Source organism: Talpa europaea (genome assembly GCF_964194135.1).
Source record: "Talpa europaea genome assembly, chromosome: 2".
NCBI classification, from domain to species: domain Eukaryota; kingdom Metazoa; phylum Chordata; class Mammalia; order Eulipotyphla; family Talpidae; genus Talpa; species Talpa europaea.
The window spans coordinates 129,024,727-129,313,084 of record NC_140068.1 but is presented as its reverse complement, the minus strand read 5'-3'; the positions used below and the strand labels follow the sequence as shown (position 1 = coordinate 129,313,084).

Here is a 288,358-nt window from a genome sequence, read left to right as displayed (position 1 = left end):
GTTGGGTCCTCACCGGACACACCCCCTTCTGCTAGCTGGTTCCCCTCACCGCCCCCTCCCCATCAGCTCCTGGCGGGACCTTCCCCACAGGGGACAGACAGAGGCTGCCAGGGAGCTGAGGGGCCCCTTTGGTGTCTGCAGCGCGCGCCAGCCTCCTCCGCGGCTACTCACCCAGGCGCCCTGGCAGGGTGAGCAACGAGTGCGCACCCCTGTCCGCCCCATCACCCCCTCCCCAGCGCGCCCTGCTCTGGGGCTCCCCTGCGGGGCGCGGCCATAGTTTAGCAGTTGAGCGTGGCCCCACGATGGGTCTCAGTCCCCCAGCCCCCCCCCCTCCGTCACGGGTGCCCCCAGGCGCCCCGAGGAGCCCAGGAAGACCCCGGGCGCGCCGCTGGCGCTGAGGAGGCGCCCAGTTCGCCTAATGAGCCCTGGGCCTCACAGGGGCGGTTTGGAAAGTGGGGGCTCCGCGCTCCACTGTCCCCAGCGCGCCTCCCCTGCGCTCCCTCCGCGCGGCCGGGGTAGCTGTGCCCCAGGATAGGAGGAGACCCCGGGGACCCCAGGGGCGACCACAGACACCAGGAGGGCTCCGGACGCGCCTGAAAGACCGACCTGCGCCGTCCCCGGCTCGAGCTGCTGTCCCGGGTCCCATGGGGACTCCAGCAGGGCGCGGAGTCCCCAGCCCGGACCCGGGCCCGGTGGGCGGAAGCGCCCCCCCAGCCCCCGGCCCACACCCGCGCAGGGGACGGGCAAGGCCGCCTTAGCGGGCGAGGGGAGCGGGGCGGGGAGCCTTGCGGTCAGCGCCGAGCTCCCCGGCCGCGGTCACCCCGTCCCCCCAAGACCGTAGTCACCTCCCCGCCCCGGGGAATCCCTCGCGTCCACCGCGCCCCTCACTGACGGGACAGGGGTCGCTGCCCCCCCAACCCAGGGCGGGCCCTGACCAGGGGAGGCGGCGTCTAAGCGGACCGGTCTCCCGCGGGGTACCCGGCCTGGCGGGGGCGGCGGCCTGAGGCTCCTCCCCTGCCTCGAGTGTGGCCCCGGGCTCCTGCGCCACACGGACTCAGATGGCGGGGGTGTCGGCTCCCTGCTGCGCATCCTCCCTCCTCTGGGCTCCTGCCCGGCTGTCGGCTCCCCGAGAGGGCGGGATGGGGGCCCAGGGGGGCCCTGGAGGGGTCGAGAGCGCGGGCAGGCCCAGCGCCCAGGGATGGCCGGTCCACGCCGGCCGGGGCGCCACACCTGCTGGATGCACGGCTGGGCGGCTCTGGGGCCTGAGCCCCTGGGCGGACGAGCAAGGTCCGGGAAGTGGGGCGCGCGCAGAGCGGCGCGGGGTGCGGGCCTTTCCTAAACCGCGGTGCAGCAGGGTCAGCCCAGGACGCTGCCCGCGGCGGAGCTGCCCCTGCCGCGGGCCAGGAAGGGCCGGGAGCCCTGGAAGCGGCTCGGCTCCGGCTCGGGGGCGGCCCTCGAGGGGCGGGGCCGGGAACCCCCCTTTCCGGCAGCGGTGGGGCCGGCGGGGCGGAGCTGGTGGGTGGGTGTTGGGCGCTGCCGGGGCAGCAGAGCCATGGTGGGGGGAGGGGGTGGCCTGGCGCTCCAGCTCGATTTCAGCTTCGGTCTCCACAGTGACCCGCGCCCCTGCGCGCTCGAGAAAACAGGAGGCGAGTTCTGCTTCCCGCGGTCCAGCTTCTTGTGGTCAATAATTATCTTCCTTCCTTTTTAGCTTTTGATACTTTCTAGTGAATTTAAGTTCGTAATGTATTTCTTGACCTTCTATATCAACAGTTGGAATGTATGACTTCTGGCACATTGAGAATTTATAAAAATGTTATTTAATACCCACAACTGTGCTAGCAGCAAGTTAACATGATAAAAAGAAATAGTGAGATAAATCATTTAGTAAAGCCAAGTAAGAAAAAAAAAAAAAACCAGAAATCAATGGTTTTAATTGTGATTAAATGTTTGAATTCATACAACTCAAAGCAGTTAATGTTTTATTAACTTATATATCTAATTACGTTGTACAAGGTTGGCAAAAATGTTGGCAGTGAAGAGTATGTGTTTAGAATGGTCTGATCCAGTTTCTTGTTCAATGCACACACTGGATTCTCATTATATTCCATAACGTTTATTGACCAGTGTAACAGCATCATGAATTAATGTTAAGAGTCACTTATCAGCACTAAAAATAAAAAGGCCAATCACTTAAAAGAGCAGTAGGCCATTGTCAGCCCAGAAGCTCAAAGGTCAGGATTCTGCCACCTCTTCTACCGCCCCTGGCTGGTCTCCAGATTTGCCTGGTTCCACCTGGAACTCCCCCGGGCTGGACACAAGGTTAGCCTGACTCAGCCCCTCCCGGGTGAGTGTTTGAGAGTGACTGAATGTCTGATATCCAATTGGAACTGCATTTCATCATGAAATATTTGGTGTGAAATTTTCAAGTATGGAACATCACAGATGGGAAAGTAAAGGATGATGCAGTCAGCGGAGAGGAGCTGAGGCCAGACAGCAGCCACACCCACGGGGCACTTCACTTCCCAAATGAGATCTTCTTCAAATCCTTTGCATGTCTATGAACACACCACATGATAGTGTTACTTTTTGCACGTAAATCCGATGGCTTTTTTCACTTCAACGAGTTCATAAAAATGCAGACACTCTGTGTGAGATTCCTGTTGATGACCTGCCCAGCCAGGGCATTGTCCTGCCATTCCCACCCGCCCACTCTAGGTGATGAAATAAATGGGGACAACACTCCTGTGAAGTGTGGTGTGAGTCATGGATGGCATCCCTAACACATTTCTAGGAATATTAGATACGAGGTAGACTACTAGCTACCGTTTTGTTTTGAGCAGATTGTTTCTCAAAAATTCCCACCCAATGATTTTTGTAATATTTTAGTAATTATACTGCACAGGAACTTAACTTTCTTATTTCTGCTGTCCACCAAGCGCTGAGTGTGTTTATGGTAAATGTGGTGACACCCATACCAGAGCTTCCAGAGGGTCTCCACCACATCACGTGTGTGGGTCCTTCTCTACAGTGGATCGCAACTGCTCAGATTCTAACTTGGACCCTAAGACCTTGTTTATGCTGTGAAGGCCTCACTCACTAAGTACAGGGGCCTCTGTCCTACCATGACCCCTGATCCCACATGTGACCGTGAGGGTCAGTGACATTAGAGGGGAAGCCGCCTTAGAGACTGGAGATGCTGCCCCAGGGACAACTAAGATGACAACAGATGAAACTGCTGCTGACAACTGCTGACAACTGAGATGAAACCCAGCCATCTTCTCTCTTGGCCGGGAGCTACAGAAATGGAGAACAGCAAAGAGTGGCTGAAAGTTCAGTTACTCCAGTATACACGGAATATCACATGGCACCTCAGAGGTAAAAAGAGCAACAACTAAAACTAAGGGTATATGAAGTTATCTTAATATGATGATGGTAAAGGGAAATGTATAATTATTGTGACAAAAATCCACAGCATTTGCTTTTATATATTCTCTTTAAAAATCTTTAAAAATGATTTCTTTCCTTATTAAACTACCATTTTACTTGCTCTCAAGTAAAATGAGCGGGAATGAACATTTACAAAGGAAATTAAACCCTCTTGATAGAGCATGGTCAGTGGTCAGATTGTATAAGTGGGGAATTAGCCTGCAATCATATGTGCTTTCCTCCCTTCTGGTCCTCTTTTATGGCCACTTTCTTCTTCGGGTAGTTTGCTGGAGTCGTCCGTTTATCTTCCGTGTCCCAGTTCTCACTGGGACCTGCCGCTTTTCCTCCCTATTAACTTTTTTGAATGGGAGATCTTACTCACAGCGTCTTCTCGCCGCCATGTTGCTCCGCCCCTCCTGTTAGAATTTTTTAATGTCTTCCGTGACCTTGCTCTTCCCTCCTCTTGGCTCCCTGAATCTCTCTGATACCCCAGCATTCGGGAACTGAGGGGGGATATTCTGGATATGTAGCCTGGCCTCCACTTAACAATCTCCCCCAACTCTCTGCCATCCGCAGCATCAAGACAAGACCTGTAGGACCTTTAATGGAAAGGAACTTTAATACAGTTAGTGTGCAACAAAGACAAAGGAAAGAATAAAGTTTCCAAATCAAGCACCCAAAGTCACCATCCCCTTGTGGGTAAATGTTCAGCCAAACAGGGTTGGCCCAAGCAGGGCCTGAAAGCCTGTTACTGTCTAAAGCACCTCCTGGCGGGGACCCATAGAAAAGGGGGGACAGGGCTGACAAGTCTGGAAGGAAAAGAGCAAAATCAAGGTAGAAGCTGCCATTGTCACCTCCCATGGATTTCTCACCCACACCTGTGTAACCCAGTCCAAGGCCAAGAAGCAAGCGCAGCTTCTTCACGGGTCTCTGCCCCATGTGCCTCCCCCAGGTCTCCTTCTGGCTCCATCCTGCTTCCTTCCTCCTCAGCCTCCTCTCCAGATGCTTCTTTCTGTTCAGCTTCACCCTCCTTAGATGGGGCAGGAACCTGGACCCTCCCCTGGGTACCCCCCATTACAGTCCTCTCCGTCACCAGCATGTACATGTGTGTGGTTGACACAAGCCCTGCAAGGACGGGCAAGGCCCCGGATGTGCACAGTTCCCTGGGCAGTTACAGGCCAGCACTGCTGCATCTCCCTAGGGGAGAGAGACGCTCCAGCTCCCCAGTGAGAGCCCGTGTCACCCACACAGACCTTCCCCCTCAGTGTCCCCTGTGCCGCCCCTTCCCTGCCCGGTCCTCTCTGGCTCTCCCTGCACCCCTTTCCGCCTCTGTCCCCTAAAGTCCCCATTTCCATCCTCTGCTTTTCCAGGAGTCTCCCCATCCTCCTAGCCAGTGCCCTGGGGGCTCTCCTAGGCCCCTCCCCTCATCCAAGGATGGAGAATGTCAGGTGATTCCCAGGAGGAGGGGCTTTCATCCTTGGAAGCAGAGGAAGAAACAAATTCAGGGACCCAGGAATCTAAGTTTCCATCCCAAGAGACTGAGGCGACCTATATATTTGGGGATTTGCCCAGAACCTAGGAACCAGTTGTCATGTCCTGGAGACCACTGGAGACGAAAAAGGACACTTAATCTGACACAGCACTTGGACACCCCCTTGTGTGCAGATCCCTGTCCTGCCGCTGTGGGCCCAGGGAGCCTGGGGAGGGCCTGGCTGAGCAGGAGAAAGGGCGGCTCTGGGCTCCTGTGCTCAGCCCTGTGGCCACACGGGGGCGCTGCCGCGCTGCTCCGGATTCTGGTGGAGCCTCCAGGACGGGGCGGGGGCTGAGGTGGCCAGAGTTGGGGGTCCTGGAGGGCGGCGTCCTGGGGGTGAGATGCTCTGTGAGGAGTCAGAGCAGCAGGGCTCAGAGGAAAGGAGACTCCGGAGCCTGCCCTGTGTGTGAGGTTTCCGTCTTTTCTCCCAGAACCCCTCTCTCCAGGCCCCGGATGATGATGCCTGGGAAAACTGGAAAAGAGAAAATTTTTCACTTCTACAACCTATTCAATATTGAGGGCATTACAAAAAAATAACATTTAGGGCCTCCCTGGCGGTTCAAGGGGTTAAGACGCAGCACTATGCAGCTATCCGCAGCCACTGCGGCATAAGTTTGATTCCCCAGCCAGGAAGCTGCCCACATGGCGCAGCAGACCTCTCCTGACTCGCTCCCTTCTCTCCTCAGCAGTGTATTTCAGTCGGTCTGCCTGTTCTGCTCCCCACTCTGTCTCTGGTTAATCCTCTCACCTCCACATTTCTGGCCTGCACCCCAGTTCTTGTATGCATAAATAAATCTTCATAAAAAAATAAATTGATCTTTAAAAAAAAACATTTAAAGAATACTGTTAGATTTATAGAAAAGTTGCAAAGGTAGTACAGGTATTGTTTATCCCACACCATTTCCATTTTGTTAACATCCTACATGAATACTTTTATTTTTTTACAACTAATGCAGCAATGTTGACATAATTACTAAATGCCATACTTTCATTAGTTTTTGCTAATGTCCATTTTATTCTCCATAATCTCATCCAGTTCGCCTGGATGACAGTTTCTCAGACTTTCCTTGTTTTTAAAACATTGGCACTGGTGAAGAGTGATGTTTGGGAGAGGTGTTGGGATCACAAGTCTTGGGTCACCTCTAAGAAAAGCTTCACCAGAGTCCTCCTTTCAGTGGCTTGTGGGCACACACACACACACACACACACACACACACACACAAAAGGAAAGAAGAAGCAGCTGCTTGCGCAGATGCCGGCAGGTAGGAGGAACTGCCCCTGGAGTGGGCCGTTGTGTGACGAGAAGCCTGCAGGCCCCAGGCGGAGCCTTGGGAGCAGAGCTGTGTCTTCCCAGGGCAGAAAGGGCCCTGAGGTAGTGTTCTGGTTGGGAGGGCTCATTCCTTTGTGGGATTGTCATCTGTCATTAAATTAATTACTTCTATGGTGTGACTAGGCTGATTTGTCAGGAGCAGCGAGTCTCTGCAAAGGCTCCATCCCCACATCCCAGCTCTGGTCTGCGCCTCCTTATACTTCCTGCAGCATCTGATACTTGCTATATCAGTTGGCCCAAAACAATTTTTATTTCTATAGTTGGTTTAATAACTGTGCTAATCACTTCTACCTCCACCTCTAGTTTTTTTTTTTTTTTTAAGATTTATTTTATTTATTTATGCAAGCACTGGGTACAGTCAGAAGTGCGGGAGGGTGAGAGAATTCACCAGAGCCAGAGCAGAGAGCAGACAGGCAGAAGGACCGAAGTACACTGCTGAGGGGGAGCAGCGGGCGGCAGGAGAGGTCTGTGTGCCATGTGGGACCCTCCTCCAGTGGCCGGGGAGCAGCCGGGGATCGAACCAGCGCTACAGAGGCTGCGGGCAGCTTCATAACCCAGCGCTCAACTGCTGCACCACTGGGGAGGCCCTCCACCTCTAGTTTCTGGTCATGTGACCCCTGCACCCTAAATTTTCTACTCTTAGCCTCCATCAAGGAGCACTGCTCAGGACTATTGTTCTTCAACTTAGGGTTTTTTTTTTTTTTTTTTTGACTGGGACTCTGGGTTTAGGGAAGCAGACCCCAGGGGTGCAGGGCCATTGTCCACTCAACACGTCAGTGCTCATCATGTCCACCTGACTCATCACTGATGGTGTTAACCTTCAATGCCAGGTTAAGGCAGTGTTACCCAGATACCACCTTACACCTGTGAGAATGACCCATTGAAGTGTGTGGAGAAAAAGGAACTCTGGTGGTGGGTCAGAATGGAGACTAGTCCTGTTAGCCAGCAGAATAAGGGGTTCTTAAACCTGTGCACTTCACATGAGTTATGTCATCAGCTGCATAAAGACAAAACATACTCTAATGCATAACACCTTCGTTAGAAAAGAAAATTAATACAAATCAGTGTGCAATAGAGAATTAATGTGCAATAGCAAAAGAGAAGAAAAGGAATATAGGTAGAATAGTTCCCAAGTGAAGCACCCAAAGTTACCCGTCCCCTCATGGGTAAATGCCCAGCCAAACAGGCTTGCCCAAAGCAGGCCAGCTGAGGCCCAAAGGCCTGCCACAAGGTGAAGGCATCTAGTGGTAGAGACCCATGGGACAGGGGTAGGAAATGCCAGACAAGTCTGGAAGGAAAAGAGAAAAGTCAAAATCCACAAAAACATAAGAGCAGCCATTGTTAGCCTCCCCTTGAGTCTCTCATGCACGTCTTTGTCTCTTTCACGTGTCTCTTTCCATGTCCCCAACTCCTTGGCACAAGTCCAAGCCTGAGGAGCGAGAGTGGCTTCTTCTTGGAATGTCTCTCTGCTCCATGCGCCTCCTCCAGTCTCCTCTCCCCATCGTGCTCCACGTCTTCCTCCTCTTCCTTGGCTTCTCCTCCCTGCTCAGCCCCACCTTTCCTGGGGCGGGGCAGGACACCTGGAACCTCCCTTTTCTATGGAGAGCACATGGTACAGTCCTGCCCCTGTGGAGAACAAATGAGGGTTCCTCAAAATATTCAAAATAGACCTGTCACCTGGTCAGGGACTCCATTCCTTGGTATTTATCCAAAGAAGGTAAAACACTAATTCCGAGGAATATGCGCCTCCTATGGTCACTGCAGCGCTGTCCACCATAACCAAGCTATGGACACAACCTAAGTGCCCAACGGCAGAGGAGGGGATAAAGAACACAAGCTTTATACCCAGTGGAATACTACCCAGCTGTGAAAAAGATGAAATATTGAATTTGCAACAACATGGATAGATGTGGATGGGATGATGCTAAGTGCTGCACCTCCCCCTGCAGTGACCTTTTGCGCAGTCTCTCAACCCTGAGGCGGCCTCATCGTTCACTGCTGTGCTGGTCTGCGGCAGCTAAGTGAAAAAGTTTGGAGGCGAAAGTTAAATACTGGATGATTTTATTCATATGTGAAATATAAAGAAACAAAGCAGGGACTGGTAAAACTAAACCAAAACAAACTCTAGAACTGTAACTGCAAAACTGAAGCTATGGGGTGGGGTGAGAGCAGGAAACAAGGTAGGAAGAGGGTCCCATGGACTGTGGTGGAGGACTATGGGGGCCCTTAGGTGGGTGGGAAGTGATAATGAACATCTAAAGAGGGTGACCCTGTGCCTCGCACACATGCAGTGTGTAAACCAGTGTTACCTCAACTGAATAATACAATGAGGGGAAAAAAGAAAAGTTCTTAAGCAAAAGAAAAAAATTAACTGGTCTTCTCCATCAATCACCGGCCTCAGGACTTGGCCTTCGCCTCCTCACTGTCATGCAGGCTGAGGGGCTGGTTTTCCACAAGGGCAGAGGCAGGAGGTGCAGGGACTCCTGGGGCTGCTCAGACACCGCTGGGTAGAGACAGTGCAGAGAGGGCGGCTCTGAGGGGACCAGAGACAGAGGGTTAGAGTAACCCCAGTGCTGAGCGAGGATCTGGTTCCCAAGGAGAGGGGAGTGTGTGTGTGTGTGTGTGTGTGTGTGCGTGTGTGTGTGTGTGTGTGTAACAGCAGAGACAGGATACACAACATAAGATGATGGGAAGTCAATTAACATCAAGCTCCAGAATAAATTAATTCAAATCACACACAGAGTAGAGAGTGTCAGAACAACAACTCAGTAAATACAGTTCCACGGAGAAGCAGTTTTTTAGCAGGACTGAAAAAGCATTGGGCCTGAAGAGGAGGAGGAGGTTTAGAAATACCTAATGTTTGGCTTGAGGTGGAAGGAGCTGGGCAGGACCCCCCTCCAGGCCCCGCCCACAATATGGTGGCACCTTCACCCTGACAGCTCCCTCCCCCAAACCCCAATTTTTCTCTCCTTTGGAGTCACCATAGAAAACCCACTGGCCTCAGAGTTAGGGAGCACCATGGGCTGCAGCTACTTTCTCTCTAGACCAGAGCTGGAGGGAGCCACACAGGGGGAGGGGGGAGTGTGTGCCCTGCTGGCCTGGCCCAGGGGCTGGATTAGCCCAGGTCACCCCAGTTACCCAGCTGAGCCTTTGTCCACAGTCCAGGAAGGGAGGGAGAGATGGAGCAGGGTCTGCCTCAGCTCCTGGAGAAAGGTGTAATGTTAGGTGGGTGAACTTAGGTTTCTTTCTCATTCTGGGCTCCCCCATCTCCCCAGGTACCCCTCCATGTGCAGCAGGGAGAGGATCTCAGAGAAACCCAGGCTGGATCCCGCACCTCCCTCCCCACTATCGTGTTCAGGGTGAATCCCCTTGTATTCATGGCCACACTGGAGGAGAGCACAGAAAGGTAAGTATTATTATTGTATTCGCAAGTGATTAGAAGTAAGATTTTTTACTATAAATGCTCTTTTATTTTTGTTGTTGCTGTAACAGTGCTGTGCAATCAGAAAAAAAACCTGGGAGAGGGAGAAAGTGTGGACTTGAGTTTTCATGATGCAAACAAAAAAAAAAAAAAAAAAAGGAAAAAAGCCAAAAATGAAAATAAGACAAACATGGATTATTCAGTTTAACCCATGACACCCTGGAAGTTGCCAGATATCATGATCCCAGAGCAATTAATGTCTGTGGGGAGTGAGACTCAAAAGCCCAGCCCAGGAAACACAGCGGGGGATGCAGGGCTCTGACCAGCCCAGGGCCCCCCTGCTGTGGCAGCTGCAGTGAGGAAGGTTCTCCGAGCTGAGGAGTCTGGGAACTCAGTGTGGTCACATCCACTGGAAACATCCAGAGTGAGGTTGGGTCATCCTAGTGACAGCTGCCTCACTACCAGCCCAGGCCGACCTACTATTGATAAGTCAAATTTAAAAAATTCCTCCCTGGAGGGAAAGTGTCAGGGAAAGGTGGTGGTGTCCATGCAGGCCCTTCCCTCACAGCCCGGCCCAAGGAGAGTCCCCGAGTGTCTCCTCAGGGGCCTCTGCTGCCTCCTCTAGTGAGCAGAGGACTCACATCACGGGGGAGGGACACCTGCCCTGCCATGTCTTCCCTCCTGGGGATCCTGTGGGGAGTGAGCCCCTGAGCACGTGTGCAGACAGCTCGGGACCCAGCACAGGGAGTGCTTGATCCTGAGGGCTCCTGGGCCTTTGTGGGAAGGAACTTGAAATATAATTAGGTCTCCCCAGCTTCTCCTGGAGCTCCCAGAGGGACAGGGCTGTGCACACAAGGGGAGCCGCATCCAGAGTAAGGTTCTGTGTCTTAATTGTCTCCCCAAGAGGACATTGCCTGCTCCCTAGAAGCTTCCTGGAGTGCTTGGATATCTAAATAACATTAAAATATTACGAAAATCGAAGCCTCCACCATCTGGGCGTCTAGCTCATCCCAAACCTGGCATTTATCCTAAAGACAGGCATCCTAAGACATTCAGGCACCCGAGCTCAGAACGCCCCACCCATTGCCTTCTCAAAACAGCACCATGCCTTGAGAACATCTTACCGACAATGTAAAGGAAGGCTAAGGCCTAGGGTAAGGCAAAACTTAATTCTTTGCTCCCTCTAAGGAGCCATGTGGAATGGGGCATGGTGAGAACCTGAGGTTTAAGGAAAACCCGGCGTTTGGGGATGACCTGACAGTTTGACTTATAAGTTATGGTTTTCAATAGAGAATAATTGAACTTAAAAGAGTGTTCATAAGTTTGTTTAATCGCCACTGGGTGGTAAAAACATCCATCGTGATGTTGGAAAACGACGCCTCTGGTGTGTTTCAGTCCCTAAACTGATGTTTGCAGGAAGTTTGCCTTTTCTTTCTTCTGGATTGTAGAATCAAGTGCCAGGTATCAACTTTTATTCAATTTTTTTCCCAGTGGGAAATTTTCTTCAATTCTCAAGTCAGAATTTACTAATATTTGAAGCTGCTGTCACCTGATGATTTTGGAACGGATTTCCCCAACCTTCTTCATTCCAGTACACATTTCAAAATCCTTCATACTTAGAATCTTCACCCTGAAGATTTCCTCTGTGAGGGCTGTGATAACCGACTCTTTGAAATAGAAAGTTGCGGGCCTCCCTGGTGGTGCAGCGGGTGGAGCACTGCGCTGTGAAGCTGTCCGCAGCCTCTACAGTGTGGGTTCGATTCCCGGCCGCCCAGGGAGAAACCCACATGGCACGGCAGACCTCTCCTGCCTCTCCCGCTGCTCCCCTCAGGAGTGTCTTCTGTCTGTCTGCCTGTTCTGCTCCCCACTCTGTCTCTGGTGATTTCTTTCACCCTCCCAAGCCTCTGACTATACTCCAGTTCTTATATAAATAAATAAATATTTAAAAAGAAATAGAAAGTTGCCTATATTTTCCAAAATTCAAATCATAATTCATAAAAGGGCTTCAATCACTTCCCCCACCTCTCAAAAACATTGTCTCAATTCCTTCCCACTGCACGGTCTGGTTAGGAACTGAACCAAACTATATTAAGGACAATTATAAATGAAAGACTTGAAACAGTGGATCAGAGGGAGGGATAATGACGGAAAGAAAATTCTGAATAAACGGCATCATTCCTCATAGGGCCCAAATCAACCTTTGGAACACATAAGCCAATTTAATTCTTCTTGTTATCTCTCATAAGTGAGAATTTTGTGGCAATACCAAATGCCTGAGAGTTTAGGACATTTTTTTTTTCTTTTTCTCCAAGTGGGAGTTGGAGTTATCTGATTTCAGCAAGGTTGGAGGATGGTGTGTGAGGAGAGCAAGAGGTTCCAATGGAGCTCAGATTGAAGTCCAGCCCTTGCTATGCAACTAGTGGGCTTTGCTCATGCCTTGACACTTCTTTTGACAAGGTAAAACTTCTATTTACTTCCATAGGGAAGGGTTTGCTTTCTGGGTCTGCTTTCATGTGTAGATGTCTAAAGTGAGAAATCCCACCTTGTCTCATTATTTGTACTCCCATTTTTACTGTGTTTCTCTAATTATATTATGTAAATATCACACATTCATTGTGAACAACTCAAACCATTTATAAAATATGAAACTCTGAAATATAAAAATGTAATTAAAAATATCTTGTCATCTTACCATAATAATAAACATTAATATTTTGGTGACATTTTTGCATGCATCTCTTTACATATCTATGTGTTTTTAATAAACAGCATTTAGCATAAATGATAATTTTCCTGTGGATACCTTTCCACACCCATCTCAGCAGCTTAATCCCCATCTCCATTTTCCCCAAGTAACACACATATCTTAGCCAGAAAAAAAACTTGAGATTTTGCATGGGAATAGTTTATTTGGGTTCATTACCGTGGGAACAGGAAACATAAAGCAGGGAGTGGAAAAAAAGTTGATACCAGGGAGCTTTACTGACCTGGGTACTGCCATGGGCAACTGGGGTTCAATCTCCCTGACAAATAAGGTGCAACTGGACTAAGGTGGTGGAAGTTGATACCTGCATGAAACTGCTTACTATGATACAATAAACTATAGCAGTAAAAAGGTGAACTGAAGGGATAGAAGACATGAGGTCTGAGAAATGTCCAATACAGTCTACTCCTTACACCACTCAGATCTTTTCATGGGCTCTGTGGAGTCCAGTCAGTCACAGGGTCTTTGATGTGGTGGCCAGTGACAAGCTCTACAAAAGATCAGTTAATGGGCCAAGCCTCCACAGATGCATGTGGTCACAACACCATTATTAATGTGCTTTGTCTCTTTCCCACACAGCCATTCCAGATTCCCCTCCCCCTGGAGCAAACCTACATTCTTCATCCCTGCAGAGTGGGAGGCTGAGTCCCTCACCCCCATCAGGACATGGTTGCTGCATGGCCTCTTTGTATTTCTACTTGGCAAGAAGCCCCAGTTCTCCAGAGTTTCTGCACGTGCTCATTTCTTATTACATTGTGCAGCAGCAACCCTAGCTCCTCATAGTAATCAGGGTCAATTATTCTGAAAACAATAACAATAGAGTTCATTATGGCTCACTGGCTCAAGGAATATAAATGCTTAGGCAGTAGATATAACATCAAATCTAGCAGAACCTTGCTGGTACAAATATGCCTCCCAACGTCCCACCTCACGTCCCTGGAGAGCCTCTAAACTAATAGGGTGAAGGCGTGGGGTGAGAAGGATAAATTCCTCCAGTGGATCATTAGGAGTAATGGTGAGAGTGGCTGATCCTTCTTCACCTCTTAGTTGCAGGATCCATGCTTTCTCGATATTGGAACACAGATTATATATTGGCCATTACTCAATGTGTATAACACATGTTGAAAGCTGCCTACCACCATCTCAGAGTGTTTTGCCCAAGATAAAATGTTAAAAGTTTTTAATGTCTCTCCTCCTTCAATTATGCTGTCAACTTCCAAGTGACATGCTGTGTGGTAGAATCAGTGATTCCTGCAGACATGCTGCCAATGTCATACTTATTTCACCATAAAACGTGCCCCTTATCAGAGGCAATGTTATATAGGCTCTATGCTGGTGAATCAGGCAATCTGTTGGCTCTTGAATGGAGATGCTGGCAGTCAGGGAAGGGAATCTTACATCCAGAATGGATGTCAATTCTTGAGAACACATCACTCTCCATAACAGGGTAAACTGAGTGAAGAAATCCACCTGTTTCCATGTAGCTGTCTGGTCTACTTAAGTGATGTTATCACAGCAAGAGCTTGACTGTGATTTCTTTAACTGGAAATCTGGGCATTCATGAGTGACAGTGACTTATGAATCTCCCATGATGAGAAAAAACTCATGCTACTGGAATCAGGTATGATCAAATCACCCTTGATCTCGATTTCTATGACTTTCAGGGACTGTTGAATAAGCCCTGGGGTGACCAACGAGAGAGACTGAGTGTTATCCACACAAAGGGGATATTATCTGTGGTAGGTGCTCTCTGAGGTGAGAACTCACATGAGACACAAAGGTCTTACACCCTGTGTCCACTCCCATGGACAAAAATGCCTCATTTCCTAATTTCCTTTGACGTTCATCTTCTCATCTTGCTCCTTCTCAGCACTGAATCATTCAGAAAGTCACAAGCCACTGCCAGGAGTCTATTTTATAGCCGTAACGGAGGGAGGTCAACATTGCCACCATTCAAATTAAGTCATCAGGGCACTGCCTGCAGCTCTTGCCAATCCTCACTGTCTCATTGGGTGCTCCTGGGTGAGGCTATTTAATGAAATTGTAGCCCTGGATGTCCCATTACATCTCTAATCTTAATATCTTCCTCCTAAAACATATGTTCTTATAAATGGATGTCCTAACATGGACTGATATAGACATTAATAATGATTTCTTGATTATACTTATGTAATGACCTATGGCTGATTTGATAGATATTGCTCATTTACAAAACCCTACTGTTTAACTAAAATTCAATATCCCCAATTTTTTTTTTCTTTCGGCATAGGGATAAGAGGATTCAGCAGAGACAGAGTGGGAAGCAGAACAGGTAGATTTACTGAAATACACTGTTAAGGGAGCATCTGGTGAGATAGGAGAAGTCTGCTGAGCCCTAGCAGGGTCAGCTCCCTGAGCTGGCCTAGATTCAGGCCTCAGTGGTGACAGCGCTGAGACTTCACCCCTAGGACACCAGGGAGGCCCAGCAAACCAAATTTGCATTACACCTACCATGTGTACTACCTCTATTGTGTACTTGGGAAGATCCCAGGTCACCACTTATTTGGTTCCTGCTCTGTAAAACGCCCAGGTAGAATTCAGAACAGAGACAGCAGACATATGAAGGAATCACTGCCTGAGGGGCCTGGGCAGTGAGTGGTTTGGCTAAAGGGTTTACACTAGTTGTAGATCTTCTGCATAGGCCATAGCAAGAAGGAGGCCAGCACTATGACAGAACTGGACGCAAAAGGAGTGAAAAAATTTGGGTGATACAAAACAAACTTTATTAGTATTTCTATAATGAACAAGAAACTCTGGAGGAAATAAAATGAAAACAATTTGAAATCAATTAGGAAACAAAGATTTTTGAATTACAAGAGGAGGGCCAGGTGTCAGTGGTTGGAGGGATAGTAGAAGTTAAACAAGGATATGTGGCTAGAGAGGTGGGTGAGGAGAGGTTTGGGGTCAGCGGTGCTTAGTCAGCACCAGAGGTGGGCAGGCAGGACAGGGGTCAGGGGATGGGACCCTGGAGGAACGGCATCAGGTGAGCACCCTCTGCATATGTTGTTCCAGACGAACAGGAGAGCCCAGCAGGCCTGCTGGGTCAGACAGACAATGCCCAGGGTACTGTAGCTGTTCCTGGGCACTCTGAGCTCACTAAACCCCTACATAGCCTGAAACTCCCCAGATTCCAGCAGGATGTCCCCAGGCTGCTGAGCTAATACCAGCCCTGCTGGGGAAACTAGTCCAGGACCTGCAACCTGTGGGACAACCTGCTGGACATAACCATACACCACCTGTTTGTGGGGAGCCAGGCCCTAGCCAGGCCCCAGCAGGGCATGCTGGCAGTGGTGTGTTTACACCAGCCCCACCGCGGGAGACAGGTAGAGGCCAGGATGCTTCAGGAGCTGCCCAGTGTGGGCAGTTCACACCCACCCCTTCTGGGGAAGCCAAGACTGGCGCAGGATCCCAAAGACTTCTTTGAGGATTTTAAGATAAGAGGAGTGCTGCAGGAGGAACCAGACAATGACCAGGATGCTGCACCCCATGGGGACAGTGCTGAGCTCACTCCACCCCTGCTGGAACAGCCAGGCCCTGGCCAGGAGAATGCAGCCTATGCAAGAGCGTCCTGAGCTCGAACCACACCTGTGGGAGGAAGCCACTTCTGGCCCAAATCCTGCAGGTTCAAGTGAGGGTGCGAAGGCAGCAGCAGCCCTGCCTGGGGAACCAGCCCCTGCAGGGATCCTGCAGCACAAGCAGAGACAACCCCGGTGTCTGCTTCTCTCCAGTCAGCAACTTGGCTGGGCTCTGGCCTGTCCCATGGGCTGCAGGGGAGCCTGACTGTGCTCCTTGAGAAGCGGCTAGAGATGCGATTGGACAGGCCATCAGCCACATGCCAGATTGCCACTTGTCTTTTCAAACAGACCACATGCTAGAGCCCTGAGCAGGGACCACCCTAAAATAGGGGGCCCTTGGTATTCTGTTCCTCAAATGAGGCAGTTGCAGATGCCAGGTCAGACTGCTCGTGGTCCAAATCTAGCCCGTGTGGTCTCCTCCAAGGGCCACCTGACCCTACCCCGCCCAGCCGGGCCCATGCACCAGCCTGGGCCACTCACCCTCGGACGGCTCCTCCAGGGATTTCGGGTACTGCAGCCAGTTCCTTTGGACATGTGCCCCAATCTCAAAGTTGCAGGTGCACTTCAACCTGGGCTCTGTGCTGGGACAGATCCCACACTGGGCTGTGGGAGGACAGTCGGGGAATTGCACTCTCTGGATCTCTTCAACTTCCTGGACACAAAAGATCTCCAGGGAGTAAACAGACACACCTGCTGGGTAGCAAACAGCTGGGGCAAGAGGGAGCAGCCATGACGCTTTGGGTCCCACCACCAGCCAGGCTGGTTCTGGTGTAGACATGAGCAGACTCCTGGGTGGGCCAGACCCTCCTTCCTGGAGCACGCACACACTCACTCTCACCGCACGCACACCCGCACTCACAGGGGGAAGGGAGGAGTAGGGGCATCAGAGCCCTGGAGTGGTCTGACCTGTCCCCAGGGCCCCCCTAGTTACCTGAGGGGCAGTGCTGGCGCTGGCCTGAGGCGTACGCACAGGCTCCTCATGCCTTTCAGCAGAGTGTGACACGAGTTTCGGGGACCTTTTTTGGGTCCACTGTGGGGAGACCTGGGCAAACAGCAAGAAAACGTGGGGCGGGTCCAGGCCCACCAGGCAAGTGAGCTGGGTCAGGTTTGGTTCAGAACCAACTGCCTGGGGACCAGGGTTCCGAGGTCATGTGTGCCCTGTCATCTTTTGGAGGTGATGTCACTTCCTGGGTCCCCTTCCCTGGACTTCCTGCTCAGACAGATGCCCAACCCACTCCGCCCCCCCCTGGCCTGCCACATGGCTACCTGGGCCACTTCCTGTTGGCTCTCCATACCAGGCTCATCTCACAACACTGACAGCAGCACAGCCTCCCAGAGACCTTGGATGGAGCCATGCAGCCAGGGACAACCTGGGGACCCAGGTCTCTGGCTGCTGACCTGGCTCATCCTCCCTGCCAGGGAGCAGGCCCTGCAGCATCGGCAACTCCAGGCTCCTGTCTCCCATGGGCCCAGAGGAGCTCCAGAGTGTGGAGCCTCTCCCTGGGGAGTGGGCCACTCCTCTCTGCTGCCCTTGGAGGGGAGGCTGGTGTCAGGCTCACAGCACTTGGAGGGTCCCACCCGGGGAAGGGCACCTGCACACGCCTCACCCAGGCCTGGCCAGCCCTGCTGGGGGCAGAGACATCTCCCACCCGGGGTGCCTGTCCTCCCACCCAGTGTGCCTGTCAGCCCTGCTCCTCTCTGGCCGTGCCCTACAGGGCCCTGTGGGCCCAGACAAGGTGCCAGGGCCACAGACAGTGCACACCTGCCGGCCACAGACTTCTCAGGGCCCCCTGCCTGCTCACACACCTACCCACCTGCCTGGAGGTTGTATTGACTTGGGGCTGGGTTCTGACTGGGACGAGGCCACCCAAGGCAGGGGGTGTCCACTCCAACAGTGACTGATGCCAGCGAGGCCTCTTCTGTCTCCTTCCCTGTCCTCACTGGCTGACTCTCCCTTTCTCTTTCTGTATGTCCCTCTGATGTTCTCTCTCCCCCTCCTGGTCTGTCCTCATCTCACTCTCTGTGTGTGTCCCTGTCCTTCTCTGCTTCTCTGTCCCTGCCCCATTCCTCTGTGTCCCTGTCTCAGTCTCTCTCTGATCCCCAGTGTGCAGAGGACCAGAGGGAGGGAGGGAGGAGCACAGGGGACTGAGGTGATGGTGCACGGGTGCCTTGGAGAAGGAAACTCTATGGGGACTACACCTGAGGGGGTAGGTGGAAAACAAATAGTCTTTACAAGTGAAAAGTGAAGTTAAAAAATAAAAAAAAGAAGAATATAAAAAAAAAATACAATCACGCCTGCAGGATCCTCATCCTGTCTTGGCTTCCCCAGCAGTGGGGGTGTGAACTGTCCACACTGGGCAGTTCCTCAAACATCCTGGCCTATACCTGTCTCCCGCAGTGGGGCTGTTTTGATCCTGTCTCCTGGAGGCAGCATAAAATTGGGTTTTGTTTTTGGTACAACCAGTCACTCTGTGTCTTTCTGTTTGGTGAATTCAATTCATTTCCATGAAGGGTGATGACATGATGACTTACTACTGCGCTTTTGTCTTTAGTCAAATCCAGGCAAGAAATGTGTGGTAGGGCCTCCCCGGTGGCGCAGCGGTTGAGCACTGGGTTGCAAGGCTGCCCGCAGCCTCTGCAGCATCGGTTCGATCTCTGGCTGCTCCCTGGCCACCGGAGGAGGGTCCCACATGGCGCGCAGACCTCTCCTGCTGCCCGCTGCTCCCATCAGCAGTGTACTTCATCAGTCTGCCTGTTCTGCAACCTGATCTGGCTCTGGTGAATTCTCTCACCCTCCTGCACTTCTCACTGTACCCAGTGCTTGTATAAATAAATAAATAAACAAATCTTTAAAAAAAAAAAAGTTGTATCTCAATAAATTTGCTTTAAAAACATAACAAATAGGGTCTACAAGTTGCCCTGTGTCTGTCCTCCACAGTATCCTCATCAAGGGCTTGTGGGGCAGGAAACTGCCTGAGCCCACGAGGAGCTGAGCACAGACGGTTTCACTGGACAGAAGCCGTCATGGCACCTCCTCTGCGTGGTCCTGAGTCACGCGATGAGATGCTGACATCACGCTGCATCTGTGATGGGAGAGACTTTAGGGGCCTTGGGTGGGAGGCAGCTTATTTTTAATGTGGGCAGAATAGAAATAATGAGTGTCCAGAAGGTCTACTGTGTTGGTTTTCAATTCTCCACCAGTTCTGGGATACACAGGAGGGGAGACAGCTCCCCCGTGAGTGTGTCTGACTCCCTGGCTCTTCCTCGTGAGGAGAATGAAGAAGAAGGGACGCGCCACGTCACAGAGTCAGGCTCACAGGGGCTGAGACTTCCCGCCCGGGCTCCCCCTCTCTGGGGTGACTCCCTGCACACGGTGGACCCTCAGCTAAGGGGACGCCCACAGGACAAGGACCTGAGGGTTTTCTCCAGGAGCCACATGCAGGAGCTCTGAGGCAGGTCCTTCCACGCTGATCACGGCCATTCAGAGTCGCCAACATCTCGTCCCCATCACAGCCTCGTGGAACCCAGAGCTGGAGCCTCTGAGTGAGGCCCCACCTGCCGCCTCCCCCTCAGAGACTGTGGAGATGCCAGATCTTTCTTTTAGGTGCAAAGGAGGAAGAGATTTGGTACAAACCAGTAAAATATTCAGGCGATAAAGTGATCAGTGGCTGTTTTCTCACAAGAAACAGTGGAGGCCAGAGTAGCTCACGTGACGGTCAAGGTCCTGATTGCAATGAGCTGTCAGACAAGGAATCCAAGTCCTGTGAAGTGTCCTTCAAAATATGTGATTTTTAAAAATCAGTTCTACCGTTTTCAGATTCCCATTTAATTTTGCTGTTTTGTTTTCTTTATACTATCCCCAGAGCGGTGTCTGCAGGGTCACGGCACAGAGGGGCTGTCAGCAGCCTGGAGCTGTGAGCAGGGCTGACTCTAACCTGCTAGCAGGGAGTGGGGCCCTGGAGCCCCAGAATCATTCCCCACAGATGGCCCTCCAGGGCAGCACAGGCCTTTCTCCTCTTGATTCCCTGAATCACCTCCTCTTCATTGCAGGAATCTCCCTGCCACCCCAGCATTGGAGAGTTGGGGAGGATGTTGAGGCTCAGGAAATGGGGGCCTCCTCCTAACCATCTGTCCTCTCCTCCTCTCTCTCCTTCATCAGCCTGAGTGTGCGTGTTTGAGTCACACCAGCCCTGCACTGACAGGAAAGGCCCAGAACCTAAGTGATTCCCTAATCAGTTACAGCTCCAGCCCCTCTGCAGTCCCACCAGGGGAGACAGAGACTCTCCCAGGCCCAGCCAGAGTCGCATCTCCCACACAGACCTTCCCCTCACAGTGTCCCCGATGCTGCCCCTTCCTGGCCCCACCCTTCTTCGTGCCCCCAACACTCCTTTTGGGCCCCATCCCCTAGTCCCCATTTTCATCCTCTGCTCCATTTCCAGGAGCCTCCCTGTCTTCCTAGTCATGCCCTGGGGGCTCTCCTCAACCTCCCCTCATTCAGGGATGGAAAATATTTAAAAGATGTATATTTGTTTATTTATTTCCTTACAGCGTGGGTCATCTTTCTATAGTTATTGTTCCTCTTAGGTGCGGCCCTTCCACCAAGGATCCACCACACACCACCACCAGCTCCCCGGGTCTCTCCCCGGCTCTGATCACTCCTGCTCCCCCCTGCTGCAAGACGTGGATGGTGGTTGGCCCCGGGTCTTGGTGTTTTCCTGGAACCTTGTCCTTTTCTTGGTCGAGGCCCTGGGCTCCTGGGTAGAATTGAATGTTAATTCCCTGGAAGCAGAAGCAGAAACAAAGTACAGAGACTCTGGAGTCCACGGATCCATCCGAGACTGAAGGAACCTCTATATTTGGGGATCAGCCCATAGTCTGGGAATCAGCTGTAATGACCTGGAAACCTGCCTTTGTCCTTTGTCCATAGGACTAAGAAAATTTGGGGACTTCTGACCTGACACTGGACTTGGGCGCCCCCTTGTGAGCAGATCCCTGTCCTGCCGCTGGGGGCCCAGGGAGCCTGGGGAGGGCCTGGCTGAGCAGGAGAAAGGGCGGCTCTGGGCTCCTGTGCTCAGCCCTGTGGCCACACGGGGGCGCTGCCGCGCTGCTCCGGATTTGGTGGCGCCGCCAGGACGGGGCGGGGGCTGAGGTGGGCACAGCTGGGGATGCTGGAGGGTGGCGACCTGGGGGTGAGATGCTCTGTGAGGAGTCAGAGCAGCAGGACTCAGAGGAGAGGAGACTCCGGAGCCTGCCCTGTGTGTGAGGTTTCCATCTTTTCTCCCAGAACCCCTCTCTCCAGTCCCTGGACGGTGATACCTGGGAAAACTGGAAAAGAAAAAAATTTTTCTTTATATAACCTATTAAATATTGAGAGTATTTTAAAAAATAACATTTAAAGAATACTGTTCGATTTACAGAAAAGTTGCAAAGGCAGTACACGTCTTGTTTATCCCACACCATTTCCCTTTTGTTAACATCCTACATGAGTACAGATTTTTTTTTTTTACCACTAATGCAGCAATGTTGACATAATAACTAAACGCCATACTTTAATTCATTTTTGCTAATGTCCATTTTATGCCCAATAATCCCATCCAGTTTGCCTGGATGACAGTTTCTCAGACTTTCCTTGTTTCCTTGGGAGAGGTGTTGGGGTCACAGATGGGGGTTCTTGGGTCACCTCTAAGAAAAACTTCACCAGAGTCCTCCTTTCAGTGGGGTGAGGGCACACACACACACGCATACATATGAAAAGAAAGAAGTCCATGCTTGCACAGACACAAATTGGCAGGAGGACCTGATCCTGGAGGGGGGGGGGGGCGGTTTTGGGGAAGCCTGTTACTGGAGGCTCATTAGAACACTGTTGGTGTGTGTGGTGTGGAATTACACATTTTAATAGGTGTGAAGCTGTACTCCAAAAATTTATACAGTGTTATAAACTAGTGTAACACACGCATATATATATTAATTATTGCTTTTGGGTGTTTTGCTTACATTACTGCTAAAAGCCATGATCCATTACGGAGGTCTTACTATGTGGGCCTCTTAGTTGAATCATAGTCTCTGGTATACTATCAGCTTTCCAATCCTCAGATATGGAGGAAATTTCTAATTCCATTTATACCACATCTAGGTCATGGGTAAGAAAATGTTTGCTCCTCAGTTGATCTATGTAGCCAACATCTGCATCAGTAATATAGAAAATCCTTGAATTTCCTCAAATTATGTCCTGGAAAACGTTCCTCAAATTATGTCCCCTGCAGTTATTTCATTGTTTTCCTTTCCTTTCCAGTCTGATTTGGCTAATTTTAATGCCATTCCAATAGGGAGCAGTGGTAGAGAAAGAAATAGATGAGATAGTAATACATCACTCCTTAATTCTTGTAGCCCTAGGAAAATCAAGTGTTCTCTATGGTGGTGAAAAGAGGAGATTATTTCCTGATGCAGGAGCACTCACAATGTAATGGAAATGCAGGGTTGTATTGCCATGGTTTGATCCATAGCACATTTTGGAATAGTGCCCAAGTCCTGTTTCATAAGCCTAAATAACTAACCTGGACCCGGGTTCCAAGGAGGACCATGAATTTGTGGCTCATGCGTGCACACTCCTCTGCCCCACGGGGAGCATATTGTGGCAACACCCTTGTAGAGACTTTGTTTCCTGTGGTTTCCTGAGGGGAGGTTCCCCGAACTGTGTTTGCATGGAATAGCTGTGAGCCATCTACAAACTTCCATAATGGAGTTTCCCTTCATGTATTTAAGCTGTATTCTGTTGTATAGTGATTTGTGGACCAGACAATGTAGCAGAAGTACACTGAAGCAAGTTGATTAAGAGTTGATAAATGAATGTAATGTAACAGAATTAGCTGACTGCTTTATTCTCAAAATGTTTATACTTCAGTTAGTTTATGCTTTAGTTGGAATTACCATGTTAATCCCTTCATCATATTGCTCTGTACTATTCGCAAATAGTTTCTCATTAAAGTCTTTTCTCCTTGATCTGCTTTGCAGACTTTCCAAACAAAGACTGCCACCTTTTTCCAATGTATGTTTCTCAAGCATCACAGAACTGGGGTGTAGACCAGAGGTGCAGTGGTTGAAAGGATTCACCAGAGAGAGTGGGGAGCAGAACAGGCAGATGTACTGAAATACACTGCTCCAGGGAGCAGCAGGCATGACAGGAGAAGGCTGCTGTACCCTATGTGGCTTAGCTCCCTCGTGGGGAATTGAACTCAGGCCACAGCAGTGATAGAGCTGAGACTTACTCTCAAAGCCAACAGCGTGGCCCCTTTCCCAATAATTTCTCACTGCACCATTGGCCATATAGAATTTAATATAAAATGAATGTGTCTTTACTGATCAATGAATCATGTCACAGGCAAGTTTTAGATTTAAATTAATTGGTATGCATGTGTAAGGACTATATACTACATGGTTACTATGAATAGTTTTTTCTGAAATTGAAAAGACTCTTTTTGGTAAATGTCAAAGTAAAAACTAATATGAAAATATTTAACCTTTCGTTCTTATTATAACAAAATGGAAAATAACAAATGACAGGGTTTCACATGGTAGCCCTGAAGGATAATGCTTTTCAGATCCCTTTTATCCATCTCTTTTAATAAATAGCCCTTCATTACCTTTTTATGTTACAAGTTTGCATACTGAACCAGATTGCAATGAAATAACAGTCTAATAAAAAACATTATGTTTGAAATAGATGTAGTTCATTCTGTGCCCATAAATTTTTAAGTAGTTGATGGAAAATTGGTCTCTCTAAGTAAGAGATTTTTGTTTTATTTTCAAGTTAGGCTATAGTTTTGGATCTGTGGACAAACCATTTACTCTCCCTGGTATTATCTTTCTTCTAGCTAATTCTGTGAGTCATAGTCTCTTCTGGTACCATCGATATTATTGCAAAGAGGAAGATTTAATCCGGTGGGGTTTTTTTAGTAGCTGAGTAGCATTTGTGTGTTGTGCGCCATATTTTTGTAACCAACTCATCTATTGTTGGACCCTTAGGTTGCTTCTATCACTTTGGTATTGAAAATACTATTACAATGAACATAGGAGTGCACATATCCCTTCATATTAGTGGTTTTGTATACTTCAGAGAGATATCTAAGAATGGGATTGCTGGATCATCAGGTAGAACTATTTTTAGTGTTTTCAGAAATACCTATCCTACTTTTCTAGGAAAGGAAACAGTCTTCATTTCCACCAACAGTGGAGTAAAGACATGGCTATAAGTTCTGAAATCACAAAATACACAGAAAAACAAAAATGACACAGTTCCTTAATCAGCCTTAGAGATGACTTTTGTCAATCGGATTACATTGGCAAAGGAAACAAAAGCAAATATAAACAAATGGGACAATATTAAACTAAAAGGTTTCTATAGAGTGAAAGAAACCACCATTAAAAAAGCTAATGATTTGGAGAAAATACTTACATATGTCAGACAAGGGCTTAATATAGAAATTTTATAAAGAACTCATTAAACTCATCACCAAAAGAACAAATGCCCCCATTGAAAAGTGGACAGAGATGTTGAAGAGCGCCTTGTCCACAGGAGACAGAGATGGCAGCAGGCCCATGAACGTGTGTTCTTCCTCTCCTATTCAGAAAGCAAATCAGAAGCAAAATGAGCGATCATCTCCTATCTGTTAAGAGGGTTATTATCAAAATAGACAAGAAACAAGTGATGGTAAAGTTGTGGAGAGAAAAAATTCTTTGTAGATGTTGTTACAAATTTAAACTCTTCTAATCATGGAAATAGTGTGGCAATCCCTCAACAAAATTAAGAAAAGAAATATCACATGACCCAGCTAGCTGACTTCTCTTTAGTTGTCAAGCTTTACCACAAAAATATACAAACTTAAATTCAAAGAGATATATGGAACACCATGTTCATCATAACATTATTCACAACACTCAAGACAGAGAAACAAACTCAGAGCCCACTGATAGATGATAAAATAAAAAAAAAGTGATATATATGATATATATATATATCATATGTATATATATATACAGTGGGAGACTACTCAGCTATAAAGAAGATGAAATCCTGCTGTTTGCAACAACATGGATTGACCTAGAGTATCTATATTTTGCTATCTAAAATAAGTCAGAGGGATAATAAAAGCACCATATGATTTTGTTACAGGGCAAGGAGAGGGGTAGCCCAGACACCACAAACCTACCTGCTCTAAATGGGTTCTGCCGTCCTCCGCATCACCACAAACATATGAGACTTTACTGGGAAGGAACTTCAATACAATTAGGAAACAATATAGGAAAGGCAGAGACTACAGTTTCTTTTTTTTTAAATATTTTATTTTATATAATTCTTACATCATTTTTCATCTTGGCACAATGTATGCATTTTCAGTTTGGTTATATTCCCAATACAATTGCACCTCCCCCTTATTTTGACTCTAGTCCTTCCTCTCCCTGCCCTCCCTCCCTCCCCCCACCCCACACCCCCTCCCCCTGCTGTGTGTCTCTATAGTTTCTAAATAAAGTATCCAATGTTACCAGTCCCCTTGTTGGTAAAAGTCCATCCAAAAGGGATTGGCCCAGAATAAGGTCCCAAAGCCTGCCACAGGTCTAAGGCATCTTCCAGTGGGGACCCATAGAAAAGGATCAGAAACCACCAGACAAGTCTGGAAGGAAAAGAGTAAATTATCAAAAGCAAGACAAAAACCGCCATTGCCACCTCCCCACCGGTCTCTCGCCCACATCTGTGTCACCCAGTCCACGACCAAAAGGCAAGCGTGGTTTCTTCACGCGTCTCTCTGCTCTACGTGCCTCCTCTGTGTCTCCTTCTGGCTCCATCCTGCTTCCTTCCTTCCTCAGTTTCCTCTGCAGCTTCTTCTCTCCCTGCTCAGCTCCACTCTCCCTTGGGTGGGGTGGGAACATGGAACCTCCCCCTTTCCTGGGGACCACCCTGTTACAATTTCACTCCTATATGGATGATAGAGAAACAAAACAAATGAACAAACAAAACAAACCAAAAACAACATCTTAGTCTGTAAGAACAAAATATTTGCTGCCAGAGGGAAACAGGAAAAGGGGCTGAGGAATTTGGGTGAAGGAGTTCTTGTATGGGGAAGAATAGAAACTGTTTATTCAAATGTTAATTTTTAATGTACACCAAAACCTATCCCTATATAATGGTACAAACCAGTGGAACTTCAGTAAAAATTAAAAGAAAATGAAGTGAAACACAAAGATGTTTATTAGAGCTCATGAAATTTGTGATAATTCCGAAGCTCCGTTTGTATATATATGTAAAAAAGTAAAAGCTATTCTGAGATATTTTGACTTGCTCTCTTATATGCAATCCTCATACTTTTCCTTTTTTAAATTTTTTCTCCCTCAGCAGTTAATTTTTAAAAACAATGGAATCAACTGATGGCCTATGAAGGGACATTTCAAGGTCTTAATTTCAGAGGACATTTATTCTGATTGCTGTGTGTTCTTTACAGTTTTTGCTCTAATACATGGGAGTCAGAATCTCCAAGATGGATGAGGGTTGCTCAAAGACCCACATTTTGATGCAAATTTCCTAAGTCATCCTAAATTCCAGCCACTTCAAAATTCATGGAGCAAACCCAAAGATGTAAAATTGTGGAGAAAAGGGAAATGATTTCCTTAGAACAAGAAAATGACACTTCAGGCTAAATTCAACCTTGTAAATACAATGAAAAACCAGCCACATTCATTTGTTAATTGTCCTTGGCTATCTCCTTGCTGTAGTGCAGATTTTAGTAGTTGCAAAAGGAACTACAATATATGGTAAATAAAGTTTGAAATATTTATTCTTTGAGGAGAGAGAAATTTGTCAATCCTTGTTCTACAGTCATGATTTGTAAACATTCAAGCGCAGCTTCTCTGGCATAGGGAGGGTGAAGAAAGAGATCTGAGCCTGTGTTCTTCTTCCCTTATCAGGTCTCTGAATCTACAGAAAATAAGGGAACTTTTTAGAGTTTGAAAATCAGTGAATTTATCTTTAATTGCCGCATCAATATTAGCTTGCTAATGCTGTTAATAACATTTATATCAGAAATAATAATAATTCAGGGTCAGTGATATAAGCGATGATTGGATAGTTCATTAAGTGGAACAAACATTATTAAGCAGTCTTTGTGGTGGAACCATAGCTGGGGGAGGCGTGAGGTATGGGGGTGTAAGAGTGCGGCAGAGATGGAGTAGAGAACAGAAAAGGAGGATTTATTGAAATACCCTGCAAGGGAACAGGGGGCAAGAGGGAGCTATACAGCTGTGTGTGAAGGATTTGAGACTTTTACACTAGGGTTCCATAGGGTTTCTTACTTGGGGAGCCAGTTTGCACAGGTTATCGGCTGGGGTGTCTGCTCTTGGGTGCAGACCCTTGACACAGACACATGTGCAGGCCCTGCCTCTGCATTCCTGGAGTTGGGCTGGTTTATCTGCCATGGTGGTCAGTCTAGCGGCCCAGTTCCCATGGCAGCCTTATTGATGCCCTTCTCTGCTCAAGTCTCTCAAACATGACTGTGGGGTAAGAGTGAGAGCTTAGTTTTTAACCTTATGAAATGACACCCTGACACCCGTGTTGGGCCAGATGTATACGGCAGGAGTGACAACATAATCCTTTCTCTGGAAATCACAGTATTTTCTTTCCTTTTTCCAGAATTTATACTATTTTTGCTGATTTGATGGGCTCATGTTTTAATATTTGGTAATTAAACATGGTTTTGACAGGGAATGAGTAATAAAAAAATAAAGCAACCCAATTCAACCCCCTTTTGCTCTTTTGATTGTACCATAACTTACAACTTAATTGTCAGAAATGCTCTCTTAAGAAAATGTAGAATTGCTTCCGTGTTTAGCCTTTGGGGATTTGGGGTTCCCTTTTTGGTAATTTACTTGACACTTATTGATATAAGAGTGTTAAGTCATAAAGTGCATGCTTTGAATTGTTTCTGTCAGTAGAGACTTCCAAATTTAATGGATGCAGACAGGTGAAGACCAAGAAGAGGGAATGTAAATCGCATATAGGGAATTATCCACTGTGGCAGAAAAACAGAAACCAAATGGTGGGGTAGTGTTAAATAAGGTTAAAATTAAGCCCCTACCCCTTGCCCAGCAGGAAGGTTTGGGAGGCTTGAACACAGAGAGAACTGATGAGGCTGCTCTGGGTCCCAATCCGTAAGATGGATCCCTTTGACCAGGAATGTGGAGGCAAGGCCAGGACACATTCTGGGTCAAAGATCAAGCCCCCAGGATCAGACACCCCTGTACTAACCAGCCCAAAACTAACTCCCCAAAGCAAAACTGACAAAACTATTTATAAAAGGGAGCCCAAAATCTTTCTTCACTTGCAGATCTTTCCTGTCTCCCTAGCTGCTTCTCTTAGCAGTGTATTTGAACAAATGTGCCTTTTCTGTTCTCCAGTCTGCCTCTGGTGAAATTTTTCACCCCTGCACATCTGGTCTGTCAAGGTATCATTAAGAATTTGAAAACCAAGCCCCCACTCCTTGGCCAGAGGCAAGTTTGGGAGGCTGGGATGATAAAGGGAGTGGATGGAACTGCCATGGAAACATGGACCTTAAGCTGGTGAGGCCCAGAACTGATGATCCTCTATGCTGATTCAGATCATCAGTCAGGACACACCCAAGACTAGTCAACCTAACCAGTCAATGGTTCTAAAGCGTAGAGACTTGGGACCCAAACTCTGAGCAGTCCACCCTTCCTGTTTCGCCCTCTGCTTCTTTTAGCAGTGTATTTCAATAAATTCGCCTGGTATTTCCCATCTGTCTCTGGTGAACTCTTTCACCCCTGCAGCAGGGCCTCCACCTTGATTCTTCCCCACAACATTCTATATCAATAATCTTTGTTAGATAGAGTGGTGTGATTTCTTATAAAAGAAGATGGAACCTAACCTCTTCAACTACACCAATCTTCCATCTACCCAAACCTCTACTCTTTGTTCTCTGAATTCAGCAAATAAAAATAAAACTTAAAAAAAAAAAAAAAAGCATGGGCCTCCCCTAGTGGCGCAGGGGTTCAGTACTAGGTTGCGAAGCTGCCCAGAGAATCTGCAGTGCCGGTTCAATCCCTGGCCACCAGCGAGGGTCTCACATGGCACCACAGAACTCTCCTGTTGTGCCCGCTGCTCCCCTCAGCAGTGTATTTCATCACTCTGCCTATTCTGTTCTCTGCTCTGGCTCTGGTGAATTCTCTTACCCTCCCGCACTTCTGACTGTACCCAGGGCTTGTATAAATAAATACATCTTTAAAAAAAAAAAAAAGCAAATAGCAATTACATCTACCAAGTTGCTCAAGATAGAAAGTTTGGCAGCATCTTTAATTTCTGTCTTTCCCTCACTTTCTATATCCATCCAAATCAGCCCTATTAGCTAACATCCTAACCAAAGTACCACTCTGACCCACTCCTCTCTCTTTGTCTACTGCAAGTTTCTCCGTTGTTTTCCCTGTTGCATCTTGTTCTCCTACAATCTAGTTTCCCCAATGCAAAGAGATTTTCCTCAAACACAAATTATTCAATTCACTCCACTCGCCAACACCTCTCTCCATTTTCACAATTAGTTGAAGTTCAGGCCATCCCCCTGAATTAGGAAGTTCTGAGTGACTAGTTTCTGTGAATATCTTTGACCTTGTCTCACAATTCCTTCTCCTTTGTCCACATGAAACACTGACCTCCTTTTTCTTACTGCAGGGTGATTCAGTCCTTTCTGCCTCTCTGTGCTCCCCTCTGCAATTGTGCTTTCTCCCAAACTTTGCTGTATGCATCCTGGTCTGTCAATAGAGTTCATATTGTCATTTATTGAAGTCTTATCATTTCCATGAAAGAATAATGTTTTCATAGCTTTACAGATACATACATTTTATTAAAAATATCCTGATGGGTTTCATATTTTGATGTTATCCTAAATGGCATTGAAAATTCAATTGGTTTGTTTCGATCCTTTGTACAGTTCCTATCACCATTTGTTATTTCTCTGTTGGATATTTTAAAACTTATTTATATTGCTTTTATTCCCTGCCACTGAAAAGTCAGTTTTATCACAACAATCTCTCTATATCTTGATCACTAGAACACTATCAATTCTACAAAAGTACAGTGTAGTTTCTCAATAATTAGTCATTGTTTCTTTTGAGTGAATATCATATATAGGTAACCTTGGAAAAAGTAATTAGCCTCTCTAAATCTCCTTCCTCAGATATTAATATATATGTAAGTGCACATATTGATATATGTAATATACATAGAATTAAACCAATGATACTTATACTTCCTGATATTTATCACTATTAAATCACTTTATTTTGGTTGAAGTGTTAAAAGCAACCTAAAAAACAAAGTATTCTGAATTTCCTAACATTTTTGTTTAGTTTTAAGCACACTGGTACTGTTATGACCTATTGGATTTGTTAGTATATTCCTTCTCAAAGGAACTTTTGTGCATATAGTATTATTATTTAATGTTATTTTTCTACTAAACTGACTGCATGACACAATTACAGCCCCCCAAAAAGAAAGACAGGCTGAAAAAGAATCCTGAAATTACCTCTTGAAAATTTTAGAATTTAAACCTTACTAGTTCATTGCAACAGCAGTAACTGTGCCTTTCTTTTTTTTTTTTTAATTTTCTTAAAGATGTATTTTATTTATGCAAGCACCGGGGTGCAGGCCAGATGCGCGGGAGGGTGAGAGGATTCCCCAAAGACAGCCTGGAACAGAACAGACAGACTGACTGAAATCCACTGCTGAGGGGAGCAGCGGGCGGGGCAGGAGGGGTCTGCGCGCCACGTGGACCCTCGCGGGCGCGGCAGAGGCTGTGGACAGCTCCCCAGCGCGCGCCCAACCGCCTGCGCCCCCTGTTTGCTGTTCTCCCCACAGTGTGAGCGCGACAGTAAAGCATCTGCACAAGGCAGGGCCAGGATGGGGACGCCTGGAAAAGCCAAAACCCAGGACAGGATTGCTCAGGACCGATGAAAGGGCCTCTCGGGCATTCCAAGGGTTGTCGTTAAGCGGCAGCTTTTTCGTTAAGGCTGAGAAACCGCTGGCGGTTCCCTCTGCCAATGGCTGTGGCCTGTGGCTCTGACGCCACAAAGAGCCCTTGTGACGGCACCGGCACCGCCTGCATCAGGCCCGCCCGGACTGCGCCTGTGTCCTCAGGAGCCGGGAAGCTCTGGACAGTGACCTGTGCACTCCGGACGACGTGAGAGACAGTGAGAGCCTGTTTTGGTTCTCTTTTGTTTTATTTATTGGTTTATTTATTTAATTATTTGTTTAGGCTATTTATTTTAGTTATTTTATTTTTCTTTCTTTGTTTTTTACCTTATTTTCCTTGTTTTTGGTTTTTTTTTTTTTTGTATTTGCTTATAGTCAGGGCTGGTGAGGGTGGTCAGCGTAGTCAAGCGCACAGGCGCTATGTCCCAGGGACGGCAAGGGCAAAGCTACCTGGTGCTGCGGGAGCTGGGGCGGGGCTCCCACGCCAAGGTGACGCTGGCGCTGCATGCGCTCACGGGCACGAAGGTGCTCATCAGGGGCGTCCACAAGTCCGAGGTGCCCGACCTCCGCCTCCTGGCCCGCGAGATGGGGTGCATGAAGGCCCTTCACCACCCAAACATCGTGGAGCTCTTCCAGGTGGTGGACACCGGGCCGGAGCTGCAGCTGGTCATGGAGTACGTGCAGGGGGAGGACCTGCAGGACTTCCTGGACAGGCGTGGGCGCCTGGGCGAGCGCGAGGCCCGGCCGCTCTTTCGGCAGATCCTCGCGGCCCTCAGCTACTGCCATGCCAAAGGCATCGCGCACAGGGATGTGAGGCCTGAGAACATTCTGCTGACCCGAGAGGGGAAAGTCAAGCTGGTGGACTTTGGGCTCAGCGTCCAGGCCTTCAACCGGGCGCTGAGCAGGTGCTGCTGTCGCCCAGAATACAGGGCCCCCGAGGTCTACCTTGGCCAGCGCTACAATGGCCCCAAGGTGGACGTGTGGAGCCTGGGCGTCGTGTTCTATAAAATGGTGACCGGCACACTGCCCTTCAGGGGCCCAAACCTCTGGGCGATCAGGGTGCGCGTCGTGGGCAGGCGGGTCCAGCTGCCCGACTATCTCACGGAGCAATGCCAGGACCTACTGGCCAAAATGCTGGCACCAGACCCCTGGAGGCGCAGCACCCTGGAGAGCATCCGGCAGCACGCCTGGCTAGCAGAAAACACTGAGGGACTCCTGCCCTTCAGCGAGCCGTCCCTCAGCCCCCAGGACCCGGCCATAATCAAAGGTATGGAGCGCCTGGGCTACCAGAGGCAGGAAATTCGGGAGGCCATTGACGCTAACAAGTACGACAAGGTCATGGCCACCTACCTGATCCTCCGCTCCAGGAAGCAGGCGGGGGAGGAGGACTATGAGGAGGAGGGCCAGGAGCGGCCCAGGCGCATCACTTTCCAGGTGCCAAAGCTCGTCACCTTCCGGGAGCCCGGTGACCCCGATTCCAAGGACAGCCTCCCGCAGCCTGAGGTTTCGGGGAATACCCCAAGGCCGGGTATCCTGCGAAAGCAGGAAGTCCAAAAGAGGGCAAAGGATGCCACCCCGGGCACCAGGGTCATCTCCGCAGGAGTCCCTGAGCTGGTGGAAGCCCAGAAGCACACCACCGCCGCAGGGCCAGGCCGCCTGTTAGATGATGCCCCGAAGGGCAGACCCTCTGCGCTAGGCCCGGTACTGGAGGACGCCTGGGGGGACACCAGCACCTCTGTGGCCAGACCCCAGCAGGAGGACACCAGGGAGCACAGTAGCACCTTGGTGTCAGTCCTCCAGCTGGAGGACACTGGGGAGCACGGCAGCACCACTGAGACAGGCCCCCAGCTGGAGAGGGACCAGGAAAGCAGGGCCAGCACGATCTGTCCAGCTCCACAGGCCTCCAGCACCCCCCTAAGACCTCCCCCAAGACGTGGCTGGCCTTCCAGTGCAGTGGCCCCTTCAGCAATCATCAGGGCCAGAGACAGGATATTAGATATTATCCTAGAATTTTGTTGCTGCTGTGCAGCATTCGAGTTGCAGAGCAACAAAGACTAAAAATAGCACCACACCAGACAAAAGCCTCCCCACCCCAAAGCACAAAGTGGCCATGGGGAATAGGAGTACACCAGGGAAGGTTGAGGCTCTGGAGAGGCTCAGGGGCTGGGCCCAGTCACAGGAGCCAGGAGCAGCATGAGACCCATGGGACTGCAGCACAGAAATCTGGGCAAAACTGATGTCCCTGAGCAGAGCAGGTGAAGGGCCAGGAGGGCCACGGAACTGGTGAAACACCTGGAGGGGAGCAGAGTGGGTGAGTGGTGGGGTGTGGAGGGGCTGGGGAGAGCTGAGCAGGTACAGGGCCCAGGAGGGGTATGAGGCTGTGTGGGTGGCCCCAGGTCCAGAGGCAGGAAACCCTGGGCCTCTCTCCCCCATCATAGGCTCAGTTCCCTGAGGACCATACTGCCCCCTTGCTGGGAGAGACCTGCTGCTCTATCCTGGGCACAGGGATGGCATAGAGGATGCAGGAGCTCTTGCAAAGGCTTGGGTCCAGATGGTAAAACGTGCAGATTGCAAGGAGCAGATAGAGAAGGTCTCTAGCTCCCCTTAAGAAAGACTCGGGGACCAGTATATTAGAATCCAAACAGGACTCTTCAAGGTGGACAGAGTTTATGCACAGACCAACCTTACTCCACACGACCTGCTCAGCTGGAAAATCTGCACATCTTCCTACACCAGGAAGCCCTAGGCTGTGACCAAACTCAGTCCCACAGTGAGCATTGTCACCGAAATTTTTGCAGCTTGGGATTCTTACACAGTGTCAGCCCAGCTGGTATTTCCCCTTTTAAAAATCCTCTCCAGAGGGCCACCCACCCCTCCTCCTCCCTGGATTCAAACCCTGCAGGGTGACCTTAGCCAAATTGGAAACGTTAATATCGCCCAACAGATGCAGGCTTTGGACACCAGTCTCTGCCAATTAAATCACTGGGTCCAGGAACGAAAAGCTACAGGGGCTGTCTACCTTAAATTGGTGTTTTTTATCATTGTTTAGATGGTGTTCAAGATGGGTAAAATGAAATGGCATAAGAAAGAAAGAAAGCAAAAGAAAGTATTGAAGGTCTGAGAGAGATTTTGGTGAGAAATCATGTGTACTCAGGTGTCTCCCCCTCCTCCAACACATTCATGGACTTGCTCATCTGACCAGCAAAGTCCCCTCTGATCGATACTTCGTCAGCCGAAGCTGGGGCCAGGACATCCAAATGTGGACCAGCTCTCCCTTACTGCCATGGATCCTGCCCCTAGTAGGCCCAGTGATTATGATGATGCTTTTCTTTGTTTCTACACCCTGTTTTCTCTGCTTTATCCACGCAAAGCTCTCTGAGATGAGCCTTCGCTCTCCCAGACCCGGGAAAGCCATTCCTGTTATTGACAGATGAGCAACAGGGCATTGCTCTAGGGGTTCTGGGCCAACCTGGGCTGTCCAGCGACCAGTTGCTTATTTCCCTAAACAAACGGATCCCACTGTAAGAGGATGGCAGCCCTGCCTGCACGCACTTGCGGCAGCTGCTCGTCTCGCTAGACAGGCCTTAAAACCCACACTGGGCCAATCTGTAGATGTTAATTCTCCACATCGGCTCCAGGACCTACTCAAGCAGTATGTATGCAAGTGCTGGGCCCAACTCGGGCACGCATCACTGCTCCCCTGGTCCAGGTTCCACTCAGCCTACAGAGCAGAGACCCACTGTTTCTAATCCCATCACTTCAAGCCACTTCCCGTTCTTCTGTCTATACCTGGAAATTCCAGATCAGCGCAGCCTCAGGCAAGGTATTAGCACTCACAGGGCCTCTGATCCTAACCTTATTTTTTTCTTTTTGCCCCATGCTTACTGCATTTCATCCAACACCGGATCCAAGACCCACCCCGTAGCACCTTTAACCAAACCTTCCACCTATATCCTCGCGTCCCTGCAAAGACCTTCTCATAACCAGGCCTGAGCCCCCACCCCGGTCTTCGCCCCCGTCCAGCAGGAAGTAGCCAAAGAAAGAACCGTCGCCCCTTTTCCTATCAACAAAAGGCTGGTATGAAAGGTCGATGCAGGGGCCAGGAATGGGGAAGCCCACATACAAACAACAAGATGGCCCTGACACCAGTACCCCTGATTCCATCAAACCGAAACTGAAGCCATAAGCAGGGGAAAACAACTCGGCTCCACGAAAAAACAACTTTGTTCCACCTAAACCTGTTCCCCCCTGCCAACCCAGTTTTCCTGCCTAACCTCTCCTCACCCTATGAAATGACATCTCCCCCCACAACGGGCGTGACTTCAGGGACACCCCACCTTGAATCAGCAAAGCTCGCCTGGGGGCACAATGAATGTTCCCTTCCTTTGAGAAAGTTTAGCCTGGCTCCCCTTTTCTTTACTGCGCCAAACCTTTCATCTTGGTGCCCGAAACCTGGAAGGCTGTGTCCCCTGGCGCTGGGGCCGCCTTCCCGTCCCTGGGACCTCTCCTCTCCATGGCAGACGCCTCACATCCACCACCGGCCTTGATCCTCGGGGTGAGTCACCTGCCTGACCCTCCTTCCTAGGAGGCCCTCACCCCTGGTTACCTGGCTCCTCTCCTCACCCCCATCCTGGTCGACTGTTCCATAAACCGCGGGCCTACGCCAGCCGACCCCCATTGCTCCTGGTTCTGATTTGGGGACGCCCATCCAGTCCAGGTGTCCCTTTCTCATGCCCTCCCATCTCTCCCTCCTGCAAACCAGTTGTACTTTCCAAGTCTCCAGTCTCCTCTCCCTCTTCGCCCTCTCCTCTTCTGCGTTCTCTGATCCTCTAGATGTTCAGTCTTCACCTCCTTCAGCTCCCCAGGCCTGCCCCCGCTTCCACCTCCCAGCTACCACACCTGCTCTCACAGTCGTCCTCTTTGTCCCCTTAGGGAGGTTGCGGGGACTGAAGGAGCAGGTGGAGTCCACGATCCTTTCCCTCTGTCTGATCTCTCCCAGATTGAAAAGCATCTCGGCTGTTTCACTAAGGACCCCACTACCTACACCAAAGAATTTCTTTATCTTACCTAAGGTTACACCTAAGGTTACACCTATAACCTTCGGTGTCATGACTACACGTTATCCTCTCTTCCACCCTTACCTCTAATCAAAGAAAGCCACCCCGGGCAAAAGGGTAAGGAAGCCACCCCGGGCAAAAGGGTCACCTTTGCAGGAGTCCATGAGCTGGAGGACGCCCAGAAGCACACCACCGCCGCAGGGCCAGGCTTCCTGTTAGAGGACGCCCTGAAGGGCAGACCCTCTGCGCTAGGCCCGGTGCTGGAGGACGCCTGGGGGGACACCAGCACCTCTGTGGCCAGACCCCAGCAGGAGGACACCAGGGAGCACAGCAGCACCTCGGTGTCAGTCCTCCAGCTGGAGGAAGCTGGGGAGCACGGCAGCACCACTGAGACAGGCCCCCAGCTGGAGAGGGACCAGGAAAGCAGGGCCAGCACGATCTGTCCAGCTCCCCAGGCCTCCAGCACCACCCTAACACCTCCCCAAAGACGTGGCTGGCCTTCCAGTGCAGTGGCCCCTTCAGCAATCATCAGGGCCAGAGATAGGGTATTAGATATTATCCTAGAATTTTGTTGCTGCTGTGCAACATTCGAATTGCAGAGCAACAAAGACTAAAAATAGCACCACACCAGACAAAAGCCTCCCCACCCCCAAAGCACAACCACTCAGTGGCCATGGGGAACAGGAGTACACCAGGGAAGGTTGAGGCTCTGGAGAGTCTCAGGGACTGGGTCCAGTCACAGGAGCCAGGAGGAGCATGAGAACCACGGGACTGCAGCACAGAAATCTGGGCAAAACCGATGTCCCTGGAGCACAGATGTCCCTGGAGCAGAGCAGGTGAAGGGTCAGGAGGGCCACAGAACTGGTGAACCACCTGGAGGGGAGCAGAGCGGGTGAGTGGTGGGGTGTGGAGGGGCTGGGGAGAGCTGAGCAGGTACAGGGTCCCTGGAGGGTTATGAGGCTGTGTGGGTGGCCCCAGGGTCAGAGGCCCCAGGGCCAGAGGCAGGAAACCCTGGACCTCTCTCCCCCATCATAGGCTCAGTTCCCTGAGAACCATACTGCCCCCTTGCTGGGAGAGACCTGCTGCTCTATCTTGGGCACAGGGATGGCATAGAGGATGCAGGAGCTCTTGCAAAGGCTTGGGCCCAGGTGGTAAAACGTGCAGATTGCAAGGAGCAGATAGAGAAGGTCTTTAGCTCCCCTTAAGAAAGACTCGGGGACCAGTATATTAGAATCCAAACAGGACTTTTCAAGGTGGACAGAGTTTATTCACAGACCAGCCCTCCTCCACACGACCTGCTCAGCTGGAAAATCTGCACATCTTCCTACACCAGGAAGCCCTAGGCTATGATCAATCTCAGTCCCGCAGTGAGCACTGTCACCTCAAACTTTTGCAGCTTAGGATTCTTACACAGTGTCAGCCCAGCTGGAATTTCCCCTTTTAAAAATCCTCTCCAGACAGCCCCCCACCCCTCCTCCTCCCTGGATTCAAACCCTGCAGGGTGACCTTAGCCAAATTGGAAACGTTAATATCGCTCAACAGATGCAGGCTTTGGACACCAGTCTCTGCCAATTAAATCACTGGGTACAGGAACGAAAAGCTACAGGGGCTGTCTACCTTAAATTGGTGTTTTTTCATCATTGTTTAGATGGTGTTCAATTCCCTTCTAAAACTAAGGTTTTGCTAAGTCTGGTAAATGCAAGTGAGGTGAGGTATGTGTGTTTGAAAAAAGAAATGTATGGAAGAGGGATATTCTGAAGGGCCTTAAGATTATGTAAAGCCGGATGGATAAAATGAAATGGCATTAGAATGAAAGCAAGCAAAAGAAAGTATTGAAGGTCTGAGAGAGAGATTTTGGTGAGAAATCGTGTGTACTCAGGTGCCTCCCCCTCCTCCAACACATTCGTGGGCTTGCTCATCTGACCAGCAAAGCCCCCTCTGATCACTACCTCGTCAGCCAAATGTGGGGCCAGGACATCATGGATCCTGCCCCTAGTAGGCCCAGTGATCATGATTATGCTTTTCTTTGTTTCTGCACCCTGATTGCTCTGCTTTATCCAGGCAAAGCTCTCTGACATGAGCCTTCACTCTCCTAGACCCGGGAAAGCCATTCCTGTAATTGACAGAGGAGCAACAGGGCATTGCTTTAGGGGTTCTGGGCCAACCTGGGCTGTCCAGCGACCAGTTGCTTATTTCTCTAAACAAATGGATCTCACTGTAAGAGGATGGCAGCCCTGCCTGCACGCAATTGTGGCAGCTGCTTGTGTCGCTAGACAAGCTTTAAAACCCACACTGGGCCAACCTGTAGATGTTAGTTCTCCACATCGGCTCCAGGACCTACTCATTCACCAGGCTCTCTCCCCTCCATCACCCTCTTGTCTGTTAGATTTCTACTCTCTTTGTCAAAGACCCTCTCATCTCCCTCTCCCAATCCTCGACTCTCCATCCTGCTAGGTCTCACGGGTGTTCCACTCCCTAACGCAGATAACACCCTCTTCTTACTATGGTGGACACCATCACCAGTCGCACAATGGACCTGCCTTTATCTCAAAGATTACTCCACAGGTCTCCTCCCTGGGCATCACCTGGGAACTACACATTCCCTCCCGACCGCAATCCTCTGGTAAGGGAGCACGGGTAAATGGTGTGACCAGAGACCACCTAACCAAACTCTCCACTGAGCTGCGGAAATCCTGGGTGGAGCTGCTCCCACTGGCTTTAATGCACCTCCGAGCCACCCCTTGTGGCCCCTTGTTCCTGACCCCCCCTTGAACGGATGTGTGGCAGACCTCCTCTTACTAACCATGAGCTCCCCGTCCAACCTTCGCTGTTGGCTGGATATTTTCCATACTTCTCTTTGCTCAGACAGCTGCTCCAAGAACACGCACACCATTGTCTGCCACAACCTGTGCCTCCGTCCCCTGATGCACCTGTCAACCTGCTGTGTCCTGGAGACCAGGTTCTTCTGAAAGCCATCTCTCCAAAACCACTTCCGCCAAAGTGGATGGGTCCACACACGATCATCCTGACTACACCAATGGCTGTCAAGGTCTTGGGCAACACGTTCTGGCATCAGCTTTGCAGGTTCAAACCAGTCCCTGTGGACAAGCAGTATGTATGCGAGTGCTGGGCCCAACTCGGGTACACATCACTGTGCCCGTGGTCCAGGTTCCACTCAGCCTACAGAGCAGAGGCCCTCTGACTCTCCCTCCTCTGTTTCTAATCCAATCACTTCAAGCCACTTCCAGTTCTTCTGTCTATGCCTGGAGATTCCTATCAGCACAGCCTCAGGCAAGGTATTAGCACTCACAGGGCCTCTGATCCTAACCTTATTTTTTCTTTTTGCCCCATGCTTACTGCATTTCATCCAACACGGGATACAAGATCCGCCCCGTAGCACCTTTAACCAACTCCTCCACCCATGTCCTCGTGTCCCTGCAAAGACCTTCTCATAACCAGGCCTGAGCCCCCACCCCGGTCTTCGCCCCCGTCCAGCAGGAAGTAGCCAAAGAAAGAACCGTCGCCCCTTTTCCTATTAACAAAAGGCTGGTATGAAAGGTCGATGCAGGGGCCAGGAATGGGAAGCCCACATACAAACAACATGATGGCCCTGACACCAGTACCCCTGATTCCATCAAACCGAAACTGAAGCCATAAGCAGGAGAAAACAACTCGGCTCCACGAAAAAACAACTTTGCTCCCCCTAAGCCTGTTTCCCCCCTGCCAACCCAGTTTTCCTGCCTAACCTCTCCTCACCCTATGAAATGACATCTCCCCCCACAACAGGCGTGACTTCAGGGACACCCCACCTTGAATCAGCAAAGCTCGCCTGGGGGCACAATGAGTTTTCCCTTCCTTTGAGAAAGTTTTGCCGCAGACCAGCACAGCAGTAGACGATGAGGCCACCTCAGGGTTGAGAGAAGCGTGCAGGGTGGTCAGGGAGTCGGCGAAAGAAATGACAAACAGACACACTTCAAGAGTGAAAATCTGAGTGTAATTTTTTTTAAGTTTGTGACTAGTATATATATGTTTTCTAAAAGCACAGGAATGAATATCAAAGAAATTAGCTTGGTCGCTGGCTCAAGGGGGAGGTGCAGCAAAGTTTAGCCTGGCTCCCCTTTTCTTTGCCACGCCAAACCTTTCATCTTGGTGCCCGAAACCTGGAAGGCTGTGTTCCTTGGCGCCGGGGCCGTCTCCCCTTCCCTGGGACTCTCCTCTCCATGGCAGACGCCTCACATCCACCACCGGCATTGATCCTTGGGGTGAGTCGCCTGTTGACCCTCCTTCCTGGGAGGCCCTCACCCCTGGTTACCCGGCTCCTCTCCTCACCCCCATCCTGGTTACTGTTCCATAAACCGCAGGCCTATGCCAGCCGACCCCCATTGCTCCTGGTTCTGATTTGGGGACGCCCGTCCAGTCCAGGTGTCCCAGTCCAGGGGACAACCGAGCGGTGGGGACGTCACCCTCGCTCGCCTGCCCTCATTCCATAGGCCAGGACCAGGTCGTGTGTTGCTGCGATTCGGGGTCTGGGCCCCCAAAGGTCAGATCATGTCGTGGGACGCTCTGGTCCTGAGTCTGTACCCCCATTTGTTGGGGAGAGGAGCCGACTTAACCAGGAGTCCACAAATTCCAAGCCGAGCCCGGCCACCCCTCTGGGACGCCTTCTCTCAAACCTCGATCCTCTGGGACTCAGGCCAGATCTGCACCTCAGCGTCTCATCTTCTGCAACATTGCCCGGCCTCAGTGCCCATTGGAGAATGGCTCTCACTGGCCGGGACATGGCACTTTCCATTTCACGGTCCTTACAGACCTAAACAGTCTCTGTCACCGCAATGGAACATGGTCAGATCCCTCATGTCCAGGCTTGCTTTCTCGTGCGCTCCCGTCCCTCCCTCCTGCAAACAAGTTCTACTTCCCAAGTCTCGAGACTCTTCTCACTCTTCACCCTTTCCGGACCCCTCTTCTGCATTCTCTGATCCTCTAGATGTTCAGTCTTCACCTCCTTCAGCTCCCCAAGCCTGCCCCCCCTTCCACCTCCCAGCCAGCACAGCTGCTCTCACAGTCGTCCTCTTTGTCCCCTTAGGGAGGTTGCGGGGACTGAAGGAGCAGGTGGAGTCCAGGATCCTTTCCCTCTGTCTGATCTCTCCCAGATTGAAAAGCGTCTCGGCTGTTTCACAAGGACCCCACTACCTACACCAAAGAATTTCTTTATCTTACCCAAGGTTACACCTAAGGTTACACCTATAACCTTCGGTGTCATGACTACACGTTATCCTCTCTTCCACCCTGACCTCTAATCAAAGAGAAAGTGTTTTTCAGTCTGCTCGAGGCCACGCAGATCAGGCCACTTCACTGACACAACCATGCCCCAGGCCCTGAAGCAGGTCCCCGCCAGGAGCCTGGCTGGGAATCCCAGACTGACACTGATGCTGGTCGTAGGGGCAGGGCTCGCTGCCTCTTAGCCAGGCTCCAAGCAGCAGCCTGTCTCCAAGGCAGTTAATTTTGACAAGCACGGGAGATCACCCAGTTCCACCCCATACGAGGAGGACGGTGACTACAAACAGCGATGAAGAGCATGTGGGTGCTAGATCTGTTCATAAACCTACCCGGGATGGGTTGGTTGCACTACAACTAGCGTAGACGGCAGGACGGTTCAAAGCAGGACGGCTCTACGCAGACGAAACCCTTTGGAACCTGGGGAGGGGTTGCCAGGTGGCCAGCCATGAGCAGATGGTACTCGGTGGCCAATCTCCTCGCCCTGTGGGCACCTCTCCAGGAATGGCCAGAGGTAGATGGATCCCCAGGGCAGTTGGAACAGGCCCTGTATGAAATAGAAGAAACCCTGAGTGGATGCAGTGCCCGCGAGGTGGCAGGAGCAGTGCGATGGGTGTTTCTCACAGCTCTGCTTGAGTCCAGGCAGAAAGAGCAATCTAGAGTCCAGCGAGTATGGGATGAGATGCGGGAAAAGATGCGAAAACTACAATGTTTGAGGATTCTGGAGGAAGAAGTTCGGAGAAACCAACCCACTATTCTGGAGATGCCAGACTCCAGCTCAGAAAGGAAGGAGAGGGAGGCTGGCCCTTTGCCCGAATCGCAGCTGGTGGTGGGAAACCAACCCATGACTCCAGAGATGCCAGACCCCTCCTCAGGACAGGAGGAGAGGGAGGCTGCCCCTTTGCCCGAGTCACAACCAGCAATGGCAAACCAACCTGCGACCCCTGAGATGCCGGACTCCTCTGGAGAGGAGGTGGAGGCTGGTCCCATGCTCCGGGCCCGCCGAGTGGTGACTCAGAAATAAAGCGGCAGCCACCAATGGCCCCAGGTGGGTGGTCAGGCTGCTGGACCACCACAAATGACAGAATTTACTTCCTATCAACCATACACCCAGGCGGAACTGGTGGACTTGGACAGTTTCCACCAGAAACCAGGGGAACCCTTGGCTGCTACATTTGTGGGGCCTGGGGCTGGATGGGATCATTTGCACGGCACAAGTGATGGAGAGACTGGCCTCCATGGTTTACACCCATCCTTGCGACAGAGGCTACAGAACAGCCAGCAGTATGGCCAGGGCGACCACACCCTCCGGGAATGGATAATGGCTGCCACACGGACAGTCTGGCTGATGCAGGAGACGTGCCGGACACAGTAAGTGGATGGCAGACGTACGCCGAGCTGGTACAGGTCCTTCGGGAATTGGGGATGCGGCAGGCCATGTTTAATGTGAATTCCCGTGGTCCTGATGATGAGCGTTTCACAGCAGGGATGAGAGACTTGGTATTAAAAAATGTCCCCTCATCCTCATTTGGATCCCTCATGGCAGTTGTAGCACCCCATGTGAGTCGTCAGCTACACAACGTCACAACAGTGATAGCCAGCTTGGGCGAAGTTGAGAGCCGGTGCTCTCAAAGTCAGAAGGGAATATGGGTAGTTGTTGAAAAGTCAAAAGGAATGCCAAGGAGGGAAAGGAATCTTCTTGGCACCACAGAACTTATTAAAGTCACCCATAACCAAATGTGGACAGATTTAGTGAGAGCAGGTGTAGATAGCACTAAAATACACGCACAGCCCAATCTATATTTGTTGGAATTATGGCAGCAGCTGCAAGAAGACCAGAGGTTCACGCCCATGAGAAGGACTGCTGCTCAGGGGGAGCCTGGAAGCTCCAGGCCTCAGGCACATGTCCTGCGCCTGGAAGACACTTGCTGCCAACCCCATCCTCGGGTGATGGCCTGATTGCTTTCAAATAGGGTGAGGGCCAAGGAACCTGTCCACAGGGGATGGGCGGGGAACGGAGGCCACATGTGGAGCTTGCCATCCACTGGTCCCCAACTAACATGCAAAGGGTTTTAGCTCTGGCAGACACAGGAGCAGAATGTACTCTGCTCTATGGAAATCCAGAAAGATTTCACAGGTGTACTTGTATTGATGGCTCTGGAGGCCAGTGTGTCAAGGTGATATCAGTGAGACTATCTCTGGGGATTGGGCCATTACCCCCCAAAAGAATATAAAGTATATGTTTCACCTGTCCTGGAGTACATCCTGGGGGTGGATGTACTATGTGGCTTATGGCGAGAGACCACAGCTGGAGAGTTTCACCTTAGAGTGCGTGTGGTAAAGGCAGTGGTGAGAGGACACGCTAAGCATCTGCCCACACAACTGCCAGTCCCTAGGCGAGTTACTAATACCAAGCAATATCTGTTGCCCAGAGGCCACAAGGAAATGACGGGCACAATATCAGAACTGGAGAAAGCGGGCATTGTGCGTACTGCCCACAGCCCCGACAATTCACCGGTGTGGCCAGTGAAGAAGCCGATGGCTCTTGGCGCATGACGGTAGATTATCATGAGTTAAATAAGCTAGTTCCCACTTTGCATGCTGCAGTGCCTTCGGCAGCAGATTTGGTGGATCATCTGCTGGTGCCAATGAATGTCTTTTGCCACTAGGTTTGTACCTCGCCTGGAATAACTTGTGTTCTCTTGTCTTTTTTGTTATAGTGTGATGTGTACTATTTACTTTTGTGGGCCATGGCTGCGTTGTTTATGTTTGCTAAGAAACAAAATTGTCTATATGTAGATGGTCTGGCAGAAAACCCTGAGGGGGTGGATTGTAGGGTAAGGTAAAAAGTATCAGGCTTTTCTGCTCTCCCGCCATTAGGAGAGATGACGCATCTGTGCGGGCCTGAACGCAGGCCTGATGGCGGCACCTGGAGTAGGGTGGGGGTGCGGTGTCGAGGGTGGAGGAGGACAGTGGAGTGTGTGGAGGAGAGCGGCGACTACAAACAAGGGCGAGGAGCATGTGGCTGCTAGAACCGTTCATAAACCCACCCGGAATGTGTTGGTTGCGTTACAGCGGGGTCCTGGGGTTCACTCTGGGAAAGGTGTCTGCAGAGCTCCCCTGTCAGTGGCACGCGGCGAGTTTCCCAGGCGAGTTTCTCCACGAGACAGAGACGGTAGTTATATTTAAAAAACAGGTTTATTGGGGAAAGTGAAAGGGGCAGGTTTTGCTGAGAGAGGCCTGCATGGTTGAAGGCGAGCAGCCTTGACAGGTCATAGGCGGGCAGGAAGCTGCTGCCCTGCAGAGGGAGAGAGTTGGTAAGAAGAGGAACCTACACAGTCCCAGGTGGGCAGAGGGAGTGCTGCCCCGAGCCAGTGCAGAGACTTTACAGACACAGTCCTCTTCTGTTTGGGGGGGTCACTCCTTGTGAGCCGTCAGTTGGTTGCTGATTTTTGGATAACCACGCAGAATCCAAGAGGGACTGGAGATACCAGGATGGGGAGTGGAGATTCCAGGATGGGCCCAATCTCCTAATCTTTCCCCTCAGGCCTGTGCTCCACTCCCTAGAGCATCTGATCCTGCTTGGGTCTCATGCCTTGTGATAAGGCCCTGGTGCCTAAGGGTCACGACCTCTACAGCTGAGTTAATGGTCATGCTATTTCCCTCTATCCCTACCTCCTTGTGAGTCAGGTTCTGGTGTCAGGGTACCTCCTTTCCAATCTTTCTATTCTGTCTGCTATTAAGGTATTCCTGTTTTGTGAGGAGGGGAAGCTGGGTCCCGAATGCTGGGTGAGTATGGAGTAAGTGGCTCCTATAGCAATCAGAGAATTAATATCTTACCTGTGACATCCAGGGTTACTCTAGGCTTAACCACAGAGACCATGTCATTGGGGACCTGGTGACGTCCTTGGGCCCTATCACTTGTCATCCAGGAGGTATCAGTAGTCAGTCTACTACAGGGCAGGGAGAGGGGCACCCCAGAACCCCCAAAGCTGCTTGCTCTAAATAGTTTCTGCCATCTGCCGCATCGACACAAAACATTTAAGACTTTAATAGAAAGGAACTTTAACACAATTAGTAAACAATACAGAAAAGACAAAGAATCTGTTAGAGGTCAGGGAGAAGGGCAGCCCAGACACCACAAACCTGCCTGCTCTAAATAGGTTCTGCCATCCGCCGCATCAACAGAAAACATGTGAGACTTAAATGTAAAGGAATGTTAATACAATTAGTAAACAATGCAGGAAAGGTAAAGAATATAGTTTCTAAAACAAGCATCCAAAGTTACCTGTCCCCTTGTGGGGAAAAGTCCACCCAAACAGGATTGGCCTAGAGCAAGGCCTGAAAGCCTCTCCAAAGTCTAAAGCGCCTTCCAGTGGGGACCCACAGAAAAGGATCAGAAACAACCAGACAAGTGTGGGAGGAAAAGAGCAAAATCAAAATCAAGACAAAAACCACCATTGTCACCTCCCCACCGGTCTCTTGCCCATGCTGTTGTCACCCGTCCACGACCAAAAGGCAAGTGCAGTTTCTGCACGTGTCTCTCGGCTCCATGTGCCTCCTCCAGGTCTCCTTCTGGCTCCATCCTGCTTCTTTCCTTCTCAGTCTCCACTGCAGCTTCTTCTCTCCCTTCTCAGCTCCCTTCTCTCTCTTCCTTTGGGTTGGGCAGGGAACCTGGAACTTCCCCTTTACCTGGGGACCACCCTATTATCTTGGATATCTCATACAGAAACACATATTTTAACTGTCTTAATTTGTTTAGGTGAGATGTCATTAAATTTTAGTTTTCTTATAATAATAAGAAAAAAAATAAACCTGCAAGCTCAACAATATTTAAAGAAAGTGATATTGTTTAACATTCTCATTCTTAAACTTAATAAGACCTTAGTTTTATATGAAATTTGGCCACCATTTAAATAATGATAAAAGAAAAAATTTAAGGGAGAGATACCAATTGTAGCTGTTAGTTTTTCTTAGGACAGGAATTTTAAATTAATTTCAGCGTTGCAAATTCTAACATCCCAAAAACCAAATTTCTTTCTTAGGCAAGTACTAGATAGATTGATGAAAACCAAGAAAAATAAGAGAGACTTAATATCATATACATTTCCTACATACCTGTGAGGAACACAGTGTTGCTAAGGAACTTGCCCATGAGGCTAGATTTTGCTAGGACAAGGGGAAAGAAAGAAGTCAATCTGGGATTTTTCTGGAAAAGAATTTTATCAAGAGATTTAGGATTAATCATCAAAATGCAAACTTATCTTTTTTGATGTAGACTAGGTCAATTACTCTTTTTTTTTTCCTGAATACTGTGTGCTTCCTTTTGAAAATAGAGACATTTCAACATAAAATATTGATACTCAACATGAAAACTGTAAGGCTTGCATGCTACAAATTCAACCATTAAGTTTTGATCTAGTTTTTGATTACCAAAATCTTAAATCCTGATCTCAAAATTGGGAATTTTTTATAAGACTTTATATAGTTGTCATTTATAACTAATACTCCTAAGGCATTAGATAGTGATACAAACAGATTTTTTGATTTTTTTTTTTAAACTTTGGTCATGGTCATGTGCATTACTTTTAAAAAGTAGTTATTCTTTTTTTTTAATAATAAATTTTATTTTTATATTCCCCAACAATTGCAACCCCCCCATTCTGACCCCAATCCCTCCCCTCCCGCCACCCACTCCCAAAAAAGTGTCTCTGGTTCAAAGTTTTTTGTTGATTTTGATTTTTACTTTCTTATAGTTACTCATTTTCCTGGTCCCTTATTTAAGTTTTCTAGATTCCTGCTATGAGTGAGACCATCCGGTAGTTTTCTTTTTCTTTCTGGCTTATTTCGCTGAGCATGATCCCTTCCAGCGCCATCCATGTTGCTGCAAACTGCATGTGTTTATCTTTTTTGAATGCTGAGTAATATTCCATGGTATATATGTACCACATCTTCTTGATCCAGTCAGCTCTCCATAGTGGTTGGACCAGTTTGCACTCCCACCAACAGTGCAGAGAGTTCCTTTTTCTCCACATCCTCGCCAATATTTGTTGTTGCTAGTTTTTTTAATATGTGCCATTCTCACTGGTGTAAGATGGTATCTCATGGTAGTTTTGATTTGCATTTCCCTGATTACAAGTGATGTTGAACATTTTTTTTCATATGTCTGTTGGCCATTTGCATTTCCTCTTCAGAGAAGTTTCTTTTTAGCTCTTCTGCCCAATTTTTGACTGGATTATTTTCTTTGTTGTTGTTGAGTCTCATCAGCTCTTTGCAGATTTTTGTGATCAGTTCTTTATCATTAGCTTTGTGTAAAAAAATGTTATCCCAGTTGGTGGGGTTTCTCTTTGTTTTTGTTATTGTCTCTTTTGCTGTGCAGAAGCTCTTTAATTTGATGTAGTCCCAGCTGTTTATCTTTGCCTTCACTATCACTGCTTTGGGTGATGTGTTTGTAAAGATGTCTTTGACGTGCAAATCATGTAGTGTTTCGCCTATATTTCCTTCTATGTATTTTATGGTTTCAGGTCTTATGTCTAGTTCTTTAATCCATTTTGAGTTGATTTTTGTGTATGGTGTGAGGTAGTGGTCAAGCTTCATTCTTTTGCATGTGGCAACCCAGTTCTCCCAGCACCATTTATTGAACAAACTTTCTTTGCTCCAATGCATAGTCTTTGCTCCTTTGTCAAAGATTAGTTGACCATAAATCTGTGGGTTTATTTCTGGATTTTCTATTCGATTCCATTGGTCTGTGTGTTTGTTCTTGTTCCAATACCATGCAGTTTTGATGATTATGGCTTTGTAGTAGAGTTTGAAGTCTGGGAGTGTGATGCCTCCATTCCCTTCTTTTTTTTCTCAGGAGAGCTTGGCTATTCGGAGTTTTTTGTAATTTCATCAATAATTGTTCTAGTTCTTTGAAGAATGACATTGAGATTTTGATTGGAATACCATTGAATCTGTATATTGCTTTTGGTAGGATGGCCATTTAATAATGTTTATTCTACCAATCCATGAGCAGGGGATGTCTTTCCATTTCTTTGTGTCTTCTATTTCTTTTAATAGTGTTTTATAGTTTTCTTTGTATAGGTCCTTTACCTCTTCGGGCTCAGTGTCCAAGACTTACCCCAGGCGCTGAGCACGTGCTGCTGTCGCCCAGAATACAGGGCCCCCAAGGTCTACCTTGGCCAGCAGTACAACGGCCCCAAGGTGGACGTGTGGAGCCTGGGCATCATGCCCTATGAAATGGTGACCGGCACATTGCCCTTCAGGGGGCCCAGCCTCAGGGCAATCAGGGAGTGCGTTCTGGGTGGGAACGTCCACCAGACCACCTACCTCATGGTCCAGGGCGGGGACCTGCTGGCCAAAATGCTGGCACGGGACCCCTGGAAGCGCAGCACCCTGGAGAGCATCTAGTAGCACGCCTGGGTAGCAGAAACGAGCAGGGGACTCCTGCCCTTCAGCGAGCCGTCGCTCTGCCCCCAGGACCTGGCCATAACCAAAGGTATGGAGCGCCTGGGCTACCAGAGGCAGGAAATTCGGGAGGCCATTGACACTAACAAGTACCGCGAGGTCATGGCCACCTACCTGATCCTCTGCTCCAGGAAGCAGGCGGGGGAGGAGGACTATGAGGAGGAGGGGGAGGAGCGGCCCAGGGGAGTTACCTTCCAGGTGCCGAAGCGCGTCACCTTCCGGGATCCCGGTTACCCTGATTACAAGGACTCCCCACCCACCCCCACCCCGCCGGCACCTGAGGTTTCGGGGAATACCCCAAGGCCGGGTATCCTGGGAAAGCACCCAGTGCAGAAGATTGGAAAAGAAACCCACCCCACTCCCTCAGCCTGAGGTTTTGGGGAATGCCCCAAGGCCAGGTATCCTGCGAAAGCAGGAAGTCCAAAAGAGAGGAAAGGATGTCACCCTGGGCAACAGGGTCATCTCCACCAGGTCCCTGAGCTGGAGGATGCGCAGCAGCACACCACTGCTGCAGGCCCAAGCCCCCTGCTAGAGGACACCCCAAAGGGCATTCCCTCTGCGCTAGGCCCAGAGCTGGAGGATGGCTGGGGGGACACCAGCACCTCTGTGACTAGACCCCAGCTGGAGAACACTGGGGAGCACGGCAGAACCACTGAGACAGGCCCCCAGCTGGAGAGGGACCAGGAAAGCAGGGCCAACACAATCAGTCCAGCTCCCCAGCCCTCCAGCACCCCCCTAAGCCGTCCCCCAATATGTGACTGGCCTTCCAGTGCAGTGGCCCCTTCAGTAATCATCAGGGCCAGAGATAGAGTATTAGAAATTATCCTAGAATTTTGTTGCTGCTGTGCAGCATGGGAACTGGAGAGCAACAAAGATTAAAAATAGTGCCATACCCGGCAGAAGACCCCCTACCCCCAAAGAACAAGCACTCAGTGGCCATGGTGAACAGGAGTACACCAGGGAAGGTTGAGGCTCTGGAGAGGCTCCGGGGCTGGGCCCAGTCAGAGGGGCCAGGAGCAGCATGAGACTCACAGGACTGCGGCACAGAAGTCTGGGCAGCACTGATGTCCCTGGAGCAGAGCAGGTGAAGGACCAGGCAGGCAACGAAACTGGTGAAGCATCTGGAGAGGAGCAGAGCAGGTGAGGGTTGGCGTGCGGAGTGGTTGGGGAGAGTTGAGCAGGTACGGGACCAGGAGAGGGGTGTGGGGTTGTGTGGGCAGAGCCTCCAGAGGTCCCAGGGCCACAGGCGAGGAACCCTGGGCCTCTCTCCCCCATCTTAGGTACTGCCCCCTTGGTGGGAGAAACCTGCTGCTCACCCCTGGGCACACAGATGGTGCAGAGGATGCAGGAGCTCTTGCAAAGGCTTGGGCCTGGGTGGTAAATCGTGCAGATTGCAAGGAGCACATAGATAGGCTCTCTAGCTCCCCTTAAGAAAGACTCTGGGACCAGTATATTAGAATCCAAACGGGACTCTCCAAGGTGGGCAGAGGTTATTCACAGAGCAGCCCTAATCCACCATGACCTGCTCAGCTGGAAAATCCGCACATCTTCCTGCTCCACGAAGCCTAGGCTATGATCAATCTCAGTCCCGCAGTGAGCACACCTAGGTGTCCAGTGTCCCCTGGGCCGAAGCTGCAGCTCGTCATGGAGTACGTGCAGGAGGGATTTTGCAACTTGGGATTCTTACACAGTGTCAGTCCAGCTGGAATTTCTCCTTTTAAAAATCCTCTCCAGACGGCCCCCCACCCCTCCTCCTCCCTGGATTCAAACCCTGCAGGGTGACCTTAGCCAAATTGGAAACATTAATATGCCCAACAGATGCAGGCTTTGGACACCAGTCTCTGCCAATTAAATCACTGGGTACAGGAATGAAAATCTACAGGGGCTGTCTACCTTAAATTTGTGTTTTTTCATCATTGTTTAGATGGTGTTCAATTCCCTTCTAAAACTAAGGTTTTGCTAAGTCTGGTAAATGCAAGTGAGGTGAGGTATGTGTGTTTGAAAAAAGAAATGTATGGAAGAGGGATATTCTGAAGGGCCTTAAGATAATGTAAAGCCGGATGGGTAAAATGAAATGGCATTAGAATGAAAGCAAGCAAAAGAAAGTGTTGAAGGTCTGACAGGGAGGTTTTGGTGAGAAATCGTGTGTACTCAGGTGTCTCCCCCTCCTCCAACACATTCCTGGGCTTGCTCATCTGACCAGCAAAGCCCCCTCAGACTGACCTTTTGTCAGCTGAAGCTGGGGCCAGGACATCCAAACTTGGACCAACTCTCCCTTACTGCCATGGATCCTTCCCATCGTAGGCCTGGTGATCATGATCATGCTTTTATTTGTTTCTACACCCCATTTTCTCTGCTTTATCCAGGAAAAGCTCTCTGAGATGAGCCTTCACACTCCCAGACCCGGGAAAGCCATTCCTGTTATTGACAGATGAGCAAAAGGGCGTTGCTCTAGGGGTTCTGGGCCAACCTACGCCAGTCCAGCGAGCAGTTGCTTATTTCTCTAAACAAATGGATCCCACTGTAAGAGGATGGCAGCCCTGCCTGCGTGCCCTTGCGGTAGCTGCTCGTCTCGCTAGACCTAAGGCCTTAAAACCCACACTGGGCCAACCTGTAAATGTTAGTTCTCCACATTGGGTCCAGGACCTGCTCGCTCATCAGGCTCTCTCCCCTCCATCACCCTCTTGTCTGTTAGATTTCTACTCTCTTTGTCAAAGACCCTCTCATCTCCCTCTCCCAATCCTCGAATCTCCATCCTGCCAGGCTTCACGGGTGTTCCACTCCCTAACGCAGGTAACACCCTCTTCTTACTACGGTGGACACCATCACCAGTCGGACAGTGGACCTGCCTTTATCTCAAAGATTACTCCACAGGTCTCCTCCCTGGGCATCACCTGGAAACTACACATTCCCTCCCGACTGCAATCCTCTGGTAAGGTAGAACGGGTAAATGGTCTGACCAGAGACCACCTAGCCAAACTCTCCACAGAGCCCACAAATCCTGGGTGGAGCTGCTCCCACTGGCTTTAGTGCATCTCCGAGCCACTCCCCATGGCCCCTTGTTCCTGAGCCCCCTTGAACGGATGTATGGCAGACCTCTTCTTACTAACCATGAGCTTCGCGTCCAACCTACACTGTTGGCTGGATATTTTCCATACTTCTCTTTGCTCAGACAGCTGCTCCAAGAACACGCAGACCTTTGTCTGCCACAACCTGTGCCTCCGTCCCCTGATGCACCTGTCAACCTGCTGTGCCCTGGAGACCAGGTTCTTCTGAAAGCCATCTCTCCAAACCACTTCCGCCAAAGGGGATGGGTCCACACACGATCATCCTGACTACACCAATGGCTGTCAAGGCATCAGCTGTCCAGGGTCAAAGCGGCCCCTGTGGACAAGCAGTATGTGTACAAGCACATGGGCCCAACTCGGGTTTGCATCAATGCATCCCTGGTCCACATCCCACTCAGCCTATAGAGTAGAGGCCCTCTGATTCTCCTTCCTCTGTTTCTTTTTTTTTTTTTTTAAAGATTTATTTATGCAAGCACTGGGTACAGTCAGAAACACAGGAGGGTGAGAGAACTCACCAGAGACAAAGCGAAGGGCAGAACAGGCAGACTTGACGAAGCACACTGCTGAGGGGAGCAGTGGGCGGCAGGAGAGGTCTGCCCGCCATGTGGGACCCTCGCCTTGAGGCCAGGGATTGAACCGGTGCTGTAGAGGCTGTGGGCAGCTTCACAACCCAGCGCTCAACCGTCAACCGGTGCGCCACCGGGGAGGCCCCTCTCCTTCCTCTGTTTCTAATCCCATCTCTTCAAGCCACTTCCAGTTCTTCTGTCTATGCCCAGCAATTCCAGATCAGCACAGCCTCGGACCAGGTATTACCACTCATAGGGCTTCTTATCCTAATCTCCTCATTTTTTCTTTTTGCCCCATGCTTACTCCATTTCATCCAACACCGGATCCAAGAACTGTCCCATACCACCTTTAACCAACTCCTTCTCCACCCATTTCCTCGCGCTGCAAAGACTGTCTCATAACCAGGCCTGAGCGCCCACCCTGGTCTTCGCCCCCGTCCAGCAGGAAGTAGCCAAAGAGAGAACCATTTCCCCTTTTCAACAAAAGGCTGGTATGAAAGGTCGATGCAGGGGTCAGGAATGGGGAAGCCCACATACAAACAACAAGATGGCCCTGACACCAGTACCCCTGATTCCATCAAACCCAAACTGAAGCCATAAGCAGGACAAAACAACTCAGCTCCACAAAAAAACAACTTCGTCCCCCCTAAGCCTGTTTCCCCCCCTGCCAACCCAGTTTTCCTGCCTAACCTCTCCTCACCCTATGAAATGACATCTCCGCCCACAATGCGCACGATTTCAGGGACACCCATCTTGGGTACGACACTTGCCTGGGGGCGCAATGAATTTTCCCTTGCTTTGAGAAAGTTTAGCTTGGCTCCCCTTTTCTTTACTGCGCCAAACTGTTACTGGGCAGCCCCGGTATAAAAAGGGTTGTCTGACTGTTTCCCGATTCTGGTGGAGTGTTTCGGATTCTGGTGGAGCTGCCGGACAGGGCCGGTTCTGAGATGGGCAGAGTTGGGGGTCCAGGAGGGCGGCATCCTGGTGGTGAGATGCTCTGTGAGGAGTCAGAGAAGCAGGGCTCAGAGGAGAGGAGACTCGGGGGAATGCCCTGGGTGTGAGGTTTCCAGCTTTTCTCCCCAGGACCCCTCTCTCCAGCCTCTGGATAACAAAACCTGGGGAAACAGGAAAGTAGATCATTTTTTCCTTTTACAACCTATTTAGTATTGAGGACTTAAAAAAAAAAAAACATAACATTTAATGAATACTGTTAAATTTACAGAAAAGTTGCAAAGATAGTACAGTTCTTATTCATCCCACACCATTTCCACTTTGTTAACATCTTACATGAATACAGTTGTCTTTTTTTTTTCACAGCTAATGAAGCAATGTTGACACAGTTACCAAACTCTGTGCTTTATTTCATTAGTTTTTCCTAATGTACATTTTATGTTCCATAATCCAAATTGCCTCACTCAGTTACAGCCAGTTCTCCTCGATGTGCCTCTTGCTGACTGTTTCTCTGACTTTGCTAGTTTTTATAACGTTGACATTGGTGAGGAGTGATATTTTGGAGAGGTGTTGGGTTCACAGTTGGGGTTCTTGGGTCACGTCTGAGAAAAGTTTCACCAGATTCCCCCTTTCACATACACAGTGAGTTTCCCCACAAGACAGAGACTTTTTGTCTCTGCCAAAGAGTAGTTTTATTATTTCTTTTTTTAAAAAAAGGGAAAGAGTCAGAACCCTGCTACCCTCCCTCACCCACTGAGTAGGCTCTCTCCGACCAACGGAAAGGAGGGGAAAAAAAAAAAAAACTGCAAGAGCGAACTACAGATCAAGTGGGACACTGAGTAGAGAGGAACTATTTCAGGCACCGCACCCCACAAATGGGAACTGTGGTGAACGGTGAAGAAATCACCACAGAGGTGATCGAGTGGCTCCGGGCGCCATCAGAGGAAGACAAGGATATTACGGAGACCTACAAATAGCCTAAGGCCAGCTGAGAACCACTGGGAAAAAGCAAAGGTCAGCAAGGACAGGTCTCTGGTGCCACCTCATGACCAGAACAAAATCACCAACTAACTGATTCCCTGTTGGAACTAAGTAAATAAAGAGGGGGGGAACAGTAAGGGACAGTGCCCAGCAACACAGCATCAACACTCTGGTGGAGTGTTGTCTCCAGTGCTAGTCTCAGTCTGGTGAACAGTTTCCGACACCCCTAAAGGAGCACTCCAAAGAGATGGAAGCCACCCTTAGGACAACTTGGATCCTTCTCCTTTGTAGACTTGCTGGCGCGGGGTTGCACAGAGAGGATGGGGCAGAGCTTGCTGGCTTTCAGGGCTGCTTCAGAACCCAGGGGTTCTCTGAGCCCCTCTGGCTGCCCCCCCAACAGTAAATGGACTGAACGGTGAAGAGGAGGAGGAAGAGGAGGACAAGGGTCCCCTGACAAAACTAAGCATCCCGGACGATCTAGACAGCTGCGAGGCCATGGTGAGCTTGGCCCTGGAGCCCCTTCCCTGCCACACCTTCCCCCTCCCACCAGCACACCCTTCTTCTTGGTTCCCCTCCCTTTGATTAAGCTTTCACCCACCTCTGCTGGGAGATAGTGGGTAGACACCAACACCATCCTCGAATCAGGTGTGCCCACGGAGGCCCTGAGAGGTGTGCCTCCCAACCTCCTGCCGGGCCCACAGGGGCACCCTGCACCTCTGGCCCACAGGTGGCATTTTGTAACTTGGCCTTGGCCAGTGCTGAGGAAGAACAGGCGCGGCTACACAGGCAGCTAAAGGAGCAAAAGCTGCTCTGATGGCTCCTGGCTCAGCAGGTAGCCCCATGGGACCAGGAGACTGAGAAGATGGAGGCCCCAGCCCCCGGGGGGAAAGTGTGCCTGGGAGACCCACCAGGCCCTTCAGGGAGCCTGGTGAGAAGAAGAAACTGCAGGTGAGTGTGTGTAAGGCAGGAAGGAATGGCCACAGGGCAGGTTTTCTGATCCAGCAGACCAGGTACAGGAGAAGTGAGTCCTGGAAGCCTCAGTGAATTTTGCAGACTTTATTGGGATTTACCAGATACATGGCAGGTAGGGGTGCTAGGGGGCCAGGAGGCTGACAGGCCCCCCAGCCCGCAGCAAGTCTTCATTCTTCTGGGCTCTCTGGCGTTCTCTGGTTGTCCCTGCTGCTCTGCTCTCTCGGTTCTGCTTCTGCTTCTCTGCTTCTGCTGGCGTCCCCGTGATGCCACCCTTAAAAGCCCATCTTAGCCCAGGTGAATCCCATCTACCTATGCCCACACCCTACTCCAGGTGCCCGCATCAGGCATGCATTCGGGACCACAGGGTTCCATCATCCATCCTATGGGCGGGAGAGCAGAAAAGCCTGATACTTTTACCTTACCCTACAATCCACCCCCTCAGGGTTGTCTGCCAGACAGTCTATACAAGTGATACACACGTTTCTCTTGACGAATATGAACACTGCAGCCATGGCCCACAAAAGCAAATGAAATATATCACAATGAAATATAACAGAACACAAATAAGTCCAGGCAGGGCATCAACCTAGTGGCAAAAGACAATTATTGGCACCAGTAGATGATCCACCACTTCCGCTGCCGAAGGCACTGCTGATGCGAGGGAGGGAACCGCTCAGGCATCAGCTGTCACACGCCGGGAGCCATCAGGCCTCCCGGCCCCCTCCGGCTGCAGTCTCGGCCACAAGCCGCACACCGCATCCACTCCCAGGATGCACTCACTCTTGGGTTGGCGATTCTGTACTCTTTGGGGGTAATCGCCCATCCCTCAGGTTTTTCTATCTGTGGTCGCTCCAATGCTCCAGCATGCAGGCCCCTGCACTCAGGCCAACCCACTGCACAAGCACATGGGTCGGGGATCCGTGGATACAAGTCCACATGCGGCCTCTCTTGGGTCCCCTCTTTGGCTGTGGGCTCCACCACAAGCCACGTTCCCTACCCATCCCCCAAAGATGGGCTCCTCAGCTCCTCACCCTCACTCAACTATGAGCAGGGCATCACCCACAGGTGATTTTAAAAGACTCACTGGCCTTTAGCTTATGTAGTGCTTAACAGCCGCTCAGGGCTTCCCGAAATTAGCACCAGCTTTTGCCTTCTCAGTTGGCTTTTCTCCTCTGCTTAGCTGCTGGGCAGTACACCGGCTGCCTTTGGCCACCAAGGCCCACTGACACCCCCAGACTCCCATCTCTGGGGGTGGACAATCCCATCCTTCCTCAGGGTCCCCAAAACATATCAAACTTGCCAAGGTCCTCCCCCTTCTGGCGGGATTGTTAGTCCATTAGTCCAAGTTCATCGGCTTTTCCCTTTGTCCACACTGGGGAGCTCTGAGTCGTGGTCCTTTCTCCCCCGACAATTCTTGCTGCCTAGGCGGGGATTGTTGGCTGGTCCTCTCGGGCGTCTCCTCCTCCAGGCGAGGTCTCATCCCGCAGCTCCCGGACTTTGCCCTTCCCCTGTCCCGCCATGACACGTCCAGCGCTGTCACAGGCAAACACTGTCTGCTGCTCCTCAGTCCCTCCCGGTCTTCGGAGGGCTCCATACCGGTCTACATGGATCATCGTGCTGACTTACACCAATTGTAAGAGAGGAAGGAATGGACACGGGGCAGGTTTTCTGATCCAGCACGCTGGGTACAGGAGAAGAGAGTCCTGGAAGCCTCAGTGGCTTTTGTAGGGTTTTATTGGGATTTACTGGATACATGGCAGGTAGGGGTGCTAGGGGGTCAGGAGGCTGATAGGCCTCCCAGCCCCCAGCAAGTCTTCACTCTTTCTGGGCTCTCTGGCGTTCTCTGGTGGTCTCTGCTGCTCTGCTCTCTCGGTTCTGCTTATGTTTCTCTGCTTTTGCTGTGAATGCCACCCTTAAAAGCCCAGTCTTAGCCCAGGAGAATCCCATCTACATATGCCCACACCCTACTCCAGGTGCCTGCATCAGGCTTGCATTCAGACCACAGGGTTCCCTCATCTATCCTGAAGGCGGGAGGGCAGAAAAGCCTGATAGTTTTATCTTTCCCTACAGTGTGGTTTTCCGGAGGGCTAGGCGGGCTGGGTGCTGGGCAGGCCGGCACTGCTGAGCCCCTGAGCCCACTGTCTGGCCGAGGGCCAATTTACCGAGCTCATGCAGGAGAAAGTGGGCTTACAGGACTGGATGGAGCGGCTGGAGCATCGATGTATCCAGATGTCTGGAGAGACTGACACCATCGGTGAGCGGGGAGGCTTGTACCCTGCAGCTGGGGTGCTATGCAGAGGCTGGGGAGACCCCAGCAGCTGAGCTGTCTGCGCGCCCTCCCCCTAGGAGAATACATCGCTCTCTACCAGAACCAGAGAGCAGTGATGAGGGAGGAGCACCAAGAGAAGGAGGAGTCCATAAGGCAGCTGGCCCAGGACAAAGCGGAGATGAAGGTAGTCAGAGCTCTGGCTCCATGGTGGTGCGGCTGGGGGCGGGGCGGCTTCTGAGCATCTCTCTTCCAGGTGAAGCTGTTAGAGCTGCAAGAGTTGGTTTTGCGGCTGGTGGAGGCACGCAACGAATGGCGGGCGAAGCCCTGAGCACCCGCCCAGAACCCTGCTGCTGAGCCCACTAGCGCATGCCTAGTCCCCAAGAAGCTTGGCACCGCCAACATCCAAGGTGAGGAAAGCCCCTAACGGGCGCCTGGTCAGGAAGAGCACACTCCGCCAGGCACACAGCATCCTGTCTCTGTCTCTCTGTAGGGTAAAGAAAATATCAGGCTTTTCTGCCCTTCCGCCATCAGGATAGATGATGGATCCTTGTCCTGAATGCATGCCTGATGGCGGGCACCTGGAGTAGGGTGTGGGCATAGGTAGATGGGATTCAGCTGAGCTAAGACTGTGCTTTTAAGGGCGGCGTCACGGGGATGCCAGCAGCAGCAGTAGAAGCCGAAGCCGAAGCTGGAAGAGAAGCCGAGATCACCAGAGAGCCCAGATAAAGTGAAGATTTGCTGGGGGCTGGAGGCATGCCAGCCTCCCAACCCCCCAGCCAGCACCCCTGCCTGCCATATGCCTGGTGAACCCCAATAAAAAACCTGCAAAACCACTGAGGACTCTGACTCCTCCTTTACCCGGTCTGCATGGGATCAGAAAACCTGCGCTGTGCCCTGCTCCTGCCCTTACTCTCTCTAAAGAACCAAGTAAGGTGAGCCTTGTCCACGATGTGCAGCCGACCCAGGGTGAGGCCCAGCTGGGCCTGACTCCCCTGGAGAACGCCTCTGCGCAGCAGGTCGTTCAGCTGCTTCAAGAAATGCAGAACTCCCAGGAAGGCGTCACCATTGGAAACAGCCCATGCCTTCCCTTCTTCTACCAGGCTGACGACAACGAGGTGAAGATAATGGTGGTCTAGGCCACCGGCATGGGGCCGGAGGCTCTGCCCCCACCTGGCCCTCACCAACCCATCCCTGTTCCCCAGGCTTTCCCCCCCATCCTTTGGCTCTCCTTCCCAGTCGTCCTTTCATCCCTCGTCTTAAAAAAGGGGTACAACAACTCCCATATCTAATAGGGTGAAATAGGTGCAGACCCTAGCCTCTGAGGTTAGGGCTGTGTCTTCATCTAACTCTGGACTAATCATACTTCCAGAGGCAAGGAGCTAGAAATATCCAGCTAGTTATTTAGGGGGCTCCGTTCTACAATATAGGGGCTCCTTGAATGACCAATTGAATCCTTACCAGGCCTTCTTGCAGAGGGCCTAGGTTATATTAGGCAATTTTGGGACACGTGCCCCCCACCTCACCCCAACCATGTCGAGCGGGGCAGCACTTTGAAAGCCCAGCACGGGGGCTAAGTGCAGACAGAGATACCAGCTGGGGCAGGTGGGCACCAACACCTGTCTAGAGTGTAGCCACAGAGATAGCAGTGGTTTATTTGAGACCACCCAGATCCACAAAGGGGTGGCCTCCCCTGCTCCCTTTTGAAATTTCCCCATGGGCCTTTGCACCCAATTTTGTTTTTGTTTTTTTTTTTTGTTTTGTTTTGTTTTTAATTTTTTGTTGGACCCAATAATTGTTTTGATTTTTCTTTATTTTTTTTTTTATTTTTACTTTTTGTTGCACCCAATTATTCTGGAGGTGATCCCTATTTGCAAAGGGGAGGCCTCTCCTACTACCTAGCAAAAGTCCCCAAGGGCATGTGTGCCGGATTATTTTGTGGGAATCCACCTGTTAAGGGCGGGCTCTGCTCACTACACATGTCTTGCAGCTTGAGGTTACCCTGTCCCACTCACAAAAGTCCCGCGGGCATGAGGCCACCACAGTCCTCAAAGGGGTGTCCTCCCCTGTCCCCACTCACAAAAGGTCCGCGGGCATGAGGCCACCCCAATCTGCAAAGGGGTGGCCTCCCCCATCACCCCTCAAGTCCTTCGGGCATGAGGTTACCCCAATCCACAAAGGGGTGGCTTCCGCTGTCCTCCTCACAAAAGTCCCACGGGCATGAGGCCACCCCAATGTGCAAAGTGGTGGCCTCCTCCTTCCCCCCTCACAAAAGGCCCATGGGCATGAGGCCACCCAATCTGCAGAGTGGCCTCTCCCATCCCACCCCTCAAAAGATCCACTGGCATGAAGCCACTCCAGTGCACAAAGGGTGGTCTCCCGCCATGCCCCCTCACAAAAGTATGAGGCCACCCCAATCCACAAAGGGGAGAACTCCCCCATCCCCTCCTCACAAAAGTCCTGCAGGCATGAGGCCACCCCAATCCGCAAAGGGGTGGCCTCCCCCGTCGCTCCTCTCGAATGTCCCACAGGTATGAGGCCACCGCAGTCCACAAGGGGGTGGCCTCCACTTGCTGTCTTTGCAAAAGTCCCGTGGGCCTCTGTGCCTGATTATCTTGGGGCCACCCCGGATTTGCAGAGAGGTGACCTTCACTGCTTCTTTTACAGAAAGTCCCCATAGAGGGGATGCATGGCTTACTCAGGCAATTTGGGGGATCTGCTGAATATGGCCTTGACAGTTTTTAAAAACCAGAAGGAACAGGACAGGGTAGAGAGGGAACCCCGTAGTCTTCAGAAGGCTGGGCTTCAAGCTCAGGCCCTGGTAGGGCCTTGAGACCGCCAGGCCATGTTCCTCCAACCAACGCAGTACCTGCCGCCCGACAGAGGACGACAACGGGCCCCATGGCCCCCAACCCACCACCGCTGGGAGCCTGCTTCAAATGTGGTCGAGAAGGCCACTGGTCCAGACAATGCCCCAACACCTGCCAGGACCATGCCCCATCTGAAACGTCCAGGGTCACTGGAAAAGCGACTGTCCCTCCATGCCTGGCTGCGGTGGACCAGTCCTTCCAGCCCCTGCAACTCTTGCCACCGGCGGTGTTCTGTTCGGCAGCTGAGGACTGAAGAGGCCCGGACTCATCGACCCCGATAAACTTCAAGGAGCCCAGGGTAATAGTCAAAGTAGCAGGTAAGTCTAACTCCTTTCTGGGCTCTCCTTTAATATGTTGCTGGCCTCCTCCTCTGCAGACCTTCTCTGCCACAATCTCAGCAACACACTGCACAACTCCTCACCTTCCTGGGCTCAAAAGGATACCGTGTCTCCCCGTCCAAAGCCCAACTTTCAGTTCCCACAGCCGTCTATCTGGGTCTTCCACTAACTCCTTCCTCCAAACAGCTGACGGTGGACAACAAACAGGCCATCCGGGACCTTCCCTCCCCTGAATCGGCAGAACAAATCCTTTCCTTCCTAGGTTTGGTCAGATTCTTCCGTCACTGGATCCCTAGTTTTGCTTTCCTAGCCAAGCCACTGTACGACACAGCAAAAGCCTCCCTCGAAGGACTTCTCCAATCTCCCGGGGAGGTCTGCAGGGCCTTCCTTTTACTCACACATATCCTCCTTAGGGCACCTGTCCTTGGCCTTCCTGACCCAGAAAAGCCTTTCCTCCTGTGCAAAGATGCACGTCGGTGTATGGCAGCAGGTGGCCTTTCCCAGCCTCTGGGCCCAGCCCTGTGTCCTGTCGCTTCTCTCTCCAAGCAGATGGATCCCACCGTCAGGGGCTAGCAACACTGCCTTAGAGCCCTGGCGGCGGCAGCTCTACTCACCCGGGAACCCCTCAAACTTACTCTGGGAAGACCTGTCCAAGCACATTCCTCGCACCACCTTCAGGCCCTCCTGTCTCCCCGCCCGCTCTCCACTCTCACTCCTGCCCGCTCACAGGACTTCCATGTGTCCGTTATAGAAAACCCCCTGGTGAGTCTCACTCAGTCAACTTCTCTCAACCCAGCCCCTCTTCTGTCTCTGGCCCCCCTTCTGCCGCTCATTCATGCCCTGAAATCCTGGACGAAATGCAAACCTCCAGACTGGGTTTGGCCGACTCCCCTTGTCAGATGCCTACTGGACTCTGTCTGTAGACGGCAGCTCTTGCGAAGGTGCGCGAGGTCAGCGGAGGGCTGCCTAGGCCCTGGTTACCCTCGATCAGGTCATCGAGGCAGGAAAGCCGCCCGGAGGAACCACCTCCCGAAAGGCAGAACTCAGAGCACTTACCGGGGCCCTGACCCTCAGCAACCATAAGAAAGTCACCATCTATACGGATTCAACATATGCCTTCCTTATGGCTCACAGTCCTGCTGCGATTTGGCAGGAAAGGGGGTTCCTCTCCACCCAGGGGTCCCCCATCATGAACATTAAACTTGCCCTTAAGCTTCTAGCGGCCTTGCAGCTTCCAACTGAAGTCGCCATGATCCACTGTGAAGGACACCACACGGACAATTCTTACGTGACCACAGGGAATAACAAGGCTGATGCAGCAACAAGGGCTCCCACAACTCACTCTGCTGCAGATCCTGGTCCTATTCTCTCTCTATCTGTCCCCTCCATCACTCCGACTTAGGAACCTAATGAACGCCAAATCCTGAGTCTGCCCTTCCAGCCCTCCTTGAATGCAAAAGTCTGGCAGCTGTGTTCCCATCGTCAAACCGGTGCTCGTGGATCACCTCAAGGGGGAATTCACCAACCTCCTTCTTCTGCAGCTCACCAGCTGCGTGGACACTTACCCGGACAGGATTGGCAGGTTGATTTTACTCACCTCCCTACTCACAAAAAAGTTAAATATCTGCTCACAACGGTTGATACAATAACACGTTGGGTCAAGCCCTTCCCCGCAGCTAGAGAAACGGCTCAGGGGGTAACCGAGGCCCTTCTTAACCACATTATCCCATGCGTTCGCCTCCCCACATCTGTCCTATCTGACAATGGTCCAGCTTTTATCTCAAAGATTACTCAGCAGGTCTCCGCAGCTCTGGGTATCACCTGGAAGCTTCACATTCCCCACCACCAGCAATCCTCAGGGAAAGTAGAGCGCGCCATTGGGCTAATCAAGGGTCACCTGACTAAACTCTCCTGAGAGCTCTGCAACTGCTCCAGGAACATGCAGACCGGTACTTACCCAGTCCTGCCTGAAAATCGACCTCCTCAACTGACCTTCCCCACCACTGCATCCAGGAGACCAAGTTCTGCTCAAATCGCTTCAGCCAAAGCCACTGCAGCCTCCAAGGACTGGTCCGCACACAGTCATTCTCATCACGCCTATAGCGGTAACACCTCTGGGAGACCCCTCCTGGCACCATCTCTCTCAGGTCAAACGTGTGCCCGAAGACAAGCAGTATGTATGTTGTAACCTGGGTCCTACTAGGATGCGCATTTCTTGTCAAAATCTCCCCTAGCTCAGTGTCCTATGTGTGGAAATTCAAAGTTAGGGAGACCTTTGTCTCAGGATCCACGGAGACTACCCACTTGGTGGGTACTGCAGATGCCCACAGGCCGGATGCACAGCACCCATCACTCTCACCATAACTCTTTCATCAATGAACAACACTATGAACACCATGTTTTCTTTCTTTTACCATCAAACCTTAGATCATTGCAAGAATACCTACAAAGAATATGGGGGGTACCCTTGCCCGTCATGTACAGTGCACCTTCCAGACAAAGGCCGAATGTTCTCTCCATCTGTCATAATACGGGTTTCAATACGAATCAAGTTAACTATCTTTTTCAGTTCCTTGGGACCTACGCTGGGTACAGGGAGTCCAAGCCACAGGGTACACTGGCTGGCATTCTACACAGTGGCAACATTTTCCCTTCTCAAGGGACTATGTCCCGACACAAAATGCCACAGTCCAAGTCTCCCAGGACATCCTCCATTCAGAGCAAGTCCTACAAAATCAGCTAACATCATCAGAAAAGACAGAGACACCCTCAACCTGGATTCGTAAAATACAAAAAGCTATACTCTTCCTACATAACTCTTTTGGATCTAATACCTTTCTTGTTTCCTCTGTGCTTCCCTTCAGAGGCCTCTACTGGCGGCAGCTCCAATTCATCTCAATACCACTATGACCAAGATTACAGACGCTGCTTGCCAGACTCCCCAACTCTCAGTCCCCCTATGGGACTCCAATCACAGCTACCCCTGCCAGCAAACTGACGCCCTTGTCGGCTTTCATTCCTGCACTTCTAACATTTCGGTTAAAGGTATCTACCCCTCCTTAGAAAAAACCTCTGTGTCTTTAGCATCATCACAAAGACAGCTCCTCCGCCCTGGCACAGGCCATGCTCCAAAACCGGCGGGCTCTGGACCTGTTAACGGCTAACAAGGGGGGCACCTGCCTGTTCCTCAGGGAAGAATGTTGTTATTGTATCGATGAATCAAAGATTGTAGAACAAAATGTGGAAGCTTCATGAAACTACGCAAAGACATGGAAAGGGAAATTGGGGGCTCCAATTCCCCGCTGACATGGTTTCAAAATCCTATAGTGTCATGGCTCCTCCCACTCTTGGGGCCAATACTAATGATGACTTTACATTTTTTTTTCTTTTTGCTCCTTGCCTCCTGAAATTCACACAGGCTCACATTCAGGAAATGTCTCCTACCACCTTTAACCAACTCCTTCTCCACCCACGTTATCACATCCCTGCAGAAGACTCTCATAACCAGGCCTGAGCCACCCCCTTGGCTCTCTGCCAGACCAGAGAGCAGTAATGAGGGAGCAGCACCTAGAGAAGGGGTTCTCATAAATGGGCTGGCCCAGGACAAAGAGGAGCGGCGAATGTGCGTGGAGGGGCAAGGGGTAGAATGTAGTTCCCTCACAATCCCTGGGAACCATCCTTAGGTCACATCAAGAGCTGGGTGCTTGATTTGTTGCCCCAGCCCCCCAGGACTAACCCCCTTTCAGGTTTCTCTTGTGGCTGCAGATTACCAACTTGAAGGGGACCCAAGACCATGGGACCCGACCCCGGGAGAGGGTTCAGGCTCGCTTGCTCTGTACTGTACCCCACCTTTAAACACTGAGCGCCTACAAAGACTACACTTCCCTAGTAAACTTGAAACGCTGGCAACTGCTCTGGGAGACACTGGGAAGAATTGTTTAGTTTGGTTTTCTGCGGGGTTTCTACTTCTCCACGGAGACTTTCCAATTTTTGTCTGACTCCTCCATCTCACATTCTAATTCCTTATGACCCTGGGGCCAGAGTGCCCCCCAATCAGTGCTCTTTGGAGTGATCTGTTTACCCTCTGTGGATCAGATCCCAGCAAACTGACCTTCCCAGTTGGGAATCTTCCCCCAGTCGTCTCAACATGGGTTGCTCTGCTCGCCACAGGATAAACAGGCGACTGAAGCATCAATTCTGCTTGAGTCTCCTGAGAAAAAAAAGCCTTCTGTGTTAATGCACGTATGCAGACATATGTGAGATTGTAACAGATTGCTCTGAAATGGGCCTGGCTGTGCCCCTGGCTGTCCCCTCACTGCCTCCTGCCATGAGCATCCACTGGTGCAGGAGCTTGAGCAGCGCTGCCTGCTGGCAGCTACTGAGTCGTGGCATCCCAGTGTTCGAGTCTGAAGACTGAGTGAAAATTCCTAAACATTTTTTCTTTAAACCAAGTTATCAGTCCATTTCTTCTGTCATTGGGAGGATGGGACGGGGGGATACTCACAGCACCTGGTGGAGATGTTGGTGGCATGACGTCAGATGGCAAATCTAACTTGTAAAGTGGGGTGTGAGTACAGGGGCTTGCAGATCTCGTGAGCCTCAACTCTCTTTTTCCTCTCTGCAGTTGAGAGACTACCAAAGGAAAAACATCTTGGGGTCTCCTGCAAGAGACCACTGGAAGTGGTTGTAAGTCATCTGAAGATGTAAGTCTTGCTCAGCCAGGCTGGGAGAGGGGTGCTCCAGGGGCAGCTCAGTGAGAGGTGAAGAGCATGAAAGAAGTGGGTAAGAACCCCGGGTCTGAGTGCGGCCTCTCCGTAGCTCTGCTGGGGATCTGATTTGGGATCTGATTTGGGGATCTGTTTAAGCTCTTTGTCCACCTGTGAGTCAGGGTGCTACAGCTCTACTTAAATCTAGGCAGCATCCATGAGAGGATTGTGCATTCATCCCTTCGTGCGGGGCCTGGTGCGCAGTGAGCCTTCAGTACAGGGCGTCGCTATGGACTTCTTGCTCTGGCAATTTCCCTCATCCCCAGCCTCAAGGGGAAGACAGTCAGTGAGGACACCCTCTCCCTTTAGGGCAGCACAGATGAGCCCCAGGTGCTTGGGATTAGGTGACCTCTGAGGTGGGAGTCCGTCTTTGCCACCGGCTTGCTGGGTGATCCCAGGGAAAGTCACGTCCTTCCCGGGCCTCAATTTCCTCAACTGGAAGATGAAGTTGTTGGGCCAGATCAGCGTCTTCCAGACTGATTTGGTAGCTTTGATCATCTCTTGGTTCATGTTGCTTTCTGCCTCGGGCGAGGTGGTGAGTGGCCGTTTGGAAAGAAGGCACAGGCCGTGGTATGATCCCTCGACCATGTCTCCAGCATCCATCGTCCAGAGCTGCTCTCTCTTTCCTTCTCTGACCTTCTTGTCTTCTCTAAGCCGCTTTTCTCTTCCTCCCCTTGCCCTTGTTTTTCTCTTTTCACCTCCTGTAGATTCAGGACATTCTGCAGGTGCTGGTGTCCGACCTTAACCGCTCCAATGGGGTAGCGCTCCCCCCATTGGACAGGAGGAAGGTGAGGCTGTGCCGAGACCCCCTCTCTGGCTTGGCCTCTCCCAGCGTGCATGCCCGAGGCTTGTGTGGTTGACGTACTTGGCCTCTGGCTGATTTTATGTTGCCATCATTAACCCTCGGTGTGTCCACGTCTGCTATTTCACCTGCTTGGTTGATCGTTGTTTTCCTTCCCGCACATCTTTATCATCTTGGAGAAGATACAATACACCGTGAAGGGTGAGAGGTCATTTGGGAAGAGCTTCCAGAGCAGGGGTGTGAGATTTGGGCCTTCCAAGCCTCCAGGGTGAATGCTCAGGGGCCCGTCCTATAGGAGAGCCTCAAACCCCCGCCCCAAACACGGGGCTTGCCCTCTGGGCATGTCCTGCAAAGACCAGCAGTCCACACTGCAGTTGATTTTCCAAAGTGATGAATTCATTTTAGCTTAGGAGTGGGAAATGCAGGCTTAGGAGAAAGGGGGCTTTTGTTACAGGTGCAAGGACTTAGGTGAGTTTTGTAGCAGAACTGCAAGTGCGTGAGGTTCACCAGAGATGAGTGACTGGGACATCCCCCCCACTGTCTTTTAAAAATCAACTGGACACTTACCCGTCTCCCATGGGCCCTTGGCAGCAGACACTTTGCTAGGCGGCAAGGTGGGATGTGGCAACTGAGGGAGCAGTTGGCTCTGAAGGGTCTGGAGGCTGGAGGGGTGGCTTTTGACACTGATGTGTAGAGGTGGGCAGTGTTCATCCCCGTGGAGAGCGGGTGACGTGCGAGTCCCGGGCAGAGGGTGGGTGCAGGAGATGATCAGGGTTCGGAGCCCAGAGAGCGCTTGGCAAGAAGGTAAGGTGCCTGGGGTGCCCTGGGCTGGGGGATGACCTCTTCCTGATGTGGGAGGGGACACCGAGCTCTGGGTCTCTGCTGCCTCCTCTAGTGAGCAGAGGACTCACGTCATGGAGGATGGCTTCACTTGTGGGAAGAACATAAGGAAACCATACAAGGGATGGGGGCTTCTTCCAGACAAAACTAGCAGGTAAACTATACATTGGAGACATTCATCTGGGGAGAGGGAGAGAAAGGGATCAAAATGGGAGGGGTGTGGTGATGTTCCCGGGTGTCCTGGTGGAGGTAATTTTATGGGGACAACACCTGAGGGGAGAAATCAACATTCCTCAAAAATGAACAACAATATGAAAATACAACAATAAATAAATTAAAAAAAAAACAAATTAAAGTTGAGGGGGACGTTTTAGGATGAGGGGGCTGTGCTGTCTGTGCTCTATGGTAGTTCCAGGATTCTATTATTTATATTTACCCAACTGTCCATCTAAAATTGGTAAATTTTATTTCATATAAAGATGTTAAGAAAAAAATGGCAAGAAAGAAGACAAAGTAAATTGCGGCAGGCTGCGCCTCCCATGCTGTCTCTTGACAAAGTTTGGGATTGGGGGAGACTCCTGAGAAGCGGGGAGTTCCTGTGCTCCCCTGAAGAGGGAAAGTTGTACTTCCCAGAAGAAGGAAGTTCTCAAACTTCCCAAAGAAGATCTGAACTAGGGAGTCTCCATGGCAACGCCTGGTAATGCTCTCCTCTTTGTTCTTGGTTAATGCTGAAGTTAGTTACAAATTGGCCTGTGAAAACCTAATTCGGACCCAGGTAACAATTGGCTTATTGTTCTTACACATGAACTATCACAAAAGAAGTAAAAAAATTGTTTAAGGTATAGTTAGGAAAGAAATGTTTTGGCCTTGAGAACTATGGAGAACAAGCTGCCCTGAACCAGCTTTGCTCGGAAACCATAGGGGGTACCTGTTTGCAGCAACAATACATTTCCTGGTATATGAGGTCAATAATTCGCAATAATTCGCCTGTGTGGAGGCTAGGAATTTCTAGTTAAGAGTTAGACTTCAGTAGAACTTACGTAGATCTGATAAATTGTTTTAAACCACTTTGAAGTAATAAATAAATTAACCAAGTTAATTGAGTGCTAGGAAATAAATTGATTGTAGTAATTGAATATAGAATAGGAACTTTACACCCACGTTTGTAATTGGGAAAGTTTAAATGTTGCCAAATGTTGTGCTGTTGATCATGCTAGTAAATGAGCTGTACCTAGGAAACTAATTGTTCTTAGGTTACCAAAAAAATGGCCTACAGTTGTAAGGCCAAGGGAGTCTTTACATGATCATGAGAAAATATGTATTGTCTTTGCTCTGCTTCAATGCTCATGCTGATGTAATCCCACTGCTTGCCTTAAGGTATAAATAAAGACCCGCTGAGACCCTCAGTAGGAGATACTTGCACGAACTAAAGGGTTTGTGTCTTTCTCATTCCTACATCGCTCCACTTCCCCTCAGCCCTTTGAGAGAAAATTTTCACCGACTCCATCCTCTCCTTTCTGAGATCCCTGACACGACTTCTAGCTGGGGCTGGTCTCCAGCAGTAAATATGTTATAGTAATTAAAAACAAAGAATTCATTGCTAGCAGTTCTGTCCTAAGGAATTTTAAAGGAATTCTTCCAGGTCGAGGGAAATTTATAGCAATAACTAACACATTTATAGCACACATTTACAGCAATAAATAACAACAGACACACACATAATACTGTTTTTATGTAGACTTGTTTTAATTTATTGAACTGATACGATTGCTTAAATTTTTTGTATTATAAAGTTTTATTTGGCTTAAATGTATTTTGGTTTAATATATATATTGCAATAATAACATTAAGGTGGTTAAATAGACCTATATTGCGGGGGGCGGGGTGTGGGCAGCTTAGGCAAACTGTCATGTCAGGGGTGCCTGTGTTCCTGTAAGGATGAGAGGGCATGGACAAATCTGAGAGATTAGGGAGGGGGAGTGAGGAGATGCAAACACTTGATCAGGGTGGGGACATCATTCTGCTGAGGGTCTCAGCAGCCCTTAATTTATACATTACAAGGTACATAAGCATATGTACTAGAGAAGGAAGAAAACAATGATCACTTCTTCCTCTAGAACCACCAGGGGTTCATTTGCCCTTTAACAGAGGTTGTAACGTTCTTTGAAGAAGGCACAGTTGCTTAAACAAAAGTGTTCTTAGAACAGTCATTTATTTTAAACAACTATTTTATTACTAGTAAAAACTCATGTGACTGAAACTAACATTTCTATGTTTACTACGGTGAAGGATTAACTAAGGGCGGGGAAACAAAGGACAGGGAGTTACCTGGGGGAAGGGAGACAGAGGTATTTTTTCTAACTAACCTATAAAGTTGAGACTGACATATAACCATGATTAAAGCAAAAAACAGAAGGCTTTTATATAGAAATCATGATCTAATAGTATATGGTTTTAATAATGAATCCGAGGGCAAGTTAGGGAGGATGAGGCAGCCTCAAGGACAGTGCAGGTGGGGACCTCAGAGCATTGAGGAAGGCTTCAGAGATAAGGACAACGAGAGGAATGGAAGGAATTCCACTGGGAATAATAAACATCCCAGGACCAAGGACAACATTGTTAAGGCTGGCCTCGGTTTCCCTCAGGTGATAAGGGGAGGTGGAGTTTGGGGAAACGGAGAGTGGTTTAATGTATGGACAAATGAGGAGGGCAGCAGACTCCTGTCTGGTAGACCACCGTCCTCCCCTTTGTCAGAGTGCAGGAGATTTATGCAAGGGGGGGATGGGAAGGGGTCAGCACTGAGACTGGTCCGTGCCAGCCTGGTTTTCTTCAATAGATAAGGAATGTAAAGATCCCCCGCTCAGTAGCAGATTAAGTGAGGCAGCCCAGAACTACCAATCACAAAGAGACTGGTGGAGCTTGGAAATAATGAGGGAAATAAGGTCTATATTCCCTGAGACAGGACTCCACTTTGGCTTCCTTGCCCCTCCCTGGCCTGGTTTCCTGGCCTGGAAGTCTCACTTTATTTCTGTTTCTTTTCTCCTCAATAAACTTTTTCTTTCTCTAAACAAACCTGCCTCTTCTCGCTTGCTTGCCTGAGAGTCTGCGAAATTCCTGCTGTGGCTTCGTGAGACACCAACCCGTGGGGCTCTAGTGGCTGGGCCTCAGCGCTGCCCTGCAGCCTGGGATCCGTTCCTGGCTGGGAGACTAGGCCTGACAATTCCGGTATCAATAATATATTAGTGCTTGCTTTGGCAGCACGTATACTAAAATTGGAACGACACAGAGATTAGCATGGCCCCTGCGCAAGGATGACATGCAAATTCGTGAAGCGTTCCATATTTTTAAGCAGCAATTACTTTTAAAAAAATAATAATAATATATTAATTCAATATTAGGGAACCAAGAAGGGCCTGTGTTATAGGGCAGCCCTGATACAAAACGGGGTACCTGTCTGTGGGGTCCTCACCCGCGCGATTAAAAGGACTTATCAATGCTCTACTGCAGACACACACGAAAGTTAATAAAAGGTTTATTTACAAGGGAAGGAGAAATGAGGAAATGTACAGCTCAGGGAGAAAAGTGGGAGACAAAGTTTTAAATGCGTCCTACCCGATCTGCCGATCTGGAATCCCAAATAGCACTCTGAGAGCTGGCCGCCAGCCAGGAGCTGTGATGCCAGGAGGCCAGCGACAGAGGGAGTGCCCCAAGGCCCATGTGTTTGGTTCTTATACCCAACCTGGCTGCTAAACTCCTCCCTCAGGTCCCAGCACCTTCCCTTTGGTGGTGACTGGATTTGTCTTTCCCAATGTCTTGATGACTTTGGTCTGGAGTGAGGGTGGGGTCCACAAAGCCTGTATGGGATTAGCTCAGGACATCCTTTCCCCCTAACACCTGGAGGGCGTCAATGCCAGACAAGCTGCACTGACTCTTCCCTAGGCCCAAGCTCTCGATTAAGGGATGAATTCTCCTAATCTAACAGAAGAGTTTTTCTACTTATTACTGCTATACTATTTAGTCAGCCTAGTTTCTGTATCTAACTTTAAGATCAAGGGAAAATTTCCTTTTTTGTAAGATTGTTGATTATTGTTTTAAGGAACTACAAATATTTCATCAGAGGCAGGGCCGGAGATGGTTATAGTTTTTGGTTTTCAGAATGGTTAATACGGGACATATCAGTAGTTGTAACATTGACTATTTCCAAGTGTATTATTTCTGCTGCCATGGTTATTAGCTCAACCAGTCACAAAATTGTTGTTGACTTATTCTTGAATGCATACTCCAACAGCTACCATACCCATTGTCACTGAAAGGGAACTGTTAAAGAAAAAGGAACTGCCAAGGTAAAAGGGAATTCTTGTTGAAAAGGAACTCTTTCCCTCCTAAAGGACCATAGACATGGACATGTAAGTAAAAGACAAGTTTGCTTCCTTAGTAAGCATAGCTATACAAGGCCTGGCAGCCTGCTAGGCTGGTTGTTCTCCTGGGCCATTCTCAAAGATCTGCCTCCTTCCCCTTTTGGTAGGTTTCCTATGTCAAGAATTTGCATGCTAGCTATCCATGAATCAGTGAATCACACAGTGCCATTTGCAGTCAAATTGGTTATTCAGAAATTGATAGAAACTAGACATAAACAAATGAGGAAAATCTAGCAGGAGTCAGCTAACAAGATTCCTGACTTTTTAGGAATCTGCCCCATGCCCCGACCCTTGTCAGACAACATGAGTAGCATGGCTCCCAACACTATATTGCTGTAAATTTCCTATATTTTATGGGATGTAGTTCAATTAAGTAGATATTGAAAAATTAAAGATACAGACTTAAATACCACAGTAAAAGGTATTGAAACAAATATATCGAAAGCCACATGAAGAATTAATCTCACAGAAAAAAATATTTGCTTGAATCAAAGTAAGGTAGAAAAAGATGAAATGGAATAAAAAAATATGTGAGACAATTAAAAAATAAATATCAGAATGATAGATTCAAATCTGGCCATATCAAAAATCATGTTAAAAATAATTAACTAAAATTCCTATCAAAAATCTGAGATTCTAGGGGCCTCCCTGGTGGCGCAAGGGGTTAAGATGCAAGCTATGAAGCTTACTGCAGGCACTGCAGCACGAGTTCGATCCCCAGCCAGGGAAAAACCCACATGGCGCAGCAGATCCCTCCTGACTCACCCGCTGCTCCCCTCAGCAGTGTATTTCAGTCAATCTGCCTGTTCTGTTTCCCACTCTGTCTCTGGTGAGTCCTCTCACCGCCCACACCTCTGGCCTGTACCCCCATTCTTGTATGCATAAATAAATAAATCTTTAAAGAAAAAAATTAGTTTCACAGAAAAAAAATTGCTTGAATCAAAGAAATGTAGAAAAAGATGAAATAGAAAAAGATGTGAGACAATTGAAAAATAAATATCAAAATGATAAACTCAAATCTGACTATATCAAAAATCATGTTAAAAATAAATTAACTAAAATTCCAATCAAAAGCCTGAGATTCTCAGACTGGATAATATCAAGGAGACTGCAGTCTATATATGCTAGAAAGACTTTCTATACAAACAAAAATAGGTTAAAAGTGAAAGGGTGAAAGGATATGCCAAGGAAATAGAAAGTAGAACCACAAACCTTTACTGTCATTGCAGGAGGTGGCAGGAGCGAGACCTGAGGGACCCAGACAGCAGGTCCCTGCCTCTTTGTCCCGGAGGGAGAAGAGACAGGACCCCAGGCCTGGGCTCCCAGGGCTAGGGAGGGGGGAAGGGCCGCCCTCCAGGCTCCAAAGTTGGGTGGTCACACCCTGGGTGTGAGGGCCCATCTTGGGTATGAGTGTGGACACCTGGCCTGGAGGGTGGGGATGGGGAGACACATTCTGTTCTAGGGAGAAGTTAAATAAAAAACTTCTATTCCTGGCTCATCTCCTGTGGCCACCTCAGACTCCAGGCTCCTCCCACCCCTGCCCTCTGTGCTCCAGGAACAGGGAGTCCAAGGCCTGGGCCACTCCTCCTGGTGCAGGGGCTCCTGGTGCCTGAGACGGTGCCCAGGGCCTGAGGGCTGTGAGCTGAGATGGCCTCAGACTGGGCTGTGAGGTCCCAGCACAGGGAGGGGCTCTGGGATCCCTGGTCAGGGCTCAAGCTGCCCCCAGCAGGTGGCACAGGCCTTGTGCTGTCCCTCTTGATTCTTCCTGTCACCCCTGTATAAGGGGGTCCTGCCCTGGAAGAGGGGAATCCCTTCAATTATCACTCCCCTCTTCCTTTCCTGCCTTCCCCTTGAATATGAGTCACCCCACACCTGCAGTGCGGAGATGCCTTTAACTTCAGTACAGTTTCTGGTCAGCTACAGAGCTGTCAGCACAGAGCCAGCAGATCCCTCACCCCCACACTCACTTCCCCTAGGGGGTCACTGCTGGGTGATAACACAGACTCTACAGCCAGAGCCCCTGGGCCTCTCCTCACACAGACCATCCCTCCCATCCAGTGTCCCCTTCCCTGGCCCCATCCTCTCTGGGCCTCCCACTCCATTCCTTCTGGCCTCCCTCCCCTAAAGCCCCTATTTCCTCTCTCTCTGCACCCCTCCAGGAGCCTCCCTCTTGCCAGCCCATGACCTCTTCCCTCCTCCAGCCCATCCTAGGGGTGAAGAGTTTAGAGTTGATTCCCTGGGGAAGGAGCCTCAATGCTGGAGTCAGCAGGGAAACAAGTGACCCTGGGTCAAGGTCTCATTCCAGGAGACTGAGGAGACCTGGTATGTTTGTGGGGCCACCCTGGTCCTTGCATCCAGCTGTAATGGCCTGGGGACCTGCTCCTCCCTGAAACAAAGTCTGTGGCTATTAGTGGAGAGGGACCAGCATGTCAGCCTGTTTTTGGGGAAACAGTTCAGACACAGAACCTGACTCTGGATGGAGTCTCCCCAGCTTGTGTGCACAGTTCTGTTCCTCTGGGAGCCCCAGGAAGACCTGGGAGACCAGAGGGTACCTGCGCGCTGTCCTCAGCCCCGTGGCCACGCGGGGGCGCTGCGGCGCTGTCCTAGTCTGGCAGCCAGGGGAGAGGCTGGGTGTGTGTGCCTCAGGCTGAGAGGGTGAGCTGGGGCTGAGCATCCCTGGGGGAGGGGGTGATGGTGCCCTGTGAGCAGCCCTGGCACCAGGCCGGGGTGGGGGGCGTGGGGGAGAGGAGAGGAGGCTCTGGAGCTGCCCCGTGTCTGAGGCGCCATCTTCTCTCCCCACAGCCTCTCTCTGCAGCCCCTTGATGACCACACCCTGGAGACCGCAAAGCAGATGCTTTGTGCCTCCACTCCCTGTGCCTTTCCTCAGGGATATTTTAATTTTTTTAATTGAAGCGACACTGATGTACAGTACTGTGTGTGATTTAGGGGAATAATCTCACATCTCTTCGGATCTGTGTTACCAAAGCAGGTAATTTTCTCTTCCACTCTCTGTCCCTTTGCTGAGGGCTGTTTTTCAAATCGCAGTCACGGTGATTTACAATTCATTTCATGTAGGGAACAGGCTCCCATCTCTTCAGAGGTAGTGACCACACCACCCCCTCCACCCCAGCACCCAGAGTCCTTCCCCAGATCCACTGTAGCCCCAACACTCTGCTCTCCCCTTCCCTCCACCTCTAGTAGCCTCCTTTCCGCAATCATATGTCCAGGGTTTGTTTTGGTTTGGGTTTTTTTTCTGACCTTTTTTTGGTTCTTCTGTATTCTGCATATGAACAAAGTTGTTGTCTTGGAACAGAGTCCATGCCTGATTCATCTTCATAGTTATTGGTTTTTATTATATTTATTCAGATAACTTTGATTTTTCAACTCTATCTATCTAGAAATATTGAAAATATTGAAATATATTTCATATATAAAATATTACAATATATAATATTGAAAATATTATGCATATTTAGGGGTTATAGGTACAAAACTCCAAAATATATGTGTGTGTTTAAAAAGAAAGGAATGTATTGAAAATGGCTATTTTAGAGGTGCTTAAAATAATTTAAAGATGGTATCTTTGTAATGAAATGGTCCTCAAAAGCAAGAAAGCCAAAGAAAGTATTGAAGGTCTGAGAGAGGGATTTTAGTAAAAAAAATGTGTGCTCAAATAACTTACTATAAAATATTTCAGTTAACTTAAATATCAGTAGTGCACCTATGTAACACCAAGCATTAGTTCTTCTGTTAGGGGGAAAGGATGTCCTGCGCTAATCCCGTGCAGGCTTTGTGGACCCCACCCCCACTCCAGACCAAAGCCATCAGGACATTGGGAAAGACAAATCCAGTCACCACCAAAGGGAAGGTGGCTGGGACCTGAGGGTGGAGTTAAGCAGCCAGGTTGGGTATAAAAACCAAACACGTGGGCCTTGGGGTCTCTCTTGCTCTGTCGCTCGCCTCCTGGCATCACAGCTCCTGGCTCGCGGCCAGCTCTCAGAGTGCCATTTGGGATTCCAGATCGGCAGATCGGGTAGGACGCATTTAAAACTTTGTCTCCCACTTTTCTCCCTGAGCTGTACATTTCCTCATTTGCCCTTCCCTTGTAAATAAACCTTTTATTAACCTTTTGCGTGTGCCTGCAGTAGAGCATGGATAAGTCCTTTTAAGCGCGGGTGAGGACCCACAGTCAGGCACCCCGTTTTGTCTCGGGGCTGCCCTATAACACTTTCATATATAAAAATTAAGGTATTCAAAACTGCTTTCTCTAGTTTCTTGTTACATATTAAAGACTGCTCAGTTAATCTAAAAATCCTGGTGCTCTTTTGCCCTTAGCTTACCTGAACAAAAACCCTTATATCACCATTGCAAAGCCTCGTCAAAGAAATAGATATATACTTAAAAATCCTTGTTACTCTTGTTATAGGGCAGCCCCTAGGGCTTAGGCTCCCCATCTGCCCCCCAGAGGAGCTGCTTCTGGGCAGCGCTACCGCCCTGCAGTGGGTGCCACAAGACAGCTTCGCTGAGGCCACCTCGCTGGGCTAGGGATGAGAGCTGGGGACACAGCTGGGTTTGAATGGTGCCCACCCACCCTGGCAGGCTACAGGAGGCTGCTGCTTGAGGACAGGGCCCGGCCACCCTGAGAGCTGTGCCCACTGCAACCAGCAGCGGGAGTGGCAGTGGGTGACAGTGGGTGGGCACTTTACCATCAGCCACCATCAGTGTCATGGACAAAGGCGGCAGCCAATCTGACAGCAGAGGCTCTCTGTACCCCGACATACCACCCCAGGGCATGCAGCCCACTGGGGCTACAGCAGCAAGGTCCCCTTTGAGACCTGTCATTGCTGCTGATTGTCCGACACCACCTCCAGGTGCTGTTGCCTCCTTCCCATCCAGCCAGGCCATCAGACTGTGGCTGTGCCTGCTGGGGTGTCTCCTAGAGGTGAGCACCCCCTGGGAGCACCTCCTGCTGCCACCGTGAGTTGGATCCTGATCCAGTGCTTGCGGCTGTGCCCCCACCTCCAGGCCCTCCCTGGCGGGACTGTACCACCTTACACAGGCAGCCTTAATTTAGGACTATCAGATACTGTGGACACTATCTGGGGTGACACAGCTGGCCATGGAGGCCTTAGAAACTCTTTATTTCCCTGCTCTCCTATACATTAGAGAAACCTCATTGCTGTTCCCTGAGCCTGAGTGGTTGCAATTGAGCGCACAGGTGAGAACCACAGACAGTGCCCTGTGCTCTGCCTTAGCTCTGTCTTTCTAAGAGGAGGCCAGGGAGGAAGGGCCCATACCTAGTACAGGAATCTGCACACACACAGGCTGCATGCACACGCTACATGACTCACGATCTGTTTTCTTTGAACTAAAGCTCTTGTTTTAAACTGAGATCTTGCCCTGTGGATGCCCCAAAGAGTGCCGGACACTGACACCCTCTGATGTCTGTCAGCAAGTTCTGGGGCTGATCATCACGGACACCAGGAGTGTCAGCTGTGACGGGCTGTTTTGATGGACGATTTGCTCAAAACAAAAAGGTTTGTCAGCACAGAGAGCACCGAAAGGACTCACAGGAGAGAGATATGTAGAGAAGGCCACCTTGCTTCTTGGCTTTGGACTTGAACCAGCAACTTAGAGACATGGAAGGAAACATGTGGAAGAGACACCGTGATGGCCTGAGTTGAATCCCTGCCCAGGGAGCTACCCACATGGCGCAGCAGACCTCTCCCTTCTTGCCCGATGCTCCCCTCAGCATGGCATTTCAGTAGATCTGCCTGTTTTGTTCCCACCTCTGTCTCTGATGAATCCTCTCACTCCCCTACCCCGCCCACCTCTGGCCTACACCCCAGCTCTTCTACACATAAATACATCTTTAAAAAAAATGTTTGTTTGCATAAATCCAATAAAGTTCTTCTTCCCTTTCTCTTTAATAGACAATTGGAAATATGGGTATTTTACCAAGGCTTTGTCTGGAATGTTGTGTTTTCAGAAACCAGACTGATCTCAGAGCCTAAGAAAACAGTAAACTTGCACCTGTTTTAGGGGTACAAGGGTCTGTCATGATGGTAAAGAAGGCAACGCCTTGATAGGTCCAGAAACCCCAGATGTCTTGGGAGCCTCGAGAGGAATTTCCCCGACGATACAGGTACCGCAGGCCAAGTCTGATAGTAAGATCTTGGCATGGTCTTGAGCCCTGACTCCTGGCTTTAGGAGCTCTCAGTCTGAGGGTTCCTATGTGAAGTTCCAACAAAGCAAAATTAAAAGGTCTGCATATTAATTTCTGTTCCTGTTGAATTCATGCAAACTGACTGTGGTAGTGTAGTACCTGGGTGAAGTCAGGTGCTGATAGCAAGTTCTAGAGTCTGGACATGCTGGAGACCAGGAGCAGCAACTGTGACGGGCCATTTTGATGGCTGTTTGCTGTGACTGTCTTTATGTAACTGATTATAACAAGGCCAGCTGGAGATGAAATGGGGGAACGGTGCGATGTCCCCCCATTCTCTCAGATCAATGGCCTGTGATCTGAGAAGTGAAAGTGCTTATAGATTCAATTCTTGACTCTGCTTGTGGCTTTCTGGTGGTGACGGGCAGCAGATCCAGGCCTATTCCTCTAACACTTGTAGATATTTGCTATCTGTCCCTTTTGTTTTATATTCCCTTTTCTTTTCCTTGCTGCAGGGGCTGGAGCCACAAAGATATCTGAAATGTATGTCATGGCGCGTTCTGTCCTTGTTGTCTTCCATGGATTTTATGGCTTCTGGTCTTACATCCCACCCTGTTATCCATTTTGAGTTGATTTTTGTGTGAGGTGGGAGACAGTGGTCTAGTTTCATTCTTTTGCACGTGGCTGTCCAGTGTCCCCAGCACCATTTTGCCGGGGACCAGCCTCTGGCAAAATGTGGTGTCAGGGTTCCTGAAAGGATGACACGGCGTCTGCGAATACGAATGATCTGAAACTTAGGGACTGAGGGGAAGGGAATGAGAAGACACCGACACTTGGTGAGGTGTTAGTATCTTCTGCTGAAAGGCTCAGCACTTTCTTTATTTATACATTTTTTTGCAAGCAGTGAGATTACGTTATCAAGTGCATAGAAACAAAACAGAAACAATTAGTGCATCTCTTTTTCCGTGCTCTCAGCAAGAAGGCAACCTTCAAGGTTAATAAAAAACTAAGTCTTACACTAAAATTCATTGTTTCAGCTAAACAATAGCCTAACACAATTGATAGCCACTGGAACATTCCCATCAGCTAAAGCCTAAGCAAAGAAAGAACTTTTCTTATTCTCTTGGCCTTCACACCAGGGGCCGGCTGCTACTCAGCTATCAGAACTTCCTCTACCTAGAAACTCCTTAACTCAAATAGCTTCATTTAAGAACTTTCCCAAGAAACTTGAAGGGAAGGCAAAAGAAGGACTTAGAATAATAGTTGTATTGTAATGCTTGTCAGGCATGTTCAATAACTTGTCTCCCATTGTCAAGTGGGACAAATTGTTTAATAATTAGTTTTTAAGAGATAATTTTCCGAGCCGTATATTTACTGTATATTGATGCATATAATGTAGTGCCTGATGTACCTTTTGGGAAATTTTTCTCCTTTTATGATCAAGAACAAAAAGTGAAGGGATGTTAGATCCTCAGCCCCACGGTGTGAGGCACAAGGAATCTTCCGCCCCACAGTGTGAGGCCCTTTGAGCTTCGCTTTGAGCTTCGCTGCTTGCCAGTAGTTTATCTGGCTGGGGCTACAAGGCCTCCTGCAGCACCGTTTATGGAAGAGGCTTTCCTTGTGACCCTCATCCTAACCTTGTCAACATGAAGTTTACTGGATGGCACGTTGGAGAAAGGGGTTTATTCTTCCCCTCAGTAGTTGTATTTTCAATTCACAATTCGTTTTACCTTCTCCACGGTATTTGGGCAACCTTAGGTATTTACCTGAAACTATTTCAAAAGCACTTGAAACAATTAAAAAAAGCTAGAGGTATATGCCCATTAAAGAGGGACGTAAATGATTAACCCATCAGGATCAGGACAATTTGTATCTGACAAGACAGAACAGGGAACAGGGTGTGTTGAGAAAGCAGCAGGTACAGACTCTGAGGAGCTGGAGAGGCGGTGAAGGGGTGAGTGTCCTTCCTGCAGGGTGTCCAGTGTCCCCCAGGGTTGTCCAGGGACACCCACCTTGTGCTCTGTACCTCCTCCCCCTCTTTTTCCTCCCCACATGGGCCCAAGGGCAGCACTGGGGGGAGGTGAGGTTTCTGGGTGTGTCCTCCTGGGGCAGTTTTGGGTCCAAGTTTCCCTCCTGCTCCCCTCCTCCTGGGGTGGTTGGAGCTGGGGGCTGGACTGGGCTGAGAGGTGGGGTGAGGGGGGCCACATCCTGCAGCTTGGGCCTCTCCCCAGGGAGTCTGGCTGGTCCTCTACCCTGGGGTGGGGGTGGGGGGGTAACTTTCAGTGTTGGTTGGGAAACTGTTATCCCATCTTTCCCCGCACGGGGCTCTACTGGGAGCTCATGCTAGGAGTGTGCTCTGCCTTTATGCGGCAGATGGCAGAACCCAGAAGGAGCTGCAGGCTTGGGGCCCAGGGGTGCCCCTCATTCTCCCTGCTAACAGGCTGAGTGTGTTTTCTCTGATCAGGACTCATTTCCCCTTCTCTGCTGCTCTGTCCCAGCAGGTCCCTGACCCTGGGGCAGAAATCCCCCCCCCCCCACTTTCCCCCACCAGGAGTTAGCAAGGACAAGGACAAGGAGGAAGCCCAGAAGCCCTCAGTGGGGATCTGACCGGGCTCCTGCTGTGTTTGGGGCAGGGCCTCGTCCTTGTCCCTGGCAGGTCAGGGCTGGGGAGGGACTGACCTTCAGTTGAAATGAACAGCAGACAGAGCAGGACAGGGGTCTGTAGAGGGACCCTGGGGGGACCGACTCCTGGGGGATAACGTCCTGTGTCCTGATGCTTCTCAGGGACACCTGCTCACACTGAGGGGGACAGGACCACAAGCAGGCGCTGCCTGTCCTTCATGGGGGCCTGGGTCTGGGCCTCTGTCTTGGGGAGTCACCAGGTGTGATGATGGGGACGGAAGGGCAGTTTGCACCCCAGGCCCAGGTGCAGGGAAAGGAGGGCCTGGTATTCTGACCAGTGTGGGTCTGGGGTGTTGTTCCACAGGGTGGGAAGGGAAGGGAGGATGTTTTTCTCCAATAAACCTCATGTTCTAGCAGCACAGAGGCTCAGCAGCCTTCAGAAGAGCTACGTCTGTACTTCTTGGTCTCAAGGCCTAGGGGTCACTAGGAAGGGCCCTGCTTCTGCTGGTGGGGGGGGTCCCTGGGCCCTGCTCCCCCCTGAGCCTAGAGCTCCTGGCTGCCTGATCCTCTGTGTGGGCCTGGCTGCCTCCTGCCCTGTCTCTCCCCAGCCCTGAGGACATGGAGCCTGCTCCTGCCCCAACTCTGTGCTCTGCCTCCTCCCTCCCTGTTTCTCCTCCTCCAGCTGCCCCAGGGGGGTCCCCAGGTGAGTGTGTCCCTCCTGGTCTCCCTCAGTGGGTGGGGCCCAGGGGCTCTGGGAGCTCTTCCTTCAGGAAGGACAGCCCTGTGGGGGCCCTGGCTCTCGAAAGTTGGGGGTGCTCCCCAACCACTCATGTGACGACACAGTTCAGAGCAGTCTCTGAGCTGGAACATGGGGGCAGGGATGACATTACTCAGTCAGGGATTTATGGATTTTAAAAAATCAGCTGTCTAAAATGTGAAAATACCTTTCACCTCATTTTTTTGCTTTTGATTTATTTGTATCAGAAACACTTGTCAGTTATTAATTCATTTCACTCCACCAATATGTATATATTATGTGCCATGTGCTGTGCATAAAACAAACAGATTCGCTGTAATCACAGGGCTGCTTTCTTGGAGGAGTCAGTGCATAATAAAGACAAGAAACCCATCCCCCCCAAACCGAACGCCGGCCTCAGTTTCCCTCAGCCAATAAAAGGAAACAGAGTTTGAGGAAAAGGAAAGTGGTTTAATTTGTCGACAAATCTGTTATAGGACAGGAAGAGGGGCAGCCCAAACCCCGCAAACTTGCCTATTCTAATTGGGTTCTGCCATCCGCCGCATCAACACAAAACATAGGAGACTTTAACGGGAAGGAACTTTAATAAAACTAGGAAACAATATAGGTAAGGCGAAGAGTCTAGTTTCTAAATGAAGCACCCAAAGTTACCCGTCCCCTCGTGGGTAAAAGTCCATCCATATGGGATCGGCCCAGAACAAGGCCCCAAAGCCTGCCACAAGTCTAAAGCATCTTCCAGTGGGGACCCACAAAAAAGGGCCAGAAACAACCAGACAAGCCCGGAAGGAAAAGAGCAAAATCAACATCAAGATAAAAGCAGCCATTGTCACCTCCCCATGGGTCTCACCCTCATCTGTGTCACCCAGTCCACAACCAAAAGACAAGAGCAGTTTCTTCACGTGTCTCTAGGCTCCATGCACCTCCTCCAGGTCTCCTGGCTCCATTCTGCTTCCTTCCTCTGTCTCTTCTGCTGCTTCTTCTCTCCCTGCTCAGCTCCACCCTCCCTTGGGTGGGTCAGGGAACCTCCCCCTTTCCTGGGGACCACCCTGTTACAAAATGAGGAGGGCAGCCGACTCATGTCTGAAAGACCACCGTCCTGCTCTTTGGCAGAGGGCAGGGGTATTTATACAAAGGGAAAAAAGTGGAAGACTGGCAAGGATCTGCAAAGGGAAGGGGGAAGGGGTGAGCATGGAGGTAGGCAGGCACCAGCTTGTTTTTCTTCAATAGCAGATGTTTCACTTTCTCTTCCTTGAAATACAGGAATGGGGCCTCTATGGTGGCGCAAGGGGTTAAGCATAACACTGTGAAGCTGTCCACAGCCTCTGAAGCACCAGTTCGATCCCAGCCCTGCCAGGGAGATACCCTCATGGTGAGCAGACCTCTCCTGTCTCGCCTGCTGCTCCCCTCAGCGGTGTATTTTGCCAGTCTGCCTGTTCTGTTCCCCTCTCTGTCTCTGGTGAATCCTCTCACCACCCCCTTCCCCGTACCTCTGGCCTATACCCCAGTTCTGGTATGCATTAATAAATAAATCTTTAAAAAAAAAGGAAAATAATAAAAAATAATAATAATAATAAAATGGAAAAAGAAAGAAATGCAGGAATGCTCATCTGGGAGATGAGTTATAAAGATAAATCTCTCAAACAAGGGGGAAATTGCAACAAATGGGGGGAAGACAAACTCTTAGTCCTGTTAATGCCCATCAAAGACAAACCTGTAGGGACATAGGGGAGGGGAAAGACAACCTTGTTAATGCCTGTCTAAGAGACTGCTCATTTGTTACTGTAACACCCCCACCTGTAGAGGGGCTGAGAGGAGGGACAGGCAGGGAGCAGGCCGGGCAGCAGGGGAAAGAAGGGTGTGGGGGTTCCTGTGTCCATTAAGGGGGTCAGTGTAGATGGTGGGATGGGAGCAAAGCCCTGGGGAGGAGTGATGGGGGTGAGGGTCCCATGGAGGGAACAGCCCGTGGGGGACTGGCTGGTGCCCGGTGAGCAAGGACAGAGGGGGTCGCCCGGCTCATTACTTACAGGAAGGACATGAGAGGTGAGCCTCAACTAGTGACTTGATGGTCATAAGTTTTATCTCAATTAAGTGGCTTTAGAACCATATTAAGAAATGGGTCTACAAGTTGCCCTGTGTCTGTCCTCCACTGTATCCACATCGAGGGCTTGTGGGGCAGGAAACTGCCTCAGCCCACGAGGAGCTGAGCACAGACGGCTTCACTGCACAGATGCTCTCAAGGAGCCTCTTCTGTGTGGCCCTGAGTCACGTGATGAGATGCTGATGTCACGCTGCCTCTGTGATGGGAGAGACTTTTGGGGGCCTTGGGTGGGAGGCAGCTTATTTTTCATGTGGGCAGAATGGAAATAATTTGTGCCCAGAAGGTCTTCTGTGTTGGTTTTTGATTTTCCATCAATTCTGTGATAAACATGAGGGGAGACAACTCCCCCCCGTGAGTGTGTCTGACTCGCTGGCTCTTCCTTGTGAGGAGAATGAAGCAGAAGGGACGTGCAGAGCTCACAGGGGCTGAGACTTCCCACCCAGGCTCCCCTCCTGGTTCCTTTCTGGGGTGACTCCCTGCACATGGTGGACCCTCAGCTAAGGGGATGCCCACAGGACAAGGACCTGAGGGTTTTCTCCAGGAGCCACATGCATGAGCTCTGAGGCTGATCACGACCGTTCAGATCCGCCAACATCTCGTCCCCATCGCAGCCTCGTGGGACCAGGAGCTGGAGCCTCTGAGTGAGGCCCCTCCTGCCGCCTCCCCCTCAGAGACTGTGGAGACGCCAGATCTTTGGTTTAGGTGCAAAGGAGGAAGAGATTTGGTACAAACCAGTAAAATATTGAGGCAAAAAAGTGATCAATGGCTGTTTTCTCGCAAAAAACAGTGGATGCCAGAGTAGCTCACATGACGGTCAAGGTCCTGATAGCAATGAGCTGTCAGACAAGGATTCCATGTCCTCTGAAGTGTCCTTCAAAATACGTGATTTTTAAAAATCAGTTCTACCGTTTTTAGATTCCCATTTAGTTTTACTCTTTTGTTTTCTTTATACTATCCCCAGAGTGGTGTCTGCAGGGTCACGGCACAGAGGGGCTGTCAGCAGCCTGGAGCTGTGAGCAGGGCTGACTCTGACCCACCTGCAGGGAGTGGGGCCCTGGAGCCCCAGAATCAGCCCCCAGGGCTGGCCCTCCAGGGCAGCACAGGCCTTTCTCCTCTTGATTCCCTGAATCACCTCCTCATGGCTCCCTGAATCTCCTGCCAGCCCAACATTGGGGAGTTGGGGGGGATGTTGTGGCTCAGGAAATGGGGGCCTCCTCCTAACCATCTGTCCTCTCCTCCTCTCTCTCCTTCATCAGCCTGAGTGTGCGTGTTTGAGTCACACCAGCCCTGCACGGACAGGAAAGGCCCAGAACTTAAGTGATTCCCTGGTCAGTTACAGCACCAGCCCCTCTGCAGTCCCACCAGGGGAGACAGAGACTCTCCCAGCCCCAGCCAGAGCCGCATCACCCACACAGACCTTCCCCTCACAGTGTCCCTGATGCTGCCCCTTCCTGGCCCCACCTTCTCTGGTGCCCCCACCACTCCGTTTGGGCCCATTTTCCTAGTCCCCATTTTCATCCTCTGCTCCATTTCCAGGAGCCTCCCCATTTTCCTGGTCATTCCCTGGGGGCTCTCCTCGACCCTCTCCTCATTCAGGGATGGAAATTTTTTTAAATATGTATATTTATTTATTTATTTCCTTACAGCGTGGGTCATCTTTCTATAGTTATTGTTCCTCTTAGGTGCGGCCCTTCCACCAATGATACACCACATACCACCACCAGCTCCCCGGGTCTCTCCCCGGCTCTGATCACTCCTGCTCCCCCCTGCTGTAAGACTTGGATGGGTGGTTGGCCCACGGGTCTTGGCGTTTTCCTGGAACCTTGTCCTTTTCCTGGGCGAGGACCTGGGCTCCTGGGTAGAATTGAATGTTAGTTCCCAGGTGGAGGTGATTTCACCCCTGGAAGCAGAAGCAGAAACAAATGACGGAGACTCTGGAGTCCAAGGATCCATCCAAGACTAAAGGAAACTCTCTATTTGGACATCAGCCCATAATCTGGGAATCAGCTTTTATGACCTGGAAACCTGCTTTGTCCTTTGGCCATAGGACCAAAAAAATTTGAGGACTTCAGACCTGACACTGGACTTGGGCGCCCCCTTGTGAGCAGATCCCTGTCCTGCCGCTGGGGGCCCAGGGAGCCTGGGGAGGGCCTGGCTGAGCAGGAGAAAGGGCGGCTCTGGGCTCCTGTGCTCAGCCCTGTGGCCACACGGGGGCGCTGCCGCGCTGCTCCGGATTCTGGTGGAGCCGCCAGGACGGGGCGGGGGCTGAGGTGGGCACAGCTGGGGATGCTGGAGGGTGGAGACCTGGGGGTGAGATGCTCTGTGAGGAGTCTGAGCAGCAGGGCTCAGAGGAGAGGAGACTCCGGGGCCTGCCCTGTGTGTGAGGTTTCCAGCTTTTCTCCCCACAACCCCTCTCTCCAGTCCCTGGACGGTGATACCTGGGAAAACTGGAAAAGAGAAAATATTTCCTTCTATAACCTATTAAATATTGAGAGTATTTTAAAAAATAACATTTAAAGAATACTGTTCGATTTACAGAAAAGTTGCAAAGGCTGTACAGGTCTTGTTTATCCCACACCATTTCCATTTTGTTAACCTCCTACACGAGTACAGTTTTTTTTTTTTTTTTTAACAACTACTGCAGCAATGTTGACATAATAACTAAACGCCATACTTTCATTTCAGTTTTTGCTAATGTCCATTTGATGCTCCATAATCCCATCCAGTTTGCCTGGATGACAGTTCCTCAGACTTTCCTTGTTTTTATAACATTGACACTGGTGAGGAGTGATGTTTGGGAGAAGTGTTGGGGTCACAGATGGGGGTTCTTGGGTCACCTGTAAGAAAAGCTTCACCAGAGTCCTCCTCTCAGTGGCTTGAGGGCACACACACACATGCACACACACACACACACACACAAAAGGAAAGAAGAGGATGCTTGTGCAGACACCAGCAGGCAGGAGGAGCTGCCCTTGGAGAGGGTGGGTGTGTGAGCAGAAGCCTGCAGGCCCCAGGTGGAGCCTTGGGAGCAGAGCTGCATCTTCCTGGGGCAGAAAAAGCACTGAGGTCGTGTTCTAGTTGGGAGGGCTCATTCCTTTGTGGAATTGTCATCTGTTGTTAAATTAATTACTTCTATGGTGTGACTGGGCTGATTTGTCAGGAGCAACGAGTCTCTGCAATGGCTCCATCCCCACATCCCAGCTCTGGTCTGCACCTCCTTATACTTCCTGTAGCATCTGATACTTGCTATAGCAGTTGGCCCACAGCGATTTTCATTTCCATAATTGATTTAATGACTATGTTAATCACTTCTACCCCCACCTCCAGTTTCAGGTCTTGTGACCCCTCCACCCTAAATTTCCTACTCTTAGCCTCTGTCAAGGAGCACTGCTCAGGACTATTGTCCCTCAATTTAGGTTTTTTGTTTTGACTGGGACTGTGGGTTTGGGGAAGCAGGCTCCAGGGGTGCAGGGACATCCACTCACCACGGCAGTGCTCATTATGTCCACCTGACCCATCACTGATGGTGTTAACCTTCAACACCTGGCTAAGGCACACTTTCCCAGATTTCTTCCTGAAAAGCTTCTCTTTTTCCCATTTATTTAGAGGCTGTTGTCTTTGGAAGGAAGTCACTATGGGCAGCTCACACTTATGGGTGTGCTGCTATAAACATTTACATGCATGATTCCACTCCTAGGTATTTACCCAAATGACACAGAAACATTAATTTCAAGGGCACCTGCACCCCTATGTTTATAGCAGCACTATTTACAATAGTTAAGTTATGGAAACAACCCAAATGCCCAAAAATAGATGACTGGATCAAGAAAATATGTTATATAGACACAATGGAATATTACTCAGCAATCGAAAAAGATAAACACATGCAATTTGCAGCAACATGGATGGCGCTGGAAGGGATCATGCTCAGCGAAATAAGCCAGAAAGAAAAAGAAAAATACCGATGGTCTCACTCATAGCAGGAATCTAGAAAACCTAAATAAGGGACCAGGAAAATGAATAACTATAATAAAGAAAAAATCAAATTCAACAAGCAACTATAAACCAGAGACACCTTATGGGGGAGAGGGGAAAAGAGGGATTGGGGTCAAAATAAGGGGGGTGCAATTGTATGGGGAATATAAAAAATAAATTTTAATAAAAAATAAAGGAGAAAAAACCATTTACATGCATGCAGAGTTTTTTAATATAAGGTTTCTTTTTTTAAAGATTTATTTATTTATGCATACAAGAACTGGGGTACAGGCCAGGGATGCGGGGGTGGAGAGGATTCACCAGAGACAGAGTGGGGGGCAGAACAGGCAGATTGACTGAAATACACTGCTGAGGGGAGCAGTGGACCAGTCAAGAGAGGTCTGCTGCACCATGGGTGTCACCTCCCCAAGTGCACACAGCTTCATAGGTTGCGTCTTAACCCCTTGTACCTCCAGGGAGGCCCCCAAATATGTTTTCAAATTATTTGGGTAACTAGCTGGGGCAGTGAGCGCTGGGCTGTATGTCAGGTTTTTGGCTTTTCAAAGAAACTGTCAAAGATCTTTCACAGTGACCGCACCCTTTAGCATTCCTGCAGGCAGTGTTGAGGCTCCTGTTGTCCACATCCTGGGCAGCACCTGTGCAGGGTTTGCATTTTTCAGCCCCTACCAGGTGTGATGGCGTCACTGTTGTTCCCTTTGTCTTTCCCTAGTGCCCTGTGATGCTGAGCATCTGTTCATGTTCTTCCTTGTCGTCTGTGTCTCTTCTTGGTGACGTGTCTGTTAAAGTCTTTTGTCCATTTTTCAAATGAGGCACCACTCATTTACAACACTGTTTTTGTCCCTTTTAAAATTGTGTTATTTCTCTCTGCTCATTCAGTTTTAAGCATTATTTTGTAAATACTAGATACAGTCCTTGATCAGATTCATGATTTGCAAATGTTTCCCCTACTCTGTGTCCTGAACTCCTGTACTGACAGGAAAACAAGCATTGTCCAGACAGAAGCTTGGAGATATATACATATATATATATATATATATATATATATATATTTTAGAAGCGAAATGATAAATCACTAACTGGCTTTGAGCAGATGTCCTAGCTGATTGGGGTGTTGGGGGGGTGACTTACCTATGTGTGTCCTGGACTGTTATTTAAATGTTCTTGTATGTGCATGAAATATGCTTTCAAAAGTAAATTACACTACATTACTCAACTTATAACACTCCTCACACATCACGAACAAATCACGTGTTAAGACCAGACTGGCACGTGTGTTACCAGTGATGGACCCGCACGTCACAGTCGCCAAACTCATGGTTTCCCTTTGGGTTCACTCTGGTGTTGTCCATTCTGTGGGTGTTGTTAGACAAATGTACAATGACCTGTGTCCATCAGAGTATTTTCACTGCCCATAATGTCTTCTGTGCTCCAATGAAACAAAAGCAAAAAAAACCCAAAAACCCAATGGAATCACATGAGACTAAAAAGCTTCTACATAGTGAAGGAAACTATCATTAAAATGAAAAGACAATATTGAGTAAGAGAAAATATTTGCACATCATCAATCCAACAAGGAGTTACTATCCAAGATCTACAAAGAACTCCAAAACACGGAAACAACCCAATCAAAACAGGGGCAGAGAAGCTAAATAGGTACTTTTCTAAAGAAGACACACATGTGGCCAACAGGTACATGGATACATGTTTATCATCATGTGCTGTCAGGAAAATGCCAATTAAAACCACAATGAGTTACCACCTCACACCTGTGAGAATGACCCGTTGAAGGGTGTGGAGGGAAAGGAACTCTGGCACATGAGGATGAAGTCTGGTCCTGTTAGCGGGCTGAATGAGGGGTTCCCAGGGGCCCTCAAACCTGTACACTCTACATGGGATCTGCATCAGCTGCCTAAAGACAAAATCTAACGCATAACATCTTTGTTATAAAAGAACTTGAACACAATGAGTGTGCAATAGAGAATTAGTGTGTAATAGGGAAAGAGAAGAGAAAGAACATAGATAAATAATTCCCAATTAAGCACCCAAAGCTACCCGTCCCCTCATGGGTAAATGTCCAGCCAAACAGGCTTGGCTCCACGCAGAACCACTGAGGCCCAAAAGCCTGCCACAATCTATGGCACCTACTGGTGACCCATGGGACAGGGGCAGGAGGGGCCAGGCAAGTCTGGAAGGACAAGAGCAATGTCAAATCCACATCAAGATAACAGCTGCCATTGTCAGGCTCCCCTGGGTCTCTCACCCACATCTCTGTCTCTTTCACGTGTCTCTGACCCTACATAGGTCCTCACACGTGTGCTCACAGGCTGCACCTGCAGAACTTCCTCTTGCACCTGTGCGTGTCCACAGGGCGTCTGTCCTGAAATCCTCCATGTTGCTTCAATAATGATATATTGTATCGCCTCAGTACCCAGGACTCATAAGTATCCTTTTGCTTTAAACTTGATTCCTCATTTCCCCTCTATATCAACATCCTTTCAGTGAGAAGTTTGAAGTGTTTGGGGAGAAACAGGAACCCTCTGCTACATGGTCCCCCTCCTAGATGATGTTGTCATCAGGGCTCACGGCCTTATGGTCACATCTCCTAGCGCACAGCCCTCCCCGGGCAAGGACTGGTCATGGGAGACAGACTTACAGCTTCCCGTGGCCTGAACTTTTCTCACCATTTGGTTCCTGCTTTTTCCATGAGGGCCGAGCAGGAGGAGGTCAGTGTCCAGCTCCTCTCCCGACCCTCAGCCTCTGTCCTCCCTCAGGCGTCAGGGCATGAACAAGGACAGGGAGTCGGGGTACCTGCTGTGTCTAGGTTCTGCCATCACTGGCCTGATGCTCTTTTCATTATTTACCCTCATCTAGAAAATAAGAATGGATTTGAAGTTCTTTTTAGCTCAAATCCTAACACTCTGGCAGGATTTTGTTTTTAAGATTTATTTAATTATTTTTAAATGTATGTGTTTATGCATACAAGAACTGGGGAACAGACCAAAGGTGGGGGTGAGAGGGTTCACCAGAGACAGCGGGAACAGAACAGGCAGAGTGACTGAAATCCACTGCTGAGGGGAACAGTGGGTGAGACAGGCGAGGTCTGCTGCACCATGTGGGTTGCTCCCTGGTCGGGGATCTAACTCGTGCTTCAGAGGCTTCGGATAGCTTCACAGTGCTGTGCTTAACCCCTTATGCCACCAGGGAGGATGAGGCATGAATTTTTGCAGCTTCACTTGTCACTTTCTCAGGCCTGAACAGAGAAGGGGGGTCAAGTGGGCACAGGACACCACACCCTGCAGCGGGACAGTCACCAGTTCCACTCTCAGGTTATGTTAAAACAGGGCAATGTTGGGGACAGTCACTGTCTCTGGGTCCTCATCCATGTGCTCACACTTGCAAGACAACACTCAGGCTCAGGATGTAAAAGCAACAGGGTTTATTAAAAAGGGGAGACTGCAAACAAGGAAGGAGTGTCTAAGCCCAGAAATGGCCATGTGTCCTACCTCAGACAGTGTCCTCAGTGTCCACCGGTCCAAAACAAAGGCTACTCACACAAGCTGTGCTATGACAGCCTGGAGCTGGTGACAACAGGTAAACAGTGGAGCAGGATCCAACTCCCGGTGGCAGCTGGGGGTGATCCCAGGTGGGCTGCTCAGGTGACGCTGCAGCAGCCAGTAACAGCTGTCCAAAGGCCGGGCGGACAGCACCAGACCCATGACTGGACAGTGCAAGATGTGATAGCACCAGGAGATGGTGCCCAAGGATGAGAAGTGGTGGACAGCTCTCAGAGGAGGCCAGATACAGGTCAGCAGTGCTGGTCAGCACTGGTCCAGCAGGCAATGGTGCCAGAGATGCCAGTTTACATCTTAATCAAGATGCCATTGTACCAACAGCAAACAGCCTTAGAGAGGCTGGGCATAAGCCACCAGCAAACAGCCCCTTTAGAAACCCTAGGGACAGCCTGACGATGTTCTCTGCAGGCGGTGTTAGAGCCAGGGCCAGAGGCAGGTGTAGCCATCAGGTCTCAGAAAGGTCTCTGGAAAGGTCTCACACTCTGCAGAGGGCTTGGCAAAGATCTTTCTAGGAGTACCGACAAATCTGACCAGTAGCTGTCTAACAAGTGGCTCAGGCTGGCTGCTGCTCTGGCTTGTATCCTCTTCAGGGTGCCACCTTTCAAGCTTGATTGGCCCCTTTATAATCCCAGCTGTTTGGTTGGTGCCAGTGGAGCTCCAATCAGATTGGTCCATTTAGAGGCCTGGATGGTCTCAAAAACCTTGAATGGTGGGGTGCTCCCTGGTGGTGCAGGGGTTAAAGACACAGCACAATCAAGTATTGCCAGCCACTACAACATGATTTCGATCCCTGGCCAGGGAGCAAATCCACGTGGCACAGCAGACCTCTCCTGTCTAGCCCGCTGCTCCCCTTAGCAATGTATTTCAGTAGATCCTCCTGTTCTGCTCCCTACTCTGACTCTGGTGAATCCTCTTACCCCCAACACCTCTGGCCTAAACCCCATTCTTGTGTGCATACGTAAGTAAAAATAAAAATCTCTTTTAAAACAAACAAAACAAAAATATCTTGAATGACACCTGTCAGAGCCTGAATCTGTTTGGTCCATTACAATTCTGGCACTGTGTTCTCAAATGAAACACCTGCCAGTGTGTCCAGATGCCTGAGGTCAGATAGTCTCACCCTGGAGTGCAGGCTGCTGTCACTCAGATGGCATCAAACAGGCCCGTAGGCTGCACGCAGTAAGGTCCCCTCTCCCCCCAGCATCAGGGATCACAGTGGGTGTGGGCTTCAGCAGGGCCAGATGCTCACCTGAGCATCCAGAGCAGGCACCCCTCTATCACAGCCCACCAGGCTGGTCTCCCACCTGCCACAGCACAGCCCAGGCCAATGCTGCCAGAGCTCAGGGAGGCCCACAGTCCACATGCTGAGTTTGGGCCTAGATGCCATGGGCCTCTCTCCCTGTGGCTTCTGTCAAGGCTTGCTACTGAAGCGGGCCTCAGCAAAGCTGTTCATACCCCACCACTTGCACCAGGCTGCAGGGATCCAGATTAAATGTAGAAGCAGGAAAATGACCCCTGGGCAAGTCTGCTCCCAGAGGACAAACTGACCAGAATAAAACTAAACCTGCTGTTCCCTCTTGTGGTGGCTCCTGGCAGCGTGGACAGCACACAGGGACCTCGGCGGGTCAGAGAGTCACTCAGCTGAGAGCAGGCCTGGCAGAAGCTGTGGCGACAGGAGACGGTCCTAGCGGCCTCCTGTCTCCAGGCAGATGCTGCAGGTCACTTCTTCCAGGAGGGGTCCAGTAGTGACCCCAAGGCCATGATTGTCCTGCAAGGTGGGTGAGGAAGTTGAACAGGGAGGGCAGAGGAGACGCTCATGGAGGAGGTGACCACACCTGCCCTGGTCAGACCACAGGAGCCTCCTGCCTGCCCTGCACACTCTCACCATCTCCAGTCTCTGCTCCTCACGGCGCCCCAGGCCTTTCTCAACATGGACCCTCAGCTGCCTTCTCTGCTCCCCACACCAGGCAGGGAGGGCTCACAGGGCCTGGCATCACCTCCACTTTCTCTCCCACCTCACCTGCCTAAAGCACCAGATCAACATCAGGAGGAATGTTTTTTAATTTGACTTGTCAGTAGAAGGGCGCCTGGGCAGGTAGTGGGCGCCCGTCATTAAGAGGACCCAACCCTCACTCTGGATGTTTCCAGTGGATGTGACCACACTGAGGCCTCAGCCCCCTCAGGTCAGAGACCCTTCCTCATTGCAGCTGCCACAGCAGGGGGGCCTGGGTGGTCAGAACCCTGGGTCGCCCAATGTGTGGCCTGGGCTGCGCTTCTGAGTCTCACTCCCCACAGTCATGAGTTACCCTGGGATCATGGTATCTGACAACTCACAGGGTGTCCTGGGTTAAACTGAATAATTCATGCAAATGTTTCTCTTATTTTCATTGTTGACTTTTTTCCCTTTTTTTTTTTGGTTGTATTATGAAAACTCAATTCAACACTTTCTCCTTCTCCCAGGTGTTTTTCTAATTGCACAGCCTTGTTACAGCAACAACCCAAATAAAAGATCTTTTATAGTAAAAAAAAAAACTTCCCTCCAATCCCGGTAGCAAATATCATAATGATACTTACCTTTCCGTGCTCTCCTCCAGCGCGGCCATGCGTACAAGCAGATCCATCCTGAACACTAGTGGGGAGAGGCGTGGGGAGAAGCAGCCTGGGTTTGACCTGACATCCTCTCCCGGCTGCGCATGGAGGGTTACGCGGGGGAGACGGGAGAGCCCCAGAATGAGAAAGAAACATTAGTTCGCCCTCTAACATTCCATCTTCCCCTAGGAGCTGAGGGAGACCCTGGTGGGTCCGCTAAACTTGAGCAGCCTGTTCAGGTGCCATTTGTGTGACCTGCATTCCTGCACAAGGTCAGAGCTGCCTGGTCACTCAGTCACGGGAGCCAAGCCTTACAAGGTGCCTTGCAAATCTTTCAAGAGAGAAAGCTTGATCGCCCTGGGAAGGTGATGCATCACGAGATGTGACAAGGGAGCCCAGAAGCTGACCAGGGGACCGCCTTGTTGATAAGATTAGGCCCATGGTCCAGAGTCTGGGGTCTGGTTTCAATTCCAACACTTGGTCATCAAGCAGATAAGAATTATCTGTCAGACTCCTGTCCCCCTGAAGCCCAAGATGACATTCATTATTTCACCCATCCTCTTCCTTGTCCTCCTACCCCACGTAACTGACGCTGTATGATTATTCTAGCAATAAAAACGGCCCGGATCTTCCTCTTCCGCAGCATCCTGCATCATGTAGCCTGTCCACGACACCCATTTCTTTATCAGTGTGGTGTTGCCCGACGCAACAGACCCTGCTCCATCTCCCTCCCTTCCTGGACTGTGGACAAAGGCTCAGCTCAGGAACTGGGGTGACCTGGGCTAATCCTGCCCCTGGGCCAGGCCAGTGGGGGGACACACATTCCTCCCTCCCCCTGTGTGGCTCCCTCCAGTTCTGGTCTAGAGAAAAAGTAGCTGAAGCTCATGGAACAACCTCATTTTGAGGCCCGTGGGTTTTCTACAGTGAGTCCAAAGAAGATGAACGTCGGGGAATGAAGATGAACATTGGCGACTGGGGGAGGGAGCTGTCAGGGGTGAAGTTACCACCACATCCTAGCAGGGGCCTGGAGCAGGGGTCCTGCCCAGCTCCTTACACCTCAAACCAACCATGAGATAGTTCTAAACCTCAGCCTCTTCTTCAGGTCCAATGCCTTTTCAGTCCTTCTTGGAAACTGCTTCTCCACAGAACTGCATTTACTGAGGTGTTGTTCTCACACTCTTTACTCTGTGTGCGATTTCAATTCATTTATTCTGGGGCTTGATGTTAATTGTCTTCCCATCATCTTGTGTTGTATATCCTGTCATTCTTGTTACACACACACACACACACACACACACACACACACACACACACACTCCCCTCTCCTTGGGAACCAGACCCTCACTCAGCACTGGGGTTACTCTGACCCTCTGTCTCTGGTCCCCTCAGAGCCACCCTCTCTGCAGTGTCTCTACTCAGCAGGGTCTGAGCAGCCCCAGGAGTCCCTGCACCTCCTGCCTCTGACTTTGTGGGAAACCAGCCCCTAAGCCTGCGTGACAGTGAGGAGGTGAAGGCAAAGTCCTGAGGTCAGTGACTGCTGGAGGAGACAATATGCTTTTTTCGTTTCTTTTTCCCCTCATTGTACTACTCAGTTGAGGTAACATTGCTTTACACACCGTATGTGTTCAGAGGCCCAGGGTCACCCCTCTTCAGATGTTTGTTACCACATCACGCCTACCATAAGGGCACCCACAGTCTTCACCATAGTTCACTGGGCCCTCTTCCTACCTTGTTTCCTGCTCTTACCCCACTCCATACCTTCAATTCCACAGTCATATTTCTAGAGTTTGTTTTGGTTTAGTTTCACCTGTGCCTGCTTTGTTTCTTTATATTCCACATATGAATGAAATCATCCAGTATTTAACTTTCTCCTTCAAACTTATTTTACTTAGCATAATCCCATCCATATCTATCCTTGTTGCAAAGTCAGTAATTTTTCTTTTTCATGGCTGAGTAGTATTCCATTGTGTATACGGTTTGTGTTCTTTATCCCCTCACCTGCCGTTGGGCACTTAGGTAGTCTCCATTGCTTGATTATGGCAGACAGTGCTGCAGTGACCATAGGAGGTGCATATTCCTCGGAATTAGCATTTTACGTTCTTTGGATAAATACCAAGGAATGGAATGCTTGACCATGGGACAGGTCTATTTTGAATATTTTGAAGAAACTTCATTTGTTTTCCATAGGGGCAGGACCAATGTGCTATCCGTAGAAAAGAGATGTTCCAGGTTACTGCCCCACCCAAGGAAATGTGGGGCTGAGCAGGGATGAGAAGCTAAGGAACAGGAGGAAGACGTGGATTGAGATGAGGAAAGAAGACTGGAGGAGGCACATGGAGCAGAGAGACATGTGAAGCAGCAGCCAGGCTTGTTCCTCAGGCTTGGACTTGTGCCAGGGAATTGGGGACACAGAAAGAGACGTGAAAGAGACAAAGACTTGGGTGAGAGGCCCACGGAGACGCTGACAATGGCAGCTGTTGTCTTGATGTGGATTTTGATTTTGCTCGTTTCCTTCCAGACTTGACTGGCCCCTCCTGCCCCTGTCCCATGGGTCTCTACCAGTAGGTGCCTTACCCTTGTGGCGGGCGTTCAGGCCCAGTGGGCCTGCTTTGGGCCAACCCTGTTTCTCTGGGCATTTACCCATGAGGGGACGGGTAGCTTTGGGTGCTTCACTTGGGAACTATTCTAACTATATTCTTTCTCTTCTCTCTATTGCACACTAATTGTATTAAAGTTCTTTTCTATTGAAGGTCTTAGGCTTTAGAGTATGTTTTGTCTTAATTCAGATGATGGCAGATCCCATGTAGAGTGTACAGGTTTGAGAAACCCTGGAAAACCCTCATTCTGCCCACTAACAGGACCAGACTTCATTCCCACCCACCATGTACCAGAGAGAGTTCCTTTTCCTCCACACCCTTCAGTGGGTCATTCTCACAGGTGTAAGGGGGTAATTCATTGTGGTTTTAATTGGCATTTTCCTGACAGCACATGACAAACATTTATCCATGTACCTATTGGGCATCTGTATGTCTTCTTTACAAAAGTATCCATCTAGCTCCTCTGCCCTGTTTTTATTGAGTTGTTTTCTTGTTTTGCAGTTCTTTGTAGGTCTTGGATAGTAACTCCTGCCGGGGACCGGCCTCCAGCAAAATGTCGTGTCAGGGGTTCCTGAAAGGATGAGACGGCCTCGGCGAAAACGAAAGGACTGAAACTTAGGGGCTGAGGGGAAGGGAATGAGGAGACACCGACACTTGGTGAGGTGCTAGTATCTTCTGCCGAGAGGCTCAGCAGGTTTTTTATTTATACATTTTTTGCAAGCAGTGAGATGACATTATCATGGGCATAGAAACAAAGCAGAAACAATCAGTGCATCTCTTTTTCTATGGGCTTTTGGCCACTACGTGCTCTCATAAGAAGGCAACCTTCAAGGCTAATAAAAAACTAAGCCTTACAATAGAACTCATTGTTTCAACCAAACAATAACCTAAGACAGTAGATAGCCGCCAGTAGATATCAGCCAAAGCCTAAGCAAGAAAAGACTTTTTTTATTCTCATGTTCTCATGGCCTTCACAGCAGGAGCTGGCTGCTACTCAGCTATCAGAACTTTTTTTTATTTAGAAACTCCTAACTCTAAATAGCTTCATTTAAAAACTTTCCCAAGAAACTTCAAGGGAAGGCAAAAGAAGGACCCACTATAATTATTGTATTGTAATGCTTGTCAGGCATGTTCAACAAACCATCTCCCATTGTCAAGTGGGCCAAACTGCCCAACAACTAATTTCTAAACAAACAATTTTCTGTGCTATTTACTTACAGTATGCTGATACATATAATTTATTGCCTAATATACTTTCAGATAAATTTTTCTCTATGACCAAGAACAAAAAGCAAAGGGATGCCAGATCTTCAGCCCCACGGTGTGAGGCCTTTTCTCTTAGCTGCTTGTCAGTATCCTATCTGGCTGGAGCAACAAGACCTCCTGCAGCAAACTCCTTTTTGGATTGATGATGTGCAAAGATTTTCTCCAACTTGATATTGTCTTTTCATTTTAATGAGTTTCCCCCACTACACAGAAGCTTTCTAGTCTCATGTGATTCCATTGGTTTCTTTTTTGCTTTTGCTTCCTTGGAGCACAGAAGATATTAGGGACAGTGAAAATACTCTGCATGATATTCTCATGATGGACACAGGTCATTATACATTTGTCCAACACCCACAGAATGAACAACACCAGGGTGACCCCTGAGAGAAATCATGACTGTGCAACTATGATGTGCGGGTCCCTCACTTGTAGCCCACATGCCAGTCTGATCTTAATACGTGATTTGGACATGATGTGTGAAGAGTTTTATAAATTGAGGAATGAAGCGTAATTTAGTTTTGAAAGCATATTTCACACTCATGCAAGAACATTTAAATAACACTCAAGGATACGCATAAGTCAGTCATTCCCTTCCATCCCCCAACATCCCAGTCAGCCAGTATCTGCTCAAAACCAATTAGAAATTTATCTTTTCTTTTCTAAAAAAATATATCCATGATTCTGTCTGGACAATAATGCTTGCTTTTCCGTCAGTAAAGGAGTTCAGTCACAGAGTGGGGGGAAACATTTGCATATTACAAAACTGATAAAGGACTGTATCAAGAATTTACAAATAATGCTTAAAACTCAATAATCAGCAAGATATAACTCAATTTTAATAAGGACAAAAAAACAGTGTTATAAATATAGCAAAAAAAAAAAAAAAATTGACTTCTAGGCCTCCCTTGGTGGCGCTGGTGGTTGAGCGCAGCACTGTGAGGCTGTCCGCAGCCTCTGCAGTGTAGGTTAGATCCTGGCCAGCAGGCAAGAATCCCACATGGTGCGGCAGACCTCTCCTGTCTCACCCGCTGCTCCCCTCAGCAGTGTATTTCATCAGTCTGCTTGTTCTGTTCCCCACTCTGTCTCTGGTGAATCTGATCACCTCCCGTGCATCTGGCCTGTACCCCATTTCTTGTATGAATGAATAAATAAATTTTATTTATTATTATATTTTATTTATTATTATTTATAGACATAGCAACTTATGTAGACATAGAAAAATAAATATATGAACAAATGCTCAATATCATAGTTAAGAACAACAGTGACACCATCACCCTGCTGCCCAGGGTGCGCACAACAGGAGCCTCATCGGGTTCATTGTAAAAGATCCTTAGGGGCTGAGAGACACATCAGAGCCATAGGCATTGTCGCTGCCTGGTTGAGAACAAAACAGAACCTGGTCAGAGATGAGACCACAGGAAGGACTGATGAGGGTGACTCCCCCATGGAGTCCATCTACACTGTCCCCAGGGGCTCAGGGATCAAACCCCAGATCCACACTTACCTGCGGCCTCAGTGTAGCTTCCTCCATGTCCTACTGTGGGAAGAAGCATCATGGGAGACCAGGGAGCAGTCAGGTTAGAAGACTTAAAGGAATCTTTTAATCCTGCACAACAGGAAGTTTTCAGAACTGGGACTAAAGACCCAGGTCAGGACTGAGAAAAATGAAGAAAGGAGGTGAGGGGGGACTGGAGCAAATGCCCTCTGGGCAACACACATGTGTGTGGATGGTACTTCCCATTAACCAGGCAGGGCAAGTTCTCCCTGGGATATGAAAGCCCCCAATGGACAAGATCCTCCACTCCCTTCCCTACCTGAGTGCTTCTTCCTCCACATCACAGCTGCAACCACTGCAGCTCCAGTGAGCACAGCAACAAGGAGAACCAGGCCAGCAATGATGCTCACAGTGAGGATGGAGGACTGAGGAGGGGGCACTGGTAGGGAAGGGAAGATCATACCCTGAGCTCCAGACCTTATCCTGACCCTCTGAAGGGCTCCTGATGGCCCTGAGTACAACATCACTGCCCACATCCTCCTCCTTACCCCATCTCAGGACTTGGGGCTCCAGCAGGCCTTCATGCTGTACATGGCACGTGTATCTCTGCTCCTCTCCAGAAGGCACCACCACAGCTGCCACTTCTGGAAGGTTGCATCTCCTCCAGGCCTAGTCTCCACCAGCTCCATCTCCTGGGTGAGGTCCTCCCCATCTCGCTGCCAGGTCAGGGTGATGTCCACAGGGTAGAAGCCCAGGGCCCAGCACCTCAGGGTGACCGCATACTCAGAGGTGGGGTGGTGGGTCACACGTGTCCTTGGGGGTTCTGAGGTGGTAGATCAGAAAACTCACTTTGTGTTTCCTCCATGGACACTGAGGACTCCTCATGAGACTGTCCTCACAATGGACAACTGGCGTGGCAGGAATGACAGGGGTGAAGGATGTCCTGAGCAAACTCCATACAGGCTTTGTGGACTCCACCCCCACGACACTGGGAACTACAAATCCCATATCACCAAAGGGAAGGTTGGGAGGACCTGAGGGTGGAGTTAAGCAACTAGGCTCTCCCTTTGGGTATTTAACTGGTCATGTGGCTGGGAGTCTCTGGCTTGGCCACGAGGCGAGCTAGGTTTTCGCCACCTCTGTGGGTCACTGGAATCCCAGGTCAGCGGAACGGGTAGGACGTATTTACAAACTTATCTCCCTCTTTTTCTCCCTGAGTTATTCATTTCCCATTTCCTCTTACCGTGTAAATAAACCTTTTATCAACCTTTTATGTGTGTCTCCAGTTTAGCATTCATACGTCACCTTTAAACACACAGGTGAGGACCCACAGTCAGGAAACCCCATTTTTTATCAGGGTTTGCCCTGTAACAGCTAGAAGCATAAAAATGTAAAAAACAGGCTAATCTGGGGAATCTGTGAGAGTCTCCTATTTCTTAGATAGTACTAGAATGAGGATGAAAACCTAGGGTAGGATGAAGCAGAGGGAGTGGAACACAGACGTTTTATTCCTGACCTGGGTGGAAGGTGAATGACACAGAAAAGCAGGAATCACATAACTGAAAATGTTCTCAGACCAGAAACAAGACTGAGAGAGAAACTCGTGGTTCTCAAACAGGCCCCTGGTCAAAAGGACCCGGTGACGTGTGATGTCAGGGACTGTCTGTCTTTCTCAGGACAGACTGGATCCCTTCACTGTCCTTCAGGAGAAGCCGGAGTCTCTGGAAGTCTCTCTAGTGCAGAACATGAAACCCAGGGGAGCCCCCCTCTCGGGACTAGAGAGAGGACTCATTTCCCGCAGTGACTCCAGGCAGGGGGGGACCGGGAGGCCTCCAGGCCCCGCTTACCCGTGCGCTGCAGAGTCTCCTTCCCGTACTCCAGGCATGTGCGCAGCCACCTCAAGTACCAGTACTCCAAATAGTTTCTGAATCTCTCTGCCTCACCCAGGGCCTCCCACTCGCGCAGGGAGATCTGAGCGGCCATGTCCGCTGCAGTCCAGGAGCGCAGGTCCGGGTTCAGGGCCAGGTAATCGGCGCCATCATAGGCGTACTGTCTGTACGCTCGGAGGACTCTTCAGTCGGGCCCCATGTCGCAGCCAGACATCATCTGGAAGGTGTGAGACCCTGTCCCTGCCAGTGTCACCCAGCCCGCGCCCCCTCCCACCATAGAATAAACTAAACAGAATGAAACGGGGTGAAAGTCCCGCGGGCTGTTCCCGGGCAATTGCAGAGAAGCCTGGAGGGGGAGACCCTGAGCGACCCCCGTCCGTGGGGATGGGGGTGCTGACCCTGCCCGGACCAGAGCCAGCTCACCGGTCTCGCTCCGGTTGTAGAGGCCGCGCAGGGCGTCCAGTCGTGCTTGGTACCACAGTGCGCGCTCCCTTAGGATCAGCGCGTCCTAGTCCCACTCCTCCTGCTTCTCCGGCTCCAAGCTCTGGCCCGGAGAGTCGCTGTCGAACCACCAGAACTGCGTGTCGTCCACGTAGACCACTGAGATGAAGCGGGGCTCCCCGGGGCCGGGCCGGGACATCGCGGTGTGGAAAATCCTTATGGAGTGGAAGCCTGGGGGCAGGAGGGGAGACCAGGCCTATTCTTCTCCCCTTCGGGGGCTCGAGTCCCAGGGGCACCCACGAGACAGAAAGTGGGTGAAAGACGAGTGAGATTGAAAAGTGGCTGCGGGACGAAAATGGCCGGGACTCGGGGGGCCAGAGGAGGCTGGGGTCTCGGGGGACAGAAAGGGGCCAGGACGGGGCGGGGCCGAGGTGGGGGGACAACTAGGGCAGCGGCAAGGTCGCGCCTTTCCCACCCCCGCCCGCGCCCTCGCTCCGCCTCTGGGAGCGCCCTGTCCCCTCCCGACCCGCACTCACCCGCCCGGGTCTCCCTTGGGGCCGCAGCCCCCGAGAGCAGGAGCAGGAGGGCTGCGCCCCTCATCCCCCGGGACCCGCCTCCACGGAGTCCCAGCGGGTGGGTGGGGGCTTTGGAACTGGAGCCGCGGGGCTGCTGATTGGCTGCTCTGGAGACCTCCAGGCAATGGGGAGTGAGCCCTGGGGTGAGTCACCAGTATCCAGGCAGGAGGACCCGCCCAGGTTGTGAGAAGTGAAACTGGGGAGATGAGGAAACCCCAACAGTCACCTTCCAGTCCGGAACACAGCTCTGGGGACTGAGACCTTAAGAGCCACACCCTGAGACCCCTGCTCTCCTGCACCAAGACCTTTGTCACACTGTTGCCTCCCTGAATCCAGGCCCAGGAATTGGGTCAGCGATTCTCAAACATTTTTCTTTCAGCATGTCTCTACAGTCTCATAAATCACTACGGATCCCATGTATAATTTTTTCATGTGGGTTATAGCTTAAATATTTACTTTACTAGAATAAAACCTTTCAAAAGATGTTATTATGCTGGGAGCCATGCTACTCCTGTAGTCTTGTTATAGGGCAGCCCCGATACAAAACGGGGTGCCTGACTGTGGGTCCTTACCCGCGCGATTAAAAGGACTTATCCATGCTCTACTGCAGGCACACACGAAAGGTTAATAAAAGGTTTATTTACAAGGGAAGGGCAGATGAGGAAATGTACAGCTCAGGGAGAAAAGTGGGAGACCAAGTTTTAAATGCGCCCTACCAGATCCACCAATCTGGAATCCCAAATGGCACTCTGAGAGCTGGCCTCGAGCCAGGAGCCCTGAAGCCAGGAGGCAAGCGATAGTGAGCCCCCCCAGGCCCATGTGTTTGGTTTTTTTATACCAACCCTGGCTGATTAACTCCACCCTCAGGTCCCTGCCACCTTCCCTTTGGTGGTGACAGGATTTGTCTTCCCCAATGTCCTGATGGCTTTGGTCTGGAGTGGGGGTGGAGTCCACAAAGCCAGTATGGAATTAGCTCAGGACATCCTTTCCCCCTAACAGTCTGACAAAGGTCCAGGCATGGGGCAGATTCCTGAAAAGTCAGGAATCTCTTTAGCTGACTCCTGCTAGAGTCTCATTTGTTTATGGCTAGTTTCTACCATTGTTAAAATACACATTTAAAAGTAAAACTGCAAATGCTGTTTGATCAATTACTGAATAACCAATCTGACAGCAAATGACACTGCATAATTCATTGATAACATTGGTTAGTTAGCATACAAATTCTTGACACAGGAAAAGGGGGAGGATGCAGATCTTTGAGACTGGCCCAGGAGAACAACCAGCCTAGCAGGCTGCCAGTCCTTGTTTAGATATGCCTGTTAAGGAAGCAAGCTTGTCTTTTACTGACATTTCCATGTCTATGGCTCTTTACCAGGGAAAGATTCCCTTTTCCTTAACAGTTCCCTTTCAGTGACAATGGGTATGGTAGCTGTTGGAGTATGCATTCACGAATAAGCCAACAACAATTTTGTGACTGGTTAAGCTAATAATCTTGACAGCACAAATAATGCACTTGGGAATAGTCAATGTTACCACTGCTGATGTCACGTATTAACCATTCTGAGAACCAAAAGCTATAACCATCTCAGGCCCTGCCTCTGATGAAATATTTGTAGTTCCTTAAAACAACAATCAGCAATCTTACAGAAAAAGGAATTTTCCCTTGATCTTAAAGTTAGATATGAAAACTAGGCTGATTAAATAAGTAGAGGAGTAATAGGTTAGATTCTGTTAGATTAGGAGAATTCCTCCCTTAATTGAGAGCTTGGGGCTAGGGAAGAGTCAGTGCGGCTTGTCTGGCACTGACGCCCTCCATGCCCTTGGTGCCTTAATATTGAATCAGTATCTTATTAAAACAATATATATTAGATGATGATTTCTGTATAAAAGCCTTCTGTTTTTTGCTTTAATCATATTGTTACAAAGCAGCCCCGATATAAAACGGGTTGCCTAGCTGTGGGTCCTCATGTTAGGGGGAATGGATGTCCTGAGCTAATCCCATACAGGCTTTGTGGACTCCACCCCCACTCTAGACCAAAGCCATCAGGACACTGGGAAAGACAAATCCAGTCACCACCTAAGGGAAGGTTGCTGGAACCTGAGGGTGGGGTTAAGCAGCCAGGTTTGGTATAAAAACCTTGGGGCCTTGGGGGGCCTTGGGGGCTCTCGCTCTCTTGCTCCCTCCTGGCTTCACGGCTCCTGGCTCTCAGAGTGCCATTTGGAATTCCAGATCAGCGAATCGGGTAGGACACATTTAAAATTTTGTCTCCCACTTTTCTCCCTGAGTTGTATATTTCCTCATTTGCTCTTCCATTAAAAATAAACCTTTTATTAACCTTTCATGTGTGTGCCTGCAGTATTTTTTTTTTTTTTAGATTTTTTAAATTTTTTTATTTATTTATACAAGTACTGGGTACAGTCAGAAGCGTGGGAGGGTGAGAGAATTCACAGAGCCAGAGCGGGGAGCAGAGCAGGCAGAAAGACGGAAGTACACTGCTGAGGGGAGCAGCGGGTGGCAGGAGAGGTCTGCGCACCACGTGGGACCCTCCTCAGGTGGCCAGGGAGCAGCCAGGGATTGAACCGGCGCTGCAGAGGCTGGGGGCAGCTTTGCAATCCAGCGCTCAACCGCTGCGCCACCGGGGAGGCCGCCTGCAGCGCTGCGCCACCGGGGAGGCCCGCCTGCAGTAGAGTATTGATAAGTCCTTTTAAGTGCGTGGGTGAGGACCCACAGTCAGGCAACCCATTTTGTATCCGGGCTGCCCTGTAACATTCACCTGCAGGCTTCTAATGCTCCAGATTTTTTTTTCTTTTGGCTTGGATAATGGACTATTTTCCAGTAATGGAAAACTGTCATACTGGACATTCATGGACAATGCTGCTGACTAATTGTTGCTTCTCTTACACACATTGTAACCCTGAAAAAAAGACTGTCTCCTAAGACTACACCCTGAGATCTGTGCCACCATAGATATGGTGGAATAAAAATTAAAAGGGGTGATTGTAACAGGGTGGTCCCCAAGAAAGGGGGAGATTCCAGGCTCCCTGCCCCACCCAAGTGGAGGGTGGAGCTGAGCAGAGAGAGAAGAAGCTGCAGAGGAGACTGAGGAAGGAAGGAAGCCGGATGGAGTCAGAGGAGGCACATGGAGCCGAGAGACACGTGAAGAAACTGCACTTGCCTTTTGGTCGTGGACTGGGTGACACAGATGTGGGTGAGAGACCCGTGGGGAGGTGGCAATGGCTGTTTTTATCTTGATTTTGATTTTGCTCTTTTCCCTCCAGACTTGTCTGGTTATTTCTTATCCTTTTCTGTGGGTCCCCACTGGAAGATGCTTAAGACTTGTGGCAGGCTTTGGGGCCTTGTTCTGGGCCAATCCTGCTTGGGTGGACTTTTACCCACGAGGCAACGGGTAACTTTGGGTGCTTGATTTAGAAACTATATTCTTTGCCTTTTCTGTATTTTTTCCTAATTTTATTAAAGTTCCTTCCCATTAAAGTCTCATATGATTTGTGTTCATGCAGTGGATGGCAGAACCCATTTAGAATAGGCAGGTTTGTGGTGTCTGGGCTGCCCCTTTCCCTGCCCTGTAACAATATGGTTATATGTTAGTCTCAACTTTATAGGTTAGTTAGAAAAAAATCCCTCTGTCTCCCTTCCCCCAGGTAACTTCCTGTCCTTTGTTTCCCCAGCCCTTAGTTAATCCTTCACTGTAGTAAATATAGAAATGTTAGTCTCAGTCACGTAAGTTTTCGATAGTAATAAAATGATTAAGATAAATGACTATTCTAAGAACACTTTTGTTTAGCAACTGTGCCTTCTTCAAAATAAAGAATGTTACAACCTCTGCTGAAGGGCAAATAAACCCCTGGCTGTTCTAGAGGAAGATGTGATGATTGTTATCTTCCTGCTCTAATACATATGCTTATGTACTCTGGGTTTGCTTATAAGGTATAAATAAAGGGCTGCTGAGACCCTCAGCAGGATGATGTCTGCACCCTGATCAAGTGTTTGCATCTCCTCACTCCCCCTCCCCCTAATCCCTCAGATTTGTCCATGCCCTCTCATCCTCACAGGAACCCCTCACAGGACAGTTTGCTGAGGGTGGTCCCTGGCATTATTACTTCTTTACTTTAGAATATTAATAACCAATGTATGCTAACAAAGCATTTTTAAGAAAATAACTTTCTGTAAATGTAAGGATAATCATACAATTGTATGATTTTTTTTTTAAAAGTTACCTATTGTTTCACTACTGAAAGGTCCATGCAGGAGGCCTGAATAAAAAACCCACCAGAAAGCCCACCTGGGAACTGGAATGCAGAAGCCTGCCTAGAGGATTCAGATAATGAATCTCCCCTGCCCTACAGGACCTACAAACCCAATCTCACACCTGACCTCTCCTCACCCTATAAAACCCTGCTTCCCCCTGACAATGTGCGCGGCTTCACAGACCCCCACCTTGGGTCCCTGAGGCCATCAGGGGTGCAATAAATTTTCCCTTCCTTTGAGAAATTTAGCCTGGCTCTCCTTTTCTTTACTGCTCTGAACCTTTCATCTGGTGCATTGGCAGGGAACGGGGTTTGATCCCGCGTGGGGATCCTGCCCTGTCCCAAACCCTCCACTCTCCCTCTCCTTCACTCTCTCTCTTTCTACCTCTCCCCGTGTGGAACTGGAAGTCTGCAACCCCTCCGAGCTCACTAAGGCTTAACAGCCGCTGGTACACGACCCAGGGCACCCTCCCTGCGGGAGAACGGCCCTCGTTGCCTCTCATGTCACGTGAGCGGAGCAGGGACTTGCTCTAGTCCCTTACTGGGCTTCCTGGTAACTCCAATCCATGTGGCCACTTACGCCTCAACAACTTCTTCTTCTCATCTCCCTTGGAGGGGCCATCCTCCTCTTCCTCCTGTTGGCCCACCTTCTCTTCCTACGGCACTTCGCCAAATAATCGCGAATAACGAAAAGACCCGGCCGTCCGGCCTGTGGAGCACCAGCGCTTGGCTCGTGACTCTCCCAGGGTGAGCTGTTGCCTCTAAGGTCCCTCGGATTGTTAGGGGGAAAGGATGTCCTGAGCTAATTCCATGCAGGCTTTGTGGACTCCACCCCTACTCCAGACCAAAGCCATCAGGACACCAGGAAAGACAAATCCCGACACCACCAAAGGGAAGGTGGCTGGGACCTGAGGGTGGAGTTAAGCAGCCTGGGTTGGTATAAAAACCAGACATGTGGGCCTTGGGGGGCTCGCTCTCTGGCTCACCTCCTGGCTTCAGGGATCCTGGCTCGCCGCCAGCTCTCAGAGTGCCATTTGGGATTCCAGATCGGCGGATCGGGTAGGACGCATTTAAAACTTTGTCTCCCACTTTTCTCCCTGAGCTGTACATTTCCTCATTTCCCCTTCCCTTGTAAATAAACCTTTTATTAACCTTTCATGTGTGCCTGCAGTAGTGTATTGATAAGTCCTTTTAAGCACACGGGTGAGGACCCACAGTCAGGCACCCCGTTTTGTATCGGGGCTGCCCTGTAACACTTCCAGCCCCTGCTACACTTCCACTGGCGGTCTTGGGTTTGGCGGCTGAGGACTGAAGAGGCCCGGACTCATCGACTCCAATAATCTTTGAGGAGCCCAGAGTAGTCCAAGGTAGCAGGTGAGTCCATCTCCTTTCTGGTTGGCACGGGGGCTACCTTCTCTGTCCTCCCCTCCTATTCCAGTCAAGTTTATCCTTCTCAGGTCTCGGTTCCGGGTGCTGACGGCCTTCCTTCTCAGCCCAGGACCACTGGTCCGCTCTTTCCTAGTCATGTCTTCTTGCCCCACACCACTCCTGGGTCGCGACCGCCTGACCAAACTCAGGGCTACTCATGGTTCTAAGATCTAGCACTGCTCTCATCCTCCCACTGCTCCAAACATCTTGTCCTCCTCAGGGCTCCCCGCTGTCTCCTCCCACTGTCAACCCCCTGGTCTACAATATCTCTATCCTGATTGTTGCCACCCATCGTACCCCAGTCCTCATTTGCTTTAAGGATCCTTCTTTTCCCTTTTGCCTCCAGTTTCCAATCTCCCTCACTCACTGTCAGGGTCTCAAACCCATCATCCAATGACTCCTGGGAAAGGGACTCCTTACTCCTATGAACTCGCCCTGTAATACTCCAATCCTCCCCATTAAAAAGCCTGACGGTTCTTACTGCCTAGTGCGAGACCTTCACCTCATTAACATGGCGGTGATGCCTATCCATCCCGGAGTGCCAACCCCAACACCCTCCTATCTCATATACTGTCTTCTACCACATGCTTCTCTATACTTGACCTCAAAAATGCCTTTTTTTTTTTTTTACCATCCCTCTGGATCCTCAGTGTTACTTCCTATTTGCTTTTACTTGGGAAGATCTGGACACACACACCTCCCAGCAACTGGCCTGGACAGTCCTGCCTCAGGGGTTCCGGGACAGCCCTCATCTGTTTGGTCAGGCATGAGCTAGTGATCTCTCGTCATGTCATACTCCACCCCGCACTCTCCTCCAGGATGTCGCTGGCCGCCTCCTCTGCAGTCCTTCTCCGCCACAATCTCAGCAACACACTGCACAACTCCTCACCTTCCTGGGCTCCAAAGGATACTGCGTCTCCCCATCCAAAGCCCAACTTTCAGTTCCCACAGCCGTCTATCTGGGTCTTCGACTAACTCCTTCCTCCAAACAGCTGAAGGTGGACCACAAACAGGCCATCCGGGGCCTTCCCTCCCCTGAATCGGCAGAACAAACCCTTTCCTTCCTAGGTTTGGTCGGATTCTTCCGTCACTGGATCCCTAATTTTGCTTTTTCCCAGCCAAGCCACTGTACGACACAGCAAATGCCTCCACAAAGGACGTCTCCAATCCTCCGGGGAGGTCCGCAGGACCTTCCTTTTACTCACACATATCCTCCTTAGGGCACCTGCCCTTGGCCTTCCTCATCCAGAAAAGCCTTTCCTCCTGTGCACAGACGCACGTCGGGGCATTGCGGCAGGCGGCCTTTCCCAGCCTCTGGGCCCAGCCCTGCGTCCTGTCGCTTATCTCTCCAAGCAGATGGATCCCACCATCAGGGGTTGGCAACCTTGCCTTAGAGCCCTGGCGGCGGCAGCTCTGCTCACCTGGGAACCCCTCAAACTTACCCTGGGAAGACCTGTCCAAGCACATTCCTCGCACCCCCTTCAGGACCTCCTGTCTCCCCGCTCGCTCTCCACTCTCACTCCTGCCCGCTCACAGGACTTCCATGTGCTCTTTATCGCAAACCCTCTGGGGAGTCTTATTCAGTCTAATTCTCTCAACCCAGCCCCTCTTCTGCCTGTCTCTGGTCTCTGGCCCCCCTTCTGTTGCCCATTTGTGTCCTGAAATCCTGGGGGGAAAAAATGCAAACCTCTAGACTGGGTTTAACTGACTCCCCTTTGTCAGATGCCTACTGTGTGTGTAGACAGGCAGCTCTTGCGTAAATGCGCGAGGTCATTGGAGGGCTGCCTAGGCCATTGTTACCTTCAATCAGGTAATTGAGGCAGGAAAGCTGCCCAGAGAAACCACCTTCCAAAAGGCAAAACTCATAGCATTTAACCAGGGCCCTGACCCTCAGCAACCATAAGAAAGTCAACATCTATACGGATTCAACATATGCCTTCCTTATGGCTCACAGTCATGCTGTGATTTGGCAGGAAAGAGGGTTCCTCTCCACCAAGGGGTCCCCCATAAAGAACGCTAAACTTATCCTTAAGCTTTTAGCAGCCTTGCAGCTCACCAGCTGCGTGGACACTTACCCGGACAGGATTGGCAGGTTGATTTTACTCACCTCCCTACTCACAAAAAGGTTAAATATCTGCTAACAATGGTAGATACAATAACAGGGTGGGTCGTGGTCTTCCTGCAGCTACAAAAATGGCTCAGGTAGTAACCGAGGCCCTTCTTTTTTTTTTTTTTTTTCTTTCAAAAGTTTATTTAGTATCAAGCAAGAGGAGACTTTGCTTAACACTACAGAACATTTCAAGACTCGATTACAAAAGAATACCACATTATTTGCACTTGAACTTGGCTTCCCTTTTTACGCATGTTGGCAAGAGAAAAAAAAAAAAAACTAGCATATGGCTGAAAGATAAAATAACTAGATTGTATGGAAACCTTTAAAATGAAAGGTGAGGCTTATGTTAAAAGGATGGATTAACATATTTAGTAAACCTATTTTTTTGTTTAACACTAGTTAATCAAAGTTATTTTTTTTCCTTTTGATGACCTATTTTTTCATATACAGACGGAAAATAGCAAAATTTTACATGTCTTTTTTTGTCTGCCCAGCTCGATGTTTCAACAAAGTAGTTTTAAGTTCCATCCATTCAGATTTTAAGCATTTTGATTTATTTAAAAAGGGATTGTTCATAGAAAAAAATTACTTTGAACAGTATACAGGACGGGTGGAGGTGGGCATGTCACACCAGACAGACAATCAGTATCTGCCATAGGGCTGGTCTCTGTACACGCCCTCAAGGTCCTGGAGGGCGCCTTGTGCCTGGAGTTCGTCCAGTCCTCCTGCCCGTAGGACCGAGGCCCTTCTTAACCACATTATCCCACGCTTTGGCCTCCCCACCTCTCTCCAATCTCACAATGGTCCAGCTTTTTATCTCAAATGTTACTGAGCAGGTCTCCATGGCTCTGGGTGTCACCTGGAAGCTTCACATTCCCCACCACCCACAATCCTCAAGGAAAGTGGGGCGCGCCAATGGGCTAATCAAGGATCACCTGACTAAACTTTTGTTAGAGCTCTGCAGCTGCTCTGGGAACACGCAGACCTGCACTTACCCAGTCCTGCCTTGAATCTCGACCTTCTCAACTGACCTTCCCAACCACTGCATCTGGGAAACCAAGTTCTGCTCAAATCACTTCAGCTAAAGCCACCGCAGCCTCCGTGGACTGGTCCACACACGGTCCTTCTCACCACGCCTACAGTGGTAACACTTCTGGGAGACCCCTCCTGGCACCATCTCTCTCGGGTCAAATGTGCCCCCGAAGACAAACAGTATGCATGTCGTAACCTGGGTCCTACTAGGATGCACATTTCTTGTCAAAATCTCCCCTAGCCCAGTGTCCTGTGTATGGAAATTCAAAGTTAGGGAAACCTTTGTCTCAGGGTCCACTGAGACTACCCACGTGGTGGATACTGTGGAGTGCCCACAGGCCGGATGCACAGCACCCATCACTCTCACCCTAACTCTTTTGTCAATTACTAATCCTATGAACACCGTCTTTTATTTCTTTTACCATCAAACCTTAAATCACTGCAAAAATACCTACAGATAATATAGGGGGTGTCCTTACCCGTCATGTACAGTGCACCTTCCAGACAAAGGCTGAATGTTCTCTCCAGTCCATCATAATACAGGTTTCAGTATGAATCAAGTTAACTCTGCTATTTCAGATCCTTGAGACCAAATTGGGTACAGGGAGTCCAAGCCGCAGGGTACACTGGCTGGCATTTCTACCCAGTGGCAACATTGTCCTTCTCAAGGGAATATGTCCCGACACAAAATGCCACAGTCCAAGTCTCCCGGGGCATCCTCCATTCGGAGCAAGTCCTACAAAATCAGCTAACATCATCAGAAAAGACCGAGACACCCTCAGTGTGGATTCCTATAATCCAAAATGTTATATACCCTTCGTAAATGACTCTTTTGGGACTAATACCTCCTCTTGTTTCCTCTGCGCTTCCCTTCAGAGGCCTCTACTGGCAGCAGCTCCAATTAATCTCAATACCACTACGACCAAGATAATGGATGCTGCTTGCCAGACTCCCCAACTCTCAGTCCCCCTATGGGACTCCAATCACAGCTACCCCTGCCAGCAAACTGACGCTCTTGTCAGCTTCCATTCCTGCAGTTCTAACATTTCGGTTAAAGGATAGATACCTCCTTAGAAAAAACCCCTGTGTCTTTAGCATCATTACAAAGACAGCTCCCCTCCCTGGCACAGGCTGCTCTCCAAAACCGGTGGGCTCTGGACCTGTTAACATCTGATAAGGGGGGTGCCTGCCTGTTCCTCAGGGACGAATGTTGTTACTATATCAGTGAGTCAGGGATTGTAAAAAAAAAAATGTGGAAGCCTTCATGAAACTACGCAAAGACCTGAAAAGGGAAAGCAGGGGCTCCAAGTCTCTGCTGACATGGTTTCAAAATCCTATAGCCTCATGGCTCCTCCCACTCTTGGAGCCAATATTAATAATAACCTTGTTTTTTCTTTTTGCTCCTTGCCTCCTAAAATTCACACAGGCTCGCATTCGGGAAATGTCTCCTACCACCTTTAACCAACTCCTTCTCCACCCACATTCTCCCATCCCTGCAGAAGACCCTCATAACCAGGCCTGAGCCACTCCCTTGGTCTTCATCCCCTTCCAGCAGGAAGTAGACAAAGAAAGAAACTTCTGCCCTTTTTCCTATCAACAAAAGGCTGGTATGAAGGGTCCATGCAGGAGGCCTGAATGCAAAAACCCACCAGGAAGCCCACCTGGGAACAGGAATGTGGAAGCCTGCCTAGAGGATTCAGATAATGAACCTCTCCCTGCCCTACAAATCCTTTCCCTGCCCTATAAACCCATTCTCCCACCTGACCTCTCCTCACCCTGTAAAAGCCTGCTTCCCCCTGACAATGTGCGTGGCCTCACAGACCCCCACCCTTTGGGTCCCTGAGGTCCACCCTGGGCACAATAAATTTTCCCTTCCTTTGAGAAATGTAGCCTGGTTCTCCTTTTCTTTACTGCTCCAAACCTTTCAACTACATATTAAATAGATACATTGTTGATTATTCTAGGATCAAGTTATCAAAAATCATGTTTTACTTTTTACCACAGATCCCATAAGAAAAATTGGTCCATGCTGTAAGTTGTCAAGTTTATAGTAATAGGACTCAATTTTCCATAATTCTGGAAGTTTACATTTTATCAAGGCAACAAGTGCCCTCAGTTGATTTTTAAAAGGGACAGACTCACGTTCATTTTCAGGAAAGTGTCTGCTAATTCAACTAGTCTAAGGAACCATGGTTTCAGCCATTTATTCTTTCAATTAAAAATGATATTGCCTAATAGAAGAGGCAAATTCACTTCATACATTTTTTCCCCCGGGACACGGCCCTTTGGACTGTAGCAGACACGCCTTAAGTGCACTTCCTGGTCATCACTTCAGACCTTTAAAAAAATGTGGATTTCAGGATGATAAATAGAAATATGCTTTCATGATTTAACTAGGACATTCTGAAGGGAAACTGGTCTGGATATTTTTTTTTTTCTGCAAGAAAGTGGTGGTGAAAAATAACTACAACTGCAGTTGGTACTATAATTTCCATTCTTACTAAGTTTTAACTTAGCAAATGTCAAAACAGTGAAAGGCAAATGGTATCTAAATGATGTTATAAAATTAGTTTTGACCTCCTGGAACTCGTTAAAAGTTCTGGGTGACCTCAACGCTTCCACAGACCGACTTTAGAAATGCTTTTCTCAGTGAACCAGGGATAGTCTCTGCCTTTGTCACTTATCGAGTGTCCTCTGCCTTTGTCTCTTATTGAGCTCTCAGAATCCATCTCCTTGGTTTCGATTTTCAATTTCCAAAGTTTTTCTTAGAGTTTTGCCCCTGGAATCCCTGGAAGAGCACTCATTCCTCAGAGATGATGAGAGAGTGCTCGGTCTGAGAAGGGAGGTGGAGAGACAGGTGCTTCCCTTTGGAACTGGGACAGTTTGTGTCTGGAGCCACCAGACCCACTGATAATCTTTTTTGATTTTGTTTTTCACCTACTTAATATGTATTCCCATCCAGTGACTTCACCTCATCTTTAAGAGAGATAATATTGGCCCCTTGATTTTACATGTGTTTAATGCATCTGACTTGATGCTCCCAAACCATGAAGAGCTGTGCTGTCCAACAGAACGTTCAGGAAGAAAGAAATGTTCAATATATGCACTGACCAATATGGTGCCTCTAACTTTTGAATACTTGAAATGTGGCTCATGAGCTGAAATGTTGCATATTTTACTATATATCATTTAAAATTAAAAAGCCATACGTGGCTAATAGCTACCATATTGACGGTACATATCTAGAATGTTCTTAACTTTCAGTATCTGCCCCCCAATATTTTGTTGTATAATAAAATAGTACAATAAAATATAATGTACAATATAATTACCTTCATGTGGAAATCATGAATTTTTCTACATGGATTTTAGGTATATCCTTAAAATATGGCATGTCCAAATAGTTTAATTAACATGTATTTTAACAACAGATGGAGAGGTGAGAGCCCAAATCTGAATACAAACTCTGTCAAATCCATGGCTGATGACTAAACTGTGCTGAGGTGTGGGACACTCAAGAGAAACTGTCGGAATACCAGAAAGAACTCAGAGGGCGTTCTACCCTTGAGTGACAGACTCATCCTAGTACAATCTGTCAGTCTGCACCTATGACTGATGACTTGCCCAATCCACACAAGCTCAGAGAACCAACAAAAATCTTACTGACTTGAGGAATTAAACATCAGATTTGGTGGCGACATTTGGGTACACCAGGCACAAGGTAACCAACAAGTGAGTGAATGCCAACATCTGGGTAGACATTGTCCAAAACCTTGGTTGACCATTGAATCACATGGAGACAAGTCAAACCCTTCAAGACCCAGCATGAAAATGCAGCAAGTGGAGACTGAAGCAACAGAGCAGGGCCCAGCTTTGCACACTGCACGGGCAGATTTCACCTGATTCTGGCAAATGTCCAGCGTCGGTGGGGGAGAAAAGAAATCCCCAGAAAAATGAGAGTCCAGATGTGTTAAATCTTGTCTTTCATGTATTTAGAATTAAACCTGCTTTCTCCATGGTGCTTTTTTGAATAAAGCCTGACTACTCTCTACAAGGTATCGGCATGATTTTCCTTCTTTGACAAAAGAATATAAATATTTAGTGGCCAGACGATGGAGAGTAGAAGTTTTTCAAATGTCCACAGGTATTTTTATACACTCCAGAGGTCAAGACCAATTCCCCTCCTGTGAGTCCCTGGACTTGCTGGCTCCCTGCTCATGGAGGAGGCTGTGGTACCTGCGCTACTTCACAGTGAGGCTCAAATGCGTCGCGATCTCCTGCTTGATCTCTCCTGCTCCTCTCTGGGGGAAAGACATTTGCTCTGCTTGGTGGGCACTCAGATAAGGAGATGCTCACATGGTGAAAAACTGAAGCTTTTGTTCCAGCAGCCACGTGCATGAGCCTCTATGTAGACTCTTCCATGTCCACCAAGCCTTTTCTTCAGCGTGACATTGTGATTGCATAATGTGAGGCGCCCTGAGCTGGAACCACCACTGGGGTACAGGCCAGAGGTGTGGAGGGTGAGAGGATGCACTAGAGACAGAGTGGGGTACAGAACAGGCAGACTGATTGAAATACACTGCAGTCAAGTCAGGAGAGGTCAGCTGTGCCATGTGGATAGCTCCCTGGCTGGGGATCGAACTGGTGCTGCAGAGGCTGTGGACAGCTTCATAGGTAGTGTCTTAACCCCTTGCGCCACCAGGGAGGCCCATAAATAAATACATCTTAGACAACAACAAAAGAAGTCTTGGATAAAGAAGTTATGAGTGTGGAAGCCCTGGGCTTGGGTCCTAGGTCTGTGTCATGCTAAATATGGGAATGTTGCCACTCTTGCCTGTAAAATGGGACTAATAGAGTCTTGGTTGTCTGCCTCACACAGGTGATAAGAAGATTAAGCTTAAACTTACAGTACTGTAGAAGTGAACTATATATTGCTTACAAGAGATGACGTTTCAATATAAAGACACACTGAAGGTAAATTGATGGAAAAAGATAAGCTATGAAGATAGACATCACAAGGAGATTGGAGTGGTTCTATCAAAGTCAGCCATAAAAGATTTCATAATATAATTCATTGGCAAATATAGAGAACTCCCTCATGATGATAAAATCTAATAGAGTGAGAAACTACAGAGTACAGCTAGAAAGGAGACACGTTGCCTGACTGGGGTAGGGAGAGGGATCAAATATAAAGGTGCAGCTATTGACAAGAGCTAAGATATGGAAACAACCTAAATGCCCAAAATCAGATGTCTGGATCAAGAAGATGTGCCATATATACACAAGGGAATACTACTCGGCAATCAAAAAAGATAAAGATGCCATATGCAGCAACATAGATGGAGCTGTAAGGGATTATGCTCAGTGAAAATTAAGTCAGAAGGAAAAGGAAAAATAGTGGATGGTTTCACTTAGAGGAGGAACATAGGGAAACCATACAAGGGATTGGGGAAAAAAGACAAAACTAGCAGCAAACTATACATTGGAGACATTCATCTGGGGAGAGGGAGGGAAATGGATCAAAATGGGAGGGAAGAGCAGCAGAGTCTGTGGTGATGTTCCCAGGTGTCCTGGTGGAGGCACTTTCATGGGGACAACACCTGAGATGGGAATTCAAACACTGTACAAAAATGAAGACCAATGTAAAAATATATAAATAAATAAATTTAAAAAAACAATATAAAGGAGCAGGAGACATTTTAGGATGAGGGGGCTGTGCTGTCTGTGCTCTATGTCTGTGCTTCCAGGATTCTATTTATTTAGAATATTTATTTATCTATTTATTCTATTATTTATATTTATCTAACTGTCCATCTATAACTGGTAAATTTTATTTCATGTAAAGATCTTAAGAAATAAAAGCGGGGGCCTCCCCAGTGGTGCAGCGGTTGAGCGCTGGGTTGCGAAGCTGCCCGCGGCCTCTGCGGCGCCGGTTCGATCCCCGGCTGCTCCCCGGCCACAGGAGAAGGGTCCCACATGGTGCGCAGACCTCTCCTGCCGCCCGCTGCTCCCCTCAGCAGTGGACTTCGCTCCTTCTGCCTGCTCTGCTCCCCGCTCTGGCTCTGGTGAATTCTCTCACCCTCCCGCGCTTCTGACTGTACCCAGTGCATGTATAAACAAACAAACAAATAAATAAATAAAAACATAAAAAAAAAGAAATAAAAGCGGGGAGAATGAAGACAAAGTAAATACACTAGAGTTAATTAAAAACAGAATTCATTGCTAGCAGTTCTGTCCCAAGGAATGTTAAAGGATTTCTTCCAGGCCTCGGGAAGTGACAGTAGATGATAACTCACACATTAGAGCAACAACTAGCAACAGAGACACGCAGAATACTCTTTTTTTTGTAGCTTGTCTTAACTTATTGAACAGATATGACTGCTTACATTTTGTGTTTTACAGTTTTATTTGGCTTCTGTTTATTTTGGTTTAATATACATATATTACATGAATAACATTAAGATGGTTAAACAGAACTATATTGCTGTAAATGTCCTATATATTATGGAATGTAGTTCAATTAAGTAGATATTGAAAAATGAAAGATTTAACTATTTACAACAATAAAAAGTACTGAAATAAACATATCTAAAGCCACAAGAAGAATTAATTTCACAGAAAACTATTTGCTTGAATCAAAGAAAGGCAGAAAATGATGAAATGGAATGAAAAAGATGCGAGACAATGAAAAAATAAACATCAAAGTGATAGACTCAAATCTTACCATATCAAATACTGGATGATCTCACTCATAGCAAGAATTTAGAAAACCTAAATAAGGGATCAGGAAAAAGACTAATTGCAATAAAGTAAAAATCAAAATCAGCAAGCAACTATAAACCAGAGACACACTGTGGGGTGGGGGCGGGAGGAGGGATTAGGGTCAAAATAAGGGGGGCGGGAATTGTATGGGGAATATAACCAAGATGAAAATGCACACATTTTGCAAAAATTAAAATGAGAAATGATGTAAAAATAGATAAAATAATAATAAAAAATAAATTAGGCACTGTGGGCGCCCTAGAGGCGGCCCCCTGGACGCACAGCTTTGTGGCCTCAGAGGCTTGGGTGGGGCGGAGTCCAGACCCTGCCAGGAGGGCCCGCGATGAGGCTGGGCTCAGGGACTTTCGCTGCTGGCCTCTTAGTGATTGAGGTGATGGGGGTCGCGCTGTTCCTTCAGGGTTTCTCCACGGCCCCCCATTTGTTCTGCTCCCTGGACCCAACACCAAACAGAGCTCCCACCACCCGTCTTCAGTAAAGTTGTTATTATACTGAAAAAAAAAAAAAAAGCTAAATCCTAATCAAAAGCCTGCGATTCTCTGGCACATATTAAAAAACTAGAAACAATAAATGTTGGCGAGGATGTGGAGATAAAGGAACTCTCCTGCACTGCTGGTGGGAGTGCAAATTGGTCCAACCACTATGGAGAGCTGTGTGGAGATTCCTCAACCTACTAAAGATAGATCTTCCATAGGATCCAGAAATTCCACTCCTAGGTATTTACCCAAATGACACAGAAACATTAATTCCAAAGGGCACCTGCACTCCTATGTTTATAGCAGCACTATTTACAATAGCTAAGCTTTGGAAATAACCCAAATGCCCAAAAACAGATGACTGGATCAAGAAGATGTGTTACATATACACCATGGAATATTACTCAGCAATCAGAAAGGATAAACTCATGCCATTTGCAGCAACATGGATGGAGCTAGAAGGGATCATGCTCAGCGAAACAAGCCAGAAAGAAAAAGAAAAATACCGGATGGTCTCACTCATAGCAGGAATTTAGAAAACCAAAATAAGGGACCAGGAAAAAGACTAATTGCAATAAAGTAAAAATCAAAATCAATAAGCACCTCTAGACCAGAGACACACTACAGTGGGGGGCGGGGGGAGGAGAAGAGGGATTAGGGTCAGAATAAGGGGGGTGGGAATTGTGTGGGGAATATAACCAAAATAAAAATGCATACACTATGCAAAAATGAAAAATGATGTAAGAATTATATAAAATTCAAAAAAAGCCTGCAATTCTCAGATTGGATAATATCAAGGAGATTTGTATTCTGTGTGTGTTAGAAAGACTTTCTATACAAACAAATGTAGTTTAAAAGTGAAAGGGTGAAAGGATATGCCAAGGAAATAGAAAGTAGAACCACAAACCTTTACTGTCATTGCAGGAGGTGGCAGGAGCGAGGCCTGAGGGACCCAGACAGCAGGTCCCTGCCTCTCTGTCCAGGAGGGAGGGTGAGAGCAGAGTGTGGGGGCCACAGTGGATCTGGGGAAGGACTCTGGGTGCTGGGGGAAGGGGGTGGTGTGGTCACTACCTCTGAAGAGATGGGAGCCTGTTCCCTACATGAATTGTAAATCAATGTTACTGCAATTTGAAAAACAGCCCTCAGCAAAGGGACAGGGAGTGGAAGAGAAACGTATCTGCTTTGGTAATTTCACATCGAAGAGATGTGAAATTATTCCCCTAAATCACACACAGTACTGTAAATCAGTGTTGCTTCAATCAAAAAAAAAAAAAAATAGGCCTCATGAAAGGAACAGGGAGTTGAAGGGAAAAAGCATCTGCTTTGCAGTCTCCAGGGTGTTGTCATCAAGGGGCTGCAGAGAGAGGCTGTGGGGAGAGAAGATGGCAGCTCCAGAGCCTCCTCTCCTCACTGCCTCCACCCCAGCCTGGTGCCAGGGTTGCTCACAGGGCATCTCACCCACTCCCCCAGGGATGCTCAGCCCCAGCTCACCCTCTCAGCCTAAGTCACACACACCCAGCCTCTCCCCTGGCTGCCAGACTAGGACAGCGCCGCAGCGCCCCCGTGTGGCCACGGGGCAGAGGACAAGGGGCGAGAACCCTTAGGTCTCTCCAGGTTCTCATGGAGCTCCCAGAAGGACAGGGCTGTGCACAGGAGGGGGAGCCCCACACAGCTTCAGGTTCTCAGTCTGACCTGTTTCCTAATACACGCTGACATGATGAAGGTCTCCTGTCTCGCCCGCTGCTCCCCTCAGCAGTGTATTTCATCCGTCCACCTATTCTGTCCCCTGCTCTGTCTCTGGTGAATCCTCTCACCCTCCCGCACATCTGGCCTGCACCCCGGTTCTTGTATGCATGAATAAATAAATCTTTTTAAAAAAAGGGTCTAGAAGTACAGATCATGACTTGAGCTGTAGTATCATCACTGGTCCATACAAAGTGTTTAGCCTTAATAAGATCCTTCACGGATCACTGGAGGAGGGGAAGGTTAAGGCAATGCACCAAGAACGCTTTCTGAAGGGACACATTGGAGAGTGACATCTGATTCTTAATAAAGGCCCAGCTAAACCTGGATTCCAGTGTCTAGGACAGCCATACTAGTTAAATGGAAGGTCCCAGCTCCAGGTTGTGTTGGTGTCCTGTGATGAATCCCTGTCTCATTCACCCCCAGGTGCGCTCCAGTATATCACCCTCTTTTCTCTCTGTTTTATGACTTACTACTCTCCAACATTTTCTAGTTGTTCCACCATTCACTAGTGTATTGTCCATGTTTTCACTGTCATTTGAGATCCTTGAAGTCAGGAGAATTGTCCCATGAACACATTTCCTCAAATGTAGTGAATGGCTAGAAATATCCATTAAAGTAATGAAGAAATGTACTGGCTCCTCTCTCATTACTTCTTGGTTCACATCCTAATCCACTGTCAGTTCTCCCTGTATCTCTTTTGATTTTTCTATCTCTGTCCCTTCCCCAGACCTCATCTCCTCCCTTAGGCTCCTGCCCCAGACTAACAACTTTTCCTAGATGATCCTGGAGGGGAGGGTTTTAGACCCTTCCTTCCATCTGGAGGACATTAGGTTGAAATAATCCAACCTCAAATGGAAACACTGAGAATAGTCAACCTTTCACAGGCTAATATTGCTAAATATACAGCTCATGCATTAGTATGCCCATAGTTGTTCCTTCTCATCAAAAATGGACTTCTGACCAGGGAATGAGGATGAGGTAGGAGGAGAAAACTCCATCCTGCCACATTATCCAACAAGCATTACTGGTGATATGTTGGAACCCAAAGTGAAAGCCCTCCAAGAAACTGAAGGAGGAGGAAAGTAAGATTACCTTCAGACAGGTGTACAGGAAACGCACTAGTGCTGGAAGCCAGAGGAGGAAGGTAAATCTCAGGTGGAGGCATTACCATGTCTAAGCAAAGAATTTATCCCTGATGAAGGGCTGATCAAAACTGGAATTAGGGGCCTCCCCGGTGGCGCAACGGTTGAGCGCTGGGTTGCAAAGCTGCCCGCAGCCTCTGCAGCGCTGGTTCGATCCCCGGCTGCTCCCTGGCCACCGGAGGAGGGTCCTGCATGGCACGTAGACCTCTCCTGCTGCCCGCTGCTCCCCTCAGCAGTGTACTTTGGTCCTTCTGCCTGCTCTGCTCCCCGCTCTGGCTCTGGTGAATTATCTCACCCTCCCGCACGTCTGACTGTACCCAGTGCTTGTATAAGTAACTAAGTAAGTAAATAAATAAATCTTAAAAAAAAAAACTGGAATTAGACTAAATATTTACTTAGCCTCATTACTTCCAAACACCTTACTAAGAGATTTCCTTGTATTATCTCTTGTAATCCTCCAAAGAGCCCACTGGTCACTGGTCTTATCATCAGAGCTAGATTACTAAGACCACGGGAACAGGAACCATGTCTTTTGTTCTCTTAATTCTTTCGCTTGATATTTTGTCCAAACATCACAGCACAAAATACAATAATTGGAAGGAGCAACCAACACTGGTTGATTGATTAGTTCCTCTAGTCAGCAATTTTCCTCCCCTCTGAAAATACTCTCCTCCTTTAGCTTTTATCTCTGTAACGGTTATATGCATAGCCTCCTCCTTGCCCTTAACTTTGGGGTCTTCCTTCTCTCTGTGAGAAATGCCTCTTCCATCTTTCTTTGGCAGACATCACCTATCTGAAAACAATATAACTTGGTCACTGGGTGGGTGGACTTGAAGAACAAGATCCACAAAATAGCCATGTGACATTGGACACATTAACACTTTGTGTCTGTTTCCCTTCAGTGAAATGGTACTAAAAATACATAATTCTAGAATTATTGTAAGAGTTGTTGTAAAGAGTTGAAATATAAAGAGTTATCATAGAGTTAAAAACCTAATTACAGACAAAGCATAATACCTCAAATGCAAAGTCAAATTGAAGAGAATATTTGGGGGAGAAGAAAATAAGTTCTCACCAAATGATAGCTGGTAGGGTATTTGGATTGTAGGCAAAAGAAATTGCATTTGACTGGTTTAAACCCCAAGCCCACACCAAATGGAATATACTAGCATTCTAACTGGCTCAGAGGTAACCAGTCAACACTGGGAAGGATAGACATACAGGGGTCTCAAGTGTTGAAATTCATTTAAGATATCCTGGGGGATGCACTGGCATGATTTTGATCCAACTGTCTTCCATTCTGATCTTGGTCTAGAAAATCTGGGTTATGTATTTTCTTTGAAGAAGAAGAAAGAGTGGAAAAGTACATGACTAATAGTCACCAAAATCATGTAGAATGGGGCAGGGGTTGAAATCTCTATTGCTATGGAAATAAATTACCACACAGCCAGTGGCTTAAAATAACACAAATCTGTTCTTTTATTGTTATTTTATTGTTCTGGAGATCAGAAGTTCAAAATCAATCTCAGTGGACCAAAATTAAGACCCCTGTAGTGCAGTGTCCCTGCCACCTGCTCTGAAAATCTTATAGAACATATTATTCCCTCATCTTTGTCATATAAAGTAACCTGATCCATGGGACAATAACCCACCTTAAGCGCAAGTCCTGCCCATATGCAAAGGAAGAGGATTATACACACCCTTTGTGCGTCTAAAAATGAACCCTTTAGTAAGTAGAATGGGTATATAGACTGTGACACAGATTGTAGTTCAACCTAGGAGGTGTAGGCACAAAGGTGTGTATGTGAACTTAAGAGCAATTATGTGTAAAAGTGTCTGAGGAAGGAGAGGAGAAAATTGGGTTCAGAAATGAGGTGATTTCTGAGCTGAGTTTTAATAGACAAGAATTCATCTCTAATGAGTGCTACACATGTAAACCTAAGAGAAGCCAAATTCAGATTTCTGAGTAAAAGACTAATGCTTTACTCTAGACCACAGATGAATTCCCAAAAGAGCCAAAAATTAAATCCAGGCAGAAATAATCATTTAATCAGTCAGTCAGGCCACCTTGCCTTGCTTTGTGATTTAAAAGGGCTTAAAGAATACATCTGGATCCCATTTTGAAAGCTTATTGAATCTTGAAATTCTTGTTATCTTAGGATTACTAGTGATTTTCAGGATCTTTTTGCTAAAAAAATGCCATAAAAGAGCAGGCATATGTGGTGTTGCTGGGAGGAAAAGTAGTCATACTATTGTCTAGATGGCACAGTAGTTGAATTCAATGATCAGCCAGTTGCCTTGGGCTTACTAATTTCTTTTTAATCTTACACTGCAATGAAGAATTGCAGGGTGGTGTGAAATGTGAGAAGGGAAAAGGGGGAGAAGACTATTAAGTCAAACACAAAATAGAAAGGAAGCAAGTAAAAGCAGTGCATGAAGTTCCAGCTGGCTAGCAGCGATTCATCACTGCTCCGTTTGCTATTAGAATTCCGGAGGCTTGGAGGGTAAAGGAATGTCCCCAGATATTCCTTTTTCAATGGTTCTAGGGTTGGTTGAATCTAGTGTTCACCTAGTCTGAACACTTTTCCGTATTCAAAGGTTTTTTTTTTTTTTTTTGTATTTGCAATTTTTATCCAGCTAGTATATTAACATTTTTTTAAAATCAGGTTTTGTAAGGAATTCTCAAGTAGACATGAATTCTTATGTCTCAAGTAGTGTACTAGAGGTATACTAAAAACACTATTCATTTTTTATCCGACATTCTTTTTTTGTTCTAGTATTCAACTAGCCTACAGTTAATCAAACAATGAAAAACAGCAGCCTATCTTGTGCTCTCCCCTGACTGGTTTCAGTATTTTGGATATATTCTATGCTACCTACAGATAATGTATTTATGTCACTCTTGCTTTGTGAGACCTTGCACTGAAATATTTGAGAAATATTTCCTGACACCAGTAGCTTTTTATCACTATTTGTACTTCCTCTCTTGATTAATTTTGCAATGGTAAATGATATCCCCCTTTTATTTAGTGTTGGATTATCTGTACAATAGTACCTCTTGACTTTCTCTCTTGCCTTAAAAGGACTTAATAGGAATGATGACAGGTGAAAATAGTTACACGGAATATTAATAGATGGGTCATAAAGAAAGGTGTTTCATGTATAAATGAGTTTAAGAAATTCTGGGTAAATAAGTAGAAGTTGTTTATAATGGAGCATATAGAAGCTTTGATGTGCAAATATGTGCTGTAAAGCTTCAAAAGAGCATGTGATATGCAACATTTTCCAAACTTCTGATGATAGAAACTTTTTCACAGCACATCCAGTGATATCTTAAGGAAATGTTTATAAAATGGTCCAGGAGGCAATCTCCTCTTTGATGTGATGGAAGGAACACAAAGTTGCCTTTTAGTGAAACAGTAGTGATCTGCTAGGGCGTTGAGAACTGGATACCTGCGGTGCTATACTGAGTGCCAGCTGTGCTAACAGTAACTCGATTTTACAAAGAGAGAGGCTGAGGTATAGAAATGGCAAATAGTTTGTACAGTGTCCCACCACATTAACTGGCAGTCATGATTCAAATCGAGGACTCAGGTTTAGAAATCCCCCAGGACACTCTTCTGCCTCCCCCAATGACAGCTAAACTGCCTAAAAGGAAAGCAGTGCAAAAGGACTGTTTAAAGACCCAGGCACATTAATTAGATTCTGTCATTTTCTGTAATCATCATGCTGACTTTTACCTCTGTAGAGCAACTTATTTTACACCAACATCATTTACATTCATTATCTCCTTGAGTCTCACCCAACCCTGTCAGTAGACTGAGAAGTCCACTGGATACAAAAAGTATGAAGGATACAAAAGTTTGAATGTGCTGGCTAACTCAACATCACTAATCAAGGACTAAAATAGTCAGAGGTTTACCTTATTACTATCTCTATCCTAGTGAGAAGAGTGTCCAAATTTAATGAATAAAAATACAGGAATCTATGATTAAAAAAATAAAAAGAAGAATAAAAATCTTTGAATAGTCTAAATTATCAGGTTTGATTAACTCTAGGCTAGTAGAATGCTAGAACGAAAAAGAATGTCATATAAAGAATGAATAGTGGTTTTAGTATATGTCTAGTACACTACTTGAGACATGCTTATAGTAAGATCTCACATGCATTGTTGATCTAAAATTTTTATATGCATTTTATCTGGCAACTTGATAACTGGAAACAGAGCTCAGAACACAGGATTGAGTAAAAGTAGAGATGGAAGCTAAGTGACCTGGAAGCAGTGGGACATTAAGCTCTGTCTCTGAGCTTCTCAACTGGTGTGTGCTGATGGCTTAACAAGATGGAGAAGTACTGGTTCCCTCAGCCCCCTGCACAGTTAAGGAAGTCAGAAGTGGTAGAAACACAAGTTCTTTCCAGGACTCCTCGAAGGGTGACCCAAGCATGATGAGGTCTAAAGGGGGCCCAACATTCTCTCGATGACTTTCAGAATAGTTCCAACTACATCGGCAGCCAGCTGCAAAGCATGCCACTGCCCATCATGGACAAGGAGACCCATGCACCCACAAGTTTGTATTCCAAATGCTCGAAGAGCAGGGCTCACAGCCCAAGGTGCAAGCTGTCGGGGTGAAGGTGGTCAGGACATCTTTCAGGTATGGGCCCACACAATATAACTCCAAATCTCTTTCACATATATTGGATAAATGTTGCTTTGTGGCCCATGTGCTCTTACTGGCAATCTAGCAAGCTTCTCAGATGACTGTATTCATGTTCTGTAAATTAGAGTTTCATTGTTACTTTCAAATACTTGATACGTAAAATATAGTTTTTGAACTCTGATTGCATTATTGTAAGCTAAAATTTAACATATCATTTGTCAACAAAGGAAAAGGAAAAACTATTGAAGTCTTTAAATATAAATTTACCCTTGCAAGTGTTTGAATAGGCTGTGAAAAAATGGTTTCAAGGTGTTATTGCAAAACTGTTTTTAATGGTGATGACGAGAATTTCAAGAGAATGCATTAAAAAGTCAATTAGGGTTCACTTGTAACCATTTCAACATAAAACATGATAGAAAAAGCTATCTTGACTTTCACATCCACAAGAGAACACTGCTCCTACCTTAAGAAGAGCAACCCAGATAATCTACAAAAATCATGTTTTTTTAAGCCCAAAGAGAATTCAGGTTGTAAAAAAGCCTAATGATCCGAATCCAAAAAGTGACAACCTCCTCCTAGGAGAGCTGCTTTTATCCTGGGCAGCAAATCCAAGGGAAAAGAAAGCTGAAAAGAAAAAGCAGCTGAGCCTTTAAGGCAATTTTAAAGGGTTTAGAATCCCCAAGAGCTCGACACAGGGGCCTGCACCTGTCCTTTGGCCCTTTTCCACGGACCTTCACAGGACAGCTTGAGGGGGCAGGGAGATAACTGAGAGACCCTGAACTCAGGCATGGAAATCCTGCTGAAGTCAGAGAGGAAGAACTAGGGGAAGTCCCGAACACCCACGTCATGGTGCTGCTGATGAGCAGCATGTACCTCTGGGTGAGGAGCTGCAGAACTGAGAAAAACAGCTACTCTCTGTCCCCAGGTACAGATGGGAGTCTAAGGAGAACTGAGAGTGATTCCAGGAGAACTCAGAGAAACCCCAGAGATACACATGGGCCTTACCCTGGGTTAGGTTCTTCTCCCCACTGAGGGAAGGTCCAGGAAATGGAGGTAGACAGCTTACCCCAAACACAACTACAAAAGACCTCCTGAAGACTAAGGGCAGAACAGGGATGTGGAGAGAAACACCAGACCTTGCACTGAATACTAGGAAGGGACCATGTACAGTTGGTAGAGGGCAGGAGCGTGGATATGTTAGGATACAGGGGGGAATTTTCCCCCAACCCCCTGGGTTCTTCTGACACTAGACAAATACATTTATATCAAACAGATTAAGTAGGAGAAAATATCAAATTTAGTAACAGATATATGGAGAATTTACATTATAAATTCTGAAATAAATGATGCAAGTCTGGGGTTTATATTCTGTGTGAAGGGATCTAAAGCATAAAGTGGTTGGGGGTCATTTCACATTACGCAGAGGGAACAACTTCATATGACGAAGTCTTCCCTCTGGATGTTTGCCCTGCCTTAAGGTAGGTTCCTCTGATTTTAAAAAGAAGAAGAAAAAAAAAAAAAGGTTGTTTCTGGAAATATCCTTAATTTAGTAAATCTAGGTAATCATTCTTGAAGAAGTAGCAACAGTTTCAATCGAGGATCTCAACTGCTCTTAGTTCTACATATCAAGATAACATATATTGGGGGGAAAAAATCTAGATGTCTTGGAAAAAGTCTATCTGAACCCTTTTCAGGACACTACTACCACAGAGGAATAAAGCAAAAGCAATCGGATCCTGTTAAAAAGTGAAGGTAAGAAAGAAGTGATTGGCCTCCCTGGTGGCACAGGGGTTAAGATGTAACTTATGAAGCTACCCACAGCCACTGCAGCATGAGTTTGATCCCCAGCCAGGGAGCAACCTACATGGCACAGCAGACATCTCCTGACTCGCCTGCTGTTCCCCCTCAGCAATGTATTTCAGTCAGTCTGCCTGTTCTGTGCCGGCTCTGTCTCTAGTGAATCCTCACACCCCCACAACTCTGGCCTGTGCACCAGTTTTTGTATGCATAAATAAATCTTTAAAAAAAAAAGAAAGGAGTGATTAAATACTCCCAGGTGTTCACATCCCAGTTTCTGCTAAAGGGAAGTGGAGGATAGGCCTCTGTAAGTGTTTTAGAAGAGGCTTGATGGAGATGTGGCATGTGCATTATTTCAAACTAAGGTTAATAAAGACCCTGCAGGTTCTCACAGGAGAAACTTTTACCACTCCCTTAACTATCTTGAAAAATGAAAATTGAGACTATTGTTCAGAATGAGGCTTTTTACCAGAAAGAACCCGTCGATGGTAGAAACCTATCTATGAGGCAGGGCAGACGTCTAAATCGAAAATCTGGTCATTGTCATATGAGTCACCCAGTCCTCATAATGTGAGTTCCCTTCCTCTCTCCTTGAAGGCCCTGGCCTCTATCTTATTCCTTAGCTAAGGATGTATACCCTCATTTGCCCCCACTGACCCCGGAATTCACATCCACTTAAATTCTCCATATGTTTGTAACTCATCTTTGTTTTTTTCCTACTGATGTATCTGACATTACTTTGTTGTTCAGCCAGTCTAAAAGAACCCAAAAGGGGTAGGGAGAAACTTCCTCTCTTCCCCTATAGAAAGTTGTGATTCCTCTATCACGTTACATGAAGCCCACAGTGAACTGAATAACTAAAGCCACAAAACCTTACAGGCCTAGCTCCACTACTGACTAGATTGTGTCAAATCGTCTCACTAATGGTGAGCCAGATAACAAAAGTCTGCCCTTTCTCTAGAGATGATTGCTGTTTTCTTCAGACTCTACTATTCCTTTATAATTGATGATCTCTGAATTTAATTTTAATCAAAATCAAATTATAGGGCCTCCCTTGTGGCGCAGCGGTTGAGCGCTGGGTTGCGAAGCTGCCCGCAGTCTCTGCAGTGCCGGTTCGATCCCTGGCTGCTCCCCGGCCACCGGAGGAGGGTCCCACATGGCGCGCAGACCTATCCTGCCGCCTACTGCTCCCCTCAGCAGTGTGCTTCAGTCCTTCTCCCTGCTCTGCTCCCCGTTCTGGCTCTGGTGAATTCTCTCACCCTCCCGCACTTCTGACTGTACCCAGTGCTTGTATGTATAAATAAATAAATAAATCTTTAAAAAAAAATCAAATTATAAAACACATAGAAAAAGTAAGAAAACTAATATTTCCTCAAAGAGAAAACAGTAAATGAAATCTTACCTACAGAATAAAATTGTTGTTGGAATTATAAGGCAGACACTTTAAAATAATGTTTATAAATATTTAAGATGAAAGAAATAGAATAAGTGAACATGTTTGGACAATTTCAGAGTCAAATGCAAATGCTAGAGATGAAAGCTATATTACAGATAAATAATACTGTCAATGAGTTTATTACGTTGTATACAGCAGAGGAAGGAATCAGTGTCACTGAAAACAATGTGATTTTAAAACATATTTGCGTTCAAGATAAACATGCCAATAAATACATAACTTGATTTCCAGGAGAAATACTTTAATGGCCCAGAACATATGAAAGCCATTGACCCAAGATTCAATAGACTCAGAAACCTAAAGAAGAATAAATACAAAGAAATACCAAAATTATACATCACTGTCTAACTGCTTAAAATCAAACATGAAGAGAAAAACTTAAAAGCCACAAGAGAAAACAAAACACATTACAGAAAGGAGAAAAACAACAGAAATTGCATCTCCTCACTGGAATCAATAGAGACTAGAAGACACAGCCATGACAACTTTAAAGTGTTAAACAGAAAAACGTATTAGTCTAGAATTCTAGAACTAGTTAAATTATCTTTCAAAAATAAAGATATTTCCCAAAGGAAAAGGTGAAAGAAATTGTCTTAAATAGACTTCTATAAGGAATACTAAAATGTATTAATTTAAGAAATACTAAAGGAATACTAAAATGTTTAGTTCAAAAAGAAAAATACCAAGTAGAGACCCAGTTATTCAGGAAGGTATGAAGAACACTGGAAAAAGAAAAGACATATCAGTAGATATAAGTGACAAACTCACACACACACAAATACATACATTTTAAAAACTATTAAGCTTATAAAGTAAAAATAGAAACAATGTAATGTTAGGTCGTACCATATTTAGAAATAAAAAAATGTGTGGCAAGACAGAGCACAGGGGAAGAGAGAGTGATAATTAAAAATATGCTATTTTAATATCCTTACATTGTAAATTAACAGAATTTTGTTATTATATACATATGACAAGATAGAGATGTATAATGTAATCTTTAAATCAACCACTAAGAAAATAACATAAAATGATATAACTAAAGATAATACCTAACATAGAAAATAAAAATAAAAGTGATTACCTAAAAATACTTAATTAACAATAAAAAGGGAGGAACAAAGAAAGAGCAAATGCAACAATTAAAACCAAATATCAGCATTGTAGTTTAAAACCCACATATACTAATAATAACTAATAATAACTAAAAAAAGAAATTAAAAGATGCAGACTCAGACTGGCTAAAGAATGCAACATCAAAGTAGATGTTTTTGACAAGTAACACTCTTTAAACATAGCGACAACAGAAAAGGGGGCCTCCCTGGTGGCGCAGGGGTTAAAGACATGCACTATCAAGCTCTCCCCAACCACTGCAGCATGAGTTCTACCCTCAGTCAGCCAGGGCGCAACCCACATGGCACAGCAGACCTCTCCTGTCTAGCCCACTTCTCCCCTCAGCAGTATACTTCAGTAGATCTTCCTGTTCTGCTCCCCACTCTTTCTAGTGAATCCTCTCACTCCCCCCACTCCTCGCAACTCTTGTCTACACCCCAGTTCTTGTGTGCATAAATAAATAAATCTTAAAAAAAAAGACAACAGAAAAATTGAAAATGAAAGAATGGAAAATATATAGCACTGAAATACTAATTATAAAACATCTTCCATCCCATATTTTACAATAGAAGTAGACTTCAAAGAGTATTACCAAGATAGACATTTCATAACGATAAAAGGGTAAGTCATCAAGAAATCTTAAAAATTTTAAAGCTGTCATATTACAGTTCTCTTATGAACTAATGAAAAGTATAGACAGATCCAAATTATTGTTGCAGATTTTAGCACCTATCTCTCAGCAATTGATAACAAGACAAAAATTTAACAAAGACATCGGAGATATAAATCAACTTAGTTGAAAGTTATAGAACACTACACCCAAGAACTGAAAAGAATTGTATAATCTTCTCATGTGCACTGGAAAAATTCACCAAGGTAGACTATACTCTGAGACATAAAACAAGTCTCAATAAATGTCAAAAGTCAAAATCATACAAAGCATGTTCTTAGGCTGTAACAGTATTAGATTAGAAATCATTAACAAAATATTACAATAGAATTTTCTGTAATGATGAAAAGGTTCTATATCTGTACTGCCCAAATATGGTACCCATTATCCACATATGACTTTTAAGCAATTAAAATTTGGCTAGAATGGTTTAGCCACTGAATTTTAATTTAAATTCATTTAAATAAATTAAATATCCACAATTGACCAATGAATGTCATTGGTTCAAATCCATTAAATCTCCAAATATTCAGAAATTTAAAGAGACATTTTTAATACACTTAATACACAAAACCATATTTTCTTGGGTCAAACAAATCACAAGCAAAACTAGAAAATATTTTGAACAAACTCATAAAAAAACACACGATGTCAAATTTCATGGAATACACATAAAGCAGTTCTCAGAGGGTACTTCATAATTTGAAGACTTGTAGATATCACCTAACTTCTCTGAACCTCCATTCTGATTTCTTAATGGGGAAAATAATGCTACCTACCTAGATACTTTTGTAGGAATTAGATGATTATAAGTGCTATTACTTTAAGACATACCTAATAAAGATAAGATAGCCAAAAAAGCATATTTAGGAACAAAGTATCACCCATGTTTGAATTATTATCTCGCCATTACCTAGTTGGGTGACTGTGGATACTTTGCATAAGGTCACTTGACCTCAGTGTAAAAGAGAACATAAAAACAAAAGCAAGGTAATTTTAAAGTTATTTTCAAACTCTAATTTTTAAGAACTATGAAAGTGTGACATTTCCTTTGTAATGTCTACATGACTACAAAGTGCACTGCGTTATTATCACCAGGATTACCTTCTTTCCTGAGGGATTAGGAAGGAGAATGGTGGAACCATCTCCTGACAAACACTGCACTCACTTCTTCACACGCATCATTCCATTCCTTCCTCACACTCCCCCTGGGGGGCTGGTATTTTAAGAAAAGTGTTACTGAAGAATCTGAGGTTCAGAGAAATAAAATGATTTGCCTAAGTCTGCACAGTTACACAAGAAGGGGCAGTTCTCAAATTTACCCCCCCCCCCTTTCTCTCTCTCTAACTTCATATTCACCCTGGAAAGTGACCTCGAGGACCCGCCAAGCTCACCAGGGAGCAGGACCCAGGGAGTCTCTGCCCCAGAAGTGGACACGCCCGTCCAGTCACCCGCATCCCTGCGGGGAGTGTCCGGGCCTCGCGTGTCCCCGTCTGTCTCGGGCCCAGGCCCGGGGACTCGCGCTGGGCGGGGCGGGGACGCGAGAACCACGAGGAGCCGCGACCCGCCGCCGGGTGACCGCGAAGACGGTCACGAGCACCAGCGCGGGCGCGTCACGCAGAGACGGGAACAGGGGTTTTCTCTGAGAGAACGTGTGATGTCCCCCAAGGACACCTTCTGTTGGGGCAAATGTTTTCTTTCTAAAGATTTATTTATTTACACACGCAAGAACTGGGCAACCCGCCGCCCCGGGGAGGTTCATTACCGGCTCCAGCAGCCCCGGTGGTGTCGTCACGCTCTCCGCGCTCAGCCGTCGCCGCGCCCGTCCGCTCGGCCACTCCAGCCCCTCCTCCGGCCTCGGCACCGCACCACACTGCGCTGCGCTGCGCCACGCCACGCCACGCACGCCACGCCACGCACGCCACGCACGCCACGCCTGTTACGCATGCCACACACGCCACGCCACGCCACGCATGCCACACATGCCACGCCGTGCCACAGGGTGCGCCACGCCGTTCTGCCGAGTGCGCATGTGCAGTGGGAGGGCGGCAAAGCCTGAAGCTTCCCCCTCTTCTTACCGGCACACCCCTTCAGATGCATATTGTTATTCCACACCAACCACCAAAGCACCCACAACCCTCCACCAGTCCATTGTGGTGCCCCCCTTTCTCTCCCCCAACACGCCCTCTGGTAACCTCAATTCTATAGTAGGATTTCTAGGGTTTGATTTAATTGTGTCCGTTCCTTGGTTTTGATGTTCCGTATATGAGTATAATCATCCAGTATTTGTCTTTCTCCAACTTACTTCCCTTAGTGTAATCCCCTCCAGTTCCATCAGTTCCCTCCATGTTGTTGCAAATGGCATGACTGCATTTTTTTGTGGTAGTTGAACAGTATTTCTTTGTGTAAATTTACCATAAATTCTTTATTCACCCATCAGTCCTCGGGAACTTAGACTACTTCCACAACTCAGCTGTTATAAATAGTGCCGCAATTAGCATAGGAATTCATCTATCTCTTTAAGTTAGTGTTTTTGCATTTTGGGAAATTGATAGTTAGGAATAGAATTGCCAGACCATATGGAAAATATATTTTACTATTTTGAGAAACCTCCATACTGTTTCCGTAAAGGCTGAACCAGTGTACAGTCCCACCAACAGTATATGAGGGTTTCTTTTTCTCCTCATCAATATTGTTGTTTCTGATATTTTTGTTATGGGCCATTCTCACAGGTGTGAGGTGGGTGGTATCTTGCCAAAGCAATCCAAACCACAAAGAACAGAAGAATTACACTACTAGATTTCAGACTATATCATGAAGCTATAGTAATAAAAATAGTATGGTAATTGAATAAAACAGACAAGTAGACCACTGGAATACAATTAAACACCCAGAAATAAGCCCATGCTTATACAGACAAGTAGTCTTCAACAAAAGAGCCAAGACTATACATTGGGAAAAGGAAAGCCCCTTCAATAAATGACACTGGGAAAAGTGGACAACCAAATGCACAAAAATTAAACTACACCACTGTTTCACACCATACACAAAAATAAACTCAAAATGTATTAAAGACATGAATGTAAGACCTTAAGTCATAAAGTACATAGAAGAAAAACATAGACAAAACACTCCACAACATTGGCTTCAAGGATGTTTTGGGGGACTTGACTCCAAAGGCAAGGTAAACAAAAGCAAAATAAACAAATGGCAATATAACAAACTAAAAGCTTCTGCACAGTGAAATAAATATCATTAAAATAAACTATCATTAAAATAAAAGATATCTACTGAGAGGAAGAAAGTATTTGTACATCACACATTCTACAAAGGACTGATTACCAAAATCTGCACAAAATCCACAAAGAACTCATACAACTTAGCAAAAAGAAAGCAAATAACCTAATCAAAAAATGGGCAGGAGAACAAAATAGACACTTCTCCAATTAAGACATACAGATGGGTAGCAGACACAGGGGAATAATGTGAAGGAGTGAGGGTGTCTAGTGGTGGGTGTGGTGTGGTAAAATATACCTAAAGAGGTATAAACCTATACCTCTGAATCATACACAGTGTTGTGAAAAAATGTTATCTCAGTGGAAGACAAAACATTGGTTTTTGTTCTCATTCAGTGAAAATACAAAAATATGAGATAGCAGAAGACATCAAAAGAAAAGAATATTCATTGTCACTTATCATCAGGAAAATGCAAATCAAAACTATAATAAAAAGTTCTTGGAATTATCATTGTATTACAATACCATATAGATTTTTTGAAAAATTTTCCACACCTTGATATGAAGATGCCTCACCATACCCACTAACAAAGTCCTAGAGCAAGTCTAAATAATTTGAGTCTATAAATATTTCTAAAACATTTTTGAGACACTATTTTCTCAGTACCTTCTATTGTATACTTAAAAAAGGAATTTTTATGAAATAAATTTAAGACAAAACAGTGCTACCTTGCCTAATGAAAGTAGTTATCTTGTCTTCATTTGATTACTTTTTAAATAGTGACCACTTTGGCAACAGCAATATTCATTGGCTTGAGAACAAATATTATCCACATGTATGAGCACGTATCTCAAACACATATTGCAGCATATCTCTGATAACTCACTTCATTTGTGTTTCACAAACATCTTAAAATGCTTCTGAGGTCCTTAGCTTCTGGGTGAAGTCAAACTACATGGACAGTTCATTTACTACATGCAGCTGTAAGGCACCAAACTGAATTTCAGCTATGAGATCTTTCAGTACAAGAAGTACGATGTGGGCCTCCCCTGGTGGCACGGCGGTTGAGCGCTGGGTTGCAAAGCTGCCCACAGCATCTGCAGTGCCGGTTCGATCCCCGGCTGCCAGGCAAGGGTCCCACATGGCGCGCAGACCTCTCCTGCTGCCCACTGCTCCCCTGAGCAGTGTACTTCGGACCTTCTGCCTGTTCTGCTCCCCGCTCTGGCCCTGGTGAATTCTCTCACCTCCTGCGCTTCTGACTGTACCCAGTGCTTGTATAAATAAATAAGTCAATCTTTAAAAAAAAAATTCTATTAAAAAAAGTGTACGATGTATTTTATGAAATTCTATTTCTACTTTAACTCATATGAAGAAAAATTGATTATTACCAGTCTGTAGGAGTTGGAAACAGATTTAATATTATGCTGTCACTAAAGCATAATTAAGGGATTTTTTTCCCTTCAGCAGATATTATAAATACTAGCATTTGTCCTAAGCATTAATTTTGAAAAGAAATTTTACAAATTGCAATAACATTTCCCTTTTGTATAGGAGTGAATAAATGATTTAACTTAATTTCACTGTTACTTTGATTTCAAATCCTTCTTACATGCTTTCATTAATAACTTAATTTTATCCCAATGAGAGCTAGTTCTTCTTACTCCATCTTTGTATCCCTCATAAGCATGTGTTCTTTTGTTAGGCCTACTCAGCTGCCTGGTCCTGAATATTTAACTTGAAAAGAATCTCCAGCATTTGTCATTAACTGCTAGTCTCTCTGCATCTGGTTTAGCTATGATCTTTGTATATTTATGTGTAGTCTTTTAAGCAGACATTTTAAAAAGAAAAAAAATGTAGGACAAACTAGGAAAAGAGAATGAGGGAAATTAAGCAAAAATCTTGTACTGCAGCAGAATTTTTATAGTGTCTGGTAAAAAAATTGGGTTTAAAACGAAATTGATAATTACAGAGTTTCTCTAAGCTAAAATGTATTTTCAATGTTTCTATAACTTTTTGAGGGAACATTGATTTACGACACTGTATATAATTTAGGGATATAGGTTCATGCCTCATAAGCTATATGTTTACACACCATGCCTACCACACATGTATACCCAGAATCCTCTGCCATAGACCACTGAGCCTCCTTCCCACTCATCCCCTCTCTAGCCTCTATTCTGCAGCCATATTTCTGGAGTTTGTTTTTATTTGTTTTGTCTGCTCCTTTTGTTTATTTCTCTGTATTTCACATATGAATCAAATCATCCAGTATTTGTCTTTCTTCTTCTTAGTTCCTTAGCAAAATCCTCTCCAGTTCTATGCATGTTGTTCTGGCAAATTTTCATCTGTTTTTAAACTGAGTAATATTCATTTACATGTATGCCACAACTTCTTTACCCACTCATCTATCCTTGAGCACTGAGGAGGTTATTTCTATAACCAATGCAAATAGTGCTGTAGCAAACATAGGAGTGCAAATATCCCTTTGAATTAGTCTTTTTGTAATTCTTCTAATGCATATCTAATTAACTTCAGATAGATACCTAGGAATGTTAGATCAACCATCAGATCTGTTTTTAATATTTTGAGCAACTCCATACTGTTTTCTATAAGGGCTAGCCCTGTCTGCATCCCACCAAAATCCTCCCCAACACTTGTTCTGGTCTTATCAGTATGGGTCATTCTCACAATGTAAGGAGGTAACCCATTGTGGTTTTGATTCATATATAATGAAAAGTTATGATGAACATTTTTTCATGTCCCTGCTGGTCATCTACATGTTTTCTTTGGAGAAGTGTCGATTTTATTGGATAATTTTTGTTGCTGAATTTTGTAGATCTTTGATATTAGTCCCCTGTCAGATATATGATATACAAATATTTTCTTCCACTCAGTGGGGCATCTTTTTGTTTTAATGATAGTTTATTTCACTGTGCAAAACTTTTCAGTTGGGTGTCATCCCATTTGTTTATTTTTGCTTCTGTTTACATTGCAGTTGGAGTCAATTCCCCAAATACATCCCTGAAGTCAATGTGGTAGAGTGTTCTGCTTATGTTTTCTTCTATGTATTTTTTATGATTTCAGATCTTACATCCACATCTCTATTCCATTTTGAGTTAACTTTTGTATGTGGTATGAGACAGTGGTCTAGTTTCATTTTTCTGCATGTGACTGTCCAGTTTTCCTAGTACTATTTGTTGAAGAAAGTTTCCTTTCTCTAATGTATACTTTTGGCTCCTATGTCATAGATTAATTGTCCATATAAGTATGGGTTTATTTCTGTAGTCTCTAAAAAATGTATGTTAGAATTTAGTGTGATAGATAATATTTTGTTATTTTATAAAGAATATGGTAAGTTGGGCTACTTATCTACTTTGGGTTATCTTCCCTCCACATTCAATCTGATGTAAAGCAGACCATTTAGTAGTTTGTTTTGGAATCTTTATGGAGCAGATAAATTTAAAGATTTGGGGATTTGATCCATAGTAAAGTAAGTAAGTATAACTCCATGTCTTACCTACCTATGAAAGATGAAATAATTGAATTTCACAACTCTGAAATATTAAGACAAGAGTCAGTTTTCCTACTATGTAAAAAAATGAAAGGACATTATTCACCACATTATTCACCACTTCCTGAAAGCTCAACAGGGAGTTAATTGAGTAATTATAACTAACTTACTCATAATGAAAATGGAAGTGCTATAGCTTATACTTATTAAAAATCTGAAAGGTTATAATTTGCTCTAGAATTGAGTCAAAATTGAGAACTATCTATTAACTTAAAATATTCCATGTAATGGTAAAATTACAAGTACTTATGACAATTGAAACGAACAGTAGCATCATTCCATAAATTAGCTTTTGCATTTTAAAAATTGCCACAGTATTACCCTTTGTCACAATAGTGGATAAATAATTTTAATGGATATGGCAATCCTTATTTCATATGATCATTATGAAGTTTACATGAGTAAATTCATATAAAGCATATGTCAAACACAACAGTTCACGTATGGAAAATCTTCAATAAATTATTAACTAACAATTAAATGCTACCTATTTCAAATTACCAAATAAGTAAATATCCAAATCGTGATACAATCTTCCCATTGATGATGGCCTTGATCTTCCACTAGATAATACTGGATAGCTCTAATGCTGAGAAAGGAAACTTTTATATTATATTCCAGCCTTCAACTTTTGCTGTAAATTTTGTTCATTGGACAACACAGACCAGCTTCCCTGTTTTCCACATGACAACTCTTCAAACATTTCTGTACAGCTACATCCTCTTCCTTCAGACCTATCCCTTGACCTATCTTTAGAAAACTGAACCTGGAAATGACCCACTGTAGTCCACCGTAGTATAATCAGGACAGAGCTTAGATTTAATACTTTATTAGTAGTATCTAGAGATTTAATACTTTATTATTAGTCCACCCTTATTCCAGACACTATGTTGGAGGTCAAGTTTAAATATTATTACTGACATTTTGTGTTGCAAATGACAGAAACTTAATTAGCTTGAGTTAAAAGGGAATTTACTAGATTCTGGCAGGTTATTACAGTAGAATGACACTAAGAGATAAAGATGCACCTCAGCCACAGAAGCAACTGACCCAAGGAAACTAAAAATAGAAAGAAGTCTCTCCTGTTCCTGTCTATACAGATCAGATCCCTGTGTTGCCCCCATAGTGGAGATATGGCTACCTGCCAACCCAAGGTTTTACCTCTTAGACCCCAGATTTCCTAAAAGGGACTGTCTTACCATTCTCAGATCTGATTTTGGACTCGAAATAGATTCTCTTTCTTGTTCAAGTGTCCACTTCTGGTCTTATCACCTACGTCATGTTGTACCTTAAGTGCTTATGTGGCTACCATTCTGTATAGGTAGAGAGTTAAGTTCTGGAAAAGATATGCTGGAAGGACAGCCCTGCCAGTGTTCACTGGAGAACACGTTGTTTTAGTTTTCTTTTCTTTTTTTTTTTTTTGAATAGCAATTAGTTTAACCCACTTTAACATTTATATTTAAACCTCAGTTTAGTCTCATGTCCTGTTCTATTCTTGTGATTGTGACATCGTTTTTACTAACTGAACTTCAGAACACCTTTGCAGCCTATATCCATTGCTTTTGTATTCTACTTATCCAGAGTCTGACTTTCACATCTTCGTGAGTGAATGATAAAGTGTACAGAGTTACAGATAGAACCTTGTTGCAGCCCATTAGAAATTTCTTTGGGGGTGAACATGGATCCATTTATCAATACCTTTTGGGTACAATCATTCAAACAACCACGATGTCTTAGAAGTGAATCTTTGTAGGAGCTCATGGATGTAATATCAGAGACACTGAGGTTAGAACACTCAACATCTCCTCATCCCATGGGCAAAAACTATTTGAGGAGCAATGTTCCTGCTGCACCAAAAGAATAAAAGCATTTCTTTTTTTTTCTTTTTTTTAATTAATATTTTATTTTATATAATTCTTATATCATTTTTCATTTTTGCACAATGTCTGCATTTTCATATTGGTTATATTCCCCATACAATTGCACCCCCCCTTGTTTTGACCCAAGTCCTCTCTCTCCCTGCCCGCCCCCCCATAGTGTGTCTCTGGTTTATAGTTGCTTGTTGATTTTGATTTTTACTTTGTATTAATTAGTCTTTTTCCTGGTCCCTTATTTAGGTTTTTAAATTCCTGCTCTGAGTGAGATGATGTGGTATTTTTCTTTTTCTTTCTGACTTATTCCGCTGAGCATGATCCCTTCTAGCTCCATCCATGTTGCTGCAAACTGCATGTGTTTATCTTTTTTGATTGCTGAGTAATATTCCATTGTGTATATGTACCACATCTCCTTGTTCCAGTCATCTATTTCTGGGCATTTGGGTTGTTGCCATAGCTTAGCTATTGTAAATAGTGCTACTATAAACAAAGGCGTGCAGGTGCCCTTTGGAATTACTGATTCTGTGCCATTTGGGTAAATACCTAGGAGTGGAATTGCTGGATCATATGGAAGCTCTATCTTTAGTAGGTCAAGTAACCTCCACACAGCTCTCCATAGTGGTTGGACCAGTTTGCACTCCCACCAGCAATGCAGGAGAGTTCCTTTTTCTCCACAACCTTACCAACATTTGTTGTTGCTAGTTTTTTAATATGTGCCATTCTCACTGGTGTAAGATGGTATCTCATTGTAGTTTTGAATTGCATTTTCCTGATTAAAAGTGATGTTGAACATTTTTTCATATGCCTGTTGGCCATTTGCATTTCCTCTTTGAAGAAGTTTCTTTTTAGCTCTTCTGCCCATTTTGTCACTGGATTATATTCTTTGTTTTTGTTGAGTCTCATCAGCCCTTTGTAGATTTTTGTGATCAGTCCTTTATCATTAGTGTCCTGTGCAAAAATTTTCTCCCAGTTGGTGGGATTTCTCTTTGTTTTGGTTATTGTCTCTTTTGCTGTGCAGAAGCTCTTTAATTTGATGTTGTCCCAGCTGTTAATCTTTTTTTTTTTAATCCTCTTTTTTTTTTTATAGAGGCACTTTTTTTAATTTACTTATTATTTATTTATTTATTTGCTTGTTTGTTTTATACATGCACTGGGTATAGTCGGAAGCACGGGAGGGTGAGAGAATTCACCAGAGCCAGAGCAGGGAGCAGAGCAGGCAGAAGGACCAAAGTACACTGCTGAGGGGAGCAGCGGGTGGCAGGTAGGTGTGCGCACCATGTGGGACCCTCCTCCTGCGGCCGGGGAGCAGCCGGGGATCGAACCGGCGCCGCAGAGGCCGTGGGCAGCTTCGCAACCCAGCGCTCAACCGCTACACCACTGGGGAGGCCCCCAGCTGTTAATCTTTGCTTTCACTCTCACTGCTTTGGGTGATGTGTCTGTAAAGATGTCTTTGAGGTGCATGTCATGTAGTGTTTTGCCTGTATTTCCTTCTATGTATTTTCAGGTCTTATGTCTAGTTCTTTAATCCATTTTGAGTTGGTTTTTGTGCATGGTGTGAGGTAGTAGTCAAGCTTCATTCTTTTGCATGTAGCGACCCAGTTTTCCCAGCACCATTTATTGAACAAACTTTCTTTGCTCCAGTGCATATTCTTTGCTCCTTTGTCAAAGATTAGCTGACCATAAATCTGTGGGTTTATCTGTATTTTCTATTCGGTTCCATTGGTCCATGTGTCTGTTCTTGGTCCAATACTATGCAGTTCTGATGATTATGGCTTTGTAGTATAGTTTGAAGTCTGGGAGTGTGATGCCTCCATTCCCTTCTTTTTTATTTCAAGCGAGCTTTGGCTATTTGGGGTTTCTGGTGATTCCATATGAATTTCATCAATAATTGTTCTATTTCTTTGAAGAATGTCATTGAAATTTTTATTGGAATAGCATTGAATCTGTAAATTGCTTTTGGTAGGATGGCCATTTTAATAATGTTAATTCTTCCAATCCATGAGCAGGGGATGTCTTTTTTTATTTCAAGATGGGCTTTTCTCTTGGGCATGAAGTGTTTCCGCATTGTGGGTTTACCTTTAATTTTTTTTTTTCTCCACTAAAGAGAAAGGCATTTTTTTAAAGATTTATTTATTTATTTATTTATACAAGCACTGGGTACAGTCAGAAGTGTGGGAGGGTGAGAGAATTCACCACAGCCAGAGCGGAGAACAGAACAGGCAGACTGACGAAATACATGGCTGAGGGGAGCAGCGGGCGGCAGGAGAGGTCTGTGCGCCACGTGGGACCTTCACCAGTGGCTGGGATCGAACTGGTGCTGCAGAGCCTGCAGGCAGCTTCACAGCCCAGCGCTCAACTGCTGTGCCACCAGGGGAGGCCCATGAGAAAGGCATTTTTTAAAAATGAAATCCAAAGCAGAGGAAAAATAATTTTCCACCAATTTTCCCTTGGAAGCAAATTCACTTCCTACTTATATTTCATTCCTTCACTGTTTTGTGTGCTCACTGAGGAGACTCATTGCCACCCCCTGTCTTCCCCCTCTTCTTTCTCACTGTCCCCCCCACCCCCACCCACTGCTTTTCCAGGCCTGCTAAGTTCTGGTAGCCAACAAGGAATTATTGACAATCCGCCCAGTAATGCCTAATGAAAAAAGTGCAAGCAGTCACAGATGGCCTACTTGAATAAGTGCCGCAGACGAGCTTTTGGCAAAATATTGGGTCAGAAGTCCTTGAACGGAAAAGACGGCCTAGGTGTGGTGTATAGGACTGAGGGGAAGGGGAAGAGGCAGTAAGGAGACACTGACACTGGATGAGGTGCAAGTATCTTCTGCTGAGAGACTCAGCAGGTCTTTCTTTATTCAGTTTTAGTAATCAGAAAAAAAATGCATTATCATGTGTAAAGCAGAGACAATCAGAGTATTCTATTCCCATGGACTACTGGCTCCTACAGGTTTCAGCTAGACGGTAGCCTTCAAGGTTAATAGATAAAAAACCAAACCTAACACTAAAACTTATGATTTCAGCTAGACAATTACCTAAGACAGTGGATAGCCGCCAGTACATCCCTATCAGCTAAAGCTTAAGCAAGAAAAGAATTTTCTTATTCGCATGGCCTTCAGCCGGGACCGGCTGCTACTCAGCTATCAGAACTTTTTCTAACTAGAAACGTCTTAACACAGTTAACTTCAATTAAAAACTTTCCTAAGAAAAATCTAAATAAAAAGGAACTTCTAAAAAAGCGAAAGAAGGACTTACTATAATAGTTGTGCTGATTTGCTTGTCAGGTATGTACAATAAATTGTCTCCCATTGTCAAGTGGGTCAAATTGTTTAATAACTAATTTCTAAACAATTTTCCATGCCATCCACCCACAGTCTGCTGACACGTACAATCCACTGCCCAATATACTCTCTAATAAATTTTTTCTCTCTCTATGACCAAGAACAAAAAGCGAAGGGATGCCAGATCTCAGCCCCATGGTGTGAGGCCCTTTCTCTTTGCTGCTTGTCAGTATCCTATCTGGCTGGGGCAACAAGACCCCCTGCAGCAAATAAGCAAGAGCAGGACCCTTGTAAGAATCTTTCCAGGGAGGGAGAACAATGAATCAGTTTCTCAGCTACCTGGGGTTTCCTCATGCAGGCTTGTATCCCACCAGCAACCCTATGACACCTTCATTATTGAGGAATCCCAACTCCAATCCTTCAGAGGAACGACATTTTAGGAGCCTTCAAAGGAGAAGCAGATGTTTCTCTAGTGAAGAAGGCAGAGAAAGATGGTCCAGGCAAAGGGACCAGGATATACTAAGGGACGAGAAGGCCTGGAAAAGAATGAACATTTAGGAAGCATCTAGAGGTCAGCTAAATTAGAGGGTTCCCAGGTAGGGCATGGCAGGGCGTGATGGGAACACACTGGCCATGGAGGGCCAGGTCAAGTCCAGATGTGAAAAGTGAAGGAATCCCTTTGTTACAGGAGGACGAGGGGTACCCCAGGACCTCCAAACCTGTCTGCTCTAAATAGGTTCTGCCACCCAGCACATCAAGACAAAACATGCCCCAGTGCATGAAAGTTTCAATGGAAAACAACTTTAATACAATTAGTGTGCAATAAAGAGAAGAAAAACAGGAAGAATACAGTTTCCAAATCAAGCACCAAAAACTACTACCCATGCGCTTGTGGGTAAATGCCCAGCCAAACAGAGTTAGCTCAAAACAGGACCCGAGTCTAAGGCATTTCCTGGTGGGGGCCCATAGGAAAGGGGCAAAAGGGGCCAGGAAAGTCTAGAAGGAAAAGAGCAAAATCAGGGCCTCCCCGTGGTGCAGCGGGTTGAGCGCAGGGCTGTGAAACTGTCTGCAGCCTCTGCAGTGTGGGTTCCATTCTGGCAGGCCAGGGAGATACCCACATGGCGCGGCAGACTTCTCCTTCATCGCCCGCTGCTCCCCTCAGCAGTGTCTTTGGTCCGTCTGCCTGTTCTGCTCCCCACTCTGTCTCTGGTGAATTCTCTCACCCTCCCCTGCACCTGGCCTGTACCCCAGATCTTGCATAAAAATAAAATAAAAAACTAACTAAATAAATAAATAAATAAAAAGAAACAAGCAAAATCAAAATCAAAACCCAAATCAGTATAAAGGCTGCCAGTGTCAGCCTCCCCACAGGTCTCTTCCCCACATCTCTGTCTCTTTCAATTGTCTCCCTCCATATCCCCCAAGTTCCTGATACAAGCCCCAGGCCAAGGAACAAGTAAGTACAGCTTCTTCACATGTCTCTCTGCTCCACTGTCTCCTCCAGGTGCTGGTCTTGGTATCCCCTTCCTTCTTTCTCCTGCCTTCTCTTGCTCCCCGTCCCTGCTCAGCTCCACACTTCCATGACGGGGCAAGTGAGACACAGGGCAAGCTAGAAATTAGGCAGTTTTAGGGACAGTGCAGGAGGGGACTTCTGAAGAATTTAGGGATTTTCTCCTCAACAAACTTCTTCTTTCTCAAAACAAACCTGCGTCTTCTTGCTTGCTTGCCTGAGAGTCTGCGAAGTTCCTGCTGCGGCTTCAGAGACACCATCCCGTGGGGGTCTAGTGGCTGGGACTCAGCGCTGCACCTGCAGCCTGGGATCTGTTCCAGGCTGGAAGACTAGGCCTGGCAATTCCGGTATCACAAGGAACCTGGAAACTCCCCTTTCCTGGGGATTGCCTTGTTACACCTTCAGCTCTAAAATCATTCCTGTGTATTGGCAGCAAGGTAGTTTCTCCCTGTTTGGATAATATTAAGTATTCACCTGCAGGAGGGTGGGGGAAGGACTTTCAACAATGCTTAAGAGAAACCCACACCTTGACCATTCACTCTGCTATCTGATGAGCACTAAATTCATTTCCATATGAACGCATGATGTGGAGGTAAGACACAGAAACACGAATTACAAGAGACACAGCCGGCTCTTATTAAATTTCCCAGAAACACAGTGTGTGCATTAATTAGTCTAAAGCACCTGGAACCTAATGCAAGAGAGATTTACAGGGAGCAGTGGTACAGAGATGGATTAACCCCAGAAATAGGTTTGGCTCTGAGGCTGATATTTTCTTTTCCTCTCTGAATGGAACAAGATAAGACACATTACTTACAAAATGTAACCACTTCTGGCAGTTTTACCTCTGATTCCTGCCTCCTAACCCCCACCCCAAGTGCTGCCAGGCACAGCGACTGGTTCTGAACACAAACTCCTGGGGCCTCTTCAGCTCAAGCCCCAGAGACACTTGCTGGTGAATTGTGCAAATGGGGGGGGGGGGGGAATGCCAGTTCCTGATCCTCTCAGGCTTGGCCCTGTTTTCTGTCAATCCAGCTTTGCATGATGAATTGAAGAATTTCCCATATGGCCAAAGGCACCAAGGCACCATCACCACTGGGCTTAATCCTAATGCATTTTTAACTTCCCCTTTTTTAACCAGGTGCCAAGGAGAAAAGACCAACTTGAAAAAATTCCCTGAACAGGCACCAAGGAAGCAAGAGGCATGAATGCCACTTTCTTTGAAAGGCTGAGGCACTGGGAGTAGAAGAGTTGTCATAAAATGCAGGCTAGAGCTCCAGACCCCCTGGGCTGTGACCGAGGCCAAGGCCAGTGTGGCACCCTCAGGACACTTGTGACCTGCCTCTTTATGCTCCTGTGGAGAGTTCAGCAGGTGTGATGGGATTTTTTTGGAGTTAGTGGGTTTGGAGTGCGGGGTCCTTGGGCTCACTCTGGGAAAGGTTTCACCAGAGCTCCCGTTTCAGCAACACGCGGTGAGGTTCCCAGGCAAGTTTCTCCACGAGACAGAGACATTGGTTATATTTAAAAAGCAGGTTTGTTAGGGAAAGGGACAGAAGAATAAAGGACACTTGCATAGACACAAGCAGGCAGGAAGAGCTGCCCTGAAAGGGAAGGTTTGCTAAGAGAGGCCTGCATGTTTGCAGGCAGGTGGCCTTGAGGAGAGCGGCCTCCGCTGAGGGAGGTCAATGAGGGGAAGTACAGGTCACAGGCAGGTAGGGAGCTGCTGCCCTGAAGAGGGAGAGAGTTGTTAAAAAGAAGCACCTGCATAGGCACAGGTGGGCAGAGAGATTGCTCCCTGAGCCTGTGCAGACACTGCACTGATATACTCTTCTCTTGTTTGGGAGGGGCTCACTCCTTGTGAGCCTTAGATTAGTTGCTTATTTTTTTTTTTTAAGATCTATTTATTTATGCATACAAGAGCTGGGGTACAGGCCAGAGGTGTGGGGGGTGAGAGGATTCACCAGGAACAGAGTGGGGAGCAGAACAGGCAGACTGACTGAAATACACTGCTGAGGGGAGCAGCGGGCGAGTCAGGAGAGGTCTACTGCGCCATGTGGGTTGCTCCCTGGCTGGGGATGGAACTCGTCCTGCAGTGGCTGCGGATAGCTTCATAGGTTGCATCTTAACCCCTTGTGCCACCAGGGAGGCCCAATTGCTTATTTTGGATAACTATGTAGAATCTGAAAAGGACAGGAGATTCCACAATGGACTTGATCTCCATATCTTTACCCTTGAACCTTTGCTCTGGACACTCCCTACAGCAGCTTGATACCTGCTTGGATCTTATGCTTTGTAATCTGGGCTTTGGCACCTAAGGATCTTGGTTTCCATAGCTGTGTCAACAGCTATGCTAATCTCTTCTACCCCCACCTCCTGTGTGAGCCAGGTTGCTGGTCTTGTGGGGCCGCCTTTGCAGTTTTGCTATTCCTGTCCTCCATCAGGTGTATACCATGTGAACAGTCTTGTTCTGGAAAGAACAGACTTATTTTGCTGTAATCTTGCTGAGTGATCATGGGCAAGTCACTGAACCCCACATTTTCCTCCACTGTTCAACAGAGAGGTAGAGTGGCATAATCTCCAATATCCGCATGATGTTAAGATCCTATTATTTTACTAACAGCAACCTTATGCTTTCACATTGTGGTGGACATGGTGATGGGCCTCCCAGATGGTCCTTCTGTAACAGGGAGCTTCCCACGAAAAGGGGAGGTGCCAGATTCCCTGCCCCACCCAAGGGAGGGTATAGCTGAGCAGGGAAGAGAAGAAACTGAAGAGGAGACTGGAGAAGGAAGGAAGCAGGATGGAGAGCCAGAAGGAGACCTAGAGGAGGCACATGGAGTGAAGAGACATGTGAAGAAGCTGTACTTGATGTTTGGTCCTAGACGGACTGAAACAGATGTGGGTGAGAGACCAATGGCAGCATTGATCTTGATTTTGATTTTGCACTTTTCCTCCAGACTTGGCTGGCTGTTTCTGACCCTTTTCTATGGGTCCCCACCAGAAGGTGCTTTAGACTTGTGGCAGACTTTTGGGCCTCAGTGGCCCTGCTTTGGTTCAACCCTGTTTGGCTGGGCATTCATCCATGAGGGCATGGGTAACTTTAGGTGCTTGATTTCAAAACTATATTCTTTGTCTTTTCTGTACTGTACACTAATTGTATTAAAGTTACTTTCCATTAAAGGTCTTGTATGTTTTGTCTTGGTGTGGCAGACGGCAGAACGTATTTAGAATGGGCAGGTTTGGGGGTTCTGCGGTGTCCCTCTCTTGCCCTGTAACACTTCAGTGAAGACCTATTGGCCAGAGTTGGAAAGCATCACCAGGAAAAATTGCCTCAAATTGCCTAAAGCTATATACCAGAGTCAGTGATGCTCCTCAGTTCCTCCTGAATAAGCATCCTTCCTGCTAAGCCCCTTCATGGAGTTAGCTTCTGAGAAAGCCCAAACTGTCAAGATCACTCCATAGAATTGTAGAATTTGAGCCTCTGACTGCACGTCCCCCCAGCCTTCCTCCCTCATTGTAGAGGAAATGAAGTCTCAGATAATGACTTGCCAAGTTCATTCTATAAGCAGGACTGGGACAAAGTCTTCAGTTTCCCACATCTCAACCAAATCCTCCTATCATTCCTCACTGACTTCCCCAACTTAAACCACTTTTCTTTGCATATGGAGAGAGAGAGATGTGTAGACAGAGAGATAAATAGATTCATCCATCCATCTCCTCTGCGAGGAAGAATAATAAGCTAATGCATGCATTCATGAGTTCATTGCCTCTACTTTACACAAATAAACCATTGGTTTTTGTTTGAGGGAATTTTTTTTATGTCCTTGAGAAGCCATATCGCATAAAGACAATAAGCTGTGGATCAAGAACCAGGAAAGGATTCTTATTCTCAGTTTCTCATTCTTGTGCTGCAAATATGCTGCCATTTGAGAGTAGGATTTTTTCAGATTCCAAGACTGGCTGGGGGATAAGAGTGGGGAAGGGGTAATCATGTTATGAAATGATGGTTCCACAAAGATTGATGTCATTGGGGAAAGCAGTGTGAAGGAGAAATAGGAAATTTCTGTATATGCACACACACACACATTTGTATATATTTATACACATATATTTATATGTACACATTTATATATATGTTATATATGTATTTTTTAGCAATATTTTGTGGTCAAAATTATTTCATAAACATTTGATAATAATAATAATAACTCTCAATGGTTTCATTTATTCTCACAAAGAGTGGATGACTTGAGGGATGGGGGAGGGATGCGCAAGATACAGAGCATACTCACAGCACCTCATTGCAAAGCTAGTGTATTTTGAGTGCCACTCAGTGAGGTAGAGGTGATGAAACTTGTTGCATCAGTCATGTGCTTTTGAAAAACATGCTCTCTATGAAAAAGCCAAGGGACGGGCATTCTTTAGACCAGAGCCCTGAACACTGTCTGCTACAGCACCTGTTTTCCTGTTTGGGTTATATCACCCCAGGTGATTTAAGTCAGACCAGCTCCTTCATTTCATAGGTGAACAAAAACAGAAACCCTGAGAAGAAAACAGCTTTTGCGGTCGGCCAAAGAGTGACTGATTTGACAAAAGCAAACAATTCCAAACTGGAAATATATACCTGGTCCGTGGTCTGGAGAACATCCTCTTCTGTTTCAAGAGCCCAGGGTGCATGGGTGGGGAGGAGAGCAAAAGCCAGCTGCCACTAGACTCCCCGCCATCTGCACTGGCATCGGGACTGCCCCATGCAGGCTGCAGGCTCCAGCCAAGTGTTGCCTGCAGCATGGTCAGCAGGTTGTCCAAGGACGGTCATGGAAGTCACGTCCTAAGAAAGGAGCCAGAAAGCAAGAATTAAGCATTTCCAGTTTTATAACTAAATAGCATTCAAAGGTGCTATCAACTATAAATCAAATGTGATGTTAAAAAGGAAAAGAAACAAATCACCTCAATGGAAATAACTGTCTCCTATCAAAATATCTTGCAATTAAATATCCATTTCTTCTCTAAGTTCTAATTTTCTCTTAGGAGAAGTCAATGTTTTTGCAGTGACAGTCCAAAGTCATGAGGAGAACAGTGTGAGGTTTTATCCCTGGCACTGAACATTGTAAAGGTATATGTTTTTAATAACGCTTTAAACTGAAATATATCTTATATATAATCAAGTGCATGAAAATTGGTTTTTACTTTTTATAAACCTGATAACCACTGCCCCGCTGACCAAGACCAAGAGGACATTTCCTGCTCCCTAGAAGCTTCCTGGAGTGCTTGGATATCTAAATAACATTAAAATATTACGAAAATGGAAACCTCCACCATCCGGGTGGCTAGCTCATCCCAAACCTGGCATTATCCTGAAGACAGGCCTCCTAAGACATTCAGGCACCCGAGCTCAGAACGCCCCACCCACTGCCTTCTCAAAACAGCACCATGCCTTGAGAACATCTTATTGACAAGGTAAAGGAAGGCTAAGGCCTAGGGTAAGGCAAAACTTTATTCTTTGCTCCCTCTAAGGAGCCATGTGGAATGGGGGATTGCCACAGACCAGCTTTCAGCAAAATGTCAGGTCTGAAGTCCTTGAAAGGAAAAGACGGTCTAGGTGCGGCGAAAAGGACCGAGGGGAAGGGGATGAGGCAGTGAGGAGACACTGACACTGGATGAGGTGCAAGTATCTTCTGCCAAAAGACTCAGCAGGTTGTTTATACTTTTTCAGCAAGCCGTGAGATTAGAATATCATGTGCATAGAAACAAAGCAGAAACAATCAGTGCATCCTTTTTTTTCCATAGACTTCTGGCCACTACGTGCTCTCAGCAAGAAGGCAACCTTCAAGGTTCATAAAAAACTAAGCCTTACACTAAAACTCATTGTTTCAGTTAAACAATAACCTAAGACAGTAGATAGCTGCCAGGACACCCCTATCAGCCAAAGCCTAAGCAAGAAAAGACTTTTCTTATTTGCATGGCCTTCAGCCGGGGACCAGCTGCTACTCAACTATCAGAACTTTTTCTACCTAGAAACTCCTTAACTCAAATAGCTTCATTAAAAAACTTTCCCAAGAAGCTTCAAGAGAAGGCAATAGAAGTACCTACTATAATAGTTGTGCTGGATTGCTTGTCAGGCATGTACAATAAATTGTCTCCCATTGTCAAGTGGGCCAAATTGTTTAATAACTAATTTCTAAACAGATAATTTTCCGTGCTATTTACTTACAATATGCTGATACGTGTAATTTATTGCCTAATATACTTTCTGATAAATTTTTCTCTTTTTATGACCAAGAACAACAAGCAAAGGGATGTTAAATCTTTAGCCCCACGGTGTGAAACCCTTTTTCTTAGCTGCTTGCTAGTACCTTATCTGACTGGGCCAACAAAGCCCCCAGCAGCAGGGGATGGTGAGAACCTGAGGTTTAAGGAAAACCCGGCGTTTGGGGATGACCTGATAGTTTGTCTTATAAGTTATGGTTTTCAATAGAGAACATTGAACTTAAAAGAGTGTTCATAAGTTTGTTTAATCGCCACGGGGTGGTAGAAGCATCCATCTTGAAGTTAAAAAAAGATGCTTCTGGTGTGCTTAAGTCTCTAAACTGATGTTTGCAGGAAGTTTGCCTTTTCTTTCTTCTGGATTGTAGAATCAAGTGCCAAGTATCAAATTTCATTCCATTTTTTTTCCCCAGTGGGAAATTTTCTTCAATTCTCAAGTCAGGATTTACTAATATTTGAAGCTGCTGTCACCTGATGATTTTGGAACGGATTTCCCCAACCTTCTTCATTCCAGTACACATTTCAAAATCCTTCATACTTAGAATCTTCACCCTGAAGATTTCCTCTGTGAGGGATGTGAAATAGAAAGTTGTGGGCCTCCCTGGTGGTGCAGCGGGTGGAGCACTGTACTGTGAAGCTGTATGCAGCCTCTGCAGTGTGGGTTTGATTCCCAGCCGCCCAGGGAGAAACCCACATGGCACGACAGACCTCTCCTGCCTCTCCCGCTGCTCCCCTCAGCAGTGTCTTCTGTCTGTCTGCCTGTTCTTCTCCCTGCTCTGTCTCTGGTGAATTCTTTCACCCTCCCATGCCTCTGACTATACTCCAGTTCTTATATAAATAAAAAAATTTTAAAAAGAAATAGAAAGTTGCCTATATTTTCCAAAATTCAAATCCTAGTTCATAAAAGGAGTTCAATCACTTTCCCCACCTCTCAAAAATACTGTCTCAATTCCTTCCCAGTGCACGTTCTAGTTAGGAACTGAACCAAGCTATATTAAGGACAATTATAAATAAAAGACTTGAAACTGTGGATCAGAGGGAGGGACAGCGGAGGAAAGAAAATTGTAAATAGATGGCATCATTCCTCACAGGGCCCAAATCAGCCTTTGGAACAAATAAGCCAATTTAATTACTCTTGTTATTGCTCATAAGTAAGAATTTTGAGGAAATACCAAATGGCTAAGAGTTTAGGACATTTTTTTCCTTTTTCTCCAAGTGGGAGTTGGAGTTATGTGATTTCAGCAAGGTTGGAGGATGGTGTGTGAGGAGAGCAAGAGGTTCCAGTGGAGGTCGGATTGAAGTCCAGCCCTTGCTATGCAACTAGTGGGCTCTGCTCAGGCCTTGACACTTGTTTTGACAAGGTAAAACTTCTATTTACTTCTATAGAGAAGGGTTTGCTTTCTGGCTTCAGGAAAAAAAGATTTTTATGTGTAGATGTCTAAAGTGAGAAATACCACCTTGGCCCAAAGATCTATTTATTGTCTCATTATTTGTACTCCCATTTTTACTGCATTTCTCTGATTATATTATGTAAATATCACACATTCATTGTGAACAACTCAAACCATTTATAAAATATGAAACTTTTGAAATATAAAAATATAATAAAAATTATCTTGTCATCTTACCATAATAATAAGCATTAATATTTTGGTAACATTTTTGCATGCATCTCTTTGCATATCTATTTGTTTTTACATAAACAGCATTTAGCATAAATGATAATTTTCCTGGGATACCTTTCCACACCCATATCAGTAGCTTTATCCCCATCTCCATTTTACCCAAGTAACACACGTATCTTAGCCAGAAAAAAACCTGAGGTTTTGCATGCAAATAGTTTATTTGGGTTCATTACCATGGGAACAGGAAACATAAAGCAGGGAGTGGAAGAAAAGTTGATACCAGGGTGCTTTACTGACCTGGGTACTGCCATGGGCAACTGGGGTTCAATCTCCATGGGGCCCTCTAAGGAGCTATGTGGAATACACCTCAGAATTGTCCACCGATGGAAGGAAAGATGGAGGGACCTATTTACGCGCTGATTTCTATCTCCCATAGATCGAGGGTCGCCACAGGGGCTATTAATTCCCTCTCCTAGGTTGTACATGAGTGAGCAGGTGCCAGACCGGTGCAGCACTCATCTCACAGAATGGCTTCAGAAAGGACCTGAGGCAGAAAGTGACACATAAGGTGCAACTGGACTAAGGTGGTGAAAGGTTATTATACCTGCATGAAACTGCTCACTATGAAACAATAAACTATAGCAGTAAAAAGGTGAACTGAAGGGATAGAAGACATGAGGCCTGAGAAATGTCCCATACAGTCTACTCCTTACACCACTCAAATGTTCTCACACCCTCTGCGGAGTCCAGTCAGTCAGAGGGTCTTTGATGTGGTGGTCAGTGACAAGCTCTACAAAAAACTCAGTTAATGGGCCAAGCCTACACAAATGCATGTGGTCACAACACCATTATCAATGTGCTTCGTCTCTTTCCCCCACACCCATTCCAGATTCCCCTCTCCCTGAAGCGAACCTACATTCTTCATCCCTGTGGATTTGGAGGCTGAGTCCCTCACCCCCATCAAGACATGGTTTCTGCATGGGCTGTTTGTATTTCAACTTGGCAAGAAGCCCCAGATCTCCAGAGTTTCTACGTGTGCTCCTTTCTTACTCCATTGTGCAGCAGCAACCCTAGCTCCTCATAGTAATCAGGGTCAATTATCCTGAAAACGATCACAATAGAGTTCATTGTGGCTCACTGGCTCAAGGAATATAAATGCGTAGGCAGTAGATATAACATCAAATCCTGAACAACCTTGCTGTTACAAGTATGCCTCCCAACCTCCCACCTCACGTCCCTGGGAAGCCTCTAATCTAATAGGGTGAAAGGCATAGGGTGGGAAGGATAAATTCCTCCAGTGGATCATTAGGAGTAATGGTGAGAGCAGCTGGTCCTTCTTTCACCTCTAAGTTGCAGGATCCATGCTTTCTCGATATTAGAACACAGATTATATATTGGCCATTACTTCAATGTGTATAACACATGTTGAAAGCTGCCTTCCACCATCACAGAGTGTTTTGCCCAAGATAAAATGTTAAAAGTTTTTAATGTCTCTCCTCCTTCAATTATGCTGTCAACTTCCCAGGTGACATGCTGTATGGTAGAATCAGTGATTCCTGCAGACGTGCTGCCAATGTCATACTTATTTCACCATAAAATGTGCCCAGAGGCACATATTATATATCAGAGGCAATGTTATATAGGCTCTATGCTGGTAAATTAGGCAATCTGTTGGCTCTTGAATAGAGATGCTGGCAGTCAGGGAAGGGAAACTCACATCCAGAATGGATGTCAATTCTTGAGAACAAATCACTCTCCATAACAGGGTAAACTGGGTGAAGAAATGCACCTGTTACCATGTAGCTGTCTGGTCTACTAAGTGATGTAATCACAGCAAGAGCTTGACTGTGATTTCTTTGACTGGAAATCTGGGCATTCATGAGTGGCAGTGACTGATGAATCACCCATGATGAGAAGAAACTCATGCCTCTGGACTCAGGTATGATCAAATCACTCTTGATCTCAATTTTATGACTTTTTTAGGGACTGTTGAATCAGCCCTAGGGTGACCAAGGAGACAAGTTCACTGTTGTCCACACAAAGGGAACATTCTCTGTGGAGGTGCTCTCTGAGGTGAGGACTCACATGAGACACAAAGGTCTTACACCCTGTGTCCACTCCCATGGACAAAAATGCCTCAATTCCTAACTTCCTTTGACGTTCACCTTCTCATCTTGCTCCTTCTCAGCACTGAATCATTCAGAAAGTCACAAACCACTGCCAGGAGTCTATTTTATAGCCATAACGGAGGGAGGTCAACATTGCCACCATTCAAATTAAGTCATCAGGGCACTGCCTGCAACTCTTGCCACTCCTCACTGTCTCATTGGGCGCTCCTGGGTGAGGCTATTTAATGAAATTGTAGCCCTGGATATCCCATTACATCTCTAATCTTAATATCTTCCTCCTAAAACATATGTTCTTATAAATGGATGTCCTAACATGGACTGATGTAGACATTAATAATGATTTCTTGATTATACTTATGTAATGACATATGGCTGATTTGATAGATATTGCTCATTTGTAAAACCCTACCAATTAACTTAAATTGAGCATCCCCATTTTTTTTTCTTTCTGCAGAGAAGAACTAGAGTGTAGACTTGAAGCTACACCGGAATGAGAGGATTCACCGGAGACAGAGTAGGAAGCAGAACAGGTAGATTTACTGAAAGACACTGCTAAGGGGAGCATCTGGTGAGATAGGAAAAGTCTGCTGAGCCCTAGGAGGGTCAGCTCCCTGGCCTGGGCTAGACTAAGGCCTCAGTGGTAACAGTGCTGAGACTTCACCCCTGGGACACCAGGGAGGCCCAACAAACCAAATTTGCATTACACCTACCATGTGTACTACATCTATTGTGTACTTGGGAAGATCCCAGGTCACCACTGATTTGGTTCCTTCTCTGTAAAACGCCCAGGTAGAATTCAGAATAGAGGCAACAGGCATGTGAGGGAATCAGGGCCTGAGGGGCCTGGGCAGTGAGTGGTTTGACTAAAGAGTTTACACTAGTTGTAGATCTTCTGCAAGGCCATAGCAAGAAGGAGGCCAGCACTATGACAGAACTGGACTCAAAAGGAGTAAAAAAACTTGGGTGATACAAAACAAACTTTATTAGTATTTCCATAATGAACAAGAAACCTTGGAGGAAATAAAACGAAAACAACTTGAAATTAATTAGGAAACAAAGATTTGAACTACAAGAGGACGGCCAGGTGTCTGTGGGTGCAGGGTTAGTAGAAATTAAATGAGGACATGTGGCTAGGGAGGTGGGTGAGGAGAGGTTTGGGGTCAGCGGTGCTTAGTCTGCACCAGAGGTGGACAGGCAGGACAGGGGTCAGGCATGGGACCCTGGAGGAATGGTATCAGGTGAGCACCCTCTGCTTGTGCTGCCGGATCCCTGCAGGGGCTGGTTCTCCAGGCAGGGCTGCTGTGGCTTAGCACCCTCACTTGAACCTGCAGGATGTTGGCCAGAAGTGGCTTCCTCCCACAGGCGTGGTTTGAGCTCAGGACGCTCTTGCATAGGCAGCATTCTCCTGACCAGGGCCTGGCTGTCCCGCAGGGGTGGAGTGAGCTCAGCACTGTCCCCATAGGGTTCAGTATCCTGGTCATTGTCTGGTTCCTCCCACAGCACTCCTCTTATCTCAGAATCCTCAAAGAAGTCTTGGGGATCCTGCACCAGTCTTGGCTTCCCCAGAAAGGAGGGGTGTGAACTGCCCACACTGGGCAGCTCCTGAAGCATCCTGGCCTATACCTGTCTCCCACAGTGGGGCTGGTGTAAACACACCACTGTCAGCTGCCCTGCTGGGGCCTGGCTAGGGCCTGGCTCCCTGCAAACAGGTGGTGTTTGCTTGTGCCCAGCAGGTTGTCCCACAGGTTGCAGGTCCTGGCCTGGTTTCCCCAGCAGGGCTGGTATTAGCTTAGCAGCCCGGGGACATCCTGCTGGAATCTGGGGAGTTTCAGGCTGACTATTCAGGGGTCACAAAGCTCAGAGTGCCCAGGACGCCTACAGCATCCTGGGCATTGTCTGTCTGACCCAGCAGGCCTGCTGGGCTCTCCTGTTGCTCTGGAACAGCATATGCAGGAGCGGCTTCTCCTGTCCCTTCAGGACCCCTAGTGTCTGCTTGTCTCCAATCAGCAACTTGGCTGGTCTCCTGGCCTGTCCCATGGGCAGCAGGGAAGCCTGGCTGTGCTCCTTGAGAAGGGGCTAGAGATGCAAGAGGACAGGCCATCAGCCACATGCCAGATTGCCACTTGCCCTTGTAAACAGACCACATGCTAGAGCCCTGAGCAGAGACCAGCCCAAGATAGGGGGCCCCTGGGATTCTGTTCCCCAAATTCGGCAGCTACAGATGCCAGGTCATACTGCTCGTGGTCTGAATCTAGCCCGTGTGGTCTCCTCCAAGGGCCACCTGACCCTACCCTGCCCAGTCGGGCCCATGCACCAGACTGTGCCACTTACCCTCGGACAGCTCCTCAAGGGCCTTTGTGTACTCCAGCCAGTTCCTTTGGACATGCGCCCCAATCTCAAATTGCGGGTACACTTCAACCAGGGCTCTGTGAGGGGACAGATCCCACACTGGGCTGTGGGAGGACAGTCGGGGAAATGCACTCTCTGGATCTCTTCACCTTCCTGGACACAGAACACCTTCTGGGAGCAAACAGACATACCTCCTGGGTAGCAACCAGCTGGGGCAAGAGGGAGCAGCCATGACTCTCTGGGTCCCAACACCAGCTAGGCTGGTTCTGGTGTAGACATGACCCACCTCCTGGGTGGGCCAGACCCTCCTTCCTTGAGCACGCACACACTCACTCTCACTGCTCGCACACCCACACTCACAGGGGGAAGGGAGGGGTGGGGGCATCAGAGCCCTGGCATGGTCTGACCTGTCCCCAGGGCCCCCCTAGTTTCCTCAGGGGCAGTGCTGGTGCTGGCCAGAGACGTCGACACAGGCTCCTCATGCCTTTCAGCAGAGTGCGACACGAGTTTCGGGGACCTTTTTTGGGTCCACTGCAGGGAGACCTGGGCAAACAGCAACAAAATATGGTGCCGGGTCCAGGCCCACCAGGCAAGTGAGGTGGGTCAGGTTTGGTTCAGAACCAACTGCCTGGGGACCAGGGTTCCGAGGTGATGTGTGCCCTGTCATCTTTTGGAGGTGATGTCACTTCCTGGGTCCCCTTCCCTGGACTTCCTGCTCAGACAGATGCCCCCCATCCCATGGCTGCCTGGGCCACTTCCTGTTCACCCTCCATGCCAGGCCCAGCCCACAACACTGACAGCAGCACAGCCTCCCTGAGCCCTTGGATGGCGAGACATGGCGAGACGTAGCCAGGGCCCCTGCCGGGCACTCTGGTCTCTGGCTGCTGACCTGGCTCATCCTCCCTGCCAGGGAGCAGGCCCTGCAGCATCGGCAACTCCAGGCTCCCATCTCCCAAGGGCCCAGAGGAGCTCCAGAGTGTGGAGCCTTTCCCAGGGCGCTCCTGGGGAGTGGGTCACTCCTGTCTGCTGCCCTTGGAGGGGAGGCTGGTGTCAGGCTCACTGCACTTGGAGGGTCCCACCCGGGGAAGGGCACCTGCATATGCCTCACCCAGGCCTGGCCAGCCCTGCTGGGGGCTGAGACATCTCCTACCCGGGGTGCCTGTCCTCCCACCCAGTGTGCCTGTCAGCCCTGCTCCTCTCTGGCTGTGCCCTACAGGGCCTTGCGGGCCCAGTCAAGGTGCCAGGGCCATAGACAGTGCACACCTGCCGGCCACAGATTTCTCAGGGCACCCTGCCTGCTCACACACCTGCCCACTTGCCTGGAGGTTGTATCGACTTGGGACTGGGTTCTGACTAGGACGAGGCCACCCAGGGCATGGGATGTCCACTCCAACAGGGAGTGATGCCAACGAAGCCTCTTCTGTCTCCTTCCCTGTCCTCACTGGCTGACTCTCCCTTTCTCTTTCTGTATGTCCCTCTGATGTTCTCTCTCCCCCTCTTGGTCTGTCCTCATCTCACTCTCTGTGTGTGTCCCTGTCCCTCTCGGCCTCTCTGTCCCTGCCCCATTCCTCTGTGTCCCTGTCTCAGTCTCTCTCTGATCCCCAGTGTGCGGAGGACCAGAGGGAGGGTGGGGGGAGCACAGGGGACTGAGGTGATGGTGCACGGGTGCCTTGGAGAAGGAAACTCTATGGGGACTACACCTGAGGGGGTGGGGGAAAGCAAATAGTGTTTACAAGTGAAAAGTGAAGTTAAAAAATGAAAAAAGAAGAGTATCAAAAATAATACAGTCACGCCTGCAGGATCCTCATCCTGTCTTGGCTTCTCCAGCAGTGGGGGTGTGAACTGCCCACCCTGGGCAGCTCCTGAAGCATCCTGGCCTATTCCTGTCTCCCGCAGTAGGGCTGTTTTGATCCTGTCTCCTGGAGGCAGCATCAAGTTGGGTTTTGTTTTTGGTACAACCAGTCACTCTGTGTCTTGTTCTTTGGTGTGTTCAATTCCTATCCATGAAGGGTGATGACATGATGACTTACTACTGCGCTTTTGTCCTTAGTCAAATCCAGCCAAGAAATGTGTGGTGTCTGGAGCGGGTGGTGAGGGCTCCAGGCTCACTGCCTCCTTGGTCCCCTGGTCAGTTTGGAGGATGGTGTCGGTCCAGAGGCCCAGAAATTAGCCAGGTGGCTGGGGTTCTGACCTGGGCACTGCCATAACCCCTCAGTCTCCATGTCCTTGTTTCTGAGAGGGTGTGGGGGAGGGGTGTCAGGACAGTATCACTTCCCAGCTCACAGAGTGCTGGGGAGGAATCTCCAAGGTCACATGGAGAAAGTCACTGCTGAGGTCATGTAGTCGGCCTTTCATCAGCTCCCTGAGCCACTTCTGTTCCTGTGCCCACATGTGGCTTTCAAGACCCAGCTCCCATGTTCCCTTCCTGCTGAGGAAGGAACCTCCCTGGCTCTGCCTTGGCCCCCTCTGAGGCAGCTATTGCAGCCCTTCTCTCCTCACACCCCAGGCTGCAGGGCCTCCTGGGTGGGGTCATGTGGTTCTCTGTGACCTTAACACCCTGTGGAGTATGTTCCTGGGCACCAGCATGCATTGGGTTAGGGTACCCCAAATGTCCACTGCAGGTCTGTGTCAGCTGAGTCGCCTGGGATGTGTTTAGAGAGAAGATCCTTGGCCCATCCCCAGAGGCAGAGAGTGGGCTCTGGCTGCCCAGGGCTGGGGAGGGGAGGGTGGGGGTGGTGCCCATGGGCCCAGGCTCAGGAAACAAGGTTGTTGTGGTGATGGAGATGTTCTCAAGGTAGAGTATGGGATGATTGCTCTGCTCTGCACTTACCAAAAGGAAATGACAGTTGAGCCTTCAACAAATGACTCAATGGCCAAAAGTTATATCTCAATAAATTTGCTTTTAAAACATGAAAAAATGGGTCTACAAGTTGCCCTGTGTCTGTCCTCCACAGTATACTGATAGAGGGCTTGTGGGGCAGGAAACTGTCTCAGCCCACGAGTTGCTGAGCACAGACGTCTTCACTGCACAGATGCTCTCAAGGCGCCTCCTCTGCGTGGTCCTGTGTCCTGCAATGAGATGCGGACGTCACGCTGCTTCTGTGATGGGAGAGACTTTAGGGGCCTTGGGTGGGAGGCAGCTTATTTTTTATGTGGACAGAATGGAAATAATGAGTGTCCAGAAGGTCTACTGTGTTGGTTTTCAAATTTCCACCAGTTCTGGGATACACAGGAGGGGAGACAGTTCCCCCCGTGAGTGTGTCTGACTTGCTGGCTCTTCCTCGTGAGGAGACTGAAGCAGAAGGGACGCGCCACGTCACAGAGTCAGGCTCACAGTGGCTGAGACTTCCCGCCTGGGCTCCCTTCCTGGTCCCTCTCTGGGGTGACTCCCTGCACACGGTGGACCCTCAGCTAAGGGGACGCCCACAGGACAAGGACCTGAGGGTTTTCTCCAGGAGCCACATGCATGAGCTCTGAGGCAGGTCCTTCCACGCTGATCACGGCCGTTCAGATCCACCAACATCTCGTCCCCATCGCAGCCTCGTGGGACCCAGAGCTGGAGCCTCTGAGTGAGGCCCCTCCTGCTGCCTCCCCCTCAGAGACTGTGGAGACGCCAGATCTTTGGTTTAGGTGCAAAGGAGGAAGAGATTTGGTACAAACCAGTAAAATATTCAGGCGATAAAGTGATCAGTGGCTGTTTTCTCACAAGAAACAGTGGAGACCAGAGTAGCTCACGTGACGGTCAAGGTCCTGATTGCAATGAGCTGTCAGACAAGGATTCCACGTCCTCTGAAGTGTCCTTCAAAATATGTGATTTTTAAAAATCAGTTCTACCGTTTTTAGATTCCCATTTAATTTTGCTGTTTTGTTTTCTGTATACTATCCCCAGAGTGGTGTCTTCAGGGTCACGGCACAGAGGGGCTGTCAGCAGCCTGGAGCTGTGAGCCAGGCTGACTCTAACCTGCAAGCTGGGAGTGGGGCCTTGGAGCCCCAGAATCAGCCCCCAGGGCTGGCCCTCCAAGGCAGCACAGGCCTTTCTCCTCTTGATTCCCTGAATCACCTCCTCTTGATTCCAGGAATCTCCCTGGCATCCCAGCATTGGGGAGTTGGGGAGGATGTTGTGGCTCAGGAAATGGGGGCCTCCTCCTAACCATCTGTCCTCTCCTCCTCTCTCTCCTTCATCAGCCTGAGTGTGCATATTTGAGTCACACCAGCCCTGCAAGGACAGGAAAGGCCCAGAACTTAAGTGATTCCCTGGTCAGTTACAGCACCAGCCCCTCTGCAGTCCCACCAGGGGAGACAGAGACTCTCCCAGCCCCAGCCAGAGCCGTGTCACCCACACAGACCTTCCCCTCACAGTGTCCCCGATGCTGCCCCTTCCTGGTCCCACCCTTCCTGGTGCCCCCACCACTCCTTTTGGGCCCCATCCCCTAGTCCCCATTTTCATCCTCTGCTCCATTTCCAGGATCCTCCCGTCTTCCTAGTCATGCCCGGGGGATCTCCTCAACCTCCCCTCATTCAGAGATGGAGAATTTTTAAAAGATGTATATTTATTTATTTATTTCCTTACAGCGTGGGTCACCTTTCTATAGTTATTGTTCCTCTTACGTGCGGCCCTTCCACCAATGATCCACCACATACCACCACAAGCTCCCCGGGTCTCTCCCCGGCTCTGATCACTCCTGCTCCCCCTGCTGCAAGACGTGGATGGATGGTCGGCCCACGGGTCTTGGTGTTATCCTGGAACCTTGTCCTTTTCTTGGGCGATGACCTGGACTCCTGGGTAGAATTGAATGTTAATTCCCTGGAAGCAGAAGCAGAAACAAAGTACAGAGACTCTGGAGTCCAAGGATCCATCCGAGACTGAAGGAACCTCTATATTTGGGGATCAGCCCTTAATGTGGGAATCAGCTGTTATGACCTGGAAACCTGCTTTGTCCTTTGTCCATAGGACCAAGAAAATTTGGGGACTTCTGACCTGACACTGGACTTGGGCGCCCCCTTGTGAGCAGATCCCTGTCCTGCCGCTGGGGGCCCAGGGAGCCTGGGGAGGGCCTGGCTGAGCAGGAGAAAGGGCGGCTCTGGGCTCCTGTGCTCAGCCCTGTGGCCACACGGGGGCGCTGCCGCGCTGCTCCGGATTTGGTGGCGCCGCCAGGACGGGGCAGGGGCTGAGGTGGGCAGAGTTGGGGGTCCTGGAGGGCGGTGTCCTGGGTTGAGATGCTCTGTGAGGAGTCTGAGCAGCAGGGCTCAGAGGAGAGGAGACTCCGGAGCCTGCCCTGTGTGTGAGGTTTCCAGCTTTTCTCCTAGACCCCTCTCTCCAGTCCCTGGATGTTGATACCTGGGAAAACTGGAAAAAAAAAATTTCCTTCTATAACCTATTAAATATTGAGAGTATTTTAAAAAATAACATTTAAAGAATACCGTTCTATTCACAGAAAAGTTGCAAATGCAGTACAGGTCTTGTTTATCCCCCACCACTTCCATTTTGTTAACATCCTACATGAGTACAGATTTTTTTTTTTTTTTACCACTAATGCAGCAATGTTGACATAATAACTAAACAACATACTTTAATTCGGTTTTGCTAATGTCCATTTTATGCCCAATAATCCCATCCAGTTTGCCTGGATGACAGTTTCTCAGACTTTCCTTGTTTCCTTGGGAGAGGTGTTGGGGTCACAGATGGGGGTTCTTGGGTCACCTCTAAGAAAAACTTCACCAGAGTCCTCCTTTCAGTGGGGTGAGGGCACACACACACACGCACACATATGAAAAGAAAGAAGTCCATGCTTGCACAGACACAAATTGGCAGGAGGACCTGATCCTGGAGGGTTGGGGTGTGTTAGGGGAAGCCTGTTAGTGGAGGCTCATTAGAACTCTGTTGGTGTGTGTGGTGTGGAATTACACATCTTAATAGGTGTGAAGATGCACTCCAAAAATTTATACAGTGTTATAAACTAGTGTAACACATGCATATATATATTAATTATTGCTTTTGGGTGTTTTGCTTACATTACTGCTAAAAGCCATGATCCATTACGGAGGTCTTACTATGTGGGCCTCTTAGTTGAATCATAGTCTCTGGTATACTATCAGCTTTCCAATCCTCAGATATGGAGGAAATTCCTAATTCCGTTTATACCACATCTAGGTCATGGGTAAGAAAATGTTTGCTCCTCAGTTGATCTATGTAGCCAACATCTGCATCAATAATATAGAAAATCCTTGAATTTCCTCAAATTATGTCCTGGAAAATGTTCCTCAAATTTTGTCCCCTGCAGTTATTTCATTGTTTTCCTTCCTTTCCAGTCTGATTTGGCTAATTTTAATGCCATTCCAATAGGGAACAGTGGTAGAGAAAGAAATAGACGAGATAGTAAAACATCACTCCTTAATTCTTGTAGCCCTAGGAAAATCAAGTGTTCTCTATGGTGGTGGAAAGAGGAGATTATTTCCTGATATAGGAGCACTCACAATGTAATGGAAATGCATGGTTGTATTGCCATGGTTTTGATCCCTTGCATATTTTGGAATAGGGCCCAAGTCCTGTTTCACAAGCCTAAATAACTAACCTGGACCTGGGTTCCAAGGAGGACCATGGATTTGTGGCTCACGGGTGCACACTTCTCTGCCCCACTGGGGGCATATTGTGGCACCAACCTTGTAGAGACTTTGGGCCCAAGACCTGTTTTCTGTGGTTTCCTGAGGGGAGGTTCCCCGAACTGTGTTTGCATGGAATAGCTGTGAGCCATCTACAAACTTCCATAATGGAGTTTCCCTTCATATATTTAAGTTGTATTCTGTTGTATAGTGATTTGTGGACTAGACAATGTAGCAGAAGTACACTGAAGCAAGTTGATTAAGAGTTGATAAATGAATGTAATGTAACAGAATTAGCTGACTGCTTTATTCTCAAAATGTTTATACTTCAGTTAGTTTATGCTTTAGTTTGAATTACCATGTTAATCCCTTCATCATATTGCTCTGTACTATTCTCAAATAGTTTCTCATTAAAGCGTTTTCTCCTTGATCTGCTTTGCAGACTTTCCAAACAAAGACTGCCACCTTTTTCCAATGTATTTTTTTTAAGCATAGAAGAACTGGGGAGTAGACCAGAGGTGCAGTGGTTGAGAGGATTCACCAGAGAGAGTGGGGAGCAGAACAGGCAGATGTACTGAAATACACTGGTCAAGGGAGCAGCAGGCATGGCAGGAGAAGGCTGCTGCACCCTATGTGGCTTAGCTCCCTCGTGGGGAATTGAACTCAGACCACAACAGTGACAGAGCTGAGACTTACTCCCTAATCCACCAGCGAGGCCCCTTTCCCAATAATTTCTCACTGCAGTATTGGCCATATAGAATTTACTATAAAATGAATGTATCTTTACTGATCAAGGAATCATGTCACAGGCAAGTTTTAGATTTAAATTAATTGGTATGCATGTGTAAGGACTATATACTACATGGTTGATATGAACAGTTTTTCTGGTTTTTAAGTGACTCTGAAATTGAAGAGTCTTTTTGGAAAATGTCAAAGTAAAAACTAATATGAAAATATTTAACCTTTCCTTCTTATTATAACAAAATGGAAAATAACAAATGACAGGGTTTCACATGGTAGCCCTGAAGGATAAAGCTTTTCAGATCTCTTTTATCCATCTCTTTTAATAAATAGCCCTTCATTACCTTTTTATGTTTCAAGTTTGCATACTGAACCAGATTGCAATGAAAGAACAGTCTAATGAAAAACACTATGTTTGAAATAGATGCAGGTCATTCTGTGCCCATAAATTTTTTTTTTTTCCTGAGGACTGTTTGCATTTTATCTATTTATTTATTTTTTTTAATAAATTTTATTGTTATATTCCCCATACAATTGCAGCCCCCCCATTCTGACCCCAATCCCTCCCCTCCCGCCCCCGCCCCCCTAAAAGTGTCTCTGGTTCATAGTTTTTTGTTGATTTTGATTTTCACTTTCTTATATTCATTTTCCTGGTCCCTTATTTAAGTTTTCTAGATTCCTGCTATGAGTGAGACCATCCGGTATTTTTCTTTTTCTTTTTGGCTTATTTCGCTGAGCATGATCCCTTCCAGCGCCATCCATGTTGCTGCAAATTGCATGTGTTTATCTTTTTTGAATGCTGAGTAATATTCCATGGTATATATGTACCACATCTTCTTGATCCAGTCATCTATTTTTGTGTGCCCATAAATTTTTAAGTAGTTGATGGAAAATTGGTCTCTCTAAGTAAGAGATTTTTGTTTTATTTTCAAGTTAGGCTATAGTTTTGGATCTGTGGACAAACCATTTACTCTCCCTGGTATTATCTTTCTTCTAGCTAATTCTGTGAGTCATAGTCTCTTCTGGTACCATCGATATTATTGCAAAGAGGAAGATTTAATCTGGTGGGGTTTTTTTAGTAGCCGAGTAGTATTTGTGTGTTGTGCGCCATATTTTTGTAACCAACTCATCTATTGTTGGACCCTTAGGTTGCTTCTAACACTTTGGTATTGAAAATACTATTACAATGAACATAGGAGTGCACATATCCCTTCATATTAGTGTTTTTGTATACTTCAGAGAGATATCTAAGAATGGGATTGCTGGATCATCAGGTAGAACTATTTTTAGTGTTTTCAGAAATACCTATCCTACTTTTCTAGGAAAGGAAACAGTCTTCATTTCCACCAACAGTGGAGTAAAGACATGGATATAAGTTCTGAAATCACAAAATACACAGAAAAACAAAAATGACACAGTTCCTTAATCAGCCTTAGAGATGACTTTTGTCAATCGGATTACATTGGCAAAGGAAACAAAAGCAAATATAAACAAATGGGACAATATTAAACTAAAAGGTTTCTATAGAGTGAAAGAAACCACCATTAAAAAAGCTAATGATTTGGAGAAAATACTTACATATGTCAGACAAGGGCTTAATATAGAAATTTTATAAAGAACTCATTAAACTCATCACCAAAAGAACAAATGTCCCCATTGAAAAGTGGACAGAGATGTTGAAGAGAGCCTTGTCCACAGGAGACAGAGATGGCAGCAGGCACATGAACGTGGTTCCTCCTCTCCTATTCAGAAAGCAAATCAGAAGCAAAATGAGCGATCATCTCCTATCTGTTAAGAGGGTTATTATCAAAATAGACAAGAAACAAGTGATGGTAAAGTTGTGGAGAGAAAAAATTCTTTGTAGATTGTTGTTACAAATTTAAACTGTTCTAATCATGGAAATAGTGTAGCAATCCCTCAACAAAATTAAGAAAATAAATATCACATGACCCAGCTAGCTGACTTCTCTTTAGTTGTCAAGCTTTACCACAAAAATATACAAACTTAAATTCAAAGAGATATATGGAACACCATGTTCATCATAACATTATTCACAACACTCAAGACAGAGAAACAAACTCAGAGCCCACTGATAGATGATAAAATAAAAAAAAAGTGACATATATGATATATATATATATCATATATATATACAGTGGGAGACTACTCAGCTATAAAGAAGATGAAATCCTGCCGTTTGCAACAACATGGATTGACCTAGAGTATTTATATTTTGCTATCTAAAATAAGTCAGAGGGATAATAAAAGCACCATATCATTTTGTTACAGGGCAATGAGAGGAGCAGCCCAGACACCACAAACCTACCTGTTCTAAATGGGTTCTGCCGTCCACCGCATCACCACAAACATATGAGACTTTACTGGGAAGGAACTTCAATACAATTAGGAAACAATACAGGAAAGGCAGAGACTACAGTTTCTTTTTTTTTAAATATTTTATTTTATATAATTCTTACATCATTTTTCCTCTTGGCACAATGTATGCATTTTCATTTTGGTTATATTCCCAATACAATTGCACCCCCTCCTTATTTTGACTCTAGTCCTTCCTCTCCCTGCCCTCCCTCCCTCCCCCCACCCCACACCCCCTCCCCCTGCAGTGTGTCTCTATAGTTTCTAAATAAAGTATCCAATGTTACCAGTCCCCTTGTTGGTAAAAGTCCATCCAAAAGGGATTGGCCCAGAATAAGGTCCCAAAGCCTGCCACAGGTCTAAGGCATCTTCCAGTGGGGACCCATAGAAAAGGATCAGAAACCACCAGACAAGTCTGGAAGGAAAAGAGTAAATTATCAAAAGCAAGACAAAAACCGCCATTGCCACCTCCCCATGGGTCTCTCGCCCACATCTGTGTCACCCAGTCCACGACCAAAAGGCAAGCGTGGTTTCTTCACGCGTCTCTCTGCTCTACGTGCCTCCTCTGGGTCTCCTTCTGGCTCCATCCTGCTTCCTTCCTCAGTTTCCTCTGCAGCTTCTTCTCTCCCTGCTCAGCTCCACCCTCCCTTGGGTGGGGTGGGAACCTGGAACCTCCCCTTTCCTGGGGACCACCCTGTAACAATTTCCCTCCTATATAGATGATAAAGAAACAAAACAAAAGAACAAACAAAACAAACCAAAAACAACATCTTAGTTTGTAAGAACCAAATATTTGCTGCCAGAGGGAAACAGGAAAAGGGGCTGAGGAATTTGGGTAAAGGAGTTCTTGTATGGTGAAGAATAGAAACTGTTTATTCAAATGTTAATTTTTAATGTACACCAAAACCTATCCCTATATAATGGTACAAACCAGTGGAACTTCAGTAAAAATTAAAAGAAAATGAAGTGAAACACAAAGATGTTTATTAGAGCTCATGAAATTTGTGATAATTCCGAAGCTCCATTTGTATATATATGTAAAAAAGTAAAAGCTATTCTGAGATATTTTGACTTGCTCTCTTAGATGCAATCCTCATACTTTTCCTTTTTTAAATTTTTTCTCCCTCAGCAGTTAATTTTTAAAAACAATGGAATCAACTGATGGCCTATGAAGGGACATTTCAAGGTCTTAATTTCAGAGGACATTTATTCTGATTGCTGTGTGTTCTTTACAGTTTTTGCTATAATACATGGGAGTCAGAATCTCCAAGATGGATGAGGGTTGCTCAAAGACTCACATTTTGATGCAAATTTCCTAAGTCATCCTAAATTCCAGCCACTTCAAAATTCATGGAGCAAACCCAAAGATGTAAAATTGTGGAGAAAAGGGAAATGATTTCCTTAGAACAAGAAAATGACACCTCAGGCTAAATTCAACCTTGTAAATACAATGAAAAACCAGCCACATTCATTTGTTAATTGTCCTTGGCTATCTCCTTGCTGTAGTGCAGATTTTAGTAGTTGCAAAAGGAACTACAATATATGGTAAATAAAGTTTGAAATATTTATTCTTTGAGGAGAGAGAAATTTGTCGATCCTTGTTCTACAGTCATGATTTGTAAACATTCACGCCCAGCTTCTCTGGCATAGGGAGGGTGAAGAAAGAGATCTGAGCCTGTGTTCTTCTTCCCTTAGCAGGTCTCTGAATCTACAGAAAATAAAGGAACTTTTTAGAGTTTGAAAATCAGTGAATTTATCTTTGATTGCCCCATCAATATTAGCTTGCTAATGCTGTTAATAACATTTATATCAGAAATAATAATAATTCAGGGTCAGTGATATAAGCGATGATTGGATAGTTCATTAAGTGGAACAAACATTATTAAGCAGTCTTTGTGGTGGAACCATAGCTGGGGGAGGCGTGAGGTATGGGGGTGTAAGAGTGCGGCAGAGATGGAGTAGAGAACAGAAAAGGAGGATTTATTGAAATACCCTGCAAGGGAACAGGGGGCAAGAGGGAGCTATACAGCTGTGTGTGAAGGATTTGAGACTTTTACACTAGGGTTCCATAGGGTTTCTTACTTGGGGAGCCAGTTTGCACGGGTTATCGGCTGGGGTGTCTGCTCTTGGGTGCAGACCCTTGACACAGACACATGTGCAGGCCCTGCCTCTGCATTCCTGGAGTTGGGCTGGTTTATCTGCCATGGTGGTCAGTCTAGCGGCCCAGTTCCCGTGGCAGCCTTATTGATGCCCTTCTCTGCTCAAGTCTCTCAAACATGACTGTGGGGTAAGAGTGAGAGCTTAGTTTTTAACCTTATGAAATGACACCCTGACACCCGTGTTGGGCCAGATGTATACTGCAGGAGTGACAACATGATTCTTTCTCTGGAAATCACAGTATTTTCTTTCCTTTTTCCAGAATTTATACTATTTTTGCTGATTTGATGGGCTCATGTTTTAATATTTGGTAATTAAACATGGTTTTGACAGGGAATGAGTAATAAAAAAATAAAGCAACCCAATACAACCCCCTTTTGCTCTTTTGATTGTACCATAACTTACAACTTAATTGTCAGAAATTCTCTCTTAAGAAAATGTAGAATTGCTTCCGTGTTTAGCCTTTGGGGATTTGGGGTTCCCTTTTTGGTAATTTACTTGACATTCATTGATATAAGAGTGTTAAGTCATAAAGTGCATGCTTTGGATTGTTTCTGTCAGTAGAGACTTCCAAATTTAATGGATGCAGACAGGTGAAGACCAAGAAGATGGAATGTAAATCGCATATAGGAAATTACCCACTGTGGCAGAAAAACAGAAACCAAATGGTGGGGTAGTGTTAAATAAGGTTAAAATTAAGCCACTACCCCTTGCCCAGCAGGAAGGTAGAGACTTGGGACCCAAACTCTGAGCAGTCCACCCTTCCTGTTTCGCCCTCTGCTTCTTTTAGCAGTGTATTTCAATAAATTCACCTGGTATTTCCCATCTGTATCTGGTGAACTCTTTCACCCTGCAACAGGGCCTCCACCTTGATTCTTCCCCACAACATTCTATATCAATAATCTTTGTTAGATAGAGTGGTGTGATTTCTTATAAAAGAAGATGGAACATAACCTCTTCAACTACACCAATCTTCCATCTACCCAAACCTCTACTCTTTGTTCTCTGAATTCAGCAAATAAAAATAAAACTTAAAAAAAAAAAGCATGGGCCTCCCCTGGTGGCGCAGCGGTTGAGTGCTAGGTTGCGAAGCTGCCCACAGACTCTGCAGTGCCGGTTCTATCCCTGGCCACCAGCGAGAGTCTCACATGGCACCACAGAACTCTCCTGTTGTGCCCGCTGCTCCCCTCAGCAGTGTATTTTGTCACTCTGCCTATTCTGTTCTCTGCTCTGGCTCTGGTGAATTCTCTTACCCTCCCCCACTTCTGACTGTACCCAGGTCTTGTATAAATAAATACATAAATCTTAAAAAAAAAAAAAAAAAAGCAGGGCCTCCCCGGTGGCGCAGCGGTTGAGCGCTGGGTTGCGAAGCTGCCCGCGGCCTCTGCGGCGCCGGTTCGATCCCCGGCTGCTCCCCGGCCACCGGAGGATGGTCCCACATGGTGCGCAGACCTCTCCTGCCGCCCGCTGCTCCCCTCAGCAGTGTACTTCGGTCCTTCTGCCTGCTCTGCTCCCCGCTCTGGCTCTGGTGAATTCTCTCACCCTCCCGCGCTTCTGACTGTACCCAGTGCATGTATAAACAAAACAAACAAACAGACCAGCAAACAAATAAATAAAGCATGCCTCTATACAAAAAAAAAAAAAAAAAAAAAGCAAATAGCAATTACATCTACCAAGTTGCTCAGGATAGAAAGTTTGGCAGCATCTTTAATTTCTGTCTTTCCCTCACTTTCTATATCCATCCAAAGCAGCCCTATTAGCTAACATCCTAAGCAAAGTACCATTCTGACCCACACCTCTCTCTTTGTCTACTGCAAGTTTCTCTGTTGTTTTCCCTGTTGCATCTTGTTCTCCTACAATCTAATTTCCCCAATGCAAAGAGATTTTCCTCAAACACAAATTATTCAATTCACTCCACTCGCCAACACCTCTCTCCATTTTCACAATTAGCATGAAGTTCAGGCCATCCCCCTGAATTAGGAAGTTCTGAGTGACTAGTTTCTGTGAATATCTTTGACCTTGTCTCACAATTCCTTCTCCTTTGTCCACATGAAACACTGACCTGCTTTTTCTTACTGCAGGGTGATTCAGTCCTTTCTGCCTCTCTGTGCTCCCCTCTGCAATTGTGCTTTCTCCCAAACTTTGCTGTATGCATCCTGGTCTGTAAATAGAGTTCATATTGTCATTTATTGAAGTCTTATAATTTCCATGAAAGAATAATGTTTTCATAGCTTTACAGATACATACATTTTATTAAAAATATCTTGATGGGTTTCATATTTTGATGTTATCCTAAATGGCATTGAAAATTCAATTGGTTTGTTTCGATCCTTTGTACAGATCCTATCACCATTTGTTATTTCTCTGTTGGATATTTTAAAACTTATTTATATTGCTTTTATTCCCTGCCACTGAAAAGTCAGTTTTATCACAACAATCTCTCTATATCTTGATCACTAGAACACTATCAATTCTACAAAAGTACAGTGTAGTTTCTCAATAATTAGTCATTGTTTCTTTTGAGTGAATATCATATATAGGTAAACTTGGAAAAAGTAATTAGCCTCTCTAAATCTCCTTCCTCAGATATTAATATATATGTAAGTGCACATATTGATATATGTAATATACATAGAATTAAAACAATGATACTTATACTTCCTGATATTTATCACTATTAAATCACTTTATTTTGGTTGAAGTGTTAAAAGCAACCTAAAAAACAAAGTATTCTGAATTTCCTAACATTTTTGTTTAGTTTGAAGCACACTGGTACTGTTATGACCTATTGGATTTGTTAGTATATGCCTTCTCAAAGGAACTTTTGTGCATATAGTATTATTATTTAATGTTATTTTTCTACTAAACTGACTGCATGACACAATTACAGCCCCCCAAAAAGAAAGACAGGCTGAAAAAGAATCCTGAAATTACCTCTTGAAAATTTTAGAATTTAAACCTTACTAGTTCATTGCAACAGCAGTAACTGTGCCTTTATTTTTTTTTTTTTAATTTTCTTAAAGATGTATTTTATTTATGCAAGCACCGGGGTGCAGGCCAGATGCGCGGGAGGGTGAGAGGATTCCCCAAAGACAGCCTGGAACAGAACAGACAGACTGACTGAAATCCACTGCTGAGGGGAGCAGCGGGCGGGGCAGGAGGGGTCTGCGCGCCACATGGACCCTCGCGGGCGCGGCAGAGGCTGTGGACAGCTCCCCAGCGCGCGCCCAACCGCCTGCACCCCCTGTTTGCTGTTCTCCCCACAGTGTGAGCGCGACAGTAAAGCATCTGCACAAGGCAGGGCCAGGATGGGGACGCCTGGAAAAGCCAAAACCCAGGCCGGGATTGCTCAGGACAGATGAAAGGGCCTCCCGGGCATTCCAAGGGTTGTTGTTAAGCGGCAGCTTTTTCGTTAAGGCTGAGAAACCGCTGGCGGTTCCCTCTGCCAATGGCTGTGGCCTGTGGCTCTGACGCCACAAAGAGCCCTTGTGACGGCACCGGCACCGCCTGCATCAGGCCCGCCCGGACTGCGCCTGTGTCCTCAGGAGCCGGGAAGCTTTGGACAGTGACCTGTGCACTCCGGACGACGAGAGAGACCGTGAGAACCTGTTTTGGGGTATTTGGTTCTCTTTTGTTTTATTTATTGGTTTATTTATTTAATTATTTGTTTAGTCTATTTATTTTAGTTATTTTATTTTTCTTTCTTTGTTTTTTACCTTATTTTCCTTGTTTTTTTTTTTTTTTTTTTTTTTTGTATTTGCTTATAGTCAGGGCTGGTGAGGGTGGTCAGCTTAGTCAAGCGCACAGGCGCTATGTCCCAGGGACGGCAAGGGCAAAGCTACCTGGTGCTGCGGGAGCTGGGGCGGGGCTCCCACGCCAAGGTGACGCTGGCGCTGCATGCTCTCACGGGCACGAAGGTGCTCATCAGGGGCGTCCGCAAGTCCGAGGTGCCTGACCTCCGCCTCCTGGCCCGCGAGATGGGGTGCATGAAGGCCCTTCACCACCCGAACATCGTGGAGCTCTTCCAGGTGGTGGACACCGGGCCGGAGCTGCAGCTGGTCATGGAGTACGTGCAGGGGGAGGACCTGCAGGACTTCCTGGACAGGCGTGGGCGCCTGGGCGAGCGCGAGGCTCGCCCGCTCTTTCGGCAGATCCTCGCGGCCCTCAGCTACTGCCATGCCAAAGGCATCGCGCACAGGGATGTGAGGCCTGAGAACATTCTGCTGACCCGAGAGGGGAAAGTCAAGCTGGTGGACTTTGGGCTCAGCGTCCAGGCCTTCAACTGGGCGCTGAGCAGGTGCTGCTGTCGCCCAGAATACAGGGCCCCCGAGGTCTACCTTGGCCAGCGCTACAATGGCCCCAAGGTGGACGTGTGGAGCCTGGGCGTCGTGTTCTATAAAATGGTGACCGGCACACTGCCCTTCAGGGGCCCAAACCTCTGGGCGATCAGGGTGCGCGTCGTGGGCAGGCGGGTCCAGCTGCCCGACTATCTCACGGAGCAATGCCAGGACCTACTGGCCAAAATGTTGGCACCAGACCCCTGGAGGCGCAGCACCCTGGAGAGCATCCGGCAGCATGCCTGGGTAGCAGAAAAGACTGAGGGACTCCTGCCCTTCAGCGAGCCGTCCCTCAGCCCCCAGGACCCGGCCATAATCAAAGGTATGGAGCGCCTGGGCTACCAGAGGCAGGAAATTCGGGAGGCCATTGACGCTAACAAGTACGACAAGGTCATGGCCACCTACCTGATCCTCCGCTCCAGGAAGCAGGCGGGGGAGGAGGACTATGAGGAGGAGGGCCAGGAGCGGCCCAGGCGCGTCACTTTCCAGGTGCCAAAGCTCGTCACCTTCCGGGAGCCCGGTGACCCCGATTCCAAGGACAGCCTCCCGCAGCCTGAGGTTTCGGGGAATACCCCAAGGCCGGGTATCCTGCGAAAGCAGGAAGTCCAAAAGAGGGCAAAGGATGCCACCCCGGGCACCAGGGTCATCTCCGCAGGAGTCCCTGAGCTGGAGGACGCCCAGAAGCACACCACCGCCGTAGGGCCAGGCCGCCTGTTAGATGATGCCCCGAAGGGCAGACCCTCTGCGCTAGGCCCGGTACTGGAGGACGCCTGGGGGGACACCAGCACCTCTGTGGCCAGACCCCAGCAGGAGGACACCAGGGAGCACAGTAGCACCTTGGTGTCAGTCCTCCAGCTGGAGGACACTGGGGAGCACGGCAGCACCACTGAGACAGGCCCCCAGCTGGAGAGGGACCAGGAAAGCAGGGCCAGCACGATCTGTCCAGCTCCACAGGCCTCTAGCACCCCCCTAAGACCTCCCCCAAGACGTGGCTGGCCTTCCAGTGCAGTGGCCCCTTCAGCAATCATCAGGGCCAGAGACAGGGTATTAGATATTATCCTAGAATTTTGTTGCTGCTGTGCAACATTCGAATTGCAGAGCAACAAAGACTAAAAATAGCACCACACCAGACAAAAGCCTCCCCACCCCAAAGCACAAAGTGGCCATGGGGAACAGGAGTACACCAGGGAAGGTTGAGGCTCTGGAGAGGCTCAGGGACTGGGCCCAGTCACAGGAGCCAGGAGCAGCATGAGACCCATGGGACTGCAGCACAGAAATCTGGGCAAAACTGATGTCCCTGAGCAGAGCAGGTGAAGGGCCAGGAGGGCCACGGAACTGGTGAAACACCTGGAGGGGAGCAGAGTGGGTGAGTGGTGGGGTGTGGAGGGGCTGGGGAGAGCTTAGCAGGCACAGGGCCCAGGAGGGGTATGAGGCTGTGTGGGTGGCCCCAGGGCCAGAGGCAGGAAACCCTGGGCCTCTCTCCCCCATCATAGGCTCAGTTCCCTGAGGACCATACTGCCCCCTTGCTGGGAGAGACCTGCTGCTCTATCCTGGGCACAGGGATGGCATAGAGGATGCAGGAGCTCTTGCAAAGGCTTGGGTCCAGGTGGTAAAACGTGCAGATTGCAAGGAGCAGATAGAGAAGGTCTCTAGCTCCACTTAAGAAAGACTCGGGGACCAGTATATTAGAATCCAAACAGGACTCTTCAAGGTGGACAGAGTTTATGCACAGACCAACCTTACTCCACACGACCTGCTCAGCTGGAAAATCTGCACATCTTCCTACACCAGGAAGCCCTAGGCTGTGACCAAACTCAGTCCCACAGTGAGCATTGTCACCTCAAATTTTTGCAGCTTGGGATTCTTACACAGTGTCAGCCCAGCTGGTATTTCCCCTTTTAAAAATCCTCTCCAGAAGGCCACCCACCCCTCCTCCTCCCTGGATTCAAACCCTGCAGGGTGACCTTAGCCAAATTGGAAACGTTAATATCGCCCAACAGATGCGGGCTTTGGACACCAGTCTCTGTCAAGTAAATCACTGGGTCCAGGAACGAAAAGCTACAGGGGCTGTCTACCTTAAATTTGTGTTTTTCATCATTGTTTAGATGGTGTTCAAGATGGGTAAAATGAAATGGCATAAGAAAGAAAGCAAAAGAAAGTGTTGAAGGTCTGAGAGAGATTTTGGTGAGAAATCATGTGTACTCAGGTGTCTCCCCCTCCTCCAACACATTCATGGACTTGCTCATCTGACCAGCAAAGTCCCTCTGATCGATACTTCGTCAGCCGAAGCTGGGGCCAGGACATCCAAATGTGGACCAGCTCTCACTTACTGCCATGGATCCTGCCCCTAGTAGGCCCAGTGATTATGATGATGCTTTTCTTTGTTTCTACACCCTGTTTTCTCTGCTTTATCCACGCAAAGCTCTCTGAGATGAGCCTTCGCTCTCCCAGACCCGGGAAAGCCATTCCTGTTATTGACAGATGAGCAACAGGGCATTGCTCTAGGGGTTCTGGGCCAACCTGGGCTGTCCAGCGACCAGTTACTTATTTCCCTAAACAAAGGGATCCCACTGTAAGAGGATGGCAGCCCTGCCTGCATGCACTTGCGGCAGCTGCTCGTCTCGCTAGACAGGCCTTAAAACCCACACTGGGCCAATCTGTAGATGTTAATTCTCCACATCGGCTCCAGGACCTACTCAAGCAGTATGTATGCAAGTGCTGGGCCCAACTCGGGCACGCATCACTGCTCCCCTGGTCCAGGTTCCACTCAGCCTACAGAGCAGAGACCCACTGTTTCTAATCCCATCACTTCAAGCCACTTCCCGTTCTTCTGTCTATACCTGGAAATTCCAGATCAGCGCAGCCTCAGGCAAAGTATTAGCACTCACAGGGCCTCTGAACCTAACCTTATTTTTTTCTTTTTGCCCCATGCTTACTGCATTTCATCCAACACGGGATCCAAGATCCGCCCCGTAGCACCTTTAACCAACTCCTCCACCCATGTCCTCCTGTCCCTGCAAAGACCTTCTCATAACCAGGCCTGAGCCCCCACCCCGGTCTTCGCCCCCGTCCAGCAGGAAGTAGCCAAAGAAAGAACCGTCGCCCCTTTTCCTATCAACAAAAGGCTGGTATGAAAGGTCGATGCAGGGGCCAGGAATGGGGAAGCCCACATACAAACAACAAGATGGCCCTGACACCAGTACCCCTGATTCCATCAAACTGAAACTGAAGCCATAAGCAGGGGAAAACAACTCGGCTCCACGAAAAAACAACTTTGTTCCACCTAAACCTGTTCCCCCCTGCCAACCCAGTTTTCCTGCCTAACCTCTCCTCACCCTATGAAATGACATCTCCCCCCACGACGGGCGTGACTTCAGGGACACCCCACCTTGAATCAGCAAAGCTCGCCTGGGGGCACAATGAATGTCCCTTCCTTTGAGAAAGTTTAGCCTGGCTCCCCTTTTCTTTACCGCGCCAAACCTTTCATCTTGGTGCCCGAAACCTGGAAGGCTGTGTCCCCTGGCGCTGGGGCCGCCTTCCCGTCCCTGGGACTCTCCTCTCCATGGCAGACGCCTCACATCCACCACCGGCCTTGATCCTTGGGGTGAGTCACCTGCCTGACCCTCCTTCCTAGGAGGCCCTCACCCCTGGTTACCTGGCTCCTCTCCTCACCCCCATCCTGGTCGACTGTTCCATAAACCGCGGGCCTACACCAGCCGACCCCCATTGCTCCTGGATCTGATTTGGGGAAGCCCATCCAGTCCAGGTGTCCCTTTCTCATGCCCTCCCATCTCTCCCTCCTGCAAACCAGTTGTACTTTCCAAGTCTCCATTCTCCTCTCCCTCTTCGCCCTCTCCTCTTCTGCGTTCTCTTGTCCTCTAGATGTTCAGTCTTCACCTCCTTCAGCTCCCCAGGCCTGCCCCCGCTTCCACCTCCCAGCTACCACACCTGCTCTCACAGTCGTCCTCTTTGTCCCCTTAGGGAGGTTGCGGGGACTGAAGGAGCAGGTGGAGTCCACGATCCTTTCCCTCTGTCTGATCTCTCCCAGATTGAAAAGCATCTCGGCTGTTTCACTAAGGACCCCACTACCTACACCAAAGAATTTCGTTATCTTACCCAAGGTTACACCTAAGGTTACACCTATAACCTTCGGTGTCATGACTACACGTTATCCTCTCTTCCACCCTGACCTCTAATCAAAGAGAACGTGTTTTTCAGTCTGCTCAAGGCCACCCAGATCAGGCCACTTCACTGACACAACCATGCCCCAGGCCCTGAAGCAGGTCCCCGCCCAGAGCCTGGCTGGGAATCCCAGACTGACACTGATGCGGGTCGCAGGGGCAGGGCTCGCTGCCTCTTAGCCAGGCTCCAAGCAGCAGCCTGTCTCCAAGGCAGTTAATTTTGACAAGCACGGGAGATCACCCAGTTCCACCCCATACGAGGAGGACGGTGACTACAAACAGCGATGAAGAGCATGTGGGTGCTAGATCTGTTCATAAACCTACCCGGGATGGGTTGGTTGCACTACAACTAGCGTAGACGGCAGGACGGTTCAAAGCAGGACGGCTCTACGCAGACGAAACCCTTTGGAACCTGGGGAGGGGTTGCCAGGTGGCCAGCCACGAGCAGATGGTACTCGGTGGCCAACCTCCTCGCCCTGTGGGCACCTCTCCAGGAATGGCCAGAGGTAGATGGATCCCCAGGGCAGTTGGAACAGGCCCTGTATGAAATAGAAGAAACCCTGAGTGGATGTGTTATAGGACAGGGAGAGGGGCAGCCCAAACCCCGCAAACCTGCCTGTTCTACATGGGTTCTGCCATCCGCCGCATCAACACAAAACATAGGAGACTTTAATGGGAAGGAACTTTAATAAAACTAGGAAACAATACAGGGAAGGCAAAGAGTCTAGTTTCTAAATGAAGCATCCAGAGTTACCCGTCCCCTCGTGGGTAAAAGTCCATCCAAATGGGATTGGCCCAGAGCAAGGCCCCAAAGCCTGCTACAAGTCTAAAGCATCTTCCAGTGGGGACCCACAGAAAAGGGTCACAAACAACTGAACAAGCCCGGAAGGAAAAGAGCAAAATCAACATCAAGATAAAAGCTGCCATTGTCACCTCCCCACGGGTCTCACCCACATCTGTGTTACCCAGTCCACGACCAAAAGACAAGCACAGTTTCTTCACGTGTCTCTAGGCTCCATGCGCCTCCTCCAGGTCTCCTTGCTCCATCCTGCTTCCTTCCTCAGTCTCTTCTTCAGCTTCTCCTCTTCCTGCTCAGCTCCACCCTCCCTTGGGTGGGGCAGGGAACCTCCCCCTTTCCTGGGGACCACCCTGTTACAGATGCAGTTCCCGCGAGGTGGCAGGAGCAGTGGGATGGGTGTTTCTCACAGCTCTGCTTGAGTCCAGGCAGAAAGAGCAATCTAGAGTCCAGCGAGTATGGGATGAGATGCGGGAAAAGATGCGAAAACTACAATGTTTGAGGATTCTGGAGGAAGAAGTTCAGAGAAACCAACCCACCATTCTGGAGATGCCAGACTCCAGCTCAGAAAGGAAGGAGAGGGAGGCTGGCCCTTTGCCCGAGTCACAACCAGCAATGGCAAACCAACCTGCGACCCCTGAGATGCCGGACTCCTCTGGAGAGGAGGTGGAGGCTGGTCCCATGCTCCAGGCCCGCCGAGTGGTGACTCAGAAATAAAGCGGCAGCCACCCATGGCCCCAGGTGGGTGGTCAGGCTGCTGGACCACCACAAATGACAGAATTTACTTCCTATCAACCATACACCCAGGCGGAACTGGTGGACTTGGACAAACAGTTTCCACCAGAAACCAGGGGAACCCTTGGCAGCCTGGCTGCTACATTTTTGGGGCCTGGGGCTGGATGGGATCATGTGCATGGCACAAGTGATGGAGAGACTGGCCTCCATGGTTTACACCCATCCTTGCGACAGAGGCTACAGAACAGCCAGCAGTATGGCCAGGGCGACCACACCCTCCGGGAATGGATAATGGCTGCCATACGGACAGTCTGGCTGATGCAGGAGGCGTGCCGGACACAGTAAGTGGATGGCAGTCGTACGCCGAGCTGGTACAGGTCCTTCGGGAATTGGGGATGCGGCAGGCCATGTTTAATGTGAATTCCCGTGGTCCTGATGATGAGCGTTTCACAGCAGGAATGAGAGACTTGGTATTAAAAAATGTCCCCTCATCCTCATTTGGATCCCTCATGGCAGTTGCAGCACCCCATGTGAGTCGTCAGCTACACGACGTCACAACAGTGATAGCCAGCTTGGGCGAAGTTGAGAACTGGCGCTCTCAAACTCAGGAGGGAATATGGGTAGTTGTTGAAAAGTCAAAAGGAATGCCAAGGAGGGAAAGGAATCTTCTTGGCACCACAGAATTTATTAAAGTCACCCATAAACAAATGTGGACAGATTTAGTGAGAGCAGGTGTAGATAGCACTAAAATACACGCACAGCCCAATCTATATTTGTTGGAATTATGGCAGCAGCTGCAAGAAGACCAGAGGTTCACGCCCATGAGAAGGACTGCTGCTCAGGGGGAGCCTGGAAGCTCCAGGCCTCAGGCACATGTCCTGCGCCTGGAAGACACTTGCTGCCAACCCTATCCTCGGGTGATGGCCTGATCGCTTTCAAATAGGGTGAGGGCCAAGGAACCCGTCCACAGGGAACGGGCAGGGACTGGAGGCCACATGTGGAGCTTGCCATCCACTGGTCCCCAACTAACATGCAAAGGGTTTTAGCTCTGGCAGACACAGGAGCAGAATGTACTCTGCTCTATGGAAATCCAGAAAGATTTCACAGGTCTACTTGTATTGATGGCTATGGAGGCCAGAGTGTCAAGGTGACATCAGTGAGACTATCTCTGGGGATTGGGCCATTACCCCCCAAAAGAGTATAAAGTATATGTGTCGCCCATCCTGGAGTACATCCTGGGGGTGGATGTACTAAGTGGCTTATGGCGAGAGACCACAGCCGGAGAGTTTCACCTTAGAGTGCGTGTGGTAAAGGCAGTGGTGAGAGGACACGCTAAGCATCTGCCCACACAACTGCCAGTCCCTAGGCAAGTGACTAATACCAACCAATATCAGTTGCCCGGAGTCTACAAGGAAATTGGGCACAATATCAGAACTGGAGAAAGCGGGCATTGTGCGTACTGCCCACAGCCCCGACAATTCACCGGTGTGGCCAGTGAAGAAGCCGATGGCTCTTGGCGCATGACGGTAGATTATCATGAGTTAAATAAGCTAGTTCCCACTTTGCATGCTGCAGTGCCTTCGGCAGCAGATTTGGTGGATCATCTGCTGGTGCCAATGAATGTCTTTTGCCACTAGGTTGGTACCTCGCCTGGACTAACTTGTGTTCTGTTGTCTTTTGTTGTTATAGTGTGATGTGTACTATTTACTTTTATGGGCCATGGCTGCGTTGTTTATGTTTGCTAAGAAACAAAATTGTCTATATGTAGATGGTCTGGCAGAAAACCCTGAGGGGGTGGATTGTAGGGTAAGGTAAAAAGTATCAGGCTTTTCTGCTCTCCCGCCATTAGGAGAGATGACGCATCCCTGCGGGCCTGAACGCAGGCCTGATGGCGGCACCTGGAGTAGGGTGGGGGTGCGGTGTCGAGGGTGGAGGAGGGCAGTGGAGTGTGTGGAGGAGAGCGGCGACTACAAACAAGAGCGAGGAGCATGTGGCTGCTAGAACCGTTCATAAACACACCTGGAATGGATTGGTTGCGTTACAGCGGGGTCCTGGGGTTCACTCTGGGATAGGTATCTGCAGAGCTCCCCTGTCAGTGGCACGTGGCGAGTTTCCCAGGCGAGTTTCTCCACGAGACAGAGACGGTAGTTATATTTAAAAAAACAGGTTTATTGGGGAAAGGGAAAGGGTCAGGTTTTGCTGAGAGAGGCCTGCATGGTTGAAGGCTGGCAGCCTTGACAGGTCATAGGCGGGCAGGAAGCTGCTGCCCTGCAGAGGGAGAGAGTTGGTAAGAAGAGGAACCTACACAGTTCCAGGTGGGCAGAGGGAGTGCTGCCCCGAGCCAGTGCAGAGACTTTACAGACACAGTCCTCTTCTGTTTGGGGGGGTCACTACTTGTGAGCCATCAGTTGGTTGCTGATTTTGGATAACCAAGCAGAATCCAAGAGGGACTGGAGATACCAGGATAGGGAGTGGAGATTCCAGGATGGGCCCAATCTCCAAATCTTTCCCCTCAGGCCTGTGCTCCACTCCCTAGAGCATCTGATCCTGCTTGGGTCTCATGCCTTGTGATAAGGCCCTGGTGCCTAAGGGTCATGACCTCTACAGCTGAGTTAATGGTCATGCTATTTCCCTCTATCCCTACCTCCTTGTGAGTCAGGTTCTGGTGTCAGGGTACCTCCTTTCTATTCTGTCTGCTATTAAGGTATTCCTATTTTGTGAGGAGGGGAAGCTGGGTCCCGAATGCTGGGTGAGTATGGAGTAAGTGGCTCCTATAGCAATCAGAGAATTAATATCTTACCTGTGACATCCAGGGTTACTCTAGGCTTAACCACAGAGACCATGTCATTGGGGACCTGGTGACGTCCTTGGGCCCTATCACTTGTCATCCAGGAGGTGTCAGTAGTCAGTCTACTACAGGGCAGGGAGAGGGGCACCCCAGAACCCCCAAAGCTGCTTGCTCTAAATAGTTTCTGCCATCTGCCGCATCGACACAAAACATTTAAGATTTAATGGAAAGGAATTTTACACAATTAGTAAACAATACAGAAAAGACAAAGAATCTGTTAGAGGTCAGGGAGAAGGGCAGCTCAGACACCACAAACCTGCCTGCTCTAAATAGGTTCTGCCTTCCCCTGCATCAACAGAAAACATATGAGACTTAAATGAAAAGGAATGTTAATACAATTAGTAAACAATGCAGGAAAGGTAAAGAATATAGTTTCTAAAACAAGCATCCAAAGTTACCCGTCCCCTTGTGGGGAAAAGTCCACCCAAACAGGATTGGCCTAGAGCAAGGCCTGAAAGCCTCTCCAAAGTCTAAAGCGCCTTCCAGTGGGGACCCACAGAAAAGGATCAGAAACAACCAGACAAGTGTGGGAGGAAAACAGCAAAATCAAAATCAAGACAAAAACCACCATTGTCACCTCCCCACCGGTCTCTCGCCCATGCTGTTGTCACCCAGTCCACGACCAAAAGGCAAGTGCAGTTTCTGCACGTGTCTCTCGGCTCCATGTGCCTCCTCCAGGTCTCCTTCTGGCTCCATCCTGCTTCTTTCCTTCTCAGTCTCCACTGCAGCTTCTTCTCTCCCTTCTCAGCTCCCTTCTCTCTCTTCCTTTGGGTTGGGCAGGGAAACTGGAACTTCCCCTTTACCTGGGGACCACCCTATTATCTTGGATATCTCATACAGAAACACATATTTTAACTGTCTTAATTTGTTTAGGTGAGATGTCATTAAATTTTAGTTTTCTTATAAGAAGCAAAAAAATAAACCTGCAAGCTCAACAATATTTAGAGAAAGTGATATTGTTTAACATTCTCATTCTTAAACTTAATAAGACCTTAGTTTTATATGAAATTTGGCCACCATTTAAATAATGATAAAAGAAAAAATTTAAGGGAGAGATACCAATTGTAGCTGTTAGTTTTTCTTAGGACAGGAATTTTAAATTAATTTCAGAGTTGCAAATTCTAACATCCCAAAAACCAAATTTCTTTCTTAGGCAAGTACTAGATAGATTGATGAAAACCAAGAAAAATAAGAGAGACTTAATATCATATACATTTCCTACATACCTGTGAGTAACACAGTGTGGCTAAGGAACTTGCCCATGAGGCTAGATTTTGCTAGGACAAGGGGAAAGAAAGAAGTCAATCTGGGATTTTTCTGGAAAAGAATTTTATCAAGAGATTTAGGACTAATCATCAAAATGCAAACTTATCTTTTTTGATGTAGACTAGGTCAATTACTTTTTTTTTCCTGAATACTGTGTGCTTACTTTTGAAAATAGAGACATTTCAACATAAAGTATTGATACTCAACATGAAAACTGTAAGGCTTGAATGCTACAAATTCAACCATTAAGTTTTGATCTAGTTTTTGATTACCAAAATCTTAAATCCTGATCTCAAAATTGGGAATTTTTTATTAGACTTTATATAGTTGTCATTTATAACTAATACTCCTAAGGCATAAGATAGTGATACAAACAGATTATTTGATATATTTTTTAAAACTTTGGTCATGTGCATTAGTTTTAAAAAGTAGTTATTCTTTTTTTTTTAATAATAAATTTTATTTTTATATTCCCCAACAATTGCAACCCCCCCCCCCATTCTGACCCCAATCCCTCCCCTCCCGCCACCCACCCCCAAAAAAGTGTCTCTGGTTCAAAGTTTTTTGTTGATTTTGATTTTTACTTTCTTATAGTTACTCATTTTCCTGGTCCCTTATTTAAGTTTTCTAGATTCCTGCTATGTGTGAGACCATCCGGTAGTTTTGTTTTTCTTTCTGGCTTATTTCGCTGAGCATGATCCCTTCCAGCGCCATCCATGTTGCTGCAAACTGAATGTGTTTATCTTTTTTGAATGCTGAGTAATATTCCATGGTATATATGTACCACATCTTCTTGATCCAGTCATCTATTTTTGGGCATTTAGCTGTTTCCAAAGCTTAGCTATTTTAAATAGTGCTGCTATAAACATAGGGGTTCAGGTGTTCTTTGGAATTGATGTTTCTGTGTCCTTTGGGTAAATACCTAGGAGTGGAATTGCTGGATCATATGGAAGCTCTATGTTTAGTAGGTCCAGAAATCTCCACACAGCTCTCCATAGTGGTTGGACCAGTTTGCACTCCCACCAACAGTGCAGAGAGTTCCTTTTTCTCCACACCTCGCCAATATGTGTTGTTGCAAGTTTTTTTAATATGTGCCATTCTCACTGGTGTAAGATGGTATCTCATGGTAGTTTTGATTTGCATTTCCCTGATTACAAGTGATGTTGAACATTTTTTCATATGTCTGTTGGCCATTTGCATTTCCTCTTCAGAGAAGTTTCTTTTTAACTCTTCTGCCCAATTTTTGACTGGATTATTTTCTTTGTTGTTGTTGAGTCTCATCAGCTCTTTGCAGATTTTTGTGATCAGTTCTTTATCATTAGTGTTGTGTAAAAAAAATGTTCTCCCATTTGGTGGGGTTTCTCTTTGTTTTTGTTATTGTCGCTTTTGCTGTGCAGAAGCTCTTTAATTTGATGTAGTCCCAGCTGTTTATCTTTGCCTTCACTATCACTGCTTTGGGTGATGTGTTTGTAAAGATGTCTTTGATGTGCAAATCATGTAGTGTTTCGCCTATTTTTCCTTCTATGTATTTTATGGTTTCAGGTCTTATATCTAGTTCTTTAATCCATTTTGAGTTGATTTTTGTGCATGGTGTGAGGTAGTGGTCAAGCTTCATTCTTTTGCATGTGGCAACCCAGTTTTCCCAGCACCATTTATTGAACAAACTTTCTTTGCTCCAATGCATAGTCTTTGCTCCTTTGTCAAAGATTAGTTGACCATAAATCTGTGGGTTTATTTCTGGATTTTCTATTTGATTCCATTGGTCTGTGTGTCTGTTCTTGTTCCAATACCATACAGTTTTGATGATTATGGCTTTGTAGTAGTGTTTGAAGTCTGGGAGTGTGATGCCTCCATTCCCTTCTTTTTTTTTTTCAGGAGAGCTTGGCTATTCGGAGTTTTTTGTAATTCCATATGAATTTAATCAATAATTGTTCTAGTTCTTTGAAGAATGACATTGAGATTTTGATTGGAATAGCATTGAATCTGTATATTGCTTTTGGTAGGATGGCCATTTAATAATGTTTAACCTACCAATCCATGAGCAGGGGATATCTTTCCATTTCTTTGTGTCTTCTATTTCTTTTAATAGTGTTTTATAGTTTTCTTTGTATAGGTCCTTTACCTCTTTGGGCTCAGTGTCCAAGGCTTCCCCCAGGCGCTGAGCACGTGCTGCTGTTGCCCAGAATACAGGGCCCCCAAGGTCTACCTTGGCCATCAGTACAACGGCCCCAAGGTGGACGTGTGGAGCCTGGGCATCATGCCCTACGAAATGGTGACCGGCACATTGCCCTTCAGGGGGCTCAGCCTCAGGGCAATCAGGGAGTGCATTCTGGGTGGGAACGTCCACCAGACCACCTACCTCATGGTCCAGGGCGGGGACCTGCTGGCCAAAATGCTGGCACGGGACCCCTGGAAGCGCAGCACCCTGGAGAGCATCCAGCAGCACGCCTGGGTAGCAGAAACGAGCAGGGGACTCCTGCCCTTCAGCGAGCCGTTGCTCTGCCCCCAGGACCTGGCCATAACCAAAGGTATGGAGCGCCTGGGCTACCAGAGGCAGGAAATTCGGGAGGCCATTGACACTAACAAGTACCGCGAGGTCATGGCCACCTACCTGATCCTCTGCTCCAGGAAGCAGGCGGGGGAGGAGGACTATGAGGAGGAGGGCCAGTAGAGGCCCAGGCGCATTACCTTCCAGGTGCCCAAGCGCGTCACCTTCCGGGATCCCGGTTACCCTGATTACAAGGACTCCCCACCCACACCCACCCCGCCGGCACCTGAGGTTTCGGGGAATACCCCAAGGCCGGGTATCCTGGGAAAGCACCCAGTGCAGAAGATTGGAAAAGATACCCACCCCACTCCCTCAGCCTGAGGTTTTGGGGAATTCCCCAAGGCCAGGTATCCTGCGAAATCAGGAAGTCCAAAAGAGGGGAAAGAATGCCACCCCGGGCAACAGGGCCATCTCCACCAGGTCCCTGAGCTGGAGGATGCGCAGCAGCACACCACTGCTGCAGGTACAAGCCCCCTGCTAGAGGACACCCCAAAGGGCAGTCCCTCTGCGCTAGGCCCAGAGCTGGAGGATGGCTGGGGGTCACCTGCACCTCTGTGGCTAGACCCCAGCTGGAGAACACTGGGGAGCACGGCAGCACCACTGAGACAGGCCCCCAGCTGGAGAGGGACCACGAAAGCAGGGCCAACACAATCAGTCCAGCACCCCAGCCCTCCAGCACCACCCTAAGACGTCCCCCAATATGTGACTGGCCTTCCAGTGCAGTGGCCCCTTCAGCAATCATCAGGGCCAGAGATAGAGTATTAGAAATTATCCTAGAATTTTGTTGCTGCTGTGCAGCATTGGAACTGGAGAGCAACAAAGATTAAAAATAGTGCCATACCCGGCAGAAGACCCCCCACCCCCAAAGAACAACCACTCAGTGGCTATGGTGAACAGGAGTACACCAGGGAAGGTTGAGGCTCTGGAGAGGCTCCGGGGCTGGGCCCAGTTAGAGGGGCCAGGAGCAGCATGAGACTCAGAGGACTGCAGCACAGAAGTCTGGGCAGCACTGATGTCCCTGGAGCAGAGCAGGTGAAGGACCAGGCAGGCAAGGAAACTGGTGAAGCATCTGGAGAGGAGCAGAGCGGGTGAGGGTTGGCGTGCGGAGGGGTTGGGGAGAGTTGAGCAGGTACAGGACCAGGAGAGGGGTGTGGGGTTGTGTGGGCAGAGCCTCCAGAAGTCCCAGGGCCACAGGCGAGGAACCCTGGGCCTCTCACCCCCATCTTAGGTACTGCCCCCTTGGTGGGAGAGACCTGCTGCTCACCCCTGGGCACACGGATGGTGCAGAGGATGCAGGAGCTCTTGCAAAGGCTTGGGCCTGGGTGGTAAATCGTGCAGATTGCAAGGAGCACATAGATAGGCTCTCTAGCTCCCCTTAAGAAAGACTCTGGGACCAGTATATTAGAATCCAAACGGGACTCTCCAAGGTGGGCAGAGGTTATTCACAGAGCAGCCCTAATCCACCATGACCTGCTCAGCTGGAAAATCCGCACATCTTCCTGCTCCACGAAGACTAGGCTATGATCAGTCTCAGTCCCGCAGTGAGCACACCTAGGTGTCCAGTGTCCCCTGGGCCGAAGCTGCAGCTCGTCATGGAGTACGTGCAGGAGGGATTTTGCAACTTGGGATTCTTACACAGTGTCAGTCCAGCTGGAATTTCTCCTTTTAAAAATCCTCTCCAGACGGCTACCCACCCTTCCTCCTCCCTGGATTCAAACCCTGCAGGGTGACCTTAGCCAAATTGGAAACATTAATATCGCCCAACAGATGCAGGCTTTGGACACAGGTCTCTGCCAATTAAATCACTGGGTAGAGGAATGAAAAACTACAGCGCTGTCTACCTTAAATTTGTGTTTTTTCATCATTGTTTAGATGGTGTTCAATTCCCTTCTAAAACTAAAGTTTTGCTAAGTCTGGTAAATGCAAGTGAGGTGAGGTATGAGTGTTTGAAAAAAGAAATGTATGGAAGAGGGATATTCTGAAGGGCCTTAAGATAATGTAAAGCCGGATGGGTAAAATGAAATGGCATTAGAATGAAAGCAAGCAAAAGAAAGTGTTGAAAGTCTGACAGGGAGGTTTTGGTGAGAAATCGTGTGTACTCAGGTGTCTCCCCCTCCTCCAACACATTCATGGGCTTGCTCATCTGACCAGCAAAGCCCCCTCGGACTGACCTTTTGTCAGCTGAAGCTGGGGCCAGGACATCCAAACTTGGACCAACTCTCCCTTACTGCAATGGATCCTTCCCATAGTAGGCCTGGTGATCATGATCATGCTTTTATTTGTTTCTACACCCCATTTTCTCTGCTTTATCCAGGAAAAGCTCTCTGAGATGAGCCTTCGCACTCCCAGACCCGGGAAAGCCATTCCTGTTATTGACAGATGAGCAAAAGGGCGTTGCTCTAGGGGTTCTGGGCCAACCTACGCCAGTCCAGCGAGCAGTTGCTTATTTCTCTAATCAAATGGATCCCACTGTAAGATGATGGCAGCCCTGCCTGCGTGCACTTGCGGTAGCTGCTCGTCTCGCTAGACCTAAGGCCTTAAAACCCACACTGGGCCAACCTGTAAATATTAGTACTCAACATCGGCTCCAGGACCTGCTCACTCATCAGGCTCTCTCCCCTCCATCACCCTCTTGTCTGTTAGATTTCTACTCTCTTTGTCAAAGACCCTCTCATCTCCCTCTCCCAATCCTCGACTCTCCATCCTGCCAGGCTTCACGGGTGTTCCACTCCCTAACGCAGGTTACACCCTCTTCTTACTACGGTGTACACCATCACCAGTCGGACAGTGGACCTGCCTTTATCTCAAAGATTACTCCACAGGTCTCCTCCCTGGGCATCACCTGGGAACTACACATTCCCTCCCGACTGCAATCCTCTGGTAAGGTAGAACGGGTAAATGGTCTGACCAGAGACCACCTAGCCAAACTCTCCACAAAGCCCACAAATCCTGGGTGGAGCTGCTCCCACTGGCTTTAGTGCACCTCCGAGCCACTCCCCATGGCCCCTTGTTCCTGAGCCCCCTTGAACGGATGTATGGCAGACCTCTTCTTACTAACCATGAGCTCCACGTCCAACCTACACTGTTGGCTGGATATTTTCCATACTTCTCTTTGCTCAGACAGCTGCTCCAAGAACTCGCAGACCTGTGTCTGCCACAACCTGTGCCTCTGTCCCCTGATGCACCTGTCAACCTGCTGTGCCCTGGAGACCAGGTTCTTCTGAAAGCCATCTCTCCAAAACCACTTCCGCCAAAGTGGATGGGTCCACACACGATCATCCTGACTACACCAACGGCTGTCAAGGCATCAGCTGTCCAGGGTCAAAGCGGTCCCTGTGGACAAGCAGTATGTATACAAGCACATGGGCCCAACTCGGGTTTGCATCAATGCATCCCTGGTCCACATCCCACTCAGCCTATAGAGTAGAGGCCCTCTGATTCTCCTTCCTCTGTTTCTTTTTTTTTTTTTTTTAAGATTTATTTATGCAAGCACTGGGTACAGTCAGAAACACAGGAGGGTGAGAGAACTCACCAGAGACAAATCGAAGAGCAGAACAGGCAGACTTGACGAAGCACACTGCTGAGGGGAGCAGTGGGCGGCAGGAGAGGTCTGCCCGCCATGTGGGACCCTCGCCTTGAGGCCAGGGATTGAACCAGTGCTGTAGAGGCTGTGGGCAGCTTCACAACCCAGCGCTCAACCGTCAACCGCTGCGCCACCGGGGAGGCCCCTCTCCTTCCTCTGTTTCTAATCCCATCTCTTCAAGCCACTTCCAGTTCTTCTGTCTATGCCCAGCAATTCCAGATCAGCACAGCCTCGGACCAGGTATTACCACTCATAGGGCTTCTTATCCTAATCTCCTCATTTTTTCTTTTTGCCCCATGCTTAATCCATTTCATCCAACACCGGATCCAAGAATTGTCCCATACCACCTTTAACCAACTCCTTCTCCACCCATATCCTCGCGCTGCAAAGACTGTCTCATAACCAGGCCTGAGCGCCCACCCTGGTCTTTGCCCCTGTCCAGCAGGAAGTAGCCAAAGAGAGAACCATTTCCCCTTTTCAACAAAAGGCTGGTATGAAAGGTCGATGCAGGGGCCAGGAATGGGGAAGCCCACATACAAACAACAGGATGGCCCTGACACCAGTACCCCTGATTCCATCAAACCAAAACTGAAGCCATAAGCAGGAGAAAACAACTCGGCTCCACGAAAAAACAACTTAGTTCCCCCTAAGCCTGTTTCCCCCCCGCTACCAACCCAGTTTTCCTGCCTAACCTCTCCTCACCCTATGAAATGACATCTCCCCCCACAACGGGCACAATTTCACGGACACCCATCTTGGGTACGACGCTTGCCTGGGGGCGCAATGAATTTTCCCTTCCTTTGAGAAAGTTTAGCTTGGCTCCCCTTTTCTTTACTGCGCCAAACTGTTACAGGGCAGCCCGGGCATAAAAAGGGTTGTCTGACTGTTTCCCGATTCTGGTGGAGAGTTTCGGATTCTGGTGGAACTGCCCGGACAGGGCCGGTTCTGAGATGGGCAGAGTTGGGGGTCCTGGAGGGCGGCGTCCTGGTGGTGAGATGCTCTGTGAGGAGTCAGAGAAGCAGGGCTCAGAGGAGAGGAGACTCGGGGGAATGCCCTGGGTGTGAGGTTTCCAGCTTTTCCCCCCAGGACCCCTCTCTCCAGCCTCTGGATAACAAAACCTGGGGAAACAGGAAAGTAGATCATTTTTTCCTTTTACAACCTATTTAGTATTGAGGACTTTAAAAAAAAAACATAACATTTAATGAATACTGTTAAATTTACAGAAAAGTTGCAAAGATAGTACAGTTCTTATTCATCCCACACCATTTCCACTTTGTTAACATCTTACATGAATACAGTTGTATTTTTTTTTTCACAGCTAATGAAGCAATGTTGACACAGTGACCAAACTCTGTGCTTAATTTCATCAGTTTTTCCTAATGTACATTTTATGTTCCATAATCCAAATTGCCTCACTCAGTTACAGCCAGTTCTCCTCGATGTGCCTCTGGCTGACTGTTTCTCTGACTTTGCTTGTTTTTGTAACATTGACATTGGTGAGGAGTGATATTTTGGAGAGGTGTTGGGTTCACAGTTGGGGTTCTTGGGTCACATCTGAGAAAAGTTTCACCAGATTCCCCCTTTCACATACACAGTGAGTTTCCCCACAAGACAGAGACTTTTTGTCTCTGCCAAAGAGAAGTTTTATTATTTCTTTTTTTATAAAAAGGGAAAGAGTCAGAACCCTGCTACCCTCCCCCACCCACTGAGTAGGCTCTCTGCGACCAACGGAAAGGAGGGAAAAAAAAAAAAAAACTGCAAGAACGAACTACAGATCAAGTGGGACACTGAGTAGAGAGGAACTATTTCAGGCACCGCACCCCACAAATGGGAACTGTGGAGAACGGTGAAGAAATCACCACAGAGGTGATCGAGCGGCTCCGGGCGCCATCAGAGGAAGACAAGGATTACACGGAGACCTATAAATAGTCTAAGGCCAGCCGAGAACCACTGGGAAAAAGCAAAGGTCAGCAAGGTCAGGTCTCTCTGCCACCTCATGACCAGAATAAAATCACCAACTAACTGATTCCCTGTTGGAACTAAGTAAATACAGAGGGAGGGAACTGTAAGGGACAGTGCCCAGCAACACAGCATCAACACTCTGGTGGAGTGTTGTCCCCAGTGCTAGTCTCAGTCTGGTGAACAGTTTCCGCCACCCCTAAAGGAGCACTCCAAAGAGATGGAAGCCACCCTTAGGACAACTTGGATCCTTCTCCTTTGGGGACTTTCTGGCGCGGGGTTGCACAGAGAGGAGGGGGCAGAGCTTGCTGGCTTTCAGGGCTGCTTCAGAACCCAGGGGTTCTCTGAGCCCCTCTGGCTGCCCCCCCCCAACAGTAAATGGACTGAACGGTGAAGAGGAGGAGGAAGAGGAGGACAAGGGTCCCCTGACAAAACTAAGCATCCCGGACGATCTAGACAGCTGCGAGGCCATGGTGAGCTCGGCCCTGGGGCCCCCTCCCTGCCCCACCTTCCCCCTCCCACCAGCACACCCTTCTTCTTGGTTCCCCTCCCTTTGATTAAGCTTTCACCCACCTCTGCTGGGAGCTAGTGGGTAGACACCAACGCCATCCTCGAATCTCAGGTGTGCCCACGGAGGCCCTGAGAGGTGTGCCTCCCAACCTCCTGCCGGGCCCACAGGGGCACCCTGCACCTCTGGCCCACAGGTGGCATTTTGTAACTCGGCCTTGGCCAGTGCTGAGGAAGAACAGGCGCGGCTGCACAGGCAGCTAAAGGAGCAAAAGCTGCTCTGCTGGCTCCTGGCTCAGCAGGTAGCCCCATGGGACCAGGAGCCTGAGAAGATGGAGGCCCCAGCCCCCGGGGGGAAAGTGTGCCTGGGGAGACCCACCAGGCCCTTCAGGGAGTCATGGAGAAACTGCAGGTGAGTGTGTGTAAGGCAGGAAGGAATGGCCACAGGGCAGGTTTTCTGATCCAGCAGACCAGGTATAGGAGAAGTGAGTCCCGGAAGCCTCAGTGAATTTTGCAGACTTTATTGGGATTTACCAGATACATGGCAGGTAGGGGTGCTAGGGGGCCAGGAGGCTGACAGGCCTCCCAGCAAGTCTTCACTCTTTCTGGGCCCTCTGGCGTTCTCTGGTGGTCTCTGCTGCTCTGCTCTCTCGGTTCTGCTTCTGCTTCTCTGCTTCTGCTGGCGTCCCCGTGACGCCACCCTTAAAAGCCCATCTTAGCCCAGGTGAATCCCATCTACCTATGCCCACACCCTACTCCAGGTGCCCGCATCAGGCATGCATTCGGGACCGCAGGGTTCCATCATCCATCCTATGGGCGGGAGAGCAGAAAAGCCTGATACTTTTACCTTACCCAACAATCCACCCCCTCAGGGTTTTCTGCCAGACAGTCTATACAAGTGATACACACATTTCTCTTGACAAATATGAACACTGCAGCCATGGCCCACAAAAGCAAATGAAATATATCACAATGAAGTATAACAGAACACAAATAAGTCCAGGCAGGGCATCAACCTAGTGCAAAAGACAATTATTGGCACCAGTAGATGATCCACCACTTCCGCTGCCGAAGGCACTGCTCATGCGAGGGAGGGAACCACTCAGGCATCAGCTGTCAAACGCCGGGAGCCATCAGGCCTCCCGGCCCCCTCCGGCTGCAGTCTCGGCCACAAGCCGCACACCGCATCCACCCCCAGGATGCACTCACTCTTGGGTTGGCGATTCTGTACTCTTTGGGGGTAATCGCCCATCCCTCAGGGTTTTCTATCTGTGGTCGCTCCAACGCTCCAACATTCAGGCCCCTGCACTCAGGCCAACCCACTGCACAAGCACATGGGTCGGGGATCCGTGGATACAAGTCCACATGCAGCCTCTCTTGGGTCCCCTCTTTGGCTGTGGGCTCCACCACAAGCCACGTTCCCTACCCATCCCCCAAAGATGGGCTCCTCAGCTCCTCACCCTCACTCAACTATAAGCAGGGCATCACCCACAGGTGATTTTAAAAGACTCACCGGCCTTTAGCTTACGTAGTGCTTAACAGCCGCTCAGGGCTTCCTGAACTTAGCACCAGCTTTTGCCTTCTCAGTTGGCTTTTCTCCTCTGCTTAGCTGCTGTGCAGTACACCGGCTGCCTTTGGCCACCAAGGCCCACTGACACTCCCAGACTCCCATCTCTGGGGGTGTACAATCCCATCCTTCCTCAGGGTCCCCAAAACATATCAAACTTGCCAAGGTCCTCCCCCTTCTGGCGGGATTGTTAGTCCATTAGTCCAAGTTCATCGTCTTTTCCCTTTGTCCACACTGGGGAGCTCTGAGTCGTGGTCCTTTCTCCCCCGACGATTCTTGCTGCCTAGGCGGGGATTGTTGGCTGGTCCTCTCGGGCATCTCCTCCTCCAGGCGAGGTCTCATCCCGCAGCTCCCGGACCTTGCCCTTCCCCTGTCCCGCCATGACACGTCCAGCGCTGTCACAGGCAAACACTGTCTGCTGCTCCTCAGTCCCTCCCGGTCTTCGGAGGGCTCCATACCGGTCTACATGGATCATCTTGCTGACTTACACCAATTGTAAGAGAGGAAGGAATGGACACGGGGCAGATTTTCTGATCCAGCAGACTCGGTCCAGGAGAAGAGTGTCCTGGAAGCCTCAGTGGCTTTTGTAGGGTTTTATTGGGATTTACTGGATACATGGCAGGTAGGGGTGCTAGGGGGTCAGGAGGCTGGCAGGCCTCCCAGCCCCCAGCAAGTCTTCACTCTTTCTGGGCTCTCTGGCGTTCTCTGGTGGTCTCTGCTGCTCTGCTCTCTCGGTTCTGCTTATGTTTCTCTGCTTTTGCTGTGAATGCCACCCTTAAAAGCCCGGTCTTAGCCCAGGTGAATGCCATCTACATATGCCCACACCCTACTCCAGGTGCCTGCACCAGGCTTGCATTCAGACCACAGGGTTCCCTCATCTATCCTAAAGGCGGGAGGGCAGAAAAGCCTGATAGTTTTATCTTTCCCTACAGTGTGGTTTTCCAGAGGGCTAGGCGGGCTGGGTGCTGGGCAGGCCAGCACTGCTGAGCCCCTGAGCCCGCTGTCTGGCCGAGGGCCGATTTACCGAGCTCATGCAGGAAAAAGTGGGCTTACAGGACTGGATGGAGGAGCTGGAGCATCGATGTATCCAGATGTCTGGAGAGACTGACACCATCGGTGAGCAGGGAGGCTTGTGCCCTGCAGCTGGGGTGCTATGCAGAGGCTGGGGAGACCCCAGCAGCTGAGCTGTCTGCGCGCCCTCCCCCTAGGAGAATACATCGCTCTCTACCAGAACCAGAGAGCAGTGATGAGGGAGGAGCACCAAGAGAAGGAGGAGTCCATAAGGCAGCTGGCCCAGGACAAAGAGGAGATGAAGGTAGTCAGAGCTCTGGCTCCATGGTGGTGCGGCTGGGGGCGGGGCGGGCTTCTGAGCATCTCTGCTTCCAGGTGAAGCTGTTAGAGCTGCAAGAGTTGGTTTTGTGGCTGGTGGAGGCACGCAACGAATGGCGGGCAAAGCCCTGAGCACCCGCCCAGAACCCTGCTGCTGAGCCCACTAGCGCATGCCTAGTCCCCAAGAAGCTTGGCACCGCCAACGTCCAAGGTGAGGAAAGCCCCTAACGGGGGGCTGTTCAGGAAGAGCACACTCCGCCAGGCACACAGCATCCTGTCTCTGTCTCTCTGTAGGGTAAAGAAAATATCAGGCTTTTCTGCCCTTCCGCCATCAGGATAGATGATGGATCCTTGTCCTGAATGCATGCCTGATGGCGGGCACCTGGAGTAGGGTGTGGGCATAGGTAGATGGGATTCAGCTGAGCTAAGACTGTGCTTTTAAGGGCGGTGTCACGGGGATGCCAGCAGCAGCAGTAGAAGCCGAAGCTGAAGCCGGTAGAGAAGCCAAGATCACCAGAGAGCCCAGATAAAGTGAAGATTTGCTGGGGGCCGGAGGTCTGCCAGCCTCCCAACCCCCAGCCAGCACCCCTGCCTGCCATATGCCTGGTGAACCCCAATAACAAATCTGCAAAACCACTGAGGACTCTGACTCCTCCTTTACCCGGTCTGCATGGGATCAGAAAACCTGCGCTGTGCCCTGCTCCTGCCCTTACTCTCTCTAAAGAACCAAGTAAGGTGAGCCTTGTCCACGATGTGCAGCCGACCCAGGGTGAGGCCCAGCTGGGCCTGACTCCCCTCGAGAACGCCTCTGCGCAGCAGGTCGTTCAGCTGCTTCAAGAAATGCAGAACTCCCAGGAAGGCGTCACCATTGGAAACAGCCCATGCCTTCCCTTCTTCTACCAGGCTGACGACAACGAGGTGAAGATAATGGTGGTCTAGGCCACCGGCATGGGGCCGGAGGCTCTCTCCCCACCTGGCCCTCACCAACCCATCCCTGTTCCCCAGGCTTTCCCCCCCCATCCTTTGGCTCTCCTTCCCAGTCGTCCTTTCATCCCTCGGCTTAAAAAAGGGGTCCAACAACTCCCCTATCTAATAGGGTGAAATAGGTGCAGACCCTAGCCTCTGAGGTTAGGGCTGTGTCTTCATTTAACTCTGGACTAATCATACTTCCAGAGGCAAGGAGCTAGAAATATCCAGCTAGTTATTTAGGGGTTCCGTTCTACAATATAGGGGCTCCTTGAATGACCAATTGAATCCTTACCAGGCCTTCTTGCAGAGGGCCTAGGTTATATTAGGCAATTTTGGGCCACGTGCCCCCCACCTCACCCCAACCATGTCGAGCGGGGCAGCACTTTGAAAGCCCAGCACGGGGGCTAAGTGCAGACAGAGATACTTGCTGTCTTTGCAAAAGTCCCGTGGGCCTCTGTGCCTGATTATCTTTGGGGCCACCCCGGATTTGCAGAGAGGTGGCCTTCATTGCTTCTTTTACAGAAAGTCCCCATAGAGGGGATGCATGGCTTACTCAGGCAATTTGGGGGTACACACTCCCCCAACCCTGTGGAAAACTGGGCTTGACCAGAAGCCAGGCCGGGGTGGCTGGTGGAGGCCAGGCGGAAGGCGCGCGGGCACCCCGCGGTGTACATACTGTGCTCGGACGTGTGTACATGGGGCTGAGATGGCCCCTGTATCACAGCGGAGGCTGCGGTGGCCCCTGGGAGAGGAGGTTTCTATGAATCAGTTGACGTCCAGGAAACTTATTTATAGATCGCCCAGGACAGAGGAAGGAGGCAAGGCCAGGGAGTGGTTCCTGGTGTTTCACTTTTGTTTCTGAATAAACCGAACTCACCAAGTGGTCGGGCCCTGGGATCTGGGCTCAGGCGCTGCGCTGGGTGTGGGTCCTGCCAGCAGAGGGCAGGCTTCGGGGTGCAAGGTGCGCATTGGCGCTGCCTGTCAGGGCATCCAATCCCCCTCAGCTCTCTGACCTGTAGGGCCTGTGGGCTGCGTGCCAGCCCGGGAGGGCCAGAGTACTGGCTTCCAGCCTAGGCATTTCTCCTCTCACCCTGTTCTTCTGGGGCCCCCACCCAGGCCCCATGAGTCCTCCAGGATGGCACTCTACCCCTGGTGGCCACAGCAGGGTTCAGATGAAGACCAGCTAAGTCCAGGTGCTTTCCCGAGCAGCCTGGGAAAAACTGGGGCCTCCCAGGCACCCCTGCGCCCCCATGCTTAAACCTTCCCTTCCCCCTGAACGCCACAGAACACAGCCAGCACACAACACGTTGCTCCCCATTGTTCAGAAATGGGTTTCATTCTCAGCCAAGAGACAGCAGGACTGGTCGTGGCCAGAAGCTCACAGCTGCCGGGACAGCACCCCCATGCTCGGGGAAGGGGCAAGAAGGTGGCTGGGGGGGCTGACTGTGCACAGGCCGGGAATGGCAGGGAGGCTCGTCGGAGGCGGCACGTGTTGGCGGGGGTGGCTGGGGTGACAGTGTTTGCTTGTAGTTTGGCCACAAGACTCAGAAGGACAGCACAGCCGGCGGTTCCCAGCACCAGAGATGCGCGCTTGCACGTGTGTGTGTGCCCGTGTATTTATAGACATGCATAGAGCAGGGCAGGAGCAATACCACCGAGGGGGCACAAGAGTCACGGAGGTCACGCCTGGGGTGTCAGCTCACCACCACAACAGACTAAAGTCACAGATGAAGGGGGAGGCTTGGGGGCTGTTGGCCAAGTCACAGAACAGTCACCCAGGCAGGCCTGGGAAGAGAGGTGTCCCAGGAAGAGGAGGGGTCTGGGTAGAGGCTGAAGGGGGCCCTGGGGCTCTCAGGTTGGATGGACTTGCCTGACCCGATCAGCTGGCAGCTGGAGAGAAGCAGAGAGAAAACGGGGGAGGGAGAGAAGGGGGAGAGCTGGGAAGGCAGGTGCAGCCTGGGCTGCAGCGCTGCGGGGGAGGTGGGGAGGGAAGACCAAGCAGGGGAGGGTGTGGGCAGGGGTTCTGGATGAGAAGAGAGGGGGGACAGGGAAGGGGGATGCTGAGCAGGAGCTAGAGCCTCTCCCTGCTCACTCGCCGGCCTCTCACACACACGAGACAGTGCACCCATGTGCCAGACATGTGATCGGCCCCCTCCGGCTCCCTGCTCTCTGCTCCCCTGTCTTTCAACCCCCCAGCCCAGGGTCACCCTTAGTGTCAGGAGTAGGCGGCCTCGGGCCCCACGTGACTCCACCATTTCTGATGGAGAAAGACAGGGGAATACCACTGTTTGCCCCGGGAGGGCAGAGCTGAGAGGATGGCTGGAGGGAGCACCGGGGGCCCCCTGGGGTAGGCAGAAAGCACAGTAGTTCCCCATATGGACCCTGGGGAGGCAGGGAGGGCAGGAGGCCAGATGCTAGTGGCCACAGGCTTATAAGTCTAAGAGGGGAGCCTCAGCTGGCTGGGGGACCACAGGTCGTGTAGGTGAGGCTGGGCCCTTCCTGGAGTGGAAAAGCAGAAGAGCAAGCATCAGTGTAGGGGTGCGGGGGCAGGCAGGTCTGTGGGGCAAGTTTTACTGACCAGCTTGGGTAGAACTCAGAGAAGCCGACTTGCCCAGCTCAGCCGACACTGAGGTCCCCTGGCTGAAAAAGGAGAGGTGACACTATGAACAACAGGCCCAGGTCCACGGGCCTGCAGGCAGGCTTCGGTGCTTCACCTGGGGCACAGGGACTGCCGTGGCCCTGTGCTGGCGGGAACAGCAACAGCAGGCACGGAGGGCAAGGCGCTCTGTGGCCTGCCTGGTTGCAAGGTGGCTGCGGGCCGAGGGTGTGGCTTGGACCCTCAGGCTTTCCAAAGCCATCAGACAACCTGAGCCTTCCTGAAGGGACTCAGTTGCCACAATAAGGAGGAGGGGTCAGACCTCCTCTGCCCTGTGGTGGATCCTGTTCCAAAGCTCCCAAGGCGGCTGCCCTGCCCCAGCAGCACACTCACATAGGGGGATGGGGGCTGCACCCCCAGCATGAATTTCGAAGGCTCCCTGAAGGCCTGCTCCCTGACAGCGGCACAAGCGGCCTATCAGCTCAACACCCTGCGTGACCATCTGCACTGCAGATCCTCGAGCCTAGAGACTTCCACAGCCAGAGAACATCCACCTAGGTGGAAGGCCCGGGTAAGACAAGACTCAGTGGCTGTCTTCAGTCGGAGGTACTTTGGGAACCTGGGGTTGGCTTGCCTGTATGAACTTAAGTGTGTGTGTGACCAATATAGGAATCAAATTCTCTCTGAGAGCCAACTTCTGACTGAAGCTTATCTATCACCCTCGCGGCAGATGCCTTCTCTCAAACCTCGGTCCCTTGGAGCTTAGGCCAGATATGTGCCCTAAGCGTCTCATCTTTTACTGCAGCGCTGCGTGGCCTCAATACCTATTGGATAATGGCTCCCACGGGCCGAGCATGGCGCTTTTGACTTCTCGATCCTTACAGACCTAAAGAGTTCTGTCACCGCCATGGAAAATGGTCAGAGATCCCTTAGGGCCAGGCTGGCTTTCTCTTGTGCTCCCGTGCCACCCTCCAGCCCCTCCCTCCTGAAAACTTGCCACACTCTCCAAGTCTTGAGACTCCTCTCACTCTCCCCCTCTCTGGACCCTCTTCAACGTTTTCTGATCCTCTAAATTCTCAGTCTTCACCTCCTCCAGCTCCCCAATCTGGCCTCCCCTCTTTTTTTCACCTCCTAGCCGCCACACCCGTTCTGGGTGGTCCTCTTCTGGGTCCCCTCAGGGAAGTGGCGGGGAATGAAGGAGGAATTAGGGTCCATGGTCCATACTCTCTGTCTGGTCTCTCCCAGACTGAAAAGCTTCTTGGCTCTTTCACTAACAATCCCACCACCTACACCAAAGAGTTTCCTTGTCTTACCCAGGCCTGTGAACTTACTTGTCATGATTACATGTGATCCTCTCTTCCACCCTGACCTCTGACAAAAGGGAATGTGTTTTTAGGTCTGCCCAAGACCATGCAGATCAGGTCCCTGTGACTGACACAACCATGGCCCCAGGCTCTGCAGCAGTTCCCAGCCCAGAGCTGGGGTGGGGCTTCCAGACTGACACAGGCAGGGCCCCCGGGGCAGGACTCACCAAGACCATTTTATTACCTGTCTCCTAGCTGGTCTCCAAGCGGCTGTGCACAAAAGTGTAAATTTTGCTACACTCAGGGAGATCACCCAGTCTGCCTCAGAAAACCCTGCTGCCTTCCTTAGTCGCCTGACGGAGGCGTTCCAGCGCCATACCAGGCTTGACCCTGACTCAAATGGAGGCTCAACAGTTCTGGCTACCCATTTTATATCTCAGTCAGCTCCTGACATTAATAGAAGCTTAAGAAGTTTGAGAGGCCTCCCCTGATGGCGCAGATGCCAAAGCGCCGCGCTGTGAGTCTCTCCGAGGCCTCTGCAGTGCCGGTTCCATGCCGGCCGGCCAGCGAGGGTCCCACATGGCACAGCAGACCTCTCCTGCCTCGCCCACTACTCCCCTCAGCAGTGTATTTCGTCAGTCTGCCTGATCTGTTCCCCACTCTGTCTCTGGTGAATCCTCTCACCCTCCCACGTATCTGGCCTGGACCCCGGTTCTAGTGTAAATGAATAAATAAATCTTTTTTTTTTTTTTTTAAAGAAGGCTGAGGACTGTCCTCAAACCCCTATCCAGGATCTGCTGAATATGGCCTTGACAGTTTTTAAAAACCGGAAGGAACAGGACAGGGCAGAGAGGGAACCCCGTAGTCTCCAGAAGGCTGGGCTTCAAGCTCAGGCCCTGGTAGGGCCTTGAGACTGCCAGGCCCTGCTCCTCCAACCATCACAGTGCCTGCCGCCTGACAGAGGACGACAACGGGCCCCATGGCCCCCAACCGACCACCGCTGGGAGCCTGCTTCAAATGTGGTCGAGAAGGCCACTGGTCCAGACAATGCCCCAACACCTGCCAGGACCATGCCCCATCTGCAACGTCCAGGGTCACTGGAAAAGTGACTGTCCCTCCATGCCTGGCTGCGGTGGACCAGTCCTTCCAGCCCCTGCAACTCTTGCCACCGGCGGTCTTCGGTTTGGCAGCTGAGGACTGAAGAGGCCCGGACTCATCGACCCCGATAGACTTCAAGGAGCCCAGGGTAACAGTCAAGGTAGCAGGTAAGTCCAACTCCTTTCTGGGGTCTCCTTTAATATGTTGCTGGCCTCCTCCTCTGCAGACCTTCTCTGCCACAATCTCAGCAACACACTGCACAACTCCTCACCTTCCTGGGCTCAAAAGGATACCGTGTCTCCCCGTCCAAAGCCCAACTTTCAGTTCCCACAGCCGTCTATCTGGGTCTTCCACTAACTCCTTCCTCCAAACAGCTGATGGTGGACCACAGCCAGGCCATCCGGGACCTTCCCTCCCCTGAATCGGCAGAACAAATCCTTTCCTTCCTAGGTTTGGTTGGATTCTTCCGTCACTGGATCCCTAATTTTGATTTCCGAGCCAAGCCACTGTACGACACAGCAAAAGCCTCCCTCGAAGGACTTCTCCAATCTCCCGGGGAGGTCTGCAGGGCCTTCCTTTTACTCACACATATCCTCCTTAGGGCACCTGTCCTTGGCCTTCCTGACCCAGAAAAGCCTTTCCTCCTGTGCACAGACGCACATAGGGATATGGCGGCAGGTGGCCTTTCCCAGCCTCTGGGCCCAGCCCTGTGTCCTGTCGCTTATCTCTCCAAGCAGATGGATCCCACCGTCAGGGGCTGGCAACCTTGCTTTAGAGCCCTGGCGGCGGCAGCTCTACTCACCCGGGAACCCCTCAAACTTACTCTGGGAGGACCTGTCCAAGCACATTCCTCGCACCACCTTCAGGCCCTCCTGTCTCCCCGCCTGCTCTCCACTCTCACTCCTGCCCGCTCACAGGACTTCCACGTGCTCTTTATCGAAAATCCTCTGGTGAGTCTCACTCAGTCAACTTCTCTCAACCCAGCCCCTCTTCTGTCTCTGGCCCCCCTTCTGCCGCTCATTCATGCCCTGAAATCCTGGGTGAAATGCAAACCTCCAGACTGGGTTTGGCCAACTCCCCTTGGTCAGATGCCTACTGGACTCTTGTCTGTAGACGGCAGCTCTTGCGAAGGTGCGCGAGGTCAGCGGAGGGCTGCCTAGGCCATGGTTACCCTCAATCAGGTCATCGAGGCAGGAAAGCCGCCCGGAGGAACCACCTCCCGAAAGGCAGAACTCAGAGCACTTACCGGGGCCCTGACCCTCAGCAACCATAAGAAAGTCAACATCTATACGGATTCAACATATGCCTTCCTTATGGCTCACAGTCCTTCTACGATTCGGCAGGAGAGGGGGTTCCTCTCCACCCAGGGGTCCCCCATCATGAACGTTAAACTTGCCCTTAAGCTTCTAGTGGCCTTGCAGCTTCCAACTGAAGTCGCCATTATCCACTGTGAAGGACACCACACGGACAATTCTTATGTGACCACAGGGAATAACAAGGCTGATGCAGCCACAAGGGCTCCCACCACTCACTCTGCTGCAGATCCTGGTCCTATTCTCTCTCTATCTGTCCCCTCCATCACTCCGACTTAGAGCCTAATGAACGCCAAATCCTGAGTCTGCTCTTCCACCCCTCCTTGAATGCAAAAGTCTGGCAGCTGTGTTCCCATCCTCAAACAGGTGCTCCTGGATCACCTCAAGGGGGAGTTCGCCAACCTCCTTCTTCTGCAGCTCACCAGCTGCGTGGACACTTACCCGGACAGGATAGGCAGGTTGATTTTACTCACCTCCCTACTCACAAAAAAGTTAAATATCTGCTCACAACGGTTGATACAATAACAGGTTGGGTCAAGCCCTTCCCCGCAGCTAGAGAAACGGCTCAGGGGGTAACCGAGGCCCTTCTTAACCACATTATCCCATGCGTTGGCCTCCCCACATCTGTCCTATCTGACAATGGTCCAGCTTTTATCTCAAAGATTACTCAGCAGGTCTCCCCAGCTCTGGGTATCACCTGGAAGCTTCACATTCCCCACCACCCACAATTCTCAGGGAAAGTGGAGCGCGCCAATGAGCTAATCAAGGGTCACCTGACTAAACTCTCCTGAGAGCTCTGCAACTGCTCCAGGAACATGCAGACCGGTACTTACCCAGTCCTGCCCGAATCTCGACCTCCTCAACTGACCTTCCCCACCACTGCATCCAGGAGACCAAGTTCTGCTCAAACCGCTTCAGCCAAAGCCACTGCAGCCTCCATGGACTGGTCCGCACACAGTCATTCTCACCACGCCTATAGCGGTAACACCTCTGTGAGACCCCTCCTGGCACCATCTCTCTCGGGTCAAACGTGTGCCCGAAGACAAGCTGTATGCATGTTGTAACCTGGGTCCTACTAGGATGCGCATTTCTTGTCAAAATCTCCCCTAGCTCAGTGTCCTATGTGTAGAAATTCAAAGTTAGGGAGACCTTTGTCTCAGGATCCACGGAGACTACCCACTTGGTGGGTACTGCACAGTGCCCACAGGCCGGATGCACAGCACCCATCACTCTCACCCTAACTCTTTCATCAATGAACAACACTATGAACACCATGTTTTCTTTCTTTTACCATCAAACCTTAGATCATTGCAAGAATACCTACAAAGAATATGGGGGGTGCCCTTGCCCGTCATGTGCAGTGCACCTTCCAGACAAAGGCCGAATGTTCTTTCCATCTGTCATAATACGGGTTTCAATACGAATCAAGTTAACTATACTATTTCAGGTCCTTGGGACCTACGCTGGGTACAGGGAGTCCAAGCCACAGGGTACACGGGCTGGCATTCCTACACAGTGGCAACATTTTCCCATCTCAAGGGACTATGTCCCGACACAAAATGCCACAGTCCAAGTCTCCCAGGACATCCTCCATTCAGAGCAAGTCCTACAAAATCAGCTAACATCATCAGAAAAGACTGAGACACCCTCAACCTGGATTCGTAAAATACAAAACGCTATACTATTCCTACATAACTCTTTTGGCTCTAATACCTTTCTTGTTTCCTCTGTGCTTCCCTTCAGAGGCCTCTACTGGCGGCAGCTCCAATTAATCTCAATACCACTATGATCAAGATTACAGATGCTGCTTGCCAGACTCCCCAACTCTCAGTCCCCCTATGGGACTCCAATCACAGCTACCCCTGCTATCCAACTGATGCCCTTGTCGGCTTCCATTCCTGCACTTCTAACATTTCGGTTAAAGGTATCTACCCCTCCTTAGAAAAAACCTCTGTGTCTTTAGCATCATCACAAAGACAGCTCCCCTCCCTGGCACAGGCCATGCTCCAAAACCGGCGGGCTCTGGACCTGTTAACGGCTAACAAGGGGGGCACCTGCCTGTTCCTCAGGGAAGAATGTTGTTATTGTATCAATGAATCAAAGATTGTAGAACAAAATGTGGAAGCCTTCATGAAACTACGCAAAGACATGGAAAGGGAAATTGGGGGCTCCAATTCCCCGCTGACATGGTTTCAAAATCCTATAGTGTCATGGCTCCTCCCACTCTTGGGGCCAATACTAATGATGACTTTACTTTTTTTTTTCTTTTTGCTCCTTGCCTCCTGAAATTCACACAGGCTCACATTCAGGAAATGTCTCCTACCACCTTTAACCAACTCCTTCTCCACCCACATTCTCGCATCCCTGCAGAAGACCCTCATAACCAGGCCTGAGCCACCCCCTTGGCTCTCTGCCAGACCAGAGAGCAGTTATGAGGGAGCAGCACCTAGAGAAGGGGTTCTCATAAACGGGCTGGCCCAGGACAAAGAGGAGCGGCGAATGTGCGTGGCGGGGCAAGGGTTGGAAGGTAGTTCCCTCACAATCCCTGGGAACCATCCTTATGTCACATCAAGAGCTGGGTGCTTGATTTGTTGCCCCAGCCCCCCAGGACTAACCCCCTTTCAGGTTTCTCTTGTGGCTGCAGATTACCGACTTGAAGGGGACCCAAGACCATGGGACCCGACCCTGGGAGAGGGTTCAGGCTTACTTGCTCTGTACTGTACCCCACCTTTAAACACTGAGCGCCTACAAAGCCTACGCTTCCCTAGTAAACTTGAAACGTTGGCAACTGCTCTGGGTGACACTGGGAAGAATTGTTTAGTTTGGTTTTCTGCGGGGTTTCTACTCCACGGAGACTTTCCAATTTTTGTCCGACTTCTCCATCTCACATTCTAATTCCTTATGAACCTGGGGCCAGAGTACCCCCCAATCAGTGCTCTTTGGAGTGATCTGTTTACCCTCTGTGGATCAGACCCCAGCAAACTGACCTTCCCAGTTGGGAATCTTCCCCCAGTCGTCTCAAAATGGGTTGCTCAGCTCACCACAGGATAAACAGGCGACTGAAGCATCAATTCTGCTTGAGTCTCCTGAGAAAAAAAAGCCTTCTGTGTTAATGCACGTATGCAGACATATGTGAGATTGTAACAGATTGCTCTGAAATGGGCCTGGCTGTGCCCCTGGCTGTCCCCTCACTGCCTCCTGCCATGAGCATCCACTGGTGCAGGAGCTTGAGCAGAGCTGCCTGCTGGCAGCTACTGAGTCATGGCATCCCGGAAGTTCGAGTCTGAAGACTGAGTGAAAATTCCTAAACATTTTTTCTTTAAACCAAGTTATCAGTCCATTTCTTCTGTCATTGGGAGGATGGGACGGGGGGACTACTCACAGCACCTGGTGGAGATGGTGGTGGCATGAAGTCAGATGGCAAATCTAACTTGTAAAGTGGGGTGTGAGTACAGGGGCTTGCTGTTCTCGTGAGCCTCAACTCTCTTTTTCCTCTCCGCAGTGGAGAGACTACCAAAGGAAAAACACCTTGGGGTCTCCTGCAGGAATTAAGGAAAAAAAGAAGAAACATGGCAGTAGGCCAGAGACAACCACTTCCAGTGGTTGTAAGTCATCTGAAGATGTAAGTCTTGCTCAGCCAGGCATCCTGGGAGAGGGGTGCTCCAGGGGCAGCTCAGTGAGAGGTGAAGAGCATGAAAGAAGTGGGTGAGAACCCTGGGTCTGAGTGCGGCTTTTCCATAGCACTGCTGGGGATCTGATTTGGGGCGACACTGTTTAAGCTCTTTGTCCACCTGTGAGTCAGGGTGCTACATCTCTACTTAAATCTAGGCAGCATCCGTGAGAGGACTGTGCATTCACCCTTCGTGCGGGGCCTGGTGCGCAGTGAGCCTTCAGTACAAGGCGTCGCTATGGACTTCTTGTTCTGGCAATTTCCCTCATCCCCAGCCTCAAGGGGAAGCCAGTCAGTGAGGACACCCTCTCCCTTTAGGGTGGCACAGATGAACCCTGGGTGCTCGGGATTAGGTGACCTCTGAGGTGGGAGTCCGTCTTTGCCACCTGCTTGCTGGGTGATCCCAGGAAAATTCACGTCCCTCCCGGGCCTCAGTTTCCTCACCTGGAAGATGAAGTTGTTGGGCCAGATCAGTGTCCTCCGGACTGATTTGGTAGCTTTGATCATCTCTTGGTTCATGTTGCTTTCTGCCTCAGGTGAGGTGGTGAGTGGCCGTTTAGAAAGATGGCGCAGGCCGTGGTATGGATCCGTCACCCTTGTCTCTAGCATCCATCGTCCAGAGCTGCTCTCTCTTTACTTCTCTGACCTTTTTGTCTTCTCTAAGCCACTTTTCTCTTCCTCCCCATGCTCTTGTTTTTCTCTTTTCACCTCATGTAGATTCAGGACATTCTGCAGGTGCTGGTGTCCGACCTTAACCGCTCCAATGGGGTAGCGCTCCCCCCATTTGACAGGAGGAAGGTGAGGCTGTGCTGAGACCTGCCGCGGACCAGCGCAGCGGTAGACTTGCAGGACTGTCTCAGGATTTGAGAAACTGTGAGGATGCTCAAGGAATCGGCGCATAAATGACAGACAGACACACAAATGACAAACAGACACACTTCAAGAGTGAAGATCTGAATGTAATTTGCTCAAAATCATCATACACTTTTATACCTATTTTAACAATGGATGATTTCATACAATTTAATTTTTTCTCAGCATAAAATACTTTGTAAGGCATAAGACATTTACTTTATTATTCACGTGCATGTGATCGCTGTTCCATGACATGGCACAGTAAACAATCTCCAGGTACTGAATCTACACAATCATTTTTGCCTACACCGAACAGCATTCTTTAAGCTAGCTTTTCTTGATTCGTGTCCCAAAACCACAATGATCAAAAGGCATTAATATTTACCTACTGGCACCTCCTACTTTTAGTAATCACGAGCAATATGTTTTCTACGTAAGCATTTTGATTGGTGTTGTCTTATGTGAGAAGTATTATGATTATAAAACTACCATTGCCACACACTATTTTCTTTATCACGCATTTCCTGAAACTGATTGTACACATATAAGGAAAAAGCAAAGTAAGTGAAAAAGTAGTATGATTATAGACAGGTTGCTAGGTTGCTACTTATTCTGAAACAATGGCTATCTGACTAATGGTAAAACTGCTTTGTCGGTAATTCCATCAGGCTTGTTTGCAGGTGACGTTCTTAGCAGCCTTGTTTCCATCAAAGGAGGGGTTAATTACTGTGGGCTTGTTGCCTAAATTAGGCTTATAGGCATGTGGACCTTGTTTGATCTGAACGCCAAAGTTTATCATAATAAAGCCCCTCGGGGACTGCGCCTGTCTTAGGTCGTCAGGAGTCACAGACATGAGGCTGGCCAGTGCCTTCTTTAGTCTGCCCCCGATCTTACCCGTCATTGACTGTCCAGTCCAGCGCACAGGGGAAGGGGGTCTTACTCACTCTGATGTGTCTGAGTGAAAGCCTCCCTCTTTCCAGTAAGTTCACTGGCCTCCCTCTTTCCAGTCAGTTTACTGGCCTTCCTCTTTCCAGTCAGTTTACTGGCGTTCAGCGGCAGAGGCTGCCGCAGAGACCCCCTCTCTGGCTTGCCCTCTCCCAGCGTGCATGCCCGAGGCTTGTCTGCTTGGGGTACTTGGCCTCTGGCTGATTTTATGTTGCCATCATTAACCCTCGGTGTGTCCACGTCTGCTATTTCACCTGCTTGGTTGATCGTTGTTTTCCTTCCTGCACATCTTTATCATCTTGGAGAAGATACAATACACCGTGAAGGGTGAAAGGTCATTTGGGAAGAGCTTCCAGAGCAGGGGTGTGAGATTTGGGCCTTCCAAGCCTCCAGTGTGAATGCTCAGGGGCCCGTCCTACTGGGAGAGCCTCAAACCCCTGCCCCAAACACAGGGCTTGACATCTGGGCATGTCCTGCAAGGACCAACAGTCCACACTGCAGTTGATTTTCCAAAGTGATGAATTCATTTTAGCTTAGGAGTAGGAAATGCAAGATTAGGAGAAAAGGGGCTTTTGTTACAGGTGCAAGGACTAAGGTGAGTTTTGTAGCAGAACTGCAAGTGCGTGAGGTTCACCAGAGATGAGTGGCTGGGACATCCTCCCCCACTGTCTTTTAAAAATCAACTGGACACTTACCCATCTCCCATGGGCCCTTGGCAGCAGACCCTTTGCTAGGCGGCAAGGTGGGATGTGGCAACTGAGGGAGCAGTTGGCTCTGAAGGGTCTGGAGGCTGGAGGGGGTGGCCTTTGAGACTGATGTGTAGAGGTGGGCAGTGTTCATCCCCGTGGAGAACGGGTGACGTGGGAGTCTCGGGCAGAGGGTGGGTGCAGGAGATGATCAGATTTGGAGCCCAGAGAGCGCTTGGCAAGAAGGTAAGGAGGCTGGGGTGCCCTGGGCTGGGGGATGACCTCTTCCTGATGTGGAAGGGGACACTGAGCTTTGGGTCTCCAGCTGTATTGGGTGGCGTCTCATTGTTACTTCTGTCTGTCCTGGCCCATCAGAATATGGAGGTGACCGGCTCCCTCCAAACAGAGCAACACACCAAGAGCGAGCTGGCCATGAAACTCGGCCAGCTATGGGAGAAGGTGGCAGAGCTGAAGGAGCTGGTAAGGCCTGCGCTAGCTGGGAAGGGCTCGAAGGCCTCCGGGAGGGAGGTCCTTAGGCCAGGACAGAGGTAGCTCCAACTCAGGGCTGGGGGGCACTGATAACTCTGCAGTCCTGCAAGGTCTGTGACCACCTGTGCCCTAGGCTCTGACATGGAGTGGTGGGTTCCTCAGGACTGCAGGTCACCTCCCTGCTGAAGGCATGAGCCAGTAGGGGAGAGACGGGGAGACGTGGAGACATCCTGGTTCCAGACTTGGCCCGGGTCACGCTTCACTGAACAGGGCTGAGCCGCAGCATCCTTCACTTCAGAGAGCACTAGAAAGCAGTTCTGCTGCGGTGAAGGAAGGGGCCTGGGCAGGTGGCAAAGTCCCACAGTGCCTGCCTCAGGAAGAGGGGCCCGCGCCTGTCCCCCGCATCTATGGGCGCAGATCTGTGAGATGACTTGGCAGCAGGAGCCAGCAGCAGCGGTGGTCTCCACTCTGCTGCTCCACCACAAGTCTGTTGTAGCAGTTGCTCCTCAGAACTGCCCTTTTCTGCATGCTTCCTGGGTTATGGGCAGGACCAATGAGGTGCAAGTTCTGAGCTGATTGGTGCTAAGTGGTCCAGTCAGCCAAGGATGAAGATGGTCCAGGGCCTCCCTGGTGGCCTAGATGTTAAGTCTCGGCACCATCACCACTACAGCCTCAGTTTGATCCCTGGTCAGGAGCTGACCCACAGGGCACAGCAGACCTCTCCTGCCTTGCCAGCTGCTCCCCTCAGCAGTGTGTTTCAGTCAGTCTGCCTGTTCTGCTCACTCTACAACTTTGGCCAATACCTCAGTTCTTCTGCACAAAAAAGGAAAAATAGTCCAACCAGACTTGATGTTGGGACACCCTGAAGAGTGATATAAGCCAGGGTTAGAGGGAGCTGAGGGGCTCTGTTCCAACCTCCAAAGAAAGAAGGGGAAGACTCTGTTCCTGGCCTCTGAAGAAAGGAGAACCAGAAGCTGAAAGAAGAAAAGCAGCACCCAGGAGCCAACCTCTGCGGGAGGAAGAGAGGATGAAGACCTCTGTCAGAGACTGGGCCTCCAGTCCTCAGTCTGACATCACCGGAAAGGAGCAAAGGCTCCGGGCCTCATGTTTGAAAGAGCTGTTTGTTGCTGGTGTTGTCCAGCAACTCATAAAGAGCTTTTAACACTTGGTGTCTCTGACACAGGCTGGGATCCCAACTGAAAAGGGTAGTCACAGGGCATTAGGATGGGATGCCAGGATAGGCCGCAGTGGCACCCACCTGCCCGGGCTCTAAGACAAGAGAGCCGCCAAAAAGCCCCAAAGCCAAAACCAAGGGCTGGAGCAATACAGTACCCATACGATAGGGGCCTACAGGCTGGAGCCCATGGAAGGATAGTGCCCAGTAGGGGACTCATCACTGTGGTTCTCAACCATGTGCACAATTGCAAGAGACTTCAGTCTGGGAACAACCACCTTGGGGGCCTCCCCTGGTGGCGCAGCGGTTGAGTGCTGGGCTGTGAAGCTGCTGCCTCTGCTGCCCGCAGCCTCTGCAGCGCCGGTTCCCCGGCTCAATCCCTGGCCGCCAGTGAGGGTCCCACATGGCGGGACAGACCTCTCCTGCCACCCACTGCTCCCCTCAGCAATGTACTTGGGTCCTTCTGCCTGTTCTGCTTCCTGCTCTGGCTCTGGTGAATTCTCTCACCTTCCCGCGCTTCTGACTTTACCTAACGCTTATATGAATAAAAAAAAGAAAAAAGTTCTATTTGCAGAACTTCTAACCTCCTGCAACCCCCTGTGCAGAGTAAGCAGGTGCTCTCAGAGACTCCAGCTCCCTTTAGGGTGGCAGGTGCCAGCACACCAGCAGAGGACCTTACACTACTTCAAAGGAAACTGGCACCCTCTGATCACTGCAGCACAATTTACAGTAGCCAAGCTGTGGAAGGGGTTGTACATAGATAATAGAATACGACTCATCAAGAAACAAAAACTCATGCCATCTGGGGCAACATGGACGGAGCTAATGGAAATAAGCCCAAAGGAGAAAGACAAAAACGTCACTTAGATATGGATATAGAGAAATTAAACAAAGGGCTAGATTAAGCTATACCTTGAGTCTCCCAGGTGGTGCCTGACTACTGGCTGGGGCTGCAGACCAGCCTAGACTTCTTGGCCTGGCAGCACTGGATGGTGGACTGACCCTCTCTAGTTTGACATCAAACTCATTTGATGACAAAGCCTGACTCCTGCTGACTGAGTGCCCCATTGTCTTGTTTCACCTACACCACCACTGGGTCCCCAGCCTCTGCTGTTTACTGGGTCTGAGATGGATCTTGTACTTGATGCTGCATGTAATTTTTTATTTCTTTGTTTTTAGATTCATTTTTAATTTATTTATGCATACGAGAACTGGGGTACAGGCCAGAGGTGCAGAGGCTGAGAGGATTCACCAGACACAGAGTAGGGAGTAGAATAGGCCAATCCACTGAAATCCACTGCTGAGGGGAGTGGTGGGTGAGACAGGAGAGGTCTGCTGCCCCCTGTGGGTTGCTCCCTGGCCAGGAATCAAACTCAGGTCTAAGAAGTGATAGCACTCAGACTTAAACCTTATGTCCCCACAGAGGCCCTGTTTTATTATTATTTTTTACATCTTTTGATATTATTTAAAATAATAGAAGCACTCCTACTGCTCTACTTGCATAATAAACACGCTCCAGCCCTTGGCTCATGTCAGGTTTACACGTGTCTTTGTCACCTTTACTCAGTGTCCATCTCTCATGACAGTGCAAGCTCCATGTCTCCAGGGTCCTCTCTCTGCTGCCATTGTGTCTGCAGGGGAGGCAGCTTGGGGAGGCAGGAGCCAGCCAGGGAGAGGGATGCTGGGAAGTGAAGAGGAGGCAAAGGCAGAGAACACTAGGGAGATGCTCCCTGGTTCACTGAGAAAAGCATTTCTCAAAGTGTGGTTGTGGAATCCTTGAAGTCACCCAGAGCCTGTTACAGGAGCCACGAGGTCAAAACTATTTTCTAAACGTCACTAAGACACCATTGGCTTTTTCACTATTTCGCCATCTGCTGAGGTAAAACTTACTAAAAATGGAGCTTAAATTACTAACTGCAGTTATTCTTCACAACTACTTACCTCAGAAACACAATTCAAAGGCAGTGTCATTTCAAAGTGTCTTGGTTGAAGCATTAAAAATTATCTTCATTATTCTGTCATCCTCAAATCCACATTTTACAGCACCTGATGCGATGACACGCAAGTGCACACACAACACTCCTGTTGCGTCCCCAACTACCATGTGCCAAGGAAAATATTTGCATGAGATGAATTAGACAGTTTTTCTTTTTTTGTAGGTAATTCCATCTGCACATGAAGGAATGAATGACAAAATCTGTGGCTATTTGATTCGGTTAATTAGACAGACATTGTCCTGAAAATGAGTGTGTGCTCCTTTGAGAAAATCAACTGACAATTGCTGACTGAGAGTCACTTCTCCTTGACCAAATATAAGTGCTCAGAAAAAACCAGAATCATGGAAAATTGTGTCCTGTCACTAACTTGACAACTTCCAGTACTACTTTTACTTTTTGGATTTGTGGTGAAAAATAAAATGAATTTTTTAAAATAATTTGATTCCAGTGTAATGAACATTGAAGAGCTTTATAATTTGTGGAACAATATATTACTTTAAAAAAAATCACACATTAAAACTAACTGCAGTTTGTTTTATGCAAGAGAGAACTAAGGAAATGTAACAGAATAAGAAATATTTAATGATATTGTTTCAGGTTTCACTTTGCAAATAACCTGGGAGAAAATACCAGCTGTATAGATTTAATTTAGTATCAAAGTGAAATATTCACAATAATGTGAAAACACTACTCCAACATATTTGTGTGAGGCTGTAGACATTTTTTCATAGACTTCAACCAGAACCACAGCTAAATGCAGAAGGAAACTTGAAAATCCTACTGTCTTCTAACGAGACAGACAAGAAAAAACAATGAGACAGACAAGAAAGACAACTGCAAACATAAAACACGTGAAAGATCCACTCTTCCCATTGCCCTGATTAAAAGAAGTTATTTAACAGGCATTGGTTATTGATTATCTATTAACAGACATTGGATTATTACTATAATTCTAAATGAAACAACTACATGATCAAACTCGCTTTATTCCCAGTGTGGTAAGTATGGGGAGCGATACCTCCTAAACAAGATTATGCTTGGCGTCCTCCCTAATTTGTCATTCTGGACACGGATCCGGAATGGAAAATGACTGAGAATCGCAGACCCAGTGCTGGGGTCACAGACACAGGGTGAGGAAGCTTTGGGTGAGGAGAGGAGGGGCCAGAGCAAAGCCCCAGGGCCCCAGTCTGGTTCTCATAATTCCAGGCCCCAGGGCTGTGTCTAGGGCAGGAAGGTTACTGTTGGGGACACCCCACTGCCCCCTTAGCCTCACTTCTGTCTCCACCACCTGTGCTGGGCCCTGGACACTTGTGACTCCTCCCCAGTTCTCAGTCCCCAGTGCCTGGAGGTTCCCAGAGAACCAGTCAGCATCACTGCCTGCCCAGTTAAGTCTCCACCCACCAGCCTAGGGTTAGAAGCTCCCCAGACCCCAGCAGTGCTGGTCTTGGGGCCCTCAACCCTCCTCCTGCTGCTTCTCTCCAGGGCTCTGGCCCAGACAGACACCTGGGCTGGTGAGTGCAGGGTGGAGGGAAAAGGCTTCTGCAGAGGAAGCTGCTGCCTTAGGGCCCTCTGTCACCCCCGTGGCCCCCTCAGTCCTGGTCCCTTTCTGTCCCCCCACCCTGCCTCCTCCTTTTGTCCCCTGAGTCTTGCCCCCTCTGGACCCGCTGCCCATGTTCAGTCTCTGGAGCTCCCTCCCTCCTGGACACTTTCTCCCCTGCCCCATCTCCCCGGGACTCAGGACCTGCCCCGGGAGGAGGGTCCGCCCGGCTTTCACCCCTCCCCGCTCCCAGGCTCCCCCTCTCTGAGGGTGTTAGAAATGGTGATGTCCCGCCCGGCCTCGGGGAGCCCCGGTGCATCGCGGGGGCTACGTGGACAACACGCAGTTCGGGGTTCGACAGCGACTCCCCGGGCCAGAGCGCGGAGCCGCGGGCCCCGGGGCGGGCGGGCGGGCGGGCGGGGCGGGAGGTCGGGCGAGGAGACGCGGCTCCGCAGACACTGGGCGCGGAGGCTCCAAGCGCTCCTGGAGGCCCCGCGCGGCCGCCGCAGCCAGAGCCGGGCCGGGGAGCAGCGCGGGCCGGGGCGGGTCACCGCTCCCGCCCCACCCCCCGCCCCGAGTCTCGGGGCCCCGTGACCCCCGAGGCCGTGGCCCCTGCCAGGCCCCTTGACCAGGGAAGAGTCCGCGGGACTTTCCCCCTTTAGGTTTTATTTAAGTTTGGGATTATTCAGGGCGGGAGATCGGGTGCGGGCGGAGACCACGGGGTGACTGCAGGGCGGGCTCAGGGTCTCCCACGGTCCAGAGGACTCTGGGCTGCGCCGCGGGGCCCGACGGCGCCTCCTCCGCGGGCACGACCAGCTCCCCACGACGGCGCCGGGGACGCGCCCTGGGCGGGGACCTGCGCGCCTGGACCCGGCGGGCCCGCGGCTCAGCTCCCCGGCGCGAGGGGGAGGGGGAAGGTCGGGCAGAGCAGGACGGGAGCAGCCTGGGGGGCGGGTGCGGGGAGGGGCCCCCAGACTCCTGGGGATGTGGAAGGAGGCGCCGCAGCTCAGAGGTGAGAGGGCTGCGGGGCCTTTGATCTCCCTGAGGCGCGCACCCCGCAGGGCAATGGAATCATGGAGAGAAAGCGCCCCCTTCTGGCCAGAGAGGGAGCTGTCGGCCACGTTTTCCAGCTCTGGGATGGAGACTGGCCTGGAGGCTCCTGCTTTTTCTGAAGGACAGTTAAGGAATCCAGTTTCTCCTGAGAAAGAGGGGAGACCACCCCTGAAATCACCCTTCACTGGATCCTTCTGACCAGCAGCCATCGTAGGAGCAATGAGTTTCTCTCTCGAGATCTTGTTTTTGGTCAGAGAGCATTTTTGGAGATCTTACTCCTGCCTGTCTGTGTCATCACCCTCCACCCAGGTCAGCAACAAAATGCTCAGAGACCTGCATCCCTCCCTGGGCTCTCACCTACTACCCCAGACTCCCAGACCAGGCTGGTTTCTGGGGTTTGTGCCCCTCCCTCCATCTACACTGTTCTCTCCACTGGAGGATGGTCACATGAGGCTGCTTCAGTGTCCATGGAGGGAACAAAAAGCATTCAATTTCCATTTCTTCCTACTCAGGCCCCCCAATCGCCATATGTGACCCATCACCCCATCTCTGAGCATGAGGTCACCCTGAGGTGCTGGGCCTTGGGCTTCTACCCTGATGACATCACCCTGACCTGGCAGCGAGTTGGGGAGGACCTGACCCAGGACACAGAGCTGGTGAACACCAGGCGGGGGGCAGTGGGGACTGGAAACTTCCAGAAGTGGGCAGCTGTGGAGGTGCCTTCTGGAGAGGAGCAGAGATACACATGCCATGTGCAGCATGAGGGGTTGATAGCACCCCTAGTCCTGAGATGGGATAAGGAGGGAAATGTGGGCACAGAGGCTGACTCGGGGCCATCAGAAGCCCTTCTGGAGACCTTCAGAGAGTCAGACCAAGGCCTCAGGTTCAGGGTCTGACCTTCCCTTCCCTTCCAGTGCCACCTCCTCAGTTCTCCATCCTTGCCGTGGTCCTCATTTCCAGCTCGGTTTTCTTTAGAGGTGCTCATTGGACACAAGGTGGCTTCATGTGTGAGGGGGTAGAAGAAGTGCTCAGGTAGGGAAGGGAGTGGGGGATCTTGTCCACTGGGGGCTTTCATGTCCCAGGGAGAACTTGCCCTGCCTGGTTAATGGGAAGTACCATCCACACACACGGGTGTTGCCCAGAGGGCATTTGGTCCAGTCCCCCTTCATCTCCTTTCCTCATTTTTCCCAGTCCTGACCTGGGTCTTTAGTCACAGTTCTGGAAACTTCCCTGTGGTGCAGGATTAGAAGATTCCTTTAGGACTTCAGACCTGACTACTCCCTGGTCTCACCTGATGCTTCTTCCCACAGGAGGACAAGGAGGAAGCTACACTCAGGCTGCAAGTAAGTGTGGTCAAGGCTTTGATCCCTGAGCCCTGGGAATGGTGTAGATGGAGCCCATGGGGGAGTCACTCTCATCAGTTTCTCCTGTGGTCTCATCTCTCACCAAGTTTTGTTGTGTTCTCCCATGGGCAGCCACAGTCCCTGTGCTCTGAAGTGTATCTCCGCCCCTATAGGTGAGACCCTGGAGAATTGCAGTGGGGGTGGGGATTGAGGCAGAGAGGCTGGGACTATGCAATGGGGATGCTTTCAGGAGGACATCTTGGGAATGCAGTGGACCATTGATAATGTTAACACTCGGGTAATGAGTGAGCTGTCAGGGGTGAAGATGCCACCACATCCTAGCAGGGGCCAGGACAGGCGGAGGGGTCCTGCCCAGCTCCTTACACCTCAAGCCAACCATAAACCTCCTCCTCTTCTGCAGGTCCAATGCTTTTTCAGTCCCACTCAGAAGCTCCTTCTCCATGGAACTGTATTTATTGGGGTGTTGTTCTGACACTCTTTACACTGTGTGAAATTTGAATTACTTTATTCTGGGGCTTGATGTTAATTGACTTCCCATCATTTTATATTGTGTACCCTGTCATTCTTGTTACACACACACACACACACGCACACACACACACACACACGCGCACATTCCCCTCTCCTTGGGAACCAGACCCTCACTCAGCACTGGGGTACTCTGACCCTCTGTCTCTGGTCCCCTCAGAGCCTCCCTCTCTGCAGTGTCTCTACTCAGCAGTGCCTGGGCAGCCCCAGGAGTCCCTGCACCTCCTGCCTCTGCCCTTGTGGGCAACCAGCCCCTCACCCTGCATGGCAGTGAGGAGGCGAAGGCCAAGTCCTGAGGTCAGTGACCAATAGAGGAGACAATTTACCTTTTTCTTTTCTTTTCCCCCTCATTGTATTATTCAGTTGAGGTTAGCATTGGTTTACACACTGCATGTGTTCAGAGGCAAGGGTCACATCTCTTCAGATGTTTGTTACCACATCACACCCACCCTAAGGGCACCCATAGTCTTCACTACAGTCCATCGGGCCCTCTTCCTACTTTGTTTCCTACTCTTACCTCCAGCCATAGCTTCAATTCTACAGTCATATATATAGAATATGTTTTGGTTTAGTTTCATCTGTCCCAACTTTGTTTCTTTATATTCCAAATATGAATGAAATCATCTGTATATAACTTTTTCCTTCAAATTTATTTCACTTAGCATAATCCCATCTATATCTATCATGTTGATGCAAATTCAATATTTCATCTTTTTCACAGCTGAGTAGTATTCCATAGTGTGTATAGCTTGTGTTCTTTATCCCCTCATCTGCCGTTGGGCACTTAGATTGTCTCCATAGCTTGGTTATAGTAGACAGTGCCGCAGTGACTGTAGGAGGTGCATATTCCTTGGAATTAGTGTTTTAATTTCTTTGGATAAATACCATGGAATGGGATCCTTGACCATATGACAGGTCTATTTTGAGGAACCTTCATTATTTTTTTCCCCATAGGGGCAGGACCAATGTGCTATCCATAGAAAACAGAGGTACCAAGTTACCGCCCCGCCTAAGGAAAGGTGGGGCTGAGCAGGGATGAGAAGCTAAGGAAGAGGAGGAAGACATGGAGCAAGATGGGGAAAGGAGACTGAGGAGGTGCATGGAGCAGAGAGACATGTGAAGAAGAAACCACGCCTTGCTTCTCACTTGGACTTGTGCCATGGAGTTGGGGACATGGAAAGAGACATGTGAAAGGGATTAAAAACATGGGTGAGAGACTCATGGGGAGGCTGACAATGACCGCTGTTATCTTGTCATGGATTTAGATTTTGTTCTTTTCCTTCCAGACTTGCCTGGCCCCTCCTGACCCTTTCCCATGGGTCTCTACCAGTAGGTGCCTTAGCCTTGTGGCAGGCGTTCGGGCCCCAGTGGGCCTGCTTTGGGCCCAGCCTGTTTGGCTGGGCATTGACCCATGAGGGGACGGGTAACTTTGGGTGCTTCACTTGGGAACTATACTAACTATATTCTTTCTCTTCTTCTCTCTCTATTGCACACTGATTCTCTATTTTATAGTAATTGTATTAAAGTTCTTTTCTATTGAAGGTCTTACACTTTAGTGTATGTTTTGTCTTTATGCAGCTGATGGCAGATCCCATGTAGAGTGTGCAGTTTTGAAGGTCCAGGGAACCCCTCATTCTGCCCACTGACAGGACAAGACATCATTCCCACCCACCATGTGCCAGAGTTCCTTTTTCTCCACACCTTTCAATGGGTCATTCTCACAGATGTGAGGTGGGAACTCACTGTGGTTTTATTTATTTTTTAAAGATTTATTTATTTATTTATACAAGCACTGGGTACAGTAAGAAGCGCAGGAGGGTGAGAGAATTCACCAAAGCCAGAGCAGGGAACAGAATAGGCAGGCTGACGAAGAAATACACTGCTGAGGGGAGCAGCAGGAGGGGCAGGTGAGGTCTGTTGCACCATGTGGGACCCTCGCCTGCGGCCGGGGATCAAACTGGCTTGCAGAGGCTGCTGGCAGCTTTGCAGCCCAGTGCTCAACCGCTGCGCCACCAGGGGAGACCTTCATTGTGGTTTGAATTGGCATTTTTCTGACAGCACATGATGATAAACTTGTATCCATATATCTAATGGCCACATGTGTATCTTTTTTAGAAAAGTACCTATTTAGCTCCTCTCCTCTGTTTTGAGGTATTTTCTTGTTTTGGAGTTCTTTGTAGATCTTGGATATTAAATCCTTATTGGATTGATGATGTACAAATAGTTTCTCTAATTTGATATTGTCTTTTCATTTTAATGATAGTTTCCTTCACTATGTAGCTTTTTAGTCTGATGTGATTCCACTGGTTCCTTTTTGCTTTTGAATCCTTGGAGCACAGAAGACACGATGGGCAGTGAAAATCCTCTGTATGATATTCTCATGATGGACACAGGTCATTACACGTGTCCAACACCCCAAGAATGGACAATACCAGAGTAAACCCAAAGGGAAACCATGACTTTGCAACTATGACGAGCAGGTCCATTACTTGTAACCCACATTTCAGTCTGGTCTTAACACATGATTTGGTCATGATGTGTGAAGAGTTTTATAAGTTGAGGAATGAAGTGTAATTTACTTTAGAAAACATATTTCATGCTCATACAAGGACATTTAAATAACACTCAAGGATACGCATAAGTCATTCCCCTCCACCCCCAACACCCCAATCAGCCAGTATCTGCTCAAAACCTAGCAATTTATCTTTTCTCTTCCAAATATATGTATCTCCATGCTCCTGTCTGGGCAACAGTGTTCGTTTTCCCATCAGTAAAGGAGTTCAGGTCACAGAGTTGGGGGGAAACATTTGCAAATCACGAATCTGACAAAGGACTGTATCTACAAATAATGCCGAAAACTCAATGATCAGAAAGAAATAACCCAATTTTAATAAGGACAAAAATAGTGTAATAAATGAATGGCACCTCATCTGTAAAAATGTACAAAACTTCTATACAAACGGCAACTGTATTCATAGAAAAGTGAAAATATGAACAAATGCTCACTATCACAGTTAAGAACAGTGACACCATCACACCTAGGAGAGACTGAAAATGCAAACTCTGCACAATACCAGGTGCTGTCCAGGGTGTGAACAACAGAAGCCTCATTACATTCATTTTTTTAAATTTTTTTATTTATATAAGAGCTGGGGTACAGGCCCAAGTCGCGGGAGAGTGAAAGGGTTCACCAGAGACCTGATTCACCAGATCTGATGAATCAGGATTCACCAGAGTGGGGAGCAGAACAGACAGATGGACTGAAAGCACTGCTGAGGGAAGCAGCGGACGAGAGAGGAGATGTCTGCCCTGCCAAGTGGGAGTCTTCCTGGCTGGCCAGGAATCGAACCTGCACTGTGAGGCTGCGGACAGCTTCACAGCACTACGTTCAACCCACTGTGCCACCGTGGAGGGCCCTCATCACATTCATTTTAAAAGATGCTTTAGGGGCTGAGAGACACATCAGAGCCCTGGGCACTATTGTTGCCTGGTTGAGAACAAAACGGAACCTGGTAAGAGATGACACCACAGGAGGGACTGATGAGGGTGACTCCCCCATGGAGTCCATTTACACTGTCCCCAGGGGCTCAGGGTCAAACCACTGATCTACACTTACCTAGAGCCTGAGTGTAGCTTCCTCCTTGTCTCCCTGTGGGTAGAAAAATCATGTGAGACCAGGGAGCAGTCAGGTCAGAAGCCTAAAGGAATCTTCTAATCCTGCACCACAGGGAAGTTTCCAGAACTGGGACTAAAGACCCAGGTCAGGACTGGGGAAAAAGAAGAAAGGAGGTGAGGGGGGACTGGAGCAAATGCCCTCTGGGCAACACATGTGTGTGGATGGCACTTCCCAATAAACAGGCAGGGCAAGTTCTGCCTGGGACATGGAAGCCCCCAGTGGACAAGATCCCCCACTCCTTTCCCTACCTGAGTGCTTCCTCCTCCACATCACAGCTGCAGCCACTGCAGCTCCAGGGAGCACAGCTCCAAGGAGAACCAGGCCAGCAATGATGCCCGCGGTGGGGATGGAGGACTGAGGAAGGGGCACTGGAAGGGAAGGGAAGATCATACCCTGAGCCCCAGACCTTATCCTGACTCTCTGAAGGTCTCCAGAAGGGCTCCTGATGGCCCTGAGAACAGCCTCAGTGCCCACATCCTCCTTACCCCATCTCAGGACTTGGGGCTCCAGCAGTCCCTCATGCTGCACATGGCACGTGTATCTCTGCTCCTCTCCAGAAGGCACCACCAGAGCCGCCCACTTCTGGAAGGTTCCATCTCCCCCAGGCCTGGTCTCCACCAGCTCCATCTCCTGGGTCAGGTCCTCCCCATCTCGCTGCCAGGTCAGGGTGATGTCCGCTGGGTAGAAGCCCAGGGCCCAGCACCTCAGGGTGACCTCATCCTCAGAGGTGGGGAGGTGAGTCACATGTGTCCTTGGGGGATCTGAGGTGGTAAATCAGAAAAGTCATTTTGTGTTTCCTCCATGGACACTGAAGAATCCTCATGAGAGCATCCTCACAATGGACAAGACAACTGGTGTGGCAGGAAGAAGCATAAACTGTAAAAAACAGGCTAATCTGGGGAATCTGTGTGATTCTCCTATTCCTAAGAAAGTTCTGGAATGAGGAGGAAAGCCCAGGGTAGGATGAAGCAGAGGGAGTGGAACACAGACTTTTTATTCCTGACCTGGGTGGAAGGTGAATGACACAGAAAAGCAGGAATCACATAACTGAAAATGTTCTCAGACCAGAAACAAGACTGAGAGAGAAACTCGTGGTTCTCAAACAGGCCCCTGGTCAAAAGGACCTGGTGATGTGTGAGGTCAGGGGCTGTCTGTCTTTCTCAGGAGAGACGGGATCCCTTCACTGTCCTTCAGGAGAAGCCGGAGTCTCTGGGAGTCTCTCTAGTGCAGAACATGAAACCCAGGGGAGCCCCCCTCTCGGGACTAGAGAGAGGACTCATTTCCCGCAGTGACTCCAGGCAGGGGGGGGACCGGGAGGCCTCCAGGCCCCTCTTACCCATGCGCTGCAGAGTCTCCTTCCCGTGCTCCAGGAATGTGCGCAGCCACCTCAAGCACCTGCCCTCCGCATAGTTCCTGAATCTCTCTGCCTCACCCTGGGCCTCCCACTCGCGCCGGGTGATCTGAGCAGCCATGTCCGCAGTGGTCCAGGAGCGCAGGTTCTAGTTCAGGGCCAGGTAATCAGCGCCGCGAACTGATCATACCCATGGAGGAGGCGCCCATAGGGCCCCAAGTCGCAGCCAAACATGTTCTGGAAGGTGTGAGAGCCTGTCCCCGCCCCGTCACCCCGGGATCTCCCCGCCCACGCCCCCTCCCGCCGGGAATAAACTAAACAGAATGAAATGGGGTGAAAGTCCCGCGGGCTGTTCCCGGGCAGGTTGCAGAGAAGCCTGGAGGGGGAGACCCTGGGCGACCCCCGTCCGTGGGGATGGGGGTGCTGACCCGGCCCGGACCCGCGCCAGCTCACCGGTCTCGCTCTGGTTGTAGAGGCCGCGCAGGGAGTCCAGGTGCTCTGGGAACCAAGGTATGGGGTCCCTTAGGATCCGAGTCCTCCCGTCCTGCTCCTCCTGCTCCTCCTGCTCCACCTGCCCCGCCCAGGGCGCCCGCGGCTCCGCGCTCTGGCCCGGAGAGTCGCTGTGGAACCACCCGAACTGCGTGTCGTCCACGTAGCCCACGGCCATGAAGCGGGGCTCCCCGAGGCCGGGCCGGGTCATCGCGGTGTAGAAAGTCCTCAGGGAGTGGGGGCCTGGGGGCGGGAGGGGAGACCCTGCCTGTTCTTCTCCCCTTAGGGGGCTCGAGTCCCAGGGGGCGCCCACGAGACAGAAAGCGGGTGAAAGACGAATGAGAGTGAAAAGCGGCTGCGGGACGAAAATGGCCGGGACTCGGGGGGCCAGAGGAGGCTGGGGTCTCGGGGGACGGAAAGGGGCCAGGACGGGGCGGGGCCGAGGTGGGGGGACAACTAGGGCGGCGGCGAGGTCGCGCCTTTCCCACGCCCGCCCGCGCCCTCGCCCCCGCCTCTGGGAGCGCCCTGTCCCCTCCCGACCCGCACTCACCCGCCCGGGTCTCCCTCGGGGCCGCGGCCCCCGCGAGCAGGAGCAGGAGGGCTGCGCCCCCCATCCCCCAGGACGCGCCTCCACCCGGGCTGGGGAGACGGAGTCCCGGCGGGCGGGCGAGGGCTTTGGAACGGGAGCCGCGGGGCTGCTGATTGGCTGCTCCGGAGACCTCCAGGCAATGGGGAGTGAGCCCTGGGGTGAGTCACCAGTATCCAGGCAGGAGGACCCGCCCAGGCTGTGAGCCCAGAAGCAGAACCGAGGGGAGAGGGCGAATCCCCAGCAGTCACCTTCCAGCCCTGCACCCCGCGCTGGGGACTGATACCCAGACAGCCACACCCCGAGACTGGGACTTTGCCGCCCCCTCCTCTCCTGCTCTGAGACCTTTGTCACACCGTGTCCCTGAGTCCAGGCCCAGGGACTGGGTCCGCAATTCTCAGACATTTTTCTTTCAGAAACTCTGTTCAGTCTCACAAATTATTACGGGTCCCATGTATAATTTTGTTACGTGGGTTACAGCTTTAAATATTTACTTTACTAGAATAAAACCTTTTTAAAAGATGTTATTGCTTCTTTACTTTAGAATATAAATAACATGGGGCCTCCCTGGTGGCGCAAGGGTTTAAGCATCAGCACTGTGAAGTGACCTGTAGCTGCAGCAGCACAAGTTGGCCAGGGAGCAACTCACATGGCACCACAGACCTCTCCTGCCTCACCTGCTGCTCCCCTCAGCAGTGGATTTCTGTAGATCTGCCTGTTCTGCTCCCCACTCTCTGTCTTTGGTGAATCCACTCACCTGCCACACCTCTGGCCTGTACTCCAGTTCTTGTGTGCATAAATAAATAAATCTTTTTTAAAAAGAATACTAATAACCTATGATATGCTAATGATGGAGTTTTTGAGTCAGTGGGTTTGGAGTGAGGGATCCTTGGGGTCACTCTGGGAAAGATGTCACCAGGGCTCCCATTTCAGCGGTACGTGGAGAGTTCCCCAGGCAAGTTTCTTCACGAGACAGAGACAATAGTTATATTTAAAGGGAAGGTTTTTTACGGGGAAAAGGATGTCCTAAAGCTAATTCCATACAGGCTTTGTGGACTCCACCCCCACCCCAGGCCAAAGCCAAAGACACTGGGAACTCCAAATCCCATCACCACCCAAGGGAAGGTGGCTGGGACCTGAGGGTGGGGTGAAGCAGCCAGGTTTGGTATAAAACCAGACACGTGGGCTTTGGTGGGGGGCTCTTTTTTTGGCTCTCCGCCAGCTGGCAGCGCTTGGCCAGCTCTGAGAGTGCCTTTGTGTTTCCAGGTTGGCGAATAGGGTAGGACGCATTAAAGACTTTATTTCCCTATTTTCTCCCTGAGTTGTACATTTCCTCATGTCCCTTTCCCTTTTATTAACCTTTTGTGTGTGCCTGTAGTGGAGTACAAATAAGTCCCTTTTATGCGCGCAGGTGAGAACCCACAGCCAGGCAACCCATTTTTATATCGGGGCTGCTCAGGTTTATTAGGGAAAGGTTTATTAGGGAAAGGGACAGAAGAGTAAAGGATATTTGCATAGACACAGGTGGGCAGGAAGAGCTGCCCAGAAAGGGACAGGTTTGCTGAGAGAGGCCTGCATGGTTGCAAGTGGGCGGCCTTGAGGAGAGCTGCCTCCACTGAGGGAGGTCAATGAAGAGAAGTGCAGGCATGATACAGGTCATGGGCAGGCAGGAGGCTGCTGCCCTGCGGAGGAGAGATTTGGTGAAAAGAGGCACCTGCATAGTCACAGGTGGACAGAGGGAGTGCTACCCCAGCCTGTGCAGAGACCGCACTAATACAGTCTTCTGTTGGGGAGGGGCCACTCCTTGTGAGCCTTTGGGTTAGTTGCTGATTTTGGATAACTGTGCAGAATCTGAAAGCGACCAGAGATTCCACCATGGGCTCAATCTCCACATCTTTACCCTTGGGCCTGTGCTCTAGACAGCAGTCTGATACCTGCTTGGATTTTCTGTTTTGTAATCTAGGCTTTGGTGCCTACGGATCTTGGTTTCTAGATCTGTGTCAGTGGCTGTGTTAATCCCTTCTACCCCCTGCTCCTGTGTGAGCCAGATTTCTGGTCTTGGGGAACCTCCTTTCCAGTCTTTTTCTATTGCTGTTCTCCATCATTTACTAACTTGACAACTTCCAGTACTATTTTTACTATTGGGATTTGTGGTGCAAAATAAAGTGAAAAAATTTTTTTAAATAATTTGATTCCAGGGACCTCCCTGGTGGCGCAAGGGGTTAAGACGCAACCTATGAGGTAATCAGAAGCCTCTGCAGCCTCAATCTGCTCTGGATTCCCAGGCCAGCCAGGGAGCAACCCACATGGCATAGCAGACCTCTCCTGACTAGCCCACTGCTACCCTCGGCAGTGTCCTTTGGTCAATCTGCCTGTTCTGTTCCCCACTCTGTGTCTGGTGAGTCCTCTCACCCCCCACACCTCTGGTCTGTTCTCCAGCTCTTGTATGCATAAATAAATAAATCTTTTAAAAAAAATAAATAATTTGATTCCAGTGTAATGAATACTGAAGAGCTTTATGAAAGGTTTGGCCTGGTAAAGAAAAGGAGAGCCAGGCTAAACTTTCTCAAAGGAAGGGAAAATTTATTGCGCCCCAGGCGGACTTCACGGACCCAAGGTGGGGGTCAGTGAAGCCTGGTGGGCTGTTCCCAGGTGGGCTGCCTGGTGGGTTTTTGCATTTGGCCTCCTGCATGGACCTTGACTTTATAACTTAGTGGAACAATATATTACTTTAAAAAAAAAAATCACACATTAGCACAAGACCCAACCAATATGCAAGAGAGTGATGAGAAAATATATTATTGAGCAAATGAATATAAAGATTCCAGCAGAATTTCCAGTCTAGGTGCAATTGTAATAGAGTGGTGCCCAGGAAAATGTTCCCTCGCCCCACCCAAAGGAGGGTGGAGCTAAAGAGAAGAGAAGAACCTGGAGAGGAGACAGAAGAAGAAATGAAGCAGGATGGAGCCAGAAGGAGACATGGAGGAGGCACATGGAACAGAGAGACATGTGAAGAAACTGCGTTTGCCTTTTGGTCCTGAAACAGATGTGGTTGAGAGACCCATGGGGAGGAGAGCAATGTTAGCTTTTATCTTGATTTTGATTTTGCTCTTTTCCCTCCAGACTTGTCTGGTTATTTCTGATCCTTTTCTGTGGGTCCCCACTAAAAGATGCTTTAGATTTGTGGCAGGCTTTTGGGCCTCGCTCTGGGCCAATCCCATTCGGGTGGTCTTTTACCCATGAGGGGACGGGTAACTTTGGGTGCTGGATTTAGAAACTATATTCTTTGTCTTTTCTATATAGTTTACTAATTGTATTCAATTTCCTTTCCATTACAGTCTTGAATGTTTTGTCTTGATATGGCCGATGACAGAACCTATTTAGAGCAGGCAGGTTTGCGGGGCCTGGGGTGCTCCTCTCCCTGCCCTGTAACACAATGAACACTCCCATGCAGGCATAATTAACAAGTTTGCTTACTCACAGCTCTTTCCCTTCTAAGATGCATGGCCAGGGCCTGAGCACTCTTATCTACAACGTTGGGCAGTAAACCAGCTGGCCTGTCTCTTAAAGGGCATCCTCAAATACCTCATCTTGCCCCCTTTGCCTGACGCCCCTTGTCTGGGGACTTTGCAGCAAATGGTTGTGCCTGCTTGTAGGGTAAAGAAAATATCAAGCTTTTCTGCCCTTCCGCCATCAGGATAGATGATGGATCCTTGTCCTCAATGCATGCCTGATGGCGGGCACCTGGAATAGGGTGTGGGCATAGGTAGATGGGATTCAGCTGAGCTAAGACTGTGCTTTTAAGGGCGGTGTCACGGGGATGCCAGCAGCAGCAGTAGAAGCTGAAGCCGAAACCGAAAGAGAAGCCGAGATCACCAGAGAGCCCAGATAGAGTGAGGATTTGCTAGGGGCTGGGAGGCCTGCCAGCGTCCCGCCCCCCCAACACCTCTGCCTGCCATATGCCTGGTGAACCCCAATAAAAGACCTGCAAAAAACCCACTGAGGACTCTGACTCCTCCTTTACCCGGTCTGCATGGGATCAGAAAACCTGCACTGTATCCAGTCCTGACCCTGCACTGCTGAAAACGATGCTATTGATGGAGGACAGGAATGAAAACAACTGAAGAAAGGAAGCACCACAAGACCAGAAACCTGGCTGTAGGATAAATGGTTTTCAGGCTTTTCTGCCCTTCCACCATCAGGATTGCCTTGCCTGATGGGGCACCTGCAGTTGTTACATTGTTGCAAGCTGTCTGGTTTACTTCTGTGGGCCGTGGGAGGGGTATTGAGATAGGCTCCAGAGAAGCAGAAGCAGGAGAGCAGCAGAAGAGAAAAGGGGAGAAAGTAGCCAGAGAAGCCCAAAGTGAAGACTTGCCAGGGGCTAGGAGGCCTGCAGGCTTTCTGGCCCCCTGGCACCCCTGCCTACCCTGTACCTGTTTGCCACACTACATGTAAAGCTCAATAAAAGCCTAATAAAACCAATGCGGGCTCCAGGACTCTCCTTTACCCCATCTGCCGAATGATAAATAACCTGCTCTGTGGCCATCCTGGTCCTACACTGGCTCTCGCAAGGATGGGGGTAGAAGAGATTAGCATAACCATCAACACAGTTGTGGAAACTAGGATCCTTCTGCACAGACTACACAGTTGTGAAAACTAAGATCCTTTGGCGCCAAAGCCTAGATTACAAAGCATAACATCCAAGCAGGTATCCCAGGGTGCATCCAAAGGTAAAGATAGGGAGATTGAGCCCATTGTGGAATTTCAGGTCTTTTTCAGATTCTGCAAAGTTATCCCAAATCAGCCACTAACCCTAAAGCTTACAAGGAGTGGCCCCTCCCAACAGAAAAGGACTATATCAGTGCAGTCTGCACAAGCTTGGGGCAGCTCTCCCTCTGCCCACCTGTGACAGATATCTCTCTCCGCAGGGCAGCAGCCTCCCTGCCTGCCATGACCTGTACCTGCCAAGGCTTCTCCTCACTGACTTCCCTCAGTGGAGGCAGCTCTCCTCAAGGCCGCTCGCCTGCAACCACACAGGCCTCTCTCAGCAAACCTGTCCCTTTCGGAGCAGCTCTTCCTGCCCACCTGTGTCTATGTAAGTGTCTTACTCTTCTGTCTCTTGCAGTAATAAACCTTCCCTTTAAATATAACTAGTGTCTCTGTCCCGTGGAGAAACTCGCCTGGAGAATTCTCCATGTGTCGCTGAAATAGGAGCTCTGGTGAAACCTTTCCCAGAGTGACCCCAAGGACCCCACATTCTAAACCCACAGACCACAAAAACCACATCACTATCAATGTAAGAGATATGGACACAGTTGTGTATAAAAGGAACCCTTGGTTTTTATTTTTTGTTTTGTTTTGTTTTGTTGATTTTTTTAAAATAAATTTTATTTTTATATTCCCCATACAATTGGAACCCCCTTATTTTGACCCCAATCCCTCCCCTCCCCGCCCCCCAACCCCCATAGAGTGTCTCTGGTTCATAGTTGTTTGTTGATTTTGATTTTCACTTTCTTATAGTTATTCTTTTTCCTGGTCCCTTATTTAAGTTTTCTAGATTCCTGCTATGAGTGAGACCATCCGGTAGTTTTCTTTTTCTTTGTGGCTTATTTCGCTGAGCATGATCCCTTCCAGCGCCATCCATGTTGCTGCAAATTGCATGTGTTTATCTTTTTTGAATGCTGAGTAATATTCCATGGTGTATATGTACCACACCTTCTTGATCTCTGAAGAGTAAATGCAAATGGCCAACAGGCATATGAAAAAATGTTGAACATCACTTGTCATCAGGGAAATGCAAATCAAAACTACCATGAGATACCATCTTACACCAGTGAGAATGGCACATATTAAAAAAACTAGCAACAACAAATGTTGGCGAGGATGTAGAGAAAAAGGAACTCTCCTGCACTGTTGGTGGGAGTGCAAACTGGTCCAACCACTATGGAGAGCTGTGTGGAGATTTCTGGACCTACTAAACATAGAGCTTCCATAGGATCCAGCAATTCCACTCCTAGGTATTTACCCAAAGGACACCGAAACATTAATTCCAAAGAGCACCTGCACCCCTATGTTTATAGCAGCACTGTTTACAATAGCTAAGCTTTGGAAACAAACCAAATGCCCTTGGTCTTTAAACCAGTGCTCAAACCTTATGGGGCTACCCAGGTCTGGGACCTCATACATGAATAATAAAGCTGCTGACCTCACCATTCCTGAAGTACCGATTGTTCTTCCTCGGCCTGGATAAAAGGCCAGAATTTATTTCTACAAGAACACTATGGAAATGTAACAGAATAAGAAATATTCAATGATACTGTTTCAGGTTTCACTTTGCAATTAACCTTGGAGAAAATACCAAAACACCACCTGTATAGTTTTAATGTAGTATCAAAGTGGAATATTTCAAATTGTCTGAAAACACTACTTCAACATATTTGTGTAAGGCAGTGTCTGCATAGTTATAGTAAGGCAGTGTGTATTTTTTCATAGACTTCAACCAGAACAACAGACCAAATGGAGAAGAAAATATGAAAATGCAAAGGTCTTCTAATGAGACAGACAAGAAAGACAATTGCAAAAATATAAAATGCAAAAGATCCACTCTTCTCATTGCCCCGATTATTTTCAGAAATATTATTTCTGTTAAGAACACTTTCTGTTAACATGCATTGGGTTATACATATTATTCTAAATGAAATAGTTACATGATTAAACACAGCTTTATTCCTAGGGTGGTAAATAGGGGTAGTAATACCTCATAAACAAAAGTATACTTGGCGTCCTCACGTATCTGTAAGACTTTATGCAGATTCTGAAAGGAAAATGACTGAGAAGCGCTGACCCAGTCCTTGGGCCTGGAATCGGGGAGACAGTGTGACAAAGCTCTGGGTGAGGAGAGGAGGGGCAGAGCAAAGCCCCAGGGCCCTAGTCTGGTTCTCATAGTTCCAGGCCCCAGGGCTGTGTCCAGGGCAGGAAGGTTACTGTTGGGGATACCCCACTGCCCCCTTAGCCTCCCTTCTGTCTCCACCACCTGTGCTGGACCCTGGACACTTGTGACTCCCCCCCAGTTCTCAGTCCCCAGTGCCTGGAGGTTCCCAGAGAAGCCAATCAGCATGGCCCCCAGTTAAATCTCTGTCCACCAGCCTAGAGTCAGAAGCTCCCCAGACCCCAGCAGTGCTGGTCATGGGGCCCCCAACCTCCTCCTGCTGCTTCTCTCCAGGGCTGTGTCCCAGGCCCAGGCTGGTGAGTGCAGGATGGGGAGAGAAAAGGCTTCTCTGGTGGAGGCTGTTGCCTTAGGCCCCTCTGTCCCCCCACGGTTCCTCTCAGTCCTAGTGCCTTTCTGTCCCTCCCACACTAGCTCCCTCTTCTGTCTCCCTGAGACCCACTCCTTCTCCACCTGATGCCCCTTTTCAAGCTCTGGAGGCTCCTCCTTCCCTGAACACTTTCTCCCCTCATGCCCCATCTTCCTGGGACTCAGGACCCAGGGAGATGGGTCAGCCTGGCTTTCACCCCTTCCTGCCTCCAGGCTCCCACTATCTAAGGCTTTTCGAAACCAAGATCTCCCAGGGCCTCCGGTGGCACAGTGGTTGAGCGTCGCACTGCAAAGCTGTCTGCAGGCTCTGCAGCACTGGTTCAATTCTACGCTGGCCAGGGAGAAGCCCACATGGCACAGCAGACCTCTCCTGTCTCGCCCACTGCTCCCCTCAGTAGTGTCTTCGGTCCGTCTGCCTGTTCTGCTCCCTACTCTGTCCCTGGTGAATCCTCTCACCCTCCCACGCTTCTGACCTGTACCACCAAGACCTCCCAGCTCAGCCTCAAGGAGCCCTAGTACATCGCCGTGGGCTACATGGACGACACACACAGTTCAGGCGGTTTGACAGCGACTCTCCAGGTCACAGTGTGGAGGTGCTGGAGCCCAGGGTAGAGCAGATGGGACAGGAGGATCTGGACAATGATACAGAACCAAGACAATAGGCACAGAGGTTCAAAGCTCCCCTACATGGCTCCTGGAGGACCTGCGCAGCTACTACAATCAGAGCTAGGATGGTGAACAATATTTGCCCAGGGAAGGTCACAGATCCCATTCCACAGTGATTTCGAGAGGCTACGGCACCTGCTATAGTGGAGGAGGAAGTTTGGGCAAAGCACAAAATGAACAACCTGGAGGGCAGGTGCGTGGAGTGACTCCCAAGACTCCTGCAGATGGGGAAGGAGGTGCTGCAGCTCAGAAGTAAGAGGTGCTGAGGAGTCTTTCATCTCCCTGAGGCTTACACCCCTCAGGGAAAACGGAATCATGGTCAGAAAAGCGCCCCCTTCTGGTCAGAGAAGGAGCTGTCTGTCACATTTCAAAACTCTGTAGTAGAGACTGGTCCAGCGGCTCCTATTTTTTCTGAGGGACAGTTAAGGAATCCAGTTTCTCCTGAGAAAGAGGGGAGACCACCCCCTGAAATCACCCTGCATAGGATCCTTTTCACTGGCAGTCTTCTTAGGAACAATGGGTTTCTCCCTCAAGATCTTGATTTTCAGTCAGAGAGCATTTTTGGAGATCTCACTCCTGCCTGTCTGTGTCATTACCCTCCACCCAAGTCAGCAACAAAATGCTTAGAGACCTGCATCCTACCCCAGGCTCTCACCTACTCTCCCGGACTCCCAGACCAGGCTGGTTTCTGGGGTTTGTGCTTCCTTCTTCCAAGCATATTGTCCTGTCCATTCTGAGGATCGTCATGAAGCTGCTTCAGTGTCCATGGAGAAAATATAAACCATAAAATTTCCGATTCTTCCCACTCAGACCCCCAAAGGGCACATGTGGCCCACAACCCCATCTCTGAGCATGAGGTCACCCCGAGGTGCTGGGCCCTGGGCTTTTACCCTGTGGACATCAGCCTGAACTGGCAGAGAAATGGGGAAGATCTGATGCAGGACATGGATTGGGTGGACACCAGGCCTGCAGGTGATGGAAGCTTCCAGAAGTGGTTGGCTGTGGTGGTGCCTTCTAGAGAGGAGCAGAGAGACACATACTATGTGCAGCATGAGGGGCTGCTGGAGCCCCTTACCTTGAGATGGGGTAAGGAGGGGGACTTGGGCACAGGACCTCTTCTCAAGGGAATCAGGAGCCCTTCTGAGAACTTCAAAAGCATCATTGCTGACCTGGTTCTCCCTGGAGCTGTGCTCACTGGAGCTGCAGTGGCTGCAGCTGTGATCTGGAGGAAGAAGCACTCAGGTAGGGAAGGGACTGGGGGGATCTTGTCCACTGAGGGCTTTCAAGTCCGAGGGAGAACTTGCCCTGCCTGGTTAATGGGAAGTACCATCCATACACATGTTGCCCAGAAGGCATTTGGTCCAGTCCCTGCACTTCCTTTTTTCATTTTTCCCAGTCCTAACCTGGGTCTTTAGTCAAAGTATTCCAGGATTAGAAGATTCCTTTAGGACTGCACGGGCTGACTCCTCCCTTGTCTCACATGATGATTCATCCCACAGGAGGACAAAGAGGAAGCTACACTCAGGTTGCAGGTAAGTGTGGGTCAGGGGTTTGATCCCTGAGGCCCTGGGGATAGTGCTGATGAAGCCATTCAGTTTCCATTCATGATGGTGATTTTCATGTCTTCAGATCTTAAGGCCACTTATTAGTGGCTCAGCTCACCATACAGACATTCACCTCTTCTTTTGACTTCAGCTGTGAACAATAATTTACATTGTGGGGTAGAATTGGAGGCTCATTCCTCCTTTGAAGGAAAGAGACCACAGTTATGGAAGAAGGTGACAGAAGAAAAGCACAGCAGCAAGCAGGAAATGGTTGTGAAAAATGAGAAATTAGGGCCTCCCTGATGGTGCAGAAGGTTGAGCGCAGCACTGTGTAGCTGTCTGCAGCCTCTGCAGTGCCGGTTCGATCCTCGCCAGCCACAGAGCAACCCACATGGCATGGCAGACTTCTCCTGTCTCGCCCGCTGTGCCCCTCAGCAGTGTATTTCGTCAGTCTGCCTGTTCTGTTCCCTGCTCTGGCTCTGGTGAATCTTCTCACCTCCCATGCATCTGGCCTGTGCCCCGGTTCTTCTGTGCATGAATAAATCTTTCAAAAAAAGAGAGAGAGAAATTATTCAATGCTGACTTTACAAAGACTGAGCACATTATTTTTTCTTTAAAGATTTATTTATTTATACAAGAAATAGGGTATAGGCCAGAGGTGCGGGAAGGTGAGAGAATTCACCAGAGACAGAGTGGGGAGCAGAACAAACAGACGGACTGAAAGCACTGCTGAGGGGAGCAGCAGTGAGACAGGAGAGGTCTGCCATGCCATGTCAATAACTCTCTGGTGGGCCAGGAATTGAACCTGCGCTGCATAGGCTGTGGACAGCTTCGTAGCACTGTGCACAACCCGCTGCACCACCGGGGACACCCTGAGCACGTTATTGCTCCATTATTAAATATTTTTAATGAGGGGAAATAATCTATATCCAGCCAGGAGACATAGCAATGACAGCATTTGAAACTCCACATTGAGGGCACTGCTGACAGATAGATGATGGTCATGGTGAGAGACCAAGAGAAACCAACCTCATGGGTAAACACCAGGGTTTGACCTAAGAGGTCACTGTGTCTTCCTAGCCAGTGAATCTATAACTTATATAGTCTCATCAATAATTTTTAAAAAGTTGGAGAGATAGTAAATTATTGAGGGAGCCAGGTAATATACCTTTGCTTTAACTCCCAAAATTCATTAAGGAAAACTCATTGTGCTTAATAGCACCAAGGCTCAGCACCATGACAAGGGAACATAAGTACAGGATTCAGGTGGTGTCTGGTGTCACGAGTGAGCTCCGTCTTCCTGCTGGTCTGGCAATGACCACTTGTAGTACTTTGTTCACGGGAAGCCTCAGTATGACAGCAGGTCTGATGGAATCTAGTAGTGACTGTGCAAGTGACCCACTTCCTAGCAGGTGTGATGACACTGTCAACTCCTGACACACAGGAAGCTTCTTCTTTGGGGACATTGTGAAATGCATTTTACTGATGAATAGATAAACTGGAATTTCTTTATTTTTTAAGATTTATTTATTTATGTATACAAGAACTGGGGTACAGGCCAGAAGTGGGGGAGTGAGAGGATTCACCAGAAACAGAGTGGGGAACAGAACAGGCAGATTGACTGAAGTACACTGCTGAGGGGAGCAGCAGGCAAGTCAGGAGAGGTCCGCTGCACCATGTGGGTAGCTCCCTGGCTGGCCGGGGATCGAAGTCTTGCTGCAGTGGCTGAGGATAGCATCATAGGTTGTGTCTTAACCCCTTGCACCACCTGGGAGGCCCTACACTGGAATTTCTAAAAAATATCTATACTACCATGATTCAGTCCAGATGTGGGGTTATTTAACTAAAGATTTTATGGTTTTTATTTCAAACCATCATGAAATAATTGTAAAATATTGTGAAATAATTGTAAAATATTGTGCATCTAAATGTATTTTCCTAAAAAGAAATAACTGCCAAATATTTATTCTTGTCACTGAAGACTGGTTTTTCTCTGAGTAAGATGTGGGATTACCGGACCTTTCTGGGCAGAGATTGACATGGTGCAACCTCTTTTTGGAAGCCTCAGTCTGGCTGCTGTGCAGAATCAAGAGGTGAAGGTGATAGGTGGGAAGATAGATGTGGGAAACTAGCACAGGTTCTAAGATGGAACATTTGGTAGCTTTATGGGGTATGATGAGGAAAGTAACATAAAGTGTTTGCATCTGGATATATTTAGAAGTGGACTTTACAGCATTTCCTAATGTAACATCTGGGTTGTGAGAAAGATGGGTCAGGATGCCACCCAACATCTCAGACTGTGAAGTAGAGATGTGGAGCCCTCGGTGACACGAGCAGGCTTCAGAAGTAGCACATTTGTGGAAATGGCATCCGAGGTGTTCATTAGGAGAGTTGAAGCTGAGGGTTACTGAAAATACAGTGATGGTGGCAAAGGTCAGACAAGCCTGGAGCACAGGTGAAATATGTAAACTGAGAAATAGATCTGGGAGGTGATATGATGTAATGATATTTGTTGGGTGACCTGATCAGACCAAAGCCCCACTCACTGCACAGTCTGACCCCACGTGGAGAAGACACAAAGATCAAAGAGCCCCACTTCAGTGAGCCCAGGAGTCACTGGGATGCTTATGAAGACTGAGAAGGTCTAGAACAGAGCCCGAGAGTCTGTGTTTATAACAGCGCTGGTGCTGATGTGCTGGTTTCAGATCACACTTTTAGCAGCAGGTCAAAACCATGACTCCCACCTGGCTGTGCATCAGCCTCACACGCAGGGCATGATGAAGAAGAGATTCCCAGGCTCCCTGTTCATCACTCTGAGCTGCTGGATCTGGGCGAGACCTGAGCGTTTGTAACACGCCCACATACATCCTGGGGCTCAACTATGTGGGTCTGCCAGACTTCAGTGGCCCGTTCAGCCACCATTACGGTTACCTGCAGTTCTGCATTCCTATACCAAGGTCAGAACGGTCCAGTCACAGTCATATGAGCCAAACCTTACAAGGTGACTTTCATACCAATCAAGAGCAGAAAGCTGGATCACTCTGGAAAGGGTGTGCATCAAGAGATAGGACCGGGAACACCCTGGGCGCTGAGGACTGATGTATGACAAGGGACCCCAAAGGCTGATCAGTGGAATGCCTTCTTCTTTTTTTTTTTTTTTTTAAAAGATTTGTTCATTTATTTGTTTGTTTGTTTTGTTTATACATACAAGCACTGGGTACAGTCAGAAGCACAGGAGGGTGAGAGAACTCACCAGAGACAGAGTGGGGAGCATAGCAGGCAGAAGGACCGAAGCACACTGCTGAGGGGAGCAGCGGGTGGCAGGAGAGGTCTGCGCACCATGTGGGACCCTCCTCCAGTGGCCGGGGAGCAGCCGGGGATCGAACCGGCGCCTCAGAGGCTGCGGGCAGCTTCGCAACCCAGCACCCAACCACTGCGCCACCAGGGAGGCCCTGGAATGCCTTCTTAATAAGATTAGAAACATGGCCGGGGGTTTGGGGTCCAGTTTTCGATTACAACACTTGGTCATCAAGCTGATAACATAGTCAGCAGACTCATGTCCCCCCAAGCCCTTGATGACATTCCCGAGTTTCACCCATCCTTTCTCCTTGTCCTCCTAACGCACGTAGCTGATGCTCTATGATTATTCCACCAATAAAAACGGTCAGGATCTTGCTCGCAGCGGCAGCCTGCATTATGCAGCCTGCTCCACGGCTCCCGCGTCTTTGTCAGTGTGGGGTTGCCCGATGCCACACAGCCAAATTGGGATTCCCCCTGATGTCGGTGATCAGGGAGCTGTGAGGACCTGGGAGGAAAAAGACAAGACATGTGCTGGGGGGTCTGTTTTGCTTTCTCTCCCAGAAGGCATATCCAGGTGGGCATGAGGAAGTGGTTCAGCATAAGGAAAATCTGTCACTATTCCTGGATGGATTTCTTACTCGTTTCATACAAATTTACAACATAGATTTTTCAAGTAAAATTTACTAAAGGCATTAATAGATACATGTGAATGTGTATATGTCTGTATATAATAGTGTAGTGTGTAACACTGACTCCAGATCCCTGTGGCTTACCCAGCTCTGTCCTGCCCCCTGAGTGGTGGGACATGTGGGCTTTATTGGTGCAGCTGCCCCAGTGGGCACAGCCAGAGGCCAGTGGGAGCAGGAGTCTGAAAGGGCTGGCAGATGCAGTGGGGCTTTCCTACCCTGGCACCCTGTGTGTGCAGGTGGGAGCTGGTGGGCGCAGCCCTAGAGGTGGTGGCAGAGGGGGAGTTTCCTGACAGGGGGCAGACAGACTTCAGAGGGCCCCTCCCCCAGAGCAAGCCAGGGTTAAGCACAGGAGCCCCTAGGGCTTGGCTCCTCCACCCCTGGCCCCTCAGAGGAGCTGCTTCTGGGCAGCACCAAGGCCGCCCTGCAGTGGGTGCCACAGGACAGCTTCGCTAAGGACCTCCTCACTGAGCTAGGGATGATAGCTGGGGGGCATCAGCTGGGTATGAATGGACCCCACCAGCTCTGGCAGGCTCCAGAAGGCCGCTGCTTGAGGACAGGGCTGAGGCCACCCTGACAGCTGTGGCCACTGCACTCAGCAGCGGGAGTGGCAGTGGGTACAGTAGGTGGGCACTTTACCAGCAGCCACCGTCAGTGTCATGGAAATGGTGGCAACCAATCTGGCAGCAGAGGCTCTCTGTCCCCACACACCACCCCAGGGCATGCAGCCCACTGGGGCTACAGCAGCAAGGTCAGCTTTGAGACCTGTCATTGCTGCTGACTGTCCGGCACCACCTCCCGGTGCTGTTGCCTCCTTCCCTTCAGGCCCAGCATTCAGACTGTGGCTGTGCCTGCTGGGGTGATGCTCAGAGGGGAGCACCCCCTGGGAACACCTCCTGCTGCCACTATGGGTTGGGTCCTGGCCCAGTGCTTCCGGCTGTTCCACCAGCTCCAGGCCCTCCCTGATGGGACTGTACCACCTTACACAGGCAGCCTTAATTTGGGACTATTGGACACAGCGGACACTATCTTGGGTGACACAGCCGGCCACTGAGGCCTTAGAAACTCTTTATTTCCCTGCTCTCCTGTTTGTTAGAGAAACGTCATTGCTGTTCCCTGAGCCTGAGTGGTTGCAATTGAGCACAGGGGTGAGAACCACAGTGTCCTCTCCCCTACCTTAGCTCTGTCTTTCTGAGAGGGGGCCAGGGAGGAAGGGTCCATACCTAGTAGAGGAATCTGCACACATGCAGGTTGCACATACATGCTACATGACTCATGATCTGTTTTCTTTGAACTAAAGCTCTTGTTTAAACTGAGATCCTGCCCTGCTGATGCCCCAAAGAGTGCCGGACACTGATGCCTTCTGATGTACCAGGGGCAGGATACCCAGGAGGTTGATGGCAAGTTCTGGGGCTGCTCATGACAGACACCAAGAGTGTCAGCTGTGACAGGCTGTTCTGATGGATGATTTGCTCAGAACATAAAGGTTTGTCAGCGCAGAGAGCCCCGGGAGACACACAGGAGAGAGGCGTGTGGAGAAGCCGCCTTGCTTCTTGGCTTTGGACTTGAACCAGGAACTTAGAGACGTGGAAGGAGACTCCTGGAAGAGACTCAGGGGGGAGACAGACCTTTCCCTTGTACTTTAATTTTGCTCCTTTTGGCCCAGACTTACTGGCTCCTTTCATCCACTTCCCAGGTCCCCACCTGAAGGTGCCTTAGCATTGGGGGACCTTTCAGGCCACAGTGGCCTGCTTTGGGCCAAGGCTGTGTGTTTGGGTCTTTACCCACGAGGGGCTGGGGAACTTTGGGTGTTTTATTCCTAATGTTATTTCTTCCTTTCTCTCTATGAACATTAATTCTTTTAAACTTCTTTCACACTAAGAAATAAAACTACAGTTTTGTCATGAAACTAAAGAAAACTACAAAACTTATGCAAAGCTGGGCCCATAAATATATCTTTTGATATATATCTTTTTTTAAAAGATTTATCTATTCATTTACACAAGAACCAGGGTACAGGCTAGATGCGCAGGAGGGTGAGAGGATTCACCAGAGACAGAGCGGGGAACAGAACAGGCAGACTGACAAAATACACTGCTGAAGAGAGCAGCGGGCATGACAAGAGAGTTCTGCTGCACCATTTGGGACCATCGCCAGCCGGCCGGGATAGAACCGGCGCTGCAGAGGCTGCAGACAGCTTCACAGCACAGGGCTCAACCACCTGCGCCACCAGGGGAGGCCCGATATATCTTTTTTTAAAAAGATTTATGTATTTATCCATATAAGAACTGGGGTACAGGCCAGAGATAGGGGGGCGAGAGAATTCACCAGAGAAAAGTGGGGAACAGAACAGGCAGATTGACGAAGTACACTGCTGAGGGGAGCAGCAGGCAAGTCAGGAGAGGTCTGCTGCACCATGTGGGTAGCTCTCTAGCTGGGGATCAAACTAGTGCTGCAGTGGCTGCAGATAGCTTCATTGATTGTATCTTAACCCCTGCACCACCAGGGAGGCCCTGATATATCTTTCAATAAGTATATATATATATATATAAAAGCTAACTGAAATATTTCCTTTCTTTCTCTCTCCCGAGGATGTAAAATGCTGGAAGCCATGCTACTCATGTTGTCTGACAATGGTCCGGGTCGCACCCTGATTAAGTGTTTGCATCTCATCCTCACTCATTTTCTACAATCGCGCCGACGCTGTCCCATATTTCAGGAACCCCTGACACCCAGACTGTTGCGGCTGGTTTGCAGCAGTAAAACTTTTACTAAGTATTCTATTTTCTCATGTCAAAATGTTAGTTTGCATATATCCAATAAGGTTCTTTTTTCCCTTCTAGTTGACTGGCTATTGGAAATATGGGTGTTTTACCAAGTGTTGCATCTGGCAACACCACACTGATAAAGAAATGGGAGTCATGGAGCAGGCTACATAATGCAGCATGCTGCTGAAGAGCAAGATCCTGGCCTTTTTATTAACAGAATAATCATACAGTAGCAGTTGTAAGGGGAAGGAAAAAAGAAAAAGGGGAAGAAGGTGACTAGAAAATGTGCTCCACATCTATATTTTCAGGGGTTGTGAGTCTGCTCTCCAGGCACTTCTCATCTGCTGGTTGACTGGGTATTGTAATTGAGATCAGCCCACACAGACCTTCCCCCCACAGTGTCCCCGATGCTGCCCCGTCTCTGCCCGGTCCTCTCTGGCTCCCCACTGTACCCCTTTCCACCTCTGTCCCCTAAATTCCCCATTTCCATCTTCTCTCTCTTTTCCAGGAGTCTCCCCATCTTCCTAGTCAGTGCCCTGGGGGCTCTCCTAGGCCCTCCCCTCCTCCAAGGATGGAGAATGTCAGGTGATTCCCAGGAGGAAGGCCTTTTGTCCTTGGAAGCAGAAGCAGAAACAAATTACAGGGACCCTGGGATCTAAGTTTCCATCCCAAGAGACTGAGGCAACCTTTATATTTGGGGATTTTCTCAGAATCTAGGAACCAGTTGTCATGTCCACTGGAGACTAAAAATGAGGACACTAAAACTGACACAGACTTGGGCGCCCCCTTGTGGCAGATCCCTGTCCTGCCGCTGGGAGCCCAGGGAGCCTGGGGAGGGCCTGGCTGAGCGGGAGAAAGGGCGGCTCTGGGCTCCTGTGCTCAGCCCTGTGGCCACACGGGGGCGCTGCCGCGCTGCTCCGGATTCTGGTGGAGCCGCCAGGATGGGGCGGGGTGTGAATTGGGCAGAGTTGGGGGCTCTGGGGTCCGGTGTCCTGGGGTTAGATACTCTGTGAGGAGTCAGAGAAGCAGGACTCAGAGGAGAGAAGACTCTGGAGCCTGCCCTGTGTGTGAGGTTTCCAGCTTTTCTCCCCAGGACCCCTCCAGTCCCTGGATAACAAAACAAGTCCCTGGATTCCAGTCTCTGGAAAACAGGAAAGTGGATCATTTTTTCCTTCTACAATCTATTTAGTATTGAGGACATTAAAAAAAAATAACATTTAAAGAATACTGTTAAATTTACAGAAAAGTTGCAAAGGTAGTACAGTTCTTGTTTACCCCACACCATTTCCACTTTGTTAACATCTTGCATGACTAAAGTTGTTATTTATTTTATAGCTAATAAAGCAATGGTGACGCAATTACCAAACTCCATGCTTAATTTCCTTGAATAGTGTCTCAGTGCCTTGGTCTCTCTCCTCACCTTCTGGGATACCTATAACTCTCTTTTTTTTTTTTTAAGATTTATTTATACATATAAGAACTGGCGTATGGGCCAGAGGCGTGGAGGGTGAGAGAATTCACTGGAGACAGAGTGGGGAATAGAGCAGGCAGACTGACTGAAATACACTGCTGAGGGGAGTAGCTGGCAAGTCAGGAGAGGTCTGCTGTGCCATGTGGGTAGCTCCCTGGCTAGGGCTAGAACTCCTGCTTCAGTGGCTGCTGATAGCTTCATAGGTTGCGTCTTAACTCCTTGCACCACCAGGGAGGTCCTGTGGAAGCACAGGCCGGCAATACCGGAGGGTGCTCTTGGACTTAGGGTCTTGCCATTCAAAGGCAAAAAGCAGTTGATCCTGGGCCTCCCTGGTGGTGCAGCAGTTGAGCGCTGGGTTGCGAAGCTGCCCGCGGCCTCTGCAGCACCGGTTCGATTCCCGGCTGCTCCCCGGACACCGGAGGAGGGTCCCACATGGTGCGCAGACCTCTCCTGCTGCCCGCTGCTCCCCTCAGCAGTGTACTTCGGTCCTTCTGCCTGCTCTGCTCCCCGCTCTGGCTCTGGTGAATTCTCTCACCCTCCCGCGCTTCTGACTGTACCCAGTGCATGTATAAACAAAACAAACAAACAAATAAATAAATAAAAATACATACCTCTTTAAAAAAAAAAAAAGCAGTTGATCCTGAACATCTATTGGGATACAGAAAAAGTCATCTTTAAGATCTAATATAGAAAACCATCCAAAGTCACCAGGTATGGCAGTTAATAAGGTGTAGGGATTAGGCACAGTCGGGATATAAATCCTGGACAATGTCATTAATGGCCCAAAAATCTTGGACAAAACGGCCTGTATGGGGTTTCCTCACTGGCAACATCGGAGTGTTGTATGGTGAGCGGCAGGGCCTAATGAGTCCAGATTGAAGGAATCTTTTTAACACTGGCTCAATTCCCCTCAAGGCCTCCTTCTTTAAGGGGTATTGCTTCCTCCTTGGGGTTTTGTTCCCTTCTCTCACTTCTTTTTTTTTTTAAATATTTATTTATTTTTATACAAGAACTGGGGTACAGGACACAAGCGAGGGATGGTGAGAGGATTCACCAGAGACAGAGAGGGGAACAGAACAGGCAGAAATACACTGCTGAGGGGAGCAGTGGGCAAGGCAGGAGAGGCCTGTCCCGCCATGTGGGCATCTCCCTGGCCGGCCAGGAATCGAACCAGCGGAGCAGAGGCTGCGGACAGCTTCACAGCGCAGCACTCAACACACTGTGCCACCAGGGAGGCCCCCTTCAATCACTTCTATCTTTACAGGCTCTGCATTTTTCTCACGTCCTGGGGTCCCACCAGCCCATACCCATTTACTTACTCGTTCAATGATTTCTGAAGGTAAAACTTCACTTTTGGTGGAACATCTTGAGTAAAAAACATCTGGAACTACAGAGCATGTTCTGGAGGTACCTGTAGGTGAAGCCTCAGATTTTTGGGTGAAAACATAATTCGTGCGTTAAGCTTACTTAAAAGGTCACAACCAAGCAGCGGGATTGGACACTCTTCCATGTACAGGACGCTGTGCTGGAGCTGTGTGGTGCCCAGCCGGCATCCAGAGGTTGTAAGAAGGCTTTCTGTTGTGGCCTTCCTGGGATCCCAGTGACTGCTGCGGTCTCTTTGCGCACTTTAGTCAATTTAGAATTCAGAACTGAGAATGTCGCTCCAGTGTCCACCAAGAAATCAATCAGACGATCCCCCACAGCGAGTGTTATCGGGGCTCTGAGGGGGTTATTGTAATGGGCTTCTTTAGATCTAGTGGAGCCCCCGGGCACCCCTATTCTTCATCTGAACCTTCTCCCTGTACTATCATTTGTCTCCTTTCCTCAGCTCTTGGCTCTAGATTCCTTCTACTCTCCGTCTTCCCTCCTATCTTCACCTGAGCCTCTACTCTGGGCTACCATTTCTCTCCTTTCCTCTCTCCATGGCTCTGGGTTCCGTGTGCTCCGTCCATATTCCATCCAGTCACCCCTGGGTGAATCATCATGTCGTGGTGTCCTCAGTCTTCTGTCCTGTCTTCTGTCATTACCTCTGCCGCATCCCTGTAATCTGGGACAGCTGCACTTCCAATGTCCCTCTTCCCTGCAGTGAGCACACTGATTTCTCCCTAGGGGTTCTCTTCTCCTGGGTTCACTTCTGGGTTCACGTCTCAGTCTGTGACTGTTTCCCTGAAACCCTGTCCTGTGCTCTCTTTGTACAAAAACCGCTACAGGCTTCGGTCTCCTGTCCTCTCTATTATTATAAACCCTAAATGTCCACTACCTGGGACGGACTCATCTCTGTGACGCCGTCCACCTTTGCTTACTTTCTCCTTATGTCTGGGGCACTATGTGTGATGAACGCCATAGTGATCAGACAAGCATTTTCTGGGGCATCTGGGTTAGTATCCGTGGGGTTGGTTCACGTCTGAATAATTCTCTCAAGGAACTTCAATGGGTTCTCGTTAGCTCCTTGTTCAAGTTGTAATATTTTGTTAATTTTTTTTTGCTTGGGGACTCCCTGCTGCAGTCCTACCAGTAAACATTTTTTGTAGAGCTCTAACATCGCCATTCCTCCATTGTTGGGGTCCCATTCAGGATCTACCACTATGGCTCTGGGGACAACCATCTCTGGCTCTGGGGATTCTCTGTCCTGTTGGTGGAGACAGTCAGCCTCCTCCCTGGCTTTCCTGAAAACCATTCTCTGCTTGTGCAGAGTCAGCAAAGTTTGAGGCATGGACTGTATGTCTGCCCAGTTAGAGCGGTGGGGGAGGAACACAGAGGTAAACAAGTTCGCCATCCTCTTAGGAGCCTGCCGATATGAGGGGACAGAGCTCCTCCAAGTTAGGAGGTCCGCGGTGCTTAAGGGATGGTGTGACCAAAAGTACCCAGCAGGTCGCCCATGTTCATTTAAGCCACCCATCGGCATCTGTCAGAGAGGAAATTGTCCTGCTTCAGGGTGACTCTTCCTGCCAAAGTGGGTGCCCCATCTAGTGGGGGGAGATGCCTTTTTTTTTTCTTCCCTGGAGCGCAGTGGAGGCTGTGAAACCTCTGGAGTCTGCGTGGGAGGGGCCTTGTCACACGGAAACGGTGTTTGTCCTGATGTGTTTAAGGTGTTTAACACGTGATAATCCTCCTCTTCTAACTCTGCCCTCTTGCAGTCCTCATGGGAAGGGGAAGGTTTATCCCTTCTCTGTGCCATCAGCTGAACCTCTGCCATATCCAATTTATGGAGGGCAGCCTGTAGCTGGTCCTGCATACTTTTAAAAGCTTGATCCTGCATGCTTTTAAAAGCTGACTCAAAAACACTACGGTTTTCATCCCTCATACTCTTAATAGTTAAATCAAGAGCCTGATTTTGTTGTTGCATAGCTAAGCTAAGAGCCTGAATTTGTTGTTGCATAGCTAAGTTAAGAGCCTGAATGTGTTCTTGCACATTCTCAGTATGTGAAGTAGAACATCTACCTCTCATGGAAACAAGAATGTAGCAAATGGCGCTTATGCACATTACCAAAAAAAAAAAAAACCCAGAAGCAAAGATTGTAAAGTAGGGATGGCTTGTAAACCACCCACATATGTGTACAGGAGTAAAAAAATGTACCATATACCAGGTTTTATCAAATTATGTACATTTATAAAACTGGTGATAATATTTAATGGAAAAAGGCTACTTAAACTCAAGGCTGGAAAAAACTGAAAGAACTCAAAGTAGGGATAAAACTGCTTAAGCTCATGGTTGAGGCCGGGCTTTACTAAAAAATACACCCACAAGAGAGAGCTGTACACAAGGGGGAAAAAAAGCAGACTTTTCAAGACCTGAGACAGAGATTACACCATGCATCCTGCAGACCCAGTGGCACTTGCAGTGACCATCGCAAGGAAAGTTACTTTGGGCTGGTCAACCAGAGGTGTAACCTGGTCAACCACGTTGAACACCAAACTTTTACAGGACAACCCCCATATGAAATGGGTTGTGTGACTGGGTCCTCACCTGCGCGCTTAAAAGGGCCTTATTAAGACTTGACTGCAGGCACACACAAATGGTTAATAAAAGGTTTATTTACAAAAGAAGGAGAAATTTAGAAATGAATAACTCAGGGAGAAAAAGAGGGAGATAAATTCATGAATGCATCCTACAAGTTCTGCTGACCTGGAATCCCAATGGCACGCTGAGAGCTGGGGACGAGCCAAGAGCCATGTGCGGCCAACACAAGCCCATGTGTCAGGTTTCATACCAAATCTGGCAGCTTAACCCCACCCTCAGGTCCCAGCAACCCTCTCTGTGGTGATGAAGGGATTTGTCATTCCCAGTGTCCTGATGGCTTTGGTCTGGAGTGGGGGTGGAGTCCACAAAGCCTGTATGAAGCTTGCTCAGGACATCCTGTCCCCCTAACATTGTCACTATACTTTTTATTTTGTAATAAAAGTTTTCATAAAAATATTTTATTCCTATTAACATGTAGGGTTGCTAATATCGTTCTAAATGAATAAGTATTTTTAAATTTTCGATCTCTAGTATGGCAAATATTGATAGATATAATCCACAAAATTATCGTGGATCCTCATTCATCTGTGAGAGTGTATTCAGATCATAAAGACAAAAATTTTGAGAATCGCTGATTTAAACAGACCCTGGTACTCAGAGAGACGGTGTGAGAAAGGCTCCTCAATGCAGAAGCAAAGACGCCAGAGCCAAGAGCCACCTGCAGGAGGGTCGGTCGGGACCCACTCCCAGCTCTCAGGCTGGTTCTCAGGGCTTCAGGCCTCAGGACAGTGTTTGGGTGGGGAGCCAAGCGCAGGGAATATTCATCTCCACTTTGCCCTATCACAGGCTGCGCCAAGTCCTTCACCCTGTACATGCCCAGCTCTAATTCCCTGTACACGACCGTCCGCATAAGTCAGTCAGCGTCAAGGTTTTCGGGGTGTAAGTCTGCACTGGGTTTTGGAGTCTTCCCAGACCAGGAGGATCCGGAATATGCCGCCCCCAACCTTCCTCCTGCTGCTGTACGGGGCCCTGGTCGTGACTGAGACCTGGGCAGGTGAGTGCGAAGTTCAGAGGGGAAAAGTTCGGAGGAGAAAAGTCCTTCCAGGCTTTGGCCTGGAAGGAGTGAGAGGACCCTGCAGTGGCCAGGACCCAGGAAGAGTCCCCCGACCGCCCTCTCCTCAACCCACATCAAACCCCACACCTCGGTGTCCTGCTCCTCCCTTCCACCCACTCCTGTGCCCTGACCTTTTCCTGCCACCCCTTTTTACTCTCAAGAATCCCCTTGCTCTCTCCCCCTGCCCGGCCCCTTCATCCTCGGACCCAGACACTGGCGCCCAGAGGAGAGTTGGGGTCTCAGCCCCTCCCCTCCCCCAGGCTCCCACTCTGTAATGTATTTGCACACCGCGATGTCCTGGCCTGGCCCCGGGGAACCCCGCTTCATCTGCGTGGGCTACGTGGACGACACGCAGTTCCTGCGGTGCCACAACAATGACCCGAGTCTGAAAATGGAGGCAACAGTGCCCTGGATGGAGCTAGAGGGGTTGGGAGAGCCAAAAGCGGATTGTCGAGAGCCACGTACACCTGTCCAGGCTCCGACTGAGCAACCTGCGGATACACTACAACCAGAGCGGAACAGGTGCGTGATCCCCGCCTATGGACAGGGGTTCCCTCCAGTCTCTGGGTCCGAGCTTCCCCCGAGGCCTTGGAACTTTTACCCTGTTTCTATTTTAGTTTATTACAAATCCCCAGCAGCTGCGCTTGCCTGGGGATGGGAGGTGCTAAGTGGGTGCGGCTGACGTGGCGGGGGCGGCCGGTGCCTCACACCTTGCAGGTGAGGGATGGCTGTGAAGTGGGCCTGGACGGTAGCCTAAGCCGCTTCAATCAGTTCGCCTACGACGGCGTTGATCCCCTCACCCTGATGGAGGAGCTGCGCGCCAGGACCCCAGCGGGCATGGAGGTGCAGACCTGGGAGGGTGAGTGGGAGGAGGTCCTCGCTCGGAATTCCACACTCCCCGCCTGGAACACGAGTGTGGCCAGTGGCTCCAAGGACAACTGAAGAAAGGGAACCGGACACTGCGTGCAAGTAAGAGTTGCCTCGGGCCTCCCCTAGGGCCAAGGCTGGGTCCAGCACAGGGAAGCAGAGTGGGCTCAAGGCCAGATACCACCCTCCTATGGCCCCAGAAGGTGAGGAGTCCTCCTTGGTGTCCAGATCCTGGAAAGTGACCCCTAGAGTGCCAGCCCTTCCTGGGGGCAATTAAGGAAGGCGCTCTCTCCAGGTGAGGAACAGTCCTGAAATAACTGATTCTCTCTGATCCTGGCGGTGTTCTGGTGAACCGTGTATTTCTTGCTCACATCTGATTCTCAGAGGTCTTGGATCCTGACTCCAACTTTCCTGAGTCACTTGGGCCTCTATCCAGGTCAAGACGAGAAGTCTCTAGTCTCTCCCTCAGAGCCCTGCAGCCTGCCACCCTGAACTGCTGCACCCTGATTCTAGAACTTTCCAAGGATTAAGAGACTATCCCAGTGATCCAAGGCCAGGCTGGTGTTCCAGTTTTGCACTCTGTCCACCCAATGCAATTATCTGTCCATTCTCAGGATGGTCACATGAGGCTGCTTCAGTGGCCTATGAAAGTAACCTAAAGTATGAATTTTCAGAACTCCTAAAGACACTCATGACCCACTATGCTACCTCTGACCATGAGGTCACCCTGAGGTGCTGGGCCCTGGGCTTCTACCCTGTGGACATCATCCTGACCTGGCAGTGAGATGGGGAGGACCTGACCCATGACATGGAGCTGGTGGACACCCGGCCTGGGGGGGATGGAACCTTCCAGAAGTGGGCGGCTGTGGTGGTGCCTTCTGGAGAGGAGCAGAGATACACGTGCCGTGTGCAGCATGAGGGGCTGCTGGAGCCCCGAGTCCTGAGATGGGGTAAGGAGGGGGTCATGGGCACAGAGCTTCTCAGGGGCATCAGGAGCCCTTCTGGAGCCCTCCAGCAGGATGGGGGCTGAGGCCTGAAAGTCAGAGTCGCAACTTTTCCCTTCCAGAGCCACCTCCTCAGTCCTCCTTCCCCACCGTGGACATCATTGCTGTCCTGGTTCTCCTTGGGGCTGTGCTCACTGGAGCTGTGATTTGGAGGAAGAGGCTCTCAGGTAGAGAAGACCTCATATGAGGTCTGAGATTTCTTGTCTAACATCTGCTTGATACTGTGAGGCATGATCTCACATACATGCACTTTCTCAGCTGAGAGCCAGGTTTGCTGACACTTTTTTGTAAAGCTCATGAAACTCCTTGGTATGAAAAATGAAGGACAAATATTTCAACTGATGACTTTGGTCATGGGGACCTCACTTGAGTAGCTGCAGGTAAAAAGGAAATGTCCCTGCTAAGGACGGAGGAGGCTGGCCCAGCTCCCACAAGTGCTTTCTCCTCATGTTCCCTGATCCTGTCCTGAAGACCAGGACAGGCCAGTTCCTCAGGACTTCTTGGTCCTGCCTCCTCCCTGACCTCTCACAAAATGTTTTCTTCCTATAGGAAGAGAAGGAGAGAAATACTAAGTCTGGATATGTGGGGTAGGAAGACCCTTAGAAAAGTGTAGATGGTGGTCCTCCCTGGTGGCACATGGACTTGGGCACGGCACTATGGGGTGGTCTGCTGCCTCTGCAGAGCGAGTTCAGTCCCCAACCGGCCAGGGTGCATCTCACATGGCGAGACAGACCTCTCCTGTCACGCCCGCTGCTCCCCTCAGCAGTGTATTCCAGTCAATCTGCCTGTTCTGTTCCCCACTCTGTCTCTGGTGAATCCTCTCACCCCCCGCATCTCTGGCCTTTATCCCAGCTCTTATATGCATAAATGAATAAATCTTTAAAAAAAGAGAAGTGTAGATGGAGTCCATGGGGGAGCTCACCCACCCCATAATCGCTCCTTAGTCTCATCTTCTGGGCACTTTAATCAGGGTCTGTCTTCTGGTTTTGCCCCAACCAACTTTTAAAGTAAAACTCTGGGGCCTCCCTGGTGGTGAAAGGGTTTAAGATACAACCTATGAAGCTCGCCACAGCCACTACAGCATGAGTTCGATCCCCTGCCAGGGAGCTACCCACATGGCATAGCAGACCTCTCCTGATTCACCCGCTGCTGCCCTCAGCAGTGTATTTCAGTAGATCTGCCTGTTCTGTTCCTCACTCTGTCTCTGGTGAATCCTCTCACCCCCCCCCCCACAACTCTGGCCTGTATCCCAGCTCTTATATGCACAAATAAATAAATCTTTAAAAAGAAAAGACCACCTAACTTCTCTTGTTGCAAAGGGTACCTGCATGTGTCTGTCTGTGCTCCTACTAGCATAACGTGAGGAGGTGGGGAGACTGGCCCAGCCCTGCCCACCAGATCCCTCCCCACACTGACCTGTGTCTCTCCCTGATGACTTTCCTGCTCCAGCAGAGGCGGGACTGGGTCGTCTTCATCCCTGTCTTAACTTCTATTGCACTGAGCTGCAGCTTCTCCTCTGTTAAAATAGAGAATCTAAATAAATCTTAAAAAAAAATAAAATAGAGAATCTGATACTAAACAGAAGGGGCTGGAAAGGCCACATGCAGTCGGATTCTGGCAGCAGCCGTAGCAGCTCTTGCCTTTCCTGGCTCTCCTTGCTTTCTCGGGAAACATGGCTTCTGGCGTGGCTGTCTCTGAAGGTGTCAGGAAAGTGTCCAAGGACATGAAGGTGCGTAAGTCATCAACACCACAGGAAGTGAAGAGGCACAAGAAGGTGGTGCTCTTCTGCCCGTGTGAGGACAAGAAGAACATCATCCCGGAGGGCAGAGAAATCCTGGTAGCTGATGTGGGCCAGGCCATGAACAACCCCTACCCATCTTTGTCAAGATACTGCCAGACCAGGACTGTGCCCTCCATGACGCAACCTAACAGACCAAGGAGAGCAAGAAGGAGGCCTTGATGCTTATCTTCTGGGCCCCTGAGTGTGCACCCTTAAGTGCAAAATCATCTCTGCCAGCTCCAAGGAGAAGCTGACATGGATCAAGTATGAATTACAAACTGCTGGGGCCTCCCTGGTGGTGTAAGGGGTTATGTCTCCGCGTTATGAAGCTATCTGCAACCACTGCAGCACAAGTTCGATCCCTGGCCAGGGAGTTACCCACATGGCGCAGCAGACCTCTCCTGTCTCGCCCGCTGCTCCCCTCAGCAGTGTATTTCAGTCAGTCTGCCTGTTCTGCTCCCCACTCTGTCTCTGGTGAATCCTCTCACTCCCCACCCCACACCTCTGGCCTGCACCCTAGCTCTTGTATGCATAATTAAAAAAAAAAAAAAAAACTCTACCCTGGCAGAGAAGCTGGGGGTAGCGTGTCATCTTCCTGGAGGGCAAGCCCCTTCCAACCCCTGCCTAAAACATCTGGCTTCCCCAGACCTGCCCACAGGGGTTGCAGGCTGCCCCCTTCCTGCCAGACCAGAGGGACTAGGGAATCCCAGCAGGGGGAGGACGAAGCCTCCACCTAGTTGCCAAACCCCCCCCCACCCCCAGAACTTTTTCCAACCTCCATCCCTGACAGATCTGGCCTTCCCAAACCACCTTTGATCTGATCCCTCTTGGGTTTAAGCAGACCACGTTCCCCCCAGAAGGGAATTATGACTGTTTTGTGCTCAGTTCTGTTCTCCTCCTCTGGGTGCCCCCATCTCCAGCAGCAAGAGGAATATTGGGGTATTTTTTATAAAGATTTATTTATTTATTTATTTATTTATACAAGAACTGGGGTACAGGCCAGATGCGCAGGAGGGTGAGAGGCTTCACCAGAGACATATATACACAGTTTTCTTTTAATTGTTGTGCTTTTCCTTTGTAATAGAAGGTCCCTTACTAGTCCTGCCTCCATGAGTGGCCATGACCAGGGAGGGGGAGGGGAACCAGGCAGTGTGGGGAGTGGGTCATCTCTACGACATCCCGTTTCTACACAGAATCAGACAGCACAGGGTTGCTATTGAGGTTGAAAGGTGGCAGCACGGAAGAGAAGGAACAGTGAGGGCTTGGAGTATTATTAAAAATAAATAAATACCCCGGGACTCCCCTTATGGCGCAGGTGGTTGAGCACAGCGCTGTGAAGCTGTCTGCAGCCTCTGCAGCGCCAGTTCGATCCCAGCCGGCGGGTGAGGGTCCCACATGGCACAGCAGACCTCTCCTGTCTCGTGCGCTGCTCCCCTCAGCAGCGTATTTCATCAGTCTGCCTGTTCTGCTCCCCGCTCTGTCTCTGGTGAATCCTCTCACCACCCCTTCCCCCGTACCTCTGGCCTGTACCCCAGTTCTGGTATGCATTAATAAATAAATCTTTAAAAAAAAAAGAAGGAAAAAAATAAAATGAAAAAAAAAAGGAAATGCAGGAACATTCATCTGGGAGATGAGTCATAAAGATAAATCTCTCAAACAAGGGGGAAATTGCAACAAATGGGGGGAAGACAAACTCTTAGTCTTGCTAATGCCCATCAAAGACAAACCTGTAGGGACATAGGGGAAAGACAACCTTGTTAATGCCTGTCTAAGAGACTAGTCATCTGTAACTGCATCACCCCCACCTGTAGAGGGGCTGAGAGGAGGTCAGGCAGGGAGCAGGTCGGGCAGCAGGGGAGGGAGGGATGTGGAAGTTCCTGTGTCCATTAATGGGGTCAGTGTAGATGGTGGGATGGGAGCAAAGCCCTGGGGAGGAGTGATGGGGTGAGGGTCCCATGGAGGGAACAGCCCATGGGGGACTGGCTGGTGCCCGGTGAGCAAGGACAGAGGGGGTCGCCCTGCTCATTACTTACAGGAAGGACATGAGAGGTGAGCCTCAGCTAGTGACTTGATGGTCGTAAGTTATATCTCAATTAAGTGGCTTTAGAACCATATTAAGAAATGGGTCTACAAGTTGCCCTGTGTCTGTCCTCCACTGTATCCTCATCCAGGGCTTGTGGGGCAGGAAACTGCCTCAGCCCACGAGGAGCTGAGCACAAACGGCTTCACTTCACAGATGTTCTTAAGGCGCCTCCTCTGTGTGGTCCTGAGTCACGTGATGAGATGCTGACGTCACGCTGCTTCTGTGATGGGAGAGACTTTAGGGGCCTTGGGTGGGAGGCAGCTTATTTTTCATGTGGGCAGAATGGAAATAATGAGTGCCCAGAAGTTCTTCTGTGTTGATTTTTGATTTTCCACCAATTCGGTGATAAACATGAGGGGAGACAACTCCCCCCTGTGAGTGTGTCTGACTCTCTGGCTCTTCCTTGTGAGGAGAATGAAGCAGAAGGGACGTGCAGAGTCAGGCTCACAGGGGCTGAGACTTCCCACCCGGGCTCCCCTCCTGGTCCCTCTCTGGGGTGACTCCCTGCACACGGTGGACCCTCAGCTAAGGGGATGCCCCCAGGACAAGGACCTGAGGGTTTTCTCCAGGAGCCACATGCATGAGCTCTGAGGCAGGTCCTTCCACGCTGATCACGGCCGTTCAGATCCGCCAACATCTCGTCCCCATCGCAGCCTCGTGGGACCCAGAGCTGGAGCCTCTGAGGGAGGCCCCTCCTGCCGCCTCCCCCTCAGAGACTGTGGAGACGCCAGATCTTTGTTTTAGGTGCAAAGGAGGAAGAGATTTGGTACAAACCAGTAAAATATTCAGGCGATAAAGTGATCAGTGGCTGTTTTCTCACAAGAAACAGTGGAGGCCAGAGTAGCTCACGTGACGGTCAAGGTCCTGATTGCAATGAGCTGTCAGACAAGGATTCCACGTCCTCTGAAGTGTCCTTCAAAATATGTGATTTTAAAAAATGAGTTCTACCGTTTTTAGATTCCCATTTAGTTTTACTCTTTTTTCTTTATACTATCCCCAGAGCGGTGTCTGCTGGGTCATGGCACAGAGGGGCTGTCAGCAGCCTGGAGCTGTGAGCAGGGCTGACTCTGACCCGCCTGCAGGGAGTGGGGCCCTGGAGCCCCAGAATCAGCCCCCAGGGCTGGCCCTCCAGAGCAACACAGGCCTTTCTCCTCTTGATTCCCTGAATCACCTCCTCTTGATTCCAGGAATCTCCCTGCCACCCGAGCATTGGGGAGTTGGGGAGGATGTTGAGGCTCAGGAAATGGGGGCCTCCTCCAAACCATCTGTCCTCTCCTCCTCTCTCTCCTTCATCAGCCTGAGTGTGCGTGTTTGAGTCACACCAGCCCTGCACGGACAGGAGAGGCCCAGAACTTAAGTGATTCCCTGGTCAGTTACAGCACCAGCCCCTCTGCAGTCCCACCAGGGGAGACAGAGACTCTCCCAGCCCCAGCCAGAGCCGCGTCACCCACACAGACCTTCCCCTCACAGTGTCCCCAATGCTGCCCCTTCCTGGCCCCACCCTCCCTGGTGCCCCCACCACTCCTTTTGGGCCCCATTTTCCTAGTCCCCATTTTCATCCTCTGCTCCATTTCCAGGAGCCTCCCCGTCTTCCTAGTCATGCCCTGGGGGCTCTCCTCAACCTCCCCTCATTCAGGGATGGAAAATTTTTTAAATATGTATATTTATTTCCTTACAGCGTGGGTCATCTTTCTATAGTTATTGTTTCTCTTAGGTGCGGCCCTTTCACCAATGATCCACCACACACCACCACCAGCTCCTCGTGTCTCTCCCCGGCTCTGATCACTCCTGCTCCCCCCTGCTGTAAGACGTGGATGGGTGGTTGGCCCACGGGTCTTGGCGTTTTCCTGGAACCTTGTCCTTTTCCTAGGTGAGGACCTGGGCTCCTGGGTAGAATTGAATGTTAATTCCCAGGTGGAAGTGATTTCACCTCTGGAAGCAGAAGCAGAAACAAATGACAGAGACTCTGGAGTCCAAGGATCCATCCAAGACTAAAGGAAACTCTATATTTGGGAGATCAGCCCATAATCTGGGAATCAGCTGTTATGACCTGGAAACCTGCTTTGTCCTTTGGCCATAGGACAAGAAAATTTGAGGACTTCAGACCTGACACTGGACTTGGGCGCCCCCTTGTGAGCAGATCCCTGTCCTGCCGCTGGGGGCCCAGGGAGCCTGGGGAGGGCCTGGCTGAGCAGGAGAAAGGGCAGCTCTGGGCTCCTGTGCTCAGCCCTGTGGCCACACGGGGGCGCTGCCGCCTGTTCCGGATTCTGGTGGAGCCGCCAGGACAGGGCGGGGGCTGAGGTGGGCAGAGTTGGGGGTCCTGGAGGGCAGCGGCGTGGGGGTGAAATGCTCTGTGAGGAGTCATAGCAGCAGGGCTCAGAGGAGAGGAGACTCCGGAGCCTGCCCTGTGTGTGAGGTTTCCAGCTTTTCTCCCAGAACCCCTCTCTCCAGTCCCTGGACGGTGATGCCTGGGAAAACTGGAAAAGAAAAAAATTTTTCTTTATATAACCTATTAAATATTGAGAGTATTTTAAAAAATAACATTTAAAGAATACTGTTCGATTTACAGAAAAGTTGCAAAGGCAGTACACGTCTTGTTTCTCCCACACCATTTCCATGTTAACATCCTACACGAGTACAGTTTTTTTTTTTTAACAACTACTGCAGCAATGTTGACATAATAACTAAACGCCATACTTTCATTTCAGTTTTTGCTAATGTCCATTTGATGCTCCATAATCCCATCCAGTTTGCCTGGATGACAGTTCCTCAGACTTTCCTTGTTTTTATAACATTGACACTGGTGAGTTGTGATGTTCGGGAGAGGTGTTGGGGTCACAGATGGAGGTTCTTGGGTCACCTGTAAGAAAAGCTTCACCAGAGTCCTCCTCTCAGTGGTGTGAGGGGACACACACACACACACACACACACACAAGGAAAGAAGACGATGCTTGTGCAGACACCAGTAGACAGGAGGAGCTGCCCTTGGAGAGGGCGGGTGTGTGAGGAGAAGCCTGCAGGCCCCAGGCGGAGCCTTGGGAGCAGAGCTGCGTCTTCCTGGGGCAGAAAAGGCACTGAGGTCGTGTTCTAGTTGGGAGGGCTCATTCCTTTGTGGAATTGTCATCTGTTGTTAAATTAATTACTTCTATGGTGTGACTAGGCTGATTTGTCAGGAGCAGCGAGTTTCTGCAGTGGCTCCATCCCTGTATCCCGCCTCTGGTCTGCACCTCCTTATATTTCCTGTAGCATCTGATACTTGCTATAGCAGTTGGCCCACAGCGATTTTCATTTCCATAATTGATTTAATGACTATGTTAATCACTTCTACCCCCACCTCCAGTTTCAGGTCTTGTGACCCCTCCACCCTAAATTTCCTACTCTTAGCCTCCGTCAAGGAGCACTGCTCAGGAGTATTGTCCCTCAATTTAGGTTTTTTGTTTTGACTGGGACTGTGGGTTTGGGGAAGCAGACTCCAGGGGTGCAGGGACATTGTCCACTCACCACGGCAGTGCTCATTATGTCCACCTGACCCATCACTGATGGTGTTAACCTTCAACACCTGGCTAAGGCACACTTTCCCAGATTTCTTCCTGAAAAGCTTCTCTTTTTCCCATTTATTTAGAGGCTGTTGTCTTTGGAAGGAAGTCACTATGGGCAGCTCACACTTACGGGTGTGCTGCTATAAACATTTACATGCATGATTCTACTCCTAGGCATTGACCCAAATGACACAGAAACATTCATTTCAAGGACACCTGCACCCCTAAGTTTATAGCAGCACTATTTACAATAGTTAAGTTATGGAAACAACCCAAATGCCCAAAAATAGATGACTGGATCAAGAAGATGTGGTACATATACACCATGGAATATTACTCAGCAATCGAAAAAGGTAAACACATGCAGTTTGCAGCAACATGGATGGAGCTGGAAGGGATCATGCTCAGCGAAATAAGCCAGAAAGAAAAAGAAAAATACCAGATGGTCTCACTCATAGCAGGAATCTAGAAAACCTAAATAAGGGACTAGGAAAAAGAATAACTATAATAAAGAAAAAATCAAAATCAACAAGCAACTATAAACCAGAGACACACTATGGGGGGGAGGGGAGAAGAGGGATTGGGGTCAAAATGAGGGGGGTGCAATTGTATGGGGAATATAAAAAAATAAATCTTAATAAAAAATAAAGTAGAAAAAACCATTTACATGCATGCAGAGTTTTTTAATATAAGTTTTCATTTTTTTTAAAGATTTATTTATTCATGCATACAAGAACTGGGGTACAGGCCAGGGATGAGGGGGTTGAGAGGATTCACCAGAGACAGAGTGGGGGGCAGAACAGGCAGCTAACTGAAATACACTGCTTGAGGGAGCAGTGGACGAGTCAAGAGAGGTCTGCTGTGCCATGTGTGTCACCTCCCCAACTGCACACAGCTTCATAGGTTGCGTCTTAACCACTTGTGCCTCCAGGGAGGCCCCCAAATGTGTTTTCAAAATATCTGGGTAACTAGCTGGGGCAGTGATCGCTGGGCTGTATGTCAGGTTTTTGGGTTTTCAAAGAAACTGTCAAAGATCTTTGACAGTGACCGCACCCTTTAGCATTCCTGCAGGCAGTGTTGAGGCTCCTGTTGTCCACATCCTGGGCAGCACCTGTGCAGGGTTTGCATTTTTCAGCCCCTACCAGGTGTGATGGTGTCACTGTTGTTCCCTTTGTCTTTCCCTAGTGCCCTGTGATGCTGAGCATCTGTTCATGTTCTTCCTTGTCGTCTGTGTCTCTTCTTGGTGACGTGTCTGTTAAAGTCTTTTGTCCATTTTTCAAATGAGGCACCACTCATTTACAACACTGTTTTTGTCCCTTTTAAAATTGTGTTATTTCTCTCTGCTTATTGAGTTTTAAGCGTTATTTTGTAAATTCTAGATACAGTCCTTGATCAGATTCATGATTTGCAAATGTTTCCCCCACTCTGTGTCCTGAACTCCTGTACTGACAGGAAAACAAGCATTGTTGTCCAGATAGAAGCTTGGAGATATATATATATATATATATATATATATATATATATATTTTTTTTTTTTTTAAAGAAGAGAAATGATAAATCACTAACTGGCTTTGAGCAGATGTCCTAGCTGACTGGGTGTTGGGGGGGTGACTTACCTATGTGTGTCCTTGAGTGTTATTTAAATGTTCTTGTATGTGCATGAAATATGCTTTCAAAAGTAAATTACACTACATTACTCAATTTATAACACTCCTCACACATCACGACCAAATCACGTGTTAAGACCAGACTGGCACGTGTGTTACCAGTGATGGACCCGCACGTCACAGTCGCCAAACTCATGGTTTCCCTTTGGGTTCACTCTGGTGTTGTCCGTTCTGTGGGTGTTGTTGGACAAATGTACAATGACCTGTGTCCATCAGAGTATTTTCACTGCCCATAATGTCTTCTGTGCCCCAATGAAACAAAAGCAAAAAAAAACCAAAAACCCAATGGAATCACATGGGACTAAAAAGCTTCTACATAGTGAAGCAAACTATCATTAAAATGAAAAGACAATATTGAGTCAGAGAAAATATTTGCACATCATCAATCCAACAAGGAGTTACTATCCAAGATCTACAAAGAACTCCAAAACAAGGAAACAACCCAATCAAAACAGGGGCAGAGAAGCTAAATAGGTACTTTTCTAAAGAAGACACACATGTGGCCAACAGGTACATGGATACATGTTTATCATCATGTGCTGTCAGGAAAATGCCAATTAAAACCACAATGAGTTACCACCTCACACCTGTGAGAATGACCCGTTGAAGGGTGTGGAGGGAAAGGAACTCTGGCACATGAGGATGAAGTCTGGTCCTGTTAGCGGTCTGAATGAGGGGTTCCCAGGGGCCCTCAAACCTGTACACTCTACATGGGATCTGCATCAGCTGCCTAAAGACAAAATCTAACGCATAACATCTTTGTTAGAAAAGAACTTGAACACAATGTGTGTGCAATAGAGAATTAGTGTGCAATAGGGAAAGAGAAGAGAAAGAACATAGATAAATAATTCCCAATTAAGCACCCAAAGCTACCTGTCCCCTCATGGGTAAATGTCCAGCCAAACAGGCTTGGCTCCAAGCAGAACCACTGAGGCCCAAAAGCCTGCCACAATCTATGGCACCTACTGGTGACCCATGGGACAGGGGCAGGAGGGGCCAGGCAAGTCTGGAAGGACAAGAGCAATGTCAAATCCACATCAAGATAACAGCTGCCATTGTCAGGCTCCCCTGGGTCTCTCACCCACATCTCTGTCTCTTTCACGTGTCTCTGACCCTACATAGGTCCTCACACGTGTGCTCACAGGCTGCACCTGCAGAACTTCCTCTTGCACCTGTGCGTGTCCACCGGGCGTCTGTCCTGAAATCCTCCATGTCGCTTCAATAATGATGTATTGTATCGCCTCAGTACCCCGGACTCAGAAGTATCCTTTTGCTTTAAACTTGATTCCTCATTTTCCCTCTATATCAACATCCTTTCAGTGAGAAGGTTTGAAGTGTTTGGGGAGAAACAGGAACCCTCTGCTGCATGGTCCCCCTCCTAGATGATGTTGTCATCAGGGCTCACAGCCTTATGGTCACATCTCCTAGCGCACAGCCCTCCCCGGGCAAGGACTGGTCATGGGAGACAGACATACAGCTTCCCGTGGCCTGAACTTTTCTCACCATTTGGCTCCTGCTTTTTCCATGAGGGCCGAGCAGGAGGAGGGGAGTGTCCAGCTCCTCTCCGGACCCTCAGCCTCTGTCCTCCCTCAGGCGTCAGGGCATGAACAAGGACAGGGAGTCGGGGTACCTGCTGTGTCTAGGTTCTGCCATCACTGGCCTGATGCTCTTTTCATTATTTACCCTCATCTAGAAAATAAGAATGAATTTGAAGTTCTTTTTAGCTCAAATCCTAACACTCTGGCAGGCATGGATTTTGTTTTTAAGATTTATTATTTTTAAATTTATGTGTTTATGCATACAAGAACTGGGGTACAGAACAGAGGTGGGGGTGAGAGGGCTCACCAGAGACAGCGGGAACAGAACAGGCAGAGTGACTGAAATACATTGCTGAGGGGAGCAGTGGGCAAGTCAGGAGAGGTCTGCTGCGCCATGTGGGTATCTCCATGGCCAGGGATTGAACTCGTGCTGCAGAGACTGCGGACAGCTTCATAGGTTGCATCTTAAGCCCTTGTGCCACTGGGAGGCCCAAGATTTATTTATTCATGCTTATAAGAACTGGGATACAGGGCAGAGGTGTGGGGGGTAAGAGGATTCACCAGAGGCAGTGGGGAGCAGGACAGGCAGACTGACTGAAATCCACTGCTGAGGGGAACAGTGGGTGAGACAGGCGAAGTCTGCTGCACCATGTGGGTTGCTCCCTGGCCTGGGATCTAACTCACGCTTCAGAGTCTGTGGATGGCTTCACAGTGCTGTGCTTAACCCCTTATGCCACCAGGGAGGACGAGGCATGAATTTTTGCAGCTTCACTTGTCACTTTCTCAAGACAGAACAGAGAAGGGGGGGTCAGGTGGGCGCAGGACACCACACCCTGCAGCGGGACAGTCACCAGTTCCACTCTCAGGTTATGTTAAAACAGGGCAATGTTGGGGACAGTCACTGTCTCTGGGTCCTCATCCACGTATTCACACTTGCAAGACAACACTCAGGCTCAGGATGTAAAAGCAACAGGGTTTATTAAAAAGGGGAGACTGCAAACAAGGAAGGAGTGTCTAAGCCCAGAAACGGCCATCCATCCTACCTCAGACAGTGTCCTCAGTGTCCAGTGGTCCGAAACAAAGGCTACTCATACAAGCTGTGCTATGACAGCCTGGAGCTGGTGACAACAGGTCAGCAGTGGAGCAGGATCCAACTCCCGGTGGCAGCAGGAGGTGATCCCAGGTGGGGCTGCTCAGGTGATGCTGCAGCAGCCAGCAACAGCTGTCCAAAGGCCAGGCGAACAGCACCAGACCCTGGACTGGACACTGTCAAATGCAACAGCACCAGGAGATGGTGCCAAAGAATGAGAAGTGGTGGACAGCTCTCAGAGGAGGCCGGATACAGGTCAGCAGTGCTGGTCAGCACTGGTCCAGCAGGCAATGGTGCCAGAGATGCCAGTTTACATCTTAATCAAGATGCCATTGTACCAACAGCAAACAGCCTTAGAGAGGCTGGGCATAAGCCACCAGCAAACAGCCCCTTTAGAAACCCCAGGGACAGCCTGACGATGTTCTCTGCAGGCGGTGTTAGAGCCAGGGCCAGAGGCAGGTGTAGCCATCAGGTCTCAGAAAGGTGTCTGGAAAGGTCTCACACTCTGCAGAGGGCTTGGCAAAGATCTTTCTAGGAGTACCGACAAATCTGACCAGGAGCTGTCTATCAAGTGGCTCAGGCTGGCTGCTGCTCTGGCTTGTATCCTCTTCAGGGTGCCACCTTTCAAGCTTGATTGGCCCCTTTATAATGCCAGCTGTTTGGTTGGTGCCAGTGGAGCTCCAATCAGATTGGTCCATTTAGAGGCCTGGATGGTCTCAAAAACCTTGAATAGTGGGGTGCTCCCTGGCGGTACAGGGGTTAAAGACACAGCACAATCAAGCTATTGCCAGCCACTACAACATGAGTTCGATCCCTGGCCAGGGAGCCAATCCACGTGGCACAGCAGGCCTCTCCTGTCTAGCCCGATGCTCCCCTTAGCAATGTATTTCAGTAGATCCTCCTGTTCTGCTCCCTCCTCTGACTCTGGTGAATCCTCTTACCCCTGACACCTCTGGCCTAAACCCCCATTCTTGTGTGCATACATAAGTAAAAATAAAAATCTCTTTTAAAACAAACAAACAAAACAAAAAATATCTTGAATGACACCTGTCAGAGCCTGAATCTGTTTGGTCCATTACAATTCTGGCACTGTGTTCTCAAATGAAACACATGCCAGTGTGTCCAGATGCCTGAGGTCAGATAGTCTCACCCTGGAGTGCGGGCTGCTGTCACTCAGATGGCATCAAACAGGCCCATAGGCTGCACGCAGTAAGGTCCCCTCTCCCCCCAGCATCAGGGATCACAGTGGGTGTGGGCTTCAGCAGGGCCAGATGCTCACCTGAGCATCCAGAGCAGGCACCCCTCTATCACAGGCCACCAGGCCGGTCTCCCACCTGCCACAGCACAGCCCAGGCCAACGCTGCCAGAGCTCAGGGAGGCCCACAGTCCACATGCTGAGTTTGGGCCTAGAATGCCATGGGCCTCTCTCCCCATGGCTTCTGTCAAGGCTTGCTACTGAAGCGGGCCTCAGCAAAGCTGGTCATACCCCACCACTTGCACCAGGCTGCAGGGATCCAGATTAAATGTAAAAGCAGGAAAATGACCTCTGGGCAAGTTTGCTCCCAGAGGACAAACTGACCAGAATAAAACTGAACCTGCTGTTCCCTCTTGTGGTGGCTCCTGGCAGCATGGACAGCACACAGTGACCTCGGCGGGTCAGAGAGTCACTCAGCTGAGAGCAGGCCTGGCAGAAGCTGTGGACACAGGAGATGCTCCCAGGGGCCTCCTGTCTCCAGGCAGATGCTGCAGGTCACTTCTTCCAGGAGGGGTCCAGTAGTGACCCCAAGGCCATGACTGTCCTGCAAGGTGGGTGAGGAAGTTGAACAAGGGAGGGCAGAGGAGACGCTCAGGGAGGAGGTGACCACACCTGCCCTGGTCAGACCGCAGGAGCCTCCTCCCTGCCCCGCACACTCTCACCCTCTCCAGTCTCTGCTCCCCACGGTGCCCCAGGCCTTTCTCAAACTGGACCCTCAGCTGCCTTCTCTGCTCCCCACACCAGGCAGGGAGGGCTCACAGGGCCTGGCATCACCTCCACTTTCTCTCCCACCTCACCTGCCTCCAGCACCAGAGCAACATCAGGAGGAATGTTTTTTAATTTGACTTGTCAGTAGAAGGGCGCCTGGGCAGGTAGTGGGTGGCCATCACTAAGAGGACCCAACCCTCACTCTGGATGTTTCCAGTGGATGTGACCACACTGAGGCCTCAGCCTACTCAGCTCGGAGACCCTTCCTCACTGCAGCTGCCACAGCAGGGGGCCCTGGGTGGTCAGAACCCCGGGTCTCCCGATGTGCGGCCTGGGCTGAGCTTCTGAGTCTCATTCCCCACAGTCATGAGTTACCCTGGGATCATGGTATCTGACAACTCACAGGGTGTCGTGGGTTAACTGAATAATTCATGCAAATGTTTCTCTTATTTTCACTGTTGACTTTTTTTCTTTTTTTTTTTTTGGTTGTATTATGAAAACTCAGTTCAACACTTTCTCCTTCTCCCAGGTGTTTTTCTAATTGCACAGCCTTGTTACAGCAACAACCCAAATAAAAGATCTTTTATTGTAAAAAAAAAAAAAAATTACCTCCAATCCCAGTAGCAAATATCATGATGATACTTACCTTTCCGTGCTCTCCTCCAGCGTAGCCATGCGGACAAGCAGATGCATCCTGAACACTAGTGGGGAGAGGTGTGGGGGAAGCAGCCTGGGTTTGACCTGACATCCTCTCCCTGCTGCACGTGGAGGGTTATGCTGGGGAGACGGGAGAGCCCCAGAATGAGAAAGAAACGTCAGTTCGCCCCTCTAACATTACATCTTCCCCTAAGAGCTGAGGGAGACCCTGGCGGGTCCGCTAAACTTGAGCAGCCTGTTCAGGTGCCATTTGTGTGACCTGCAGTTCTGCATTCCTGCACAAGGTCAGAGCTGCCGGGTCACTCAGTCACGGGAGCCAAGCCTTACAAGGTGCCTTTCAAATCTTTCCAGAGAGAAAGCTTGATCTCCCTGGAAGGCGATGCATCACAAGGTGGGACAAGGGAGCCCAGAAGCTGACCAGGGGACCGCCTTGTTGATAAGATTAGGCCCATGGTCCAGGGTCTGGGGTCTGGTTTCGATTCCAACACGTGATCATCAAGCAGATAAGAATTATCTGGTCAGCAGACTCCTGTGCCCCCAAAGCCCAAGATGACATTCCTTATTTCACCCATCCTTTCCTCCTCGTCCTCCTACCCCACGTAACTGACGCTGTACGATTATTCTAGCAATAAAAACGGCCCGGATCTTCCTCTTCCGCAGCATCCTGCATCATGTAGCCTGCTCCACGACTCCCGTTTCTTTATCAGTGTGATGTTGCCTGACGCAACAGACCCTGCTCCATCTCCCCTCCATTCCTGGACTGTGGACAAAGGCTCAGCTCAGGAACTGGGGTGACTCGGGCTAATCCTGCCCCTGGGCCAGGCCAGTGGGGGACACACATTCCTCCCTCCCCCTGTGTGGCTCCCTCCAGTTCTGGTCTAGAGAGAAAGTAGCTGAAGCGCATGGAACAACCTCATTTTGAGGCCCGTGGGTTTTCTATGGTGAGTCCAAAGAAGATGAACGTCGGGGACTGAAGAGGAACATTGGCGACTGGGGGAGGGAGCTGTCAGGGGTGAAGTTACCACCACATCCTAGCAGGGGCCTGGAGCAGGGGTCCTGCCCAGCTCCTTACACCTCAAGCCAACCATGAGATAGTTCTAAACCTCAGCCTCTTCAGGTCCAACGCCTTTTCAGTCCTGCTTGGAAACTGCTTCTCCACAGAACTGCATTTACTGAGGTGTTGTTCTCACACTCTTTACTCTGTGTGCGATTTCAATTCATTCATTCTGGGGCTTGATGTTAATTGTCTTCCCATCATCTTGTGTTGTATATCCTGTCATTCTTGTTACACACACACACACACACACACACACTCCCCTCTCCTTGGGAACCAGACCCTCACTCAGCACTGGGGTTACTCTGACCCTCTGTCTCTTGTCCCCTCAGAGCCGCCCTCTCTGCAGTGTCTCTACTCAGCAGGGTCTGAGCAGCCCCAGGAGTCCCTGCACCTCCTGCCTCTGACCTTGTGGGAAACCAGCCCCTAAGCCTGCGTGACAGTGAGGAGGCGAAGGCAAAGTCCTGAGGTCAGTGACTGCTGGAGGAGACAATTTTCTTTTTTCCTTTCTTTTTCCCCTCATTGTACTACTCAGTTGAGGTAACATTGCTTTACACACCGTATGTGTTCAGAGGCCCAGGGTCACCCCTCTTCAGATGTTTGTTACCACATCACGCCTACCATAAGGGCACCCACAGTCTTCACCATAGTTCACTGGGCCCTTTTCCTACCTTGTTTCCTGCTCTTACCCCACTCCATACCTTCAATTCCACAGTCATATTTCTAGAGTTTGTTTTGGTTTAGTTTCACCTGTGCCTGCTTTGTTTCTTTATATTCCACATATGAATGAAATCATCCAGTATTTAACTTTCTCCTTCAAACTTATTTTACTTAGCATAATCCCATCCATATCTATCCTTGTTGCAAAGTCAGTATTTTTCTTTTTCATGACTGAGTAGTATTCCATTGTGTATACGGTTTGTGTTCTTTATCCCCTCACCTGCCGTTGGGCACTTAGGTAGTCTCCATTGCTTGGTTATGGCAGACAGTGCTGCAGTGACCATAGGAGGCGCATATTCCTTTGAATTAGCATTTTACATTCTTTGGATAAATACCAAGGAATGGAATGCTTGACCATGGGTCAGGTCTATTTTGAATATTTTGAGGAAACTTCATTTGTTTTCCATAGGGGCAGGACCAATGTGCTATCCGTAGAAAAGAGAGGTTCCAGGTTACCGCCCCACCCAAGGAAATGTGGGGCTGAGCAGGGATGAGAAGCTAAGGAACAGGAGGAAGACGTGGATTGAGATGAGGAAAGAAGACTGGAGGTGTGGTACATATACACCACGGAATATTACTCAGCAATCAGAAAGGATAAACTCATGCCATTTGCAGCAACATGGATAGAGCTATAAGGGATCATGCTCAGCGAAATAAGCCAGAAAGAAAAAGAAAAATACCGGATGGTCTCACTCATAGCAGGAATTTAGAAAACCAAAATAAGGGACCAGGAAAAAGACTAATTGCAATAAAGTAAAAATCAAAATCAATAAGCACCTCTAGACCAGAGACACACTACAGTGGGGGGCAGGGGGAGGAGAAGAGGGATTAGGGTCAGAATAAGGGGGGTGGGAATTGTGTGGGAATATAACCAAAATAAAAATGCATACACTATGCAAAAATGAAAAATGATGTAAGAATTATATAAAATTCAAAAAAAGCCTGCAATTCTCAGATTGGATAATATCAAGGAGATTTGTATTCTGTGTGTGTTAGAAAGACTTTCTATACAAACAAATGTAGTTTAAAAGTGAAAGGGTGAAAGGATATGCCAAGGAAATAGAAAGTAGAACCACAAACCTTTACTGTCATTGCAGAAGGTGGCAGGAGCGAGGCCTGAGGGACCCAGACAGCAGGTCCCTGCCTCTCTGTCCAGGAGGGAGGGTGAGAGCAGAGTGTGGGGGGCACAGTGGATCTGGAAAAGGACTCTGGGCACTGGGGTGGAGGGGTGGTGTGGTCACTACCTCTGAAGAGATGGGAGCCTGTTCCCTACATGAATTGTAAATCAATGTTACTGCAATTTGAAAAACAGCCCTCAGCAAAGGGACAGGGAGTGGAAGAGAAACGTATCTGCTTTGGTAATTTCACATCGAAGAGATGTGAAATTATTCCCCTAAATCACACACAGTACTGTAAATCAGTGTTGCTTCAATTAAAAAAAAAAAAATAGGCCTCATGAAAGTAACAGGGAGTTGAAGGGAAAAGCATCTGCTTTGCAGTCTCCAGGGTGTTGTCATCAAGGGGCTCAGAGAGAGGCTGTGGGGAGAGAAGATGGCAGCTCCAGAGCCTCCTCTCCTCACTGCCCCCACCCCAGCCTGGTGCCAGGGTTGCTCACAGGGCATCTCACCGGCTCCCCTAGTGATGCTCAGCCCCAGCTCACCCTCTCAGCCTGAGTCACACACACCCAGCCTCTCCCCTGGCTGCCAGACTAGGACAGCGCCGCAGCGCCCCCGTGTGGCCACGGGGCAGAGGACAAGGGGCGAGAACCCTTAGGTCTCTCCAGGTTCTCATGGAGCTCCCAGAAGGACAGGGCTGTGCACAAGAGGGGGAACCCCACACAGCTTCAGGTTCTCAGTCTGACCTGTTTCCTAATACACGCTGACATGATGAAGGTCTCCTGTCTCGCCCGCTGCTCCCCTCAGCAGTGTATTTCGTCAGTCACCTATTCTGTCCCCTGCTCTGTCTCTGGTGAATCCTCTCCCGCACATCTGGCCTGAACCCCGGTTCTTGTATGCATGAATAAATAAAACTTTTTTAAAAAAGGGTCTAGAAGTACAGATGATGACTTGAGCTGCAGTATCATCACTGGTCCATACAAGGTGTTTAACCTTAATAAGATCCTTAACGGATCACTGGAGGAGGGGGAGGTTAAGGCAATGCACCAAGAACGCTTTCTGAAGGGACACATTGGAGAGTGATATGATTCTAAATAAAGGCCCAGCTAAACCTGGATTCCAGTGTCTAGGACAGCCATACTAGTTAAATGGAAGGTCCCAGCTCCAGGTTGTGTTGGTATCCTGTGGTGAATCCCTGTCTCATTCACCCCCAGGTGCTCTCCAGTGTATCACCCTCTTTTCTCTCTGTTTTATGACTTACTACTCTCCAACATTTTCTAGTTGTTCCACCATTCACTAGTGCATTGTCCATGTTTTCACTGTCATTTGAGATCGTTGAAGTCAGGAGAATTGTCCCATGAACACATTTCCTCAAATGTAGTCATTGGCTAGAAATATCCATTAAAGTAATGAAGAAATGTACTGGCTCCTCTCTCATTACTTCTTGGTTCACATCCTAATCCACTGTCAGTTCTCCCCTGTATCTCTTCTGATTTTTCTATCTCTGTGCCTTCCCCAGACCTCATCTCCTCCCTTAGGCTCCTGCCCCAGACTAACGACTTTTCCTAGATGATCCTGGAGGGGAGGGTTTTAGACCCTTCCTTCCATCTGGAGGACATTAGGTTGAAATAATCCAACCTCAAAAGGAAACACTGAGAATAGTCAACCTTTCATAGGCTAATATTGCTAAATATACAGCTCATGCATTATGCCCATAGTTGTTCCTTCTCATCAAAAATGGACTTCTGACCAGGGAATGAGGATGAGGTAGGAGGAGAAAACTCCATCCTGCCACATTATCCAACAAGCATTACTGGTGATATGTTGGAACCCAAAGTGAAAGCCCTCTAAGAAAATGAAGGAGGAGGAAAGTAAGATTACCTTCAGACAGGTGTATAGGAAACGCACTAGTGCTGGAAGCCAGAGGAGGAAGGTAAATCTCAGGTGGAGGCATTACCATGTCTAAGCAAAGAATTTATCCCTGATGAAGGGCTGATCAAAACTGGAATTAGGGGCCTCCCCGGTGGCGCAGCGGTTGAGCGCTGGGTTGCAAAGCTGCCCACAGCCTCTGCAGCGCTGGTTCGATCCCCGGCTGCTCCCCAGCCACCAGAGGAGGGTCCTGCATGGCGCGTACACCTCTTCTGTCGCCCGCTGCTCCCCTCAGCAGTGTACTTTGGTCCTTCTGCCTGCTCTGCTCCCCGCTCTGGCTCTGGTGAATTCTCTCACCCTCCCGCGCTTCTGACTGTACCCAGTGCTTGTATAAGTAACTAAGTAAGTAAGTAAATAAATAAATCTTAAAAAAAAAACTGGAATTAGACTAAATATTTACTTAGCCTCATTATTTCCAAACACCTTACTAAGAGATTTCCTTGTATTATCTCTTGTAATCCTCCAAAGAGCCCATTGGTCACTGATCTTATCATCAGAGCTAGATTACTAATACCAAGGGAACAGGAACCATGTCTTTTGTTCTCTTAATTCTTTCGCTTGATATTTGTCCAAACATCACAGCACAAAACACAGTAATTGGAAGGAACAACCAACACTGGTTGATTGATTAGTTCCTCTAGTCAGCAATTTTCCTCCCCTCTGAAAATACTCTCCTCCTTTAGCTTTTATCTCTGTAACGGTTATATGCATAGCCTCCTCCTTGCCCTTAACTTTGGGGTCTTCCTTCCCTCTGTGAGAAATGCCTCTTCCATCTTTATTTGGCAGACATCACCTATCTGAAAACAATATAACTTGGTCACTGGGTGTGTGGACTTGTAAGAACAAGATCCACAAAATAGCCATGTGACATTGGGCACATTAACACTTTGTGTCTGTTTCCCTTCAGTGTAATGGTACTAAAAATAAATAATTCTAGAATGATTGTAAGAGTTGTTGTAAAGAGTTGAAATATAAAGAGTTATCATAGAGTTAAAACCTAATTACAGACAAAGCATAATACCTCAAATGCAAAGTCAACTGAAGAGAATATTTGGGGGAGAAGAAAATAAGTTCTCACTAAATGATAGCTGGTAGGGTATTTTGATTGTAGGCAAAAGAAATAGCATTTGACTGGTTTAAACCCCCAAGCCCACACCAAATGGCATTTACTAGCATTCTAACTGGCTCAGAGGTAACCAGTCAACATTGGGAAGGATAGACATACAGGGGTCTCAAGTGTTGAAATTCATTTAAGATATCCTGGGGGATGCACTGGCATGATTTTGATCCAACTGTCTTCCATTCTGATCTTGGTCTAGAAAATGTGGGTTATGTCTTTTCTTTGAAGAAGAAGAAAGAGTGGAAAAGTACATGATTAATAGTCACCAAAATCATGTAGAATGGGGCAGGGGTTGAAATCTCTATTGCTATGGAAATAAATTACCACACAGCCAGTGGCTTAAAATAACACAAATCTGTTATTTTGTTGTTATTTTATTGTTCTGGAGATCAGAAGTTCAAAATCAATCACAGTGGACCAAAATCAAGAACCCCTGTAGCGCAGTGTCCCTGCCACCTGCTCTGAAAATCTTATAGAACATTATAGAACATTATATTATTCCCTCATCTTTGTCATATAAAGTAACCTGATCCATGGGACAATAACCCTCCTTAAGCGCAAGTCCTGCCCATATGCAAAGGAAGAGGATTATACACACCCTTTGTGCGTCTAAAAATGAACCCTGTAGTAAGCAGAATGGGTATAGACTGTGACACAGATTGTAGTTCAACCTAGGAGGTGTAGGCACAAAGGTGTGTATGTGAACTTAAGAGCAATTTTGTGTAAAAGTGTCTGAGGAAGGAGAGGGGAAAATTGGGTTCAGAAATGAGGTGATTTCTGAGCTGAGTTTTAATAGACAAGAATTCATCTCTAATGAGTGCTACACATGTAAACCTAAGAGAAGCCAAATTCAGATTTCTGAGTAAAAGACTAATGCTTTACTCTAGACCACAGATGAATTCCCAAAAGAGCCAAAAATTAAATCCAGGCAGAAATAATCATTTAATCAGTCAGTCAGGCCACCTTACCTTGCTTTGTGATTTAAAAGGGCTTAAAGAATACATCTGGATCCCATTTTGAAAGCTTATTGAATCTTGAAATTCTTGTTATCTTAGGATTACTAGTGATTTTCAGGATCTTTTTGCTAAAAAATGCCATAAAAGAGCAGGCATATGTGGTGTTGCTGGGAGGAAAAGTAGTCATACTATTGTCTAGATGGCACAGTAGTTGAATTCAATGATCAGCCAGTTGCCTTGGGCTTACTAATTTCTTTTTAATCTTACACTGCAATGAAGAATTGCAGGGTGGCGTGAAATGTGAGAAGGGAAAAGGGGGAGAAGACTAGTAAGTCAAACACAAAATAGAAAGGGAGCAAGTGAAAGCAGTGCATGACGTTCCAGCTGGCTAGCAGCGATTCACCACTGCTCCGTTTGCTATTAGAATTCCGGAGGCTTGGAGGGTAAAGGAATGTCCCCAGATATTCCTTTTTCAATGGTTCTAGGGTTGGTTGAATCTAGTGTTCACCTAGTCTGAACACTTTTCTGTATTCAAAGTTTTTTTTTTTTTTTTGTATTTGCAATTTTTATCCAGCTAGTATATTAACATTTTTTTAAAATCAGGTTTTGTAAGGAATTCTCAAGTAGACATGAATTCTTATGTCTCAAGTAGTGTACTAGAGGTATACTAAAAACACTATTCATTTTTTATCCGACATTCTTTTTTTGTTCTAGTATTCAACTAGCCTACAGTTAATCAAACAATGAAAAACAGCAGCCTATCTTGTGCTCTCCCCTGACTGGTTTCAGTATTTTGGATATATTCTATGCTACCTACAGATAATGTATTTATGTCACTCTTGCTTTGTGAGACCTTGCACTGAAATATTTGAGAAATATTTCCTGACACCAGTAGCTTTTTATCACTATTTGTACTTCCTCTCTTGATTAATTTTGCAATGGTAAATGATATCCCCCTTTTATTTAGTGTTGGATTATCTGTACAATAGTACCTCTTGACTTTCTCTCTTGCCTTAAAAGGACTTAATAGGAATGATGACAGGTGAAAATAGTTACACGGAATATTAATAGATGGGTCATAAAGAAAGGTGTTTCATGTATAAATGAGTTTAAGAAATTCTGGGTAAATAAGTAGAAGTTGTTTATAATGGAGCATATAGAAGCTTTGATGTGCAAATATGTGCTGTAAAGCTTCAAAAGAGCATGTGATATGCAACATTTTCCAAACTTCTGATGATAGAAACTTTTTCACAGCACATCCAGTGATATCTTAAGGAAATGTTTATAAAATGGTCCAGGAGGCAATCTCCTCTTTGATGTGATGGAAGGAACACAAAGTTGCCTTTTAGTGAAACAGTAGTGATCTGCTAGGGCGTTGAGAACTGGATACCTGCGGTGCTATACTGAGTGCCAGCTGTGCTAACAGTAACTCGATTTTACAAAGAGAGAGGCTGAGGTATAGAAATGGCAAATAGTTTGTACAGTGTCCCACCACATTAACTGGCAGTCATGATTCAAATCGAGGACTCAGGTTTAGAAATCCCCCAGGACACTCTTCTGCCTCCCCCAATGACAGCTAAACTGCCTAAAAGGAAAGCAGTGCAAAAGGACTGTTTAAAGACCCAGGCACATTAATTAGATTCTGTCATTTTCTGTAATCATCATGCTGACTTTTACCTCTGTAGAGCAACTTATTTTACACCAACATCATTTACATTCATTATCTCCTTGAGTCTCACCCAACCCTGTCAGTAGACTGAGAAGTCCACTGGATACAAAAAGTATGAAGGATACAAAAGTTTGAATGTGCTGGCTAACTCAACATCACTAATCAAGGACTAAAATAGTCAGAGGTTTACCTTATTACTATCTCTATCCTAGTGAGAAGAGTGTCCAAATTTAATGAATAAAAATACAGGAATCTATGATTAAAAAAATAAAAAGAAGAATAAAAATCTTTGAATAGTCTAAATTATCAGGTTTGATTAACTCTAGGCTAGTAGAATGCTAGAACGAAAAAGAATGTCATATAAAGAATGACTAGTGGTTTTAGTATATGTCTAGTACACCACTTGAGACATGCTTACAGTAAGATTTCACATGCATTGTTGATGTAAAAATTTTTATATGCATTTTATCTGGCAACTTGATAACTGGAAACAGAGCTCAGAACACAGGATTGAGTAAAAGTAGAGATGGGAGGCTAAGTGACCTGGAAGCAGTGGGACATTAAGCTCTGTCTCTGAGCTTCTCAAGTGGTGTGTGCTGATGGTTTAACAAGATGGAGAAGTACTGGTTCCCTCAGCCCCCTGCACAGTTAAGGAAGTCAGAAGTGGTAGAAACACAAGTTCTTTCCAGGACTCCTTGAAGGGTGACCCAAGCATGATGAGGTCTAAAGGGGGCCCAACATTCTCTCGGATGACTTTCAGAATAGTTCCATCTACATCGGCAGACAGCTGCAAAGCATGCCACTGCCCATCATGGACAAGGAGACCCATGCACCTTCAAGTTTGCATTCCAAATGCTCGAAGAGCAGGTCTCACAGCCCAAGGTGCAAGTTGTCGGGGTGAAGGTGGTCAGGACATCTTTCAGGTATGGGCCCACACAATATAACTCCAAATCTCTTTCACATATATTGGATAAATGTTGCTTTGTGGCCCATGTGCTCTTACTGGCAATCTAGCAAGCTTCTCAGATGACTGTATTCATGTTCTGTAAATTAGAGTTTCATTGTTACTTTCAAATACTTGATATGTAAAATATAGTTTTTGAACTCTGATTGCATTATTGTAAGCTAAAATTTAACATATCATTTGTCAACAAGGAAAAGGAAAAACTATTGAAGTCTTTAAATATAAATTTACCCTTGCAAGTGTTTGAATAGGCTGTGAAATAATGGTTTCAAAGTGTTATCACCTATGTGCAAAACTGTTTTTAAGGGTGATGATGAGAATTTCAAGAGAATGCATTAAAAAGTCAATTAGGGTTCACTTGTAATCATTTCAACATAAAACATGATAGAAAAAGCTATCTTGACTTTCACATCCACAAGAGAACACTGCTCCCACCTTAAGAAGAGCAACCCAGATACTCTACAAAAATCATGTTTTTTTAAGCCTGAAGAGAATTCAGGTTGTAAAAAAAGCCTAATGAACCGGATCCAAAAAGTGACAACAACCTCCTAGGAGAGCGGCTTTTATCCTGGGCAGCAAATCCAATGCAAAAGGAAGCTGAAAAAAAAAGCAGCTGAGCCTTCAAGGCAATTTTAAAGGGTTTAGAATCCTCAAGAGCTCAGACACAGGAGGCCTGCACCTATCCTTTGGCCCTTTTCCATGGACCTTCACAGGACAGCTTGAGGGGGCAGGGAGAAAACTGAGAGACCCTGAACTCAGGCATGGAAATCCTGCTGAAGTCAGAGAGGAAGAACCAGCGGAAGTCCCCAACACCCACATCATGGTGCTGCTGATGAGCAGCATGTACGTCTGGGTGAGGAGCTGCAGAACTGAGAAAAACATCTACTCTCTGCCCCCAGGTACAGATGGGAGTCTAAGGAAAACTGAGAGTGATTCCAGGAGAACTCAGAGTCATCCCAGAGATACACATGGGCCTTACCCTGGGTTAGGTTCTTCTCCCCACTGAGGGAAGGACCAGGAAGTTGAGGTAGACAGACCACCCCAAACACAACTACAAAAGACCTCCTGAAGACTAAGGGCAGAACAGGGATATGGAGAGAAACCCCAGACCTTGCACTGAGTACTAGGAAGGGACCATGTACAGTTGGTAGAGGGCAGGAGCGTGGATACCTGTGTTAGGATACAGGGGGAAATTTTTCCCCACCCCCCTGGGTTCTTCTGACACTAGACAAATACATTTATATCAAACAGATAAGTAGGAGAAAATAGCAAATTTAATAACAGATATATGGAGAATTTACATTATAAATTCTAAAATAAATGATGCAAGTCTGGGGTTTATATTCTGTGTGAAGGGATCTAAAGTATAAGGTGGTTGGAGGTCATTTCACATGACGAGGAGGGAACAACTTCATATGACAAAATCTTCCCTCTGGATGTTTGCCCTGACTTAAGGTAGGTTCCTCTGATTTTAAAAAGGAAAAAAAAAAAAAAAAAGGTTGTTTCTGGAAATATCCTAAATTTAGTAAATCTAGGTAATCATTCTTGAAGAAGTAGTAACAGTTTCAGTTGAGGATCTCAATTGATCCTAGTTCTACATATCAAGATAACATATATGGGGGGGCGGGAATCTAGATATCTTAGAAAAAGTCTATGTGAACCCTTTTCAAGAGACTACTACCACAGAGGAATAAAGCAAAAGCAAACAGATCTTGTTAAAAATGAAGGTATGAAAGAAGGGATTGGCCTCCCTGGTGGCGCAGGGGTGAAGACGTAACCTATGACGCTGCCCACAGCCACTGCAGCATGAGTTTGATCCGGAGCCAGGGAGCAACCTACATCGCACAGCAGACCTCTCCTGACTCGCCTGCTGTTCCCCTCAGCAATGCATTTCAGTCAGTCTGCCTGTTCTGTGCCCGGCTCTGTCTCTGGTGAATCCTCACACCCCCCACAACTCTGACCTGTACCCCAGTTCTTGTATGCATAAATAAATGAATCTTGAAAAAAAAAAAAAAGAAGTGATTAAATACTCCCAGGTGTTCACATCCCAGTTCCTGCTAAAGGGAAGTGGAGGATAGGCCTCTGTAAGTGTTTTAGAAGAGGCTTGATGGAGATGTGTCAATTTGGCATGTGGATTATTTCAAACTAAGGTTAATAAAGACCCTGCAGGTTCTCATAGGAGAAACCTTTACCACTCCCTTAACTATCTTGAAAAATGAAAATTGAGACTATTACTCAGAATTAGGCTTTTTACCAGAAAGAACCCTTCGATGGTAGAAACCTATCTACAAGGCAGGGCAAACATCTAATTCAAAAATCTGGTCTTTGTCATATGAGTCACCCAGTCCTCATAATGTGAGTTCCCTTCCTCTCTCCTTGAAGGCCCTGGCCTCTATCTTACTCTTTAGCTAAGGACATAGACCCTCATTTGCCCCCACTGACCCTGGAATTCACATCCACTTAAATTCTCCATATGTGGGCCTCCCCAGTGGCTCAGCGGCTGAGTGCTGGGTTGCTAAGCTGCCCGCAGCCTCTGCAGCACCAGTTCGATTACCGGCCGCAGGGCGAGGGTCCCACATGGCGCGCAGACCTCTCCTGCCGCCCGCTGCTCCCCTCAGCAGAGTACTTCGGTCCTTCTGCCTGCTCTGCTCTCTCCTCTGGCTCTGGTGAATTCTCTCACCCTCCCGCGCTTCTGACTGTACCCAGTACTTGTATAAATAAATAATAAATCTTTTAAAAAAATTCTCCATATGTATGTAACTCAATTTTGTTTTTTTTTGTCCTATTGATGTATCTGACATTACTTTGTTGTTCAGTCAGTCTAAAAGAACCCAAAGGGGTAGGGAGAAACTTCCTCTCTTCCCCTACAGGAAGTTGTGATTCCTCTACCATGTAACATGAAACCTATAATGAACTAAATAACTAAAGCCACAAAACCTTACAGGCCTAGCTCCACTACTGACTAGATTGTCTCAAATCGTCTCACTAATGGTGAGCCAGATAACAAAAGTCAGCCCTTTCTCTAGAGATGATTGCTGTTTTTCTTCAGACGCTACTATTTCTTTATAATTGATGATGTCTGAATTTAATCTTTATCAAAATCAAATTATAAAACACATAGAAAAAGTAAGAAAACTAATATGTCCTCAAAGAGAAAACAGTAAATGAAACCTTCCCTACAGAATAAAATTGTTGTTGGAATTATAAGGCAGACACTTTAAAATAATACTTATAAATATTTAAGATGAAAGAAATAGAATAAGTGAACATGTTTGGATAATTTCAGAGTCAAATGCAAATGCTAGAAATGAAAGATGTATTACAGATAAATAATACTGTCAATGAGTTTATTATGTTGTATACAGCAGAAGAAGGAATCAGTGTCATTGAAAACAGACAATGTGATTTTAAAACATATTTGCGTTCAGGATAAACATGCTAATAAATACATAACTTGATTTCCAGGAGAAATACTTTAATGGCCCAGAACATATGAAAGCCATTGACCCAAGATTCAATAGACTCAGAAACCTAAAGAAGAATAAATACAAAGAAATACCAAAATTATACATCACCGTCTAACTGCTTAAAATCAAACATGAAAAGAAAAATCTTAAAAGCCACAAGAGAAAACAAAACACATTCCAGAAAGGAGAAAAACAATAGAAATTATATCTCCTCATCAGAATCAATAGAGACCAGAAGACACAGCCATGACAACTTTAAAGTGTTAAACAGAAAAACATATTAGTCTAGAATTCTAGAACTAGTTAAATTATCTTTCAAAAATAAAGATATTTCCCCAAGGAAAAGGTGAAAGAAATTGTCTTAAATAGACTTCGATAAGGAATACTAAAATGTATTAGTTCAAGGAATACTAAAGGAACACTAAAATGTTTAGTTCAAAAAGAAAAATACCCAGTAGAGACCCAGTTATTTGGGAAGGTGTGAAGAACACAGGAAAGAGAAAAGACATATCAGTAGATATAAGTAACAAACACATAAACACACAAATACATACATTTTAAAGACTATTAATCTTATAAGGTAAAAACAGTAACAACGTAATGTTAGGTTGTACCATATTTAGAAATAAAAAAATGTGTGGCAAGACAGAGCACAGGGGAAGAAAGAGCGATCATTAAAATATGCTATTTTAATATCCTTACATTGTAAAGTAGCAGAATTTTGTTATTATATACATATGACAAGTTAGAGATATATAATGTAATCTTTAAATCAACCACTAAGAACATAACATAAAATGATATAACTAAAGATAATACCTAACATAGAAAATGAAAATAAAAGTAAAGACCTAAAAATACTTAATTAACAATAAAAAGGGAGGAACAAAGAAAGAGCAAATGCAACAATTAAAATCTAATATCAGCATTGTAGTTTAAAACCCACATATACTAATAATAACTAATAATAACTAAAAAAAGAAATTAAAAGATGCAGACTCAGACTGGCTAAAGAATGCAACATCAAAGTAGATGTTTTGACAAGTAACACTCTTTAAACATAGCGACAACAGAAAAGGGGGCCTCCCTGGTGGCGCAGGGGTTAAATACACGCACTATCGAGCTCTCCCCAACCACTGCATCATGAGTTCTACCCTCAGCCAGCCAGGGCGCAACCCACATGGCACAGCAGACCTCTCCTTGTCTTGCCCACTTCTCCCCTCAGCAGTATATTTCAGTAGATCTTCCTGTTCTGCTCCCCACTCTCTCTGGTGAATCCTCTCACCACCCCTCACCCCCCCACACCTCTGGTCTACACCCCAGTTCTTGTGTGCATAAATAAATCTTAAAAAAAAAAGTCAACAGGAAAATTGAAAATGAAAGAATGGAAAATACACAGCATTGAAATACTAATCATAACACATCGTCCATTACCGTATTTTTTATAATAGAAGTAGATTTCAAAGAGTATTACCAAGATAGGCATTTCATAATGATAAAAGGGTTAAGTCATCAAGAAATCTTAAAAATTTTAAAGCTGTCATATTACTAGTTCTGTTATGAACTAATAAAAAGTATAGACAGATCCAAATTATTGTTGCAGATTTTAGAACCTATATCTCAGCAGTTGATAACAAGACAAAAATTTAACAAAGACATCGGAGATATAAATCAACTTAGTTGAAAGTTATAGAACACTACACCCAAGAACCGAAAGGAATTGTATAATCTTCTCATGTGCACTTGAATAATTCACCAAGGTAGACTATACTCTGAGACATAAAACAAGTCTCAATAAATGTCAAAATTCAAAATCATACAAACAAAGCATGTTCTAAGGCTGTAACAGTATTAGATTAGAAATCATTAACAAAATATTATAATAGAATTTTCTGTAATGATGAAAAGGTTCTATATCTGTACCACCCAAATATGGTACCCATTATCCATATATGACTTTCAAGCAATTAAAATTTGGCTAGAATGCCTTAGCCACTGAATTTTATTTTTTTTTCTAAAAGACACTTCAGTCTTTTTTTTTTTATAATTGCTCTTTTTTGTTTGTTTGTTTTAAAGATTTATTTATTTATTTATACAAGCACTGGGTACAGTCAGAAGCGCAGGAGGGTGAGAGAATTCACCAGAGCCAGGGCAGGGAGCAGAGCAGGCAGAAGGACCAAAGTACACTGCTGAGGGGAGCAACGGGCGGCAGGAGAGGTCTGTGCGCCATGTGGGACCCTCCTCCTGCGGCCGGGGAGCAGCCGGGGATCGAACCGGCCCTGCAGAGGGCAACTCAGCACTCAACCACTGCGCCACCTGGGAGGCCCTGAATTTTAATTTAAATTCATTTAAATAAATTAAATATCCACAACTGACCAATGAATATCATATTGGACAGTTCAGATCCATTAAATCTCCAAATATTCAGAAATTTAAAAGACACATTTTTAATACACTTAATACACAAAACCACATTTTCTTGGGTCAAACAAATCACAAGCAAAACTAGAAAATATTTTGAACAAACTCATAATAAAACACACGATGTCAAATTTCATGGAATACACATAAAGCAGTTCTCAGAGGGTACTTCATAATTTGCAGACTTGTAGATATTACCTAACTTCTCTGAACCTCCATTCTGATTTCTTAATGGGGAAAATAATGCTACCTACCTAGATATTTTTGGAGGAATTAGATGAGAAAATCTTGCATTGGTTTGTGATTATAAAGTGCTATTACTTTAAGACAAACTTAATAAAGATAAGATATCCAAAAAAGCATATTTAGGAACAAAATATCACCCATGTTTGAATTATTATCTCGCCATTACCTAGTTGGGTGACTGTGGATACTTTGCATAAGGTCACTTGACCTCAGTTTAAAAAAAAGATAAAAACAAAAGCAATGCAATTTTAAAGTTATTTTCAAACTCTAATTTTTAAGAACTATGAAAGTGACACATTTCCTTTGTAATGTCTACATGACTACAAAGTGCACTGCGTTATCCTCACCAGGATTCCCTTCTTTCCTGTGGGATTAGGAAAGAGAATGGTGGAACCATCTGCTGCCAAACACTGCACTCACTTCTTCACACGCATCATTCCATTTCTTCCTCACACTCCTCCTGGGGGGCTGGTATTTTAAGAAAAGTGTTACTGAAGAATCTGAGGTTCAGAGAAATAAAATGATTTGCCTAAGTCTGCACAGTTACACAAGAAGGGGCAGTTCTCAAATTTACGCCCCACCCCCCCCCCTCTCTCTCTCTCTGTCTCTAACTTCATATTCACCCTGGAAAGTGACCTCGAGGACCCGCCAAGCTCACCAGGGAGCAGGACCCAGGGAGCCTCTGCACCAGAAGTGGACACGCCCGTCCAGTCACCCGCATCCCCGCGGGGAGCGTCCGGGCCTCGCGCGTCCCCGTCTGTCTCGGGCCCAGGCCCGGGGACTCGCGCTGGGCGGGGCGGGGACGCGAGAACCACGAGGAGCCGCGACCCGCCGCCGGGTGACCGCGAAGACGGTCACGAGCACCAGCGCGGGCGCGTCACGCAGAGACGGGAACAGGGGTTTCCTCTGAGAGAACGTGTGATGTCCCCAAGGACACCTTCTGTTGGGGCAAATGTTTTCTTTCTAAAGATTTATTTATTTACACACGCAAGAACTGGGCAACCCGCCGCCCCGGGGAGGTTCATTACCGGCTCCAGCAGCCCCGTTGGTGTCGTCACGCTCTCCGCGCTCAGCCGTCGCTGCGCCCCGTCCGCTTGGCCGCTCCAGCCCCTCCTCCGGCCTCGGCACCGCACCACACTGCGCTGCGCCACGCCACGCACGCCACGCCACGCACGCCACGCACGCCACGCACGCCACGCCACGCATGCCACGCCATGCCCGCCATGCCATGCACGCCGCGCCACGCACGCTGCGCCACGCCGTTTGGCCAAGCGCGCATGTACAGTGGGAGGGCGGCAAAGCCTGAAGCTTCCCCCCTACTTACCCCCACACCCCTTCAGATGCATCTTGTCTTTCCACACCAACCACCAAAGCACCCACAACCCTCCACCAGTCCATTGTGGTTCCCCCCTTTTTCTCCCCCAACACGCCCTCTGGTAACCTCAATTCTATGGTAGGATTTCTAGGGTTTGATTTAATTGTGTCCGTTCCTTGGTTTTGATGTTCCGTATATGAGTATAATCATCCAGTATTTGTCTTTCTCCAACTTACTTCCCTTAGTGTAATCCCCTCCAGTTCCATCAGTTCCCTCCATGTTGTTGCAAATGGCATGACTTCATTTTTTTGTGTAGTTGAACAGTATTTCATTGTGTAAATTTACCATAAATTCTTTATTCACCCATCAGTCCTCGGAAACTTAGACTACTTCCACAACTCAGCTGTTATAAATAGTGCTGGATTTAGCATAGGAATTCATCTATCTCTTTAAGTTAGTGTTTTTGCATTTTGGGAAATAGATACTTAGGAATGGAATTGCCAGACCATATGGAAGATGTATTTTACTTTTTTGAGAAACCTCCATACTGTTTCCGTAAAGGCTGAACCAGTGTACAGTCCCACCAACAGTATATGAGGGTTTCTTTTTCTCCTCATCGATATTGTTGTTTCTGATATTTTTGTTATGGGCCATTCTCACAGGTGTGAGGTGGGTGATATCTTGCCAAATCAATCCAAACCAAAAAGAACAGAAGAATTACACTACTAGACTTCAGACTATACAACAAAACTATAGTAATAAAAATAGTAATTGAATAAAACAGACAAGTAGACCACTGGAATACAATTAAACACCCAGAAAAAAACCCATGCTTATACAGACAAGTAATCTTCAACAAAAGAGCCAAGACTATACATTGGGAAAAGGAAAGCCCCTTCAATAAATGACACTGGGAAAAGTGGACAACCAAATGCAGAGAAATTACACTAGACCACTGTTTCACACCATACACAAAAGTAAACTCAAAATGTATTAAAGACATGAAGGTAAGACCTTAAGTCATAAAATACATAGAAGAAAAACATAGACAAAACACTCCACAACATTGGCTTCAAGGATGTTTTGGGGGACTTGACTCCAAAGGCAAGGTAAACAAAAGCAAAATAAACAAATGGCATTATATCAAACTAAAAGCTTCTGCACAGTGAAATAAATATCATTAAAATAAAAGATATCTACTGAGAGGGAGAAAGTATTTGTACATCACACATTCTACAAAGGACTGATTACCAAAATCTACACAAAATCTACAAAGAACTCATGCAATTTAGCAAAAAGAATGCAAATAACCTAATCAAAAAATGGGCAGGAGAACAAAATAGACACTTCTCCAATTAAGACATGCAGATGGCGAACAGACACAGGGGGAAAATGTGGAGGAGTGAGGGTGCCTGGTGGTGGGTGTGGTGTGGTAAAATATACCTAAAGAGGTGTAAACCTATACCTCTGAATCATACACAGTGTTGTGAGCCAATGTTATCTCAGTGGAAAACTAAACATTGGTTTTTGTTCTCATTCAGTGAACATACAAAAATATGAGATAGCAAAAGAAGACATCAAAGGAAAAGAATATTCATTGTCTCTTATCATCATTGTTTATTTCTCTGTATTTCATATACGAATCAAATCATCCAGTATTTGTCTTTCTTCTTCTTAGTTCCTTAGCATAATCCCCTCCAGTTCTATGCATGTTGTTCTGGCAAATTTTCATCTATTTTTAAACTGAGTAATATTCATTGTACATGTATGCCACAACTTCTTTACCCACTCATCTATCCTTGGGCACTGAGGTTATTTCTATAACCAATGCAAATAGTGCTGTAGCGAACATAGAAGTGCAAATATCCCTTTGAATTAGTCTTTTTGTAATTCTTCTAGTGCATACCTAAGTAACTTCAGATAGATACCTAGGAATGTTGCATCAACCATCAGATCTGTTTTTAATATTTTGAGCAAACTCCATACTGTTTTCTATAAGGGCTAGCCCTGTCTGCATCCCACCAACATCCTCCCCAACACTTGTTCTGGTCTTATCAATATGGGTCATTCTCACAATGTAAGGTGGTAACCCACTGTGGTTTTGATTTACATATGATGAAAAGTGATGATGAACATTTTTTCATGTTCCTGCTGGTCATCTATATGTTTTCTTTGGAGAAGTGTCTATTTTATTGGATAATTTTTGTTGCTGAATTTTGTAGATCTTTGATATTAGTCCCCTTTGATATTAGAAAATACAAATATTTTCTTCCACTCAGTGGGGCATCTTTTTATTTTAATGATAGTTTATTTCACTGTGCAAAACTTTTCAGTTGGGTGTCATCCCATTTGTTTATTTTTGCTTCTGTTTACCTTGCCGTTGGAGTCAATTCCCCAAATACATCCCTGAAGTCAATGTAGTAGAGTGTTCTGCTTATGTTTTCTTCTATGTATTTTTTACGATTTCAGATCTTACATCCACATCTCTATTCCATTTTGAGTTAACTTTTGTATGTGGTATGAGACAGTGGTCTAATTTCATTTTTCTGCATGTGACTGTCCAGTTTTCCTAGTACCATTTGTTGAAGAAAGTTTCCTTTCTCTAATCTATACTTTTGGCTCCTTTGTCATAGATTAATTGTCCATATAAGTATGGGTTTATTTCTGTAGTCTCTAAAAAATGTATGTTAGAAGTTAGTGTGATAGATAATATTTTGTTATTTTATAAAGAATATGGTAAGTTGGGCTAGTTATCTACTTTGGGTTATCTTCCCTCCACATTCAATCTGATGTTAAGCAGACCACTTAGTAGTTTGTTTTGGAATCTTTATGGAGCAGATAAATTTAAAGATTTGGGAATTTGATCCGTAGTAAAGTAAATAAGTATAACTCCTTGTCTTACCTACCTATGAAAGATGAAATAATTGAATTTCACAACTCTGAAATATTAAGACAAGAGTCAGTTTTCCTACTATGTAAAAAAATGAAAGGACATTATTCACCACATTATTCACCACTTCCTGAAAGCACAACAGGGAGTTAATTGAGTAATTATAACTAACTTAATCATAATGGAAATGAAAGTGCTATAGCTTATATTTATTAAAAATCTGAAAGGTTACAATTTGCTATAGAATTGAGTCAAAATTGAGAACTATCTATTAACCTAAAATATTCCATGTAATGGTAAAATTACAAGTACTTATGACAATTGAAACTAACAGTAGCATCATTCCATAAATTAGCTTTTGCATTTTAAAAATTGCCACAGTATTATCCTTTGTCACAATAGTTGATAAATAATTTTAATGGATATGGCAATCCTTATTTCATATGATCATTATGAAGTTTACATGATTAAATTCATATAAAGCATATGTCAAACAACAGTTCACGAGTGGAAAATCTTCAATAAATTATAAACTAATAATTAATTGCTACCTATTTCAAATTACCAAATAAGTGAATATCCAAATCGTGATGCAATCTTCCCATTGATGATGGCCTTGATCTTCCACTAGATAATCCATCCATTATTGGATAGCTCTAATGCTGAGAAAGGAAACTTGTATATTACATTCCAGCCTTCAACTTTTGCTGTAAATTTTGTTCATTGGACAACACAGACCAGCTTCCCTGTTTTCCACATGACAACTCTTCAAACATTTCTGTACAGCTACATCCTCTTCCTTCAGACCTATCCCTTGACAGTCATCTTTAGAAAACTGAACCTGGAAATGACCACTGTAGTCCACCCAGTATAATCAGGGCAGAGCTTAGATTTAATACTTTATTAGTACTACCTAGAGATTTAATACTTTATTATTATTCCACCCTTATTCCAGACACGATGTTGGAGGTCAAGTTTAAATATTATTACTGACATTTTGTGTTGCAAATGACAGAATCTTAATTAGCTTGAGTTAAAAGGGAATTTACTAGATTCTGTCAGGTTATTACAGTAGAATGGCACTAAGAGATAAAGATGCACCTCAGCCACAGAAGCAACTGACCCAAGGAAACTAAAAATAGAAAGAAGTCTCTCCTGTTCCTGTCTATACAGATCAGATCCCTGTGTTGCCCCCATAGTGGAGATATGGCTACCACCCAACCCAAGGTTTTACCTCTTAGACCCCAGACTTCCTAAAAGGGACTGTCTTACCATTCTCCGATCTGATTTTGGAATCCTCCGAAACAGATTCTCTTTCTTGTTCAAGTGTCCACTTCTGGTCTTATCACCTACGCCACGTTGTACCTTAAGTGCTTATGTGGCTACCATTCTGTATAGGTAGAGAGTTAATTTCTGGAAAAGATGTGCTAGAAGGACAGCCCTTCCAGTGTTCACTGGAGAACACATTGTTTTAGTTTTCTTTTCTTTTTTTTTTTTTTGAATAGCAATTAGTTTAACCCACTTTAACATTTATATTTAAACCTCAGTTTAGTCTCATGTCCTGTTCTATTCTTGTGATTGTGACATCGTTTTTACTAACTGAACTTCAGAACACCTTTGCAGCCTATATCCATTGCTTTTGTATTCTACTTATCCAGAGTCTGACTTTCACATCTTCGTGAGTGAATGATAAAGTTTAGAGAGTTACAGATAGAACCTTGTTGCAGCCCATTAGAAATTTTTTTGGGGGTGAACATGGATCCATTTATCAATACCTTTTGGGTACAATCATTCAAACAACCACGATGTCTTAGAAGTGAATCTTTGTAGGAGCTCATGGATGTAATGTCAGAGACACTGAGGTTAGAACACTCAACATCTCCTCATCCCACGGGCGAAAACTATTTGAGGAGCAATGTTCCTGCTGTACCCAAAGAATAAAAGCATTTCTTTTTTTTCTTTTTTTTAATTAATATTTTATTTTATATAATTCTTATATCATTTTTCATTTTTGCACAATGTCTGCATTTTCATATTGGTTATATTCCCCATACAATTGCACCCCCCCCTTGTTTTGACCCAGTCCTTCCTTTCCCTGCCCGCCCCCCATAGTGTGTCTCTGGTTTATAGTTGCTTGTTGATTTTGATTTTTACTTTGTATTAATTAGTCTTTTTCCTGGTCCCTTATTTAGGTTTTTAAATTCCTGCTTTGAGTGAGGCCATGTGGTATTTTTCTTTTTCTTTCTGACTTATTTCGATGAGCATGATCCCTTCTAGCTCCATCCATGTTGCTGCAAACTGCATGTGCTTATCTTTTTTGATTGCTGAGTAATATTCCATTGTGTATATGTACCACATCTCCTTGATCCAGTCATCTATTTTTGGGCATTTGGGTTGTTGCCATAGCTTAGCTATTGTAAATAGTGCTGCTATAAACAAAGGCGTGCAGGTGCCCTTTGGAATGACTGTTTCTGTATCATTTGGGTAAATACCTAGGAGTGGAATTGCTGGATCATATGGAAGCTCTATCTTTAGTAGGTCAAGTAACCTCCATACAGCTCTCCATAGTGGTTGGACCAGTTTGCACTCCCACCAGCAATGCAGGAGAGTTCCTTTTTCTCCACAACCTTACCAACATTTGTTGTTGCTAGTTTTTTAATATGTGCCATTCTCACTGGTGTAAGATGGTATCTCATTGTAGTTTTGATTTGTATTTTCCTGATTGCAAGTGATGTTGAACATTTTTTCATATGCCTGTTGGCCATTTGCATTTCCTCTTTGAAGAAGTTTTTTTTAGCTCTTCTGCCCATTTTGTCACTGGAATATTTTCTTTGTTTTTGTTGAGTCTCATCAGCTCTTTGTAGATTTTTGTGATCAGTCCTTTATCATTAGTGTCGTGTGCAAAAATTTTCTTCCAGTTGGTGGGATTTCTCTTTGTTTTGGTTATTGCCTCTTTTGCTGTGCAGAAGCTCTTTAATTTGATGTCATCACAGCTATTCATCTTTTTTTTTAAATTCTCTTTTTTTTTTATAGAGGCACTTTTTTTTATTTACTTATTATTCATTTATTTGTTTGTTTGTTTGTTTGTTTTATACATGCACTGGGTACAGTCGGAAGCACGGGAGGGTGAGAGAATTCACCAGAGCCAGAGCAGGGAGCAGAGCAAGCAGAAGGACCAAAGTACACTGCTGAGGGGAGCAGCGGGCAGCAGGTAGGTCTGCGCGCCATGTGGGACCCTCCTCCTGTGGCCGGGGAGCAGCCGGGGATCGAACCGGCGCCGCAGAGGCCGCGGGCAGCTTCGCAACCCAGCGCTCAACCGCTGCACCACTGGGGAGGCCCCCAGCTGTTAATCTTTGCTTTCACTCTCACTGCTTTGGGTGATGTGTCTGTAAAGATGTCTTTGAGGTGCATGTCATGTAGTGTTTCGCCTGTATTTCCTTCTATGTATTTTCAGGTCTTATGTCTAGTTCTTTAATCCATTTTGAGTTGGTTTTTGTGCATGGTGTGAGGTAGTAGTCAAGCTTCATTCTTTTGCATGTAGCGACCCAGTTTTCCCAGCACCATTTATTGAACAAACTTTCTTTGCTCCAATGCATATTCTTTGCTCCTTTGTCAAAGATTAGCTGACCATAAATCTGTGGGCTTATTTCTGGATTTTCTATTCGGTTCCATTGGTCCATTTATCTGTTCTTGGTCCAATACTATGCAGTTCTGATGATTATGGCTTGTTAGTATAGTTTGAAGTCTGAGAGTGTGATGCCTCCATTCCCTTCTTTTTTATTTCAAGCGAGCTTTGGCTATTTGGGGTTTCTGGTGATTCCATATGAATTTCATCAATAATTGTTCTATTTCTTTGAAGAATGTCATTGAAATTTTTATTGGAATAGCATTGAATCTGTAAATTGCTTTTGGTAGGATGGCCATTTTAATAATGTTAATTCTTCCAATCCATGAGCAGGGGATGTCTTTTTTTTATTTCAAGATGGGCTTTCCTCTTGGGCATGAAGTGGTGCCTCATTGTGGGTTTACCTTTAATTTTTTTTTTTTTCCACTAAAGAGAAAGGCATTTTTTTTAAAGATTTATTTATTTATTTATACAAGCACTGGGTACAGTCAGAAGTGTGGGAGGGTGAGAGAATTCACCACAGCCAGAGCGGAGAACAGAACAGGCAGACTGACGAAATACACGGCTGAGGGGAGCAGCGGGCGGCAGGAGAGGTCTGTGTGCCACGTGGGACCTTCACCAGTGGCTGGGATCGAACTGGTGCTGCAGAGCCTGCAGGCAGCTTCGCAGCCCAGCGCTCAACTGCTGTGCCACCAGGGGAGGCCCATGAGAAAGGCATTTTTTAAAAATGAAATCCAAAGCAGAGGAAAAATAATTTTCCACCAATTTTCCCTTGGAAGCAAATTCACTTCCTGCTTATATTTCATCCCTTCACTGTTTTGTGTGCTCACTGAGGAGACTCATTAGCCACCCCCTGTCTTCCCCCTCTTCTTTCTCATCGTCCCCCCCCCCCCCACTGCTTTTCCAGGCCTGCTAAGTTCGGGTAGCCAACAAGGAATTATTGACAATCCGCCCAGTCATGCCTAATGAAAACAGTGCAGGCAGTCCCAGATGGCCTACTTGAATAAGTGCCGCAGACCAGCTTTCGGCAAAATGTCGGGTCAGAAGTCCTTGAAAGGAAAAGACGGCCTAGGTACGGTGTAAAGGACTGAGGGGAAGGGGATGAGGCAGTGAGGAGACACTGACACTGGATGAGGTGCAAGTATCTTCTGCTGAGAGACTCAGCAGGTCTTTCTTTATTCAATTTTAGTAATCAGAAAAAAAAATGCATTATCATGTGTAAAGCAGAGACAATCAGAGTATTCTATTCCCATGGACTACTGGCTCCTACAGGTTTCAGCTAGACGGTAGCCTTCAAGGTCAATAGATAAAAAACCAAACCTAACACTAAAACTTATGATTTCAGCTAGACAATTACCTAAGACAGTGGATAGCCACAAGTACATCCCTATCAGCTAAAGCTTAAGCAAGAAAAGACTTTTCTTATTCGCATGGCCTTCAGCCGGGACCGGCTGCTACTCAGCTATCAGAACTTTTTCTAACTAGAAACTTCTTAACACAGTTAACTTCATTTAAAAACTTTCCTAAGAAACTTCTAAATAAAAAGGAACTTCTAAAAAAGCAAAAGAAGGACTTACTATAATAGTTGTGCTGGTTTGCTTGTCAGGCATGTACAATAAATTGTCTCCCATTGTCAAGTGGGTCAAATTGTTTAATAACTAATTTCTAAACAATTTTCCACGCCATCCACCCACAGTCTGCTGACACGTACAATCCACTGCCCAATATACTCTCTAATAAATTTTTTCTCTCTCTATGACCAAGAACAAAAAGCGAAGGGATGCCAGATCTTCAGCCCCATGGTGTGAGGCCCTTTCTCTTTGCTGCTTGTCAGTATCCTATCTGGCTGGGGCAACAAGACCCCCTGCAGCAAATAAGCAAGAGCAGGACCCTTGTAAGAATCTTTCCAGGGAGGGAGAACAATGAATCAGTTTCTCAACTACCTGGGGTTTCCTCATGCAGGCTTGTCTCTCACCAGCAACCCTATGACACCTTCATTATTGAGGAATCCCAACTCCAATCCTTCAGAGGAACGACATTTTAGGAGCCTTCAAAGGAGAAGCAGATGTTTCTCTAGTGAAGAAGGCAGAGAAAGATGGTCCAGGCAAAGGGACCAGCATATACTAAGGGACGAGAAGACCTGGAAAAGAATGAACATTTAGGAAGCATCTAGAGGTCAGCTAAATTAGAGGGTTCCCAGGTAGGGCATGGCAGGGCGTGATGGGAACACACTGGCCATGGAGGGCCAGGTCAAGTCCAGATGTGAAAAGTGAAGGAATCCCTTTGTTACAGGAGGACGAGGGGTACCCCAGGACCTCCAAACCTGTTACAAGAGACACAGCCGGCTCTTATTAAATTTCCCAGAAACACAGTGTGTGCATTAATTAGTCTAAAGCACCTGGAACCTAATGCAAGAGAGATTTACAGAGAGCAGCTGTACAGAGATGGATTAACCCCAGAAATAGGTTTGGCTCTGAGGCTGATGTTTTCTTTTCCTCTCTGAATGGAACAAGATAAGACACATTACTTACAAAATGTAACCATTTCTGGCAGTTTTACCTCTGATTCCTGCCTTCTAACCCCCATCCCAAGTGCTGCCAGGCACAGAGACTGGTTCTGAACACAAACCCCTGGGGCCTCTTCAGCTCAAGCCCCAGAGACACTTGTGGGTGAATTGTGCAAATGGGGGGGGGGGCAGAATATGCCAGTTCCTGATCCTCTCAGGCTTGGCCCTGTTTTCTGTCAATCCAGCTTTGCATGAGGAATTGAAGAATTTCCCATATGGCCGAAGGCACCAAGGCACCATCACCACTGGGCTTAATCCTAATGCATTTTTAACTTCCCCTTTTTTAACCAGGCGCCAAGGAGAAAAGACCAACTTGAAAAAATTCCCTGAACAGGCACCAAGGAAGCAAGAGGCATGAATGCCACTTTCTTTGAAAGGCTGAGGCACTGGGAGTAGAAGAGTTGTCATAAAATGCAGGCTAGAGCTCCAGACCCCCTGGGCTGTGACTGCGGCCAAGGCCAGTGTGGCACCCTCAGGACAGTTGTGACCTGCCTCTTTATGCTCCTGTGGAGAGTTCAGCAGGTGTGATGGGATTTTTTTGGAGTTAGTGGGTTTGGAGTGCGGGGTCCTTGGGCTCACTCTGGGAAAGGTTTCACCAGAGCTCCCGTTTCAGCAATACGCGGTGAGTTTCCCAGGCAAGTTCCTCCACGAGAACAGAGACATTGGTTATATTTAAAAAGCAGGTTTGTTAGGGAAAGGGACAGAAGAATAAAGGACACTTGCATAGACACAAGCAGGCAGGAAGAGCTGCCCTGAAAGGGACAGGTTGGCTAAGAGAGGCCTGCATGTTTGCAGGCAGGTGGCCTTGAGGAGAGCAGCCTCCGCTGAAGGAGGTCAATGAGGGGAAGTACAGGTCACGGGCAGGTAGGGAGCTGCTGCCCTGCAGAAGGAGAGGGTTGGTAAAAAGAAGCACCTGCAAAGGCACAGATGGGCAGAGAGATGGCTCCCAGAGCCTGTGCAGAGACTGCACTGATAAAGTCTTCTCTTGTTTGGGAGGGGCTCACTCCTTGTGAGCCTTAGGTTAGTTGCTTATTTTTTTTTTTAAGATCTATTTATTTATGCATACAAGAGCTGGGGTACAGGCCAGAGGTGTGGGGGGTAAGAGGTTTCACCAGAAACAGAGTGGGGAGCAGAACAGTCAGACTGACAGAAATACACTGCTGAGGGAAGCAGCGGGCGAGTCAGGAGAGCTCTACTGCGCCATGTGGGTTACTCCCTGGCTGGGGATGGAACTCGTCCTGCAGTGGCTTCAGATAGCTTCATAGGTTGCATCTTAACCCCTTGTGCCACCAGGAAGGCCCATTTGCTCATTTTGGATAACTATGTAGAATCTGAAAAGGACAGGAGATTCCACAATGGACTTGATCTCCATATCTTTACCCCTGAACCTTTGCTCTGGACACTGCCTACAGCAGCTTGATACCTGCTTGGATCTTATGCTTTGTAAATTGGGCTTTGGCACCTAAGGATCTTGGTTTCCATAGCTGTGTCAACAGCTATGCTAATCTCTTCTACCCCCAATTCCTGTGTGAGCCAGGTCGCTGGTCTTGTGGGGCCGCCTTTGCAGTTTTGCTATTCCTGTCCTCCATCAGGTGTATACCATGTGAACAGTCTTGTTCTGGAAAGAACAGACTTATTTTGCTGTAATCTTGCTGAGTGATCATGGGCAAGTCACTGAACCCCACATTTTCCTCCACTGTTCAACAGAGAGGTAGACTGGCATGATCTCCAATATCCGCATGATGTTACGATCCT

General features: G+C 48.1%; 1 protein-coding gene across 1 annotated transcript; it reads right to left on the bottom strand.

Moving 5' to 3' along the window:
- Positions 1–93,134: 93,134 nt before the first annotated feature.
- On the bottom strand, positions 93,135–233,980 carry LOC311188330 (uncharacterized protein; the record flags this gene model as incomplete). The annotated part of the gene is given in 9 exon segments (XM_084259443.1): positions 93,135–93,162; positions 93,530–93,584; positions 100,849–100,958; positions 101,193–101,262; positions 219,593–219,868; positions 220,444–220,606; positions 220,610–220,635; positions 220,638–220,956; positions 233,924–233,980. Coding segments are annotated over 9 exon segments (1,104 nt in total).
- Positions 233,981–288,358: the final 54,378 nt, after the last annotated feature.